Consider the following 276,501-nt stretch of genomic DNA (forward strand, 5'->3'; position numbering starts at 1 on the left):
TCCCTCTGGGACTCAGGACACCAGCCCCGTCCGCTCTAGAGAGACTCCCTGACTGGCTCCAAATGGCACAAGTCTGGTCCCCACACCTTTGGCCCCGCTGTTGCCCCAGCCTGGGCCCTGGAGGTCACAGGTGCTGAGAGCCCCCCACGCCCTCCCTCTGTTCTCTGTCAGCCTTGGAGACCCGGCTGAGTTGGGCCTCCTCCTCCAGGAAGATCCCACATGGGACCCACTGCCTGCGTGGATCCTGAACCCTGGCCAGTGGGAGCTTCATGCAAATCAGAGGCAAACCCAGGCAGAGCCAGCTTCTGGCTCCTTGGGGATCACCCTCATAGCCCCTGCCACACCTCACCCTTGTCTGCATGCTGGAGGTTGGAGTGCAGTGGGGCGACGGTCCCGTCCAGCCTGGACGTCATCCACAGAGGCTGCAGGACTTTCCCCGGCTAGGTTCTCAGAGGCTGCACCCGGTCCTGGGGGGACAGGGCGTGGGGTCCCTGCAGAAGGTGACACGGCCACCCTAGCCCCTGGGGCCCCAGGCCAAGCAGGAGGGATGTGGGACAGCCCTCCCCTAATCCAGCCAGGGCTCCTTCGCCTTGAGGTTCTCAGCATGGTGGGGGTGGAGCTGCCCGGGTGAACTGGGCCCGGTCCCACGTCTCCCGGTCCCGGGGAAACCCCTGACTCTATCGATGAAATCCAGGGCCCGTGCCCAGGACAACAGACGGAGACCCCGCAGTCATGCCCATCAGAGGCCTCCTGCGTGCCGTGGGAAACACCTCACAGGCACCTCACTGGGTCCTCCTTCCGGACCCACACGAGGGTGATCAGAGTCCCCGCAGACGGGGAGGCCCAGGTGAGGAGAGGTTGGGGATGTGCCCATGGTCCTGGCATGGGCTGGTGGCAGAGCAGGGACTTGGCCTGAGGGGTGGGTGGGGACCAGCTGAGGCTACTCAGCTTGGGTCAGAGGGCGGTCCCAAGGGAGGGAGGAGATAGGCCCTAGCTAAGTAGCCGGGGAGCTGATGCCCACCGTCCGGGGCCAGCCTGGTCCCCGTCGCTGGCCTGAGGGTCTCTGTGGGGAGAGGGTTTCTGTGGGCAGATGGTCACCGTTCCCATCACCGCCACCCTCAAGGCTGGGCTTGGGGTGTCCAGTCCAGCTGTGCTCGGGTCAGCTCTACTGGGGACCTGGCCCCTCCCCAGGTTAGGCCTGGACCCTCCCCCGGCTTCTTCGGTCTTTCAGGCCCTGCCCACCAGAAGCAGGGGCAGCCGTTGCCAGGCCTGAGGGGGCTCGCTGGCTGAAGGGTCCACGGTGGCGTGGGTGTGCCATCAAGAGGGGGCGACAGTTCTTGAACGCAGGCCGGCCTTGGCCGAGGGTCAGGCCAGACCGGGGCCCCCTGGGCAGAGAGGCCAGAGTTCACGCAGGCCACTGCCGCCCACTGGCTCCCACACATTTTCACCCCACCCCAGCCCAGGCCCTAGCCCCGGTTGCCTTTGGGAAATGTTACAAAACCCTGGCCCAGTCCTGCTGGCTCCCCTCCCTAGCGGGTGAGAGGCCACAACGGAGGTGAGGCGAGTGGAGGCCGGAGGGGAGGCCCTTCCGCCTCACCCAGACGCCCCTGCTGCGGCTCGTGCAGGCGCTGGAGGAGGGGCGGGGGCGCCGGGCTGTGTCACCGAGTTCTCAGGGCCCAGCTGGGGGCTGGGGCGGGAGCGGGTGCTGGTACAGAGCTGGGTGTTGTCTGGGAGCCAACAAGCCAGGTGTGCGGGCCCGGGAGAGGACAGACCCGGGAAGGCCAGGGGTTCCTGCAGTCAGAGCAGAGGCCAGAGGTGGCTTAGGGTGGTGGCTGTGACCGTGGGCCAAGTCACCGGGGGTAACCCTGCCGGCCAGGGCAGTCCTGGTGGCAGCATGCTGGCAGAAGGCAGGAGCTGGAAAGACGGGTTGCAGAGGAAGTAGAGACTGGGCTGTTGGAGGCTGGAAGCAGGGAGGGGGTCCCGGGGGAGCACGGGTGGGCTGGTGGGGGGCGGCTAGGGAGATGGGACAGAGGCATGGCCTAGGTTGAGGGGTCTCTCGAGGCCAGGGCAGGGCCGAGCAAACCTGTGGGGTGTCAGGGACAGCTGGAAAGGGGCAGATTGAGGAGGACTTAGTTGTTGGTACGGGGACTGGACAAGACCACCAGAGAGCAGGGAAGAGGGCCCGGGGGAGGCCTGAGGGGGCCTGGAGGCTTGGAGGGCAGCCCCCTGTGTGTGCCCTCCCTCCCCGCGCCCCCTTCTCCAGCTCTGTGGGCATGTTCAGAAGCGTGTGAGCGAATGTATGTTTGCACAAGTGTGTCTGTGCGGGGTTTGTGTGTGTGCAGGAGACACAGAGTGTGAGTGACCCAGGCCATCTTCTGTCCACTTCCCTCTCCCTTCGTTGTCCCGGAGACGAGCCTGGCTCCAGTCACCATAGCAACAGTGCAGCCCTCCTGCCAGCAGGATAGGGTGACCCACGGGCCGGCTGTTTCCAGCACCAGGGGCAGGGACCCTCTCGCAGGGTCTGCCCTATGGAAGCCGGCTGTGGCTGCCACTCTCGGCAGGATGGTCCCGGGATGGAGACACCCTTAGCACGCTGGCCTGACCTCCGACGCCTTCAAGGGCCACGGGAGGCCAAGGGACAGGGCCTGGCTCTCCGTGGTCGGTGGGGCAGCAGGCTGAGGACCCGGCACCTCAACCCCAGTCGAGCCCACCATCTGGTGGCCTCTCCTGTCTGTGAGCAGAGTTGTCCCCAGCTCTGCTGCTCATGGAGGTCCTCGCCTGGGCCACCCCTGCCTGTGGGTTCCAGAGCTATTTTTAAGGCCCACCGGGTAGGCCTTCAAGAAACCAGGAGAAAAAAACCGGCAGGGACTGGCATTCTACATTGCTGGTGGTGTGGTGGCAACCAGACCTGCAGGGATGGGATGGCCTGGGGTCATCTCCAAGAGCCACACCCAGGGCAAAGGGCAAAAGCTCCTTGACTCTGATCCGGCTTTGCACCACCCCTACCAAGGAGGACAGAGACTCCACAACTGGGGGAATCCCTCGGAGCCTCCGTCTGCCAAGCTGAGAAAGGGGTGGGTGGTGCCCCACTGCAGGGAGGGGCGGGGAGAGGTCCCCGGCACCCTGCCAGAGTGGACCTGGGGCCCTGGGTGGCTGCACAGGCAGAAATACCGGCCCCCTGCCCACTCCTCAGGCCAGAGGGAGGCTGAAAGAGACCTTGACAGCCATGGACAGGCCCTGGTGGAGGGTCCGGGTCCAGCACGATCCCTCGCAGAGCTCCCAGTCGGGGAAGGCTACGCACACACTGGCCCACACGTGCACACACACACAGGCTCGCACGACAGCACACGGGCAACACACAGGGCGGTGTCTACAACGGATAAGGGCTCTGAGAAAATCCCCACGCCAGAAAAAAGGCTGCCTCCTGCCCCGTCCGCTACCTCCCAGACGAGGCCAGCAACCCCTTCCCCACTCCTGGAGCCTTCCAGAGGCTTCCACAGATGGCCCAGACCACCCTCAGAGCTTGAGGGACTGTAGACAGGACACATATTCATTCCACCGCTTTCTGAAGAAGTATGAGTGAACCCTGCTCTGAGTTTGGGGAGACTCGAGGTTTTTAGACCAAGACCCGGGAGCTGGGGGTGGGGGGGTGCTCCGCCCCTGGGATGCTGGCCTCCCAAGGCTAACTCCCAAGATGAGGGACCCACAGGGCACACGGGTCCAGGGCACGTGAGGAGGACTGGCCTGGAGATTCACACGATGGACTGGGGGCACACCAGAGAGGCCACTGGAGACATCAGCTCCTGTCGGTGGAACCAGGCCCATCTCAGAACCACACCTTGCCGTGGTTATCACCTACACCCAGGACACCCTCCATCATTCCCACCGTCCCCAGCCCAGTGCAGGCGGAGGCCGGGTCCAGGAACCCATTACAGCCTGACCTGAGGTTTACTACTCTCTGGCGGACGGGTCCTGGACCCCTCTGCTGGTCCTCGGGAGGACCCACAAGTGGACGATAGCCCCACAACAGGTGCTGTGTGGATTTGGCTGAAGGGGTGGGCTCCTGCCCTCTACCTTGGATCTGACCCTGTGGGGCCCCCTGCCCTCACAGGCCCATGCTGCAGGAGGACTGTGGACAGAGTTCCTGTAGCAAGAATCTGAGAGCTGGATCACTGAAGGGCCTACTTTCTGCCTTGGGGCAGTAACAGTGGCAGCGAATGGCAGTGAAGGGGGGTGGCTTGGGGGAGGTTGGGTGTGCTGCGGGAGCCAGCGGGCCAGCCCAGACCCCTGAGGCCCTTGAGTGTGCATCCTTGGGGGGGGCACACCTGAAGGGGACCCCAAATGGGCCCAGGGATGTGCCTGCAATGATTAGACCCCAGGCTGGACGGCAGGGTCCACAGAGAGCACCTGCAATGCCAGTGCCTCGGCCCCTTGGCTCCCCCAACCCTCAACCCCCTTGGAGACAGCGGGGTGGGGGGGTGGGAGGGGGTGGGGGTGGGGGGAGACTGCGCTACTGCTACTGTAACTGGCAGACCGCGGCTCACATTCGAGTCCTGAGCAGCTCAGGCTGGTGACCTTGGGCCGAGGTCAGCAACCTTCAAGGTTTGACCACTCCACACAGGTGATTCTGTGTGGTACTGAGGTCAGGGAACAGGCTCGGGTCCAGACTACAGCCATGTGTAGTGGTCAAGGTGGAGTCCCTCGGAAAGGTGGTCAGCAGCTGGACCTGGAGAATAGCCAGGTGGGCGGAGGGCAGAAAAGGGTGCTCTAGGCATGGGGACAGCAGAGCAAAGGTTCCAAGGAGGGGATGCGTGGTCAGGGACCTCAGGCTGCGGGCTCGAGGTCAAGTCCCGGTCAGAACAACGGCCCCGGGGTGAACCGGGGACGGGGGGGGGGGGGGTGAACCGGGGACGCCGGAGACAGGGTCAGCGCTTCGCCCGCGGCACGGGCTGCGATCTCCCGAGCGCAGCCGCTGAGCGGGGGTCCCCGAGAGGGCGGCACTGCCTCCTCGGGCTGGGCGCGGAATGCCGGACACCTATTCGCACGGTCCGGGGCCCACGGGGGTCGCCTCCAGGACTCCCGCCTCTGCTCGGAACCCTGAACCTACAGCAGTCCGCGTGGTCTAGCTGTCCGCTGGGGACGCGGCGGAGGGGGGCGCGCGTTTTGCGGGTGACCTTCCCGGGCAAGGCCTGGGGCGGGGCTGGTGAGTCCCTGCTCCGCCCACACACCACCATTGGCCGGGGCTTCGGGGCCCTTTGAAAACCCCGACTTCTATTGGCTCCCGCGGCCCCGCCCCACACGTCTTGGCCGCCGCCCGCGCAGGAGCTGCGCGTGCGCGGTGTGTGTGCGAGCGAGCGCGCGCGCGCGGGAGGGGGGTGACGTGTACCGCCACGCCACTCTGTGCGCCTCCGCGGCTCCACTATAGCGAGCTAGTTCCGGGCGTCTCTCCGCGCACCCCTGGCCCACCAGACCTCGCCAACCCCAGGTGGAGGCGCCCGGCCCGGCCAGGCCGTCGTCTCGGCCGCCCGCGCGCGCCCCCGGGAGCGCCCCCGGTGCTCAGACCCCGCGGAAGGGGGCGGGGTTCCTATCGCCCCGCCTCCGCGGAGGGATACGGTCGCCGCGGCCCAAAACCCCGGGGCGAGGCGGCCGGGGCGTGTGAGCCGCTCGCTGCTGCGCGCGCACGCGGTCCACGCGCGGCTCGGCCCGGGGCCCCTGCGCCGCGCGGACTGCCTCGCCCGAGCGGGTCCCCGCGCTTCCCGCCTCGCCGCCGCGGCCGCCTCCGTCCGAGGCTCGGGGCTCCGCGCGGCGCCGGGAGGCCGCCCTCTCGCGTCTGCTGCCGTGCGGGGAGCCGGGCCGGGTGAGAGGCGGCGGAGAGCCCGGGGGCCGCGGGCCCGCGCCCCGCTGCCGCCCGCGATGCTGCTCTCCAAGTTCGGTTCCCTGGCGCACCTCTGCGGGCCAGGCGGCGTGGACCACCTCCCGGTGAAGATCCTGCAGCCAGGTGCGCGCGGGGCTGGGGGGCGCCGGGGGCGGAGGAGCCGGGGCGCCCGGGCCGGGGGAGGGGGACCGGCACGCGCCGGGCCCCACCAACCCCACCCGCGCGCGGTCCCCACAGTTAAGGCGGACAAGGAGAGCTTCGAGAAGGTGTACCAGGTGGGCGCCGTGTTGGGCAGCGGAGGCTTCGGAACAGTCTACGCGGGCAGCCGCATCGCCGACGGACTCCCGGTGAGTCGGGCCGCCGGGCGGACCCGGGTTTCTCGCCCACCGCGCGCGTCGTCGCGTGTCTTCGGGCCTGACCACTCGCGTCCTCCCCCCACCCCCCGTCCCCAGGTGGCCGTGAAGCACGTGGTGAAGGAGCGGGTGACCGAGTGGGGCACCATCGTAAGTGCGGGCGCCGTGGGGCGGGCCGGGGCCGGGGTCGGGGCCGCTGCGGCGCGGCGCGCGCTGACCACCGTGTCCCGCAGGGCGGCGCGGCCGTGCCCCTCGAGGTGGTGCTGCTGCGCAAGGTGGGCGCGGCGGGCGGCGCGCGCGGCGTCATCCGCCTGCTGGACTGGTTCGAACGGCCCGACGGCTTCCTGCTGGTGCTCGAGCGGCCCGAGCCGGCCCAGGACCTCTTCGACTTCATCACGGAGCGCGGCGCCCTGGACGAGCCCCTGGCGCGCCGCTTCTTCGCTCAGGTGCTGGCCGCCGTGCGCCACTGCCACGGCTGCGGGGTCGTGCACCGCGACATCAAGGACGAGAACCTGCTGGTGGACCTGCGCTCCGGCGAGCTGAAGCTCATCGACTTCGGCTCGGGCGCGCTGCTCAAGGACACGGTCTACACCGACTTCGACGGTGAGCGCGCCGGCGGCGGGCGGGGGCGTCCGGAGGGGCCGGTGACTGTTGGAGGCCGCGCGCGCCGGGAGCGGGCTCGCGGCGGGCGGGCGGGCGGGCGGGGGCGGGGCGCGCGCGGGTGTGCGCCGGGAGTGCCGGGGCCTCCCCCTGCGCGGGGGCGGGGGCCGCGTGCGTGCCGCGCGGGGGCGGGGGCGGCGCCGCAGAAATCCCCGCATTGCGGAGCGCGGGGAAGCCGGGGCCGCCCGCCCCGCCCGCCTCCCGAGCCTCGGCTCGCAACTGTTTGTTGTGAAACCCGAGCCCTCGCTCATGTGACCCGCTCCTCCCCCGGCCGGGCGGGGTGGCTGGGGAGGCCGCGCGCCGGGTTTTTCCAGGGTGATGATGGGCAGGATTTCGTTCGAGGCCGGCTGCCTCCCTGCCTCCCGCGGCCCGGGCCTCGGAGGTGACTCGGTAGAGCGTCGAGCGCAGGGTCTCGGTGCTCGTTTGGTGGGGCGCCGGCCCCCCTACCCCCCACCCCCGGGCGGACGTCCTAACCCGCGTGCGTCCCCCCAGGCACCCGGGTGTACAGCCCCCCGGAGTGGATCCGCTACCACCGTTACCACGGGCGCTCGGCCACGGTGTGGTCCCTGGGCGTGCTGCTCTACGACATGGTGTGTGGGGACATTCCCTTCGAGCAGGACGAGGAGATCCTGCGGGGCCGCCTCTTCTTCCGGAGGAGGGTCTCCCCAGGTGCGTGCCGGCTGCGGGGAGCGCGGGGAGCACCGGAGCCCGAGGAGCCCCCCCCCCCCCCTCCTGACCGTCCCCCCTCCTCTCCGCAGAGTGCCAACAGCTCATTCAGTGGTGTCTGTCCCTGCGGCCCTCGGAGCGGCCGTCGCTGGACCAGATCTCCGCACACCCCTGGATGCTGGGGGCGGAGGGTGGCCCCGCAGAGAGCTGTGACCTGCGGCTGCGCACACTGGACGTGGACGACGGGGCCAGCACCACCTCCAGCAGCGAGAGCTTGTGAGGAGGGGCCCGGGCCTGGCTTGTGGAGCCAGAGGGACCCACCCCACCCGGGCTGTCTGCTTCCTGCACAGGCAGTGACCTCTGACTCCTGGTGACCTTTGCCTTCGGCACCGGGCTGTTTCCTTCGCTTTGAGTGCCTTTTCGAACGCTGCTCTCGCGGGACTTGGTCTTTTCAAGCTCTGTCTGTCCAAAGACGCTCCGGTCCAGGCGGGGTCCCGTCCGGCCTGACCTGGGCAGGTGCGGGGCCCCGAGACCGTCCCTCTCTTGTGCTGCTCCGGGAGGCAGGCCTGTTGGACTGTGTCGGACCAGGAGCATGTCCTGTGGCCTCAGCTCACGGTGGGGGGTGGGGGGGCACGGGCCTCTGGTGCCCGCTCCCCACCCCCCCCCTTCCCCGCGCCCGCCTGTCCGTCAGTGTTCGTCCGGGCACGTCTGTGCACTAGCAATGCAACGTTGGGGCCTCCGCCGCCTGTGCGCGCGCACGTCTATTTATGGTCTGACCCTGAGGAGGGCTATTTATTGTTTAATTTATTTGCGGGCGTTCCCTCCTCCCGGCGCCCCCACCTTCTGCAGGCCCCGGGGTGGGGGTGGTGGCCGTGTGTGTGTGTGTGTGTGTGGACCCCAGGTCCCGGTCCTACCTGTGTCTGTCGGAAGGTGGACTTGTACAGTGGCTAATTTGGGGGGAGAGGGTGCCTCCCCCACCTCGTGGCTCTGTGCCTGGGCGTGGGGGGGGTGGGGTGGGGTTTAAATTATTGACCTTGTACAGTCCGCTTGTTGGCTCTGGAGGCTGGGGGGGTGGGGGGACAGAGTCTCAAGCCTTTAATTTATTGTAGCAGCTGTCTCTGTAGTCCAGGTGCATGCGCACCGTGGATGGGGTTTCTTTCGGTTCAAAAGTGAGATGTCTGGAGATCCTATTTTTTATACAGGTATTTCAATTAAATCGTTTTTGTATATAACAGTTACTCCGTGTTTATGAGGCAGGGAGGCTGCGGGGAGGTTTGGAGGAAGGGGCCTGGGGTCTCTGGGCAGCCCCCTCCTCGTTCTGTGGGGAGGTAGCACATGGTGGGGACCTAGGCTCTTTCCTTGGCCTCCTTGCCACCCCGTTCTCGCCCCCCACTCCCCAAGGGCAGGAGGCTGTGCTATCAGGGTCTTCTGGGAGGGGGCAGGGAGCCCCGGCCTGGGATGACGTTGCCACCGCTAGTCTGGAGGCTGTGTCTGGGGGTGGCCACAAGGGGACCTCCGGTTTCTGTTCCCGGGGATGCCTAGTCAACCGTGGGAGGAGGAAACGGCCCTTGCTCAGGCCACGTGGGCAGAAGCGTCCAGGGAGAGGCGTCCGTGCTGTTCCATACGTGGTGGGAAGGGCTTCTGAAGGACAAGTAGAAGTTTGTTGGGTGGAGGGTGTAAGAAGACATTCCAAGCCCAGAGAGCAGGGGTGGGTGGGGTCAGGGGGCAAGTGCTGGCTGGTCGGGCCTTGGCCTGACGGTTGAACGGTTAGGGTAGAAGCCGCGGCCAGATTCAGATGCGGAAACACGGGCGAGACCCCACGCAGGGCAAGCTGAGCGGGGGTCTGGGCACGTCCCGCCCCTCTGTGGGCCCTCTGTGGGGCCATCTGCTCAGCAGCCCCTGGTGATGGGACAGCGGGGCACCTGCTGGGTGACCGTCTTGTGTCCCGGGTCCCCGCACACAGCTGGAGGCCTGTCCCTGTGTCCCACAGCCCAGGTGCCAGCCGTGTGCCTGTGCTCAGAGCACGCACTCCGTTGTGTGCCTGCCAGTGCGTCCCTGGGAGCACAGAGTGAGATAAAGGGAGCATCTTGAGACCACAGACAAGAGCAGACAGGAAGTTTTAGAAAGCAGAGCTAGAGAAAGTGAAGCGGGGGGGGGGGGGGGGGGGGGTGGGTGGGGGAAGGCGCTGTGGTGGGGCCCTGCAGGGATTCAGTGGGTGCTTGGGGCCTGCTGGGGCCTGGCCGGCCTTTCCTGAGGAATCATTAAGGCTCAGGGGTCCCCAGGGACCCCCGAGCAGCTGCATGAGGCAGTGGGGCTGCGTGGGGAGACAGTGCACCTGTTCCCTGGCCCTGGCAAGCCCCTGACTCGCTGGGGCTCTCCGTGCTTCCCCCACCCTCTGCGAGGACAGGGCCCCTCAGACAGCCTTGCCCGTGTGGGCTGGAGCTTGCTGGGGGAACACTCGGAGAGTTGAGCGTGGTGTCTCTGCGGCATTTGGGCCTCCGCCCTCTACTCTGGTGACAGTGACTCATGCGTCCCTGTGATCCCAGCCCCCCACTTGCCAGCTGAGGATGCTGGGCCGCTCTGGGGCATCGCCCCTCGTCCACCCATCCTCCTCTGTCCATCCGGCCACCCACCTAAAGCTCCAGTAATCCTTCACTGAGCTCATCCTTGTGGGGGGCCCCGAGTCGAGCGCTTGCAGAGGGCCGGGGCGCTGAGTGCAGCCTGTGGGGAAGGCGTAAGGTCTGGACGGCCCGAGGAAGGCCGGTCCCCGGTACAGCGGGTATCCTGCCCACAGGAGGCACCTTGTGAGGATGCTCAGGGACACGGGGTCAGAGGCACGTGCACGGGCAAAGTCCGGAGGTGAGTGGGGGAGGCTCGCCCTGCTTGGTGAGCGCGGAAGCCCCCGCAGGCCGGGCCCGTGCCAGGGGGACACACTGTTCTACGTCCCCGATCCCACGTGGTGAGGCCGTGCCGCTGGCCCAAGGCCGCCGCCCACTTATCTGTAAGGCCTGAACGTCCCAAGTCTCCAGGACATTCAGGAGGGGCCTGGGGGACAGTGTGTCCCTGAGTTTGCCCCTGGGACAGAGGGCACAGCGCCATGCCGAGTTTGGGCAACGCTGCCCTCCTTGGGGTCCCTGGCGGTCAGGGGCTCTGCCAGCCTCACCCGAGGCTCCTCAGCCCTTCGGCCTGTGTGCCCAGTGACACCTCTGAAGGTGTGGCAGGCTCAGGCTGGCGCTGGGCAGAGGGTGGCCATCGATGGGTTCATGGGTGTGGCCACATGGGACGCGGCCTGTGGCGGGGAGGCCCCTCTGATGGAGGGGAGAGTAGGCAGGGAGAGGGTGCTGGCCTGCGTGCGTCAAGGCCAATAGGGAACGTGGCCTCGGTCTGGGGCCCGAGGGTGGGCAGAAGGTGGGGGGCTGACGCCGCCCATGCGGGGCCACCCCCACTTCCTCGGCCCAGCCCTGCACCCCTCTGCCTCAGTGCTGACTGAACAAGCCCGGGCACCCCTAAAGCACCCTCCCCCCTACCTGGCCCGCCCAGTCCAGGGCTAGATGCTATCTGTACTCCCAGTTCCCAGCTCCAGCAGGCAAGGGCTCAGCCAGGTCATGCCTGGAGAAACTGAGGCCCGAGTGGCGGGGACCTCCTGTAGGTGCTGGAGTAGGACGCTGGCCCCACTGTCGTGTCCCTGCACGTAGTCGCCGCTGAGAGCCAGGCTGGAGGCTGGGGGGGGAGGGGGATGGTGGGCCTGGCTGCATCTGGGCCCCCAGGACCCCGAAGAGGCGGATGGTGCAGCACTGTCTGAGGGGCTTTCCCAGCCCCTTCCCGAAATTTCCGAGAATCCGCCGCGGGCAGAGCTCCGGGTCTGAGGCTCAGGCAGAAGCTCAGAGCTGCGGCTGAGGCAGGCCCTGCCCTGCCCCAACCCTGCCACCTCTCTCTCTGTGTGGGCCCCTCACCCTCCTCCCTGCTCCTAGACACAAGCCTGGAGCTCGTCAGGACCCGAGGGGCCGGCCTGCCCCCTGCCCCTCCACCCCCCGGGCCCTGCACTCCTGGCCTCTCCCTGCAGAGGGAAGCGTGGCCAGTTCCCTGTGAACTGAAATGCCAGTTCCCTCTGCCCAGGGGCTTGACTGTCCTGTACTGGGCTGGTGCCCATCTCGCCGTCTTTTCATATCTTGGGTCCATTTAACGTGGAGGGTTCTTTAGAGCCACTGGGTTGAGTTCCCAGGTTCCATCCTTCGGGGACTCCGCTAGGGGTGGCGCGGAACCCAGAAGTCCTCACGGAAGGAACAGAAACCCTGAGCGGCCGCCCACCAGGTTCTGCCGTCCGCTCCTCCGGGCCTTCCCTCCTGGAGTGCTCCCTGTGCTCTATTTGTGGGCGGCTTTGATTGGTTTGCTCATGGCCAGGCCCTCTGAGGGCGGCTGGGTGGGTGCTGGCCGTGCCCACAGGGTCGGGGGGAGGCGTCGGAGGCCACCCCTCCCGGCCCCTCACCCACTGGCCTGAGACCGGACGAGAGCGGCTGGGACGCAGACCCGGGTCGGAGCCGTGTTAAGTTTCTTTTCTCCGGTGCAGCCCCCCAAAACGAAACCTTGGCGTGGCTTTGGTGCCAAAGCTTCACAGAAAAGGAAGTGATTCCTGGCAGGGGCCCCGGAGCCCCACCTGCCCCTTCTGGGCATGCAGACCCCAGCTGGCATGCTAACGTGGGAGTCCCCATGCTAACGGAAGCCGTGCCAGGAGGAAACGTGAAGGGGGCAGTTGGGCCTGGGGCCGGCGGTGGAGGCCCGGACGGCCAGGGGCCGTGGGGCCCGGTGGCCAGGAGGGACACCCAGATCAGGGGATGCCCGCACCACACGGGGCCCCGGAGGAGGGGGCAGGGCCGCGCGCCCCCTCTGCAGGCGCCCTGGCCGCTCTGGAGAAGGCCTCTGGAGGGGCCCAGCGCTGGGCATGGGCAGGCCTGAGGTCCTGGGCAAGCCGCAGGGAGGGTGTCGGCCAGGCCTGGCTCCTCTCCATGGAGCTAAGGGATGGGCCCCCATTCATTTCCTGACGCCTGGCTGTGGGTGAGGGGGTGCAGGACGCACGGGGAAGTGCTAGCCCTGGGGTTTCTCGGTGGGCCCTTCTCCCCCCCGGAGGCCTCCGATTAGGGGGGCCGGGGGGCTCTGCCTTAGCCTCTGGCACATGACTTCCAGGCCGGCCGGCTTTCCAGGCAACCTTGGCAAAACCCCGGGCTTCGGTTACACAACTGACCCCTGGAGTTCCTGGCAGTCAGGCCTGCCGGGCAGGGTGGGGGCAGGGCCTGCCCCTCCAGCACTGGTCACTGCCCTCCTCCTGGTCTGCTCCCTGCAGGAAAGCTCTTCCCTGGAGGCTGGGCCCCAGATAGTGGCCAGGAGAAGGTGGGCAGGGACGGGAGGTCCAGTCCTGGATCGATGAAGGGGGGGCCTCCTTGTGGGGTGGGTCACCCGTACCCAACACCGAATGAGCCAGGTGGAGGAAACCGGGGCTCAGGGGGGTCAGGAACCCCCCAAAGGCCACAAGCAGCCGAGTGGACCCATTTCGTCCAGGAAGGAGGAAGAGGTCACCCTGGGGCACAACCTCGTCTTCCCAGCACGGGACTCGGAGGCGAGCGCCCTCTGATCTGGCCTCTGGCCCTGTCAGCTGTCCTGCTAGGAAGCCGCCAGCCCTGATCTGAGGCTCAGGCCAATGTCATGGGCCCCGGCCACCTGGCGGGAAGCACCCTCAGGTTTCCCTGCCTTGCCCACCCGTGCTGCCCTGAGCTCCTCACCCAGAAACGCTGTGCTCAGTGACCCCCACCCCACTGGCCACCTCGGCAGGGGGGAGGGGTGGAAAGCAGAGGGGCCGGTGCCCACGGCCAGGCCCAGCCCAGTGGCCTGGCTCTCCTGCTCCTGGGGCCCCTGGGGCCTCTGCCAGGGCCTGGGCTGCTGGCCCAGGGCTGGACCTTGAGGATGAGAAGGTGCCTGTCTTGCAGGTGGCAGGGTCTCTCTGGGTCGCAGATGCCCCTGGTCCTGGGACCCAGAGTCCAGGAAGGGCTGGGAAGCCCCACCTGCTGGGCCAGGCCAGCCAGGAGTCAGGGATCCCGGGTCCCTGGGTGCTGCTCCGGCAGGGGGGGGGGGGTGATCCTCCACTGTCTGGGGGCCAGGAGCCCGGGAGGCACACATCAGCACTTAGGCCACGGCGCGGCCTGCCCAGCAGACACCCCACATCCTAGGGAGCGCGTGTGCTGGGGTCCACACCCTCACCTCGAGGTGCGCTCCAGAGGTGTGGTCTACCCCAGGGCTCCCGGCCTCCCCGTGTCGTCTGGTTTCTGCTCACCACATGAGCTCAAAGGGACATTTTCACTCCAGAGAGAACCAGACAGTCCAGATTCCTGGGGGCTCACCTCTGCCAGAGGGGCAGTGACCCAGGCACGTTGGCATGATAGGTTTAGGATGTGACAGACAGGGCAGTGAGTTTCTCAGGGGTCACCATCAGCTTCTCTGCAGAGATCAGGGAGAGGGGCTCTGGGAGCGGGTACAGCAGGTGCAAAGGCCCAAAGGCAGAGAGAGGAGCCCAGACCCGTTTTGCTCCACGGAGGAGCAGAAGGGCAGGCATGGGAGGGGCTGCAGAGTTTCCTCGGGGCGCACGCGGCTCAGGGCTCCTTCCCACGCCCGCTCAGCAGCCTGCATCCCCCCAACAACCCGCTACAGCGGGGCCAGCTCCGGACCAGAGTCCGGGGCCGGCTGGCCCTCCGGCCGCAGCTCTGCCCCCCTCACTCCTCCCGCGGAGAGGCGGGCGCCGGCACAGAGCAGGGGTGGCAATCCCGCACGTGGGGTGCCGAGGACCCCGGCACCAGGGCCCAGAACGGCAGAGAGGGCATCCCACACCCGGGGCCCAGAGGAGGCCCCTCGGCTAGCCCGCTGACCTGGGCTAACGCGGAAGCAGGTCAGGGGCTGCTGCGGGGTCCCCGAGTCCAGTTCGGGGCAGCCCCCTCAGTCTCCCCTCTAGAAAGGGCCGGGAGAACCATCGGGCCACAAAAAGGGTACGTGTGTGCCCACACGTGCGTGCGACGTGCCTACCGTGTGCACCTGTGAGTGCGCTCGTAGGTGTGTGTGCCTGTGCACGTTCCAAGTGTGTGTGCGCGTGGGTGTGGAGAGGGGGCGCCCGTGTGTCTGTACGTGCACGTGTGTGTGATGTGGCACGGTTTGTGCACACGTGTGTCCACGTGCGTGTGCACCCAGGCGGAGCCTGCTGCCGAGACTTGGGGCGCTCTCCACCCCTAGTGACCCACACGCCCCTCAGAGGCGCGGCAGCACGTGGGGGTGGGGATGCGGCGGGGGAAGGGAGGAGACAGAGCAAGGGGCCAGGCCTTGCCCCCCAGCCCTCCCCCCCCCCCCCCAGCTCTGGGTGGCAGTGCTGTCACCTGTGAACCAGGCTCATCGACCTCCCGGAGCCCTGAAGTGTGTTCAAGAACATCCCTGGGCCCCTGCTGGTTCTCACAGAGTTCACGGCCAGGGAGCCACCGTGAGGGCACTGGGGTCATAGGAAGCAGGGGTTCCCAGAGGGCTGAGATCTGAGGAGGAGGTGGGGTCTAGGGGCCGAGGGGAGCTGCAGGGTGAGGAGGTGGGAAGTGCAGACTTTGGGGGTGGGGCAGACCGGGCCAAGTCCCCTCGGAGGTGGGGGGGGGCGGATCTTCAGCGGCCGGGCCGCGTGTCCTCGGAGACCAAAATGGGGTGGGTTCGGGTGCTTTGGAAGGTACAAGGTCGGTGACACCCAAGGAGGGATGGAGGCCTGAGAGGACCCCGTCCGCGCACCCTGGCAGCCCCCGCCAGCCCACAAAGGCCCGCTCTTGTTCAGGCCAGTGCAAGAGACCCGGCCCGGCCCGAGGGGGCCTCTTGCCCGTGGTGAGCAGGGACTCGAGGCCCAGGGGCAATCGGGGACTCAGAGCTATGCCCCACTGACCTCCCCACCCCCGTGCTAGTTCGTCTCTGGGACATTCTGTCCCCGTTCTCACCTCACACGGCCACCCCGCCCAGCACCTGACCCCCATGCCTGGCTGCGGCCCGCAGCTATCAAGAGCTGATGGGCGGATTAGTCGTGGGCGCCCCGAGCCGGCCGGGGCGCTGGAACCAACAGCGGCAGCCCAGGGAAACCAGGGTCCGGCCACCACCCCGGTGTGGGGGGAGGGGGGAAGCAGGCCAGGTGTCGGAGGAGGACCAGCTGGCACACCGTCTCCGGGACCACGAACCCAGCCCCCGCGAGGGCCTCCCTGGCCCCGCGACCCACAGAAAGCCTGGTTCTGGGTGCACTGGGTTCCCCCGCCTGACTCCCGCCTGGGCAGAAAGGGGTCTGGAGATGGGGAACCCCGGGGCCGGTGGGGCCCGCCAGGTTCCAGGAAGGCAGGGGCCGGCGCACAGTAGGTTCGCGTGGCCACGTGGCCGGGGCGTCTGTCGCCTCGCTCCCCGGCCCACCGCAGCAGTCCCGTCTCTGGAGGCCACGGGGCGGGAGCTGGTGAGCCCCGGCCTGGAGGCAGGTGTCCTGGGAGGGCAGAGCCCAAGGCAGCTGGGGGGGTGGGGGCACTTGTGGCCCAGGCCTCGGGGCCCCGTCCACCGCGGCCTGTGCTGCTCACCCAGCCCCACCGTGGACGATGTGCCTGGCGCCTCCCTGGGGCCACACCCCCTGGGCCCTGCTCCCCACTCCCCGCGGGCCCCCGGTTTCTGCTCCCCTCACGCCCGCCACTCAGCTGTGCCTGTCCGGGTGGGCAGCTGCCGGCAGGACCCGGTCAGACGCCCCCGACCTCCTCTGCCATCAGAGCCCAGGTGACGACACATGGGCCCTGCCCACCGGCTGCTACCTGGGGGCCCCCCAACCTCTCTCGCCCCTCTGGTCCCACACGGGGAGGCAGGCAGGGAGCATCGGTCCAGGTCTCCACGTCTCTGAAGGCGGGCACGTCCTGGGCCTGGGGCCTTCTGCTCCCTCCAGCCAGGCCGGCCCGGGCCCCATCCTCCGCCCCTCCCCCCCCACCCCCCCAGCAGCCTCCAAACTGGCCAAGCTCTGCGAGGTCCCTACAGAAGGAGGCCCAGTGTGCAAGACGGTAGACACACCATGTGGTGTGCATGTGTGTGTGTGTGTGTGTGTACGGTGTCTGGTGTGCGGTGAGTGTGGTGTGTGTGGCGGGGCGGGGCGGGGCGGGGAGTGGGAAGAGGTGGTGTTGGAGCTGTGATCCAGGAGGGCCTCCCGGAGGAGGAGGTGGTGGTCCTGAAGCCGGTGGGGAGGGGCAGGAGGGCCCGCAGTCCTGGGAAAGGCGGGTGGGGAGTGCTCAGCGCTTGGTGGCCCCGCGGTGCACAGGGGGGTGGACGGGGTGCTGGGGTGGCCGCCCTGCCGGGGGGCGGGGGGAACGTGGGAGGGACGGTCGTGGTGCAGACCTCCACCAGGACACGGCCCCAGGGGCAGGGTCCAGGTCAGGCTCTTGCTTTCAGCTAAATTTTTAATGAAAAACTTCTTAAACACATGCTCTGAGCCACTTTAAAGATTGCTCAGAGAATTAAATGGAAATCTAAAAAAGAAAAACCCTGAGAAGTATTTTTAAAACAGCTTTATTGAGGTGTAATTTACATACCATAAAATCCACCCACTTTCAACAGTTTCAGTGATCCACCCACCGTCCAATGATTTTAGTAAATTTACCCAGTTGTGCAACCACCACCACAGTCCAACTTTAGAACGCTGCCCTCACCTCCAAGGTCTCCCGGACCATCCACAGCCACCCCCTCTCTGTCCTCACAGACTTGCCTCTTGCACACGCTCCACGCACACGGACTTGCGCCCCGTGGAGTGTTTGCTGTCCGGCTGCTCTCAGCGAGCATAGTCCCGAAGTTCGCCCGTGTTGGTTCCCGTCATGATGCTTCGTGGTGCGGATACAGCACACGTGGTTTGTTCACCAGTCGACGGGTATTCGGGTTGTCTCCGCAGTGTGACTATCACGAACGTAGCTGCTGTGCACCTTCATGTACGAGCTCTTGGGCGCACACGTTGTCGTTCCTCTTGGGTAAACACCCGGGAGTGGAACCCTGGGTCGTGTGGTAGGTTTAGGTCAACTTTGGAAGAAACTGGCTGCACGTTTTACTTTCCCGCCCGCGACGTAGGAGGGTTCCGGTGTTTCGGTACCTTGGTCAACACTTGTGCCGGGCCTTCCTCGTGGTACAGCCACCCTGGTGTGCGCGAGGTGGTGACGCGTTCGCTTTCAGTTTGGATTTTCCTAGTCACTACTGGTGCCGAGCATCTTTGCAAATCGGATTAGACGTTTCACCAAAGAAGATACCCGGCGTTCCTCCTCCTTCCTTGATGAAATGGCTAACTTTTTTTTTGCCTATTTTTTTTACTTGCTTGGTTGTCTTATGATTACTGTTTTACATTTTATATCTGGTTTTAATTGTTGTAAAATACACCTAATAATCTCAAGCGTACGTTTGTCTTGTATTTGAGCTGCAAGTGTCCTAAAGACAAACCCCTTATTACATCTGACCTGCAAACATTTTATCCCAGTTTCGTTATCTTATCGTCACTCGAAGCACAGAATCTGCACTATTGATCAACTCGGATTCATCTTTCGTGGATTCCCGCTTTCGGCGTGGCACCCAAGAACACTGCCTGTCTCAAGGTCACAGAGATTTTCTCGTATGTGTCCTTTCAAAAATCTTACAGCTTTAGATCTTACACTCGGGTTTATGGTTGATTTCGAGTTAATTTTTGTGCGGCGTAGGGAGGGGTCCAAATTCTGTTTTTTCATGGGTTTCCAATTGTCATAGCGCCACTTGCTGAAAAGAGCATTTTCCCCCCTTGAAAGCCGTGGCACTTTTGTCAAAAATCAATTGACGATAAATCTGTCAATCTATTTCTGGACTCTCAGTGCGGTTCCATTGATCCATATGTCAATCCTTATGTCAGAAGACGCTGTGTTTATTGCTGTTACTTACTGTGTGGTAAGTTTTCAAATTGGAATGCGTAAATTCTCCAACTTTGTTTCCTTTCAGAATTGTTTGGCTGTCCTGTGTCCTCTGCGTGTCCATGCAAGTTTTACGATCAGATTGCTAATTTTGCTCCCCAAACCCCAAAATACTCTCATTTTGAGAAGGATTGCATTCAATCTATTAATCAATTTGGGGAATATTGCCACTTGAACAATATTGAGTTCTCCAGCCCATTAACAGTGGGTGTCTCCGTATTTATCTAGATCTTCTTTAATATCACTTAGAAATGCTGTGGAGACGCCTAGGTGGCTCAGTTAACCGTCCGACTTCGGCTCAGGTGGTGATCTCACGGTCTGTGCGTTCGAGCCCTGCATCAGGCTCTATGCTGATAGCTTGGGGCCTGGAGGCTGCCGCGGATTCTGGGTCTCCCTCCCTCTTGTTGCCCCTCCCTCGATTGTGCTCTTTCTCTCTCTCTCTCTCTCTCTCAAAAATAAGCAACAAAAAAAGAGAGACACTTGAGTGGCTCAGTCAACCGTCCGACTTTGGATCAGGTCACGATCTCCTGGTTCGTGGGTTCGAGCCCCACGTCGGGCTCTGTGCGGACAGCTCGGAGCCTGGAGCCCGCTTCGGATTCTGTGTCCCCCTCTCTCTCTGCCCCTCCTCCACTCAAACTGTCTCTCAAAAATAGATCATTATTACAAAAACAAAATGCTGCATAGTGTTCAAGTCTCACACTCCGTTTGTTGAACTGACTCCTAGTTACTTTCTTTTCAATGCTGTTGTGAATGGAATTTCTTCTCAATTTTATCGCTGGATTGCTCATTGCTAACATCAAGAAGTGTGGCTGGTTTTTGTATATTGATCTTGGATCCTGGAACCGTGCTGAACCTGATAATTAGCAGAAGTTTTTCCTCTAAGTCCTGCCACTTGGCCCCAAATGCGTCACAAATGCAGAAGTGGACAGTTTCTGGTGGAGGAAAAAGGAACCTCAGGTAACTGGAAAGTACCAGGAAAATAATGGAGAGAAAGAAACTTAGGGAAATTAGCCCATGAGATTAAGTTTTGGAAAAACATGAAAATCTCAATTCACGTGGGTAAAGACAACAGACACGGATGATGTGATACCACCGATGTTTGAATGATCTGACAGGGACTTTCAAGCGCTATTAAAATGCTTTAACCAGAAACTGCAAAAAGTCTTGACACAAATTGAAATAGAACGGCTCAGCAAAGGGAAAGACATTAAAAAAAAAAGAGGCAAATGGAAATTTTGGAATTGAAAAGTAGAATAACCGAAAGGGAAGAAGACCCTCACGGAGGGATCGAATACCAGAATTGAGACAAGAGAGTCAATGAACGTTGAAGACACAGCAACAGAAATTCATCTGAGCAAGAGAGATTTAAAAAAATGAACCGTCTCAGGGACCCACGGGACGACAGAGCGAATGTTTGTTTCATTAGAGTCCCAGAACGAGAGGAGAAAGACCGTGAGACCGAAAAAATACTTAAGGAGATTATGGCTGAAAGCTTCACAAGTTTGGTGAAAGACATAAACTTATAATTTAAAAAAACAGAACAGGGGCGCCTGGGTGGCGCAGTCGGTTAGGCGTCCGACTTCAGCCAGGTCGCGATCTCGCGGTCCGTGAGTTCGAGCCCCGCGTCGGGCTCTGGGCTGATGGCTCGGAGCCTGGAGCCTGTTTCCGATTCTGTGTCTCCCTCTCTCTCTGCCCCTCCCCCGTTCATGCTCTGTCTCTCTCTGTCCCAAAAATAAATAAAAAACGTTGAAAAAAAAATTAAAAAAACAAAAAAACAAACAAACAAAAAAAACAGAACAAATCCCACCCAGGAAAAACTGAAAAAAATCCACACCAAGTCACTTAAAAAAATTTTTTTATGTTTATTTACTTTTGAGAGAGGATCAAAGCACAAGCAAGGAAGGGGCAGAGAGAGAGGGAGACACAGAATCCGAAGCAGGCTCCGGACTCCGAGCTGTCAGCGCAGAGCCTGATGCGGGGCTCGAACTCACGAACCGTGAGATCACGACCCGAGCCGAAGTCGGACGCTTACCTGATTGAGCCACCCAGGCGCCCCCACACCAAGACACTTTATAATCAAATTGCTGAAAACTAAAAACAGAGAAAACAAATCTTAAAAGCAGCCAGAGAAAAATGATGTGTAACCTATAGAAGAACGATGACTTGAATGCCAGACTTTCTTATCGGTAATACAGTATCCTTTTGGTGCTGAAAGAAAAGAATCATTGTTCAGAGTTCTATATCCAGCAAACTTCCTTAACCTGACGAAGGGCATCGATAAAAGTCCTGCAGCTAAATCGTACTTCATGCGAAAGCCTGAATGCTTCCACGTGAGATTAGGGTCACGGCCAGGGTGCCCTCCCTCAGCACTCTTATCTCACACGGTGCTAGAAACTCCAGCCAGTGCAACGGGGCAAGAAAAGGAAATAAAAGGCATGTTGCTTGGGAAGTTTGCGGCCAATGCAGCGATCTGTGTAGAAAATCCCAGGGAATCTCTTTTTTAGACAGAACCAAACTCTTAGAACCAGTAAGTGAGTTTAAGCAAGGTTGTAGGATAGAGATTGACACATGAAAATCAACTGTATGCCCAGATAGATACAAGCAATGAATAATCGGAGACCAAAATTTTAAGACTATCGCTTTTTACAAAAGCTTCCCAAAACGTCTAGGTGCAAATCTAGCAAAGCACGAAAAGGTTCTGAGTACTGAAAACGACAAAATGCTGTTGAAAGAAATCAGATACGATCTACATAAATAGAAAGGCTTACCATGTTCACGAACGTGAAGGCTCAGCGTAGCGAAGATGTCAGTTCTCCTCAAAGTGGTCTATAGACTTCACACATCACGAGGCGAAATTCCAGCAAGATTTTTTTTGTAGACAGAGATGGGCAAATTCTAAAATGCACATGTAACAGCAATGGAACTAGAAGAAAAACAAGTGGAAAGAGAACAAAACTGCTGGAAGCCACCTGATTGGAACACTGACCACACAGCTGCGTGAGCAACACAGGGTGGGACCGGTGTTAGAGGGGCCCGGGCGCCGACCAGACGGGTGGTCCAGAAACAGAGCCACGGAGAACTCTGGCAGCCGTGTGAGTGCGGCTCAGCATAGGACAAGCAGCTATTTCAGCAAATGGAACTGGGCCAGTGTCCCCCACGCGCGAGGGGGGAGCCTGTACCTCCAGTCCACACCTCGGCGAAGGTAAGCTCAAAGGGAGTCCCGGGTTTAAGTGCACAACATACACAACTTACGCAGAAGGTCACGGGACGCGATCTTCACGACATGGGCTTGCTCGGAGTTTGGAGAGACGCCATCGGAGAAGAAACTGATAAACTGGACTTCATCCCAACGCAGACTTTTGCTCCCCCAGAGACACTGTCAAGAGAACGACAGGAAACAGGTGCCGCGAACCCCGTGTCGGAGGAGGGACGCAGAGTGTCCACACTGAGACAGCACTACCTGCACGTAGGAAAGGTCTTGATCCAAAGCGGATGCGGGGACGACGAAGAGGCCACGAGAAGACCTCGGTGTCATTAGACGCCGGGGAGCCCCCCCATCCCCCAGCCCCGACGAGGCGCCCCCACGGCCTACGGGAGGCCAGGGAGCAGCTGTGGAGGGAGCAGGCGGGCAGCGGCCCCCGGACGACGGTCCCGGCTCCCGCTTCCCACCCGACACGGGATGTGGCAATCCCAGCCCTGGCCGGTCACCCGGACACGGGATGCACGTTCACACAACAACCGGGCACGAACGTGGTAGGAAGCTTTGTGTGCAATAGGAGGCAACAACCGAACGTTCTTCAGTGCGTGAACGGCCACCCGTCTACACCGCGGGACACCGAGGCACCGAGAGGCCTGCTGCTGTGGCCGCCGCTTGGAGGGCGGGGCCAGGGCCCAGGGCAGACCAAGCCGCCGCCGGGGGGGACCAGAGCAGGGCTTCAGGGCGAAGGGGGTGGGGGGTGAGGGGGGTGAAAGGGGTGAGGGAGAGGTGAAGGAGGGATGAGGGGGGTGAGGGGTGAAGGGGGAGTGAAGAAGGGGTGAAGGGTGGTAAAGAGGGGTGTGAAGGGGGTGAGGGGGTGAAGGGGGTGAGGCGGAGGTGAAGGGGGATGAGGGGTGATGGGGGGGTGAGGGGGGTGGAGGGGGTGGAGAGGGGGAGGGGGGGTGGAGGGGGGGGGAGTGGGGGGGGAGTGGGGGGTCTACCAGCCACAGCAGGAGGCGGTCCTTGGGGTGACGGAACTGCTCCGAACCCGGTCGAGCGACGACTCTCCAAACAGTCCACGAAACCGTCCACGCAAATAAAAGTGGCAATTTTTCAGTATGATAATTAAAAATCCGCCGCACAAAAGATTTTTAAAAGATACATTTCAGGCCTCGTTTGCGTGCGCCGGGCTTTCTCTTTGGAGCGAGTTCTCCCAGAGGGGGACGGGCGGTCACCTCCTCGGGGAGCCCCTCCGCCTGGGGATCCCACCAGGGCGCAGCCGTGCGCCTGCGCCCCGCAGCTGCTCCGGGGCGCGCCCGTACCTTGGGGGGGGGGGGTGCCCCTCGCGGGTCAGGGCCGGCGCTGCGAGGGGCGGGCGCCGAGAGAGCCACTTGCAGGGGCCGAGAAAAGCGAGACGTCCTCAAAGACGTTTCCCCCGGGAAAGGCCAAAGCGGGGCTGGGGGAGCAGGGGGGACCTGGAGCCACCTCCCTGGCCCCCGAGGCCCGCCCCCACAGGACTCGGGAGGGCTCACAGGGCCGCCCCCTCCCCGCGACAGACGTGGCGCAGGACTCTCGCCCTCCGGGGCCGGAAGCCGAGCCCCAGCCCCCTCCCCCGGGACAGCTCCCTCCCCGCCCCGAGCCGCTCGGGGGGCGTCCGAGGTCGCCGGGCCCAACCCCGCAGCTGCTCCCTCGCCCCGCCCCGCCCTGCCCGCGCCGGCTGCCGACCCTCCCCAGCCTGCCCCCGAGACCCGTGCTCAAACCGGACCTCGGAATCGCCTTGGGGGATGGGGGGTTGGGGGAGGGGGATGACCACGAGGTCGCCTGGCTCCGTCCCCTTCCCCGACCCCGGGACCCGAGCCCGCGCCCCACCCCCTTCCCCGGATCTGAGGCTGCCCGCCCCCCCCCCCCCCATCCCCGCCCTCCGGCTCCAAGCACACGCCCCGCCCCCTCCCCCCCCATCCGAGGACACGCCCCGCCCCCGCCCCGCCCCTTCCCACCCCCAAGTCCGCCCCGCCCCCCGGACCCGGATCCGAGGACACGCCCCGCCCCCGCCCCTTCCCACCCCCACCCCCTTCCCCGGGTCCGCCCCGCCCCCGGATCCGAGGACACGCCCCGCCCCGCCCTTTCCCACCCCACCCCCTCCCACCCCTACCCCCCTCCCCCGGGTCCGCCCCGCCCTCGGACCCGGATCCGAGGACACGCCGCGCCCCCGCCCCGCCCCACCCCCACCCCCTTCCCCCGGGTCCGCCCCGCCCCCCGGACCCGGATCCGAGGACACGCCCCGCCCCCGCCCCTTCCCACCCCCACCCCCTTCCCCGGGTCCGCCCCGCCCCCGGACCCGGATCCGAGGACACGCCCCGCCCCGCCCCTTCCCACCCCACCCCCTCCCACCCCTACCCCCTCCCCCGGGTCCGCCCCGCCCTCGGACCCGGATCCGAGGACACGCCGCGCCCCCGCCCCGCCCCACCCCCACCCCCTTCCCCCCGGGTCCGCTCCGCCCCCCGGACCCGGATCCGAGGACACAACCCGCCCCTGCCTCGACCCCGCCCCCAACCCCTTGTGCCTACCCACCTGCAGGGCGACCCCCTGCCTGGCCTCTCGCTCTGGGTGTTGCAGCGGCTCGCGTAGGCTCTGCTCTCCACGCTTCTGCGTGCCCCGCACCCCTGCTCACGGAGTCCGAGGCCCCTCCCACACCCTTCACGGGGGAAGAAAGCCCACTGCTTCTCAGTGGGAAGCCCGCTCTGCCCCTCCTCCTCCCTCCCTTCGGTTCCTGTGACTCTTTCCGTGTCCACCCCCGGGCCTTTGCACTGACTCTTCCCTCTCCCCTAACCTTTTTCCTCTACGTGTTGTAAGCAGAATTACAAATCAAACTTGAATTTTCCTTGCTGTTAACACGGAAAAAGACTTCCCACTCCCTTCTCTTAGAGCATTTCCTATAGAAAACTAGTAAATTCTGTCTGTCCCTTTGAGATGGATGCAACTTTTTGAAAAGCTATAAACAAGCCTCGGGCCAGTTTTGCCTTCCAGGAACGTTTTTCTTGATAGTCTCAGAGCGATCTCTTTGAAATGGAAACAACAGGGCAGGTACCCCTCCCCCTTGGGACTTAGAAGCCTGGCCCCAAGTGGATACTAGCTGTCACAGAAATAGGGTCATTTAAAATTTGCTTGGAATGAAAGGGGACAGCCGCCGCAATGACCGCCCAATCACCGGGTAAACTTACAGTGAACCGTGCCGCACAGGGCGCTGACAAGTCCTTTGAAGAAAGGCTTTATGGCTCTCGGTCAGGAGAGCGCGCAACTCTTGATCTCTGGGTTGGAAGGTGGAGGCCCACGCTGGGTTTAGAGAACACTTAAAAAAACAAGCCTTGGGGGGAAAAAGTCTTATTGGGGTTAAATATACCTAAGGAAAGGTTTTCCATTTGAACAATGGTTAAGTGGTACAATCCAGCAGCACCAGGTACGCCCACGTTGTTGTGCACCCATTACCACCATTTGTGTTTTGAGAGCGTGCCCGAGTGGGGGAGGGGCGGGGGAGGGGGGAGAGAGAATCACAAGCAGAGCGCCCGCTCAGTGCAGAGCCAACGTGATGCTCTATCCCACGACCCCGGGATCATGACCTGAGCTGAAATCAAGAGTCGGACACTTAACCGACTGAGCCACCCAGGCGCCCCTATTTCCAGAACTTTTTAATCATCCCAAACAAAAACTCTGTACCTATGAAACTCCCCACCCCTCGTCCCTCAGGCCACGGTGACCTGTGGTCTTCACGTGCCTATCTGTACAGCTGTTATGAGTGGAATCACAGCCTGTGGCCGTTTGTGTCTGGTTTGTTTCCCTGAGGGTAGTGTTTTCGAGGCTCATCCTGTTGTAGGCAGGTGTCAGGACCTCGTTCCTTCCAATGCTAATATTCCACTGTGGATACGCAACATTTGGTTCATCCGTCGATGGGCACACGGGGAGGGTACAACTTTACGACTTCACTACTTTGCATGTGGAGATCCAGTTTTCCCAGCACCGTTTGTTCAAAAGACACCCTTTCTCCATTGAAATGGTCTTTTCACCTGTTGCAAATCAATTGACCACATATACGAGAGTTTATTTCTGGACACTCGATTCTATCCCAGTGGTCTGTGTGTCTGTCCTTGAGCCAATACCACACTCCTGATTGCTGTAGCTTCGTAGTAAGTTTTGAAATCAGGACGTGTGAGACCAACTTTGTTCTTTTTCAGTATATATTTTGTCTATTCAGTTCCCTTGTGATTCCATATGAATTTTATCTATTATTATTATCTTAAAATATTTATTTATTTTTGAGAGGCAGAGAGAGACAAAGCTCAAGTGAGGGGAGGGCAGAGAGAGAGAGAGCGAGACACAGAACCCGAAGCAGGCTCCTGGCTCTGAGCCGTCAGCACAGAGATCGACATGGGGCTCGAACTCATGAACCGGGAGATCATGACCCGAGCCTTAGTCGGACGCCTAACCAACTGAGCCACCCAGGCGCCTCTTATTATTATTATTATTATTATTTTGAAAAGATTTGTTTTTGGGGCACCTGGGTGGCGCAGTCGGTTAAGCGTCCGACTTCAGCCAGGTCACGATCTCTCGGTCCGTGAGTTCGAGCCCCGCGTCAGGCTCTGGGCTGATGGCTCAGAGCCTGGAGCCTGTTTCCGATTCTGTGTCTCCCTCTCTCTCTGCCCCTCCCCCGTTCATGCTCTGTCTCTCTCTGTCCCAAAAATAAATAAACGTTGAAAAAAAAAATAAAAATAAAAAATAAAATATTTGTTTTATTTAAGTAGTCTCTACACCCAGCATGGGGCTTGAACTCACAACCCTGAGATCGAGAGTCACGTGCATTCCCAACTGAACCAGCCAGGTGCCCCTCCATATGAATTTTAAGATAGATTTTTCTGTTTCTTCAAAAACACCATGGAAGACATTGCTTCGAATCTGTAGATCACTTAGGGTAGTACTGACATCGTAACAGTATTAAACCTTCCAATCCATGAACACAGATGCCTTTCCACAGAGGCTGAAACACACTTGTAGTTTACATCGTAGGAGTCGTCATCCTCCTTGGTTGAAGTTATTTCTAAGTATTCTTTTCTGATGCTATCATAGATGGAGTTGTTTCCTTAATTTCCTTTTGCCAGTGTTCTTTGCGAATGCATATATATCCAACTGAGTTTTTTAAAAAGTGTTTAGTTATTTTTGAGAGGGGGGGAGGGGCAGAGAGAAAGAGGGGGACAGAGGATCTGAAGCAGGCTCAGTGCAGACAGCAGAGAGCCCTTCGTGGGGTTTGAACTCATGAACCATGAGATCATGACCTGAGCTGAAGTCGGATGCTCAAACGACTGAGCCACCCAGGTCCCAAGCTGCAACTGACTTTAGTGTGTTGGTTTTGTGTCCGATTTTGCTGAATTCATTTGTCAGTCCTAGAAGTGTTCTGGGGGGAATCTTTAGGGTTTTCTACATATCAGATCATGTCATCTGCAAATAGAGATAATTTAATTCTCCAATTTCCATGACTTTTATATCTATTTCTTGCTTAATTGCTCTGGCTAGCACTCTTGGTGCCGAGTTGAATGTTGAGAGTGAGTGTCTTCGTCTTGTTCCGGAGTAAAGTTTCCAGCCCTTCACCATTGAGTGTGATGTTAGCTGTGAACTTGTCATAGGTGATCTTTATCATGTCAAGGAAGTTCCTTCTATTCCTAGTTCATTGAGAGTTTTTATCATGAAAGAAGGATGCTTTTTCTGCACCAATTGAGATGATCGTGTGTGTTCTTTTCCCCTTCATTCTGTAAATGTGGTGTATTACATTGATTGATTTCTGGATATTGAATCACCCTTGTGTTCCAGGAGTACATCCCAATTGGTCATGGTGTGTAATCCTTTCAAGATGCTTCTGAATTCAGTTTGCTGGTATTTTGTTGAGGATTTCGACACCTATACTCACAAGGGTATTGAACTGTAGTTTTCTTTTTTTAATTTTTTTAATGTTTTTATTTATTTTTGAGACAGAGAGAGACAGAGCATGAATGGGGGAGGGGCAGAGAGAGAGGGAGACACAGAATCGGAAACAGGCTCCAGGCTCCGAGCCATCAGCCCAGAGCCCGACGCGGGGCTCGAACTCACGGACCGCGAGATCGTGACCTAGGCTGAAGTCAGATGCTTAACCGACTGCGCCACCCAGGCGCCCCTGTAGTTTTCTTTTTTAAGTTTATTTGTCTTGAGAGAGAGAGTGTGAGTGGGGGAGGGGAGAGAGAGAGAGAGAGAGAGAGAGAAAATTCCAACCAGGCTTCACCTGCAATGTGGAACCCAACACAGCGCTTGATCTCATGACCCTGAGATCATCACCTGAGCCAAAATGAGAGTCAGATGCTAAACCGACTGAGCCCCCCCGGTTCCCCTGAACTGTAGTTTTCTTATAGTGTCTTTCTGGCTTTGGAATTGGCAATGAGTTAGGATATTTCCCCTTCTAATTTTTTGGAAGAGTTGGGAAGTTAATTCTTCTTAAAATGTTTAATTGAATTCACCAGTGAAGCCCTCTATCCTGGCCTTCTCTTTGTTGGGAGGTTTTCCATAACTGATTCAATCTCTTGTTTTTTGTCTATTCAAATTTTCTATTTCTTCTTGACTCGGTTTTGGTAGCTTGCGTGCTGGGAGTTTGTCCATTGCATTTAGGTTACCCTGTATTTGTTGCTGTACAATTGCCTTTAGCATGCTTTTGTAATCCTTTTTATTTCTGTAAAATTAATAGTAATATCCTCACTTGACTTGTGATTTTCGTAATTTGAGTCTTCTCTCTTTTTTCTTACTCAATCTGACTAAAAAGAGGTGCGTTGATTCTGTTGATACTTTTAATGAACTAACTTTTGATTTCACCGATTTTCTCTATTTCTGTACTCTCCATGTCACTTATTTCCACGCTAATCTTTATTACTTCCTTTCTCCTACTAGTTCTGAGTGTAGTTTGCTGGGTTTTGCCTTTTGTTCCTAATTGTGGCATCTACTGGAGGATATACATATTCGCATTTAAGGAAATTTCTATTAAGTCACTGAATGATCACAGAAATAATGGAACCAGAAATTCAATGACCACATGTAACAAGAAATAAAGACTTTGCATAGTTTGGAAAAGTCACTAAACAAATGGAAGATTAGCCTTCAATATGCAAAACTCAACAATTCATGAGAAGCGGGAGAGTGTGGTCTTTTTTCTTTTTTTTTAAGATTTTTTATTTTTAAGGGGGCGCCTGGGTGGCGCAGTCGGTTAGGCGTCCGACTTCAGCCAGGTCGCGATCTCGCGGTCCGTGAGTTCGAGCCCCGCGTCGGGCTCTGGGCTGATGGCTCGGAGCCTGGAGCCTGTTTCCGATTCTGTGTCTCCCTCTCTCTCTGCCCCTCCCCCGTTCATGCTCTGTCTCTTTCTGTCCCAAAAATAAATAAACGTTGAAAAAAAAAAAAGATTTTTTATTTTTAAGTAGTCTCTGTACCCAACGTGGGACTTGAACTCACAACCCTGAGATCAAGAATTGTGTGCTCCACTGACCAAGCCCACCAGACGCCCCAGGAGAATGTGATCTGCAGAGTTACATTACACTCAGAATGTTCAGTCTTCAACAAAAAAGTACAAAGTATTGCAAGAAATAGAAAATATGGCCCGTTCTTAGGGGAAAAAGAGATTTATACAGAAACCAGCTCTGAAGAAGTCCACACACTGGAATTAATAGACACAGATGTTAAATCAACGTCTTTAATTTGTGTAACAAGTTAAAGGAAATCAGGGGAACAAGGTACAAAGAGGGAATTCCAGTAAAGAGACAGGAATTGTGAAAAGGGACCAAATAGAAAATCTGGAGCTGGAAAGTACAGTGGGCTGAAATGAAGAATTCACCAGGGAGATTCTACAACACGTTTAAGCACGCTGGAAGATGAAGCCATTGAAATCACCCAGTTTGAGAAGCAAAAATAAAAAGAATGAAGAAAAAGGGAAGGGCGAGGGAGACCTAGGGAACACCATCAGGACTACTCACATGCACATCGTGGGCATCCCAGAAGGAGAAGAGAGAGAATGGGACGTACACATATTTGAAGGAATAATGGCCCCAACCTCCCCAAATGTGATGAACGATATGAATCTGTATATCCAGGAGTCTCAGCAAATCCCAAGCAGGATAAACTCAGAGGTCCCCCTAGGACACATTATAATCAAACTATCAAGGGCCAAGGTCAGAGAGAATCTTTAAAGCAGCGAGAGAGATACCGACTTGTCACATACAAGAGATCCTCAAAAAGGTTTTAGGCAGATTTCTCATTAGAAGACATGGAGACCAGAAGGCAGTTCGGATGACATACTTAAAGTCATGAAAGACAAAAACAAAACCCTGTCGACCAAGAATTCTGTATCCAGAAAAGCTGTCTTCCAAAAACAAAGGGGAAAGTGAGATATTTCCTGATAAGTAAGACCTGAGAGAGTTGATCGCAAGTAGATGTCCTGTATGAGAAACGCTAAAGGGCGTCCTTCTGGCCGAAATGACAGGACCCTAGACAGTAACTCAAAGCTGCATGAAGAAAGACAGAACAGGTGACTACACACAAAGACATACAAGCTGGCATTTCTGCAGTTTTGGTTTGTAAGTCGTCCTTTTTTCCCCCATATGATTTAGAAATGCAGGAAGCAATCTGTCAGTGGGCACACAGTTCATATCTGTGACAACAATGGGGGATAGGAGCTGAATGTCTGTACACTATTGAGACTCAATTGGTATTCTTCAAACTATGGTGTTATAATTCTAAGATTTCAATTGTAACTTTCAAGGCAACCACTGGGGAAATACCGAAAAGAATATACAGAAAAGGAAATGAGAAGGAACTCAAAATGGTACCATACAGAAATCAACTAAATACCAAAAACAGGCAGTAGCGGGGGAAATGAGGAAGAAAAACCATATGAGACACACAGCAAAGAAATGACTAACTGGTGGAAGTAAATCCTTTCTTTTCAGGAATCTCTTTAAACGTAAATGGATTAAACTGTCCAATTAAAAGGCAGGGATTGGCAGAGTGCATAAAACAACATGATCCACCTGCGACACGCTGTACAAGAGACTCACTTTAGATAAAAAGACACAAAGAGGTGGAAAGTCAAAGGATGGAATAAGGTGCTCCACGCAGGGGCGCCTGAGGGGCTCAGTTGGTTAGGCACCTGACTTCGGCTCAGGTCATGATCTCACAGTTGTGAGTTGGAGCCCCGCATCCATTCTCAGTGCAGAGCCCACTCTGGGTCCTTGTCTCCCTCTCTCTGCCCCTCCCCCGCCCATGCTGTCTCTGTCAAAAATAAGTAAACATTAAAAAAAAAAAAAGATATCCCATACAAACTGTAATCAAAGAGAGCTGGGGTGCCTGTATCATTATCACACAAAATAGGCTGTATGTCAGGTGTCCTTTGGACAAGTTATCATTTCTCACGATCGTGTATAGAAAGGGTTGTACCTGCCCAGCTCACGTGAGAGGGTGAGTTTTCTGCCTTGCAATCTCTTAACACTTATCCAATAGCAAAACCGTTCAATTCTTCCCAGCCTTTGTAGAGAGGACTCACCGGGTTGGCAGGAGACTGTTTTTAACCGTTGGTCCCAATGGTGTCCTCTAACTCCCTTATCTCCTTTTTGTCTTTGCATGAGACCCACCTGCCACTATGCCCCCAGGACCAGCTCCTTCCCTTATCCAGCTCTGCCTTTTCTTTCTTTCCTTCTTTCTTTTTTTAACATCTATTTATTTTTGAGAGACAGAGAGAGACAGTGAAAGAGCAGGGGAGGAACAGAGAGAGAGGGAGACACAGAATCGGAAGCAGGCTCCAGGCTCCGAGCTGTCAGCACAGAGCCCGATGCGGGGCTCGAACCCACGAACTGCGGAGATCATGACCTGAGCTGAAGTCGGTTGCTTAACTGACTGAGCCACCAGGCACCCCTCTGCCTTTTCTGAATGCCCTTTTCACATCCCAGATAATGTACTCACTGTTTTATGTTTTTTGTTTTTTTTTTTGCCTTGCTCCTCTGCCTCGGGCAGGGACCTGTGTCTATGTTGTTCACTGAGGGAGTAGGCACACAGCAGTCACTACATAAGTCCTGGTAAATGAATGAATGTCCAATAGGCAGCTCAAACTCACCAGGTCCAAACACTAACTATAGCTGCTGTGTCCCCTGGTCAGCCCATGGAGCTCTGCCTTCCAGTCACTGAGGCCAAAATGCCGGTCATTTTTGCTCATACCCATGGTGTCCATGCTGGACGTCCCATGGCCCCACCTGCCTGCCTGTCAGATCCCATCTCTCACCTGTCAGATCCCGTTAGAACCAGGCAGCTCATGGCCCTTCCCCTCTGCAGTCTCTGCTCACAAGGCGCCCTCTCCCATACTTCCTGTCTGCTTTCCCGCCTCCTTCTCCCCAGCCTCAGCCTGGCGCGGGGCACCCCATATAATGTATGTATTTAGTCGTCTGTCTCCCGCACGCAAAACTCAGCTCCTGGCAGGGTGATGAACGGTCCCCGTTTGCCTGGGCTTCAGGACTGAGAATCCTGACCCAATCAGGCCCTCGGTCCAGGGCAGACCCAGGCTTGGTCCCCAGCTGCAAGGGCGGGGATCTTTGTCAATGTTACTTCCTGATGCTGGGTTAGCGGGGCACCCAGTGGTACTCAGCACCCGCTTGAGAAATGGGTGAATGAATGCGTGAATGAATGAGGCACACAGATGTCCCAAAGACTCCCTGCGGGTCAAGTGAGAGCCACCTACCTTTAGCCCCTCCCATCCTGGGGCCTGAGTTCCTCAGCGTCTTTCTCCTGGGCAGGAGTGGCCTGGGATGGGGGAGGGTGTTCCGGGTCAAAGCGGGCCTGCCAGGCCAGGGGGCGCTGGGTGTGGCCTGAGATCTTGGCTTGGAGGTTGATCTCTGAGCGCCACTGCCACTTGGTGGCAGCACACACGCGGACAGCCGGGAAGCCGTGCGGAGGAGGCCCCTCCTCACCCCAGTCCCTACAGCCCCGAATGTCCTCAACAGGCTCGCAGTCATAGCCTGTTTGGGCCTCGGTTTCCCCCACCCGTGGAAGGCCAGGGCTCCCGCAAGTCCTGAAGGCGCCCGCCTCTGGTCTGCTCCCGCACCCCCTCCCTGCTCCACCTCCCGGCAGGTGAGGATTTTCGGGGGTAGCCCTGGGTCCGAGCCCGGATGGTCCAGGTGAGGGGAGCAGGAACGCAGGGCAGGGGCGGCACAGCCGTAGCCAGCGCCCAGTCCCCCTCCCTGCCCTGCGCCTTGACGGGGAGGGGGCACCGCGGGCAGACGGTGGGGGGGGGGGGGGTAAGAGGACCCCTCGCCTGCAAGTGCCGGGCGATGCGAAAACGTGGTGAGCGCAGACCACAGCCCGCCACCCCCGAAACCCTGACCTGGGATGGGGGTGGGCGGCCTGGGACCCGAGGGTGAGGCCTCTCTGCCCCTCCGCCCACCCCCCTCTCACCCTCCTTTCAGCTCCTGTTTGACCTGGCCTCTCACGGCCCCTTTCCGGGACCAGCCGCTGGAGGGGGTTGCAGGAAAGGGCGCCCCCTTGCTCCGCCCCTTCAATGTGAGGGGCGGATCTCCGGGCTGAGCGCCAGCAGGGGTGAACCAGCGGGACACCCCTCTCCTCCCACTGTCCCTCCCATACGTGGCCCCGGGCAGGTCGCCGAGGTATTGGCATCTCCAGCCTATGGGGTGTCCTCGGGGGACAGCCTGGGGCTCGTACGTGGTGGGGGTCGCGGGGGGAGGGCAGCAGGCTCTGTCTGTGGCCTGTGGTTCCGCCCTCGCCTCCTCGGCAATCCCGCCCCCCCCCCCCCATTTTAACAGGTACAGCTGGGCGCCATAACCCTCCCCCACCCCACCTGCCGCATGGCTTCCGTTGCCCTGCAGACCCCGTGTCTGTCCTCAAGGGAAGAGGCGAGCTCTGCGCACAAGTGTTTACTGGTTTTGCCCACCCCTGGTCTGCTGTAGCCACCCCCCCACCCCCACCCCCACCCCCCCGAAAGGCAGGAAGGGGGCCAGGCCCGGGGTGCCTGCTGGGGGGCCACTGTGGTCAGGTGGACACGACCGGGACTCCAGATGCAGGAGGGACAGCCTGGCGGTGCTTGTGAGCAAGCAGGACAGTTCTGTGGGGGCACATCTGCCGGGCCGGCCGCTGGGCGACCCCTGGCCTGGGTGTGGAAATCACGCTGCAAGGCCAAGGGTCCCTCTGTGGTCCTTGAGCACAGATGGCACACAGTGGCCCTTAATGACACTTCTGAGAAGGGCACATCCCGGCGGGTGGCCCCTGAGGCCAGAGGAAGTGGCCAGCCTTGGCCCGACTGGCTGGGCTGCACAAGGTGACCTGAGCTCTGGGAGGGTGGGTGCAGGGGGCCGGGCGGAGGCCCCGCCTGGGCAGTGGGGGGCCGCCCTGCTAGCATGTGGACAGTCAATATGGGAGCGCTCTGGGCAGGGGATGGGGGTGGTCCTGAGCCAACGGAGCCTGGTCAGCCGTAGCAAGTGTGGGGTCGCGCTCTGCTCTCCAGCGCTCAGGCAGGGGCCAGGGATGGTGGCCGTGACCCCGGGTGGTCCGGAGGGAGCCTGCACCAAGCTGAGACGGGACAGGTCAGAGGCCAGGCCATCCAGGAGAGAGGGCAGCCCACCCAGCCATTCCGTGGCCTTCAGCAGGGGGTTCAGGGAGGGGCTGAGGGCCCTTCATCTGACCCAAAGCTCCCCGCCCCGCTTGAGGGCCCCCAGGGAGCTGTGCGCGGCTGGGGAGACGCAAGGTAGCCGGCCCCACAGCCCGTGTGCAGGCGAGCCACTTCTAAGTTCTGAGGCCTGGCTTTTGCTGCGAGAGGCTCGGAGCCCCAGATGTGAGCCCTCTGCACCCCAGCATTCAGCCAGGGCACCTGCTTGTGCTCCGTGAGGCTCCTGGCCTCAGTCCGCTGTCCCCTGGGTGGCAGCTGGAAAGAGAGGGACGGGAGTGCTGGTTCAGTCTACACAATACCAACCTTGTCTGGGGGCACAGCCTCCTCCAGCTCACCCTCAGCTGTGTGGCCAGGGGAAGGAGAGGGAGCCGTGGGCTCCAAATGCTCCGGGCTCACTGGGCAGGCCCTTCTAGGCCCTTCCAGGCCTTTCCAGGCTGCCCGTCCTTTCTTCGGGGGCAGTCCACTTAGACCCCCAAAGCAGCCCGGTCTCTCTGCTCACAGGCCGGTCCCTGGGACCCTGGGACTCACCCGGTGTGGCATGGAGGTTCTGGCAGTGGCTGGGGTCAGCTCCCAGGTCACCTGGCTGGCAGGCGGTGGAGCCCCGCCCCAGATACGGGCCCTCAGGGGTGACCGTCGCCCCTTTGGCCTGTGATCTGCTGGAGGGGATCTTGGCTGAGGAACGGGGGCCCAGACTCGACTGAAAAGCTCCTCTGGGGGCTGGGAGGGGTTGGAAGACACGGGTGTTAAGAGGCCCTGGCCAGGCCACCGGCTTTGGGAAGGGTGCGAGCCGCCCGGAGGCCTGGGTGCGAGCCCGCCCCTTCCCATCTCCCTCTCCCTCCAGGGCTCCTGCCGTCCACTCTCCGTCAGCAGCCAGAGGGCTTCCACACATGCAGGTGGCGATGCCCGCTCCCACTTAACAGCCCGGTGCCCTTCTTAGGCCCCACAGGCAGAGGCCACCCTCCTGGGTCACACCCAGGACCTACACGGTTCGCTCTGCCTCTCGCTAAGCCCGAGATCCCAGGAGTCTGGGCCTAAGCGGCTTGGGTGGGTGAAGGAGGGCTGATGGACGTCCCGAGGTCCCCGACAGTTGGAACCAGAACCCCGGCCGGGGATGGTGGACACGCAGGGAGGAGGAAGCTGTACCGCGGGTGCCCAAGGACGGACCTCGGGGGTGGGGGTGGGGCCGGGCCCCTACCTCCCATCCGGCCTGGCTTCGCCCTGGCTCAGAAGCCTGGCCTGACTCCAAGGCAGGTGGCCCCTCTGTCCCCCACTGGCGCCCGGTCTCCCGAGCAGTGCACACCAGCCCCGCCCTGAGAGTAAGAGCCAGCGACCGGCTCCGAGCTGAGGATGGGGTCCAGCCCCGGCCTCCTGCGGCCCGTGAGCGTCCACTGCCCCCGCACCCCCGGGGTCGAGGCCCAGGCCCGGCACTCACTGCATTGAAGATCACACAGCTGCTGGGGGGTGGAGAAGTGCACATCGGTCCTCCAGCCCTGCAGGTGGAGGGGGGGCGGCTCGGTCAGCCCGCGGCCCCCTCCCTGCACCCCAACCGTGTCCCCCAGAGCGACAGCCTGGAGAGGAGCTTTGGGGGGCAGGAGTTCCCCTGTGGGCTGATGGCAGGGAAACAGGTCTGGGACTGGAGCAGGTGGGTGGGGGCGGGGTGGGGCAGCACCACCCACCTGGATGCAGGTGCTGGGGACACAAGCCTCGTCCCTGGGGATGTCCACGAAGGCAACCGCGGAGTCAGCCATGAAGCCACCCTGGGTTGGGAGAGGGGCAGGTCGCGGGAAGTGGGGGTGGGGGCAAGACCGGCCGTAGTGTGTCGCCATGGCACAGGGACACAGGTGTCACACACAGCAGAGCAGCCTTGCACCCCTCCACACCAGGCGGTCTCCAGGGAAGCCAAGGGGTCAACCACCTTCCCCAGGAAGGTGCCCACCCTGCCTGGCTCACTGAGGCTGGAGGGAGAGGCGTGGCCTGGATCGCTGGGTGGCAGGCAGGGGGCCATATCTTCTTTTGGTGACACAGGTGCACCTTGAAGCTGGCAGCACTGGGCGAGAAGAAGGTGACCCGGAGGTGGCCCTGAGACGCGGCTGGCTGGACAGTCATCTTCCAGGCTGTGGGGTGGAGGGTTGAGGCCCAGCAGCACCCCCCCCCCCCCCGCCGCCACTTCCACTCCCCTTCTCACTGACCCGGCACCCTGTCATCCTGCCTGCCTGGCCACGAGGCATCTCTCGGAGCGCAGAAAAGGGCGCTATTTGCTGCAACCACACAGCAAAAGGCCCAGGCACCCTCCCTGCCCTGCGGCCCCATGGAGAGCTCACCTGGGAAGCCTAGTCGTTCGAAAGGGCACCTCACCCAGAAGCCCCGGCTGGTGGAGAACTGCAGAGAGGACATGAGGGGTGAGCTGTGGCAGGTGGGGGGTGGCCGGGGCCTCGGGCAGGCTGGGCCTCCTTCCCGCAGAACCATTCAGCTGCACCCGCTGTCAGACCAGGGTGGGGGGCAGAGGGGTCACTGGGAGGCTGGACCCCAGGGCCGGGCAAGGTCTGGAGTGAGTGTGGCTGCACGTCCCCGCCCCCACGCCCCCCCCCCCCCATCCCTCTGCCGACCCCTCTGCCAGCCTCCCTGCTGCCTCTCCCTAAGTGCCAGGCTGGCGCCGGCCCACTCACCTTCAGGCAGAGCTGGGGCTGTGTGTCCACCAGCGGGTACTGCACCTGTGGGGGGGCTCGGGTCAGGCCCTGGCCATCCGTGCCCACCCCCACCCCTCCCGGTGGCCACTCACCCTGCCCTGTGCCGACCGGCCGGAGTGCTCCAGCTCGTGGCAGAGGGCCCCTGGCTCCGGGCGCCAGCACAGGCTCACGTGGCCGCTCACGGGGCAGGCGGGCTCCCAGCTCAGTGCCTGGCTTCCGGGGTGGTAGCGGATGGCGTCCCACAGTGCCTCTGTGTCTGCAGGGACCCTCCCCGGGGGCTCTAGTCAGCTGAGCCCAGCACCTGCTTAAGGGACTGCTGGGCCACGTCGAGACTCAGGTGCAGTTTCCCTGCGGGTCTCTGGGCCCTGGCCAAGTGTGTGTGTGTGTGTGTGTGTGTGTGTGTGTGTGTGTGCCTGTGCGGTGTCAGGGAGCAGAGCCCAGCGCAGGGTAACACTCTTCCACCCCCCAGAGAGCCGCTCTCGACAACACTTGCTTCTTCTTCCGAGTGAGCAGGGCCGGGGCTCGTGCACACGTGTACGCTGGGCGCGCGCACGCGGGCACACCCATGTCTGCAGATTCTGCCACTGAAAGGGCTTGCTTGGGACACCCCTTCGGCTACGTGTTGCCCGAGGCACGCTCAAGGACCTGGGCCGGCCCGGCCCCCACCCTGCCAGGCACCTTGGACGCGCTCACCTCTCCCGCCCCCTACTCCACACCACGGGGCACTTGCCATTTTCGAAGGGACAGGCCTGCATCCGCACTGCGTCAGGGGTCGCAGACCAGCCCTGCGGGAGGGGCCGGGGTCAGCGCAGGTCCTGCCCTTCCCTCGTCTCCTCCCAGCAGTGAAGGCCACACGCTCACTGACCTCAAGGCACAGGCACGGCAGCTCTTGGCTGTAGGGCAGAGAGACGGCGCGGGAGACCCTGTTCACCGCCACCTGCAGCGGAGTGGAGGGCTCAGGGGCTGGGGGCCCAGTGGGTGGGCGTGGCCTGGGCTGGGACGGGGCGGGGCGTGACGGCCCGGGGTGGGTGGGGCCTGGGGCTTGTGGGGGCGCGGCCCCGGGGCGGGTGGAGCCCGGGCTCGGGTGTGGGGCGGAACTCGGTCTGGGCCCGGAGGCGGTGTCCGAGGCCGGGCTCACCCGCACTGGGGCACCCACGTCCTCACAGGTGAACCACTTGAGGCAGAGCCGCACGTAGTAGTCGGAGTCCGCGGGAGCCTCGGGCACCTGTACCAGAATGACCTTGCGGCCGCGGTCTACCCAGTACGAGAACTTCCCGGCTACAAAAAGGGGGGCGGGCGGCAGGTGGAGGGCACGCTGGGACTAGAGGTCACTGGACACAGGTCCCCACCTGTCCTGAGAGCCTCGAGGTGGTGACCCCTGCCAGCCCTAGGCACCTGGGGACCCATCGTGATTTCCCAAGTGGGGCGGGCAGAAGATCCCGGTGGGAGGGCGGTGGGTGCCCGCAGCAACCCGCGGGGCTTCCCAGGGGCTGCGGGGCTGTGGTCCCACCCGGGGAGGGGGCCTCACCAAAGCAGAAGGGCAGGTTCCTCCCCACGTCTTGGTCTCTGCAGTCTGCAAACGCATAGGCAATGGTGGGCCCGGCCACTCTGTCCCCAGGAGCCGCACACCCGGGTGGGCCTCTGCCCATGTGCTCCACAGAAAGAAGTCCCGCCTCTCCAGGGAGGCCGTGACCCCGGAGCTAAGCCAAGGCGCTTGCTGGGAGCTGTGCAGCATGGGGCCCTGCCCCCTGCCTCGCGTGTCCCACCCCGAGTCGGTCCCTAGACGCCAGCGGCAGGCAGCCGTGCGGGGCCCGCCCCAGGGGCTCTCACCTTCCACATGGTATTGTTGGTCCAGCCGGACCCCACAGAAGTGGGGCACTGTCCTCAGGGTGACGTAGAGGCTCTGGGCCACGCTTACTTCGAAGCATTCAAAGTGCACCTGGAGCTGGGCAGGTGCAGGTGTGAGCCAGGCGCACCTGGGGTCTCCACCTACCCACCCCTGGCCAGGCCAGCCCCGCCTGGCACAGCCGGAGCCCCGCAGAAGGGGTGCCCGTTCCTTGGGCATCGGGTCGGTCAGGTGTCGAGGAAGGGGGGGCAGCCCCGGGACAGCTGCACCTGCCTGACAAAGGCTTGGGCTGGGTGGCCCGGCAGGTGTGGGTCAGGCCCTGGCCTCACCTGCTGCCCCACATGAAGTCGGCGGGAGGCCCTTGAGACCCGCACGCTCTGACACTGGGTCTCCTGGGTGTCGAGGCTCATGGAGCAGGCCTCCAGGCCCCGCAGGCTCTCTGGGTGAAGGGAGGGACCGGGCAGGGCTTGTCAGACGGGGCGGTGAATCCTGTCCTCCTCTCCTCTCTCTGCGACGTGCAGCTAGCGGGGCCGCCCTGCCCCACCGGGCCCGTCGGATGGTGGGGGCTAAAGGAGCCCGGAGCCCACCCCCATCACAGTCAGCACACCCCGAGGCCTCTCACCGTGCAGCGTGAGGGAGGCCTGCACACGCAGGAGCAGGGAGCAACCGTCGTGGGGGGCACACCTCATGGCAGTGGAGAGCGTCAGGGCCTCCAGGATGGACCTGGACATGGACGAAGGGGACTGCCGGCAGAAGCTGCTAAGAATATTCCCTGAGGAGGGGAGATGAGGGTGAGTGCCACAGGGCTCTCCCCCCAGCACCCCGGTTAGGCTGTGTGGGTGGCCCGGCCTGGGGGGAGCCCTCGGGCTGCATGTCTGGGGAGGGGTCCTCACCATCTCGCCCCAGAGCCATCAGGGAGCTGGCCCCCAGTGAGTAGTGGACCCGCCCCTGAGCCAACTGTCTATTGGGGATCAGGAGTGGGGCCAGGCCCGGGAGCAGGCCACACCTGAGTGTGGGTAGCTGCTGCCCTGCCTGGGGTGCAGGGGTGAATGGAGCCTGCCTTCCCATAAGCTGGCAAGCCCCATCGCCCGTCTTCAAAGATGAGCAACAGAAAAGGCCTGCTAGGGGCCCCTGGGTCATGACCCCGATGTCATGCAGCCTCGGGCTCTGTTCACAGGCCAGCGGCTGCCCTAGTGCAGGCAGGACTGGCCCGGAGGCCTTGGCGGGGCTGGGGCTGGGGCAGGCCCTGGGGCTGAGCAGCAGTCGTGGCCTTCACTTGGCCGGGCTTGCAGCTGGGGACTTGGGGGACAGTGGAGTTAGTTCCACACGAGCCGTGGAGCCCTGGGGAGGCCTGTGCCCCCCAGAGTCAGCGGCCCGGGTGCCCTCCTGTGTGCAGGGCTGTGGCTCGTCTGCAGGCATGAGAGATGCCGTTCAGGCCTGGTGCCACGTGAGGTGGAGGGAGTAACCCCGAGGTGGGACCATGTGTCCAGGAAGGGGAAGGTGCGTGTGCTCGGTGGGTGCTTCGGGGGCTCAGAACCCCCAGGGTCCCCACGGGGCATATGAGGAGGACGTCACCGGGGACAGAACTCAGGGGAAGTGCAGGCACCACAGCCTGTCAGACCAGGCTGAGGCGCTGACGTGCAAATCAAGGGGGAGGGGAGGAAGATGGCGACCAGACGCCTCTGCGGTGAGACTGAGGCGGGAACGGACGCTCCTCAAAGGCCCTAGCGCTCGAGGCCTGAGGCGCTGACCTGAAGGCACAGAGCAGCCATCTGTCCCCAAGCCTGGGGCCACAGGCTGCTTCTGCTCAGGGACCTTCTCCAGATGGAATGCAAGCAGATGGTCCATGGAGAAGGCAGGTCTTTGCAGGAGGGCAGTGGCCCGACCACGGGGGCACGGGCAAACATGCTGTGGTAGGTAAGGCACCGTGGAGCCTGTCACTCGACAGGGCCCATACTGACTGGCTTCAGAAACAGACTCCATGAGGTCTGAATACGTTCATGGGAAAGAAGTCCAGCTCCGTGGATCCCACTGGGGCCAAGATGGAGTCACGGTGGTGAGGTTTACCCTCCTGCTGACACAGCCTGGAAAACCAGACAAAATGTGTGGAGCGGTGGTTTCACGACATGACACGAGGAAAAGAAGGAGAGCGATGTCCTTGACACAGGGGACACATACGTGAGTTCCGCACATGCGCCAGTGTCTTGAGAGCGTTTTCAGGCTGTGGTGGAGGGAGGGGATCCAGGGGAGCCTGGCACTCTCCCTGAGTCGAGGAAACGGGCAGAGAGCCTGGGCCGCCCAAAGCACCAGCCCTGGCAGGACGGAGCGTGAGACAGGAGAGAAGGCTTCGGAGAGAACCGTGAAGAACGTCCACCCTGCCAGGCACAGGTCAGCACACGCATGTGAGGGAACTACCGGAGGCAGGGGAGGAACCGGCCCAGAGGATCTGAGGGAAGAGTGTCCTGCACTCGTGCGGGGCCGAGAATAGTTCCTGTTCTCAGCCAGGCACTGGGTGGGTGCCACATACGCGAGTCTTGCCTCAATAGGGGATAATTAGCCTCAGACTGATTGCTGCTCTCATCCCGCCCAACGTGTCTTAAAAGCAAGACCCCAAAAAGTTTAAGCTGTATGCAAGCAACTTAACTGTATTCCAGGAAAGCCTCAACAATATTTGTACGAACAAAAATACATATCCAGCACATCACAGGGTAAAATTCACGATGTCTGCCATCCAATAAAAAATTACAAGACATGCAAGGAACCAGGAAAATACAATCTATAATGAGAAGAATCGATTAACTGAAACTGATACAGGTATTAGAATCGTTAGTCAAGAACATTAAAACAATTATTATAACTGTATTCCGTATGTTCAAAAAGTTAATTATAGATATGGAAGATCAGATAGATACGTAGATAGATCTCAAATCCAACTTCTAGAGAAAGACTATAATGTCTGGGATGAAAAAATACATCAAATGGGATTAATAGCAGATGAGATATTTAAAAAAAAAGAAGACCGGGGAACCTAACATGGCAATAGAAAGTATCCAAAAGTAAATGGAAAGAGATAATGATGATGATGGTATAACAGTAGAAGCATTGGCAGGACAACTTCAGTGACTTAATGCACGTGTAATTGGAATCCCCAGAGGAAGGGGGAATGAAACAAAATCTTGAAGAAGTGATAGATATCTCCCAACTTGATGAAAACTGTAAACTCGCAGATCCAGGAAGCTTGGTGAGTGCCAAGTGTAAGAAAGATGAAAAAAATCATGAGGGGGAGAAGGTGTGACTACAACAGCACAAATGCCCAGAGGGCAGAAGTGGAGCTGCCAAGGGTAGGATCGTAGGCTATTTGTGAGGTGCTGCATTATCACTTGAAGGGAGACTCGAAGGAGTTAAAGATGTATATTATAAGTGCCAAAAAAAAAAAAATCCAAAAAGCAAAACAAAAAACCACCAAAGCAATCACTAAAATAACAGTTTGAACTAATAAGTCAACTAAGAAGATAAAATGAAATCACACACACACACACACACACACACACACACACACACACAGAAATAACTAATAAGGCAGAACAAGAAAAGGTTAATGAAGAAGAGATGGAACAAAACACAAATAGGAAGAAGATCAATTAAACCTAACCATCTCGGGGCACCTGGGTGGCCCAATCGGTTGAGCATCCGGCTTCAGCTCAGGTCATGATCTCACGGTGAGTTCGAGCCCCGCATAGGGCTGTGCTCTGACAGCTCGGAGACTGGAGCCCGCTTCGGATTCTGTGTCTCCCTCTCTGTCTGCCCCTCCCCTGCTCGTGCTCTGTCTCTCTCTGTCTCAAAAATAAATAAAAACATTTAAAAAATTTAAAAAAACCTAACCATCTCAATAATCATATTAAGCGTAAATGTTTAATACCACAGGTAGGCAAAGATTTTCAGACTGTACAGAAAAGCAAGACCCAACTGTAAACTGCTTATAAGATATACACTTTAAATAGAAAGACACAGGGGCGCCTGGGTGGCGCAGTCGGTTAAGCGTCCGACTTCAGCCAGGTCACGATCTCGCGGTCCGTGGGTTCGAGCCCCGCGTCAGGCTCTGGGCTGATGGCTCAGAGCCTGGAGCCTGTTTCCGGTTCTGTGTCTCCCTCTCTCTCTGCCCCTCCCCCGTTCATGCTCTGTCTCTCTCTGTCCCAAAAATAAATAAAAGTTGAAAAAAAAAAAAAATTAAATAGAAAGACACAAATGCAAAAAGACACAACATGCTAAGGCTAATCAAAAGAAAGCTGGACTAGCTGTTACCAGACAACATGGATTTCATGGCAAAGAATGGGATATTATCAGAGATAAGGATATTCATTTCACAGTAATAGAGGGAACCATTCATCAGGAGGACACAACATCCGGAATTGATATTATGCACATAATATCATAGTTTCACAGTGCATAAAACAAAACTGATAAAACTACAGGGGGGAAGAGACAAGCCCACAACTATAGTTGGCTGCAATAGTCTTTCCTCTATACTTGACAGAACTAGCAGGCGGAAAACCGGAAAGAATAGAGTGACCTTGTATAGCACAACCTACCGGCTTGACTTGATTGGCATTTACAGAACACCCCACCGACGACAGCAGAGTCTGCATGCTTTTCAAATGGAACATTTATCAAGAGAGACTATATTTTGGCACATAAAAGTCTTAGTACCTTCAAAAGGATTCAGATCAAACCATCTTCTCTGATCAAAATGGAATTAGAAATCAATAAAGTATTTCTGGAAAATTTCCCAATATTTGAAAACTAAACAATACACTTCTACATAACCCTTGGGACAAAGAAGACATGAAAAGGGAAATAAGAAATTACTGTGAACTGAATGAAAATGAGAAAACAACGTATAAAAACATTTGGATGCCTGCCAAAGATTCATCTTTCAAAGATGCTGGTAAGAGAATGAAAAGACGAGTCGCCGACTGAGGGAAAATACTTGCAAACCACATACCTGGTAAGGAACTCGTATTCAGAACCTGCGAAGAGCTCTCCAGATTTAATAACAAGGAAACCAACAACCCAGGAAAGAGCAATATTGAACAGATTCTTCACCACGGAAGATAAAAGTGGGAAAGAAGCCTGTGAGGAAATGCTCAACATCGACAGACCTTAGGGAAATGCAAACTTAAGCCACAATGAGCTAGTGTTACCTTGTAGAATGGCTCAGATGGAAAGGACTGACCACACCAAGCGTAGACAAGGATGCCCAGGGATAAGAATCCTCACACACTGCTGGCAGGAACAGAAACTGTCACAACCACTTTACAAAACGATTTGGCAATTTTTGAGAAGGTAAGTATGCACCTTCTAGTATACGATGCAGACGTTCCATGCCTTGATATTCACCCCGGAGTGATGAGAAAGGCTTGCCCATGAATGTCGATTGTGGTTTCGTTTTTAGAAGCCAAAACCTGGAGACAGCACAAATGTTCATCAGCAGGTGAGTGGGCAACCAGACCGTGGTGTAGCCATCCAGTGCAACGGGCTTTTGACACACGCCACACACGGATGAATCTAGATATGATTACGCAGAGCGAAAGAATCCAGACACAAGAGTACCCGCTGCCTGATTCCATGCGTCTAAAATTTGAGAAAATGTGAGCTAATCGCTATGGAAAGAAAGCAAATATGTGGTTGTCCATTATCCTGACGGAGGTAATGGTTTCACAGGCTTCACGTAAAACCTTAGCAAACTGGATATTTAAAATATATACAGTTTGTTTTAGGTCGGCTGTATGTCAATAACGCCGTAAAGCAATTTCCTCCTTCCTGTTCGTCTACAGTATGCACAAGAGGCAGGTGGTGTCCTTGGCGAGATGTCGTGCTGAGCTGGGCCCCAGAAGAGCGGGTTTCTCCCAACCCAGTTTAAATTTGTACAAGACCATGGGGCGCCTGGGTGGCTCAGTCAGTTAGCTGTCCGACTTCAGCTCAGGTCATGATCTTGCAGTTCGTGGGTTTGAGCCCCGTGTCGGGCTCTGTGCTGACAGCTCGGGGCTCAGAGCCTGGAGCCTGCTTTGCATTCTGTGTGTGTGTCTCTCTCTCTCTCTGCCCCTCCCCCACTCACTCTCTCTCTCAAAAATAAATAAACATTTAAAAAATTTTTAATTTATACAAGACCAAAAGTGGGAAAAATAAAGCAATAATTTTTTTAAAAAGGCTTGGGGCGCCTGGCTCAGTTGGAGGAGCGCGTGACTCTTGATCTGGAGGTTGGGAGTTCGAATCCCACACTGGGTGTAGAGATTACTGAAAAATAAAATCTTAAAAAAAAAAAAGGCAGAGCCATTGAAAAGAAAGGTTCGTGGTCAGCGTGGAAAATAGTGAACTATATGGATGGAAAGCTGCTTATTTAAAAAAAAATTTTTTTACATTTATTCATTTTTGAGAGACAGAGCACAAGTGGGGGAAGGGCAGAGAGAGAAGGAGACACAGAATCCGAAGCAGGCTCCAGGCTCCGAGCCATCAGCACAGAGCCCGATGTGGGTCTCGAACCCACGAACTTTGAGATCATGACCCGAGCAGAAGTCGGACGCTTAACTGACCGAGCCACCCAGGCACCCCCGGACAGCTGCTTATTGAAAATAAAATGTCTAAGAGTAGGCTCTTGTCCCCAGTTAGCTGACAAAATGGGGAGAGAGTATCTAGAGGAAAGGCGAAGAGATACAGGCATGCTAGACTATTTGTGGTGCAAAACCGGGAAACAAGACAGTCATTCTGTGGATATCATCGTGAACCCCAAGTCTATCACGAAGACCCAGGGACAAGTAAACACACGTGGTCTCTAAACGGTTTTCAGAACTGCCGCAGGGCCTTACTAGAAGAAGGCCTAACAGATGTATTTTAAAAAGCAGAAATAGGACCCCAAAGGGAAGAAGAAGGTTACAAAAGGGAACAGGGAACACAGGAGTTGATCAAACATGATGGTGAATTCAAACGCATATTGACAAAGGAAGAGGAGGAGAAAGAAAGCTTCTGTGTGTTTAAAAACGAGCGGGGGTTCGCTTCCCGCGACGCGGTGGACCCGGCCCTTTGGGCCAGCCTGCTGCTGAAGACAGTGAGTGCTGGACGAAAAGCCGTACATATAAAAAGCCTCCCCAAAGCTTGTGAAAGGTGATGAAAGAATCAGGATCCTCAGGCCGCAGCCTGAGAAAGGGCAGAGGGATGCAGTGCACAGGAAGCCACGTCTGCTGAGGGCATCACAGAGCTGCCCCCGTGTCGCCCTGGGGGGGGGGGGAGCCGGGAGGGACACCCCAACCCTTGGTCCCGTGCGGCGGTGGCTGGTCTGAGCAGGCAGGGAGGAAGAGAGAGCTTCCCGCAACCTCTGGTGGGTTAGGGTGCTGGTTCCCAGCCCTGGTTTGCATGTCTAGGAAGGTCCTCGAGACCTCAACCTGTTTTTCAATTCAAAATGGTCCCGATGGCCCTGACCGTCGCTCGGAAACAGACGTGAATCTGGTCTGGAGAAGCCCCTTCATCCTAGGCCTTGGAGAATGCCAAGAAACATTTCTCAAGGGCATTGAGCACACAAATTATTTTCTAAGTTTATTTACCTTGAGAGAGAGATAGAGAGAGAGAGAGAGAGAGAGAGAGAGAGAGCCCTAGAGGCAGTGAGCACACGTGGGGGAGGGGCAGAGAGAGAGAACCCCAAGCAGGCTCCTCCCTGTCAGCGCAGAGCCCCACATGGGGGCTTGAACTCATGAACCATGAGATCATGACCTGAGCCAAAATCAAGTGTTGGATGCTTAACTGACTGAGCCATCCAGGCGGGAGCAGACATATTTAAAGATAAATAGGCCAGAAAACAAAGTGCCAAGAGGGAGAACCAGCAGAAACAGGCTTTGGACAACCCCCCAGAGCCTTCCGGTGACAGGTACCTCGGATGTGAGCTACAGACCAACCATGCTGAGACAAGCTTGAAAAAACGTGCAGTGGGGAAAACTACAAAGAGGGACCAAGCACATTCCAAAGAAACAAACAGAATTTCTAGAAATGAAGCCCACAGAAATAGAAATTAAAAATGCAACAAACGATTTTAAGAGCGGACTGGACCTCAGCAAACAGAGACTTAGAGAGGTGAATGATCACAGCAAATGATCCAGAGGGCGGCAGAGAGAAAAAAGGTGGGGGTGTGGTGTGGGGGGAACACAGCAGACACATGAAGAAATGTGGAGAAAGAAGTAAAATGGCCAAGATGAGTCTGAGGGCGTCCCAGAAGGGGAGGGAAGGGGCAGGACAGAGGCCACAGCTAGCTCTGAAAAGGCTCACACAATAAAGTAAAAGTCTCCCTTATGAACATGGTTGCAAATCCTAAATAAAATTTTAGCAACCTGATTTAATAATTTAGTAGACATGACCAGATAGGATTTGTTTCAGGACTGTAAGTGTGGTCAACATGAGGAAATCTATCAGGACAATTCACCTCATTAAAAGATTAAAGGAGGAAAACTATATGATTATCTTCACAGACGCACAAAGTTTAAAAAGAATGTTTAAAAAACTAGGAAAAGGAAGGCACCTCCTTGTCTAGATCAAGGCCGTCTACTTCAAAGGCCTCATACACCTAATATTTGATGGTAAGCCTTGGGAGTCGTTGCCATAAATATCAGAACTAAGACAAGGGTTCCCCATTTAACATTGTCTTGGTGATTGGAGCCAGGGCCATAAGACCAGAAACAAACAAAAATCACACGTTTATAAACTGTCATCATTTGTAGAATATGCAATTACTTATACATAAAACTTAAGAGACTCAACGGGAAATTTATTAGAAATAACAGAGGTGTTTTGTTTTGTTTTGTTTTTTGAGAGAGAGAGAGAGAGAGAGAGAGAGAGCTGGGGAGGGGCAGAGAGAGGGAAGAGAGGAGAATCCTAAGCAGGCTCCATGCTGCCAGCACTGAGCCCAACGTGGGGGTCGAATTCATGAACTGTGAGATCATGACCTGAGTGAAATCTAGAGTCGGGTGCTTACCCAACTGAGCCACCCAGGCATCCCTGAAATAACAAAGAGTTTTTAACAAATGTGTTGGACACAAGATCAATATACAAAAACAGCATTTCTCTACACAAGCAAAACCAACCTGAAAATACAATAAAATAAGGAAACCGTTTACAGTATCCTTCTGCCTCTAAAGACCATAAATAAATGTTTTGGAAAGGCATACCATGTTCATGGTTGGAAGACTCAAATCTGATGTCATTTCTGTTTCAAATTAAGTAATAAATTCAATGCAATTCCTATCAAAATGTGTAATGTTGTAACTAATAATAAATATATATTGGTCTGTGCCCATTATCTGGTGCAGAGATCCTAAAACCCTTGGAATTTCCCAAGAGATAAGAGCCTGGAAGGTGTCTTTGGTCCTTTATAACAAACCACTTTCAACCACACCTGAGTTTATGTTAATGAGGTAAGCCCCTCTAACCTGGGGGCTCTGAGGCTAAACTGATGGTCCAGGTAACATGGAACTGAGTTAATTGTTTGGTAATATTAAAAAATACACACATTGGAAAATACCTACTGATATTTTCAGTAAATTTGACAACTAATCAAAAATTCATATTGGAGGAGTGAGAGCGTATAAAATATTAGGACCCTTTTTTTTAAAGCTTTTTAATGTAAAAATGAAATTTAGATACCTAAAAGCTCACCCCAAAAAACAGCTTTGTGAATTATTACAGAGCAGATGGCCTGATCATCACCAGACAGCCAGTCCCCAGCCAATCAAACCCCGTCGTTCACTCCAGAACCAGCACGCTGACTTCCGTAGTAACGATTTTGCATTTCTTTATGGTTTGATCACACTCTTCACACACTATACCTGAGGCTTGTCCGTTTGTCAAACTTGGCTTATCCAGTCTGTCTACATGTCTCCTCCCCTTTGCCGAATCAGCCTCCCGGCCAGGCGCCCTCAGGGGTGCAGCCCAGCACCCGTCTTGAGGCCCTTGTATTCCTGGCAAATCAGCAGCAGGACCCAGAGGTCTGGTTGCTCTCAGGGTCTAGATCTTTAGCAGGCTAGAGCTGGTGTTGAATGCCATCACAAGGAGGCATGCTGTGTCTGGACCTCGGCCGCATGTGACGTTGTGACAGCGCTAGCTGTCACCAGCACTTCTGTCACTGGGAGATGCAAAACGGTGATCGAATTCTACGGTTTTGTTTCCACTTATGAGCTGGAATTACCTACTTACTCCAAGGTGGCATTCGCACGAGGCAGAATCAAGGCTTGATTCTTTCCTTTATTTTCCCAGTTTTCAAGATGATGAATTGATTCCCTGTCCTCCAGAGAGGATGAAGAGTTCCTTTTTTTTTTTTTAACAGTATCATTATGAATACATGGGTTTACACATGGGTTGCAATTTATTGCAATTCTTGTTCTTTTTTTAAAGCTCAAATAATATCCACTTGGCTAATAGGGTCTTCAGGATGTCTCCCAAGTACCTTTGACAAGCACCACAGTTTGATAGCTTCCTTGCTCTCTGCTATGACAAGATGTCCCAGCAGAACCAGTATGGTTCTTCCATACTCATTCTGCCCCAGACTGGGAATCAGCCCCTTCCCTCACAAGCCCTGCCTGGTTCCTTCTGGTGGGAAATGGTATTTTAAGACCACAGTCTGGGCACTAGGGAGGCTCATGGCTATGCGTTGGTCACTGGTTCTAGAATTTTTCTGTGGAAAGAGTGGCAATATATTTATATAAATGTAAGTATGACTCACGAGGTCATAGTTATGTCACCAATTCAGAGTAAAGGTTTTACTTCACCTTTTCTATATGACATCTGCCTCTCCTTTCTTCCATGCTGAAATGTGGATGCTCAGGGACACGAGATAATACAAGGCAAACCCGTCCTAACTGTCGTTGGCTGTATGCAAACAACATTACAGGGGCGCCTGGGTGGCGCAGTCGGTTAAGCGTCCGACTTCAGCCAGGTCACGATCTCGCGGTCTGTGAGTTCGAGCCCCGCGTCGGGCTCTGGGCTGATGGCTCAGAGCCTGGAGCCTGTTTCCGATTCTGTGTCTCCCTCTCTCTCTGCCCTTCCCCCGTTCATGCTCTGTCTCTCTCTGTCCCAAAAGTAAATAAACATTGAAAAAAAAAAAATTTAAACAACATTACAGGCGCAAGTCTTAGTCACGGCACCAACAGTCAGGATGATGAGAAATGGTTAAAAACATGTCTTGGCATATACTTTTCTCATCTTTCCCTACTTTTCATGGTTGTTCCCTACCTACATCATCAGAACATAAAGCCGTGACATTCCACACTGTCTTGTAACATACAGTCTCAGTCTCGCAAATAGCCGCGTATGTAATTTATACACCTAATTCCCACGTTCGTCTCATCAGGCGGCTTGGCTGTTCCTCATGGGAACAGATTCCTAGCAGGTGCCTCATAGGGGCCCCTGGGGGAAATATTCCGGGTGTCCCTGCTTGTTGTGCTGTACATGAACGTTGGCTGTTTTATTGAAATATACTTGACGCACAACATTGTGTAAATTTAAGATACACAACCCATTGATCTGACACATTTATACATTACAATATGGCTGATGTGTCCACCGCACCTCTACTGGGTCACATAATTGTCTTTACTTTTTTGAGTTTGGGATCATTAAGATCCAGTCCCTTAGCAAGTCTGATGATTGGAATACAACATTGTGGTAATATTCACTGCACCATGCGTTACAGTTTGACTGTCCTTCTGGTGGAAAACGATGAAAAGTCTGATCTAATATACTTTTCTTTCCACTGTAAGTTGTCTACTCTTTTTGCCTACCTGCCCAGAAGATTTCTCTCTTTCTCTTTATGATCCAGTAATCTTACTAGAATACGTTTTGGTGTTAGATATTCAGAATCCATATTCTTGGGTTCATGGTTTGCCTTTTCAATAGCTAGTTTCAAGAAAAAAACTTTTTGAAATCTTCCGGGAAGCGTAGTGCTTAGTATCTGTTCTGTGGCCTTGGTTTGCTTCTTCAGAAAGAAGAAATGCACATCAGCCGTATTTTGGACATTCTCTGCCAACCTACGACACACACCATCTATTCACACATCATTTTAACCTCTCTTTCAGTTCTTTATTTTTGTAAATTTCCCCTTTTCACCTTGTATCCCTTCTGGGTGTTTAATATCGGGTCTGTTCACGCAGATTCTTCTACTGTAAGTCTTCATTTCTAAAATTATTTTTCCTTTATTTCTCATTCTGTGTGCTGTCACCTCGCTTCCGAGAATTTCTAACTTTGAAATAAAAGTTTACGGTTTGCGTGCCTTTCTGGTGCACCTCCATTGTCCGTTGGGACGTTGTTCTATTCCTTGTACCCTTTTATGTCACCGTGAGGGGTCTGGCCTCTGTCCCTGACACCAGTTTTCCTGAGTTTCCCGCAGGAGGCGCAGCTCCGGCCACAGAGCGCCCTCTCCTGTCGTGTTGGTGCAGCGTTTGGAAGCGGGGTGACGGTTTCCCCCCCGCCCCCCGCCCCGTCCACGTCCTCTGCGGTCCTCGCTCTGTTCTCTGTTCGGCCTCGAGGGCACCTCAAGCTCCCCGGTGTGGGGCCGTCTCACGAGGGGTCCTGGCACCGGGGGGGGGGCGCCGACACCCGGCTCCCGCCGCGGGTCTGGGGGTGGGGGGTGGGGGAAACAGGTGCGCCTTCCCACTCCCACCGCGGGTCTAGGGGCCGGGGTAGGGGGCAGGTGCGCCTTCCCGCGGGGGGTCATCAATGGCTGGGAGGCCCGGTGCCTGGGGGTGCCACAGTCCCCCATTCCTCCTCCGTGTCCACGTGTGCTGGCTCCGCAAAAGCCCAGCCCAAAGCCCTGGGCTTTGTGCCCCCGTCCCCACCCCACCCCCACCCCCCCCCCCCACCCCCCGCCATCGGGGGCGCAGCCGCAGGTAAGCCAGCTCACGCGGGGCCACGCCTCCGTGTCACCCCCACCGTCCAGTTTGCACCTGCGGGTTCAGGGACGCGGGCGCGCACCGCCACCGCATCTCGCGGCACAGGTGAGGAAAGGAAGGAACGAGGGAGACTCGCTCCGTCGTCGGGAACCAGCTGGGATCAGAGGCAGCCACCCCCTCCCCGCCGCTGGAAGCGCAGAAGCGCACAACCTGAGCGGTAAGTGGTCGGGCCGCTGATGGAGCCCCGACGGCAAACAGACCCCAGGGAATTAAAGAGCTAAAGGAAAACGACACCCGAAAACCTTTAGAAACACAGCAAAGCAGGAAACAGGGAGACGGTGTCACCCCCTCAGGACCGGGAAGAATTTTTTGAAAGATCCCCCCAGATCCACAAAACCCATTAAGAGGAGACTGGTAAATGAGACCGCGTTAAACTGGAAAACTCGTGAGCGGCCTTACGGGTCAACGGGCGGGGACGCGCTCTGGTGGGAGGGGCACCCCAGGGACACGCCGGACCACACCCATGCGGCCAAGGCCGTGACTGACAACGAAGCTATATTTAAATGGGGGCCATTCTGCATTGGACAAAACTGGAAAAGCTGACAAGAGGAATTGGAGGTTTCCAGATACTCCTGCTGGGGCGGCAACTTGCGTGGCCCTTTTGGAAAGTGGCCTCGTCCAACGAAGTAGGAAGGGGCGACTTGTGTCTGCAGGCACACCGCTGTTGTGAGCTGGGGGCCTTGCCCATGTGCGCCAGGTGGTGGGCAGGGACATCCGGGAGACGCTCTGTCCTGTGAGGCAGGCAGGGAAGGCCCGTGCAGAGCAGGAAGGCCTCCCTGCTCTGGCCCCTGGGAGGGGACAGGGGGCCCTGGTGACCTGGGTGGATGAGGGCTGGAAAGGCAGCCAGTCCCCCTCTGCCTGAGATGTACTCACGGTTCACTCGGTTCTTGCAGGCGAAGCCCTGAGGACAGAACGAGAGAGGGTGACAGGTCAGCCCGGCCACTTGCTGTCCCGCCCCCTGAACCCAGCCCCGAAGGGCCAGGAGAGTCACCCGGCCCCTCACTCTCTGCAGGGGCCTGGGGGTGCCACAGTCCCCCATTCCTCCTCCGTGTCCTCGTGTGCTGGCTCCGCAAAAGCCCAGCCCAAGGCCTTGCATTCAGTGGTCAGTCAGTAAACTGTGGGACCCGGACCCGACAGACCGCCCCGAGCCAACTACTTCCCAACTTCCGCTGCTGGTGCCGGAAGCTCCCCAGCGCCCTCCCCCCTCCCCAGTTCGTTCTTTTTTTATTCTTAAAAATTTTAATGTTTGTTTATTTTTGAGAGAGACAGAGACCGAATGCGAGTGGGGGAGGGGCAGAGAGGGAGGGAGACACAGAATCCGAAGCAGGCTCCAGGCTCCAGGCTCCAGGCTCCAGGCTCCCAGCTGTCAGCGCAGAGCCCGATGCAGAGCCTGACATGGGGCTCGACATGGGGCTCGAACTCACAAGCTGTGAGATCATGACTTGGGCTGAAGTCAGACGCTCAACCGACGGAGCCACCCAGGCACCCCTACCCCCCAGTTCATTCTTTAGGCGAACCTTGGTTGAGTACCTCCTAGGCACTGATTAGGTGCTGGGGTTCGTGAATGAAAGAAAATGGGGAAGCACCCTGCCTTCGGGGAGCCTGCATTCTGAGGCCGGGGCCACAACCCAGACTGTGAGACATCGGCAAACTACACTTTAGGTTAGACGTTGAGGAAGGGTGTGGGGGGCCCCAGAGGAATCAGGAAACCTGCAGGTGTGCTCAGGGCCTTGTGGGCCACGGGAATACGCGGAACAAGGGCCGCTGAGAGCACGTGAACACTCCCTGTCCAGGCTGGCCTCCCCCCTCCGCGGCTCCTACCCCCACCAGACCGCTGCCTGACGGAGGGGCCCGTGGACAGGGGGCGTCTGAACTGGGCACCGGGGGGAGGCGGCTGGACGTCCAGGCTGCGGACCTCACTGTGACGGGTGGGCCGTGACGCCCCAGGGCGGAGTTGGGGAGAGTGCCGGCAGGGGTGCGGCGGGGTGGCTGGGGCCCCGGGGCACCGCGCTGCGCGGGGCCTGTGCGCCACGGCCCCCACACGTGGCAGCGAGGAGCGGCGGCCCTCTGCTCCCTTCCGGGAGAGCTGGCCTTCCGCGGACCCAGGAAGCACGGACAGCTGGGGGGCTCAGAACGGAGCCCCGGCACTTGCCTCTGGTAGCACAGGTGGGGACATGGAGACTACAAGCCGGGCCCACTCCTGCCCCTTGGATCCGTGGAGACGTGGCTACTGGTGGCCGCATCGCCTGCTCCACCCCCGGTCCAAATACACTTTCTAGTTTGGGACAGTGCTAGATGTGCAGAAGGGCTGTGAAGGGGGCCCCAACAGTTTGCCCCTGATATCAATATCCCACGTCACGATGGTGCATTTGTAAAAGCCAGGGAGTCAGCTCAACTCCTTTTCCACCAACACCTGTTTTCTGTGTGATGCTGTACTCGGCCTTCCGTGCCCTTCTTCACCCCGCTGTCACCACCCCCATTTTCTGGCCACCGTTATCTCCCTGGAGGCTGCTGATGTGTCCCCCCCCCCCCAATCTCCAGTTCCCCCAAAACCTGCCAAGGTCAGAGGAGCAGACCAGACTGGATGCCTTGACCCCGGCGGCCCTGCCCATGGCCCCCTGGTGAGGAGCAGAACCCCGACGGCCGGACCCCAAGGGCACTGACCCAGGAGGTGGCAGGAGGGCTCTGCTCAGATGGAAGGGCTGAGCCAACCGGGGTGCCCTCTCCAGAATGGGACGGAGTGGTCCCCGGGGCACGGCAGCCCAGGGGTGGGAGGGCAGGGGTGGGCAGCCCAGTCCAGCAGGCCCTGGAGGTGGGACAAGGGGGAGCAGGAGCAGGGCCCCATCTGCAGCCCCGGGGGGATGAGGGAGGGGCAGTGGCTTGGGCCCTTGGCCACCCTCACTGCCTGCCTCAGCCTCAGATGCTGGGATCTCTCCTTGGCATGCACTGTCTTACCTGTGGCCTGAGCCTAAAACCGCCCCCCACCCCCACCCCGGAGCTGCAAGGGGGAGAGGGGTCCGGGTGTTTCCCCAGAGGTGGAATACCTGTGTCCTGGCCATTGGGCACCTCCCGCCCTCTGGGGACGGCCTGTTTGCCCGTGTCTTAAGCAACATCCCTCCCACCCCCACCCCCGCTGGGGCTGCCGTCTGCCGGTGGGCCCTTCAGCGCCCAGACCCTCTCCCCTCTGGGACACAGAAAGAGGGATGAGCAGGGACAAAGGTCAGGCCAGAAAAGCACCTGCGGGCAATGCGGCCCAGGGTCGCTGGTGTACCAGGAACTCCAGTGGGGCAGGGAGTGGGGCGTTGGGGGGGGGCTGGCTGAGAGCCCCAGGGCCCTGCCGTGGGTGGGGTGGGGACGGAGAAGTAGCCGTGCCCCCACCTCCCCGGGGTTTTCCGTCGGACTTCTCGGGGCTTCCCGGGCCAGGCTGGGGGCTGTCTGTACGCAGGGACCCTCCCTCCAGGAGCAGGTCTTTGGGGCGGGATCTGCGTCTCTCCCCTCCCCCCAAGCTGCCCCCACCGGCCCCGAGCTCCAGCCGGAGGACAGGACCTTGTCCTGGGTTCCACCAGCCCCGGCGGGTCTGCTCTGCGCAGCCCACGGTGCCGTGACCCCAAGCACCAGGGCGCATTCAGCACCGAGGCCCCTGCCCCGCGCCGCGGGCATTGCTGGCTCTGGGGTCCTCTGCTTCTGTCCCCCCAGCTCTCGAAGTCAGCTCAGCAAGGACAGTTTTCACGGAACGCTTCCCGAGGCCCCGGAACAGTCTTCCCGTGGGAACTTGTGGGCTGGAAGGGTCTGGGCGCAGGCGCGGGGGTCGCCAGAGGCTGCCCCCTCTCCCTGCTCGCCTCCCTTCCCGAGCAAACCCCTCCTCTGAGCCCGCTGCGGGCCCCTCCCCCACCGCTCAGCTGCCCCCTCACCCCCTCTTCCCCCAACCCCTCCCTCAGCCGGGCGGCACCGAGGTGGCCGCGGGGCCTGGCTGAGTGCGCAGTGACCCCGTTTCCCCGCGCTGCGTACCCTGCCCCCGCCGGGCCCCCGCTCTCCCCTTACTCCTCCTCCCTTTTTCTCCAGGATTTTTTCCCCTCCTCACAGCCGCTGGGTCGAAGGGGCTAAGTCCTACCCCGTCCTGTCCCCATGTGGGACCTCGGCTGGGGCCCAGTGCGGCCTCCACTCACACCCAGCTGCCCTCACCCTCAGCTCTCCATGTCTGATGGGCTTCTCAAACCCCACCTTGCAAAACCGAGGTTCCTTCCCCGAAACCTGCCCCCCTCCCCCGGGCCTCCCACTTCAGGAAGCATCTCCAGCAGCCAAGAAACTGAAGTCGGGTTCTAGGGTCCACTTTGATGTCGCCTTGTGCCCGGGATCCTCCCCTCGCCAAGCCAGCTCCCTGTGGGTGGGGCCCAGACCACCATCCCCCCCACCTGGACCCAGCTGTCTCCTCTGCACCCACCGGTCCCACCAGCAGCCAGAGGGAGACTGTCCTGGGCACTCACGGGTCCCTGCACCTCGGATCTGAGCCCGGTGCCCCTGCCTGGCCCCCTGCTCCGCCCCCCCACAAGCCCCTCGCTGAGCTCCCCGGACCCTCTGCTGGATACACTCCCAGGGCTTGTGAGGCTGCTGTTCCTCCCAGAAGAGGGGACTCGTCCTCAAGTGCCTCCAGGGTGGCCTGGGCACCGCCCCTGGAGGCCACCCGAGTCCCCTTCACAGTCACCACCACCGACATCTTTTGTTGTGCGCTGTACCAGTTAGAACACAAATCCCCGAGGTCACAGGGCACGCAGTGGGCCCTCAGACTTCCCTCCGCCCCATGTTCATGTCCTTTCTGTGCGCATGTCCCTGCTGCATCGCCCACTGTTCCCATGACACCTTCCAGGCTGCGTCCCCACCGCGCTGAGACCAGTTGTGGGCGCCGGGGGCACCGCCTGGGTCACGGTGCTGCTGAACGCCTCCCTCAGGTAAGGCTGAGTCAGCTGGCCCGTGCGAAAGTCCCCGGGCCGCCACCGCCGCCACCCTTCCTGAGCTGCATCCTTGCCCCGCGGCTCCCTCCGGTCCAGGGGGGCACACTCCCGCAGCCTTCCCGGAGCGGGCTGTGCATGCAAGCCCCGCACCGTGGATGCCGAAACATGCTTTGCCGAAGCCACGGGAGGCTCCTGGCAGAGGGACGGCTCGCAGGTACGCCAGCCTGCCCCCACCCCGGGGCTCTCAGCAAACGTCTCCTAAGGCAGCGCTGCAGGCTGGGCCCGGCACCCCGCAGGGGCTCCCAGGCCCCCCTCGGCCTCCTCATCACCCAGGGCCTCCCGCGCCCCTTGCCTGCCGCCCGTGTTCGTGTGGGGGTGCCCGGCCAGTGCCCCCTGTGGAGGAACCGACGCCCTCGCACCGGAGAGCCGGGGAGGCCACCTGACCATGCACAGCATAGGGGTGGTGGGGGGGCCGGGGCTCACCTGAGAACAGGAGAGGCCACATTCTGCAATCTGGGGGATGGCCAGGCTCCGGTAAGTGCTCCAGGTCAGGGCCAGGAGCGCCACAGCGTGCCCAGCGGGCATCCGGCCCGAGTGACAGCTGCCAGGGAGCACGGTGTGCGCGCGCATGGGGGCGAGCCTGCGGGAGGTCCTGTGAAGCTGCCGCTTGCCTGCCCAGCCTGCACTCCAGCCCCAGAGACAAACGGGAGAGTCTTGAGTGAGTTTGCTCCCTGGGGCAGACACTCCCCATCCTGGTGGAAAGGAGCCCAAGTGGGCTGGCTGAAACCACAGCCCCATAACTTCCTGCCAGGTCCTGGCTCGGGCTGTGGGGCCTTCGGACTCTGGCCAGAGGCCCACGCAGTTTTAGGGTGCCAAAGGAGGCATCTGGAACCTCGAGTCTTTGGGGTTTCAGGTTACTGGGTGCCCCTCGGGGCTAGTCTCTGGATCAGGGCTGGCTGTGGGCCCATGGGGTTGGGGAGCTGTCCCCCGTGCCCCGTGGCTCCTGGGTGTACCCCCATTTCTCAGGCACTCATCTTGATGGTGGGAGATGGATGGGGGGCCGATGGCCCCGGTTGTTAGGCTTGGCTGGGTCTTCCCAGGTGCCAAGAGCCAACCGTGCAGGAGAACTCTCTCCTGGAGCGGGACCTGGGACCCCACACCACTTCCAGGGTGTCCCCGTCACCCCTCAGACGCGAGAGGCTGCCCCCTCCGCCGAGCCCTCACCCCAGAGGGCGACACCCGGGGCCTGGCTTCTGCTCAGGAATCACCCTGTGCCTTTTTTTCTCATCGGAACCCTTCTGTGTATGGACGTTTCCAGGCAGAAGCTCACGGCACCTAGTCCGCTCCAGCCTCCGTTCAGGGCAGCAGGAAGGAAAGAACTGAGGCAGGGCTCTGGGACCCCCGTGTCTCCTCCCCGCCTGGGCAGGCCCAGACTCCGTGTCCGGGCTCCTTCCTGCATCTGGTGGGCAGGTGTGAGCGTCTCCGGCCCTGGGGAGGGGCACCATGCTCCGAGTGGGGGCATGTGAAGTGATAGACGGCTGGGGATCTGCCTGGAACCCCAACAGGGCACCCCAGGTTTGGAGGGGAGCTGACTCTGAGTGGCACCATCCCCAGGCTGGGCGCCCTGCACGGGTGGGCCCCTGGGACGGTGCAGCTGCACTGGCCCACGTGCTCCATGAAGTGACCCAGGACAAAGGAGCCTCTGCCCCAAGGATAGCACCTGCCAATGAACATCGCCCAAGGCCGTGGTCCCTGCCCTCCGGCGACCCTGGCCCAGTCTCCAGAGCCCGCAACCCAGCCTCCCTCCATGCTGGGCCAGGGCCTCAACTCTGCCCCACCTGGTTTATAGCATGCACGGGTTGGGACTTCCGTGGTCCCTGCTGGGCTCTGGGCACCCCACCGCACGCTGCTGGTGAGGCAGAGCGAACAGAGATGGGGCTCCTATCCTATCGTGTGCTCCCCTGTGGCCGCGATGCCCAGGAGAGGGAGAGCCCGACGCCAGCCACTGTGCTGAGTAGCAGAGTGGCAGCAGGCTGGCATGTCTGGGGGTCACCGAGGAAGGCCAGGCATTGGTCTTCCCACTGTCCCTGGTCTAGCCCGCCTCCAGCACCTTCGGCCTCTGGGTCAGCCAGATGGGCTGAGTCAGAAGAAAATGTGCTTCCCCAAGGGGCTCACGCTGCGTGGACTCAAGTGGGAAGTGGGGTACCACATGACTTCAAGGGCACAGGCTTTCCTCGAGCGAGGCCATATGGCCACTCAGGCCCCAAGTCCCTGCTCTGTGGCTGCCCCAGGATGGGCCCACTTGCTAGGTGACCACGTGGCACCCCGAATGCGCCATCCCAGTGCCAAAGGGATGCAGGTGACCAGAAGTGGGTGGCGGATCCAACCGACCACATGCCATGGTGGTCGGGGGTGGGGATGCCCACCCCCCCACCGCCCCCACTCCCTCCCTCTGCCCCCCCGTCCCCCGCCGGGGCTCCTGTCTTGGGGGCAAGGGCAGGCTATGGACTCTCTCCGTGTCCACAAAGTACTGGTCCTGGTTCTTCCTCACAAGCCCCACTGTTCCATGTAGGCTTGGGGGTGCTGAGACACCCAGCCTGGGCCCAGAGAGGATGCAGGGGCCCACCCTCCTAGGAGCCTCTGTAGCTGGAGGGGCCCCCTGATGACCAGATGGCCCAGAAGTCCAACTGTGGTTGTCTCTGAGGGGTCTGACCCAGGGAGGGCACCCCCTTCACGCCCCTCACTCGGCACCAGGTTGGTGCAAAGAACCTGGACCAGCACAGCGAGATTTTTGTTGAATAAATGAGTGAATAAATAACGCCTTCCCCGAGACCTCCGGCTGGGACACGGGGTGGGGGGAGGGGAGGCGGGGGGGGGGGGTGCCTTCCAGCAAGGAAGGGCTCCAGAGGAGGGGGCTCCTTGGAGGAGCCCGGGACGCCAGGAGGCTGTTTGTGTTCCTCTGCCCAGGGCGGCGCGGGGCGACCTCCTCTGGCGGAGGAGGGGTACGTGGGTGTATGGATGTGGGGCGCAGGCGCCGCGATGGGGTGGGGGTCCGTAAGAAATACCATGCTGAAGTCGCACAATTTCGCTAAAATAGCTCCGTATACAAGGTCTCACATCTATGTGTCGGTTTCCAGAGAAACCAGCCAGCTCTAGACAGACGCGGGGCCAGGGCGCGTCTGTCCCATCCCAGTCCTCGGCGTCCTGGTCCTCGGCGTCACGGGGTCGACGCGCCGCCTCCCCGCCCGCCGCCCAAGGGCACGAAGGAGGCGCCCTGCAGGACCGCGGCGCAGAAGGAGCGGCAGCGCTTGCAGGGCCGGGCGGGCGGCAGCGAGCCGCGGCACACTAGGCAGGGCGCTGGGAGGTCCCTGGGCAGCCCTTGCGGAGAGAGAGAGGCCCTGAGACCGCGCCCACCTGCCCCGGCCACGCCCGCCCGCCGCCGGCCACGCCCGCCCGCCGAGCCCCCGGCCCTACGGCCGGGAAGTCACGCCCACCACCCCGGAGCAGGCCCGCTGGCCCCAGAGACCTGTTGCCCTAAGACAGCGCCCTGGCCACACTCGCTGGTTGCTGACGCTGCTCCCTAGGGCGCGCCTACCTCATGGCCACTCCGGGCAAGGCCAGGGTCTAGTCCGGTCCCAGCCGGCTCCCAAGTCCACCCACTTCCACACAGACCCCAACCTTCTTTCCCCGGCTTTCAGAAAACCCCAGACTTACACTCAAGGCCAAGGGGGCCGTGTCTAGGGGCATCCCTGGAGTGAAGGCTGTGGGGACTGGGGATTGTCCTCTTTGCCCTGCTCATCTGCCCTCACAACCCTCTGCCTGTTCTCCCCTCCCGAGGGGTGGGTGGTCCTAGCCAGGTAGACTAGGCGCCCGCTCAGCGGCCCTGGCCCTCCACCTGTAGGGAGGCAAGCAGAGGGCTTGCTGCAGAGGTCATGAGCACATTTAAAGTCCGTGGAGCCCACAGCCCCATTATCACCCATGACCCTGCTCCCCATAGCCAGCCTTGGTGTCCCCCCTTGGAGCAGGGCCCAGGAGCACCTGCCTAGTGCCCCCGGAATGTCCCGCAGCCCTTGCTTAGGAGGCCAGGGAGGAGCCTGCTTGCGAAGGGTGGAGGTTCCCGGGCCATGTGGGCATGGAGGGGGCCGCGGGAACCCCAGACCTCTGGCCCTCTTCCCCCGAACTCTCCCACTGGTGCCTGAAGAGGGGCCACTGTCTCCAGCTTGTCCTCTAGCCTCCTTAGTCCCCCCAGCCCTCCTCACCACAGGCTGTGCCCAGAACGACCCAGCTCCACTCGCCCTGGCAGGTCTGAGCTCAGACCCTGTCCCCTCTGGACCTGGACCAAGACGGGCTGTGGGCACGCAATTGGGTGTCAAGAGGTGAGGGCCGGTGGCAGCCACCCATGCCCACTGCCAGTGTCCTGGGTCAGGACCCGGAGCCCCGGGCAGCCAGTGGCTGGAGGGGCTCCGATGGGAGGCTGGGATGTTGGGGCCGGGGGTTGCCAGAGCTGACAGATGAGGCCTGGTCTCAGTGCTGCTGTTCTGCCCACTGGCTGCCTGGGGGTGGCGGCACTGGCCCCCCGGGGGAGCCGTCCACCTCACAGGCAGGCTGGTCTCTGTGCTGGCCCCCACCCCCCAGACACCAGTGCGCTGGCCCAGGAGGTGGTGACCTTGTCGGGTGAGGGTGCTGTGGCCAGCAGGGCTGTGGACGGGTGGCCCGGCAGTGTCCGTGACAGATGAGGGTGGGCAGGCTGGCCGTCTGGAGAGGTCATCCCCTTGTGCTGAAGCTGCTGCTTCAGGATAACCACACAGCTACTCTGACACCCCAGGATGGGGGAGGCCAGCAGGCAAGTGACATCGTGTGCCCTTCGTGGGGGGGGCAGTCAAGGTCTCCAAGAAGCTGCAACCTTGGCCAGACTCCCTCTGCCTTTGTCCTCCTGGCCTCCAGTCTTTGATCCGAGGTTGCCCCCTCGGGGTCTGGCCAGCCCTCTTTAGGGCGTGGGGTGGGCCTGGGCCAAGCTCCCTCCGCTCCCCCGCTGTGCTGAGGCCTGAGTCAGCCCTCGGGCTGCCCGTGGCCCAGAAGCCCAGCTGGCAAGCGTGCAGGGGCAGGGCAGGGCTCCCCAGGCTTTCCTGGCCTGGGGGCCAGGGCACTCCCCACCCAGCAGCCGCCCAGCCCAGGAGTGCCACGGGCCGGGACGCCACGCCTATCAGAGCCACCCACCGCCAATGGCCGGTGCTGAGTCACTCCTCCGGGGGTCTGGGCGGGGTGGGTGGGAGCAGGGCCACCCAACCCCTATGCAAAGCAGCCGAGGGCTTCCTGGAGCCTCAAGCAGATACTGAGCCAGAGCCCGGGCACGATGCCACCCTGAGGGGCTGGGACAAGCCTGTCCCACAGGACACGCCAGGGCCTGCGTGGGGCACGAGGGTGTGAGAGGCGGGGGTGCAGGCAGGCACATTGGCCAAGGACAGCAGCCCTGCCCACCAACGCACCCCAGGGCCAAACAGAGCCCGCCCTGGGGCCAGAAGGGACAGAGGCCAGGCCAGCTTCAAGCCAAGGAGGACGGGGCCAGGGACTGGTAGCCAGAGGTGGGTGGAGGGAGTGGGATTTGGAAGGAGAGGCCTTGACCCTGAGTCCTGGGCCCGGCTGGGGGGAGGGCTAAGCAGCAGGACAGCCGCGCCTCAGGCATCTTGCGGGTGTGAAAGGGAAGGTGGGGGGTGGGGGGTGCTGGATGGGGATGCACTCAGGAACGGGTGGTCTGGGGTCCAGACCACCCTTGCGGTGGAAACCACCGGACCCGGGGCATAAAATATGAAAAGCATTTTCTTAAAAGCAACAACACACTGGCAAAAAGCAAGGAATTATCTGAACAAGGCTGCGGGCAGGTGGGCCTTTCTTCTGGGGCTTAGCCAGCCAGGGTCACCAGGAGCCCAAGGTTCCAAGGCCTCATGGGGTGTGGAGGACAGAAGAGGGGTGAGAGACACCCACCCTAGGTGCAAAGGTGAACGAAAATATCCCGCCCTGCCCTGCCCTGCGCCCCGGGGACTTTGAGAGTGCCACGTGGTGCTGAGCAGTGCCGTGGAAATCCCAGAGGAAATGGACCCTGAGCTAGCCTCTGAACAGATTTTCATGACAACTTCTTGTCCCTGGGCTGGGGTGAGGGTGGGGTGAGGGTCCCAGAGCATCAGGCTTTGGACTTAAAACGAGCGGCCTTCCTGGGGGCAGCGGGGGTACCAGTCCCCAATCCCCACAAGTAATTTATTTTAAGAACATGAGGCATTTGTAATAAAATGTGAGCGAGCCTCAGGAAGTGTATGACAGCCCGACCCCACACTTCAAGTGTGAGAATTACGGGCCATCAGCCGACAGACTTTGAGCTACGTGCCTTTGGGTGGGTTCGGGGCTCACCGACAGGGAAAGGAGCCACAAATACGACCAAATAGCTTTATCAGAAAGCAGAACGTCTCAAAAGTGAAGCTGTAAGATAACTAAAATTAGAATTTCTGGGGCGGGATCACAGAGTACCAGGCACTGATGAGACATGTCGGGAGGCCGCTCCAGAGACCAAACAAGCGAGGGACGGGAGGTCTGGAGGTCGGCGAGCCACAGGGCTTCACAAACACCATCGAGCCACCAGGGAAGGAGGCAATGGCTTCGAGTTTCCCGTAACTGATTAGGGCACCGGTATGCAGATCAAGGAAGTCCCAGTTAGGAGGATAAAAAAGGACAGCGCAGCTGGACGCGGCGGGCGGAACAGAGGACTCTCCTGGGGAGGAAGGCGGCCGCCAGGCCCGGGCAGCGAGCGAGGGTGGGGGGACCCCACGGCAGAGGAGGAGCCGTCTCTGGAGCGCCAGCCAGAAAGACCTCCGCGGCCCCAAAAGGAGGGTGCACATGCCGCCCCCAGGCCCCGCCCGAGGGACATTCTAGAGCTGACTTGAGCAGAGTCCATGTTGAAAGTCTGAGACGCGTGGAGGCATGAAGGGCGAGAGGAATGTACGTGGGTAGATACAGAAAGACCCAGACGGTGTAAGCAGTGATAAGAACAACTCCTAGTGGGATTAAAATAAAGACAGGATTAAGCTGCAAGACGACAGCTGCAAGAAACCAGGGGTGTGGCACCTGCCGGGCCGGAGGGTCACCGTTTGGGCTGGGCGGGGGTAGAGGACGATTTTCTTAACTTCAGACTCTGGTAACTAGTAATTCGAGGCAGCCCCTGAAGGAGCAGAAATAGAGCGGATCACCTCCAAACCGGAAGAAGGAACAGCTAAAGAAAAAAACAATCCAAGCAGGTAAGTGAAGTTGTCGGCCTCCAGGTTCCTGCCCGCTGTGCCCTCGGACCAGCAGGACGCCGTCACTTTGCACTCCCTACGGCCTGCTCTCCCGGCTCACCCGTTCTGGAGGAAGCTGGCCGCCGTGTTCGGAGGCCCCGTGGCAAGGCGCTGAGGCCCCCAGCCGCGTGAGTGGACCTTCGTGGAGGTGGGCCCGGCCTCCGTCAAGCCTGCAGATACAGCCCCGCCAGCATCCGACCCCGTGAGAGAGACTGGGGGGCCAGCCCTGCACAGTTAGGCCCCCCTTGGATTCCTGACCCCCAGAAACTCACGGGATAGTGTTTGTTGCTTTAACTTTTTAAAAAACGTTTGTTTATTTTGAGAGAAAGAGAGCAGGTGGGGGAGGGGTAGAGAGAGAGAGAGAGAGGCTCCCAAGCAGGCTCCCCACTGTCAGCGAAGAGCCCGACGAGGCTCGATCCCGCGAACTGTGAGATCACGACCCGAGCCGAAACCAAGAGTCAGACACTCAACCACTTAACCGACTGAGCCCCCCAGGGGCCCTGTCGCTTAACTTCTGGATTGGTCTGTTATGCAATAGTAGATTACTACAGAATATACAGATACACGTGTGTAAATGATCACAGAAAACGTCAATATTAAATGCATCACTTAAAAGAGTGTTGTCAATATCTAGATTAAAAAAATCAAATTTTAGGGGCTCCTGGGTGGCTCAGTAGATTAAGCATCCGACTCCGGCTCAGGTATTGATCTCGCAGTCCGGGAGTTCGAGCCCCGCGTCGGGCTCTGTGCTGACAGCTCAGAGCCTGGAGCCTGTTTCAGATTCTGTGTCTCCCTCTCTCTCTGACCCTTTGCCACTCACGGTCGGTCTCTCTCAAGAGTAAACATTAAACAAAAATTAAAAAGTCAAATTTTATGCAGAGAAATAGGTAAAACATAAGGTTAGAGAATGGTTGAAAGGAAGAGATACCCCAGGCAAATTCTAACCAAAATAAAATCAATCACAGTCCAAAAAATATAAAGCAAAAGTGGACAGAATTATGAGAGACAGATACGTTGCCCAAAATTCTTACTGTACTTTGCTTAGCGGTTGATAGAAAAAGCAGACCAAAAAAAAAAAAACAAAAAAAAAAAAAACCCAAAAAAACAACTCGGTTAATAATACAAAAGATTTGAAGAACACAACGAACAAACTGGATCCCACTTTTCCCGACAATTGCAGGGTTCACATCATTTTTGAGCACTGAGCAGCACTGACAAAAAATGACCACACAAAGCAACTTACCACAAACGCCCGAGTTTTGTAGTGAGACAGACCCTAGTCTCCGGTCAAGATACAGTTACGCTAACAAGGAAACAAAAGCTAACTCTAAAACCAGATGCTAACACATTGATAGGAAACCAATTTCAAAATAATGAAGGATTAAAGAAATAATTATAATGGATATCAGGAAATAGTGAACCAAACAGTACAAAAAATACGATATTCGACAATTTTCGGATGCAGTTACAGTCGAAAATAAAGAGAAACAGATTCTTAAATGCATGTATTGAAAACAAACGTCGCAAATTAATGAGCCACCCGTCCAGCTAAAGAAGTTACTAAAGGAACAAATCCGATAGTAAAGGTAAAAACAAAAGTAAGCAAAACGGGAAATACAAAGTTGAACAAAATACCGGTTCTCTGAAAAAGCCGAGTGAAAGCTGACGAAACCCTGAGGGCAGGGGCGGGTAACCAGTGTCAGGAACAAAGGTGACAGTGGCATCATCCGGCTATAGACAGGAAGAGGCTGGGAAGGGGGAAGGTTTGTTTCGCATTCCTGGATCCATCAGTGCCATTTGCCACATCAGCAGAATACTAAGATCATCTCAACAGAAGCAGGGAGATCACCTGATACATTCTGTGTCATTCATGAGGGAAGGGAGGGAGAAAGGGAGGAGGGAGGAAGGACGGAGGGAGGGAGGGAGGAGGGAGGGAAGGAGGGAGGGAGGAAGGAAGGAAGGGAGGGAGGGAGGGAGAAAGGGAGGAAGGAAGGGAGGAAGGAAGGAAAGGAAGGAAGGGGGGAAGGAAGAAGGAAGGGAAGGAAGGGGGAAGGGAGGGAGGAAGGAGGGAAGGAGGGAGGGAGGAGGGAAGGAGGGAGGGAGGGAGGAAGGAATGAAGGAAGAAAGGGAGGAAGGAAGGGAGGAAGGAAGGGAGGGAGGAAGGGAGGAAGGAAGGGAGGGAGGAAGGAAGGGAGGAAGAAGGGAGGGAGGGAGGGAGGGAAGGAAGGGAGGGAGAAAGGAAGAGGGAAGGAGGAAGGAAGGAAGGAAGGAAGGAAGGGAAGGAAGGGGGAAGGGAGGGAGGAAGGAGGGAAGGAGGGAGGGAGGAGGGAGGGAGGGAGGAAGGGAGAAAAGAGGGAGGGAGGGAAGGAGGAAGGAAGGAAGAAAGGGAGGAAGGAAGGAAGGGAGAAAGGAAGGAGGAAGGAAGGAAAGAAAGGGAGGAAGGAAGGGAGGAAGGAAGGGAGGGAGGAAGGAAGGGAGGAAGAAGGGAGGGACGGAGGGAGGGAGGGAGGGAGGGAAGGAAGGGAGGGAGAAAGGAAGAGGGAAGGAGGAAGGAAGGAAGGAAGGAAGGAAGGAAGGAAGGAAGGAAGGGAAGGAAGGGGGAAGGGAGGGAGGAAGGAGGGAAGGAGGGAGGGAGGAGGGAGAGAGGGAGGAAGGGAGAAAAGAGGGAGGGAGGGAAGGAGGAAGGAAGGAAGAAAGGGAGGAAGGAAGGAAGGGAGAAAGGAAGGAGGAAGGAAGGAAGGCAAGAAAGGGAGGAAGGAAGAAAGGAAGGGAAGGGAGGAGGGGAGGAAGGAAGGAAGGAAGGAAGGAAGGGGAGGAAGGGGGAAGGAAGAAGGAAGGAAGGGAGGAGGGAGGAAGGAAGAAAGGGAGGAAGGAAAGGAGGAAGGAAGGGAGGAAGGAAAGGAAGGAAGGGGGGAAGGGAGGAAGGAGGGAGGGAGGGAGGAGGCCAAGAGGGAGGGTGAGGGCAGGATGGAGGAAGGAGGGGAGGACCACTCAGCAAACAAGGGGGCGGCGGGAGCCGTGTCTGACTGACGTGACGAGGTGAGCATGGAGACTCCGCGCCTGGCACCCGGCTGGGTTCCTGCCCCCTCTCGCTACCGGAGGTTCTCGGCGCAATGAGTCAAGGACGAGAAACAAAGGCCTCAAGACGAGAAAGGAAGACACGGGGTGATGTGGTTCTGTGGAAAACCCAAAGGCATCTACAAACTACGAGAACCAAGAAGTGAATTTACCAGCACTTTGGGCTATAGTGTCGATGTACAAAAAACAACGGAATATTCTATACCTTGGCGCAAGGAATTGGAAAATAAAATTTAAAACACCATTGGTAACACTTGCGAGTGGAATCTCAAAAGAAAAAAGTCAAACTCCCAGAAAGAGCAGAAAAGTGGCTGCCAGGGGCTGGGTGCAGGGGACACAGGGAGAGGCTGGTCAAAGGGTCCACACACAGATGACTATGGTCTGAGGACGTCGTGTAAGACATGGTGACTACAGCTGAGAACGCTGTATGGAATAACTGAAATTTGTCAGACAGTAGGTTTTATATATTCTCACCAAAAAAAAAAAAAAAAAAAAGATAAAAAAGTACCATTTATAAAAGTATCAAAATTTATAGAATACATTTATAAAAGTATCAAGAATATATCAAATACATCTGAGTAAGTTGGACTTAAAAACTCTGCGCTAGGGGTGCCTGGGTGGCTTGGTCAGTTGAGCGTCCGACTTCGGCTCGGGTCACGATCTCGCAGTCCGGGAGTTCGAGCCCCGCGTCGGGCTCTGTGCTGACAGCTCAGAGCCTGGGGCCTGTTTCAAATTCTGTGTCTCCCTCTCTCTCTGCCCCTCCCCTGTTCATGCTCTGTCTCTCTCTGTCTCAAAAATAAATAGACGTTAAAAAAAAAATTAAAAAAAAAAAACAACTCTGCGCTAAGACATCGCAGAGGAAACCCGAGGAGCATGTAGGTGGCCTGGGACGCGTCACACCTCACGCTGGATGTCTCCGTACCGAAATGACCTGCAGATTTGATGGAATCGCAGTCAAAAGCCCACCAGGTCTTTCTTGGAGCGATGCGCAAGCGGGTGGCCAAATTTATATGAAAATTCAAAAGACAGAGAATAGCTTTCTTTTAAATGTTAAAATAAAGATTTTTGTGGAGAAAAAAAAAAAAAAACAAACAAACCAGAAAAACCCAAAGACGCAGAACAGCCAGGGCAGCGTCGAGGAGGAAATCGTGCGGGAGAACTTGCCCTCTCGCTTTCCAGAACAGTTTCCAAACTAGTGGAGACAGTGGTGAAGCACGGTGTTGGTACAAGGGAAGGTAAGCTGAAACAGAGCACAGCACAGAGGAGCCAGAACTCGTTCCGGAGAGTCTGTTTCTGACGAGGCGCCAAGCAGTTCAGGGCGGAGAAGCCAGCCCTTTCGGGAACGGCGCCGGGTCCGCCGGCCGTCGCTACGAAAACCACAGGGACCTTGGCGCCTTCCCACCCTGCGCGAAAATTAACTCAGGATGGATGACAGATCAAACTGTGAAGGTCAAAGCCACAGGGCTTCCAGAAGGAGCCACTGGAGAGCATCTCTACGGCTCGGGCGTGGGCGAAGCCATTTCAGACGAGATGCCAAGGGCCCTGTCACAAAAGGAAAAGTTGACAAATTAGGCTCCGTGAAACACTTCTAGCCTTCAAACGGCGTCACCAAGGAAGCAAAGGGCAGGCCACTGACTCGGAGAAACGATTCTCAATACGCAGACCTGACAGCCTATATGAAAAGCGCCAAATAAATAACAAGGAGACAAACGACCTAATTTAAAAGTGGGCAGACGGCAGCCACGGGCACTTCACAAGGACGCCTGCAGAGCCGGCAAACACAGGGCGACGTGTCCAGCGTGATTTGTCGTCAGGGGAACACAAATTAAAGCACGCCTACCAGAGCGGCCGCAAACCTAAGCGTCACGATACCGAGGTGGGCGAGGATGCGCGGCAGCCAGAACTCACAGACGCGGGAGGGAGCCCGGAAGGTCGGGCGCACGGCGGAAAACGGGCGGTTTCTTCCAAAGCCAAGGGTGAGCCTCGCGGTGGCCGGCAAAGCAGGAGGACCGGCCCCTGGCGACCACACAGACCGGCGCCCTCACGGCCGCGCCGAACGGGACGCAGGCCCCCGGCCGTCGCAGGCGCGGCGGGTGGACCCCCGGACCTCTGCGGGGACAGCGAGCGCACCACCGCGTGGCAGACGCACGACAGGCCGGGTGCGACAGGCGGTGTGAGCGCGCGGTGGGAAGCCATCCGTGCTGACCAGCGGGTAGCGGTTGTCGCCGACGGCCGGAGTACAGAACGGGGCGCAGGGGCTTCCCGCAGCGGGGACCCCTCACCCGGGCGGGGGTGATGCAGGTGTCTGTGCAAGACCTGCTCTCACCGCGTGCATGCCGTGCCTCGAGAACGTGGTGTAAAAAGAGGTCCCGTTTGCTACGGCATTAAAGCCACCGATGCCTGGGGAAAGAACCCCGGCGAAGTACGTGCCAGACCCCTACCGCCAACACACAGAACACAGCCGAGAGGAGAAGCCTCAGTTAAAAGGAGCAGATCGTGATCGCGGTCTGAAAGACGCAATATGAGAAAGGCATCAGTTCCCCCCGGGGTGACCTGCAGATTCAAGGTGATCCCAGACAGAACCCCAGCAACTTCTCTCCCCTTCCCTCCTTCCCTCCTTCCCTCCTTCCTTCCTTCGGAGTCAACAGGCTGATTCTGAGATCTCTGCGGAAATGCAGGGGACCGAGAATAGCTCCTGAACACAACGTGCTTCCCGCCTGCTGGGGACCTGCCGTGGCCCAGGGTCGCGGTGCAGCGAAGGCTCCAGGCACACCGCTCGGTTGGCCGGCTGGCTGGGAACACAGACCTGCCGGGAGGATGAGGGGTCTCGTGGAGCTGGCCGGTGGCCCGGCTGGTGGCCCGGAAGCCCGGGGCTAGCCTGCACAGAGCCCTCCCGGCGCAGCCGATCTGCCGCCCCGTGGCAGGGACACGCTGGCTTCTGTCCCGCGAGCCGGAGCCCTTGGCCGCGTGGGATGCTCACAGCGGACTCCTGGCTCACTCTGCGGTGCCCGGAACGGAGAGAAGCCCCGGACAGGTGGCGCTGGCCTGGGGACAGCCGGCGGGCGGTGGGGACGTGTCCTGCCCCGGAAGGGACACCTGTGCAAGGTGGCGGCAAAGCGTGAGGCTCGGCTGCGGTGACTCAGGAGGCAGAAGATCCCCTTGATCCGCTTGTGGCACCGGCAGGAGTGCTTGGGGGCAGCAAGCTGGGTTTCGGTCGCCATCTGTGGAGGGGGCAGCAGACGCCGTGACAGGGACAGAGGGAAGTCTGTCGCCTCTTCGCTCTTGTATGTATTTATTTTTTTACAACCCTTTACAAAGGTAAAGACCACTCCTGGCCCACAGGCCACATGGAAACAGGCTGCGGTTTGCCGACCCCTGACCCAGCATGCGGTGGTGTGCCTTTTGTCGCCTTGGCAACCAGCAACAGGCGACTGTTGGGGTGTTCGGTGGCACCCCAGGCCGCCTGCCACCCGTGTGGTACTGTGCAGTCGGTGCTGGGCCCGCGCCCTGCTTCCTCGCCCCCTCCGGGGGACGCGGCCATCTCCTCGCTGCTGGGCACGGAGCTTGGCCCAGGCCGCCGGGTCTCTGCACCCTCCGCTGGCAGCTGGGCCCCAGGAGGGCTTAGTTCTGGCTCTGCCACCCGGATTCTCCTGTGGGGGCGGCAGGGTCCTTGAGCACCAAAACAGGGTCCATCCCCAGTAGCCCTGGCCCTTCAGATGAATGTTCCAGAAGGGAGTAAGGGATGGTGGAAGAAAAGGAGAACTGATTTTGTGGCCATGGATGGGGGACAGGAGCATGCACCTGCGGGGAGCTCTTAGAGCCTGGAGGTGCAGGATGGGGCCGTCGGGTGCTGTCCGTCCTGCAGAGCCGGCATGCGGCCCAGAGGCACCGTCTAGCAGCGGCTGTGACTGGGTCTGACCCTCCACTGGGTCTCCCACCTCCATCCGTGGGCTGTGAAACCAGCTGGGTTATGGCAGGCACGGCCACCAGGGTGCAGCGTCTCAGCCACACGGCCCATGTGGCACAGCCGAAGCAAGTTTAACAGCAAAGCCCAACTGGAGAGACCTGTGCTCTCCAGGCCGTGCGTGAAGGGTGGGAGCCGAGCGGACAGAAGCTTCTCCGGGGGCGTGGGGGGCCGCTTTTCAGCCCGTCTATTGCACCCCATGTTGGCAATGACATCAAAGATCAGAGGTCGGTCTCGACTCCGTCGTGTGGGTCTTGGTGAGTAACAGGTCTGCCACGGACTGTGCCCTGACGGTCCGAAATAAGACCCACCAGTGCCCCCTGGGACCCACCGCACGCGAGTCCCGGGTGCGGAGGACACGGCTGAGGTCAGCGCCGAAGGCGGGCCTCTTCCCGCCACCTGGAGCCTGACGAAGGCAGCCTTGAACAAACACGTACCAGACAAGTTGAACGGATTTGGTGTCAGTCTCTGTCGGCCAGACTAATCTGAGCGGCCAGTAGAGTGGACACTCGTGTCAAAACTCGCCAGAGGCCGAGGACCGATGGGGGGATTGTTGGGAGGGACGGTCCTCCACGGGTCTTTTGAGCACCCTACACGCTTTGTTGGGTATGCCAAGAATGCAAGGCCCTGACTGCCCTTTACCCGGGCCATTTCTCAGGGTCATGTTTGCAGTGAGCAGTCCTGAGGGATGAGATGGTCTCTCCCTCCAGACCGAGAGCAGGCTTGCTTACTGCTTGCTACTAAAGCAGCAGGGGCGCCTGGGTGGCTCAGCGGGCTCAGGTCATGATCTCACGCTCGGTGGGATCTAACCCCATGTGGGGCTCTGCGCTGACAGCACAGAGCCTGCTTGGGATTCTCTCTCTCCCTCTCTTTGCCCCTCCCCGACTCACTTGCACACGTGCATTCTGTCTCAAAATAAACAAACATTAAAAAAACCAAAGTGGCGGATTCCCCGAATCAGTGACACAACAAACGCACTGTGTGGAGCACACACCTGGGCCATATCACATCATCTTCGTGGGACTGTCATAGATGTGCTGCTACCCGTGCTGTGCAGCGAATAATAATGTCCTTTGTCTCTGATCTAGGAATCTCATGTCTTCTGCCAGCATCCATGAAACAGCCACGGGCCAAGTGAATCCCAGACCAGATCTGTCTTTGTGGCTCATGGCTATCCGGAGGAAGGAGAGAGGATGTAGAATCCAGAAGATGTAGGATCGTCACGTCTGGGACTTGGAGCCTGACACCGTGATTGGGACACTTTTGGAGCAGGAGGCGGTGAGCGTATCTTTGCTGTAGAAGGTAAGTGAATACTGGTGACCAAGACATTGGATTGTTGTACATTTGGTTATTGTTCAGACCATATTCACTCCTCTCCTCCTCCTCCTTCTTGTCGTAAGTGTCCTTCCTTGCCTACTGACTTGACTCTGGCCGGTGCCATGTATGCAGCTGTGATAGAAGCTTCCAGGTGCCTGCATGGTTTGGCTTGCTCTCTCACGCTGATACCACCTGCCGTGTGAAGAAGACGCCCTGGGGAGCCACGGATCCCAGGAGGAGGAGACACGTGGAGCAAATCTGAACCAACCTGCAGGCTGGAGTCCAGATCAGCGTTCCCCAGCTGAACCCAGCATTGCTGCAGCTGACCCGAAGACACGTGAAAAATAAATGCTTGCTGGATAGATGCCAACGGGGTAGGGGAGAAAGGTGCCTTTGCAATGTAGCGTGATTCCTGCAGGAACCTCATTAAAAAACCAGGGGCGCCTGGGGGGCTCCGTCGGTTAAGCGTCCGACTTCAGCTCAGGTCATGATCTCACGGTTTGTGGGTTCGAGCTCCACATCGGGCTCTGTGCTGACAGCTCGGAGCCTGGAGTTGCTTCGGATTCTGTGTCTCCCTCTCTCTCTGCCCCTCCCCTGCCTGCACTCTGTTTCTGTCTCTCAAAAGTAAATAAACATTAAAAAAAAAAGATTCTCTCTCCCTCTGCCCCTCTTCCCTGCTCGTGCTCTCTTTCTCTCAAAAAATAAAAATAAAATAAAAGTACAAAAGTAATTTCTACACCCAATGTGGGACTCAAAACCCTGAGATGGAGAGTCACATGGGCTACAGACTGAGCCACCCAGGTGCCTTGAAGATCTTTTTAATAGATAAACCCACCAAGGGACTTGAATCTGGACTATCTAGAGAACTCCTGCAAGCCAATAGGAAGAGAATAACCAAAAACATTGTCCAAATGCAAAAATGGCACTTCACCAGAGTATGTTCAAATGGAACATAAGTAGGAAAAGGTGCCGAACTTCAATAGTCATCACGGAAGGCAAACCGAAGCTACGATGTGAAGCCACCGCTCGTCTACAGAATGGCCCAGATGGAAAGACAACAGCTAGTGTTGGTAGGAGCACGGAGCCACTGGAATGCCCTCACGTCGTTGTGGATGTAAACTGGCACATTCGCTCTGGGAAATTCCTTAGGAGCGCCTGCCAAAGCTGAATCCAAGACTCCGCGTTCCATTGCGACGGAACGGAGTAGATGTGTGTTCCCCAGGCTGAAGAGCAGTCATAGCAGTGCTATTTGTAATCGTCTGAATCAGAAATGACGTAAATGCCAAGAAATAGTAGTGTGAATAAATTTTGGTTGAGAATGAATTTTAACTACACGTGAGAAAAAAAATATCCAGCCGTACGTCAAGTCCAACATCAAGCAAAGTTAAAAAACCAACTGATGTTATCGCTACTTTAACGGTACAAAGGAGAAAAAGCTGATGGTAACTTCACAGATGCAAAAAACGGTTTTGAGAAAATTCATCACATACAATACAAATTTGAAAGAAATTAGAATAATTATAAAGAATTAGAGTAATAATTGGTAAGGATTCGAAACTTCTTTAACATGCTAGAGTATCGATACATTTACATTTATAGCCATGACTTACAAAGACCTAGGAAAAACATCATTATCAATGAGGGAATGTTAGAAACGTTCACTTAAAAATCAGGAATTCAAAAGTAATACCCAACACTGTATAGGAAGTTCCAGCCAGGACAATATGACAAGACAAAGAAATTATAGACAAGGGTGGAATGGAAGGTATGAAGCTATTTGCACGTGATATAGAATTACTTATGTAGAAAACTCAGAATATACGTACGCATTTTTAGAAACCGTGAGAGAGTTGAGAAATGTGGCAGTATAGAAAATTAAAATATGAAAGGCAGTTACATCCTACACGCCAGCAGCCAGCAAGGAGAAAATTACACCACACGCAGCAGCAAGACTATCAGGGTAGTAAGAATAACCCTAATGAAAGATGGACACAATCTCTATGGGGTACGTTGTGAAACTTAAAGAAGACGTAAGTAAATGGAGAAACATATCACGCTCATTGGTAGGAAGATATGATTTCATTAATTTGTCAATTTCCCCCCAATTGATCTAGGGATTCAACGCAAATCCAATCAAAATCTCAATACGATTTGTGGTGGAACTTGATAAAAACAATTATGATATTTATATAGAAGGGAATGAATCCAAGAAGGACCAGAACCCTTAGGAAGATGGGCAGAGAGGCAAATTGTCCCTCAGATGTGAAGACAGTACAGCCTTGGGGGGGGGGGGGTGCAGATTCATCTGTGGAATAGAACAGACACTCCAGAGACAGACCCATGCATGTACAGAGTGAGATGTCAGTTCACAGTGGGAAAGAAAGGCATTTTTCAACAAATAAATGAAACAAAGTTGTTATTCCTATGGAGAAAGATAAAATTTTTCAAATAAATTTTTTTAATTAAATTTTTTTTAAATGTTTATTTATTTTTGAGAGAGAGAGAGAGAGAGTGTGTGGGAGGGGTAGAAAGAGAGGGAGACACAGAATCTGAAGCAGGCTCCAGGCCCGATGCAGGGCTCAAACTCATGAGCTGTGAGATCATGACCTGAGCCGAAATCAGACGCTCAACCGACTGAGCCACCCAGGCACCCCAAAGATAAAATTTGATTGTTACCACACCATAGTCAAATATCAACTCCAGATAGGTTAGGACTTATATGTCAAAGACAAAATTTGGACTCTTAATAATAAATGTAGATAAATAATCTTTTAAACCTCACGGTAAGGAAAATTATCTTTTTTCTTTAAAAAATTTTATTTATTTCTTTTGAGAGAGAGAGAGAGAGAGAATGAGAGTAGGGGAGGAGCAAAGAGAGAGGGAGAGAGAATCCCAACCAGCCATCCAGGTTCCCTAAGGAAAAGTTAGTTTCTTTCTTTGATGTTTATTTATTTTTAAGACAGAGAGAGCATGAACAGGGGAGGGTCAGAGAAAGAGGGAGACACAGAATCTGAAACAGGCTCCAGGCTCTGAGCCGTCAGCCCAGAGCCTAATGCGGGGCTCGAACTCACGGACCACGAGATCATGACCTGAGCCGAAGTCGGACGCTTAACCGACTGAGCCACCCAGGCGCCCCTGAGTTTCTCGAGACAAAAGTAGCACTGACTTTTAAAAATATATATTGATAGCTTTGGCCACATTAAAATTCACAGTTTTCATCAAAAGATACCTTTAAAACACTGAAAATGCAGTTACAAACTGGGAGAAACTCCTCACAACAGATACTAAGAGCGTAACAACCCTACAGAAAAACAGGCAAAAGAGATGAACAGATATTTCCCAGAAGAGGAATTTACATAATTAACAAACGCACACTGAGATATTTAACACAACCAGCGAGATGTAAATCAAGATCACAACAAGACTGCTTTCTTAGGTCCATTTGGTTGGTGAAAATGAGCTAGCAATCCCGTTCGGAAGCATCTACTCACAAGAAACACTCACTTGTGCCCAAGAGACACATGCGAGAATGTTCCAAGAGTCATCGACCACAACAGCGAAGCCTGGAAACGATCTAAATACACAACACAGGAACACGGAAGAATAATTGTGAGACAGTCGCACAAAGAAATGAGCTACAGTAAAGATTCAGCAGCACAGATGAATTTTAGCAATTTGATATTTGGCGAACGGGTAAGCGCGATGCCCTTCTTAAAGAAGTGAAAACAGCTTAAAATGAAAAATCTTTGAAGAATACCGATAGATGCAACAAAAGGAGAATGGTCCCCTCAGGGGTGATTCAGGAAGACAGGGGTGCCAGAGGCGGGTGGGTGCAGATACTGTTTGGTTCTAAATATGTTTTTAAGACAATCTGAATAAGAATGGGCCATGTAAGGACAAACCATGAAACTATGCCATGAACCAAGGATTATGACCAACCAGAGCATATGCACCTGAGATGCAATGAATGAAGGAAGTTGTACACAGTGCAATAAAGTAAGAAAAAGATACAAAAGGTGTAATAATGGCAAGGAAAAAGAAAACTCTTCAGATGACATAACTGTGTATGTGAGAAATAATAATAGTCTCCAGATTATTCAGAAGAAATAAAATTATTCAGAGAAATAATCTTCAGATATATTAACAGAATTGATAGAAATGTTAGCCAGATGGCTGGATTAAAAAGAAATCAGTTCATAAAAATCAATTCCATTTCTATCAACCAGCCACAATCTGTAGAAAAAACACAAATTTTAATACTACTTAACCTAGAATCAAAAATAAAAACACATATAAGACTAAATCTAACTTTAAAAAAGTGCAAACAGGGGCGCCTGGGTGGCTCAGTCGGTTGGGCGTCCGACTTCGGCTCAGGTCACGATCTCGCGGTCCGTGAGTTCGAACCCCGCGTGGGGCTCTGTGCTGACGGCTCGGAGCCTGGAGCCCGCTTCGGATTCTGTGCCTCCCTCTCTCTCTGCCCCTCTCCCACTCACATCTGTCTCTCAGAAATAAATCAAATGTAAAAATCCTTTAAACATGCTTGTAAAACTTTTTTTGGTGTGTCTTGAAAAGCTGGCTCTGTAACTGGTATGGAAGGAAAGGGGTCAAGAGTCCAGAAGAGCGGAGTCATCTCTGAGTAAGAAAAACAAGATCGTGGGACTTGCCTGACCAGCCCAGCGACGCCCCAGTGGGCTGCAGCAACAAGGACATTGCGGCACTGGCCCAGGGCAGACGGACAGACGGACGGAGCTCACCAGAAAGTCCAGGGACACCGTCCGGCACAGCAGCAAGCTGCAGGTAGGCGGGGAGGGCCTTTCCACAGTGGGGAGCCCCGTAAAACTGCGATCAAATCCATCTCACACTGCACGCCAAATCAACTCCAGGAGCGTTAAAGACCGAAATGCACGAGCAAGCGGCACTTACAGAAGAAGCCGCCACCGGGGCCTGTCTTCATGAGCTCAGGGTAAGGGTACCAGCCACAAAACTCACCAACCGTAGAGGAAAAGGTTGACCAGCTTGGGTTTATCAAAATCAAGGTGGTTCTGCATGTCATAAGGAAGCAAAAAGACAAATCACAAAGTGGGGACAGTATTTGCAACAGTCAACGGAAAAGGAGAATCCAGAATAGACGTCACTCCTACAAGTCGAGAAGAAAGAGACCCTTCCAGAAGAAGAGTCTACGGACAATTGGACGGAAGGCTCAGGTGGGTACTTCTCAGGAGGGGAAACACACGCCTGAAAATGGGCCATCTGACTGGTAAGCAGCAAAATGCAAATGAGCACCATCGCGCTGTCTCCAGAGGCGAACGCGAAGACGCATGCTGACACCAAGTGTTGGCAGCAGCAGGAGGCACGGCCCCGGTGTGAATGCAGTCAGAGTGCAGCCCCTTTGGCCATGCTCATAAGGCCCAGTGTACCGGGTTCAAGACCCCCTCCCCATGAAGTCACGTCCACTTGGAACCTGTGAATCTGACATTATTTAGAAACCGCCTTTGCAGATGTCATCAGGTTAAGATGGCACCCTGGAGGGAGGGAGTGGGCCCCAATCCAACAGCAGTGTCCTTACAAGAGCGAACTTTGGACACAGAGACACAGAGAAGGAACACCACGTCAGGACGGGGCGCAGCCTGGAGTGGCCCAAGGACAAGCCAAGGAGCACCAAGCATTACGAGCAGCCAGCAGGAGCTGGATGAGACCAGGAGGGATTCTTCCCTACAGCCTTGAGAGCACGGCCCTGCGAACACCTTGACTCCAGACTTCAGGCTCCAGGACGTTCACAGAACACCTTTCTGTCATTAAGCCAGCCGTCGGCAGTGTTGTGTTACCGGAGCTAGGTTGAGGCTGTGTGCACCCCTCAACGCTACGCTTCTAGAAAGATGCCTGCGGAAAGGTGCACGCTGTGTTTTCTCATAACAGCAAACAACCCGGAAAGAGGCGAGATGCTGAGCGGGAGGGCCGAGCGGCCTCAGTGGCAGACTGGACATGAGGTGAGGAGAGTGGGCGGGACTGGGGGTGTCCTCCCGGCAGAGGCCGGCCAGCGCTGAGGACAACCCGTGCCTTCGCCCCACAGACACTTACTGGGCACCGCCCGTGGGGCCCGCACAGCCCCAGCTGCCGGGGTGAGCGGTGAAGACAGCAGAACATCGCTGCCATTAGGGACCTGCACTCCAGGGGAGAGAGCCAGCCAGCAGACGGACGGACGGCAAGGACGCTTTGGTGCCAGGGAGGGAGGGGTGGGGTGAAAGGGGGGGAGAAAGGGAGGGAGGTGTGGGGAGAGAGACAGACAGAGACCCAGGCAGGCAGAGGGAACAGCAGGTGTGTTTCAGGAGGAGCTGAACCAGGCAGGGGTGTGGCAGCCGCCGGGCTCCTGCCTTTTCCTCACGCATACCTTCCGGCCCCTCTGGGGAAGGGCACTGAGGTACAGACCCGGCAGGGCCACCCCCAGAGACTCGGGGCTGCCCCACACCTGTCTTGTGCCCTGAGCCCGGGCCCAGGACAGGCTGGCAGGCCACGCAGGGTCAGCTCCGTCGGGAACCTCGGAAAACTGAATGCAGGAGCCCAGTGGCCCGCTGGCGCCCGTCCCGACCCGATGCGCACCACACCACACACAGAGCGACACAGAGGCCACCCACCCGCTCCTGTGAGGGGCCCCGGGAACTGCTGCTGCGGGGACCCCGCGACCCCAACAGCCCGGCCAGTCCCAGGCCCGGGGCCGGTGCCCCCACGGCACACGCTCCCCGCCCCCGCCTCGCCCTGGAGGCCACGGAGCAGGCCACCCCGAGCAAGAGCAACCCGCGGTGTCAGCGCCCCGCAGCGCTACCTGGTGGCGTGAGCGGCTGAAACAGGGCGCCCTCCGGTGACTTCACGCTCGGGAGCACGGCCGGCCGTGCCCGCGCGCTTACCGTGTCGGCCCCCGAGCGTCTGTCGGACTCGGCTTTGGGAAGGCGGATTTTCGGGGCCTGACCGTCTGCGAGCTGAAAGTCACGAGTGGGGACCGCTGACTTCCTGGCGGACTGCGCCTCGCAGCGTCTCTCGGCCGGCCTCTTGAGGGGCGCGGGCAGGGTGCAAGCGGGCGCCTGTGCGTCGTCCGGCCTCAAGTCCCCGCGCACAGCCGTCGGGGGGCGGCCCGGAGCCAGGCCTGGCACGGCCGAGGGGGACCGCACCTTCAGCGGCTGAGGGTCCAGCAGCGCGGATGGGCAGTCAGCGCCGGAAATGGGCGGCATCTGCTTCCTGGCTCTGCGCACACCAACGCCTTCCACGCACAGGTCGGACCCGTGGAAGGGCGGAGGCTCCACCGCAGGCTGGGAGGAGGAGGGCCGCGTTGGGGGGGCGGCTGGCCCTGCCCAGAGACCCGTGCTCCCCTCTCCCGCACCTGCTGGCCGGCCCGCTGGCTGGAGAAGCACGGGCCGCGCTTCTCTGTGGCTGGGCTGCCCACCAGCCCCCCTGCCCCCGCCCGCCCCCTGCTCCAAGGAGGCTCGGACACGGGGTCCTCCCCAGGCAGCCAGAGGGCCCGGCAAAGTGAACACCCCGCCCCGCGGCCTGGCCGGCAGGAAGACTCCCAGCAGCGAGTGGGCTTCGGAAAGACCCCTGAAGGAGGACTCGGTTTTCATCAGGGGGGAGGAGGGGGGACACTGCAGGCTGGAAAGGAACAGCCTAGTATTCGGAGTCTGGACACCACGGACCTCCCACGAGTCCAGGCAGGTGCCCTCCCTGTGGTGGCCACAGAGCGGGGGGGATGGCTGCGGAGGAGTGGAGCAAAGGTGGCTGGAGCCGGGGGAGTCTCCCCTGGGGGTGGGGGGCGTCCGGAGTCACTCTGCCCAGTTTGCCTGAAGTGGCTGCAGCCACGGAGGGACAGGCAGGAGCAGGTGCGACCCCCCCCCCCCCCCCGTCGCGCCCCCACTCACCTGTCTCCACAGCAACTCAAAGTTGCCCACGTCGCAGTTGCGGTCAACCTTGCGACCCACCACCACCTTGATGGTGTCCTCCTGCACCTGGGCGCACAGCTGTGCCGTGACGGGCGTGGACGCGTGCATGCTGGGGCTGGAGTTGATCTCGATCAGCCAGGGCTGGAAGTCGCGGCCCAGGATGAAGTCGGCCCCGTACAGCTCGAAGCTGTTCTTGCGTGGCTCCACGTGGTCCTGCACCCCCCTCATGGTGTTGGCGACGGCCCGCTTCATGGCCGGGTAGATGACGCTGGCCCACACGGCCCCGCGGCCCCTCTTCTGCAGGTACTCCCGGAACCTGGTGCTGGTCCACATGTTGTGGTAGGGCAGCAGGGGGCTGCGTCCCTCGTCGTTCTTCAGGTGCTTCTGGATGGAGTTGTTGCACAGGTGGATGGCGCTGCGAGCCAAGACCACGGTCAGGCCGTGGCCCCGGGGACTCTGGACCTGCGACCCGGACCCTGCCACCCAGGCCCCCAAAACCCTTATGCCCCACCGACCCTGACGCCCGCGCAGACACCTCCCCCCACGGACCCCCACGCCACCGCCCACCCCCCCTCTGGGACTCAGCTCTCGTGGCCCCGACCCCTGGCTCAGGGCGGCTGCAGGAGGGGCTCAGAGAGCTCCCAGAGCCTCAGTTTCCCCATCTGCACCTGGCAATGGACATGGGGCCCTTGAAAAGCTGGTCAGGTGAGACAAAATGAGAAAGCGTCTCTGTAAAAGTTTCATTAATTAATTGATACTCTTGCCTTGTTGCAAACAGGTTTTGAAACAGATACCCTGGCCTAGATGAACCATCTGGATCTGGATGGTGAAGCCTGTCCTGTGACCCCGGATAGGTCGTACTTCCATGGGACAGACAGAAGAAACAAGATATAGGCACACGGAAGGGTCTAGCAACCCGAAAACAGTGGAGTTTGGGTGGTGGACCGACCCACAGTGCCAACACTGATTTTTGCCGCCATGTCCCAGGCTGGGTGATGCCCTGGCAGAATGACTTCGGGGAATCTCCTTCTGCCTGGGGCGAGGGCTATGGTCCCAGATGGAGAAATGGGGCTCAGAGAGGGCAAGAGTTCTGCCAGGCATTCCCTCAGGGCTTGGTGGGGCCAGGTGGCCTCGGGCGGGAGGGCTGGAAGGGCCTCCGTGGGCCTCTCGCTGCCCAGGAGGCTCTTGTGCACAGTGAGCTCAACTCGCCTGTGCAGGAGCCCCTGGCCCGGCAGAGACGAATTTGCTCCGTGAGCGGCCAGCCGGAACCTCCACTCCCACAGCCCCTAGCCTGGGGCCCCCGTTTAGTAGCTGAACAGCGGTCAGTCCTCCCAATTCTCAACGGCTCCCCTGTAAAGCCCCCGGTCAGGACGCCTAGGCACCCAGCCCCACACGCCTGACGGGGTCACAAAGCAGAACAGGGAACCCTTGGTTTGGACAGAGTCCATGGAAATTCTCCGCCTTGAGGATAGCGTGTTCCTGAGGCTTTGCCAAGAGGCCCTTGCCATCCCTGACACACACACATCCTGCCCACTTGGAGATCCCGGCGAGTGTGGGGTCACCGACCCCTGGCACCCCATTCCTGGATGTCGGAGCCTCTGCCCAGCACCTCCATGAGACACCCTCCCCAGCACCCTGCCCCCCCGGGGGCCTTGACATCTGGGGTGCTGCTCACACTGTTCTGGCCTTTTCTGGCTCAGGTGCTCCCACTCGCCTGGCACGGCCGGGGGCCTCAGAGGACCCCTCAGGCATTGTCACATCCCACAGGCTGCCCCGTCAGGGGCTGCACCCCTACCTCCCCCGCAGCTCCAGCAAGCCCCCCTACCCATCTGCAGGACCCCCCAACCCCCAACCCAGGGCTTCTGGGACTCACAAAGAGGAGGCACGGCAGGGACTACTGAAGGGGCTTGAGGGGTTGGCACAAGCACATGTGCCCTGGGAACCTCCAAAAGTGCCCTGGCCTGCGTGTCGGGCGGATCCAGAGAGAGACGGCCAGCGAGGCGGGCGGGTATGCACACCCAGATGGCCAGCTGGGGGTGTGCGTGGGAACACGGCCGGCCACCCAGCCCTCCTAGCAGAGGGTGCAGCTGCTGCCACGAGGGTGGCTCTGGACCCGCTGTGGAGATGCCATGCCCAGGCTGGCTGGCACCTCGTGGGCACATGGCAATGGTGCTTTTAGGATTTTCTGGAGAAGACACCCACATCACGGGGGTGCAGAGCACTGGCTCTGAAGGACAGTCGGCCTGGGCCTGCCCCTTGGGGATGGAGATCACTTAACCTACCCGAGCCTCGGTTTCCTCAGTGGTGCCTCAGGCGGTGACGGGTGCCGGCAAACGTGGCCTGGCACCCGGCCCACCGCGCACCCCTTGCGCCCAACGCGCCCCCTTGGGCTGACGCTCCGACTGACCTGTCCAGGTTGTCCAGGGAGAAGCGCTGTGTTGAAAACCGCAGGTAGCTTTCCTTGTAGAACCAGATGGTCAGGGGGTTCCAGTCGGTGACCAGGAACCACTGCCTGATGTCAAACTTGGTGTCGTAGATGAGCAACGGCGTCTCGATGTACTTCTGCACCACCCACTTGTTGTCCTTGGCGGACGGGTGGTCTGCGGTCACCAGCTGCAAGATGTCTTCCACTCGGTTCATGCACACTATGTCTGCAAGAGGTCCGCGCTCAGCCCGGGGGCACGGCACACGTGGTCGCGGTTCAGCCCCGAGACCCAAGACGGCTTTGATCCAGGACCAGGAGACAGCACAGCTGGGCAGCCAGGCAGGCTCTGTCCTCACGCGGAGGCCACAACCAGAGCATCCCTCGCGCTCTCCCAGCAGGGGGCCAGCCCAACAGAGGACACAAGTCTCAACGGAGGACACAAGAGTGGGGAGGGGCAGAGATGGGGACAGAGGCACTTTTATTTATTTATTTTTTTATCACAGTGACAAAGATAATCTGTCACCATTTGTTGTCTTTTTATTTGAAAGAGAGAGAAAGCAAGTGAGTGGGGGAAATGGAGAAAGAGACAGAGACAGAGAGAGAGACAGAGAGAGAGAGAGAGAGAGAGAGAGAGAGAGAGGGAGAGGGAGAGAATCCCAAGCAGGCTCCACGCTCTACAGTGGGAGGAAGGTCGGGCCTGATGGACTGGAGGGAGCAGACAGGTGCTAGTGGCAAGAGGATCAGGCTCAGGATAGAGCCCAAGAAGGAGCCCCTGGGCCAGCCTGGAGGGGAGGGGCCAGCCTGGAGGGGAAGGAGCCCCTGAGCCAGCTTGGAGGGGAGGGGCCAGCCTGGAGGGGAGGGGCCAGCCTGGAGGGGAGGAGCCCCTGGGCCAGCCTGGAGGGGAGGGGCCAGCCCGGAGAGGAGGAGCCCTTGGGCTAGCCCGGAGAGGAGGGGCCAGCCTGGAGGGGAGGGGCCAACTCGGAGGGGAGGGGCCAACTCGGAGGGGAGGAGCCCATGGGCCAGCCTGGAGGAGAGGGGCCAGCCCAGAAGGGAGGGGCCAGCACTGAGGGGAGGAGCCTTTGGGCCAGCCCGGAGGGGAGGAGCCAGCCCGGAGGGGAGGGGCCAGCCTGGAGGGGAGGAGCCCCTAGGCCAGCCTGGAGGAGAGGGGCCAGCCCGGAGGGGAGGGGCCAGCCCGGAGGGGAGGAGCCTTTGGGCCAGCCTGGAGGGGAGGAGTCCCTGGGCCAGCCTGGAGGGGAGGGCCCAGCCTGGAGGGGAGGAGGCCCTCCGGGAGAGTGGGCACAGGCCCAGAGGTGCAGGACCAAATGCAGTAGCATCACAACTTAATGAAGCTTTTTAAGTCTCATAAAAATTAACCACTTATGAATTTGAAACAACAAAACGCTTCGAATAACTCAAGGGGAAAATGAAATATCCAAACAAAAAAGGGAAGTCTATTTAGACACTCAGGAGAGTGAGGACACCCTACAACACTAACAAGATGGGGGTTGCAGCGAGCACCATCTTTGGAGGAAATTTCATAGACTTAAGGCTTTTATTGTACAAGAAAGACTGGAAATAAATAGGCGTAGCATTAAAGTCAGAGCCAAGGGGGTAAAAAATCCCTCACAGGAAATTGGAAAACTGCAACCTAAGGTTGGTTCTCTGCAAGCACAATTAAGGTTTAAAAACCTTGAAAATCTGTTTTTAAAAAAGAACACACAGTATTCACCATTAGGAATAAAGAGAACACAGTCATAGCTACAACACAAAATGAGGTGCAAAACCTGAGCCCATCGGACAAAAACCACAGACAAAAGTTACAGGCGTTAAGGACGTGTCTCCAACAGAGACGGGTGCTCACAGGTGAGTTTTAAAAAATAACCAAGTGACAGGAGTTCCACTGTTGTTTGACATGGAAGTCCTCAATCTGTCCTAGCAGCTGGCACACTGGGAGAGGTGATATAAAAAAAGAAACTCCAGCCCAGTTTAACTTAGGAACATCCTAGTTAATGCGCAAAACTTGGAACCCAGGCGTGAAGACCAGTGTCATGGAGCTGTCTGCCCTGCTTCGAGCCTGCAGCGGCACACCTGCGCACCTGCACCTGAGCACCTGTGCACCTGCACACCTGCACCTGAACGCTTGCCCTGCGCACCTGCACCATGCACCTGAGCACCCGCACCTGCGTGCTTGTACCTGAGCACCTGTGCACCTGCACACCTCTACTATGCACCTGTGCACTTGCACCTGAACACTTGCCCTGTGCACCTGCACCTGCGCCCTGAGCACCTGCACCCGTGAACCTGCATCTGAGCACCTGCACACCTGCACCATGCATCTGTGCACCTGCGCACTTGTACCTGAGCACCTGTGCACCTGCACACCTGCACCATGCACCTGCACCCCTGAGCACCTTCACCCGCACACCTGCACCCGCACACCTGCACCTGGCGCACTGTGTTCTGGGGGCGGCAGATGGCCGCTCGCGGCCCCCAGCCTCCACTCACCTCGGCCGCGGGACTTGGCTGCGGGCTTGATGATCCAGATGTTCCGAAGCCCGTCGATCTCCGTCTGAGGGTTCACAGACGTGATTTTGTTCAGCAGGGCCTGGCACTGCGAAAAGTGATTTCTCGAATTGGAGATGAAAGCATCACCGCTACAAGGCAAGATCCAAGAGAGTCCGTGAGATTCGTGAGACCTCTGTCGCGTAAGCATGTAGTCAGCATATTCCTCCACTTTGTGACATGTCTGTCCATTCTCTTTGTAGTGTTTCTTGATAAACAGCATTTTTCATGTCAACAAAATGCAATTTATCAACTTTATTATGATTAGTGCTCTTGGTGAACTATTTAAGAAACCTTTGCTTCCTTGTGGTCATGAAAATATACTCCAATTTTTTTTTAACTTTCGCATATCACATGATACATCTCAAATTAATATTTGTGTATTTATGAGACAGGACTCAAGATACACTTTTTTTGTGTGTAAGGATGCTCATTGCTCCAGTGCCATTTAGTGGAAGGACTGACTCTTCCTTGTGGATCTGCAGGTGGCACCTTGATCTTAAGTGACCATGTGCACGAGGATCTGCTTCCAGACTCTGTTCAGTTACACTGGTCTGTTAGTGCAGGCAGCCCATTGCCACCCTGTCGTGATTACTGTAGATTTATAGTAAGTCTTGAAATATGGGTAGAAGTCCTCTAATTTTGTTTTTCTTGATCAAGGTTTTCTGGCTTTTCTTAAATCATTTATATTTCCAAATAAATTTCGGAATCAGTTTGTCAATTCCTTCTACCTCAGCCCTCAAGGAAAATCCCTGCATAGATTTTGACTGGGATTACACTGAATCTACAGATTGGAAAATCTATAGTTTGGGAAGAAAACAATCTCTATACCACTGAGTTTTCTAATTCGCAAACACGGTTTTATACACACACACACACACACACACACACACACACACACACTTTTTAGGACATTAATTTCTCTGTTTAATTTTATAATGTGTTTAGGGTCTTCAATATATTTTATTATATTTTTTCTGGATATTTGCTGTTATTGTAGGTTGTATTTTAAAATCCCATTTCATGGTTGTTGTTTATGCATAGAAACGCAATGGAATTCTGTATATTGACTTGGCAAAACTCACATAATCATGAACTTTCTGCGTGAGTTTTAAATTTTTCTATGCACATAATCAGGTCGTCAGTATTTGCTTCTTTCTGATCTTAAGCCTCTTATTTCTTTTTTCTGTACTAAACATTATTTAAACTAAACAGACCAGCCAATACCGAGGAGCCGTGATAGTGGACATCTCATTCTGATTTCCAAGGACACTTTCAATTAAGTGTGCTAACAATTTCATTAAGAAAGATATTAACTTCAGGATTTTTGTAGATGAACTTGTCAAATTAAGGAAGTTTCTTTCTTTTTCCAGTTTGTTAAAAAAACAAGATATTTCACAGGTATTGAATTTCATCAATGTTTTGCATCTATTGGAATTATTATATGGTTTTCTTCTTCTGTAAATGTAATAAAATCTACCAATTGACTTTTTTCAAAATTTTTTCATTATGGAAAAATACATATAAAATTTACCATCTTAACCATTTTAAGGGTACAGTTCAATAGTATTATGAATATGTATGTTGTTGTGCAATCATCACCCCCATGCGTCTCCAGGAGTCTTCTGTCTTCCCAAACTGAAACTGTGTCCCCATTAAATACTCACTCCCGGTCTCCCTCCCCGAGACCACAGTAACCACCATCTACCTTCTGTCTCTATGATTCTGGCTTCTCTAAGTACTTCAAACAAGTGAAATCACACAATATTTGTATTTTTTGACTGGCTTATTTCACTTATAATGTCCTCAAGATTCATTCATATTGTAGCAGAAACCAGAACTTCGTTAAACCAATTTTGAGTTCCTGGAACTTAAGTTGGATATAAAGAAATAAAACTGCTTTTATTCACAGATGACATATCCTTCCCATATGTAGGAAATCCTAAGGAACACACACACACACACACACACACACACACACACAGTACCAACTACTAGAAATAATAAATGGGTTCAGCAAAGTCATAGTTACAAGACCAATATAAAAAAATCGATTGTAGTTTTATATTCTTCCAATAAAAAAATTCTAGAACAAAATTAAGAGAACAGTTCCATTCATAAGAGTATCAAAAAGAATAAAATACATAGGCATGCATTTAACAAAAGAAATGCACAATTTGAAAACCACAAAACATTGTTGACATCCATGTTAAAAGACCTAAACAAGAGGAGAAACAAATTTGTGGAAATTAACAGATTCCTTTTTTTTAATGTTTATTTTTGTGAGAGTGAGAGAGAGTGCACAGGCATGCATGAGCAGGGAAGGGGCAGAGAGAGAGGTGCACAGAGGAGCTCTGACAGCAGACAGCCCGACGTGGGGCTTGATCTCACAAATCATGAGACCATGACTTGAGCCAAAGTCGGACACTTAAGCAACTGAGCACCCAGGAGCTCCTTAACACATTCTTAAATAACCAATGGGTAGAAATCACAAGGAAATTAGAAAATACTTAGAGGGGCACCTGGGTGGCTTAGTTGGTTAAGCATCTGACTCTTTGATTTCAATTCAGGTCATGATCTCAAGATTCACGGGATGAAGCCCTGCATCGGGCTCTACACTGATAGTGTGGAGCCTGCTTGGGACTCTCTCTCTCCCTATCTCTCTCTCTGCCCCTCCACAGCTAGTGTTCTCTCTCCCCCTCTCTCTCAAAATTAATAAACATTTTTTTAAAATAGAGAAACTAGACAAAGAAACTAGACCCAAAGCTAGCATAATGAAGTAATCAATAAAGATTAGAGCAGAATTAACAAAAAAAGAGAAAATTAGACTAAAAGTTGACTCTTTGAAAAGATCGACAAAATGGACAAACTTTTAGCTCGATGGACTTAGAAAAGAAAGAACACACAAATTGCTAAAATAAAAAAATGATATTGGGGACATTACTACTGATTTTACAGGAATAAAAAAGATTATAAGGGAGTACTATGAAGAGTTGTACACCAACGAATGGAATAACCTAGATGAAATGGGCAAATCCCCAAGAAATACAAAACCTACCAAGATTCAATCATGAAGAAACAGAAAACATGAATAGAATTATAACTACTAAGGGGACTGAATCAGTAATCAAAAATATCCCAACAAAGAAAAGCCTAGGACCTGATGGCTTTGCTGGTGAATTCTATCAAACATTTAGAGAAGCCCCATACCATCCCTTCTCAAATTTTCCCTAATAACTGAAGAGGAGGGAACACTTTCTAAATCATTCCATGAGGGAGGCCACCAGCACTGCCTTGATACCAAAGCCAGACAAAGACACTATAAGAAAAGTACACACCAATACCCCTTATGAGCACTGATGCAAAAACACTTTAACAAAATGCTAGCAAACCAAACTCGGCAGCATATTAAAAGATTATACACCACGACCAAGTGGGATTTATTCCTGGAACGCAAGGATGGTTCGACATGTGAAAACTGATTGAGTTAATATATCAAATTAACAGGAGAAGGGGAGGGGCACCTGAGTGGCTTAATTGGTTGAGCGCCTGACTCTTGAGTTCGGCTCAGGTCATGATCCCAGGGTTGTGGGACTGAGCCCCACACTGGGCTCTGTGCTGAGTGTAGAGCCTGCTTAAGATTCTCTTGCTCTCTCTCCTCCTCTACCCCACCCTGCTTGTACACTCTCTCTCTAAAAATAAAATAAAATAAAGTAAAATAAAATAAAATAAAATAAAATAATTAAAAAACAGGCGAAGGGAGAAAACCTACATGATCATGTTGATGCAGAAAAAGTATTTGACAAAATTTAACCACCTTTCCTAATAAAAACGCTCAACAAACTAGGAACAGAAGGAAACTACCTCGATGTAATAAAGGCTGTGTATGAAAACATCAGCAATCATTATCCTCAGTGGTGACCGACTGGAAGCTTTCCTTTAAGACTGAGATAGGACAAGAATGCCTACTTTCAACATTCAACAGACTGATGGAAGTGTTAGCAAGAGCAGTCAGGCAAGGAAAAGAAATAAATGGCATTCAAACGGGATAAGGAGAAGTAAAATGACCTGTTTGTAGATGATATGATTGTATATGTAGAAAATCCTAAAAAGTCCACAACAAAAAAACCCTGTTACAGCTAATAAATGAAATGCAAAGTAATAAGATACGTCAACAGCAACAACACAATCAGTTGTGTATCTATACACTAGCAAGGAACAATCTGGAAAGGAAACAAGGAAACTACGCAAACAATTCCACTTATAACCACATCAAGAAGAATAACACACAGTGTGTAGGAACCAACCAAGGAAGTGAAAGGCACAACGAAAACAAAAAATTGCTGGAAGACTTGAAAGAAGACAGAAATAAATGGAAACACATCCATGTTTATGGATTAAAAGATTTAATTTTGTTTAAGGTGTTAACAGTTTCCAAAATGATCTACAAATTCCATACAATATCAAAATACCAATGGTATTTTTCACATAAATAAAAAAAAAAACCATCCTCAAATTCAAACAGAATCTCAAGGGACCCAAATAGCCAAAAATAATCTTGAAACAGAAGAGCAAAGGTGGGTGACACACACTTTTTGATATCGAAACTTACTACAAAGCTACAGGAATCAAGATAGTGCGTTACTGGCATAAAGACAGATAAGACCAATGAAATAGAACAGAGAGCCCAGTGACAGGGGAGCCAAGACTATTCAACGGGGAAGGGACAGACTCTTTAACGATGGTGCTGGGAAAACTGGATATCCATGTGCAAAAGAATGAATTTGGGCCCTTACCTAAAACCATATGAAAAAATTAATTCAAAATGGATCAAAGACCTAAATGTAAGATCAAAAAAACTATGAACGTCTTAGAAAAAAACTCAGGGCAATATCTTCAAAACATTGAATTTCACAGTGATTTCTCTGCCATCATTTGACAGCAATTTCTATGACAGCAAAGCACAGGCGATGACGCGAGAAAAAACAGACAAATTGGACCTCATGAAAGGTTTTAAATGTGTGCCTTAAAGATATGATCAACAGAATAAAAAGGCAACCCATGAAATGAAAGTGTCTGCAAGTCATGTATCTGATAGGGGCTATTAGATGCATCTCTGTATATCCATAACAGAGAACTCAACAACTGAACAAACTGATTCACAAATGGGCCAAGGGCTTGAACAGACACTTCTCCAAAGAAGACCTACAAATGGCCAATAAGAGGGGCACCCGGGTGGCTCAGTCCGTTGAGCGTCCGACTTAGGCTCAGGTCATGATCTCGTGGTTTGTGAGTTCGAGCCCCGCGTCGGGATCTGTGCTGACAGCTCGGAGTCTGGAGCCTGCTTCGGGTTCTGTGTCTCCCTCTCTCTCTGCCCCTCCCCTGCTCATGCTCTGTCTCTCTCTGTCTCTCCAAAACAAATAAACGTTTAAAAAACAACAATCATGGGGCTTTCCATTCCTTTCTGCGATTATGTGATTCTCTCTGAGATGATTTCTTTCAGGGTGACAAAATTCCTTTAATATTTGTTACAGTCATGTTCTGCTGCTAAAGAACCCTCTGGTTTTAGTTTGTCTTCATTTTCAAAGGTCCTTCCGCTGGTGTAGAGTTGTAGTGGCAGCTCCCCACTCCCCCACCCCCACCCCTCCCCCCAGCACTCTGGAGATGATATTCCATCGTCTTTGAGCATTCATGGTTTCTGTTGAAAATTAGCTGTCGCCCTCAGTCTTACCACCGCTGCTCTGAAACACTGATTTTATTCCCTCAAGCTGCCTTTTAAGATGTCCTTTGTTTCTTTTTTCCTTTTTTAGAAGGCTGACTTTATGGTGCCTCAATGTGGTTTTCTTTGTATGTCCTCTGCTTAGAGTTTTCAGAGTTTTTCAATCTGTGTGTTGGAGTCTTTTATCAATTTGGAAAAGTTCTCAGCCATTATCTTCAACTGTTCCTTCTGCTTCATTCTGCTCCTCCCCTTCTTGGACTCCAGTTATATGCATAGCGGCCCGTGTGACTCTGGCTCATCTGTCTCTTTGCTCTGTGCTGTTTTCATCATTCTTTTTTCCGCTCTGAGGTTAAGTTTGGATATTTTCTATGGGCCCATCCTTAGATTTACCAGCCTTGTCTTCTACTATCTCCGGGCTGATCTTACGTCTACCCAGCTCTAACTCCAGCATGAGGACCATCCTTCTTACATCACTTGTCTTTGCCCTTACTCTCCGTCAGATTTTCCTGCCTCTTCTCAGCCTCGTAATGTTTGTATGCTGGCCCTTGTCCCTAAAGGGCGTACAAGGCGGAAGTTTACACTCTTTCCCCAGGGTGGGCTCACACTCTCGTCCGTCGTAGATATGGTGTGGCACTCACGTCCTCAACTGGGCAGCCGGGAGCGAAGCCAGCTTGTAGCTGGACAGGTTCAGTGCGCTCTGGCGTCAGGACTGAAAGATGCTGCTGCAGGTCCTGTCCTTCAGGAGAAACTTCTTCCCCAATCCCTTGGAACTAGAAGGTTTCACTGTCTGTTCAGCCCAGGCAGACCATCTTCTGTGCCCTGGGAAAAACTCGCCGTGTGTTTTGACCTCTAGATTTAGGTCTTTCACGGCAGTTGACATGGCCAAGTGACTTTTCATTCCTTAAGAAATTCAGGCCAAGCCTGGACCTGAACCTTCACCCGGATTTGTCAGATATTCCTAGGGAATAACCTGGCCAACAAACTTGGCTCACCCAGGAGCGGCTTTTCTGTGCCACTTGTAGCTCACCTGTCCCTCCTCATTTCCACAACCCTCCGACATTTTGAAAAACATGAATTTTGCAATTTATCTGGGTTTTTTTTCCTACTTGTTATGACAGGTAGCCACCGCTTACTACTTATGACCTAAATAGGGAAGCATCCTAATTAAATGTTGTTAATCACTTTATCTCCTATGTTTGATTTCTAATTATGCACGTTTGCTTCTGTTTTTCAGGGTTCACCTTAGAGATTACAATATACATTCTTGATTTACTATTGCTTATTTTCAGTCAGACCTTTACCAGTTCCCAAACAGCATCCCAGCAGGGGGACTCCATTCACTCCCTTCTCATTTGCTATGCTCTTGTCATTTATTTCACCTCTACTTATATTTTTTCCATTTTTCATTGTCATAAAAGAAACGTAACAAAATTTGCCATCTGAGCCATTTAAAAATATTCACTTAAGTGTATTAAATATCTCGATAATGTGGTGTGACCATCGCCACCTCTGTCTCTACAGCTCTGTTCATCCTGGAAAACTGAAACCGTATCCCCATTAAACACCAACTCCCCATGTTCCCTCCAGCCCCTGGCCCCTACCATCTAATTGCTGTCCCCGTGAATCTGACTACGCCAGGCACCTCATACAAGTAGAACCATACTGCATTTGTCCTCGAGGTTCATCTATGTTGTAGCAACTGTCAGAGTTTCCTTCCTTTTAAAGGGTAAATAATAATTGAGTTGTGTGTACGTAGTACGTTCTGCTTATCCATTCATCTGTCAAGGGACACTTGGTTGCTTCCACATTTATCCATTGTGAATATGCTGCTATAAGCAGGGGCGTGCTAATATCTCTTCGAGAGTCTGTGTTCACTTACTCTGGGCACATACCCAGAGGTGAGATTTCTAGGTGATACGGTAATGATATTTTTAACTTTTTGAGGAACCGCCGTGCGTTTTCCATAGCAGCAGCACCATTCTACATCCGCACCAATAGTGCACAGGCCTTCCAATTTCTCTACATCATTGCCAACATTTGTTATTTTCTGTGCTTTTTAAAGCATGATGTCCATTCTAATGGGTGTGAGGTAGTATCTCACTGTAGGCTTGATTTTCATTTCCTTAATGATCAGTGGTATTGAGCATCTTATTGGCCATTTGTGTTTTTAATTTTTATTTAAAAATTTTTTTTGATACTTTATTTATTTTTGATAGACAGAGAGAGACAGAGCACAAATGGGGGAGGGGCACAGAGAGAGGGAGGGTTCTCTCTCATCAGCACAGAGCCCGATGCAAGCCCCATGATTGTTTAAAGCAACAGTAACAGTCATGTCTTGTCGGGTTTGCATCTACACAGAAGCAAAATGTATGACAAAGCAGCATAGAGGGAAGAAGGCAGTAAATGGAGCTGAACTATTGTAAGGTTTCAAATCGTCCAAGAAATGCTAAAAAAAAAAAATTTCAGATAGACTGTGATGAGTCAAAATTGCATATTGTAATATCTAGTGTAACCACTAAAAATACAAAAATATATAGCTTGAAATAGAGTATAGGAGATGAAACGGAATAATTGGAACTAGTTCACTCATGAGAAGAAGGTAGGACAGGAAATATAATGAAACAAAGAGGAGGTCAGTAAATAGAAAACAAAGAGAAAGATGATAAGTTTAAAGCCAGCTATATTCATAATGACCCAGTGTAAACGGAAAAAACACTCCAACAGAAAAAGACTGTAAGACTGGGCAAAAAGCAAAACCTGGCCGTTAATATATGCTCTTTATATGAGACCCACTTCAAAAGATAAAGGCACCAACAGATTGAGAGTAAGAAGGTTGAAAAAGCTACACACCTTGCACACACCAACCAAAGGAAAGCTACACTAACGTCACAAAGAGTAGAATTAACGCAAGAAATATCGATAGCATTAAAGAGGAGGACATTCTGTAACGAGGAAAAGGTCCGACCATAGGAAGACAAAACAGTCCTGAATTGGATGTAGTGAATAATCACACAGCTAAAAGCAGAAATGCAAGAACATCAAACGTATTTGGAGATTTTAATTCTGTTCTCTCAGTAACTCAGAGAACAAGCAGGCAACGTTATCAGCGAAGATACAGATTTTAGAAACTTGACTCAACTGACTTTTCAGAACACACTACTAGTCCTCAAGTCTGCATGAGAGGTTTGCTAAAACACATCACATGCTGGGCCAAAAGCAAATTTCAACAAAACTCATGTTTCTCTTTCTTCTAAGTGATGGGCCTGAGGCCACACTTTAATAGAACTAGGGTTTGAATTCAGGCCTACTGCCCCGGAAACCCATGTCCGTTTAATTATGCTAATGGCCTCTCATGTTTATTGTTTATCAGTGGTGGATGTCTGTATATAGAAAACAGAACAGTGATCTTTATCCCTTACCATACACAAAACTTAATTTAAGATTAATCGTAAAAGGCTAAAAGTGAAAGAAAAAACATTAAAGCATCCAGAAGAACTCAGAGGAGAACATTTTCATGACATTGGATAAGTAAAGGTTTCTTAAACAGGACTCTTAAAAGCCCTACCATAATAGAAAAACTCAAAACACTGGGCTTCATAAAAAAAAAAAAAAGAAAATAAAAAAAGAAAGAAAAGAAATCATTGAGAGGTAAAAAGACAAGGCATACACTAAGAGGGGGTATCCTTTTTTTATATAGTATAGTTAATCTTTATTTTATTTATTTATCTTAATGTTTAGTTTTGAGAGAGAGAGAGAGAGAGACAGAACATGACATGAGTCGGGGTGGGGCAGAGACAGAAGGAGACACAGACTCCAAAGCAGGCTCCAGACTGAGCTGTCAGCACAGAGCCTGACGCAGGGCTTGAACCCATGAACCGTGAGATCATGACCTGAGCCGAAGTCAGATGCTCAACCGACTGAGACACCCAGGCACCCTGAGAGAGTATTCTTTATTTTATTTTATCTTTTTTTAAAATATGAAATTTATTGTCAAATTGGTTTCCATACAACACCCAGTGCTCATCCCAAAAGGTGCCCTCCTCAATACCCATCACCCACCCTCCCCTCCTTCCCACCCCCCAACAATCCCTGAAAGGGTATTCTTGATGCACATATCCAACAAAGGACTCAATGAGGAATGCTTAGAGTGCTCTTAGAAATCCATTTAAAGATGTGACGACCACTCTTGAGGCCAGGAAAATGGAAGCAAAAATAAACTACTGGGACCACATCAAATAAAAAGCTCCTGCACAGTGAGGGAAACCACCAAAAAAACTAAAAGGCAACCATTGGAATGGGAGAAGGTATTTGCAAAGGACATATCCAATAAAGGATCTGTATCCAAAATATATAAAGAAATTATACAACTCAACACCCAAAAAAACAAATAATCCAATTTAAAAATGGGCAGAAGACATGAACAGACATTTCCCCGTAGAAGACACCCAGATGGCGAACAGACACATGAAAAGATGCTCCACATCACTCATCATGGCGGAAATACAAATCAAAACCATGATGGGATACCACCTCACACCTGTCAGAATAGCTACAAGAAGTGTCGGTGAGGATGTGGAGAAAGGGGAACCATCTTGCACTGCTGGCGGGAACGTAACCTGGCGAAACCACTCTGGAAAACAGTGTGGAGGTTCCTCCGAAAGTTAAAAATGGTAATTGCACTACTGAGTATTTACCCAAAGAATACAAAAACACGAATTCGAAAGGATACGTGCATCCCTATGTTTACTGCAGCATTTTCTACAATAGCCAAATTATGGAAACAGCCCAAGTGTTCATTGACTGATGAGTGGAGAAAGAAGATGCGGTATGTATACATACACACGGTGGAATACTACTCAGTGATGAAAAAGAATGAAATCTCGCCATTTGCGATAACATGGATGGAGCTAGAGAGTATAATGCTGAGCAAAAGAAGTCAGAAAAAGACAAATACCACGTGATTTCACTCAACAAACAAAACAAATGAGCAAAGGGGAAAAAATGAGGGAAACAAACCAAGAAACAGAGTCAACTACAGAGAACACACCGATGGCCACCGGAGAGGAGGCGGGGGATGGGAGAAACCGGTGATCAGGTTTAAGGGGTGCACCCGTTGGGCTGAGCGCTGGGTGACGGATAGAAGCGTTGAGTCACCAGATTGCCCACCTGAACTAACATCACACTGTATCCCAACTATACTGGACTTTAAAAAGGACAGAGAACATTTTAGAAAGACTGCCAAGCTAACAGGAACAGTGACGGTGATAATACAAACATTAACAATGACAAGAAAATAATCAAGAAAAATTTTTTAATTAATACGATTTAAAAAGACACAACCAACCTGATTTTTAAATACACAAGAGACGCGGACAAGCACCTCCCAAAAGAAGATACTCAAATGACTGACAAGCATCTGAAGCGATATCCAACCGCCCGGTCGTCAGAGGAGTGCAAACGAAGAACAAGAAGAGAGAACTGAAAAGACTCGTGGCGACAAGGCTGCCTGCCACGTGCAGGAAGCGCAGCCCACGCTCAATGCTGTTGGTATCTGGATACGTGGAACCACTCTGGAAAATGTTCAAACACCGGGGGTAACCCAGCTGCTCACCCACGTCAGGAGGGAAAGTTCTGTGCCCTGTGGACAGCAGAAAACCCGGCTACGCGCACAGTGTGGATGAACCCCACAGATTCCGCGTCAAGCGAAAGTCACGTGAGTCCGTGACCGTGAAATCCCACAACGAAACTGGTTACGGCGGGAGCAGTCAGATGCGACCTCTGTGGGGTCTCTGCCTGGGAGGGTGCCTAGGGGGCCTGATGGGGGCTGCAAATGGTTTTCATCCTGAGCTGGGTGGTGGTCTCGCCGGGTGGGTACATGTACAGAAGTACATCCGGCTGGACAGATAGCAGCACACGCAGCTGTACTCGATCCAAAGGAAAAGAAAATACTCGATTGATCCAAAAGAAGTAAAGAAGGAAGGAAAGAACAACAGTGTCCCTGGGGTGGTGGGGGCGGGGGGCTCTGGGCAGACCCTCCTCACAGTCCTGCTCCTGCTGCAGGGGCGCCTGGGTCACCTCTGCCCCAGCTCCTCTGTTGGCCGCTGTTCAGGGGGTGCTGGGTCTCCCCCCACCCCCCGGGAAGGACTCGGCCTTCCCTTCGGGAGACGGGGAGGAGAGCCAAGCTCAGCCTCTGGATTCCCATGTGGCAGGGAGCCCTGAAGGCCGTGGAGAGTCAGCTGGGCTGGGCCGAGCAAGCGTTCTGCTCTGTCCAGAGCCCACTCGTGGGGTTCAAATGAGGTAAAAGACAAGAACCGTGTGGAAGATGCTTTAGGCGACGTTACCCAAAGGAGCCCCCAAGGGAGTGTCATCCTTTTATGAGCCAACAGGGACTTGGTGGGATCTGCGTACCCCAGCACCCTGACAGGAGCCCCAACCCCGGAGAGGCACTCCAGGTGTCCCAGGGCGGGACTTCCCTGGACAGCTCCTGAAGCCCCCCCCCGCCCCCCCCCCCCCCCCCCCCCGTGTAGGTGAGCCTTGCTGCCCAGTGCGTCTTACTGAGCGGGGGACACGGGGCGCGTCTCACTGAGCGGGGGACACGGGGCGCGTCTCACTGAGCGGGGGACACGGGGCGCGTCTCACTGAGCGGGGGACACGGGGCGCGTCTCACTGAGCGGGGGACACGGGGCGCGTCTCACTGAGCGGGGGACACGGGGCGCGTCTTACTCAACGAGGGAGTAGTATTGCTGCGTCAGGTCCTTCCACTCGTCCTCCGTGAGGTCCTGGGCGGCGTCCTTGGAGATGTCGATGTCCTCGTGCTCCAGCTGATCCAGGTAGGCCTGGCACACCTTGCATGCGGTGTCCACGAGCTCCCCCGAGAGGCCCATGGGCTTGGATTCCGCATTCTCGGGAACTGAAACCCAAACACAGGCTCGTGGAGGGGGGACCACCTGGGGCACCGGACACAGGCCGCCCCAGCCCGGCCAACCCGGGCACCACGCCTGCGTCTGGCCTTCCCGCTGCTCCGCCCTCCAGCCACACTCAGCACCCACGAACGCGACACTACTTCCTGACTTGCTACAGAAGCCCGGCTTTCCTGAGCCCACGCTGGTGTCCGGTAAGTACTTGGTGAGCAGTCCTGCCTGACGCCCGCGAGCCACTGTGAGCTTACCCACTCTTACCCAGCACCTCACTGTCCTGGAACCCCAGAGTCAAGCTGGACCCCTGGGTCTCAGGAAGCACGGGGAGCTCCCCCGGCAAGGCGAAAGCGACCCTCGAGAGGCCGAGCTCCCACGCGAGGCAGCCCGGGCCTGGGCCCCCCTGCCCCCAAGCCACTGAGGGAGAGGGAGCTCACAGCCAGCATCTGTCTGCGTGCACTTATGGGGAAGGAGCCTGAAGAAAGGTAAACCCAGGGACCAGGAGGCTTGTTGGGATGAAAACAACTCCACAAACTGGGGCAGGGTGGGCATGGGGGTCAGGCCCTGCATGGGCGGAGGCCTCACAGACCCCGGCAGTGCTGGGCCCGGGAGAAAGCGCTGCATTCACACGGCTGTTGTAGACATTACAATGTGCGTTTTTAACCTGTATTGTGGTGAAATTCACAGAACGTAAAAATAACCATTTTCAAGGGGAAAACTGCACCTCTGTTTTCTGATCAGGCACATAAGGAGCCTGGAAGTTGTCAACCTGGCCTGACGACAAGTAAAAAGAATCAACAACTCTTCTTTGCTGCTTCAGAGCTGAGGTCGCCGGACAAACCATCGTCCCCGAAATTTGCAGAGACAGTCAGGTGGATACAGCGAACCACACCTCACCAGGTCAGAACCCCCCAGATGCCGACACCCGGACAGGAAACCTGAACTGTAATCGATGAGCCACTGAAGGCTCCGTGTGGACAGATCTGAGGGTTAAACATTCCAGTACCGTCCGGCTCAGGGGGCCCCCATGCTTTCGTCAGTCTTACCTCTGGCAACTTGACCTGGTTTTCACAGTGACTATGGGAGAAAAATCCCCTGCCGCTTCTGGCAAGGGAAGGGAAAAGGGACCATCTTGCAAACTGCCAGAGCATTCTGTTCTTCAGGAGGCCCGCCCTCAGGAGAAATAGTTGCCCAGAGCCTGACCTGCTGGGAGAAGGCAAAGACCCAACTCCAGCCCCCGCTAGCCCTCTGTCTGCCAAAGGGGGTAAAAACTGAGAAGCACAGTGACGTTCATAGTCCTAAAGACTGAGACCTGGGGGCGCCTGGGTGGCGCAGTCGGTGAAGCGTCCGACTTCAGCCAGGTCACGATCTCGCGGTCCGGGAGTTCACGATCTCGCGAGATCTCGAGTGATCTCGCGTGAGTTCGAGCCCCCCGTCGGCTCTGGGCTGACGGCTCAGAGCCTGGAGCCTGTTTCCGATTCTGTGTCTCCCTCTCTCTCTGCCCCTCCCCCGTTCATGCTCTGTCTCTCTCTGTCCCAAAAATAAATAAACGTTGAAAAAAAAAAAATTTAAAAAAAAAAAAAAAAAAAAAAAAAAGACTGAGACCTGATCATGAGATTATAGAACACTCTTTCAGACAAAATTTTTAAAAAAAAAATTGAGGAAATTTTTTTTGCCAGTAGGCCTGCCAAGAAATCTCAAGTTTTTCAAAGAGAAGGAAAATAACATAGGTCGGTTCCACATAAAGAAAGGAAGAGTGTTAGAAAAGGAATGAATGAAGGTAAAGTACAAACTTTTACTTTTCTTATTCTTGATATTTTATTTTTCTTATTCTTATTTTTAATAAGAATATTTTTATTATTCTTGGGGTGCCTGGGTGGCTCAGTCACTTAAGTGTCAGACTCGATTTTGGCTCAGGTCATGATCCCATGGGCATGGGATAGATCCCCGCATCAGGCTCTGCACTGAAGGTGAGGAGCCTGCTTCAGATTCTGTGTCTCCCCATCTCTCTGCTCCTCCCCTGCTCGCTCTCTCTCTCCCTCAAAATAAGTACATTTTTTTAAAAAAGAGAAGACATCATTATAGATCTCATGGACACTGAAAAGATAGTAAAGAAATAGCATGAACTCTCTGCACACAAATTTGATAACCTAGATGAAATGGACCAATTTATTGAAAGACACGACCTGTCAAAATTCACACAAAAAGAAATAGATGATCTGAAGAGACCTATATCTATTAAATAAATTGAATCAGCAATTAATAACCTTCTCAAACAGAAAGCACCAGGTCCAAATGGGTTCACTGGTGAATTCTACCATTTAAAGAAGAAATTATAGCAATTTTCCACAATCTCACTCGATAGAAACAGGGAATACTTCCTTCCTCGTTCTATGAAGCCAGCATTACCCTATCACCAAAACCAGAGAAAGACATGAGAAAAGAAAACTAAAGACTAAAATCTCTCATGAATAATAATACAGAAATCCTCACTAAAATATTAGCAAGTCAAATCCACAGTGTATAAAAAGAATTATACACCATAATCAAATAAGATTTATCTTAGGTATGCAAAACCGGCTCAGCATTTGAAAATCGATTAATGTAATCTATTACACATCAAAAGGCTAAAGAAGAAAAATTACATGATCGTATCGATACAGAAAAACATTTGACAAAATTCAACTCACATTCATGATAGAAGCTCTCAGCAAGCTAGGAATAGAGAGGAACTTCCTCAACTTGATAAAGGATATATACAAAACCCCCCTATAGTTAACATTATACTTAATGGTGAGAAATGAGAAATTTACACTCTAAAATCAAGTGCAAGATGGGGCGCCTGGGGGGCTCGGTCGGTTAAGCGTCCGACTTCGGCTCAGGTCATGATCTCACGGTCCGTGAGTTCGAGCCCCGCATCGGGGTCTGTGCTGACAGCTCAGAGCCTGGAGCCCGTTTCGGATTCTGTGTCTCCCTCTCTCTCTGACCCTCCCCTGTTCATTCTCTGTCTCTCTCTGTCTCAAAAATAAATAAACATTAAAAAAAAATTTAAAATCAAGTGCAAGGCAAGGACCTCCTCCCTCTCACCACTGTTTTTCCAACATCATACTGGAAATCCTAGCTAATGCAATGAGACAAGAAAATAAGAGGTACACAAATTGAGTAGGAAATAAAACTGTCTTTATTCATAGATAACATGATTATCTATGTAGAAAATCTGAAAGAATTGACAAAAAACTCCTAGAACTAATAAGTGATTAGTCAATCACTTTCCCACATACCAGAAATGAATTATTGGAATTTGAAATGAAAAACACAACACCATTTACATTAGCACCCAAAAACTTAAATAAATATATAAATAAGTAAATCTAACAAAATACGTTCAAGATCTATATGAGGAAAACTACAAAACTCTGATAAATGAAATCAAAGAAGAATGAAATTAATAGTGAGATATTCCATGCTCACGAATAGGAAAGATTTATTGTCAAGATGTCAGTTCTTGGGGTGCCTGGCTGGCGTGGTTGGTTGAGCATCAGACTTTTGATTTCGGTTCAGGTCATGATCTCACAGTTTGTGGGATCAGACCCCGCGTCGGGCTCCATGCTGACAGCATAAAGCCTGCTTGGCATTCTCTCTCTCTCCCCTCTCTCTGCCCCTCCTCCCCTTGTACTGTCTTTGTCTCTCTCAAAATAAATAAACTTAAAAAAAAAGATGTCAGTTCTTCCCTACTCAATCTATAAATTCAATGCAATCCCCATCAAAATCCCACAAGGCATCTTATGGATATTGACAAGTTGATTCTAAAATTTACATGGAGAGGCACAGAATACAGAATAGCCAACCCAATATTGAAGGAGAAGGATAAATTGGAGAATTGATACCATTCAACTTCTAGTCTTACCACAAGTCTATGTAATCGAGACAGTGTGGTACTGGTGAAATAACTGACAAATAGATCCCTGGACCCGAATAAAGAGCCCAGAAATAGACCCACAAAAATATAGTCAACCGATCCATGACAAAGGCGCAAAGGCTATACAACAGAAAAAAAAGTGGTCTTTTCAACAAATCGTGCTGAAACAGGTGCAAAAAAAAATGCACACAAAAAAGAATTTAGATACAGCTTTTACACCCTTCATAGAAATTAACTCAAAATGGATCATACACCCAAGTGTGAAACACAAAAGTACAGAACTCCTAGAAGACAGCATGGGAAACCACCAAGATGAAGCTGGGTGCAGTGGTAAGTTTTTAGACACATTCCCAAAGGCACAGTATATGAAAGAAATACTTGATAAGCAGGACTCAATACTGTCAGGAGAATGAGAAGATAAGTCGAGGACTTGGAGAAAATATTTGCAAAAGACACATCTGGTAAAGGGCTGTTATCCGAAATACACACACACACACACCACACACACACCACACACACAAAACCCCACTTAAACCTCAACCAGAAACATTTTCAAATGGTAGGGAAGCTGAACAGATTTCTCACCAAAGACTATATTTACAGATGGCAAAGAAGTATATTAAAAGATACACAGGGCACCTGGGTGGCTCAGTCGGTTGAGAGTCTGACTCTTGATTTCAGCTCAGGTCATGATCCCAGGGACATGGGCTAGAGCCCCACAGGCTCCACACGGAGCATGGAGCCTGCTTAAGATTCTCTCTCTCTCCCTCTGCCCATCTTTCCTGCTTTCTCTCTCTAAGAAATAAAAAACTTAAAAAAAAAAAAAGATTCTCTCTCTCTCTCTCTCTCCCTCCCTCTCCCCAATTCACACACTCTCTAAAAACATATAAACAAATAAGTAAACAAATGAATAAGTAAATAAATAAAAATAGTGTGTTTTAAAAAACAAAAAAAAAAGATGCTCAAGGCCACGTGTCATTAGGGAACTTTAGGTGAAAACAGCAAGAGACACTGCACACCTGTCACAACGGCCCAAATCCAGACCACGGACGCCACGAGCGCTGGGAGGACGCGAAGCACTCATTGCTGGTGGGGTGCAAAATGGTGCGACCACTGTGGAGGACAGCTTGGTGGTGTCCTCCCAAACTAAGCACACTCGTTTTTTTTAATTTATTTTTTAAGGTTTATTTATTTTTGAGACAGAGAGAGAGCATGAACGGGGGAGGGGCAGAGAGAGAGGGAGACACAGAATCCGAAGTAGCTCCAGGTTTCGAGCTGTCAGCACAGAGCCCGACGCGGGGCTCGAACCCACGGACCGCGAGATCATGACCTGAGCCGAAGTCGAGCGCTTCACCGACTGAGCCACCCAGGCGCCCCAAAGCACACTCTTACCATCATGTCCAGCGATCAGGCTCTGTGGTATTTAGCCAAACGAGTTGAAAACTTACGGTTGCACAAAAACCTGCACCCAGATCATAACTGCCCAAACTTGGAAGCAGCCAACATGCCCCTTCAGTAGGTGATGGAGAAAGTCAGCCACACGGTGGGCCATCCACACAATGGAGTGTGATGTGGCACTAAAAGGAAATGAGCTACCAAGCCATGACGGAGTTGGAGGGACCTCAGCTGCGCATCACTGAGTGAAAGAGGCCAGAAAAGGCCACGTCTGGGGGCACCCGGGGGGCTCAGTCGTTAAGCGTCCAGCTCTGCATTTCAGCTCAGGTCATGATCTCACGGTCTGAGCGTTCAAGCCCCACGGCGGGCTCTGTGCTGACAGCGTGGAGCCCGCTTGGAATTCTCTCTCCCTCTCTGTCTGCCCTCCCCCACTCTCCCTCTCCTCCTCCTCCTCCTCCCCTGCTCATGTGGGAGCCCCCTCTCTCTCTGTCTCTCTCAAAATAAGTAAATAAACTTAAAAAGGAAAAGCAAAGGAAGGCTACGTATGTATGCTTTCAGCCATATGACATCTGGAAAAGGCAGAATGACGGCGACAGCGAAAGGACCAGTGGTGGCCAGGGGCGGGGCCAGGGGCCCGTCCCCAGGCGGGGACGTCAGGGCACCGGAAGCACTGTGTCTGGTACCGTGACGGCGGGCCCGCGCCCTGACACAGCTGTCCAAACCCACCCCGCGTACAAGACCGCAGCTCGCTACAAACGCCGTGAGAACGACGTGTCCACACGGGCGCATCCGTCACAGCAAAGGCACCAGCCGGCGGGGACGCTGACGGCGGAGGGGGCTCTGGGGGCCTATGGGAAATCCCTGCACCTTCTGCGCAAGTGCACTGCGAACCAAAAGCTGCTTTATCAAAATCAACAACAACAACTTCTTTGGGTTTCGTAGGCCTAACGCCACGGTGGCTCTGCACCACGTGGGAAAGCCACTCCCCGTCTCCCTCTTCTGCAGGGAGGGAGGACCCCGTCCTGGACGCACGGCCCGCTGCCCCTCCTGCACTGTTCTCCCCGCACGGTGCAGCCTCGGGCCCCACACACCTTTCTTGCTGCCGGGGCCACGGTCGCCGGCCTCCCCGCTGCTGCCGCACTTGTGGTGCCTGACCACCCACTTGAGGATGCTGGAGGCCACCGTCCGCCGGAAGTCATCTGAAAGGACACCCAGGCCTCGCCCCCTCTCCGGCCGGTGACCAGGGACCTCGGCCAGCACCAGCTGTCCTCAGCCCAGGCACCCCACAGGCCTCACCTCCCCCTCGCTGCCTTCAAGGGGGCCGTTCCCTCTGCCCCGGCCCCTCGTGGGCCCTGTCAACGGGCCCAGAAGCAGAACCCGCACATCCCCTCCCTGCCTCTCTCCTGCTCACCCCAACCCCCCACCCGGGGCCACAGTGCATGGACACCCTCACCACCTCCCCCTGCTCCTGTGCCCTCAGCCCCGCACAGAGGACAGAAGACCCCCGCAGACACACCAGGACCCTGCCCACCCCAGGAGCCTCTCTGCACCTCCCTGGACCTGCTGGCTCCCACAGCTCCTGGCGTGCATGGACCGAGGGGCTGGGCACAGAGGACAGCTCTGGGTCCCACAGACGCAGGCTGGGGGCTGGCCTGGCTCGGAGCGCTGGCTCGTGCCCGGAGAGGCGGCCGGCACCCCCGTGAGCCAGCCCATACTCACTTCCCACCCACGCCCTCGGGGAGGTCCGCAAGAGACTCCCACACCTTCTCACCAAAACTTGCCCTTCCTCATTGCAGAGGAAGCTGCCCCCCACCCCAGCCCCAACCGCCCGCCCGGCAGCTGCTGCCACGTGGGAAACATCCGGAACCTGAGCTCCCTTCCCCAGCTTCCCCAGGACCTCAGAGCTTCTCTCCTGAGCCTCCTCTGCCCACCGGAACAAAGACCCTGAGCTCGCCTGCTGACCCGTAGCCCCTCTGCCCGTCACACTCAGGCACACTGCCCGCTGCGGCCCAGTCCCCTCCGAGCTCCTGTCCTCTGGGTCTCTCTGAGAGGCCCCTGCTCACCACCCTCTCCTCCCCTGCACCTCTCCCCTCCAGCCCGCACAGACCCCACCTTGTCCTGCCTGTAGCCATCTGCTCCTGGGAGCTCCAGGGTGGGGTCAGATCACACGGCAGGGCAATGTCGTATCTCCATGGCCCCAGGCCCGTGCTCAGGAAACACAAGTTACCCCCAAAAGGGCAGTGCTCACCTGTCCTGACCTTCCCCTTCTCTCTCCTCCCTTGGTGGGTCAATCCAGGAGTCCTCCCTCTGTCCCCAGGCCAGAGCCTGTCACCCACAGGACCAGCCCCACGCCAGCCTCTCCCAGAAGCCCAGTCAGAACCAAGCTGCTGACGCTCGGCTCCACAGCCCCCGTCAGCCTCCTGCTCCCATCCTGCACCTGCGGCCCATGGAAACGTCTGGACCGCCCCTCACCACGTGAGACGGAGCTGAGCCCCCGGGCCTTGGGACGGACCGGTCCAGCCCTGCAGCTGCGGCCCAGCCCCCCCTCCCTTCCAAAGGCTTCCTCAGCCACCTCAGCGAGAAAGTGGGCCACAGAGGGGCCCTGGCCGCCTGACGCCCGGTGGTCTCGCCTCCAGCCACGGACTTACCCAGGAATTCTTGCTTCTCGTTCTCGGTGCAGAGGCCGTAGCAACGTGGGAAGAAGGAGTCAGGGTCGGCCTGGACGTACCACGGTAGGTTCCGCATGTTCACACACAGCCCGATCTCCAGAGACAGCGGCACGTCAGGCCCCCGCAGGCCGTGTGCTGGTCCACTCAGACCAGCCTGAACGCCCACCGGCCGGCAGCACCGGCTCCAAGGGGCTCTCGGGAGGCGGGGGTGCCCCCCCCCCGGCCTCCCAGTCCCTCCTGACCCCCGGTCAGCTGGTTGTGCTGGCCGACGTGCAGGCCAGGAGGAGACAGGGGTGGTAGGTCCTGTGCTCACCTCCCAGGTGCCTAGATGGTGCTGGGCCCAGGCCCCGGGAAGGAGGGAGTGGGCTCGCTCATGGGCACACTCACGGCTGCCCCACAAAAGTAACACTGGCTGTTACACAGGCTTGGCAGTTTTGCACCCCACGGTCCAGCTCATTGCCCCACTTGGAAAAAAGTGCCAAGTGGCCGGGAAATGCAGCGCCCACTGGCTGCTGGGCACACTGGTGGCTACTCTGCCAGGGGGTCTTTGTGGGGTTTCTGGCCTGACTGTGCCACCTGCGGGCACGGCCCACACCCCAGAGGAGGTCACCAGGAGGCCTGGCGAGGGTGTGTAGGGGCCAGACCCCCACGGGGAGCACTGGTGGCAGTGTAAGCCTCACCCCTGAGCCTCCTGGAGCCTGAAGTAGCAGGGAGGGGGCCGTGGGACTGAAAGGGGGTGACAGGAGGGGCCGGAAGCCCCAGGGCAGGGGCGGTGGCCTGGCTCTCCCTCAGACCCAGAGCCCCTCCGGGGTGCAAAGCCCAGGTCGGGCTGTGCCGGTAACCCCCACCGCCCTGCCTGGGGTTTGGCCTGCGTGCCCAGAGGACAGTCACAGGCCAAAGGGCACTTGGGGCCCTGGGAACAGCAGTGGGGCAGGTGCTGAGGGACTCTGGACACTGATACTGCATGGTGTGGCCTCTGACCAGGCAGCGGTCCCAGGGAGGAGCCCGGAGGTGACCAGTCCACATGTCGTCCTCCCAGCCTCAGGGCCCTGGTGCTTGGGGCTCCTGTCCCGCCAGCCTCCCCGCCAGCCCTCCCACTCACCTTGGTGGTGAAGGAAGCCGTCTTCCCATAGTGATTCAGCATCTGGTCACAGTTCAAGCTGTGATAGTCAACGACGTCCCTTTTGATGGTCCAGAGGAAGTACGGCATTTCGTTTTTGACCAACCTGGACTGGCAAGAAAAAAAACCCTCATCAAAACCCAACATCCAAGGTTCATATCTTTGGGTGTTGGGGTGTCAGTAAGAGTGAAGGAAATCAGATTTTAAATGACACTTAAAGTGTGTATTCTGTGATTCTCGTCTGGAAAGCTAGAGACACCCGTTCCCTGAGGGCCTACTCTGTGCTGTGCTGGGAGCAACCAGCACACAGGGGCCCTGCTCTCAAGAAACAAGTGCGGGGCTCCGGCTGGCAGCTGCAGGGGCACCAAAAGTGTGTGGCTGAGCGAGGTCTGAGCTGCCTGCCCGTGGATGCCCACGTGAGGTTTGGGGACATGCCACACGTGGGCATGGGGTGAACTCTCTGCTTCGTGGCCTGGGTGACCATGGGAGACGGCCTCCCCCACCTCCTCCCCACTCCTGCCGAGCAAGAGGCAGGGCCACTGAGCTAGACCCAGGGTGGCCTTGGCGGTGATGCTTTTGTTCACAAGCAGAAGCACCTGTTTGGTCAAAATATCTTACCAACGAGATACAAGGAAAGGAAAACATTGTCCAAAATTCTGACACCCTCAAGACCCTTCAGGGTCATTCCGAGCAGACCAGCATTCGAGGGCACACCTAATGTTCTGCAACGCAGCCTGGCCTACCTGGACCCCGTGTGAGGGCAGGACCGGGCTCCCCCCACCCCAATGCCAACACGAGGGCCCGGAGGGAGCGGGGAGCTGGCCAGCAGCATCAGTTCCTAAAACCCATCCCAGTGCTGGACGCATGGCCTTCCCTCCTACTCCAGAGTGACGGCTAGCTTTTGTTGCCACTTTCTGGCGCAAGTCCCATTTGTTCAAATGTGGGACGGACTGTCTTAGCAGGGCGTGGACCTTCAGCCCCCTGACTCCACAAGGCGCCTCCTCAGGGTTCCCCGAGTCAACTCTGGAGCTTAGTGTCTGCATCCGGGGCTGGGCCCACTTCCCCGTGTGTCTGTTCACTGCTCCTCTGTGAGCCCTGCACACGTTCTGGACCTTAGATCGCCCCAGGTCCGTGGAGTGCCCCGCTCTGGCTGGCCTCCCGGCTGCCCTCAGGGGTCTTCCGGGGACCCAGAAGACCTGTCCTCCTTCCAACCGTCGGAGGTATCAGCTGTCTTCCGTTTGGAGCTGTTGGGCAGGGTTTTACATTTCTCCCCTCCCCCACATCAGGCAACTTGCAACATTCCCCCCTCGCCCCACCCCCACCCCGGCAGGTGCGCGGTCTCCCAGTGCTGTCTCCAGGAGCCGCTGCTTCTTCAGTGCTGACCTTGCTCGTTGACCTGGGTGAGGCCCCACAAGCCTGGCCCTGCTCTGGACCTGACTCTGCCTCCCGCCTGCGCACCCCTGTCCCCACCATCGCGGCCTCACCAAGTAGCCTGTGTGCCCTCCTGCCTGCTCTGGTCCTTTCCCACGGCTTCCACAGAGTTGTAGCCACCGCTTGTCTCCTCGCACGCATGCGCACACATGGACACACTCAAGCACGTGCACAGGGCACACACAAGCACATGAACAAGGGCATGTACAGACGAACACGAGCACACACACAGGCACACACATACACACGGGAGAGCAGGAGCATATGGAGACACAGGAGAACGCGCGCACATGCCCCCCCCCCCCCCACAATGAGCCCGTACACGGATGCACACCAGCAAGCGCACGCATATGTGTCCTGCAGCCTGGCCTGCCTGGCCTTGTCGCCTGTCCCCAGGACACCGGGAAGGTGACAGTGTGAGGAGGCGGGGGGGCCTACCATCACATCGTGGATGTCATCTGTCTTCTCCGGAGCCGCTTCTTGGTGTTCTCTGCCTTCCGCACGTTTCTGTTCTGCAAACACGACACCCGGAGAGTCTTCAGCACGGCAGGGCCCCGCGGCCACAGCGCCCTCGCGACTCCTCAGCAACCTTCCGGGGCTCCGGCCACTTCCGCCCGTCTGAGCTGAGCGTCAGCTGCACGAACCCTCCACCGGGGGCTCAGCGCCAGGGTCGCAGACCCGCGTGGGGTGGGGCGGCCTTCGGGCGTGCGTGGTGCGTGGCGGAGAGGGGCGCGGGGAGCGGGCAGGGGGGCTGGGCTTTGATGTGCGGAGCGGGCCTGTGCAGACCCCAGGGACTGAGGGTGCACCTGCCGTCTGTGGAGCGGAGCGGGAGGCGGGGCCTCGGGCGGGGCGAGCCGGGGAGAGTCCAGAGGAGGGCCGGGCAGGGCGGGGGCGCTGAAGGAGCCTGGCAACTGGGCAGACCCGGGAGAATGACGCCTGGCATGGGCAGTGGGACACTGAGAAGCAAGCAGACCAGGGCGTGAGAGCACACGCGCAGTGCATGGTCACCTGCGGAAGGCAGGCCAGGAGGGTGACCGGGACACTTGGGGCGGAGGCCCAGGTCACAGGCCCTGTGGCCAGAACAGCATCTCCGGGGCAGTGTGACTCATCTGGTCCTCTGACAGACACACGTGTGCCTTACTCCCAGAGACATGACGCCTTCGATACTCTACCTGTCACCCCCACACCGTCATCGTCCACATTCAGGAGGACCTTGGGCAGAAAGTGGAACTTCTTCTCCACCCAGCCCTTTCTTCGGAGGGCGGCCCGTATCACTGGGTAGTGCCCGTAGATGGAGAAAATTTTCTTTTCCTCAAATTGCAAGAGCATATTTTAAATGAAAGAATTGAAAGACAAGGCAGCTAATTCTCTGAGAGGAGGCTTCAGAGCAGGAGGGACAGACAGACTGCACCAGCAGGAAACACCTGCTCCAAGCAAACACCCGGAAACACCCAGAACGCACACACATGGGCATGGGGCTGGGTCCTCCTCTGTGGTGTGTGTCCACTTTGTGGGCCTTGCACACATGGGCCTCACACGCACAAAGGCTCAGAGGTCCAGCACAAGCAGGACCAGGGGTGTAGCCTCAGCTCAGGGCAGGTCTGGGTCTGGAAGGTGGGCCTGGGTTGGCAGAACCTGGAGGGGGTGCGACCTACACTCGCTCTTCTCGACGAAGACAACAGTCCCTCATGCTTGGGGGTGAGAGGATGGGTGCCCGAGGTTTAAGGAGGGATGAGGGGGAGGAGTCGTTCATCCACCCAGGAAGGGCCTGAGGGACAGGAGTGCCAGCACCAGGAAGGCTGGGGACTCCTCCAGTCACTGTGGGAATGAACGCAGATGCCTGGGCACCAGGCAGGCAGCTGGCAGCTGGTGGAGTGTACCTAGGCTTTCGCAGCTGGGGGACGGGAGAGTAATGGTCATGCTGGAGCCCCTGGGTCTCATGCTGCTGAGGGCACAGCCTGGACACATTCACCTGCGTTAGGGTCACAGAGGGTGACAGCTGCAGGGCAGTCAGGAAACAGGTGCATAGTCAGCAGTGAGCTTAGGGCCTTGCGAGTTTGTGGGAGCAGGCAGAGGGGGCAAGTGGCTCAAGCTCACTGGTGTCCCTGATTAGCTGACTGAATTGACCAGAAGACAGACTATCCTGGGTGGGCCTGACCTAACCAGATGCACCTCTTAAAAGGGGGTCCAGGGCTTCCCTGAAGTTGGAGATTCAAAGCAGGAGAGACCTCGCCCCATTGCTAGCTTTGAAGAAGCCAGTTCTACGGCCACAAGGGAATGAATCCTGCCAACAAGCCCAGGGAGCCTGGAGGTAGGTCCTTCTCCAGTTGAGACTCCGGATGAGACCGTGGCCCAGCTGATGCCTCATTTCAGCCTTGAGAGACCCTAAGCGGAGGACCCCACAGAAGCTGTGAGATAACAAATGTTTAAGCGGCTGAGTTCACAGTGATTTGTTACACAGCCCTGATAGCTAACACATCCTAGGATGTGTCCACACCCAGGAACACATACGATAAAGCATGTGCCTGGGACTAGAAGCCGTGAGTTCAAGTTCCAGCACCCACGTGACAGACCCAGCAGGTCAGAGGGCCTCTCCGAGCCTCCTTCCACTCAGAAAATCTGTCCAAAGTCTGTCCTCGCCGCCCACAGGACTGTGCACCAGGACAGAGGGATGTGGACAAACTTGGCCACAGAGGGGCTGCCCTGATGGAGAGGTGGGCAGGGAACATGACCACTGACCACCTGTGAGAATGTCAGCACCCCGTGCCCCAGCAAGACCTCCTGGCCACCCCAACACCTGGCTTGCTTATAGTTAAATTGAACAACTTTAGGAAAGCTAATTAATTTTAATTGACAGAATACAGTTCCTCGGGGAACTACAGAGTACAAGACCTGTAACATGTAAGAGAGGGGAAATGGAATTTTAAAAGTCATCGGTCCACAAGGAGGCACACAATGAGGGGGAAGCCGGGCAGCCAGGAAAAACTGAGTGGGTCAAGGAGACGGGACACATGGGGATGCCTGAGGACAGCAGGACTGCACTCATAGATACACGCAGCAAAGGCTCCAGGCTGGAGTTTTAAAAATCTCAATCAATGCTGCTTACAAGAGAAAATCAAAATCCCGAGCCTACAGACAGGTAGAACATAAAAGGATCTAAATATGAGACAAAATATCCTTTGGGACAAGTAAACCACTAAAGAAAATCATCCCATAATTTACAAAAAGATTCACCTCACCAGGAAGGTACTTCTGTACGCAGCCACTCAGAGGGCTGTAACGGCATAAAGCCAAAACTGACATTCCCACAAAGTGAAGGAATCCACGGTTATCACCGGGCGTTGACCAGCTTCTCTCCCGGACCAAAGATTGCAATAAGACTCCAAGACCTGAGCACATAACCATCTCAGCCCTGACGACTCTGAATGGAGAACCCGCACCGGCCTTCACGTGAACGCACACGATGCCGGGCATACAGCGAGTCGGAACCCACGTCAACGGAATAGCACTACGCAGATGACATTCTCACCCACAGTGCACCCGTGCTAGAAATCAGCAACAAAATACATAGAAAAACCTCACAAGGATGGACATTAACTATGCTTTTAAGTAACCCACAATCAAGGGAAAGGAATCTATGAATCATAGAATACTTTGAACTACATCTCAACAAGAGTACTATGAAAACTTGAGAAATCAGGGGCGCCTGATTGACTGAGCATCTGACTTGGGCTCAGGTCATGATCTTGAGGTTTGTGAGCTCCAGCGCCACATCGGGCTCCCTGCTGTCAGCATGGAGCCTGGAGCCTGCTTCTAAGATCCTCTGTCTCCCTCTCTCTCTCTCACGCTGTCTCAAAAATAAATATTAAAAAAAAAAAAAAAAGCTTGTGAAATCAGCTAACGCAATACTTAAAGGGATATTTGTACCCCAGATGTTCACATGTTTTTAGGTTTCGGTAGAAAACCTGAAAATTAATGAGCTGGCATGGTTCCATTGGCATGAAACCCCAGAGAGCATGCCAGGCGGCCACCAGGACCAGGCCGGTGGCGGCAGGCGCCCCGTCACAGTGCAGTGGCTGTGGTCTGGCTGTGCACACTCGGTGCACCCAGCCGGTCACACGTGGGCTGTGCGTTCACGCTTTGGAACCACATTTTGTGTGTGATGTACTGAGCTCCTCGGAGCTCCTATGCGCCAGCCTTCTGAGCTGGGCAGGGTAAAGCCAGAGAACGCAGGCTTTTCCCCAGCGAGGGCAGCCCTCTGCCCCCACAAAAGGTCACCAGCAGTTGCCTCAATCCCAGCCACCTGGGGGCTGGCACTGGGGAGCCAGGGCAGAACCAAGGCTGGTGGAGGCGAGGGCAGCAGGGGAGCCGAGGGCCTCAAAGGCGACCCAGTCCCTCTCCAAATTCCTAAGTAAATCTCCATGTTTAAGAAGTACCCCCGCCTTGGGGCGCCCGGTCCGAAGAGCATGGGACTCTTGATCTCAGGGTGGTGAGTTCGAGCCCCTCTCCGGGTGTAGAGCTTACTTACATCAGTGAAACTTTAAAAAAAGGTGCTCCCAGCCCCATCCCCCCCAGCCCCAAAGCGCATTTTACCTTGATGGCCTTTTCTGTTAATTGTCTTGCTATTTTGTATCTGTCTGATTTGGGGGAAGATGTCAAGTCTTGGGAAATTCCTCGTTTTAATTCTGCAGAAGAGAAACAGGCATCAAGGCAAAGGTAAAAGCACACAGGTGACACTTGGGAAGGAGCCCTAATCATAGAAGCCCCACCCCCACCCCCGTGGCCCTCCTCCCGGCCCGCCTCCCCCCACCCCCCACCCCCCACCCCCGGCCCCCACACCCTCCTCCTGCAAGTCCTCAGCCCCTCCCCAGGCTGCATTCTGGGCAGCTCTGGCTGGGGCACCCTCTCTCCTTCTGGAGACCATGGCCCCAACTCACCCTAACCCCACCCCCACCCACCACCTGTCCAGGTCAGCCCTTCCTTCCACCAGCCCCTCCCTGCTCCTGTCCCTGACTCTGGCCACCAGACTCCCATCAGCACACACCCAGTTTTAGTGCAAACGCCTTAAAAATTCAAATGAAAACCTTCCTCTCTGCAGGCCACCGTCCTGCACACTCCTGCCTTCAGTCTCCCTCCACACCCTCACCTGCTGGGCTCCACCATGGACACACACACAAGCTGGTCCCACGGTCACTCCCCTGGGCCCCCCTTCCCCTCCTCACTGTGGCCCCTCCTCTCTCTCCACACCCTAACCTTGGAGGTGCCCAGGCCTGGGCCTCAGACTCCATGCTGTACTGTCCCTACCCACTCCCTGGGCCATCTCATCCTGTCTGGTGGCTTTAAATTCCAGTGTCCCCAGGCCCCTGGAATGTGTGCCTTCCATGCAGACCACCCGGCCTCCTGACCCCTCCTGGACGCCTGGTGCCTGGATATCCCAGGAGCATCGGAGGCAGGGCTAGCCAGCAGCAGACATCCACCCACCCCCCACCCCCCATCCTTCGCCCTGTGGAGCCACGAGGCCCATCAGTACAGACAAAAGCAGCAGAGCCATTCGGTGGGGATGCTGTTCTAACAACTACACGTCCACGTGGAGAAAGCAAATCCCAACCCCACCTGACAACACACACAATTAATTTGAAGTCGATCACGGGCCTCAGTGTGAATGCTGGGCACAAAGCGTCTGGCAGAAAGCACCGCCCTGGGTCAGGCAAAAATCCCTGAGAGGTACACAGAAAGCACTAACTGTAAAAGTTGAAATTGGTGAAGTGAAAACGTTCGGCTGTGTTAAGGAAATGGAAAGATAGAAAGCACGGATCGGGGGAAAAATATTCACAATGTGTCTATCAGACGAAGCCCGACCCAAAAGGTGACAATGAGTGGTCTTCCGTCTACGTGAAGTTCCGGAGCAAGATTAACCCATGGAGACAAAAGCCAGAACAGGGGAGGGAGTGGGGGGGAGGGGGAGGGCACGAGGAAACTGCCCGTGGCACCAACAGTCCAACAGCATCGCCTTGGAATGCGCGACGCCAGGCTCAGCAGAACGACAGACAAGAAACGGAAGCCACGGAAGCCACGGAAGCCACGGAAGCCACGGGCACACGTCGTGCAGGCACAGCCGCCAGGAACTGACAGAAACTCAAGCCAGAGGCAGTGAGGACTAAGATCTTCAGGACAGCGCCTCGTGAACACACGCGGGGCCCCCGCTCAACAGCAGCCACGCACGCGACCTCCAGGATGCAGGGAGCGTGGGTTAAAATAGACCGTAGAGAGGCTCTGGTTTGTCCTCTGGCCACAGAGCGATGAACTGAGGAGTCAGCGACAGAACAGAATGTCCCAGAAAACTCCTGCGCGTTTAACACACAGATCCTAATACGCACGTGTCGGGGAGGCAGGGGGGAAAGGGCTGCATGGTTGTTGCCAAATGGTAACTAGAACACCAAGTATCAAACCTCGTGGGCTGAAGTTAGGTCGTATTTACAGACATGTTTAGCTGCAGGTGCATATATTCAAAAGTAATAAAAGCTAAAAGCAATGAGTTAAAAGCATCCATCTGAAGACCTTAGAAGGAATGCTAAGTTTAAGCCCAAAGATATTACAAGAAAATGAATAGAAAGGAGACGTTAATAAATTATTTTTTTAAATCCAATAAAGAGGATGGGGGCGACTGGGTGGCTCAGCTGGTTAAGCATCTGACTTGGGCTCAGGTCATGATCTCGTGGTTCGTAAGTTCGAGCCCCGCGTCGGGCTCTGTGCTGACGGCTCGGAGCCTGGAGCCTGCTTTGGATTCTGTGTCTCCCTCTCTCTCTGCCCCTCCCCTGTCCACTCTCTCTCTCTCTCTCTCTCTCTCTCTTTCTCTCTCTCTCTCTCTCAAAAATAAAATAAGGATTAAAAAAATTTTTTTAATCCAATAAAGAGGCTTAAGCCAAAGGTTTAAAACTAACAAAATTAATAAACAACTGGTGAGATCAACTAATAAAAAAAGAGAAAAGGCATAAAAATGTAATTAAAAACCTTCCCATAAGTAAAACTCCAGGGCTCATGGCTTCATGGGTGAATGCTACCCAACACTTAATCTTGTACAACTCGTTTCGAGAGGAGAAAAAGCGTGGCCATGCCTTACTTGTTTTGCGAGGCCAGCGTGTTCCAGGCCAGTGTGACTCAAACCACGGACGACAGAATCATACACAAACGAGGAGCAAACGGCACCCAGCGATGCAGAGAACAGTCACTACGTCACGGCCATGGCCATGCAGTCTCAAGGCTGCACGAGAAAAGCAAACCCTGATTCACCAAGTGAAGCGGGGAAGGAAAATCGTAAATGCCGTCCCAACAGACACGGAAAGGTCTTCACAGGCCCTGATTTCCCTTCAGGCTGCAAGCTCTTGGTGGACTAAGACAGCCACGACCGGCCTGGCAGTGGCCCTCGTGGCACCGGCCTTTGGTTTCTAAGCACGCCCGGCCCTGAACCCGAGGGCCCGAGCCCCAGGAGAGCTGGGATTCCCGGTCGGGGCCACCGGACGCCCCAGGCGATACAGGGCATCTTGACGCACCTACAGCCTGGATGGAGGGACAGCAAAGAGACGCAGAAGGGGCACACAGAGCCAGGGGGCTGAGTGTGGACCGCCGGAGCGTCACAAAGCGTGATGGTGGCTGGCCAGACATGGTGCATACGTCCGGAAAGATTCTCAGAGGTGAGAAAGACACAACAGAACCCTCACCTGAGGCCGTCGGCGAGGCCTGGCATTCCAGCGGCTTCCCTGGGAGCCCATAACTGCCGGGCACAAACAGGCACCGAAGCAGACCTTCTGGAAGGACGTGGACTTCGCGGAGGCCGAGGAGGCCTGCCCGGGAGGGAAGCACTTCTCACAGACCGCAGCTCATCACCTCCTCGGTGCGGAGAAGCGGCCATTCACGCGAGGGCCACCAAGGGCAGCTGGAGCCAGGGGGAAGGTGAGCGGGTGCCAGAGCTGGGGCCGGGGCCGCCACAGCCTACAGCATCGTCATGGTGCCTCTCCTACCCCCTGCCCAGGCCTCCTTCCCTCAGGACTCTGCAGGCACTGATCCAGGAGACCTCGGCCCAGTCCCACCTCAGAGGGATTCGCTAGGGAACCCCCCCCCCCGCCACTCCACACAGGGGATGTGGACAGTCACCAGGTGCCATAGCACCACCCCTCCTGTGGCCTCGAGGAAGACTGCTGTACGAGGGAGGGGTGCAGACGGCACTGCTCCAGTGACTGGTGGGGGCACTGCTGACGGGGCAGCCAGACACGGTGGGCAAATCAGGGGCACAGCGCCACCCCCAAAGGAGCCTTGACAAAATACTCAACCCAAATCTCATCAAGCCTCCGGAGCTCATCTCCAGATCACAAGGGTCATGCCGGCGACAGAGGAGGAGAGGAGACCACCATGCGGCAACAGCCGGACAAGTCCCAAAGGTAGGACTGTCTACACAACAAGAGGCTATTCTCATCAGTAAGTCTAGCTCTTGAAAGCACAAGGCAAGAGAAGGGTAAGAGATAGTTGAGAGACAGGACTGCCTACTGCAGTGGGTGGCCCTTGACCAGATCCTGATTTGAACAAACCAGCTCTGGGACTTGCTGGGGAAATACAAATATATTCTGGGCATTGGATTTTATTAAGGAATTATTGTCCATCTTATCAGATGGGAAAAAAGAGTTTAGTTATGTAAAAAATGTCATTTCTAGAGACACTTAGTAAGTATTTAGATACATACTGTTTACTTATCAATAATAAGAAAACTTAATAAAATCATTATTAAAAACAAAAGAGAGATGGTCTCTAATATCAAGAGGATCAATTTGTCAGGAAGAAATAAAAGTTCCAAATGGGCATAAACTTCACTGTATATAAAAATATAAGTAGGCAAGGCTAAAAAAAAGACATAGAAAATCCACAATCATATTGATATTGGACCTACTTCTCAGTAAATGAAAGATTAAACAAAGAATCAGTAGACTGTAGCAGGTTTGAACATCATGATTAACCAGCTGCACTTAAATGATGTACATAGAAACCATGTTCCACAACTTGAGACACATATTTTCTTCACTTAACGTGTCTTCCAATATAGCTTGCATCCTAGACCATAGAGTCTCAATAAATTTCAAAGGATTGAAATGATATAGATTAAGTTCTCTGAAAACTCTTAAATCAAACTAGAAATTCATAACAAAACGTAACCAGAATTTTCTCAAATGTTCAAGTTAAGTGGTACACTTTAAAAATTAAACATAGACCAAAGGAGAAATGAAGTGAAAACTCAAAAATGACTTGAGTTGAATGACAATAAAAATATGACATTTCAAAGCACTATAATGCAGCTAAAATAGGGATTAGAGAGAAATTTATAAATTTAAACTCATATATTAGAAAACAAATTGAAAACTATCTAATCTACCATCCCAAGAGGCTAGCAAGAGGACAATTAAACAAAAAGAACGAAGACAGAAATAATGAAGATAAGAGCAGAATTCAATTAAACAAAAAACCAAAGTGCCCTAGAGAAAATTATTAATAAACCAAAAGTTGGATCTTTGAAACAATTTTTAAATTGACAAATATCTAAATAGCTCAAGAAAAAAGAAAACACAAATTATCAATATCAAGAATTAAAAAGGGGACATCATTACTTATTGTACAGATATTAAAATGATAATAAGATATTATAAACATCCCCATGCCAATAATTTGACAGTTCATATGAAATAAACATTTTCCTTGAAAAATAGAGCTTTATCAAAACTGACATAAAATGGGAAATCCAGGTAAGCTTATTTCTGGTAAAGAAATTAATTCCATAATTAAAAAGTTTCCTACAATGAGAACTCCAGGTCTATATGGCATCACAGATCAATCTTTCCAAACATTTGGAGGTGAAATACCTTATATAAGCCATTTCATTGACTAGGGAAATAAGAAACCCTTTCAACTCTTTTTAGGTGGTCATAAATTTAACACCAAAACCTAACAAGGACATTACAAGAAAAGAATAGTACACCCAATCTCATTAATAAAAATAGGCATATAAGTCTTAAGAATTTGTACATCAAATCCAGTGACATATAAAATACACGACCACGTGAAGTTTATTCCAGGAATACAAAGTTGGTTTATATTTGAAAATTCATCAACATAATCTACCACATTAACAGACTAAAAGAAAAAAAACATATCATCATCTAAACAGATGAAGAAATCATGTGATAAAATGTAATAACTATTCATTTTATCACATGTAATAATTCTTCATTTAAAAATTCTCAGTAAGCCAGGAATAAAAGGGAAATTCCTTTAAAGTTTGTAGCAACATCATACTTCGTGGTGAAATACTGAGCACTTTTCCCCTCAGTGTGGGGAAAAAAAAAAGACGTCCAGTATATTACTTCTATTCAACATCATACTGAAAGTACTAGCCAATGCAATAATGCAAGAAAAGGAAATAAAAGGTATAAAGACTGAAAAGATTTGTAGATGATGATTGTATACCTAAGAAATCTAAATGAATCTACTAACTATTAGAATTAGTAAGCAAAGTCACCAAATGCAAAGTCAGTATATCAGAGTTAATTGTGTTTCTATATACTGGGAACAATTAGAAAATGAAACTCAATAATGTGATCTCTAAAAAAACATCAAGTATCTAGGAGTAAATTTAACACAAGAGGTCTTCCATTCCTGTACCCTAACGACTACAAAATACTATTGATAAGAATTAAAGAACTAAATGTTCTTGGGTTGGAAGACTCAATATTGATAAAATGTTAATTTTCACCCAGATTGATCCATAGATTCATTGTAACCAAAATTAAATCCTAGCAGGATTTGTGTGTGTGTGTGTGTGTGTGTGTGTGTGTGTGTGTGTGTGTAGGGGGTGGGGGTTAAATTAACAATTTAATTCTAAAACTTACATGGTGATGCCAAGTCTAAGAAAACCTTAACAAGTCTTGAATGATGAGGTCATACTATAAAATATTATGACTTATTATGAAGCTACTGGAATTAAAACAGGGTAGTATGGACTCAGGATAGGCAGAGAGATCAATGAAACAGAATGGAAAACAAAAAGTAGGACTATGTCTGATTTTCCACAAAGATGACATTGTTTACAGGGCACAAACTGGGTCAATTAGATAGTCATATGGGGGAAGAGTGAACATTTGCCCTCTGACCCTTACCTCACTCCATACAATATAGTGAATCCCTATGAATTGTGGAGACAGAGGTGAAATGTAACATTATAAAGTTTCTAAAGGAAAACATGGGATGCTATTTTCTGGACAATGGAGTGAGTACAGATTTCCTAGTAAGATTCAAAAACCACTAACTATAGAAGAAAAGATCGACAGTTACACTTCCTTACAATTAAGAGGTTCTGATTCTCAAAAGTAATCAAGTGGCTGAAAACACCAGCCACGGGCTACCAGAAAGTATTTATGTCTATCTGAGAAAGAACTGGTATCCTGAATAGACGAGGCATTCCTACAACTCAATAAGACCCACAGCCCAATCTAATAACGGCCAAAAAACTGGAAAAGGCACTCCACAAAAGAGCCCCAGATGGCGAGCAAGCACATGAAAAGAGCCTGACATCTCTTTGGGAGATGTAAAATTGAGCTTGACCCTCTTTGGGAGGGTAAAATTGAAACCACGGTGAGGTGCCATTACACACCCACCCAATGTCCAAAATGAACAGGACAATACCTATTACTGGCCTGGATGTGGAGCCACTTGGCCTCTTCTCCCCGGCGGGTTAACATAAAGCTACACACGGGCCTGGACGCAGGGGTTCCACCCCGAGACATTTACCAACAGGAACGAGCACATGCACAGGGATTCACTCGGGCCCAGGAAAGGGCTCGCCACTACTCAGTCCTCCAGGACAGCGCCTCAACGTGAGCGTTGGACTTTGCACCAGTTTCCCAAGAGGAGCTCTGAGGTCGGCCAGTTTGGAGGGCAGCAAGGTGGAGGGCAGGGGGCTGGAAGATGAGGGGGGGTCTGGAGCAGGGGTGGAGGGGGCAGGGAGGCGGAGGAGGGGTCCGGGGAAGGTGGGTCCCCATCACACTCTCTGCGGCCCGTCTCCCCGACCGCCCTCTCGGAGCTTCATGCCCCTGGACGCCCTTAGTCCACACAGCGCCCTGCGCTTTGCGCCTGAGCCCTTTGCCCCCACCCCGTTCGCGCCTTAAACCGCGGGCGGCCAGAAGGGGGCGAGCACGACACTGACTATTTTCTTCTCTCTGGTCTCCTTCCAGGGAGGCGGATGAGAGCCTCCTGGTTTCGCCGGGCTCCATTCCGGTCTCCGGCAGCTCTCCCCTCCTCGCGTCCGCTCGCGCCCCTGCAAGGAGAGGGGGCTTCAGGGAGGGCATCCCCGCGGGGCGGGGCGAGCCTGAGCCTGGGCTCTGAAGCCAGGTTGAGGGGAGGGAAGGTGTAGCGTCGGGCCGGTCTCGGGGGGGAGAGGGGGACGGGGTAAGTCTAGATTTGTAAGGGCAGGTCGGGGTCCCCGGGGGGGGGGGGGCAAGTCTAGACTTCCGGGGTGGGTCTGGGCTCCCGAGGACTGAAGGGGTGGGCAAGGCTGGAGCTCCAAGGGGAGCGGGAGGGCGGGCCGAGGGGTTGGGTATCAGGTCTGGGCTCCCGAGGGCAGCGTGGACAGGTGGAGGGGTGGTGGGTAGGTCTGGGGTGGGGTGGAAGGTCTGGCGTTCCACGGCAGAGTCGTTCTGGGGTTCCGACGGGGGTGTCTAGAATCCTGGGGGCGGGGGGGGGGGGTGGTCTGGAGTCCCGGGACGGGGGAGGGCGGGTCAGGGATTGCAAGGGCAAGTGGGGCGGGGCACGGGGTCCTGTCTGGCATCCGCGGGGGCACAGGTCGGGATTCCGCGCGGAGGGGGCCGCGTGCTCACCCGGGACCGACCCGGTGGCGCAAGCCGCGCCCCCGCCCCCCGCCGCGCCGCCCGGCGTCCCGCGGTTGCCCGGGGCAACGGGCCGGGGCGGTGCGGCGCATTGTGCAACCCCGGCGCTTAGGGTGGTCGGCCCGCGGGGCCCTGGGGGCGCGGCGCGGCGGCCGGCGCGGGGCGTGGGGCTGCGCGGGCGCGCGGGCGGCAGGGGGCGCCGGGAGCAGCTGCGGCGGGGTTGGCGCGGACGGCGGCGCGCTGATCCCCGCGGGCCGCGGTCAGTGGCGCGCGCGCTGGGACCGAGGCCCGGGCTGCGGTCCGAGGCGCAGGGGCGGGGGCCGGGGCGCCGGGCCATGGTGTCCACGGGGAGGAGTGGCCGCGCCGCCCCCGCTCGGGGTCACGCGGCCCCGCCCGGCGCGGGTTGTCGGGGTCACACAGACCCGCCCTGGCAATCAGAGGCCCCCCAAGTCATAAAGACTCGAAAGAGTCACAACCGGCCCTGGACCCCACCCCAGGTCTCCCTCGGACCCTCACTCCCGTTGGCCCTAGAGGCCCGCGCTTGGGGAGCAGAGGTGGAGATCATAGTCCCCAGGGTGGACACGCAGGGCTGGGGGGCTGCACACTGGCTGTCCCTTCCTGGGCTGTGGGGAATCGGGGTGGTCAGCACGGCTTCTCCATCCCGCAGAAGAGCCTGAGGTGGCCTTGGTGTCCCCAGGTTCACTCGTGGAGGCCTGTGCCGTCACCCCACGTGCTCCAAGTGCGCCCAGTATCCCACGCCACCCAATCCCTCCACAGCCTTCCGTGTCCTCCTTCCTCCCGCCTTTATGGAGGGAGGGGGGGTTAGGAAAGACCCACCCACCCAATCAATGGTCTTTGCTGGCAGGAAATTTCTGAAACATCATCTTTTTTTGGTTTTAAAGCTTCTTTACTTTGCACTTAACTTCCCAGGATAACCCAAAAGTGAGGTTCTGCTCCCATTTTGCATTAGCTCTGGCCAACTCAGTGCCGGCCGGCAGTTCCCCTGGGTGGGGAGGGGTCTCTGCGCCCCTTCCCAGTCTTCACCACTCCAGCCACTAGGCTCTCAGGGGTCTCCACCTCCACCTGGCCTCAGGGATTACATAAATCACGGACAAATTAAAAAGCGGCCCTCACCTCCACCAGCCCTCCTATACTTTCCTCTCAGTTCAAGCCCTGGACAAAGAGATCCCTAAGGGACTCAAAATAACATAGGCCACGTTTACATGTTAGCATTTATTCAGGAGTCATTAAACTATATCAAACAAATGTAAATTGACAGAAAAAGAATCGTACATTTTTAAAACCCCATTTGTCTGGATTTCTCAAGCTCTATCTGAAATAAAGTGCAAGCCAGTACCAAGCCCTAGGTGCCTAATTCCAGCTCTAAGACTCAGACTTCTGGGACATCCAAGGAAATATCAGAGTGGCCTGTGCTGTCTCCGTGGCTCCCGTCCCAGGCTCCTGAGCAGATCCCCCCGCTGGCCTCCTCGCCTGGGAGCTGTAGGAAGGGGAGGTGACCTCGACTGTGGCGGGGGGGGGGGGCCTGCATGTGTGCAGGAAAGAGCCATCTCCCCTGCTCTTGCTTATTTGGGGACATGGCCAAGGACAGCAGACAGGGGCTGGCTGGCTGAGGACAATGCCTCCTTGGCTGGCACTCTCCCCCTTTCCCATGTCTCTCCTGCCTTCTTCCCGACCCAACCTGCCGTGAATGCTGTGAAGACACCCTGGCAGCCAGTCACTCGGGCTGAGCAATGAGAAACCGGGGAGGATCCTGAATCCCACCCCGCCCCAGGTCTATACCCAGTCAGCCCCCACCAATCCTCACTAACAAGCTACAGGAAAGAGCAAACGTCAGCACCTTCCCGCACAACCGCTGAGCTCCTCACGTGAACCAGACAGACACAACCACTTGCACGTGCAGCCTTGTGAATGCAGATACTGGCCCCAAGACAGTTCCTGAAACCATGAACGTTTCCATTTTCAGAAGGTGCTCCCCGCCCACTGGAGACTTACCAGTGCCCATGTCAACTGAGAAAAGCTAATCGTTCTTCCAGAAAATTCCAGGTATACTCAGGGGACAAGGAGACAGCACACAATTCTTGGCGGTGATTTTAACTGAAGCAAATGTTATTCTCACACCCAAACCGTCTTCGCTGTCTGGCAGGAGGGGCAGTGACAGATGGAAGAGACCCGTGGCCTGGGCTGGACCTCAGGTAAGTGAGGTCAGGAAATGGAGGGAGCTGGAGAATGCCCAGTGATGACCCCCATGAGGGTTCTGGGGGGCATCTGTCTCACGTCTTGAGAATGGTAATGGGAGTGCCAGCAGAACCCATGAGAGGAGGTAGGGGGCCCAGCCCCACCTGCACATCACCAAAGCCTACGAGACTCAGAAACGTGGCCCAAGTTTCTACCTTTGGCCCCACCCCAAAGAACACTGAGCTGTCACAGTGGCCAGGGTCACTCTTAGTGTGGGTGTTGACAAAGGGGCTCAGGAGCTGGGTACCACCCAGCACAAGTGCAGACAGCCCCTGCTGACCTGGGCTCTGCATACCACGCATGACATGGACATCACCGGCACCAGTGAGTGGGCAGGGTCCTTCTGGAACGGCTCGGTCTAAGACAGAAGGCAGAAGTTCGGGCACGTGAGCGCCACACAGGCACAGCCGTGGGTGTGGGGGCTGCCTGTGACCACGGTCCTGCGGAGAAGGGGCTCCCCACACAGCTCTGCTCCGTGGTCAGAGACGGTACTTGGCAGACACGTCTCCAGAGAGAAACGCCCGAGTCGGTAAGACCCACGTGGGGCCGTCCACAGCCTGGCTGTCGACTGCTTAAGGTAAGTGCTCGACAAGCATGGGCCCGGGAAGCCAGCGAGGTGAAGGAGGAGCAGACGGGCGGCTGGCCGCACGTGCAAGGCCTGCCTAGGCGTCGGTGCCGGGAGGGTCTGGCTCCAGCACAAGCCCCTTCCTCACCTGAGAGCCCCACACCACGGTGCGTGTGGTGGCGCCTTGGGGGTGAGGAACTGAAAGACTCCTAAGCACAAAATGGTCAACACTTGCCTATTTAACAACTAAACTACTAAAAGAAATGAAGACTCCACCTTGCAGCCTGGCCTGGACGAAGGTGAAGGGCAAATTAGAAAGTGGTAGCTTCAAGACAACTAGCCAGGCAGGGGCCCTGCTCCTGCCTCGGTCTCCCCGCCCCACGGTCACTGGGCCATCTGCACCACGACGGCCCTCCACGCTTTCTCCTTGTCGAACTCCTTCAGGGGGCTTCTGGACACCTGTGGCCAAACAAGCAAAGTGTTATTTCTTCCGGGGGCCACCCGAGTGCAGGAGGCAGGTGGGAAAGCTCTGTTAACTGGAGAGCTTTTCTCACCCTGTGAAAAAAGGACAGGAAACAGCCCTGGAGCCCCGAGGGGACACGGGGGCCCCCGTTCCTCTACCCTCCCACAGACCAGCCCCTCTGTCCCGGTCCCCGCAGAAACACAGCCTGGGCAGGGGTGGGCTGTGGGGGGGGAGGCGGGGGGGGCAGGCTGCCATGGGGTGAGCACCTGCCTGACAGCTGACGGGACGTGGCCTGCGTCCCAGCATCGGGCAGAGCAAGCAACTACATACAGTGGGTGCCCAAAACATAACCACAGATGGTGCCATTGATCTAAGGGACGGGTGCCCCCACACAGAAGGCCCCGGGTCCGGCCCTGCGTGTATGCAGGCACCATCGGGGGTGGGACACCCAGGGAAGGAGGGCACTTGAGGCAAAGGTGACCAAACACCTCCAGAAACAGGGAGGGCAGCTGCAGGCCCCAGAGCCTCTAGAACCTTCTGTTCTGGAACCCGGTGGGAACACGCATTCACCAGACTTGGTGCCCCCACAAAGAACCAGGTGGGTCTCTCAAAGGGCCTGGGGGCCAAGCCATCCCCACAGGAGATCCAGCCTAACTGGTAAAAACAAGGAAATGACCCCATCTGCAGGTTTCAATGAAGGAAAGCGCAGGAGAGGATGAAGGCCAGGGTTGCTGAGGAAGAGCTGACGGCGGGAACACAGGCACACTCGCACAAAGGCCCCGTGGTTGGTAGTACCAGGTGGGAGGAGGGTCTGGTCCACCCACGGCGTCCCTTGTGGACCCTGTGGCAGCTTCCCCAGTACACAGCGTAAACACCTCTGGGCCAGCAGCTCCTGGGGAGGAGACCCTGGCCCCCTCAGCCCTCCAACTGTGGGGGGTGGGCAAGACCCGGTGGCCTGGAGACTGGCAGAGGGGGTCGCATGACCCTCCAGAGCCTGCCGGACCAGAGGTCACTGAGGCCACATCTACAGGGAGCTCAGTGGGCACCCCTTCCCATCAGAGCCGCGCCCCTGAGAGGGGCCAGAGAAGGAACTTCTGTGGCTTCTGGGGATCCTGGCCAGCTTCCTATCCATGTTTGCAGGAGTAAAACTGAAGGCATTCAGTCTATACTGTTTTCAGGACTGGATCTGTGTTTAGGGCCACCCCACAAGGACGGGGAGATCACCGTGTTGAAGGCCACTCACCTCCCCTGCTGGGCGCTCCTGCTGGCCGGTCTGCGCAGCATCCCAGGACGCGCCCAGCTTGAAGCTCACGCACTGGATGACGGTGCCAGTGTTGAGGCCGGCTTGCAGCAGCAGCTGCAGCATCAGAAGCAACCTCAGCACGTCGTAGGATTGCTGGTGGGAGACAAGGCGGTGAGCTCACGGCCCGCCCCGGCCCCTGGCTCTCAGCCACCCGGGCCTGCCACCTGCACCGGAGACGCCACGCCCTCCAGCCCAGGCAGCTCCCCTCCTCCCACACACCCCCCTTCTCCCCAGGACCTTCCTAGAGCACTTGAGTGAGTTGGTGTGAATCGATTTCAGGTTTTCAAGGTACGTACACTTCTGCTGATATCAGGAACCTGAGCAGTAATCATTCTGTCTTGTGAGTGGGAGTCAAAGAAATCAATTCTGTAAGTTGTCATCCTGGGTTTAACAGATGCCATAAAAATGGCCCACAAGCAGCGGAGCCCTGTGGGTAGCCCGGGGGCTCACAGTCAAGTCTCCCACATCCTGTAACCACCACCAATAGAGCCGGTGACACAGAGGGTGTCCGTATGGGGTGAAGTGACCGGTTACGAGGGCTCTGAGCCGGAGACGGGGCCCCTGGGCACTGGTGCACAGACACCATCAGCAGATTCTCTTGGAGCTCGGGCTGGCAGCTGTTGGAGGGAAGGGGGCTGAGGAGTGCCGGGGGTCAGAGGGGGTGATGGGGGCGTGGGGGAGCCTTGGCGAGCAAAGGGTCCAGTGAGCACCCAGCCCTCCCAGTTGCAGGCATCCTTCGGCAGAGACACAAAGCAACCAAATGATAACACAAAACCCCCGGCTCCATACTGTGTCACTGTTGAGAGAGAGGGAGGGAGGGAGGGAACAGAAACACCTCTCCTCAAGCTAATGTAGAAGTTTAGCCACAAGCCCCATTTGAAAAAAAACAACAACAAAACCCACTGTTTTCTGGAGCCAGGGAAGTTGATTCTAAAACTTACATAAAAAACACGCAACAAAAGTGAGGTGACCCTGAAGAGCAGAGTGATCAGGAACTGGGCATCCAGCCCGCCAGCTGGCGAAGCCTGTTCGAAAGCTTCCATAATCGGGACAGGGCGGCACCAGACAGCAGATGTAGGAGAACGACAGGTGCAGACACAGACAGAAGCTTCACGTGCGATACGGGCAGCATCTCAGATGACGAGGAAAACGACGGGTGTTCGAAGCCCCGAAGAGGAAAGGCGAGTTCCTTATGCTCCAGGATAAACTCCCACTGGACACACAAGTAGTCGTCTTTTTCTTTTTTAATGTTTACTTATTTTGAGACAGAGAGTGAGAGCGAGCAGGGGAGGGGCAGAGAGAGGGAGACAGAGAATCCTAAGTGGGCTCTGCACTGAGGCTCAATCCCGCACACCGTGAGATCGTGACCTGAGCCAAAATCAAGTAGTAGCCTTTCTCGTTGCGGCTTAAAATCCCAAAGCAACAAATAAATATGTTGATAAATCTGACCACAAAGAACAAACAAACAAAAACCTTCCTCACGACAAAAATCACGAGTGGAACGAAAACCAGCTGGCCCGTGGGAGCCACTATCCAAATCTTCTGTTACAGAGGAGACACCCAAATACTGGTGAAGCTCAAAGTCCACTAGACAGTGAGCAAAAGACAGGACAGAGCTTACTGGAAAAGAAATGCCAAAACCACCAGGCACAAAGGCCCAGAGTCTCGTGTCCAGAGACACGCACACTGCAGCCCCACCAGGCACGCTGGCTCACCCACGTGACAACACTGGGTGAAAACACTCTGTGCTGGGCTGGTGCTCGTACCGGCGGTGGGACGGAAAATAGGGCCTCCCGTGAGGGGGACTCGTCACCATTTCCCCAGACCAGAGATGTGTCTGCCCTCTGGCCCAGCAACCCCTCTCCGAGCTCACTGTCCTAATGTCGCACCACACAGACTCCAAACCAGGCGTGGGCACTGAGTTATTCGTAACAACAGCAGAAACTGGGAGCAATCCGTCTCCACCCTTTGGGGACAGGCTGGGAAAACTGTGTGGCGTCACAATGTGCGTGTATAATTAAAGGACACAGAAAAGCTCCTGTCCTCGATGTGAAGAATGCGAACAGAAAATACTGAAGTCGACCACGTATCGAATCAATACTACAAACACACGCAGAAAGGGGGCTGTTTCTCTCCTGAGTGGGGTGAAAGCGAGCTGTAAACTCACTCGGCAGGTGTGCTGCTGGTGGTAACATTGGTGGTGCAATTGTGACAATTTTTACATACAAGATAAAATAATAGCTACCCCCTCAATATTATCAGGAAACGAGATTTTGGAGTAAAAAGAATACTAATACAAAACAACAGAAGTTCACAACAACAACAAAAAATCCAGCGTGTGATTCTGAACTGGAAATACAATATCAATTCAGGATCTTGACGGAGGCTGAGAAGCAATGATGCCCCCGTCTGAATGAGCACACGCAGCCCTCAGATCTTGATGTCTATGTACGCCTCCCTCTGAGGGGCCTGCATGGGTCTGGGGCGAGGCAGGATGAGGTGAGCCTGGGTCACCCCCCACGTCTGCAAGGAGAGGCTGATGGGTTACTGCAGGGAGCACCGGGCTGCAAGGTGCTCCCTCCGGCCACAGCTGGGCCAACATGAGCATCAGAGAATAATGACAGCAGCACTGTGCAGATAACAAAAACCCGTGAGTCCTTGGCGGTGCTCGGAAGGGAAGAGGGACAGGAGAGCTGGGCGTCTATCACCTCTCTTCACCCCTAGGTGTGACACAAGCGCTCAGGCCGGGGCCAGCCGCCAGGGCCGGCCCCACACAAGGTGTGGGGACAAGGCACCCGCAGGTGTCCGGCTGACACCATGGCTGTCTCCCTCCTGTGAAAGCCCCCACCCTCCACCACCACCAAGAACACTCTGGCGGCTGCCGCCCAACCAGGCGGGAGGTGACAGCACGTGCTCTTGGCCTCACTCCCACTGGTGTCACAGGAAACAGATCCACACGTGGGACCTTCTCCCAGACCACTGGCCAGGACTCCAAACTATCAGGGCCACAGGGGAAAAGGTGGGGACTGTCCGGACTCAAGGGAGACTCGACGGCAAGTTGTGCCCCTCAGCGGGTCCTGCTCTGCGAGCTTCAGCCTATGAGGCACATTCTTGGGACGGTCTGTGAACACTGAACGTGACACTGCATGATTTTGGGCCTCTCACATGCCGTGGTGGGATTATGCGTAAGAGGCAGTCCTTCTAGAAAAGTTAAAGTATTTAAGGTAAAGGGTCCTGCTGTCCCACACCTGCCACTCACTTTCAGATGCTCCCGAGAAATGGTCCCACCCGTCAGTATGAACACACATGTACACACAACACATAAAGCACTTAGAATCCTGGTGTTTACTGTGGTGTTCTCTAACTTTTCTGTACATTGGAAATGGCCCACGAAAAACACCTGGGAGCAAATACCACGCGTGCTGGTGACAACGTAAGGCATCTAAGAAACCAGCCTAGTGACGTGTGTCTGAGCCTGTGGAGACAATGAAGTGCTGAGAGACCCCAGACAAGTTCTAGTTAGAGGCACGCTGTATGTGCAAAGAGACCCAACTCTCCTCACGTTTATCTATAAACTTGTGATTCCAACAGAAATTCCAACAAGGTCTCTCATACAACTGGATGAAGGATAGCTTCCAAAGTGAGAACGGAAGGAAGAAGGGCTGAGAAAATCCAACAGCATCATGAAGGAGGGGTGTCTAGGTGGGACGCAGGGCCGCCTGAGACCAGGCAGAATCGCCCGAAGTTAGAAGAAGAGGCAGCCTGCACGGAACAAGACTGCATGGGCATCAGAGAAGGGAGTGCAGACACCTGGCTGTCCGCGCAGAGAAGCAAATTAGACGTGGCCTCGTGCCACATGCAGAAGCAGCTGCACGCAGGTCAGACGCTCACGCGGGCCACCTGTCCCTCGAGACTCTCCTCCCACACAGCCTCTGGCAGCAACACCAGGTTCCCACAGGGTTCTGACAGAACAACGCATACCTTGATGGCTGGCGGGTAGTCTTTGAAGATCTCCAGGATTCTCATGATGCTGAACGACAGGTACCCAGAGGCAGTGAACAGCAGCGGGGACGTGAGGCTGCAGATGGCAATCAGCACCTCCACCTGACGGGAAGCAGGTGAGAACGCGGGTCTGGCCGGCCCGAGGGGCCTGGGAGCTGCTGTCTGCACAGGCAGGGGTGGACGTCTGCCACAACGTGAAGGGAGGGTGGACGTGGCCCTCGCCAGGCTCTCTGCACTCGGTCACCATGAGCTCCACGCGTGGCTTGTGTCCCACCAGATCCCCTGCCTCGAGCACAACTAACCACTCTGTTCAAAGAGCAACACAAACGAACGGCCGGCCTTCCCACTGCCCTAAACCCTGTTCCTTTAAAACCCCACCCACATCGGAGGCCGAACAGCCGAGTGCAGGTGCTGATAAAGCACGAACTCAGGTGTCACTGTCAAACAACAGACCTGACAAGACTCAGGATGGGCCGGAAGGACCAGGTGTCATCCTTCCTATGCTGAGTCACAGGACTCTCCTGACTTTCACACCAGATGTGCTCACTTCCAGCCCTCAGAGTGCCACACAGCCCTCGCCAGGCCGCCCCTGGCTCGGCACCCTCTCAGGCTCAGCCCTGCAGCCCTATCACCGTGGGGGAGAGCCCTGTCACATGGCAGCCCGGGAAGGGGTGAGCCAGGCCCTAGCAGCGCACAGCAGGTCCCTGGTACCTGGGGACAGGGCCTCACTTACCAGACACTTGCTTGGACACTCAGCTGTGACGTGACTGGCAATGGCGCTTGGAAAACACTAAGAGAAAACAAAACACAAAGATTTCAGAGGTGACAATCAAGGAAGTTAATTCCAATCACGTGCTCCTGTTTTGATGTGCACATCCTTGTGGCCAGTAGAGCCAAAGGCTGCCTTCCTGGCTAGGGGGCTGGCAGGGCTGGAAAGGGCCGGGGGGAAGTGGGGTGGCCTCTCCGAGGCCTCATGTGCTCTGTTCCATGGCTGCAACGCATGTCTGCAAAGAAGCTGCAAGAGCCACACCAGGAGTGGCCTGGACGTCCCGGAATTGCTGCCTGTGACATTTTGCCACCTCGGCTGAGATCGGGGACACCTGCCCTGAGTATGCGTGCGTGTGCCTGCTCAAACTGAGGCCATTCTCCTGAACCATCTCAACTCAGCATCACACTGAGGAAATGTCATACGGATTATGTGTGTCACCTGTGTTCAGATTCTCCCAACTACCCCAGTGATGTCCTGTCTTAGGTGTTCTTTGTCCCTGGTTTAGGATGCAATCAGTGATCACAATGTGCTTATGAGTCCCCTTGACCAGGGAGACCTAGGTCATTGTCAGATGCAGAGGTCCTGAAGAGCACACCAGCTAGCTGCAGATGGGCATTAGCTGGGGCCAGTCTGGTGCTTCCTCATCATCAGACTCAGGGAGCCCCAGGAGACATGGCTCCCCGCCAGGCCACCCACCACACTATGACCTAGCGGTTAGGTGGGCTCTTCAGTGGCTCTCCTCCACTAAGAGGGCCCTTTCCTCTTTATGCTCAATAAACGTCTTTTTCCACTTATTTTAAGAAGCTTGACTTAGTTTCACGCCATTCCAGCAGAGAGGGAAGCATAGCAGGGCACGTCCTTCCCAAGGTGCCGAGTGCTGAGCCTATTAAACCCACTGAGCCCATGGGCCCAGGTGCATCCAAGGTCTAGTTACCTGGCCACACGCACAGCAAAGGAAATGACCACACGCTGGGTGGCAGCAGACTCCTCCCCTTCGTGGGAGTATCTCAGCACCCTGGACACTGGGGGGACATCTATACTTGTTCAGGAATCTGGCCTGAGGGTGAGTGGGACAGAGGCAGGCTTGAGGCCACGAGATCCCCGGCAGCAGCTAGAGGGCTGAGAGGGGAGCAGGCCAAGGATGGCGGAGAGAGCAGCACTTTGGAGGCCCTGGTGTGGGTGCGACAGATAAGCTCGTTATGGGCAGGGGTGTGGGTATGGCTGCAGGGGTGGGTGGGCCTGGCCCAGGGAGTCTGCTCGCTCTAAGGAATGCGAGAGGTGAAGGTGTCCATGCAGGAACCTCCCCCCAGATTGGCGTTTCCATCAGGGCTCTATGGCTGTAAGCAGAGGAGGGGCTGCGGATGTGGAACAGCCACTGAGGAAGTGACTGGAGTGGCCCCAACAAACGTGGCGGGGTGGGGGCACAAGTTTGCTTACCACCCCCTGGACTGGCAGGAAACTGGCCCATGGGGAGGAGGGCAGTTGATACACACCCGCTCGTATACAGATACGTACCAGGCCTAGGGAGGCTGCTGGGACAGGCTCTCGGCCAGGCCCCAAGCCCTGGACCCCTGCCTGGTCTACGTCCTTGGCCTCTCCACGGTCTCCTCCAACCAGGACTGGGGCAGGTAGAGCTGTCTGACCCTCCCACCCCGGGGCAGAGAGGGAGGAGCATCTGCAGACAAAGGGCCAGGGAGGCCGGGTGTGGGGGAGATGGCCACAGCCTCTGTGGTGGATGTTCAGGCAAGTAGCTCTGCACTATAAGCTTTAGGGCAATATTGGGTCTCCGTCCTCAGTAACTCAAGGACATAATTCCAAGTGCTTCCATGTCACCTCAGAAGTTAAACATGCAGACGTGCCTTTTTCACAGCCTCACTCACTGGGGCAGGCAGAGAGGCAAGCACTCTGTGAGTCCCACCTGCGCACTGGCAGCAGGTGACCAGGTGAGTGACCCCATCCCACGGCCTCCCTGCCTGCTCTCTCCCCCCAGGCTCCAGTCCTCAGGGAGTATCTAGGGCTCAGCAAGGTTGGGCACAGGCACCCCCAGTGTTGCTGAGCCCCAGGACGCAGCAGGAGTCCAGCCCCAGCACCCGACACAGGCTGCTGCGGCCCAGCCACGCCAGTCTCGGCCTTCCCGCAGCTGAATGCACATGTGGTCAGGACAAAGACCACCCTCTCGAGGCAGCATCAGGAAGAAGAGCATGTGGACGAGCTGCATATGCTGTGTCTTAGTCGTTCATCCAGGATGACCCCGGACAGCAGGGTGGGACAAACCAGGCCCTTCCCGCAGGCATCACCATGTGACACAGTGACACTGCAAAACAGTCATGGGATGACGATGTCCGGAAGCACAGGGTGCAGGTGTTTGGGATGTGTCACTTGACTGTAGGATTTCAGGCACGCAGGGGTTGATTTGGACTGTTCCATGCAGATGGGAGGAGCCCGCACCAGCCAAGGCCCCTACCCAAATGGGAGGCACTGGGTCAGATGCTCCACGGGCTGCGTTTCCGTTAAACACTAAACGACATTAACTTGTGTAAACAAACTTAGTCGCTCATAAAATGATGAACGAGCCATATCTAACACAGTGACCACATATATCAGGCACTTATCATGCACGCACGAAGCATTGTGCTGGGAGTTTACCACAGCAGTATTTAATATAAAATAATAGCATAAATATATTACATTTTACAAAACACACATTGGGAAACAATATGTTATGTATTCTAGACCTGATGTAAAATAATGTAAAATAACCATTCTTCGTTCTTCAAGAAAAAGTAACATAAAAACATGAAACGATATTGATTCACATTAAAACAATTAACAGGGGTGCCTGGGTGGCTCAGTTCGTTGAGCATCTAACTTCAGCTCAGGTCATGATCTCATGGTCTGTGAGTTCAAGCCCGCATCGGGCTCTGTGCTGACAGCTCAGAGCCTGGAGCCTGCTTCAGATTCTGTGTCCCTCTCTCACTCTGCCCCTCCCCAGCTCATTCTCATTCTCTCTCTCTCAAGAATAAATAAACATTAAAAAAAAAAAGTTAACCTTCTGACCCATTTTATCTTTGATTCTCAAATTCCTCCAACTGTGGGGCCAGCAAGGACCCTGGCGCGGCAGCCAAGAAGCGTCCTGCTTGGCCTGCCAGCAGCCACCTTCCACCCTCTTCTCTTCCAGCTGCTCCCTTGCCTGAAATCCACCAAAGCTGAGCTCCAAGACTGGCAGTGACTGTCTTGGGGACAGTAGCCAGGGCTCGGCCAGTGGCCGGGTGACCCGCGCACATATGAGGGCCACAAGGGTGTACTCACGGCCACTAAGATCCAAAAGAACGTCACGGAGAGGTGTGGTCCCGAGACAGCATCATCCACGTTCAGAGCGATGACCCCACCCAGGACGGCAGAGACGCCAGCAATCACCTCGATGACCTGGAGGGACAGAGCACATAGGCAGGGCCACCGAGGGAGTGTCTCTCATGCTGCAGGTGGGCAGGGGGACGCGAAGAGGATGTTCTAAAGAGCTCAGGGCAAAGTAGCCACAGGCCCTATGTTGAAATGTTGAGGAAGATCTCTAAAAGAACACCAAAAAATGCGTAGCTCCCAACTCAAAATTACTGGAAAAGGAAAAAGGTGGGAGAAGAAAGGACGAAGCTCCCACCAATTCAAAGGAAGGCAGGAAAAGCAAGAGAAGGCACGGAAACTAGGAAACAGAAAGGTGGCAAAACAAAGTACAGACGTGGCAGTGCAGGACGCAGACTCACAGGTGAGGCCACCGAGAGGGTGACAGATGGGGGAAGGATGAGACGCAGTCCCATGCTGTGACAGCAGCACCCTGAACACAAGGACGAGACAAGCTGATAGTCAGGGCAGGAAGACACAGCCCGCCCGTGCTAACCAAAAGAGAGCTGTGCACTTGACCAGTCAACACAGACTTTATGGCAAAAGCCATCAGCAAGGGCAGATTTGCTAAGTAATCGTGAGAATAGGAAACAACTGTGAACTTGTACATGACAAAGCCCCAAAAACCCATGGCAAACAGCTACGGAACCACACACAGAAATCACGAGCACTGGGGCGCCTGGGTGGCTCAGTTGGTTAAGCTGCCGACTTCGGCTCAGGTCATGATCTTGCGGTCCGTGAGTTCGAGCCCCGCGTCGGGCTCTGTGCTGACAGCTCAGAGCCTGGAGCCTGTTTCAGATTCTGTGTCTCCCTCTCTCTGACCCTCCCCCATTCGTGCTTTGTCTCTCTCTGTCTCAAAAATAAATAAAACGTTAAAAAAAAAAAAAATTAAAAAAAAAAAAAAAAAGAAATCATGAGCACTATGCTCAGAGCAGGGGGCTTAACACATCTTCCACAGTATTAGGAAAAGTGAACCAAAGAAACAAGCTAGAAACACATAAAAGACTTGCAATACAGTTTACAAGAGAGGGCAGCCACATGATCTATCCTTCAAACCAGGACAATTCCGAGTGACAGGGTGAACTTAAGAATTCCTTGTGGATGGCAGATGTCACTCAGGACAGTGTGTCACCATGGACCTTTCCCAAATAAAATAAAATAAAATAAAATAAGAAGGAAAAATTTAAAGTTTATCTTACTGAATAGGATTTCAGGACCCGAGCAGGAAATGCCACTTCATACAAAATGTTGGTGCTATCTGACATGGAACCCTAAAGAGAGACAGACAAAATGTTTGGCCGGGTGACTTTACATGTGCTGTGGCAGAGGGGTGGGGGGGTGGGGGGGGTGGGGAGGGAGAGGTGCACCCTCGCAGCCCACTGCCCAGGCTGTTGGCACTGGCTGGCCACGTCCAGGCTGTCACTTTGGCCGGGTTCTAAATTACTAGCATGTGGGAGCCACTGGTGGCTCTTTAGACTTGAGCTATTCCTTGCATGTGAAAACAGAATTAGCTGCTGTGACCCCAGTTTACAAGGTGACACTTTTAGCAGACCTGGTCTCTCGACGGGAAATGATGGGGCACCGGTACTTGATCAGAATCACACCATGGGGAAGTTGTGTCGCATCTTCTACCTTGCCTTCCTGAGGCCATCGGCCTCATGAGACCCTGGCGGGCTGGGGCTGCATGCCGTGCCCTGGGGCAGCCTACCCTCGTGTGCATGGGTGAGTGTTTGGGGGGGCCTGCTGCATGCCCCGTGCGGCGCAGGGCTGGACCCACCTTCTGCTTACAATACGTCTCGCTCGACCGTGCTGAGATGATCACCGTGGCTGCCATGAAAAGCTCCAACAGAAGGAGAAGAATCAGATTAAAATTTATCTGCCAAAAAAGAACACATAGGTCTGTAAGACTAGTTCTCTTCACTTTTCCTTCTGCAAATGTAGACAAAGGCTTAGACACCTGTTTAAAGCTCTGGGCATCTTTTTCTGTCAAAGGCCAGATGCCAGGCACAGGGGCCATACATCCCCTCTGACTCAAGTGTGTCTGTTTTGTTTTGTTTAAACCATTCTTAGCTCAAGGGCTTGCTGTGACCATTGAGCTGGAGGCTACTCACCCGATCTAAACCTTCCTTAGTGGTTTGCCCCCTGGGTGTTTAAGGACGTTTTGAAAACCTGCACACCTTTACATAGCCCTATGCATAACTGCCCAAAACCGAACAGGGCCTTAGAGGTGATAAAACTGTTCCATGTCTTAATTGTGTTGGCAATTAAAGGAATCCATCCCTGTATTCATAACCAATGAATAAAAAACTAAAAAAAGTAAATTTAACTATAGGATTTGCAAACCAGCCAATATGGAGCCCTGACCCAACACCCCCTCTGTGGGGCTCCCACACTCAGGGCCTCCCTCACCTGCCCCCACCACCCCGGGCAGGTGCCCGACAACTAGGGGATCCCTGGGGCCCAGGGACGTGATTCACACCAGCCAGTTCTAAGCCTGCACCTGCCTCACCCACAGGAAAGGTTCCCTCTCTCGTTCCCATTCTGCCTCCTGACTGCCTGGTGCTTCCCCCTGTAGCCCCCAGCCTGGGCACGTCGTGCCCCCTCCCCTTGGGACCTGTGAGTGATGAGCTGTCTTTCCAATGGCCGTTGTCCCCTGATCTGTTGGCCTCCCCAGACCACACTGATAATAAAACCTATGTTTAAAATCAAATGAAATTCATTATTCGATCTATAGAACTCTACCTGCAAAATTGAAAACAGAGAATCATCATTCTTTTATAGTATTTGGTGGAACACTAACAAAAACTGACCGTCTATTAGGCCACAAAACAAGCCTTGGTAAATTCCAAAGAACCTACACTACAGGTTGGGCATTCTGACTGTAACATAATCAGAAAAACCACCACCAATGGAAGACTGTGAAAGATAGTCCCGTATGTCTGTTTTATCAGGGTCCTGGTGAGAAAGAGAGGAACACCCAAGAGGAGGGGCTAGAGGAGATTTAATGAGAGGATAGCTCTCAAGTCTGGGCCAGGGTGAAGGGAAACCTGGAAGGGTAGTGGTGACTACTGAGGACAAGGGCAGTGAAGGAGTGGCCGAGAGAGAGAACCCAGCCTCCATCCAACTACACCCCCAAAAGGCTCAGAGCCAGGGGAAGGGACAGCCTAAGCACCCTCAAATGTCCCATCTGAATGAGTCTCTCATGGGCTGACCCCAACGGAGGCCAGAAGGCAAAATGCTAGCGGAACCAGCCCACATATGCCACCTCCTGGACAGACAGGGAGACAGTGGGTGGGAAGTAGGTTTGGAGGTACCAAAAGGGAAATCTGCAAACACGTAGGACCAAACAACGATGAAAATCCAGGTCACGTCAAATCTGGGACGCACCTAAGCTGGAGCTGAGAGACAGGGCCAGAGGCACCCCCGCTGGGCTGGGCTTTCAGCTCATGACGGGTGTAGCACACTGACCGACCCACCGACTGACCAAGGAGCAGCCCCAAAAACACAGGGAGCAAGGACATGACAGACACCAGGAAAGAGAAAACGGCAACCAGAAACAAACCAAAGGAGGTTCCCCAAGAGCTAGTTCTTGGAAAAGAATGAGATACAATAAAGACACAAATTAAATTCTGGGGGGGAGGGGTGGGGGGAGAGAAGGAAAGAACTAAAAACGGAGCACATTTAAAATAGGGAGCTATTGGGACGCCTGGGTGGCTCAGTCGGTTGAGCGTCCGACTTCGGCTCAGGTCATGATCTCACGGTTCGTGGGTTTGAGCCCCGCGTCGGGCTCTGTGCCGACAGCTCAGAGCCTGGAGCCTGTTTCGGATTCTGTGACTCCCTCTCTCTGACCCTTCCCCGTTCATGCTCTGTCTCTGTCTCAAAAATAAATAAACGTTAAAAAAATAAAATAAAATAAAATAAAATAAAATAAAATAAAATAAAATAGGGAGCTATATCACTATCTACTACGTGCCAGTAATTTTGAAAAACTGGATGATATTGGAGGAACTTTTAAAAAAAAATTTTTTTTTCAACGTTTATTTATTTTTGGGACAGAGAGAGACAGAGCATGAACGGGCGAGGGGCAGAGAGAGAGGGAGACACAGAATCGGAAACAGGCTCCAGGCTCCGGGCCATCAGCCCAGAGCCCAACGCAGGGCTCGAACTCACGGACCGCGAGATCGTGACCTGGCTGAAGCCGGACGCTTAACCGACTGTGCCACCCAGGCGCCCCAAGAGGAACTTTTAATAAAATAGAAAATCTGACACAAGACAACACAGAACACGTCGATACTAATAATGAAGCCCTCCCTCAGCAGCAGCTCTGGGTGGAGAGGACTTCACAGGCAAGTTCTACCCAACTTTCAAGAAGCAGTTCATTCTATCAAGTCGTTCTGAAACACAAGAAATCAGTGCTGCCTCGCTTACTTTACAAGGCCAGTGTAGCCTTGACTCTAAAACCAGATGAAGGAAATCTAGGCCCATTTCACCCAGGACATGCAGAAAACCTGAACACAACACCAGCTAGTCACCCTGTCAAGACTATCTGAAATAATACTGTTGTGTTTGAGTAAGGTTTATTCCAGGAAAGAAAGGCTCAACACCAAAAAAAATGTCAATCTAATAACGTGAGGAAAGGTCATCTTAACATATGCAAAAACAAACTATTAAAATTCAACACATAATTATATTTTTAAAATGAAAAACTCATGACAAACCAGGACTTGAAGAGAACATTTTCAACTTGGCAAAAGTTACACATCAAGAATTTAACAGAGACTCTTTCGATGCAACTCATTTAAAGTCAGGAATAAGACAGAGACGCCCCACTGGTTCCCACTGCGGTGGGAACCCTGCCACAGCTAGAGAAAGGGAAAGATGGTAGGACTGACGTGGATGTTCGCACGGTCATTGTTTGCGGAGGATGTAATCACCTGCACCGAAGAACCAATACAAAACTATGAAGAATAAGAGAGTTCAGCAAGGTTTCCAAACACAAAATCTACTGACAAAATTCCCTTTTTATTTAAAAACTGGTACAGTCTGAATAGGTTTGTACTTAAGTGAATATATAGCAGCAACGTCAATCTCCTGGTTTTGACATATTCTGATTATGTAAGATACTGTCATCTGGGGAAGCTGGGTGAAGGGCACACAGGAACTCTCTGTATTTGTGCAAATTATTGAGTCTTAAAATATTGCAAAATAAAAAATTAAATCAATACCCTCTCTCTGCATTCTGATAATTCATCTGAAAACATAACTTAAAAAATAAGCACCATTCATACTGGCAACAAAATCTGTAAATGATCTAGGGATTACTTAACCAAGAATAAACAGAACATTAAGACCCTAATACAGGACACAGAAGATGATTTGAGTGAGTACAGACCATCTATGCTCCTGGGTAGAATGATTTAACATAACAAAGATGTCAAGTTTCACAAAATTACTATATCAACTTAAAATCATCATAGCATAATCCCAGGTGCAGCTGTTGAGGAACTCAATAAACCTATTCTAAAATCTATTTAAAGTCAGAGAGGCCAGCTGTGAAGTGGGGGGGGGGGGTGTGTGGCTCTCCCACAGGACATTAAGGCCTACCCAGGGTATCCTCATAAAAAGCATGGTGTTGCCCAGTAACAGACAAACTGGTGAGAAACAGTGGCAAAATCACTTCTGCGTGGGAATTTGACACATTGTGTGGGGGGGGGGAAGCAAGTTCTGTGACTCAAGGAGAGAGAGACAACCTCCATCTACAGATGAGCCGATGTTAAGGGCAGGCAACTAGCAGCAAAGGAAGCTAGGAGATAAACGCAGAGGAAGGGGTGCTCAGAAGCATCAGTGATGAGAAAACATGAAGGGAAGTAACAAGCAGCTCCCGCTGTAGTCATCTGACTGGACACAGTAGAAAATCGGTGACCCCAAACGTAGGGAAGGTCTGGGCCCTGAGAAGCCTGCGCATGCAGTGAGGGTGAGAACAGGGCCCTGTTCTTGAACAAGTGAGTCCAGGGAGACGGCACCTCTTGGTATATGAGAGCCCTGCAGACACGTGTCTGCACCTGCTCCCGGCAGTGGGGCATCACAGGTGACCCTCTGGATCTACCCCTAAAGAATGCTGGGTAGATGGGGGAACCCACAGTGGATGTGGCACAGTGTTAACGGTGAGCAGCCTCATCGTGAGCTGGATGGACCCCCAAGTGCAGGCAGAACGGCAGGAACAGATAAGCTCCCCCGTGTACATCGTGTGGGGGAGGAGGGCTCCCCTGCATACATCGTGTGGGGAAGCTGGGTGGAGGCTGAGGATCCAGGGCCCGGCACGAGCAGGGAGAAGGGGTGTGGGAGCCACAGTCCCAAGGGTCCCATCCTGTGTGTGGTTTTCTATTTCCCCACGTGTACGTGCGCATGCGCCCCCAGACACCGGTGGTTCGGACGTTGGAGCCACGCGTCCTTAGTGCCACAGACAGCACTTTCAGTGCTGTGTGGCTTGACCTTCACGTGACAGGAACTATGTGAGGGCCTGGTTACCCACAGATTCTGGCACAGTGGCCTGGGCACGGTGGGGACTGGAGTTCTAGCTTCAGGAGAGGTGGCGCTGTGGCCATGGCCACACTTGAGGAGAAGGCCGGGTGGCATGCGGCTTCACCCACCTTTCAGCATTTATTTACCTGTTTGCGGTCTTCGGGGGCACTGCCCTAGGCAACGTGGACATTCGAGTATGTGTTCTGGTTTGGGGTTTTTGCCACGATGCCCAGTGCTGCTAGCAGCCACACTTTCTGGTCGAGCATGCAAGTGTTATCTCCAAGGCCTGCACTGTCGGGGGTGTGTACACGGAGTCACAGCGCGTGTGCTTCTTCAGAACGTACCTGCAGATGCCAGACTGTTTCCAAAGGGTGTAAAAGCTGCCCCAGACGGGAGGCAAGCACCTGGGGCTTCTGCCCATCTGATGCTTGAAATTGCAACTCTTTACGGTTTTCATTTACCTCCTCTTGATTATAGTGAGGCTGAGAGTCACTCCAGCTGCCTGGTGGCACGGGGCTTTCCTCCTCGGCGAGTGCCCGAGGCAGCCCGGTGCCCTAGATCTGCAGCGGGAGCTCCCCACACACCCTGGGACAGGTCCTCCTTCCAGCGTGTGCCCCTGCGTCTCCCCTGGCTAGGCTCCAACACGAGGGCGCAGTACCACTACGCGCAAGTCCAGGACTATGGTTGGCGCACGCGGGGTGGCTTCAGGCTAGCCTGCTCCAGGAGGGCTCCCCTGCCTTCCTGGACCGCTGTTTAGTAACCCCTGGCTGTGGGCTGAGTTCCCGGCCTGCTGTCAAGGGGCTGCCTTCCCTGGCCCTTGGTCACTAAACGTGTCGGGTCCTGCTGACAGGTGCTATTGCTCTGGACCCACTGAGAGGCGCCCTCACCGGCCCTCAGCCGGGACTTTAACGAAGTCCTGGCTTAATGAAGGTTTAATGAAGAAGTACCGGTTCTCAGTAAGGCTTCATGATTTTCTACAAAACAGCCTCACAAAACTTTTGCTTCATTTATTCCCAGGAACTTCACAGGCTTGTCTCTATAAAATAATGTCTGTATTTAAATTACATTTCCAAAGTCTTCTGTTGCTAGCACAATTGTTTTACTCTGATTTTCACACCTTGCAACCTTGCTACATGTGCTCAATTCTAAGGTGGAGTCAGTGGGAACCCCTCTTCTGCAGACAATGTCAGTGTGAGTGTCCCTTCCGGGTCCACGTGTGTTCATGTTTCTGCCTTACAGGCCTGGCTGAGACTTCCTCGGGCCCCCCATCCTTTTCTGATCTTGAAAATAGTGAGTTCGACATTTCCCACAAAACAGAGGCTTTTTTTTTTTTTTTTTTTTTTGAGGTATCTCTGATGAGTCTTCGTTTCTTAGGAAACTGGGATTCTCTTCTGGCATCATAGTCTAAATGGTAAGGTTTTTCCGTTTTTCTTAGTGGTTCATAAAGTAACCGTATAACTTCCAATCAACAGCATCACAGATTTGAGGAAATACGTTGCCAAAGAGACATTAGAAATACTATCAATAAATCCATCTGCTGTAGTCAATGCAAGAATCAAATACAGACAATTCTCAAAAGCATAAATGAAATTCTCAGAATTTGTTAGACTCCAGAGCTATGACACACATGTACTGTGTCAACCCAATGACAGCACTGTCTCAGGCCCAGACTCAGTGGGACCAGAACCCCTGGTATCTGCATCAGCAGGAAGACATGTCCAGGAGAAAACAGGAAAACGTTTGGGACCCACAGCACTACCCAGTGACTCACGTCTATTGCTGAGGGGTTCACAACCAGTTTGCATCCAAACCAGATTAAACATGTAGTGGTGATGGCAAACGTGGACACAAACAGGATCTGAAAGTTAGGGATCTGGAAAAAAAACAGGGGTTCACTATTTTTTGCATAACTAACATAAAGGTATCACTGAATCAAATTCTAGGTAATTAAAAACCCCAAGATTACGACACATACACATAAGGATTAGCCAGGGAGGGTCCCTTGCAGCCCCTCAGGGGCAGGAGGCAGGGTATTCCAGGAAGCCCTGCAGTGGGGGGCACAAGGGCTACAGGCAGTGGAGGCACATCCCAGCATGCACACGCGCGCAGGTGCCCCTCAGCCCTGCAGGTAGCCTGGGCCTGCCTCCTGGGTCCACAGACTGCTGGTGCATTCTGCCATCCAAGACTCTTCCATGGCCCAAAGCCACACTGCTGCCCCCACATCTGCAGAGACCGCACAGAAAGCTGGACTCACCGCATTGATGTTTCTCCTTGAAACAGCAAAGCTCACAATTGCCGAGGGAAGGCACTGAAAAGAAATCAGAGCTCCGTGAGCCAGGGGCGAATCACCTAGACATCTGTACTTGCACTGTAAGGCTTAAGCTTCCAGAACGACCCAAGACATGCCAGCCAAACAAGTGCCACCAGTCAACTGGGCACAGGAGTGTTGGCAATGGTGAAAGGTCCCGTGACTTTCAAAATGACTTATTCTGGAAAATGTTTTTCTGAAGAGATGAAAGAGACAGATAGTGAAACCTATTCTCACTAAATACACTTAGACGTCGAACTGTCACCTCTACCAATTGCACAAGAGCAGACTTCATCTTACCTCAAGAATTACCCCAAAGGAAAAAACATCTACATGTGAAGAATGTGGAAACAGGGGTCTCAGAGTCTCTAGGAGGCTTGATCCCCACAGAAGTAAAGAAAGAGGCAAGAGTGAAGGTGTCAGGGCAGTGGAGAGGTGAAGGGAAGGGCATCAGCTCGGGCCTTGTGGGCCATGCCAGGTGTTGCCCCTGTGGGTGACACGACCCCTGCAGACCCCGCAGTGAGCACAGCACAAGCCATGGAAACGGATCCCAGAGACTGCAGGACGCAGAGCATAAGTTGGATGAGGGGGCCCCAGGGGCTACGCCTCCAAGAGCGGAGGGGGAGCTAGTGGGACCATGTGACCTGCTTCCCTAGCCCGTCCCTTCTGAAGGTAAAGGGCACCACCAAGGACTTGGCTGAGATACCCATCCCAGGTCAGTGTTGACCTGGAGCATGGGGGTCAGAAATCACTGTGACCACCCCCCCACCAAGGAGGACTGCTCCAGTAGTGACAAGGGACCACCTAGAAGATTCCAGAGAGAACAGTAGGAAATGGGTCAAATTTCTGCAAGGACTTTTGTCCTAAGAGGGCAGAAGCCAGGTTCCCTGCCAGCCCACAGGACAGCCCGAAGCGACACGCAGCTGTAACTTAGAAATCAAAGTGCCGTTTCTTGCGTGGGACTCTATGGAGTGACATTCAGCCTTGCTACATCAATCATTTTCAAAAGTAACAAATCTCATTTAAAACTAAAGTCAGATAAGAACATTCTTTTTTTTTTTTTTAATTTTTTAAACGTTTTTATTTATTTTTGAGACAGAGAGAGACAGAGCATGAGCAAGGGAGGGGCAGAGAGAGAGGGAGACACAGAATCCCAAGCAGGCTCCAGGCTCTGAGCCGTCAGCACAGAGCCCGACACTGGGCTCGAGCTCATGGAGTGTGAGATCATGACCTGAGCCGAAGTCAGATGCTTAACCGACTGAGCCACCCAGGTGCCCCAGATGAGGACATTCTTAATGAGGAGTAAGGGACAGCCAACTAGTAAATTTTGGAGCAAAGAAACTCAGAACCTCAAATTTCGGTACTAAAAGATGCAACTGAGGAACGATGCTTACCGATCCTGCAGCACAACGTAAGTAATCCATTTCGGAAGGAAACACATTTCCCAGATAAAGCGAAAACCCCGAAGTCACAAGCAGACAGCTCTGCAAAATAGCAGCACAATTCAGGTTATAACACAGGCACATTGGAAAATCAGACAGCGAAACAACTAGTCCTCTGACTGCCTCCTGGGTCAAACTCAACAGTTTGTACAATGCCAACTTTGACGCCTGGATTCCGCCAGACCTGACTCCTCCCTGAAGAATGGCCATGGCCCACTCTTCCCTCCAGCACCAGACTAAGGGCCTCAACATTTATTTGGGGGAGAGAGGGAGAGGTCTCTGTTGAAATTTAAAGCAAAAAACGGCACTTCTCCCCAGAACACACTCTTACCCCAATACGTACAATTTCAGGGGGTTTAGGATAACCCCCCCACACTCAGGGCCAGCCTCGGGGGCTGGCAAACAGCCCCACCCCATGCTTTCTGCAAAGCTAATCCAAGTGGACAGCTGGAAAATGCTCAAGTCAGGGGCTGCAGGCCCAAGAGACACCCAGGCCTCAGGTCACGTCTGAGAGAGAGAAACTCACTACAGAGGCTGAGGCTGTGGGGCAGGGGTCAGTGTTAAACGACTCAGACAAAGGGTCTGGACTGGGGGGAAGTCATGAATGCCCCACTGTGACGGGAGCACTGGGACACAGGGGCCTGGGGAGCCAGGGAGACCATGGTACACACCTAAGTGAGGAGGAGAGGAGCAAGATTAAGTACCCTGGCTACAAGCAGCTGTGGGCAGCGCACAGAGTCCAGAGCCCTGGGACTGCGAGGAGGCTGAGCAGCTGTGTGATGTCAGCCCCAGGAACAGGGACGAAGGAACTTCCTCTGCACCCCAGGCAGATGGGGGTTCCAGTCTCAGTAGGACAGGGTCACAGCTCAGGGAGAGGGTGGGCAGGACCACTGGGGGTGCTGCAGGGTGGCCTGGGGAAGCCCGGTGAGGGGCGAGGTCCCCACCAGGATCCTGGCTCTCAGCCTGAGTCGCACAGGAGACCTGGGGTCCTGCCTAAAGAGAGGTGCATCCAATGGCCCAGCCCCAGGCAAGCCTGCACTCAGGCTGAAATGACCCCTTTAGTGGTCAAGTGCACACCCAAGCATGTCTGAAGGCAAATGTCCTGGCACCAGATCTGCCCCCAGCTCTCCACTGACCCTGTCCCTCCAGCCCCTGGGCTTTCTCCTGCTCCATGGCCCTGACTTCCCATCCTGGGACACTGACCCACTGTTCAGTCTGCCAGAGGTCTGCCCTAAGAGCACAGCCCCTCCTCCCATCTTTGCAGGGCAACTCCAGACCACCCCCCACCAGGAGTGGAGGGCCATGGAGGCTACCCCGACAGCAGATGGTCAGCATGGACTGTCCCAACCCTGGTGGGACACAGAGAAGCCACAGCCAGAGGCCAACAGGGCTATTGTGGTAAATATTCGCGAACCGAGAAAAATAATTCAGAAAAAATAAGCAAAGTAAGCACATCAACACACATGAGACTCTCCAGAAGCAGAAATAGCCTAGGATCTGCCCTCTCCCAGGCCACTTGGGAATGGCACCCAAAGCAGAAGACACCTCGTGGTGGATGGTGAAGAGCTACTCACCCCCATCAACACAGAGAGAACCCATGTCTTGTGACTGAAGCATGGAGGCAGCCTTGTCGACAGCTGAAGGTCGTTGGGCTTGGCGTCTGAGGTGTAGCTCCCGGCCTCCGGCCTTCCCCGCTCCAGGGTGGGCATCCGGTCATAACTGAGCTCCTCCCTGCACTGCTCATCCCGTGCCATGGTGCTCAGGGGACAGAAGCCACACAACAGATGCACTTGGAGCTCTGGAGTCACCTCTGCTGCCGCTTATTTACCAGTAACAAAATTATCATTTATTTTCAACAACTGAATAAACAACTCTAATTAAAGCACGTTTCCAGCAAAAGAAACACCACCCATACCAAGATGCTACAAGTTTGAAGAAAAAGTTAGCACCCAAGTCTATAAGTAAGTAAACTCACTTTCCCAGTAAAACAACCCTGAACGGTCTGGATTCAGGGTGGAATTTTAGGTTTTAAGTGCCTCACTGTTCCGGGCTCTCCAGAACATTTCAAGCTTCACACTCATTAGCAGCTTCACTTACGAGTTCCATGACGTGCTGGTTATCAAAGAACATTAAATTGCTCAAGGTGAGACCACAAAATACACACACACACTTAGCGATGTAACGTGGGCACGCTTACCTCTGGTGGTTTCTGGCGCTGGGAGCGCTGGTCTCTGGGTGAGGGGCCGTTACCAAGTCATCCTGCCTGGGGCTTCCAGCAAGAACTATTCACAAACGGAACAAAAGCCCAGCAAAACTGCACTTAAGCCAGGGGAAGGAGTGCCGCTTCCTGAATTTCAATGAGATGAAGAGAGTGACCCTGGAAAGTTCCGCGGTGGTTGTGTAACTGCTGGCTCAGAGCACTGCTCCGTGCCGTCTCGACTCTGCCAAAAATTAAGGGGTCCCTCAGTTCCACTGATGGCAGCTGGGTCACACACAGGTGCCACGGCAGGCATCTCACAGGAAAGAAGTGTACCTAAGAGTAGCACAACACGAAGCACCCAGTCCGGGCAGGGTGGAGTGCTGGGTGTCCGTTTCTGAAACACCTTACTATCCAAACACCTTGTCATACACCCTTCAAAGCAGCTTTCTTCCATCGATGCTCTGAGATCATAGAGGAAGACCTTCTTCACGAGGTCACATGCACATTTGCACGTTTAACAAGGCTGACGTGGCCCTTGAACTGCTTGGAATTCTGACTCATTAGTTCCCGTGGGCAGCCCTAGCAGTCCTGCTGTGCCTTTTATTTCTGCTAAAGAAAAAGGACGGGAGTATGCTTCGCCCAGAGACACTGGCGCCCTGACAGTTACAGCGACAGTTTCTTTGTTGACATGGGAGCCATAAAGTAGCTCGAATCAAAGCATTCTGAAAAACCAGCTCCTCAAACTGCAAACCCACATAAAGCTTGAGCAAAGGCATTGGTTTTGAATAACGGGATGCTCTGTTGTCTTAGCTTTTCCACCAAGCAAAGATTAGAGTTTTCACAAACTATAACCGGGGAAGTTAAGAAGGGATTTTGAACAGATTGAAAAACCTCCCAAACTTCTTTACGGACTCCCTTTTAAATGATAACTGAATTAGTAGGAATTGGTGCAGTGAGATTGAACCCTTGGTGTTTCTTCTTGTTTGAAGAAAACGTCAAGCAAATTTCACCATTTCTGTGCCTCTCCAAGGTTGTTCTACCCCTAAGAAATGCAAGCTGCCTTGAATCAGAAATTGCGGCGCAAACTCCTCAAGGCCCTGGAGTCCTAGTCACTTGAGAAATGCTTCCTCGTTTCCATTGGCAATACCAACGTTGAGAACAAATCCTGTGTTTCCGCGGTATCTTCACACACGCTACTGTTCCTAACACGTCTTTCCTCCTTTTCCTGCCTCCTCAGATCCTACTCATGTTTCAACGTTTCCCTTGTCCTTCAATGAATGCTTACAGAAGGAACAGAGCAGTCCACAGTCCCTCCCGCCTGGAGTTTACATTCTAATGGCCGGACAGAAGCACACAAGATAAGTAGTGTGCTTTACGGTGGGGGAGGGAAGGAATGGGGGTTGCTGCTTGGGGGAGTCAGGGCAGGCCTCACTGAGGAGGCATCTGAGCACAGACACGCAGAAGGCAAAGATGGGAGTCTCGCAGAGAGCTGGAGCAAGGGTGCCACGGATGCAAAGGTCCTGAGGTGACCAGGCTGGAGGACGATGGACAAAGCAATCACATGAGGTGAGGCATCCAGATAGGAGTCACCTGTGGGCATGGAGACAACCTTGGCTTGGACTCTGAGATGGACGTGCCGGAAGGTTCTGCGTGGAGGAGCAAGCGGCTGCTGGGTGGACAACAGGCCACAAGAGAGCAGGTGCTGGCCGGGACTGAGGTGGGGCACAGAGGCGGTTTCGAGGAGCGGCCAGGTTTCGGGGAGAGCTTGAAAAGCCAACACGATCTGCAGTCAGCAAGACGTGGGGCGAGAGGGTCAGTAGTTCAGGGGGGCGGAAGGCTTCAGTCTGAGCAGGGCAGGTGCCGCTGTCCCACCTGAGGTGCACAAGACTGGGGGAAGCAGGTGCGGAGGGGGGGTCCGCAGCGTCCTTCTCGCCATGAGACCGAAGGCTCTGCTGGGCATCCAGGTGGCCGCACTGAAAAGCTGGGGTGGAGAGTCCCGAATCCAGGCTGGCGGACACACGGGACAGTCCTAGGAAGTGGAAACTCCTGCTGCGCGTCACCCTCGCTCTAGAAGCCCGTCCGTGGCGCCCCCCGGCGGGCAGCATGCGCTGCACACCCCGCGCACCCGCGGGGGGCCCTGGCGCCCTTCCATGCTCATGGGTGCCCCCAGCGCCGAGTGCACGGCCAGGACTCAGCAGGGCTTCCTTCAGGCTCCGGGCGCGGGGTCCTCACCGCCCGGACGAGGAGCCCCGCTCACACCGCGCGCGGGCGGAACCACGAGGGCCGTCCCGAGCCGCCAGTGCCCCGGTTCCCCGACCCCGGCACGAAGGCCGGCAACACCCGGAAGGTAACCACTGCTCCTGCAGACAAGGAAGCCCCAGGACTCGAAGCAACACCCACAAAGGCAGCGAGAAGCCAAACAAAACTACGGGTCACATTCTGGAGGATGCGGCCGAATTCGAGCTGAGACACGCCTACGGCCTGAAATGCCTAGGTTTGAGCAAAAGAAAGTTCCAGAACTCCGTGTCACCTCAAGACGTTAGAAAAACACAAATTAAATGAGAAAAAAGACAAAAGGCAGGAAATAATAACAGTTCGCACCGACACCGAGACGCACGCTTTCTGAAGAGACGGATGAAGTCGGGGAACCTCTGGCCCGGAGGCGCAGGGGGCGGTCGGCGCGGCAGAGTCAGGGACACCGGCTCCTACCAACAGCCCCGGACTGGAGAAGGGCGCGGCCACCAGCATTCGAGAAAAATCCACCGGCGGCGCACGACGGACTCCAGAAGGTCGGAAACAGAACCTCCTCGCGGCTCCTCTTCAGGTGCGCGCTGAAGGGAGGCGGAAGGGCACGTAGGCCGCGCGCACGCAAGAGGCCCCGCCCACCGCGCAGCAGCGCGTGGCCCTCTCGCCCACCTGGCACCTCGCCTAGCTGAGCCGCGTGTCAACGGTCGCCAACGGCCAACCACCGACTGCTAACGGTCGTGGCGCACGCAGCAACCCCATTGGCCGAGACGGCGGGCGTCTGCGCAGGCGCGGGCGGAGAGAGCCCATTGGCCGAAGTCTCAAAGCGGGGGTGGAGGGAGCGAGAGAGCGGGTGCGCAGGCGCAGGCGCGACAAGTCCATTGGTCCTGGGCAGCGGACCACTTGCCCGCGTGAGGACACCTGCAGAGGTGGCAGGGCCATGCTGCGCCTCGCGGCCAAGCTGGTGGCGTTCTTCTGGAGGAGGGCGGACGGCTCGGAGGGGGAAGAGGCCGGGCAGCCGGGGCCCGAGCTCGCGGAAGGTGCCTGGGGGTAGGGCCCGGGGCCTGGGTGCCCCGGGGTGTGTTGCTCGAGCTGCCGGAGCCTGAGGCCAAACAGAATGCAGGGCTATTGGGAAGTGGGAGGAGGGGGACAAGAGCCGGAGGTCGTGAGGTTGTGGTCCCGGGGTCCCTGATGGAGTTTCCAGCCGCGAGCCGCTGTGCATCGTGAGCGCGCTCTGAGAGATGCTGCCGCCTATCGTTCGCCCTTTGAGGTCAAAGCGAAGGTGTGACCGTAGCTGAGCAAGGCCTCGTGTGGACTGTGATTTAGGGCGTTGGTCTTCCTTTGGGTTTGCGCCGCCTCCGGGTCCTTCTTGTTTCCGCTTTGAAGTGTTAAGCGCGGCGGGCTTTCTCGTTTCTGTCGTCACCGGCACTTCCGGTTGCGTGTTTGGAAAGCTCTGAAAAGTGCAGCCCGAGCTGTCCCAGGTTGTCCTTTCGCAGTCCTATGTTGTCCTGCCTTTCCTCTCGAGGCCTTTGAGGCTCTCTTGGTCCGGTCTGGACTGTGTTGGGACTCTGGTACCTGGTGACCTTGAGCTGACTGGACTCAGGGTGCCGATTGTGCAGTCGCTTTCTCTGGCCTCTGAAGACGTGACGTCCTCCTGAGAAGGGCCCGAAGCCGCAGCCGGCGCGTTAGGAGTTGAGGGCAGCGCACTGCGAGCCGTACGTACGTACGCAGACCTGCTGACGCCCGCATCGCCCTCTATAACCTGGAGCCAGTCCCTTCAATCAGCCCGGGGCCTGCCGGTTAAATCCGGGCTGGGAACCTCGGCCGGAGCTCCCGCGCCGGGCTTGCTGGCGGTGGTGGGGAGGCGCGCCGCGTGGACGGGCGCGTGCCCTGTCTCTGGGCCAGACTTCACCCCAAGCCCGGAATCTCCTGGAGCACCTCGTTTGCGGAGGGGACACAGAATCTGCTAACGCCGTTGCCGGCGGGATTGGAGAGGCGGGAGGGTGGTCATCCCAGCACAGGGCGATGGTTCTCCAGACGCCAGCGTGGGACAGTGGTGCTTTATAACCTGGGCCGGCCGCTCAGAAATCTGTGCCCTGGACCGCTCGCCACCGCCACCCAGACAGCTGTCTTGGGTGGAGACTGTAACTGCCTCCACTTTGCAATTGGGAAGAGGCCCAGCACGGCTAATGGGGAAGGACCTGGCCCAGAGATAAAGTGGCAGCAGGAGAGCTGGGATTCAAACCCAGGTGGTGTGGCTCTCGAGTCTGAGCTCCCCCCACTGAGTCTGCTGCCTGTGACACCCCTCAGAGGAACTTGGGCAGTCTACCTCAAACACCCTGCTTTCTGAAGACTACCCCCCCCCCCCCCCCCCCCCCCCCCGCCACTGCAGAGGGTTCCAAACTCCCTGGATGAGCCTGTCCTCCACCTTTCTCTGGTGGGGCTTAATTATAGGGTGGGCTTGCTTTACTCATGGGCCTTGTAACGTCTTTGTTTATGCATCTCAGGTGACGCCAAGCTGAAAACCGTCCAGGGTGTCGTGACAAGGTACTGCGGCGATTATGGCATGATTGATGATTTGATCTACTTCTCCAGTGAGGCTGTGACTAGCAAAGTGCTTCTGAATGTTGGACAGGAAGTTATTGCACTTGTGCAAGAAGATAAAGTGTCGAGTGGACTGAAAGCAATTAGGGTAAGGCCCGAGTTGTTTGTGAAGTCTCTCTTCACCATGGGGCTTTATGTTTCCATCCTTTTTTTTTTTTTTTTCAATTAAAAAAACTTTTCGTGTTTATTTATTTTTGAGACAGAGACAGAGCGCAAGGGGGGAGGGGCAGAGAGAGGGAGATAGATTCCGAAACAGGCTTCAGCTCTGAGCTTCCACACAGAGCCTGACACAGGGCTCCAATCCCCGAACAATCATTACCTGAGCCAAAGTCAGATGCTTAATCAACTGAGCCACCCAGGTGCCCATCCATCCTTCTGTTTAGTTAACCTCTTACAGACAACGTGGGAGAGACAGGGAGTGGAATGTACCTTCTTGGGGCTGCTTTTGTTTTTATAATGATTTCTGCCTTAAAAAACCAACGGTGGTCATCATATGTTATTCAGACTACAGAAATTTGTAATTTAGGAAGTAAAGCTCGTCGGTAACTTTATGCTCTGGAAAAGAACACTTAACATTTCTATTTCTTTTTTTAATGCTTATTTATTTTGAGAGAGCGTGCACGCGCATGCACAAGTGAGGGAGGGGCAGAAAGAAAGAGAGAATGAATCCCAGGTGGGCTCTGCACCATTATTAGTACAGAGCCAGATTCAGGGCTCAATCCCACAAACCGTGAGATCGTGACCTGAGCCAGTTATCAAGAGTCGGACACCCAACTGAGCTACCCAGGGGCCCCAACATGAGTATTTCTTATAGTCTTTTAAAAATTTGTTAAAAATGTTAATCATTAGGGTACCTGGCTGGTTCGGTCAGTGGAGAGTGCAACTCTTTTTGTTGTTGTTGTTACTTTCTATAATTTACATATTTTTTATAATGTACATCCAAGTTAGCATGTGATTTCAGGAGTAGATTCCTTAAGCCCCTTACCTATTTAGCCCACCCCCCCACAACCCCTCCAGCAACCTCTGTTTGTTCTCTGTATTTGAGTCTCTTATGTTTTGTTTTTATATTTTGCTTCCCTTCCCTTATGTTCATCTGTTTTGTATCTTAAAGTCTTCATATGAGTGAAGTCACATGATATTTGTCTTCCTTTGACTAATTTCGCTTAGCATAATATCCTCTGGTTCCATCCTTGTAGTTACAAATGGCAAGATTTCGTTCTTTTTTATTGCCAATATTCCATTGTATATATATACCACATTTTCTCTATCCATTCATCCATCAATGGACATTTGGGCTCTTTCCACACTTTGGCTATTGTTGGTAGCGGTGCAATAAACATTGGGGTGCATCTGCCCCTTCAAAACAGCATACCTGGATCCCTTTGGTAAATACCTAGTAGTGTAATTGCTGGGTCATAGGCTAGTTCTATTTTTAATTTTTTGAGAACCTCCATGCTGTGTTCCAGAGTGGCTGCACCAGTTTGCATTCCCACCAGCAGCGCAAAAGAGATCTCTTTCTCCGCATCCTCCCGGACATCTGTTGTTGCCTGAGTTGTTAATGTTAGCCATTCTGAGGTGTGAGGTGGTATCTCATTGTGGTTTTGATTTGTATTTCCCTGATGATGAGTGACGTTGAGCATTTTTTTCGTGAGTCGGTTGGCCATCTGGATGTCTTTGGAGAAGTGTCTTTTTCCCATTTCATCACTGGATTTGTTTTTTGGGTGTTGGGTTTGATAAGTTCTTTATAGATTTTGGATACTAACTCTTTATCTGATATGTCATTTGCACATATCTTTTCCCATTCCAGTGGTTGCCTTTTAGTTTTGCTGATTGTTTCCTTCTCTGTGCAGAAGCTTTTATTTTGATGAGGTCCCAATAGTTCATTTTTGCTTTGGTTTCCCTTGCCTCTGGAGACGTGTTGAGTAAGAAGTTGCTGCGGTCAACGTCAAAGAGGTTTTTGCCCTCTTTCTCCTTGAGGATTTTGATGGCTTTCTGTCTTACATTGAGGTCTTTCATCCATTTTGAGTTTATTTTTGTGTCTGGTGTAAGAAAGTGGTCCAGGTTCATTTTTCTGCCTATCGCTGTCCTGTTTTCCCAGCACTATTTGCTGAAGAGACTGTCTTTATTTCATTGGATATTCTTTCCTGCTTTGTCAAAGATTAGGTGGTCACACGTTTCTGGGTCCATTTCTGGGTTCTCTATTCTGTTCCATTGATCTGAGTATCTGTTTTTGTGCCAGTACCATACTGTCTTGATGATTACAGCTTTGTAGTATAGCTTGAAGTCTGGGATTGTGATGCCTCCTGCTTTGGTTTTCTTTTTCAAGATTGCTTTGGCTAATTGGGGTCTTTTGTGGTTCCATACAAATTTAGGATTGTTTGTTCTAGTTCTGTGAGGAATGTGTTATTTTGATATGTAGATTGTTTTGGGTAGCATTGACATTTTAACTATATTTGTTCTTCCTATCCAGGAGCTTGGAATATTTTTCCATTTTTTGTGTCTTTTTCAATTTCTTTCGTAAGTTTTCTATAGTTTTCAGTGTGTAGATTTTTCACTTCTTTGGTTGGATTTATTCTTAGGTATTTTATGGGTTTTAGTACAATTATAAATGGGATCAGTTCCTTGATTTGTCTTTCTATTGCTTCATTATTGGTGTATAGGAATGCAACTGATTTTTGTGCATTGATTTTATATTTTGTGACTTTGCTGAATTCGTTGATTACTTCTAGCAGTTTATTGGTGGAATTTTTTGGGTTTTCCATATAGAGTATTATGTCATCTGTGAAGAGTGAAAGTCTGACCCCCTCCTGGCCAATTTGGATGCCTTTTATTTCTTTGTGTTGTCTGATTGCTGAGGCTAAGGCTTCCAATACCATGTTGAATAACGGTGGCGAGAGTGGACATCCCTGTCTTGTTCCTGACCTTAGGGGGAAAGCTCTCAGTTTTTCTCCATTGAGGATATTAGCGGTGGGTCTTTCATATATGGCTTTTATGATCTTGAGGTATGATCCTTCTGTTCTTACTTTCTTGAGGGTTTTTATCAAGAAAGGATGCTGTATTTTGTCGAATGCTTTCTCTGCACCTATTGAGAGTATCACGTGGTTCTTGTCCTTTCTTTTATTGATGTGATGAACCAGCCCTGCATCCCAGGTATAAATCCCACTTGATCCTGGTGAATAATTTTTTTAATGTATTATTTGATCCAGTTGGCTAGTATTTTGTTGAGGATTTTTGCATCCATGTTCATCAGGGAAATTGGTCTATGGTTCTCCTTTTTTAGGTGTCCTTTTAGGGAATCAAGGTAATGTTGGCTTCATAGAAAGAGTTTGAAAGTTTTCCTTCCGTTTCTGTTTTTTGCAACAGCTTCAAGAGAATAGGTGTTAACTCTTCTTTAAATGTTTGGTAGAATTCCCCTGGAAAGGCATCCGGCCCTGGACCCTTGTTTTTTGGGACATTTTTTATTACTAATTCAATTTCTTTACTGGTTGTGGGTCTGTTCAAATTTTCTATTTCTTCCTGTTTCAGTGGTTTATATGTTTGTAGGAATTTGTCCATTTCTTCCAGATTGCCTATTTTGTTGGCATAAAATTCTTCGTAATATTCTCTTACTTTGTTTGTATTTCTGCCGTGTTGATGTGATCTCTCCTCTTTCGTTCTTGATTTTATTTGGGTCCTTTTCCTTTCTGATCAACCTGGCTAGTGGTTTATCAATTTTGTTGATTCTTTCAAAGAACCAGCTTCTGGTTTCATTGATCTGTTCTACTGGTTTTGTTTTGTTTTGTTTTGTTGTTGTTTTGGTTTTTTTTTGGTTTAGATAGCATTGATTTCTGCTCTGACCCTTATTATTTCCTGTCTTCTGCTGGTTTGGGGTTTTATTTGCTGTTCTTTTTCCAGCTCTTTTTTTTTTTTTAATGTGTTTTTTATTTTTTATTTATTTTTGGAGGAGAGAGAGAGAGACAGTGTGAGCAGAGGAGTAGCAGAGAGAGAGGGAGACACAGAGTCCGAAGTAGGCTCCAGGCTCTAAGCTGTCAGCACAGAGCCTGATGTGGGGCTCGAACTCACTAACTGTGAGATCATGACCTGAGCCAAAGTCGGATGCTTAACCGGCTGAGCTACCCGGGCACCCCTTTTTCCAGCTCTTTAAGACTTAAGGTTAGGTTGTGTATCTGACCTTTCTTCCTTCCTTAGGAAGGCCTGGATTGCTATATACTTCCCTCATATGACCACCTTTGCTGCATCCTGGAGGTTTGGGGCTGTGGTGTTATCGTTTTCATTGGTTTCTATGTACTTTTTAATTTTCTCTTTAACTTTTTGGTTAGCCCATTCATTCTTTAGTAGGATGGTCTTCAGTCTCCAAGTATTTATCTTTCTACATTTTTTCTTGTCGTTGATTTTGAGTTTCATAGCATTGTGGTCTGAAAATATGCATGGTATGATTTTGATCTTTTTGTACTCGTTGAGGGCTGATTTGTGTCCCAGTATGTGATCTATTTTGGAGAACGTTCCATGTGCACTGGAGAAGAATGTGTATTCTGCTTTAGGATGAAATGTTCTAAATATATCTGTTAAGTCCATCTGGTCAGTGTATCATTTAAAGCCATTGTTTCATTGTTGATTTTCTGTTTAGATGATCTATACGTTGCGGTAAGTGGGGTGTTGAAGTCCCTGAGAGTGCAACTCTTGATCTCAGAGTTGTGGGTTTGAAAATGTCCTACATTGGGTGTAGAGATTACTTAAAAATAAGTTTTTTTAAAAAAAAGAATCATTGGACCCTTTTTTCTAAATACAAGAGAACAAACCTACACCTGTATTTATTTACTTTCCAGTTATTTTAAATCCTCAAGGGGTACAGCATCCCATGGATTCTGTGCCCAGTGGCTTTAGCAGGAAGGTTGCTTCAGAATTTGGCAAGAACCATGCCGCTGATTCCATGAGCATGAGCATAACTTTTCACCAGATTACTCTATCTGGTCTTGTTTGATTTGCCACCAGGAGTCACTGTATTGTTCTTTGCCTTGTACATGTAAGCATATCTCTTGCCTAAATAGAAATCAGTTTCATCTGGAGCATAAACACCTTCACTTTTAAGAAGAGCTGTGTGCTCTCTCTGGTTCCAGAGACCCCGCTGCAGCCAGCAAAAATGACTTTGGACCACAGCTTTCCAGACGTATTTGTCACTTTCAGAGTCCTGTTCCCAGCAGACCTCCACAGGCTCCAAGATGGTAGAAAGAGTAGAGCCTTTGTTATCCAGTTAGCAAATATAATTAGTGGATTCTTTTGTTCATTTTTTTTTCCATTTAAAAATGGTATTTTTGTGCTATAATGTTTAGAAGTGGAATTGTTAAGTCAAAGGATATACACACCCAACATTTCAGTGGTTATCAGATTATCGTCCAGTAATATACAAATTAATTTATACTCACAGGAGCTGAAAGAGACTGCTTGTTATTCAGAGTTGTCAAGGATGTGTATATTATCAGTCTCTGAAATCTTTGCCTCTCTAATAATAAGTGAAAAGTGACCTCATAAATTTAACTTGAATTTAAGCCTTAAAGCAGATTAATTTTTTACATTTTTCCCATGAGTTATTTTTTATGTTCTTTATCCCTTTTTTGTTGGGTTCAGCTTTTTTATATTAAAGTTTCTATATGGGGAAATTAGAGTTTTCTTTTTGGTAAGAGTTTTGAGAGGTAACTAATATTGTACAGTTCACCCATTTAAAGTGTACAATTCGGGGTTTTAATATATTCAGAGAGTTTTGCAACTGTTACCACAATCTGCCTTAAGCTTTTAAAACAGGAACTTTTTCTCTGGGCAGAATTTTCTGCATAGCTTCTTTTTCAAGCGTGATCTCACCTCATCAGCCTGTCCAGTCTTCATTTCTCCCACTCCCCATCCTTGGCTTGCTGTACCTTTAGCAGAGACACTACTAGGATTCAAGTGTCATTTTCATTTTTATTTAATTTTTTAAACTTTGATTCCCATCACCTATTTCACCTATCCCCCACCCACCCACCTCCCATCTGGTAACCATCAGTTTTTTTGGTATGGTTATGAGTCTTATATTTTGGTTTGTCTCTCCTTTTTTCCCCCTTAGCTCATCTGTTTTGTGTTTTAAATTCTGCATATGAGTGAAATCATATTGTATGTCTTTTCCTAGGTGACTTCTTTTATTTACCGTGATGCCGTATCTTTACCCATGTTGTTGCGAATGACAAGATTTCATTTTTTTTATGGCTGAGTAAATTTTCGCTCTATGTATTTACTACATCTTCTTTACGCGTTCATCGGTCGGTGGACACTTGAGCTCCTTCCATGTTTTGGCTCTTGTAGCTAATGCTGCTATAAAGCTGGGGGATACGTGTATCCCTTTAAATTAGGGTATTTGTGTTTTGGGGGTAAATACCCAGTAGTGTGATTCCTGGATCATAGGGTAATTCTGTTTTTAACTTTTCGAGGAACCTTCACACCATCTTCTACGGTGGCTGCACCAGTTTCCATTCCGACCAACTGCAAGAAGGGTTCCCGTTTCTCCACAGCCTCACCAACACCTTTTGTTTCTTGTGTTGTTGATTTTAGCCGTTCTGATAGGTGTGAGGTGGTGTCTCATGGTTTTGATTTGTATTTCCCTGACGATGAGTGATGTTGAGCATCTTTTCAAGTGTCTGTTGGCCATCCGGATGTCTTCTCTGGGGAAATGTCTTTTCTTGGTTTCTGTTCTTAGCTCATCAGTAGATTCCTGATTCACTGGAACAATATGCTTACACCTTTGCTTGATTTACCAATGTTAGGTAGTATTGACTGATTTCATGAAGGATGTGCAATTTCTTTGCATATTTTTATGTAGGTTTTATTGTGGTAAAATGTACATACATTTACCATTTTAATCATCTGTAGGTGTACAGTCCAGTGACACTAAGAACATTCATGTTGTGCACCCGTTACCACCATTTTCACAACTTTTTCATCATCCCTAAAACAAGAATTTGCTATTCTACTTCCTGTCTCTGAATTTGACACTTCTAGTATCTCAGTGGAAGCATGTGATTGTTGCCCGTTTGTGTTTGCATTATCAAACTTTGCAGAATATTTTCAAGGTTTATCCATGTAACATGTATCAGAATTTCATTACTTTTGATGGTTGGATAATATTCCATTGTGTGTATAGACTACACTTTGTACACTCATCTGTTGTATTTTAATTTTATGATATTTATTTATTTTTTTTTTAAATTTTTTTTTTCAACGTTTATTTATTTTTGGGACAGAGAGAGACAGAGCATGAATGGGGGAGGGGCAGAGAGAGAGGGAGACACAGAATCGGAAACAGGCTCCAGGCTCTGAGCCATCAGCCCAGAGCCTGACGCGGGGCTCGAACTCACGGACCGCGAGATCGTGACCTGGCTGAAGTCGGACGCTTGACCGACTGCGCCACCCAGGCGCCCCAGATATTTATTTATTTTTGAGAGAGACAGAGCATGAGCAGGGGAGGGGCAGAGAGAGGGAGACACAGAATCTGAAGCAGGCTCCAGGCTCCGAGCTGTCAGCACAGAGCCCGACGCGGGGCTTGAACTCATGAACCGTGAGATCACGACCTGAGCCAAAGTCGGACGCTCAACCGACTGAGCCACCCAGGCGCCCCTGTACACCCACCTGTTGATGAACCCTTGGGATGTTTCTACCTTTTGGTTATTCTGAATAGTGCTGCTGTGAACAGGTGTCTTAGAGTCCTTGTTCTCTTTTGGGTATATACCTTGGAGTGGAATTGCAGAGTCATATGGTAATTTTGTGTTTAGCTTTTTGAGGAAACCGTAAACTTTCCGTGGCAGAGACACCATTTTATATTCCCCCCAGTAACGCACAGGGATTACAGTTACTTTACGTTCTTTTGACAGTAGCCACCCTACTGGATACGAAGTGGTATCTTGTTGTGGTTTTGACTTACCTTTCCCTAATAGTCATTGATGTTGAACATCTTTTCATATGCTTATTGGCCATTTATCTGTCATCTTTCGAGAAATGTTTATTTAAGTCCTTTAACCATATTTTAATTGTCTTGTCTATTTTCTTGTTCAGTTAGAGAAGTTCTTTACAGGGGTTCCTGGGTGGCTCAGTCAGTTAAGCGGCCGACTTCGGTTCAGGTCCTGATCTCACAATTCGTGAGTTCAAGCCCCGCATCAGGGTCTGTGCTGACAGCTCAGAGCCTGAAGCCTGTTTCAGATTCTGTGTCTCCCTCTCTCTCTGCCCCTCCTCTGCTCACGCACACGTGCTCTCTCTCTTTCAAATACAAAAAAAAAAAAAAAAAAAAAATTAAAAAAAAAAAGAATTTACATATTCTGGATGTTAATCTCTTAACAGATATGTGATTTACAAAATATTTTTCATATTCTGTGGGTTAGTTTTCCAGTATTTCTTGATAGTGTCCTTCAGTACACAGAGGTTTTAAATTTTGGTGAAATCCAATTTATCCTTTTTTTAATTGCCTTTGCTTTTTTTTTTTAATGTTTATTTATTTTTGAGAGAGACAAGAGACAGAGAGACAGAGTGTGAGGGGGGAAGGGCAGAGAGAGAGGGAGACACAGAATCTGAAGCAGGCTCCAGGCTCTGAGCTGTCAGCATAAGGGCCCGACGTGGGGCTCGAACTCACAAATTGAGATCATGACCTGAACCGAAGTCAGACACTTAACCAGCTGAGCCACTCAGGTGCCCCTGGTCAACTTTATTTCTAAGTGTTTTACTCTTTTTGATGGTATTGCAAATGGAATTGTTTTCTCTTTTTTAAGTTTATTTATTTTGAGAGAGAGAGAGCACACGTGCATGTGGGAGGGGTGAAGAGAGAAGGGGGGGAAAGAGAGAATCCCAAGCAGGCTCTGTGCTGCCAATGCAGAGCCTGACACGGGGCTCGAACTCAAAACCATGATATCATGACCTGAGCCAAAGTTGGACACTTAACTGACTGAGCCACCCAGGTGCCCCATGGAATTGTTTTCTTAATTTCCTTTTTTGGAATGATCATTGCAAATGCATACAGATACAACTGATTTTTTTTTTAATTCTTTTTTTCAACGTTTATTTATTTTTGGGACAGAGAGAGACAGAGCATGAACGGGGGAGGGGCAGAGAGAGAGGGAGACACAGAATCGGAAGCAGGCTCCAGGCTCCGAGCCATCAGCCCAGAGCCCGACGCGGGGCTCGAACTCACGGACCGCGAGATCGTGACCTGGCTGAAGTCGGACGCTTGACCGACTGCGCCACCCAGGCGCCCCCAGATACAACTGATTTTTGTAGCCCTTTATCTGATATGCCATCTGCAAATATCTTTTCTCATTCCGTCAGTTGCCTTTTAGTTTTTTTGACTGTTTCCCTTGCAGTGCAGAAGCTTTTTATCTTGATGAGGTCCCAATAGTTCATTTTTGCTTTTAATTCCCTTGCCTTTGGAGAGGTGTTGAGTAAGAAATTGCTGCACTGAGGTCAAAGAGGTTTTTTCCTGCTTTCTCCTCTGGGGTTTTGATGGTTTCCTGTCTCACATTCAGGTCTTTCATCCATTTGGAGTTTATTTTTGTGTATGATGTAAGAAAGTGGTCTAGTTTCATCCTTTTGCATGCTGCTGTCCAGTTCTCCCACCATTTGCCAAAGAGACTGTCTTTTTTCCATTGGATATTCTTTCCTGCTTTGTCAAAGATTAGTTGGCCATACATTTGTGGGTCCAGTTCTGGGGTCCCTATTCTATTCCATTGGTCTATGTGTCTGTTTTTGTGCCAATACCATGCTGTCTTGATGATTACAGCTTTATAGTAGAGGCTAAAGTCTGGGATTGTGATGCCTCCTGCTTTGGTTTTCTTCTTCAAAATTACTTTGGCTGTTCGGGGTCTTTTGTGGTTCCATACAAATTTTAGGATTGTTTGTTCTAGCTTTGAGAAGAATGCTGGTGCAATTTTGATTGGGATTGCATTGAATGTGTAGATTGCTTTGGGTTGCATTTGTATACACCAATAATGAAGCGACAGAAAGAAATAAAGAAACTGATCCCATTCACAATTGCACCAAGAATCATAAAATACCTAGGAATAAACCTAACCAAAGATGTAAAAGATCTGTATGCTGAAAACTATAGAAAGCTTATGAAGGAAATTGAAGAAGATACAAAGAAATGGAAAAACATTCCGTGCTCATGGATTGGAAGACTAAATATCGTTCAACACTTTTTTTAAACAGAGGTAGCAAAATCCTTGCCTAGTTCCTTATCCTAGGGAAAAAGCTTTTAGTCTTACCATCATTGAGTGTGATGCTAGTTGTGGGTTTTTCATACATGGGCTTTATCATGTTGAGGAAGTCTCCTTACGTTCCTGGTGTGAGTGTTCTCTCATGAGAGGATGTTGTTTTGTCAAATGCCTACCCAGTGTGAGGTGTATTCTATTGACTGGTATGTTGAACTGTCTTTGCATTCTGAATAAACCTGCCTTGAGTGTGGTGTGTAACCCTTTTAAAACACTGCCATATTTGGTTTGCTGGTATTTGATGGAGCATTTTTAATACTTATGTCCCAAGAGATACTGGCCTGCAGTTGCTTTTCTTGTGGTCCTCGTAACGGTTTGAATAGTGGTTCGTTTGTCTTACAGGTGGAAGCTGTCTCTGATAAATGGGAAGATGACAGCAAAAACCGCAGCAGAGGGCTGTCAGACTCCAGCCCCCGAGTGCTGATTGGCTGTGTGACGTCGCTGATGGAAGGTGCTGGCTACATCAGTCAGACCACGTACTTCTCTCTGGAGAGTGTTTGTGAAGGTATGTCAGATGGGTTTCTACTTAAATTTAAGGTTAGGTTTTGTGGGGTTTTTTTTAATTTTATGACTGAGATTTGAGACGGCTATACATATTGAAAGGGTCAAATTTGAGCATGCTTTGTTGCGAGGGTTTTAGACTAGAACGGCTTCACCAGGCACTGGCTCCAAGTGGTGTAGGTGGTATAGACGGCTGTGATTTGTTTTGTGTCATTTGTTGAATGGAGTCACGATCTTCCGGGTAATTGTTCTTTCCACAGAAGTATTGTTCCTGACGTAAGGGGACTGTTGTTCTCACAGTACTTCAAATGGGTTAACACAGGGCTTGGGGATAACTTTGTACCTCTCCACAAGTATGTGTCGGGTTGGTTTTTGTTTTTAGCTGAACTCAAATTTTGTTTTTATATCTAAATGAAGAATTTGTTGATGCCATTTTTGAGTTTGACTCAACAACCATTTGTTGTGTACCTGCTCTCTCCCAAGGAGAGACAGACCTGTACACGTCTTGGAATTGGGCAGGAACTGGAAAAGCTGCCTGGAGGAGGTGCTTCTTGAGCTGAATTCCAGCTGCTCACCCTGCCAGCCCCACATGGAGACATGGAGAAGAGCCGGAATTCTCTCCCACCTTGGCTGCCAGGGAGCCCAGTGCAGGAGGGCAGTTAGGTCAGCCCACCAGGCAGCTTGCTTGTCTGCTTTTCTCGGATGTGAAAGCCAGGACTCTGACCTTTATTGATAACCCTAGGAGTTTCCGGAATGAAATTGTTAGGTGGCTGGGATTTAAAATTTTCTGTTCTGTCAGAGAAACTGTCAATTCTGGAAAAACTGATCCTACAGTTGCTCAGCTCCAAAGGGAATCCCTAGGTCCCCGTAACTATGCCAATAGGAAGTCACTCCCAGACTGGGACATGGTTCATGCTGCAGCGATTGCTGGAAGGTACAGAAGTAGTTCACCACGAGGACTGGCACCTGAGGCATAGGTGGAGGGATTTCCCAGCACAGTCTCCCGTCTTCTTGAGCTGAGAGAGTCCAAATTGTTGATGACCTGCCACAGACAGCAAGAAGAACATTCTTGAAAGAGAAAACATGACACGAAGAAAGGTAACGGGAATCCAAAGCAGAGGTTGCAGACCTTTTCTGGATACGGCCAGATGATAGAGCTTGTGGGCCATGTGCTGTCTGCTAGCTCCTTACCTCTGGGTTGGGGCTAGCATGGACACAGCGGTCAGCAGCGCCTGAGTGGAAAGGTGCAGGTTTATTTACGAGAACAGGAGGCAGGCTGCCATGCGAATGTCTGATCTGAAGGTAAGAAGAGGAAGAATTGGGCTAGGTGTTTTGTTCCCCTAAGGGAGAGTCAGAATATACGGTCTCTTTCTTGGCAGCCATTCAGCAGATGTTGGAAGGCCGTCTCCCGACCCACTGCTCGTAGAATCTGTTCTGGTGGGAGGGGGAGTCGACAGCACAGTGTTCTCTGCTCTGCGAGAACTGCGTGAGTGACGTGATGGGACAGGAGGCGGACCGGCTTGGGGTGCCTCTAGGGCACGGGAAGGCTCAGCCTCCCTGAGTGCAGAGCAGACCAAGGGCTCTGTGGGGAGGGTCCAGGTGAAGTACAGATGATGTCCCAAACCTTCCAAGGTAACCTGGGTGAGTCAGTTCAGTTATGTACAGTACCTTGAGCAGAGGAGGACGACAAGATGTGACTGAGGAAGGGGTGTCACTGGGGAGTGGTGGGAACCTGTGAATATTGAACAGTGAAGGTGGGAGGTAGGGTCTCAGGATCACTGGCTCCCCGAAGTCTCGGACTACAGGGGTAGTGGTGGCCATCAGCCCAGTTTTGTGGATGACATTTCAGATCTAGGCCCAAAAATAACACTCATGGGAATTCTTTTTCTTTCTTTTTTTTTTTTTTTAATGTAAACTCTGCCCTCTGTATGGGGCTCGAACTTACAACCTGAAGATCAAGAGTCACATTCTTTACCCATTGAGCCAGCCAGGTGCCCTATTTTCTACTCACAGGAATTCTTAACATCAGTAGCAGGGCTCAAGCTGTTTTACACATGAATATCCATTGAATCCTTAACCGTTTTGGCCAAGGCAGAAAGGGAGTTAAACACTCAGCCTAAAGCAGGCTCTGTCGTGCTCTGTCCTGTAACATTTGAGGCTGGTCACTTGGTTGTGGTGACCGGCCTGTGACTTGTGCAATGTGTTTAGCAGCATCCCTGACCTCTGCCCACTAGATGCAAGTAACTGCCATCCCAGCCCCCGGCTATGACATTCCAGAACGTCTGCAGACATGGCTGCCACATGGCCCCTGGGGGACACAATGGCCCTGGGTGGGAATCACTGGCCTAGTGGGTCTAAAGTCTGTACGATGGATCTGCTTCTTTCTTCTTTATTTCCAGGGTGAGCACTGGTCAGCCCAATGGCACCTGCATATCCACATAACCAGTGTGGCCTGAGCTCTCAGCCTGGGTCATTAGGTTGTTTCTTTACTTTCACGTTAGACTGATTTACGGACCCACTTGTGAGATAAAGAGTGAATCCCTTGGATCCTTTCTGAGATCTTTCACTAGGCCCAAGAACCCAATGCCACACACGTCATACAGGGTGCTGTGCCCTGCGTCAGGGTGCTCTTTAGTGACCAGTGTGCCTCTACAGGGACTGCTCTTCATCTGCAACGTCCCTGAGGTCCTCAAATGTTCTGTCTGAAAACCTCTACCCAGTCGCTGGCCCCCTCCTTCCTGGGTCGAAACAGATCTCTGACACCCACCCTCTCCCTTGGCCAGAGTTCTTTATCCTTTGGAACCACACCGTCTCTGATGCCTTTCTGCACCCACCCCTTTCTGCCCCCAGGCCTGCCCAGTATGGACTGCCCAGCCTGGCCCTCTGGCTTCTGGTTGGGATTAGCCAGCACCCACCAGTCAGCAGAAGAGAGGGGAGCAAGGTTAGGATCACACCCCCACCTCACGCTGTGACTATGGCTGTATTCCTCTCCAGTGGCCAGAGCTATAGCCAGGGTGACCAGATAAGTTAGGATCAAGATTGGTACACAGGTGAGCTGTAGAAAGGGGTGTTAAAATTAATTAAAATTAAATCATTTTTGAAATAGTTGCATATCAGTTAACGGATTGATCTTACTATAGTGGTGGACCTTTAAAGTAGCATAATTCGGAAATTGCAAAACCTGAAATTCTTTTTAGAAAAAAAATACTTGGGTCCATTAAAACAGCTTAATATTTATTACTCAGTCATTGCATTCTTGGTACATAATATCTTAGTTTCTCAGTGTTTGTAACACCATGTCACTGGTATTCTAAAAAATAATACGCATTTTTCAGTGTCTTAATTTTATTTTTGTATACAGTGGTCTGGAATCTTCTTCAAAGTGGTATTGTATGGTTGATGAATGTGAAACTGAAACCTTTGATTGCCTCTCCCTGTAGGCCGTAACGTTTTTAATTGAGGAAATACTAGTAAGCTCAGAACAAGTTCTGCTAAATGTAAGATACAAGTCCAGGGTTTTTTCTTTTGAAATGTATAACTATCTCAGGCCAGATGTTTTCACAGGTACTGGTTTTTTGTTTTGTCTTGTTTGCCTTTATGAGTACAAAGGTATTCAAATATTATCATAAACTAAAACCTATCAAATAAGTTGTCTCTATGATTTTTTTGAATGCTACACCAAATTTGGATGTTGTAAATTTATAGGTCTCATCAATTTCATTCATTCCATCGCAGAATATCCACTTATCCAATAAAAAGTAAAGGGCTTTGGGGTGCCTGGGTGGCTCAGTCAGTTGAGCATCCAACTCTTGATGTTGGCTCAGGTCATAATCTCATGGTTCATGAGTTCAAGCCCCGTTTCAGGCTTTGTGCTGCAGTGAGGAGCCTGCTTGGGATTTCTTTTCCTCTGTCTCTTCCCCTTCCCCCCACGTGTGCTTGCTCTGTCTCAAAATAAATAAACTTTTTTTTTTTTAAGTAAAGGGCTTTGTTAGAAGACTCTTTTTTAAAATTTTTTTTAATGTTTATTTTTGATAGAGACAGAGCATGAGCTAGGGAGGGGCAGAGAGAGGGGAAGACACAGAATCCGAAGCAAGCTCCAGGCTCCGAGCTGTCAGCACAGAGCCCAACGCAGGGCCCAAACCCACAAACCACGAGATCATGACCTGAGCCGAAGTCGGACGCTCAACCAACTGAGCCACGCAGGTGCCCCTAGAAGACTCTTTTGACACAAGTTGGGATAGTGTTGAATCCAGTCATAAGACTTCAGCTTTAATCTGCGTGTGCCATGCAGGCTCCTGGGGTCTCATTATTTCATTTCCTCCGTTGCTTTGGTGCAGATCAGTGTCACTGTCTTCCTGTTTACAAGCTGTATCTCCTTTCTTTCTTTCTTTCTTTCTTTCTTTCTTTCTTTCTTTCTTTCCTTCTTTCTTTCCTTTTTTCTTTCTTTCTTTTCTTTTCTTTTCTTTTCTTTTTCTTTCTTCCGTTCTTTCTTTCTCTCTTTCTTTCTCTCTCTCTCTCTTCCTTTCTTTCTCCCTTCCTTCCTTCGAGAGAACACGAGTGGGGGGGGGAGGGGGAAGAGAATCTTAAGTAGGCTCCACGCTCAGTGCGGAGCCCAGTACAGGGCTCGATCCCACAACCCCAGGACCATGACCTCAGCCAAAATCAAGAGTCGGACGCTCAACCGGCTAAGACACCCAGGCTGCCTCAAGCTGTATTTTCAATAACTGCAACTTACAAAAGACTTCAAAAGCTGAAAATTTTTGGTTCCACATTTTAGTCAGTACTTTGATTAAATATTCCCAACCGATTTTGAACAAAGCGTAACCAAAATTTAGAGGTCTCACTTAAAACATGAAAAGGAGCACCATCGTAGGTTTGGTTGATTTGCAAAGTGCATCTGCAAAGGTTCAGACGTCTGTGAAATTTGGATGGTGGAGCAGCAGACAAACCAGGGCTGCTAGACCCAGCGGTTTTGGTGGTTTTGTTAAGATGACTTTTGTCATAGAAGTTTTATGGTCTGGCTGCCTCATGTGTCTGTGAACGCATCTAAGTCTTAACTGCTACAGCTCGTGTCCCAGCTCATTGGACACTGCGGCATGTGTGGAAGCAAGCGTGACTTGACACACCATGGTTCCAAGTACATTTCTGCCTGTTAGCTTTTTTAACGTGTCAGGATCTTGTTTGTGTGATGGTGCTTTATTACTGTTTTATCAAAACTTGTTTTCATGTTGTACTATAAAAACAAATAATGTTACCTCCAGTGTTGAATTTCTAAACCGAATTCACAGTGACGTCAGAAATTTTTCCTTCGACAGAGTGATCTTCCACAGTCTTTACTTTGATTCCATAATTCTGATGGGGAAAGAAAATCAAACTGTTACTTGAATTTGCTTCACTGTTTTCGCTTTGAAGTAACTTTTATCCAACTGACACATTGCTCCATTTTTCACGTATGTCTAAGAGATTTGGAATAAAAATTTAGCAGACTTGTATTAAACAGTTATTTGATAAACGAAGCCATGGTTTATCAAACAACATATAAACGTGTCTCTACGGTCTGTTAAATTGTGCTTCTGGGAGTGTCCTCTTAAAATACCACCTCACGTGGAAGCCGGTGCTCCAGCACGTTTGTCTCTTCTGGTTTCTTCCCACCAGTGCTGCCCCCGTGGCCCTCGTGCTGATCAGTAGATGTCAGCAGATGTTTGGGCTCTAGGTGTTGATCACCAGCTTTGTTTCTTGAGAAACAAAGTCAGTTTTAAATTATGCACTTTTGTTTTCTGAACTGATTGCTGTCAAAAGTATTTATCGCGGGGGCACCTGGCTGGCTCAGTCGGTAGAGCGTGTGACTCTTGATCTTGGGGTCATGAGTTTGAACCCCACGCTGGGGGTGGAGCCTACTTAAAAAAATGAAATATTTTTAAAAGAAGTATTTCTTGCAAAATAACAAAAAGGTTCTAATCGGTAGTAGCTTTACACCAAGCATCACATCAAACCTGTTCAGACCACTCGTGTTTTACCTCAGGAAGGTTAAGCCATGTCATGTCACCGAACCTACAGTTTCCCAACATTCCCGCCCACCCTGCCAGTTGTGGCCCAGTGGCACCTTGCATCCTGCGGCCACAGCACAGCTACCTGGCACACCCGGGATCTGGCAAGGGCACAGAGTACTCCTCAACTCTCTGAGCACACTTCCCTTTGTCACCGAGTACTCTGTGTGTACCTGATGGGGAGGGGACTCACACTGTTTCTGGAAAGAGTTGGCACAGAGGCGTGCCCACCTAGGAGAGAAACCACACATGTGCCTGCCCTCCCTAGAAGCTGGAGGTGTAAGAAATTCGCTGCTCAGCTTGTTTTGCTGCAGTCGTTAGTAATACTTGTGGAAACAGTGGGCGCCATTTGAAAGCAGATAGGACCCTGAGACCGTACGGCCCAGGTGTGTGACCGCGCTGGCCACAGCCCTCCCCGATTTCCCTGCCTTTGCCCTCGCAGGCAAGAGAAGGTGAAGCTGCGGAAAGGTTGGTCTTGTAACAGCGTCTGCTCCGTTCAACTGGGTGAACCTAGTTGAGAACTAAGACTGGTAAACTGCTCGTTAGAGAGGACAGAACTGGTTTCAGTGGATCAGAACTTCAGAATGAATTGCACACATTGATAATTACCAGCATTACTGAGTAAGCACCATGGTTTCCCTGCCTGCAGGTTTCCAGCCCTGCAAGGGAGACTGGGTGGAGGCAGAGTACTGGATCCGGCCAGGCACATGGATCAGCGAGGCCATCTCCGTGAAGCCGCTGAGGTACAAGCGCGTGGACAGGGTAGGTGTTGGCCCTCGCTTGCCCTCGTCCTCCTGCGTTTCCACAGCCCGGGCTTCTCCTGGGTGCGTTGGGAAGTCAAGCTAAGTAAGGCTCAGTCTTGGCCAAAAAGCCCCCGTTTCCCTGCCGAGAGCACTGGTTTCCGCGGGGACGTAATTGGAGGTCGCCTGGCTCACTTATCCCGTGAAACTCTAAGCTCTGTAGTTGGCACAGCGTGTGAAAGTGTGACCGCTGGGACTGAGTGGGGTGGGTGCGGGACTGGCGCCTGCCCGTGACAGCGGGTGTGCTCGGCCACTGGACACTGGGGCTGAGGGTGCTGCCTGACACGCTCCCACCGTGCTACCTCGGCCTTGGCTCCGGGGTCCTTCCACGTTCGTGAAATCATCGTGGCTTTGCTTCTCTGAGACCAGCCCCCCCGCCCCCCCCCCCACCCACCAGAGGTTGGACTTGGTCTACAGTGGGGCCCAGGGAAGGTGTTGCCCCTCGGTTCAACAAGTGTTTCTGGTCTTGGAGGGAGGCCCCCGGCACGCACACGTCTGAACAGCTGTCTGCTGCTGTGCTCACAGGTCTGCATTTCTAGCCTCTGTGGGAAAAACGGGGTGATAGACGACAGCATCTTTTTCACCTTGGACTCTCTGAAACTTGCTGAAGGATATGTGCCTCGAAGACATGACATGGTCAGTGCCGTGGTGGTGGAGAGCAGCCAGTCATGCTACGTCTGGAGAGCCCTGTGCATGACCCCAGTGAAAAGACGGTAATGGGGAAATGGCTTTCTTCTCTGGGAAGGGAGAGGCCCAATATAAGTGTACTTTAAGAGTTGCTTGAATAACCTCAGGTCATAGCCTGTCCAAATCCTGAACTGGGTAGTTAAAGGGAGAGTATCTTCTGGAAGGTTTTCAGAGGTCTCTGTGTCTGATTGAAGTTCGAGTTAATGGTTCCTTCTTAACCCTTAGTCTTATTGGCAGTGTTCACATTCTGGTGGGTTCTTATATCTTTTGTTCGTCTTTCACAGGTTGGCGTTTTTTTTTAAAGTGTTGAACATAGTAGGTTCTTAGAATTGTTGAATTTCTTTCATTCTACGGCCCCAGTAACCTCCCACCTTGTCCACGTGTGTGTATGACACACAGTGGGGCCTCCCCTGAGCTCCCAGTGTAAACGGCAGCCTTGCCCTGCCTCCTGCCCTGTCCTCTGCCCGCTTTCTCTCCTTGGCACTTAACCTCCAGTGAGCTTGCTCTACGTGTCCCTTAGTGACTCTGTTTATCCTCTCCTAGAGGATAAACTTAGAATGCAGGTTCTATGCCGGAAGGAATTTGTGTCCTGTGTCCTGCTCTGCGCTGAGCACCTGCCTCTGTCCGTGCACCTCGGGAGTGGGGCACATGTGGGGACTGTGAGGAGCAGCACCGCGGGGAGTGCCACTGGGTCACGGATGGCACGTGACACTCAGGAGGATGGACCGCCTGGCTCAAGGCTGTGGAGATGTGTGGGGTGGGGAGACTCCGCCATGTGGGAACCTTGCCCCACCCTGTCTAGCAATCACTGTCACCCTTGGCCGCTCAGTGCCCCCCGTTCCCCTGCCCCACAGGACCCTGCTTCCCGCTGGAGAATGACTCAGACCCACCTGTGGGGCAGTGAAGCCAGACGCATTGCCCTCACCTCCTCTCACAGCCCAAGAAGGCCTGGGAGGCACAGGAGTTCTAGTGTCAGCTCCCTCTGATGGACCCAGTGGTGCGAGCATGAGACAGGCAGGACTCGCTGCCCGGGGCCGGTGCCACGAGAAGAGAGCGGTGCCCGCCCGCATCTGAGTTGGGCTCTTGGGCCTCCTGCTAGCTCTGTCCTGCTCCCACCAGGCAGCAGCCCAAAGCCCTGGGGCAGGAGTGGGCAACTGGTCACTTGGAGCCACCACCCAATTTAAGGAAACACCCATATCGTGAAAACAGGTGCTTCCCTGGCTCTTCATTTAAGCTCAGAAATGCTTGAAAACAACACTGCATTTAACTAGGCTCCTGATTGCCCTGGGCACAGGAGGGTTGTAGGATGGTGACCGGTCCACGACTGACCGTCGACAGAAAGCAGTTGCCATCTTAGGCCTCGGGGTCAATATATTCATTGGAATGACTTACGGTTTGTCTCCTCTTCTAGATTCTTATTGCCCAATCTGGGTTTTTTTAAACATTTACTTTTTAACATGCCCTGTGGCTTACTGATTTGCTGTTTTGGTGGCTCACAGTGGGTGTGGACTAGCATCGTTGAGTGGGCAGGGGCACCACCAGTGGGCTCCCTGGCTGTGGATGGTTAGTTTCTGGGGAGTCTCCTCAGGTGGCCCCCAGGCTGCAGTGGACTCAGATGTAGGTCTGGGGGTGCTCATTCTCCTTGGGGAGGGTCCCTCTAATCGCAGACAGATCGCATGAGGCTTCTCCCTTGACTGTTGACCTCCTCAAATAGTCATCTTCACGGGCAAGGGAAGTGTCCCCGCTTCGTTGCTGACGCTGGTCAGAGCGGGGGGTCAGCAGGTGAGCAGTGGATGAAGGGAATTTGCTGGATCCCGGGGAACTCACAGCCAGTGAGCAGTCAGTGCCCATTTCCCTAGTTTGTAACAGACGAATGTCCCGCCCTTCACAAGTTCAACAAATGCCCTCTGTGTGCCCAGCTCTGTTCTAGCCCCAGGAGTACTGCCTTGGACAGAGAAGACCCGTGTTTCTGCCCTGGGAGAGTTGGGAGAGTTTAGGTGCTGTCACCCCACTCAGGTTTCCTGTGCCCAGAGAAGAGGCTGCTGGGGGCAGCACAGGGCATCAAGGCTCTGTGTGTGTGGGTTCCCTCCATGAGCTGGACTCCATTCCACAGCGTTGGCCCCACGTGTGCTCCCCACTCACACCCACAGTCTGCCTGCCCAGTCCCAGTTGATGAGCGCAAAGGCCGAGCTTCTGCTCTCCGGATGCAGTTCCTCCTGCTGTCTTCCCCATCCCAGTTCCCTGGGTGCTGGGGAGAAGGGGGAGTGGTGCTTTAGGACGCCTGCCACAGTGATGCTGTTCTATGGGTGCTCTCTCCAGGGACTCCTCTGCCTTTGAAGAGACTGCCGACGAGTTCTGTGGAGCACTTTTACTGAAGAACAAAGGTGACATCGAAGTCACGAGGTTGACAAATTTTGGAACGTTAAAAGAAGGAGAAAGGAAAAATATGGTGATCTGGATAGAGTAAGTTTAGCGCTCAAATAAAGTTACATTTAACAGGTTTTAGATTGTGATTTAAGAATTTCTGTAGAATAGGGGCGCTTGGGTGGCTCATTTGGTTAAGCATCTGACTTCGGCTCAGGTTATGATCTCATGGTTCATGAGTTCAAGCCCCACATCGTGCTCTGTGCTGTCAGCGTGGAGCCCATTTCAGATCCGCTGTCTCCCAATCTCTCTGCCCCTCCCCTGCTCCCCTGCCCCCCGACTCATGTGCTGTCTCTCAAAAATAAATATTTAAAAAAATTTTTTTTAAAGAATTTCTGTAGAACCAACTTTACTTTGTTCATTTTTTCCTTTATGGAAATCTTTTAGTTTTTCAGCCTAAAATATTCTTTTTACTTTCAAAGGTATTTACAGTCATCTCTCACTCATCAGATTGAATTCTGTGTTTTATGGTAGCTGATTACTTTAGCCTCAGGATCTTATCTGTATTCATGGCTCATTTTCTTTTTCCAGGAATAAAGGAGACATTCCTCAAAACTTAGTCAGCTGTAAACTGGCTGGCTGGGATAAAGCTAAACAATTCAGATTTCAAATGCTGGATAAAGGCCAGACATGCCCGGCAGGGTCTCTTGTTCCTATCCCTGAGAAGAATTTTTCAGATAAAAATATTGACTTTCTAGACAGCCACCAAAAAAACAAAACCTCTCAGGCGTCAGAGAGCAGTTTGGTGAACAACGGAGACATCTCTCCAGGTAGACGTTTCACCTGTTACTGTGTTCGGCCGGCTGGGGCTTGGCTGCCTGTGTGCCCTGCTGGGCCCGCGTGACAGTGAAGCTGCTCTTGGGGGGGCCGGGGGCCCGCGTGGCCAGAGCACTCCAGCCGATGCAACGGATTATACTGCGAGCTTTTTGGTTCTGGGCTCTTCTCTGATGTTTTGTGGCTGAGGAGAAGAGCAGAAATAGCTCGACAGATCCCAGAAGTGCTTCAGACGTGCTGGTTCCCGTGAATAGTTCTGAACTCGGGAAAGGCTGCCCGCTGTCCGCTGCTGTCTGGTGCTTTGGCTGTGTGCGTGCCTGTCTGTGGGTGAGCGTTCGTTTCCGCGAGCACCTGCCGTCAGGAGCAGCCTACCCCTTGATCTCATTTTGGTTTAAATTCCATCTCCCAGATGACTGTACCTGTAAAGGAGAAAACGGAGACAAAGAAAAGGCAACACCAAGGAAGCAGGCGACGGAGCTGGACCCCGGAGGGCTCATCCCTCCAGGTGGAAAAACCCTCATCGTGATTATGTGTGACGCAAAGTACGTGGCTGGAGGATCGGGAGGGAGTTTACTTTGGGAACATTTGTACATTCGTCTCTGTAGATTTCCTGTGTGATACTTCTAGGTTGGAGGTTATAGAATATTCCTAACTGTTTTGATGAGAGAAAACCTTGAGAAAAATCAGTGGGGAGAAAATGGCTTTAGTGAGTTTATCGACCCAAGGAGTTGCTCCCCAAGCCTGACCCGCTGCCCCCACCCTGTTCACCCGGCTTCTGACCCTCGGTCCTGTTGTGCACTCTCAGCCTCTGCTCCTCCCTTCCCCTCACACTCCTGCTCCCTCAGCTGAGGCCTTTTTGCCCTCCACCTCCACCTGGGCAGCTGGCCCCGATGCAGGCTCCCGGGGCAGGGGGCTGAGGCCTCCCTCCCTGTGCAGGCTGCGTGCAGCAGGCAGGCGAGCCTGAGGGTCCTTCTCCTCCTCTGCCTCCTTTCCTGAATCCCGAGCTCCCCAACCCTGCCTGCTTGCTCCCCACTGCCCGCTGGTCCCGCCAGCTGGGCATCTGGGCTGCAGGCCTCTTCCTTTCTCAGTAGTCCTCTACGTTGCTAATTCTAAATCTTTTCTAAAATGGAACTCTGGGAGCACCTGGGTGGGTCAGTGAGTTAAGCGTCCAACGCTTGATCTAAGCTCAGGTCGCGATCCCAGGATCGTGAGATCAAGCCCCGCATCGGGCTCTGCGCCAACAGCCTGGAGCCTGCTTGGGGTTCTCTCTCTCCCTGTCTCTCTGCCCTTCTCCCACTTGTGCGTGTGCAGTCTCTCTTAAAATAAATCATCATCGTCGTCATTAAAATGTGACTCTGATTAAACCGCCACCTTGCTTCAAACCCATGGATGACTGACCATTCACACAGATTGCCCTTCAGTCAGCGGTATGTGGTGCCACCACTTTAAAGGATCCCTTTAATGTGACGATAAGACATCTGTGAAAAGGCAGTAGGTGGGCACAATGTGTGGAGCGTCCAGTAGAACCTGAATTACAGCAGCAGGAGGAAATTGGGCAGAAAGCAAAGTGAAAACAAGATTTCTGGTAACATTGTACGTGTTCTGATTAAAACTTGACGACACTGTCTTTCCTGTTGTTCTTAAGTTTGAGAATTACAGCTTATGTGGCTGATTTGATCATAGGAAAATGATATGTTCCTTGCTTCTGAAAGTTCCTTTTTTCCTTTGAGAAGAATTAGTAAAAACTACGGGTGACCGTGGTTTCGTAGCCCGTGTCGCACACGCGCACGAGGGGAAACTCTGTCCGGCCCGCTTGTCTTCTGACCACAACTCTGATGCGTTTTGTCTTCTCAAGGAGCCCAGGCCGCTGCAGGGAGCTCCTCCTGCTCTGCTTCTCCAGCTTCACGATCGGGCGGTTCCTGGAGGTGAACGTGGTCAGCGGGGAGGAGTCTCTAATAGCCGTCCGAGAACCGTTTTCCTGGAAGAAGTCTAAAACTACTCCCACGTTAACATCCACAAAAACTACAGTTGTCGTGACCGCACAGAAAAGGTACCGTGAGCAGAAAAGACCTCAGGATCCACAGTGCGCTCGTGGGGTGTGAGAGATGCGTGTGACTGCTGTGTTGTTGGAGAGCGGCGGTGGGGGGGCACTGTGGCCGGCGCCTCTTTCAGTCGCCTTACTTGGGGGAGGGGTGTGTTTTCACGATGCTCGTCAAGTTTTGTCTGCAGAATGGCTCTACGGTGTGAGGACGGAGTAGTAGGCTGTGCCCCCCCTCCGCCCCCAACTCCACCCCGGCTGCTCCCCACCCCACCCCCCAGCTTCCTATGTTCCCAGCAGCCCAGCCTGGCTACTGAGACATCCCGCATCCCACACGGGCACCCAGAGGCACCCGTCAGCAAGGGGGCCACAAGATGTGGCTGGTGGGCGACCGCCCAGGCAGGGACTGAGGGAGAGGCTTCCAGAAAGTGCTACAGGACAACATGCTCCGTCTGCTGCTGCTGGACCCAGAAATCTCCACAAAGCAGATTGTTTTGAAGTTTGGTGCCAGAAAATCGGACAGGGATGTGAAGACGATTCCCGACTTTGCTCAGGGATGTGAAGACTCCCCCACCCCCACCCCCCCGCTGTAGGAACTGACAGGTTTAACCTCGGTCCTGCCCAGAGTTCCTGGAGTAACGGGTATTTCCCTTCTAATATTAGAAAACCCTGAATGTCAGGTCACATTTTTGCCCAGTAACAATTTAAGGTAAGGTGTGAAGGATGTTGCTAATTTGCAGACTAAAGAAAAAAACTATTAGAGTAGTAGGTGGTTGGCTTTGGGGTTGTATCATTATTTGAATCCAGCACTGCCACCAAGGTGCTGTGTGACCTTGGGCTCGTTTCTTAGCCTTTCTGAACCTCAGTCTCATTCACAAAACGACAGTCTCTCCCTCACTCGGTTACAAAGATTAAATGAGGTGAGATATGTAAAAGACATAGTTTCCAACATGGAGTGATCAGTAGCGATCAGTAAGGAGTAAGAACCATTGGTCGTGGAAAGGACATGTTCTGGGGATGGAACGTGGAACACGAGAGCAGTTACCGTAGCCTATAGGCAGGAAAACATCCTGAATGATAGGGCCTTAATTATAGGAACATTTAAGAACCCCAGATTGTCACATAGTGGTACGCCAGGCAACTTTCTAGTTATCATTTGGCTTTAACTAGAGGAATGAACTAAACCAACAGTCCCCCGATCAGCTGCTTCCCTGTTTGCTCTGTGGGAGTGTCTCTAAACCAGGAGACACTGGTTTCCTGTTGGCAAGCTGGTGACCCAGAGTGTCCTGGTTGGCGTGGGCCTCCTGGAACTCCCAGTACCTGCACCTGCCCACCACCCCACCACGCACGTCCTGCCACCTTTGCTCCCCGCCCAGAATGGCATCGTCTGTGTTTGCTTAGCCAGTCTGTTGAGGGCCTCTTTGTGCCAGGACCTTCTCAGCTGAGTTCCCAACCGTTTTAGGCTGTAAACAGATATGTTTTGTTAACTCAGCGTGCATTTTGAGGCCAAGTCGTGACACTGTTCAGGCCTCTTATCTAAACGTGTGTGTGGTGAGGGTCCTGTCCCCTTTATGCCGTCCATGTGCGTAGTTAATCCTTTGCTGCCACTTACGAACGCCTCCACTTTTGACGTGCACTTCGCACCGTGCTTTGATGGAGCTCCTGCCACGACCCGTGTCTCAGCTGGGAGGTGGCGGCCCTTCCCAGTGCTGCTGCTGGTGGCTCTGGCGCTTCCAGGGGCCTTTCGGCCACGGAGCTTCTCTCTAAGCAGCCTTCCCGTCCAGAGCCTAGCTACAGGGACGTACAACCGAGGTGACCGTTTGTGGAGTAAGGAGGCAGGGGTACGGGTGTCCCACCCTCTGCGCTCAGGCCTGAGCTGGAAGCAGGACTTGGAATGAGGGAGGAGTGCCCAGTGCCTTTCTTCACTTCACGCGGCTGGACAGCCTGGCATCGAAGATTCACCGGACCTCCCGTGTGACCCCTGTCGTCTTTCCAGCTGTCTCTTCTTCCAGCTGCTTCCTTCCTGGTCATTCTCTATCAGACTCACCTATGGCAGCAGTGATGTTCCTCATCCTGGCGGTGGCCGGCTTCGGTGACACCTGCGCACCTCCCTCTCCGGGACGAGCCGAGGCTTGTTTCCCCAGAGAAGCTCCAGGCGGAAACGAGAAAGGCAGGGCCCATCAGAGCAGCCTCTACCGAACGTGTGGTCCTGCAGCATTGCGGGGATGGTTCTGGCGTTGACAGGCTCGAAGTGGCAGAAGAGCTAGCTGAGGGGAAGCTTAAGAGTGGCTGTTTCAGACTCACGGGACCCGAGGGGCCCTTGGGTGCTGCAGCCCCTCTCCTCTTGAGGACAAGAGAGGGCCCAGGGAGGGAAAGGGCCCCAGAGCAGCTGAGTTCGCAAACTACGGATGGACACCAGCAGTCCACGTGTTAGTTTCGGTTACTGACTGACCTTTAGCCTTTCTGAAGTGGACAAGGGCGTCTAGTGAAAAGGGCTGGTGGAAAACGTGTGGGTGATTAAGAATTACTTTTGACTCGGGAATTTTTTTTTTTTAAGGAACTCAAGACGCCAACTTCCAAGTTTCCTTCCACAGTATCCAATACCAGATAGACTTAAGAAATGTGTGGAACAAAAAATCGACATTTTGACTTTTCAGCCGTTACTCGCAGAGGTAGGGAAAGGGTCTGAGAAAATACTCTTCACTGAGAAAAAACTTGAGTTTTCTGACGGAATCAGGGGGAGCCCTACCCGGGTTCATTTTTTGCCACAGTTGGCTGGGAATTTCCAGTTCATGGGAGACCGGTCCCCCTGCCACCGACACTAGTTGTGGGGACGCCGGCAGCCCAGCCTGTCTCTGCTTGGCGTGGCTTTCCCTCCAGGGTCAGATTCTGAGCAGCTGGGAAGGCGTCACGTGTGGGAAGGCCCTGCAGCCATCGGGACCGGGGCGGGGACCAGAGCCGGGACGGCAGGGCCACACAGCTGCCGCCCTTGCCAGGTGCCGTGGTGCTGCCTTGTGCTCGGGCCCATTGGTGGCTCCCGGAGGAAGTCTTGTCCAGCCTGTCCGCTGTTAGAGGTGGTGGCTGAAGCCAGACCCGGAGCGGGGCCCCTGCAGGGGAGGGGTGGCACCGAGGAGCCCAGGGACAGGGAACACATGCCTGTGAGCACATGGAAACCAAGTCCAGGCAAAAGGAAAAGTGTCCATCTGCTTGGTGGGGAGAGCGCTTGCCCGGTGTACAGGAGGGCACTTCCCATGGGGTTCGGGGGTCCACGAGCCTGTGCGGTGTCCAGGTGATGACGGGGAGACCAGACAGCAGCCGGAGGGCGCCCTTGTGTGCGCTGAGCACGTGCGGCAGGGGAGAACAGGTGGACGTGGGGCTGTGCGCAGAGGAAAGAAGGTTTAGGGGGAAGCGGGGACCTGGGGAGTGGTTGTCTGAACCAGAGCAGATGCCCCTAGGGGTAGTGGGGCCCTTCCTTCCCGCGAGGCTCTGGGCCCCCAGCGGCCGGGCAGGGGAGGCTCCCGCGGTGCCGTGGCGTGCGTTCGGGAGGCACAGGTCGGAGGGGCCCCCCCTCCCAGACTTGCTAGCCTTCTGGAAGAGGGAGAGAGAGGCCACATACGGTGAGTAGCGCATGGAGACACCGGGCAGGCGGGACGGCCCTGCGTGGCTGGGCCGCTGGCATGGCCGCTTGGAGGGGCCAGTGTTGCAGAGCGTGGATGGAGCGGGCCGCAAACTGGAAGCGGGGAAGCTTGTTAGGAAGGCGTTGTAGTATCCGTAATGAGTTCCGGGCCTGAACTAGGTTCCGTGGCAGCAGGCTGGCCGTAGAAATAGTTGGGGGGAGGGGGCACACCCTGAGGCCAAGTGACTGGACCATCACGAGAGCCTGTGTGTCCCTGACTCCCCTTCACGTGAGCCTGGGCACCGGGAAGGGACCTTCCTCATGAAGGCAGAAGTTCGCAGATGAAAATTGAAGCGATAACGTTGATGGTACCAGTTGTGAAAAGTGCTGTGAGGCTGAAGGTTCCAGACTTGTGTCGCGGGTATGGTCTGTTTAGTCATGTGACTGCCCGTGAGACGTGCCCTTGGTCAGCGTCCCCGCAGCCCGCGTGAGTGTGGGCACATGCTGTGATGAGCACATGGTGTCACCGCGGTCCAGATGAGGGATGCCTCTGTCCCCCCAGCATTTCTGTGTGCCCCCACCCCATCTCTCTGCTTCACGTGCTCCACTTTCTGTCGCCAGATTTTTGTTTCCTTTTTGGAATTCTACAAACAGAATCCTAGTATTCTTTTTCTTTGGCCCTTTAACTCAGCGTAGTTATTTTGGTTTGAGGTCCGTCTGTGTGGTAGACAGAAGAACGGCTCCCAAAAGATGTCCACGATTCACACCGGCACCTCTGACCTGGGTCACCTCACATGGTCGAGGGGACTCGGCAGGTGGGGGAGATGACCCTGGATTTTCCAGGTGACCCAGCGGAGCCCAGGAGTCCTTGTGGGAGGGCACCAGGAGGGTCGGACCCCGGGAGGTGGACGGGCCGGTTGGCCCGTGATGGCGGGGATGTGGCGCTTCTCGGAGAAGAACGGGCAGGAGGACATGCTTCTCCCCGGGGGGCCTCCAGGAGGAAGCGGCCATACCCACACCTGGGATTCAGCGCCGTGAGGCGAGGTCACATCTGTCACAGTTGGTACTGCCGTGTCCCTGCTTCTTAGGGCTGTGTCGTCGCCATGGGAGCGCGTTCCTCAGCTCACCTACTGATGCTACACAGGAGGAGTCCCACACTGCATGGCTGTGTGTCACAAGACACCTGGCCACGGAGGCTGGCGGGCTGCCTTCCGGCCAGGGGCCGGAAGAAGGGGGCCGGGGGAGGCAGTGCCGACCGGGTCGGGCTGTCATTACAGGTGGCCGCACCACACCGTGAGTGTGCTCGGTGCGCTAACTTGTCCACCTGAAAATGGTCCATCTCGTGAGTTTCAGCTGCTTTTTCTGCCTCTGTTGCGAGGATCGTGTGGTTTTCTTTCTTCAGTCTGTTCACGTGGTGAATTCCTTTGATTTTCCAGATGTTAGATCAGCCTTCTGTTCCTCTGATAGCACTCACGTGTGTGCACACGCGTTCATCTGTGTTCCCGAGGCACGTTGGTCTGTAGTGTGCTTTTCTTGTGACACTTCTGTCCTGTGTTGATTCGAGCGTAGCGTGAGCCTCCTAGGATGGTTTGGGGTGTCCCCTCCTCTTTCTTTTCCTACGAGTGTGTATGTAGGAGTGGTACTACTCATCGCTTAAATCTCTGACGGAATTTACCAGCAAGGCGTTCAGGTCAGTTTTCTTTGTGGGAAGATTTTTAATTAGGAATTCAATTTCTTTAGTAGTGATAGGGCAAATCAGCTTCTTTCTTGAGTGAGCTTTTGTGGGTTGTTTTTTTTTTAAAGGACTTTGTTACTATTTAAGCTAATTTATTTGCATGAAGTTGTTTATAATGTTGGTAATTTGCACCTCTTTTTTCCTGATCATTCTGGTTAGATGTTTATAAATTTTTACTAATCTTTTCAGAGAGTCAGCTTTTAATTTTATTGTTTCTATTTTTTTTTCATTGATGTCTGCTCTGATTCTTACTATCTTTCCTCTGCTTACTTGGTTTCATTTGTTCTCTTTTATGTTTATTGACATTTGTTTCATAGCTTAAAATATCTATTTTGCTAAGTATTTCTTGCACACTTGAAAAGAACATGCTTTGTGCCGTTAGTAGTGGGTTATTCTGTAAAAATCAGGGTGTGTTGGTCAGTAGTGTCGTTGAAATCTTGTGTGTCCTAATTGACATCTGTCTCCTGTCCCACCACTTCTGGGGAGGCAAGTCTCACTCATAGCCGTAGACATGTGTCTGTTTGTCCATGCCAGGCCATCGGTCTTTACTTCCTGTATCGCAGCTCTGTAATTAGGGGCAGAAATGTTCATGGTTATCATGTCATCTTCATTGGTTAGCCCCTTTTTCGGCATGAAACGTCTCACTTTATTCCTGGTGTTCTTGCTTCTGGAATCTACTCTGTGTGATACTCGTGTAGCTTATGCAACTTGTTTCTGATCAGTGTTAACATGGTGTTTCTTTTGTCCTACTTTTAACCTGTTTATGATTTTACCTTTTTTTTTTTTAAGTCTTTTTAAAAAAATTTTTTTAATGTTTATTTTCGAGGAAGAGAGAGAGAGTGAGTGGGGGGTGGGGGGGCAGAGAGAGAGAGACACAGAATCCAAAGCAGGCTCCAGGCTCCGAGCTGTCGGCACAGAGCCCGATAATGGGGCTCGAACTCACGAACTGCGAGATCATGACCTGAGCTGAAGTCGGACACCCAACCAACTGAGCCACCCAGGTACCCCATTTATGACTTTATCTTTATAGTGTGTTCCTCGGAGCACCTGGGCTCAGTCGGTTGACCGTCCGACTTCGGCTCAGGTCATGATCTCGTCGTTCGTGAGTTCGAGCCCCACGTCGGGCTCTGTGCCGACAGCTCGGAGCCTGGAGCCCGCTTCGGATTCTGTGTCTCCCTCTCTCTCTCTGCCCCTCCCCTGTTCACACTCTGTCTCTCTCTCAAGAATAAATAAATACTTAAAAAATTTGTCAGTAAAACATGTTTCTCATAGGAAGCCCTCAGTTGGTTCTTGCTCTTTTACCTATTTGACAGTCTCTGCCTTCATTGTGCTGTTTTTACCTTCGCGTTTGTGTGGTTACTGATACGACTTTGTTTAAATTTATCATTTTGCTATTTGTATTTGTTCATTGTTTCCTTTTTCTTTTTCTGCTTTTATTTTGTAATTCCGTTTATCTCCTCTCTCGGCTGGTAGCTCTTCTTTTGCAGCGTGTGTCCTGTCGCTTCAGGGTTTCTGACAGCGCTATGCACTAGAACTTTCTGCTGCGATAGACATGTTCCGTATCTGTGTTCTCTGACATGGCAGTCGCTGGCCACAGGTGGCTGTGGAGCATCTGAAGTGTGGCTGCTGCACCAGCGGAATGGAGTCTTTAGTTCTCTTTAACTTTACTTCAGTGCAGCGTTGAGTAGCTGCGCGTGGAAGGTGGTGTCGTGTCGGCATAGCACAAGCGTGAAGCATCTAGGGGTCTAGTGTGTGCCACATGGTGAGACCCCCGTGGCAGCACCTTCCCGGTCTCTTTTCTTGGACATTTTGCTAATGTCATAAATACGGCTTCTACGTACGCTCTGAGATTCGTGCTGTGTTTTACCGTGTTTACTTTACATATATATCGTCCGTTATCTTTTAAAAGCATCTTAAAAGAGAAGTCTTTTCTGACGCCTACCATGTAATTCCCATTCTTGGTCCACTGCTTTGCGTGGACCCACACCCCCCCATGGGGTCCTTGTTCTGCTAAACAAAGGGAACGTCTTTGGTGCTCATCTGCGAGTGAGCGGTTCTTTCGGCCCTTGTATATCTGGAAGAGTGTTTCACCTCCATTCTTGAAAGATATTTTTGCTGGGTCTTGAATTCTAGGCTGGAGCTTTGCAGAGGCCGCTCTGCTGTCTTCTGGCTCGTTGCTTCTTACCTTTTGTTCTTTTGCATGTAATGTGCACTTTTTTCTGGCAGCTTTTAAGATTTTCTCCTTATCACTAGTTGTAAAAAAAAAAAAATAACTTACAACATGCCTTGGTACAGTTTTCTTCCAATTTCTGGGCTTGGGGTTCCTTGAACTTCTTGGATATATGGACTTACAGTTTTCCTCAAATTTGGGTATTTTTTGGCCATTCTGTGTTCAGATAGTCTTTCTGCTGAGCCCCTTCTTCAGATTGCCGTTGCTCCTTGGAGCCGCCCCGCAGCTCAGAGATGCTCTGCTCAGATGTCTTCAGGACTTGCCTCTGCATTTTGGAAGGTTCCTATTGCCAGTCCTCGAGTTCACTAGTCCTTTTTTTTTTTTTTTTTTTTTTTTTTTTTTTTGCAATGTGTAGTCTGATCCAGTGTGCTTTAACGTCACACATGATAGTTCTCCTCTCCACCGGTTCAGTTGGCTCTTTTTTAGATCTTCTATGTGTCTACTTCACGTGCTCATTCTTTTCTGGTTCTTCAAAGAACAGCTATTTCAGTGTCCTTGTCTGCAGATTCTGTCATACATGTCATATCTGGTTCTGTTGAGAGGTTTTTCTCCCCGTTGTAAGTTATAGTTTCTGTTTCTTTCTAAGTCTGCTGACCGTTTTTTTAAAATGTTATATTGATTTTTGAGAGAGAGCTGGTTTTTTTTTTTTTTCTCACAAGAGTGGGAAGGGCATAGAGAGAGGGAGACAGAGAATTCAAAGCAGGCTGTGCACTCAGAGCAGTGAGCCCGACGTGGGGCTCAGACTCATGAACCACAACATCATGACCTGAGCTGAAGTCGGACACTCCACCGACTGAGCCACCCAGGCACCCCTAAGCCTCGTAAGTTTTCAATGCCAGACACTCTGGATTTTATCTTGTCAGCTGTTGGATATTTTTCCGTTCCTGAAAATATTTTTAAGTTTGTTCTGGGACGCAGTTAAGTTACTTGGAAACAAATACTTCCAAGCCTGGCTTTAAGGCTTTGTTAGGTGGGTCCAATACCTGTTGGAATGCTAGGTCTGATGTCTCGTCTATTACAAGCCTTTCCATTGGGGCTGATGGGAACCACGCTGTTCTTGATCCTGTGTGAGCTCTAGGAATTATTCCATCTAATCCAGTGGCTCTCAGCCCTGGAGACATTTTTGGCTGTCATGACGGGGGGGGGGGGGGGGGGGGCGCGAGTATCAGCAAGTGGGTAGGGGCCAGGAATGCTGGTAAGTGCCCAACGATGCACAGAACGGCCCCCACCCCAGAGAATGGTGGCAGCCCGGGTGCTGGTCGAGCCCTGCTCTTATCCCATTAGTTGGGTGTCCCAACATGACATGGTTTCCTATACTCGTGCACTGACCAGTGCTCGGCTGACAACCCGGAGGGGACCCTCCGAAGTGCTCCACACCTCTGTGCTGCTCTCTCTTCCTGGCGCTCTGCCGCCTTGGCCTCCTTGGACCCCAGTTCCATGCCCTCAGTGCAGAGACCACACAGCTCCCCTGGCCCTCTGCACCAGGGCCTGGCAGCTCTCAGGTGGCAGCCGGGGCCGTCGCGAGGCTCCCTGGGGTACACGGGCCACTGTCCCATGCTGGTGGTGGTCGGTGTTTGAAAGCTGCCTTCTCCCCGGTCCGCTGAGTTTCAGCAGCTTGGACACTGCGGCTCCAGTGCCCGCAGCTTTCCTGGATACGGGCGTGTCGGACATGTGACTCTGTTCTCACTAACTTGCTGGGTTTTTTTTTTCAGCTTTTGAACATGTCAAACTACAAGGAGAAGTTTTCGACTTTGCTCTGGCTTGAGGAGATTCATGCGGAAATAGAACTGAAAGAGTATAACATGAGTGGGGTCACCTTGAAAAGAAATGGGGATCTGCTGGTTCTGGAGGTCCCAGGACTGGCTGAAAGTAGGCCTTCTCTGTACGCAGGTGGGTTTGTTACGTGTCCTGTTTTCCAGAGGGACCGCAGACGCTGCCCCCTCTGGGGGAGAACGTGTGAACCGCAGTACTGCAGTCCCGTCGTCTCCCTTCCTTTGCTTTGGCTCAGAGTTTTCCGTGCACCCAGCCCTGCGCTTTGGCCGCGGTGGCACGATTCCTAAGCCGCTGACCCCCGCTGACGTTTGTTCACAGCGTTTGATTTTACAGTACAGCAGCAAAGCTCTGTGATTTTATCGTTGTACATGTCATGCTATGTTTTTTAACTAGGTGATAAGCTGGTCTTAAAAAGCCAAGAGTACAGCGGACATGTCATCGAGTACATCGGCTATGTGATTGAGGTGAGAGGCGCGCCTGCTCCGCTGGTGCTGGGCCAGCCCTTCCGGCCAGTCGGGGGTCACCTGCCCACCCTGGCTGGGGCAGAGGCGCTTCTTCAGGCTTTTGACGGTACTTCAGAAGAGGCAGGATAAAGTAAATGCTTAAATAAATTTGATGCAGAAAGAGAACTTAATAGCTTTTTAAAAATTACGTACTTTTTGGGGTGCCTGTGTGGCTCTGTTAGTTAAGTGTCTGAGTTGGATTTGGGCTCAGCTTGTGATCTCACAGTTCTATGAGTTTGAGCCCCACGTTGGGCTCTTGGGCTCTGTGCTGACAGCTCAAAGCCTGCTTGGGTGGGATTCTCTCTCTCTATCTCTCTCTCCCCGCCCCCCCAACCCCTCGCACACGTGCTCTCAAAATAAATTAAAAAATGTTTTAAGTCCTATAATTTTCAATCACGTAAGCCGTATAGCCATATTTACCTTTTAAATATATCACGTGTAAGTTGTGATGTTTGCGTTTAGTCAAATTTGGGCATCCTGAATGTGCTCCAGAAGAGAGAGCCTCGGAAGGAAAAATGCGCTTAAAAGTCTACAGCTCTTACTGCTTCTGTGGAGATTTGTTGGCTTTTCTAGCCCCTCCTGGCCCACCGCAAGGTCGTGTGACTCGGCAGCTGGTCTCCATTGCCACCCTGCTCGTAGCACTGCCGCGAAGGGTCAGGGGAAGCCTGCTCACTGCCTCAGGCAGAAAACTAACTGAGGACGCACCAGAGCCCTGCCTCTGGAGTGGGGGTGGGCTGCGGGGACTAGAAGGGTCTGGTAAGGATTTGCAAGAGGGGCGACATCCGGCCTCCGCAGCCACGCTTGCCGCATTCTGCACCAGCACACCAGCACCAGCCCTGGCCAGTGCAGCTGGTCGTGAAACCAGTGCTGTAGGACGACTGGAGAGGGAGCCGCCCCTTGGCGCCCTGCCAGCTGCTCCCGCTGACTGTCCTCAGGGATGTGGCGGCACAGCGAGCTGCCCTCTCTCCCCCTGCAGAGTGGTGGCCGCTTAGCCTGAACCTCCCCGGCTGTAACCACTCTGGCTGTCGACCGAGAGGCATGAGGAGCCCATTATGGCCAACTGGCACAGTCTTGGCTTCCAAAGAGCAGACCCGATTGTGCCCCTCAGGGAGGAAGCCCTGGGGACTAAAGCCTCAGAAGCAGCAGGGCCAGAGATTGAAGGTACAAGGCCCCCTTGGGTCCTGAACACGGGTTGGGGGGGCGCCAGCACCATAAGCTGACAAACCCACACTGAAGCCTTGGGGGTGTCGAGCACCCTTACTCATCCTTCGGTGGGATATTCCACAAAGTCATCTGCCTCTGAGTGATGGAATTCATGGTCGAGTTAGTAAACTCTACAGGCCTCAGCCCATCGCTGTACTTGATTCTCTAGAATTTCATTTTTGGCCAGTGCGGTGGCATAGGAAACCATGATGGTTGAGGAGCCCCTCAGGAGAGCCCCACAGGTGGTGTGGTGGGCAGAGGACACGCATCCAGGATGAGCACTTACTTACTCCATTGATGTCAGATTGGTTCTTCCTTGACAGGCGGCCCAGTGTTCTCACCCTGGCAGCAGCTGGTGGCGACATTCCAGAGTGAGGCCACTGGGCATCTGGCAGGTTGTGTACTCATGCTAGTCCAGGGGGCCCCAGCACTGACCCCTGCCACCATAGTCACCTCCACAGAGGGGCCTCCTTGTTGCCAGGAGCATGTGCCTGGAAACAGACACGGTCATGTCCTCCTTTCCTGCTTAGTTTATCTCATTGAGCATGATTTTCATCTCCAAGCACTCTGCTTGATTTATTAAAGGTGCCCTGGGTTTTTTTTTTTTTTGGAGGGAGAGAGGTGTGAGTTTTTTTGTTTTATTATTTTAGAGACAGCATGAGCGGGGGTGGGGGGCGTGCAGGGGCAAAGTGGGAGAGAGAGAGAGAGAGAGAGAGAATGAGAATCGTGAGCAGGCTCCATGCTCAGTGCAGAGCCATCTTGGGGCTCTATCCCAATGGCCCTGGGATCATGACCTGAGCTGAAATCAAGAGTGGATGCTCGACCGCGAGCCACCCGGGTATCCTGCCCTCTTAGTTTTTATATTAGGTTTGTTTATCTTTTTCTTTATGGATTTTTAAAAAAATTTCATATGTAGTATTTCAGGTTTCTAGAAATAACTGTCAGTGTGTGAAGTCCTTTGGGCCCAGATCTGTGATGGCTGTTTTTGCTGACCCTCACTCTTGGTGATTTGCTTCCTTGTGTGCTTGGTGATCTTTAATTACAGATTCATTTTCATCTGTCTCCATCCCTGGGAAACCTGGGGACCCGTGCCGGGCTCCCCCTCCGTCCACAGGGATTGTGGCTTCTGCTCTGCTGCAGGGAGGGGCCCTGCTGACGGGGCAGCTCCACCACCCGTGTGCCTGCCGGCCTCCTGTCACAAACCAGAGCCGGCTCCGGTCACCTGGCCTCCGTGAAGCCCGCGCCGCCTGGCAGCCCTCATTCAGTTTGCACCCCTTTTCAACTCAGGGCTTTCCTTCCTGTTTTTTTTGTTTGTTTCCTCCCGTGCTCCCTTAGAAATTCCCTTTCTGCCCTGCCTGTCCAGGAACAGCTTTGTGCAGGCGTTAGTTTTGGCTGGAGGGTCCCAGGATGCATAGTTCCCTATTCTGGAAGGGGAAGTCTTGGAATGACCTCTTTACGGAGGTGTTTTTGCGGCAGGTACCCCTCGCTGCATTGGTCATTGTTTGCTTTCTCGTCTTCTTCAGAGACATGGCCTGTGTGGCACACTGTTTCCCCAGAGCCCAGATCTCTAGGGTGCAGCCAGTGAGAAGCTCAGTAAGTGTGCTGGTGTGGGTGTGTCCACCGACCAGGTCCTCCCGTGTGGACAGTGTAACGACACCAAACAACACTGTGATTTAATCCTCTTGATTATTTTTGCAGGGATTTAAAATGCCCAAGTGTAGCTCAAATCTGTAAAGGGTTTCATGATGTGTTGCTAGATACAGAGAGAAGATTGTCCCAACGAATCCAATGTAAAGTATGGAAATTAAATTGTTTGTTTCCTTTTTAGATTCACGAAGAAGAAGTAACTCTTAAACTTAACCCAGAATTTGAACAAGCATATAACTTTGAACCCATGGATGTGGAATTTACATATAACCGGTGAGGCTTTCGGTGTCTCTTCCTGCAAGTGCGTTTTCACTGTTGATGGCGGCAGCCTCTTCCGTCCGTCTCTCCACCCGGAGGTGCCGGGGTGGGGGAGGCAGCGTGGGGTGTTCGTGTTTCTAGGTCACGACTCCAAAGTTGCAAACATTTTCTCTTCATTCATTTCTGGACTCTAAGTACGCGGAGACCTTGTCATTTACCACGTTGCGAGCGTGGAGCAGTGGCCCTGCCAACCTGCCGTCCCCTCCCTTTCATCCACTGCACCCCCCCCCCCCCCCACTAACTGGGATTTTGTATTTGTTTCTCCCTTGCTTTAAAAAAGAAAAAACAGTTTGTGCATCTTTATACACACACACTCATACACCCACACACGGGAAAAATGTATTTAAAAAAAAATTTTTTTAACGTGTATTCATTTTTTGAGAGAGAGAAAGTGTGCGCAAGCAGGGGAGGGCCAGAGAGCAAGGGAGACACAGAATCCGAAGCAGGCTCCAGGCTCTGAGCTGTCAGCACAGAGCCCCACGCGGGGCTCGAACCCACAAACCATGAGATCATGACCTGAGCTGAAGTCGGACACTCAACCGACTGAGCCACCCAGGTGCCCCAAGTATTTTGGGGGTTTGTTTTGAGCTTGTGGTCCCTAGTGTCTAGGAGGATTTCACTGGCATGTTACCAGGATTCTCCATGTTGTGTGTCACTGTTCAGTGTCACCTACTGCTTCCTCCCCCCCCCCCCCCCCCCCGGGTGAGTCCACTACTCTACTTGTTGTGTGGACGGACATCGGCCCTGTCTCTGCTCTGAAGGTTTTCTGTGGGCACTTTCTCCCTCCTTGTGCACAGACACTCATGTTTTCTGGGCTGTACACTTAGAAGTGAGACTGTGGTTTGGGGGATGTACATTTCAGCTTTTACCTGTGGTGACATCAGAGATCCCCAGAACCGGCATCTGTAAGAACCTCTTGATCCATGCCAGCCCAAACCTGGTTTCGTTAGCCTTCTAAATTTGTGCCAGCTTGCTAGGTATATAATGTCTCCTTATGGTCTGGAGGTGCATTTCTCTGACTGCATATAAAGTTCAGAATTTCCATGTTTCTTGGCCACAAGATTTCTTCCTCTCTGAAATACTGGCTCATATCTTTTCCTTCTGAGTAATTTGGTTTTTGATATTTGTAGGAGTCCTTTCCGTGTCCTTTGTGCTGTGCTGTTCCTGGGTAGGCATGCTACAGAGAACTTCTCTAGATCTGTTGCTTGTTGTTTCATTGCATCTTTTAAGTATGAGAAGGTGCTAATTTTAAGATAGATCAGAGATTTTTTTTTATATTAGTTTTATTTAAGGAACATTTGAGTGTTGGGACTGCCACCAGCTCGAAGTGTGTTGGGCGTGAATGGGTTGAGGGTCAGCAGGGAGAGGCCGTTACTGGCTGTGGAAGCAGAGCAGGTGGAGTGGGAGCTAGGTGAGGTCCAGGAAGGGGGCGGTTCTTGAAATGAGAGAAACCAGCTCAGTAGAGCCCCTGCAATGGCAGGGGTTCCAGGGGTGAGGAAGCATGTGTGGGAAGAGGTGGACCTGGCCAGGTGGGACAGGGGTCCTTGGCAGGACGAAAGAGCCAATTTGTCCGTGGACGTTTCTGACCGAGTGTCCCCCTGGACCGTGCAGTGGGCCCACTGAAAGGGAGGAGGAGGCGGGGAGGGAGAAGAGCGCTAGCACGGGCAGGAGGCGGTGCACGAGTTGGCCTGTGGAAGGACGCGGGACAGAGGGCAGGTGTGACAGGCCGTGGGGCTGAGCCTGAGAGAAGGTGTCCAAGAACAGCCAGAGGGTCTGCGGGCCTGGTACTGGCAGCAAGGGGCTGCTGAAAGGCAGCCATCTCGAACGGACGGACAGACGCACGGACAGACACGGGCCCAGGTCTTGAGCAGGCTGGTGGGCGGCCAGGCGGAGGGTGGAAGAAACAAGAGACCGGGTGGGAGCGGCGGGCACCTCAGCACGAGCCCGGCTGCCACCTCTGACAGCCTGGAGCTGTCTGCCTCTGGAGCCTCTGCCTGTCCCGGTTAGGGTTTAGGTTGCTTGCTTGTGTTAAGTTACGGAAAACCAGGATTCTCACTTCCAAAAAAATGTATGTTCCCCACTTGTTAAGAAAGACGGGAAGATGGGCAGCACCACTGCTCCGCGGGTTGAACAGAGCTGAGGGCGGGGCCTCTGAACAGGGCAGGTGGGCCGCACGTCTCTGTGAGTGCTTACTTCCCATAGGAAGTTTCCTGTTTGAAAAGAAGTGGGCCTACGGAGATACAACGTACGTGTGGTCACCTGTGCCTGATGAAACGTACGGTTTGAGGATTTGGACGTGTGTACATCCCGTGAAAGAGCACATCCACCACCGCAGACACTTCCTGTGCCCCTTCCTCCTTCCTTCTCCGCCCACCGTTCCCGGGCCACGGGCAGCACTTTCTGTCGCTAGTTTGTTTGCACTTTGTACAGTTTTACATAAATGGAAACGTTCAGGACCTACTGTTTTTTGCCTGGCATCTTTCTTTCCCTTACCAGAATTATTTGGAGATTTGACCGTACTGTTACATGACTTTGTTGCCTTTTTGAAAATGGTAGTTGTCAGGTGTATAACAGTGATTCTGATTTGGCTCCTTTTGAGGCCTGAGTAGTGTGTGTCGTTAGAGGAATCTGCCACAGCTCACCTGTCCAGTCACCTGTGGGTGGACATTGGGTTTTTCCATACGTCGGTCATTCCAAAGAGAGCTGCTGTGAACGTCTGTGTACAGGTGTTCGGATGGACACAGGTCCCTTTCTCTTGGGTGGGGCGGTGTCATGGCTGGGTCCTGTGGTGCGGGGGCACTCAGCTTCTTAAAGAAGTGCCAAACAGTTTTCTAAAGCAGCTACACCATTTGCATTTCCAGCAGCTCGTGTGAGGGTCCCGTCGCCCCACCTGCTCACAAGCCTTGGGCCGGTCAGTCTGTTCATTTCGGTCCTTCTGTTAGTTGGGAGGTGGTGTCTCTCTGTGGCCCGGGTGCACGTTTCCCTCCTGAGTAAAGCTGAGCACCTCTCCATGTGCTTACTTCCATTCATACGTGCTCTCGTGCTGCCGAGTCTTGAGCCCAGGCAGTAGACGCCCTCCTCTTGGTCCTCCTCCTCTTGTCTGCCAGGCTGTGGGGGCTCTTTGGGGTCTTTGGTGCTCCCGTGTGCCTTTTAGATTCAGCTTGCCGGTGTCTGCACAACACCTGTTGAGATTCTGATTGGGATCACGTTGAATTTTTAGGTCCGTTCACAGGAGAATTGACACCTTCGTATCGAGACTTCCAGCCCTTGAAAAGGGTCCCTCTCTCCACCTAGTCAGGCTGTGTTTCATTTCTCTGACCAGTGTCTGCACTGCTCACTGGGAGTGTTTTGCTTATCTTCTGTCAGATTTTTCCAGCCCTCAAAAAAATGTAATGCTGTGGTAAACAGTAAGTAATTTTAACCTCAAATTGCTTCTAGCTACTATTCACGAATGCAGTTTATTTTTGTATGTTAATTTAGTATCCCGAGAGCTTGTTAAATGGTTCTAGTAGCTTTTACAGATTATGTGGGATTTTCTACATAGACCATCTTTTTGTTCAAGTAAAGAGCTTTACTGCTTCCTCTCCTATCTGAATGCATTGTTTTTCCTTGCCTGACTGCACTGGCTAGAATAGCATTTCACGGAGGTGGCCTTGTTCCCGACCTGAGGGTGTAGCATTCATTCAGTCTTGAACGTCAGGCACCACGTGAGCTGGATGTAAGCCCTTTGTATTCAGCCCTCCATCAGGTTGAGGAGATGGCCTCAAGTTTTCTGCGAGCATTCAGTCATGACTGGGTATGGGGTTTTGTCAGATGCTCTCTCTCTATCCAGGTGGTCATGTGGTTTTCCTTTTTTTTTTTTTTTTTTGTCTATTAAGATCATTATACTGTAGTGGTTTTCTAATGTAAAATCAACTTTGCATTTTTGGAATAAGCCTCACTTGGCCCTAATGTAATTTCCTTTAATACGTTTGATATGATGTGCCAGAATTTTATTAATTTTTGCATCTGTGCTTATGTGGTGTGTTGGTCTGTGGTTTCTTGAAATTATCTTTTTTCTGATTTTGGTATTAGGATAATGTTGGCCTCACAATAAGTTAAAAATCATCACTTTCTCCTCCGTTCTGGGGCTAGTTTGTGTAGAGTATGTAGAATTGGTATTCTTCCTTAAACGTTCAGTGCAATTTGCCAGTAAAGCCTTCTCGGTTTGGAGCTTTCTTTGCAGGAAACTTCCTGACTACAAATTTGATTTCTTTGATAAATCAGTAACTATTTAGGTTACCAATTGTGTGTTGAGTGAGCTTTGGCAGTATGTGTCTTATAAAAAAAGAATTTGTGCATTTCATCCAAGTAATGCATTTGCGTGAAATATCCTAGTATTTCCTTAGTAGTAGTACTTTCCGAATCTGTACTGATGATGTCCCCCTCTCTCGTGCCTGACAGTGGGAATACCTACCTTCTTAGGTCTGGCTACAGGCCTCTCAGTTCAGCCTTATGAGGGAAGAGGGAATCAACTTTTGATTTCATTCATATTTTGCAGGCTCTTTCTCCTTGTTATTTCATTGACTTCTGCTTTGGTCTTTATTTATTTATTTGGGGTTCCATCTGCTCCCCTTTTTCTAGTTTCTGGTGGTGGAAGTTGAGGTCATTGACTTGAGACCTTTCTTCCTTTGTGATTTTGGAGTTTGGTGCTGGGTGAGTGCTGAGTGCTGTCCTGTGGAAGGTCGGAGCACAAGTCACCCAGCCAGGGTCCAGTTCCGTTCCCAGGTGTTTGCTGTTAGGAATAGTGAGGCAGGAAATCGTCTTCCACGTCTGCACAGTGATGTGGATGTAGGGAGAATTGGCATCTTGGCAGCGTGGAGTCTCTTTTTCAACCATAGGTTGCACTTCGCGAAGCTTTCTGTGTTTTTTCCTTTTGTTCTTTGTCCTCCTTTGGAATTCTTGTCTAGCGTTTTCCTCATGGTTTTCCACCTCTAACTTGTTTCATGTTTTAGTGCAAATAAATACCTCTGGGATTTTACCGCTTAGTATCTTGCTGTTTTTCAGATCAGTCAGGTTGGGAGATGATTCATCGGTCTCCACTTTAAGCTATTACGCTCATCGCCTTTTTGGCATTTCTCGAGATCATTATTGCTTACCTTCGGCGTGCTCCTGAGATGAAGTATTTCCACTGGATAACTTCGGATCAGACCTTTCTTGTATGTGTAGGATGAAAAACCTGTTACTTTTATCTTGGTGAATTCCTCCTGTAGTGTGCTTCTGGGATCTGTTGAGAAACCGTTTATTCCCGTTTGGCGTGCTCTTTAGAAGGAAGGCCGTGATCCTGCAGGGTGACCAGCTTGTCTAGTTTGCCTGGCGCTACCTTTGTGACATGTCCCGGTCTTCTGTGCCCTTTGAAAGGTGTCGGAAGCTCCTCTCCTGCTTCTCGGGCAGAGGCGGAATGGCCCCAGCTCGCCAGGCACGGAGCTTGCAAAGCCTCCCCCGGGAAGGCCTGGCCGTTCCTCCGTTTCTTCCCCTTGAATTGATCCACTTGAGTGTCTTGGAGCCCAGGTAACTGTGTGTGAAGAGTCCTTGCGGGGACAGAGCGGGGCTGCCAGGAGCCTCGTGCCCGGGCTGTGCTTGTGCATTCGGTTTTGCCAGCCTCACACCCCCACCCGCTCACCCACCCCCTACCCACGACTCACTGGAGGGCGACCGTGAAGTGTCTGCTCTACACCTCATGATTCAGGTGAGAAACAATCACCTGGTCCTTGGGCTCACAAGTCTGAATTTTCCAGAAACCTGTATGCGGCCCGATTTCTGAGCTGGTGTGGAACAGCTCTTGTGCCTTTGCTTCTTTGAAGGCCAGATGTTCTTTCTGGAACAGACGTCCATCTTCAACTGTGCCTTGGAGCTTTGGTCATCCCATTTCATTGAAGATGAGGTTTTATTTTACGTTTTTAATTCTGTTTGTTGTGTTAAGAAACAAGACAGGCCCACAACGGAGTGGCTTATGCTGAGTGCCACGTCACCAAACAGGGAGGCGATTACAGGTTTGGCTCCCCCCGAAACGGAATCTTAGGCTGGTTGGTCGGGAACTGCCTGGTCAGGACTGGTCAGGACTGGTGAGGCTCCGCCTGCCGGACCCCTGCCCGCCCCCCGCGGAAAGTGAGCTGGGGAGAGGCGGCCCCCTGTTTTTCCCCCGGATAACTGCCTTCTGGCTGCGGGAGTCCTTCGCGTCGGACAGCTCCTCGGAGCCCCTCTGTCCGCTGCCTGGGATGCTGCCTGGTTCGGATCAGTTTTTACTCAGAGTCTTAAAATTGTTAATAAGCCTCAGTTTATGTTTTAACTTTGAGTTGTGAATTTCAGAGGTTTAAATCTTTACAATAAAAATTACTTTGTTGTTGAGGTAGTGGTATTAATATTTTAGGCTGTTTTTCTGTTTTTTCCCCCTACTTGTTCTCTTTATATATTTAAAAGAGAAATACTCCCAGAAAGGAAGGAGTCCCTGCTGTCCCCATACATGGGATGTCTCTGTTTAAAGTTCTTCTGTAAACCTGCTAATGTTGTCATGTTGTGTATAGACAGACACCCACTGAAAAGTGAGCCCCTGCGCTCCAGACTCCCTGGCGGGGCCTCTGAGAACCTCGGGGGCTCTGACTCTAAGACGGCCCCTCTATAAGTATTCGTACAGGTTAGATTTCCACGACCAGTACTAGACTAGTGTTTCTAAACTGGAGGTGAATTATCTGATATTCTCTCTCTGGCAGGACCACGAGCAGACGGTGTCACTTTGCGCTTGAACACGTCATCCACTTAGGTGTTAAAGGTATTATTTTTGTGGAATGATAGTTCACTTCTTCCCAGAGTATTTTTACAAGTTCCGTGTAAAATTTTGTGTAAAACACAGTCTCTTCGGTCGTATAAGTAAAATTATGTGATATCCAACGTTTTTCTTTGCCACTGGCAAGTTTCAGTGTCTCTTTACTATTTAATCTGTGTGGAAATTACTGAAACTGAAGCCATTGCCCTGTGCTTGTCCCTTCGTAACATAATTAACTTTTGTGCCTCCAAATGGGCACATGGCTCCGTTGTGAGCAGTACCCAGAACTGCTGTTCTGCTGTAGCCGAGAAACCAAGTACGGGACCCAGACGGGAAAAGCCTAGGTTGCTGCCGTTCATTCATCGTTTTCAAGCTTTCGGTAACACCTACCTTCTTATCTCGTTTTAAAAGTGTTGTTTCCAGAAGAAATCATTTTACAGTCTCCCCAAGTGACGGTAAACTGGAACGACCTACAAGACACCAAACGTGATGGCCAGCCCACCAGCAAGGTATTGCTTCGGTGACTTTGAAATATTTCGTAGATGGTACGTTAGTTCTCAATGGCCTGGAATTTTAGAGGGGTGTCGTTCAAATATAGCCCAAGATCACAGCTCAAATAAAACTAGGATATTCGGGGGCGGCTGGGGTGGCTCAGTTGGTCTGACTCTTGATTTTGACTCAGGTCATGAACTTGTGGTTTGTGGGATCGAGCCCCGTGTTGGGCTCTGTGATGACAGCACGGAGCCTACTTGGGATTCTCTGTCTCCCTCTCTCTCCCACTCCCCCACTCACATGCATGTGCGCGCATTTGTTCTGTCTCACGATAAATAAGTAAAACCTAAGATATTCATACAACAGATTTAGCGTTAAGTTTATATACAGTTACACGGTGCAGTAAGTGGAGAAAACCAAGGTGTAGATCTGTTTATATGAGCTTATCATTTAATTTTAAAAGTATATGCTTTTCTTGTACACTCAGGCACAGGCACATTTATATGATTATATATGCATAGAAAATGTCTGGAAGAACATGTGTCCACCAAATGATTAACATTTGTAATCTTTGTTTTTTTGTGGGTTTTCAAGTTTATTTATTATGAGAGCAAGAGGGAGCATATGCACATGCGTGCAGGGGAGGGGTGGGGGGGGGCAGAGATAGAGAGGGAGAATCCCAACGTGGGGCTCAAACTCACAAAGCCTGAGCTCATGACCTGAGCCAAGATCAGGAGTCAGACATTTAATGGACTGGGACACCCAGGCACCCCAACATTTGTAATCTTTATGAAGATTATAAAGATAGTTTATTTTTCACTTACGGAAGCCGGTTCCATAAATAGTTACATAGTGCCTGTTTTGTGCCAGCTATCGTCTAGGCTGTCCAAATGTTTATATGAGTAAAACAGAAATGGTTTTATTTATCATTGTGTTTCCAGTAACGAGAAAAACTCTCCATGTCTGTGGTGGAGGTTGTAACCTAGAGTACTGTGCTGTTCGAATTTGCTTTTTTGAACATGCTTTAAATCTGTAAAAAATACAAAATTTTAATTCTAATATTTAGAAACTCTTTCACCATTTTGTAGCCCCTCTCCAAAAATGCAAAACTGATAGTTTTAGAATACTTACCTACATATTCACAGAAAATCCTATGAAGGAAACATTAAAAAGTTTCCATTAAAATCACCTTTCTTTCTTACCTGATCTAAAAGTAGCAAAGGATCTTCAGTGGAACAGACACAGCGTCACCTGCAGCACCCCGCTCGCCGGTCCACCCTGTGGCCTGATTCCCAGGGAGGGTCTGTCACCCTGATGGGGACTCGGTGCCAGGTGGGGGAGGTGGTGCTGTTTGTGTGGGTCACATTCCTCATCAGCTGAACCTCAGTATGTTTAAATGCAGAACATGATCTTCTTATGGATAAGCTAGGTCGCAAATGAACTTGAGGTCATTCCACGCATCAACCAAGATGCAGTTACAGAGACTGAATCTGCCTTCCTACCTTAACTAATCAAAACTCAGACAAAGCACACAACACAACAGTTTCAGATACTTGGGTATCGCATGTCCTAGGACAGTGATTTCTGACAGAGGAAGCAAATGAGGTGACCCTGTGATTGCCCCAACTTACGATCTTCAGAGCTCCCGGGCCAGGGAGCAGAAAGGGAGGCCAGTGGTCTACAGAATTGAGGAGACACACCTGGTGGCAGCATAAGGACAAGGTGGATGGCATTCACGGGGCAGAGGACTGGGGGAGAGCACAGGACAAGAAGGGTCTGCAGAGACCCCCCACCACCACCCCGGAGTTGTGTCACGAATGCATGCCTGGGAAAGAAGCCCTGGAAAGCAGAGAGGAAGCCCGAACCCACCCCCACCCTTCCCCCAGTGCCGGAACGACTGGTTCCCAAAGCCAGAGAATTCACAGGGCGACAAGTAGAGTCCTCAGAGGGTGTTGCCTGCGGGTGGGGAGAGTCTAGCCCTACACTGCCTGCCAGCCCCACCCATCCACGGGCCCAGCGGAGAGTGGCTCTCCAAGCAGTGCAGCCACATCCCACAGCCAAGGTCAAGGATAGTTGCAGGAGTACATACACACGAGGTGTAAAATTCACAACAGCTGGTATCTAATCCAGAAATAAACTGAAAAACACTGTCCATAATAAGGAATTTCAGGGGCGCCTGGGTGCCTCATTTGGTTGAGCGTCCAACTTCAGCTCAGGTCATGATCTCACGGTTTGTAGGTTCGAAGCTCCACGTTGGGTTGCCCTGATAACACGCAGAGCCTGCTTCAGATTCTCTGTCCCCACCCCTCTCTCTGCCCTTTCCCAGCTTGTGCTCTTTAAAAAAAAAAAAAAAAAAAAAAAAAAAAAAAAAAAAAATTTTTAAGGACTTAACATTGCTACTTTATTTTAATATGAAATTTATTGTCAAATTGGTTTCCATACCAAAAAAAAAATTTTTTTTTTAAATTCCATCAGTTGAAATCAACTAAAGAAAATAATAGTGGTATGCCAGGCCTAATAATGCAGGAGCGTGAAGGATGCCACAAATTCCACCTGGGGGCGTCTTTGAGCTTGCCGAGTAGACACCATTAACAAAGCTCACCCTCCTAAATTGAAAAATCTATGGACGAGAGATTATCACTGAGATTAAATGGTGGCAGACATGTCCAGGGAACATTGCGGGGGTTCAGTCCCTTCATGAATCTTGGGAAAGATGGACGTGTGGAGATGGCAACTAGTGGGGGGCAGAACGACATTGGAATGGTGGTAATTCCAGGAAATTGTGTCATCCTGTTAGAAGCCTTGGAATGAGCACTGTCAACCACGGGTGTGTTATGGAAGAAACCAGTGGCTTCCACGTGTCCCCTCTCCGTAGCTCCTACTATATAAACATTTTCCTACTATATAAAAATCAGGTTGTGCATTTTCATATTGAACTTTCTGGTTCAATAAACTTCTGTAATAGTCAAAAAAGTAATAACAGTGGTAGGAATTAGCAGACATGGACGTTAAAACAGTTATTATAATTATACTCCATATGCTCCACATTCAGTGGAGATATAAACAATAAAAGATAGGGGCACCTAGGTGGCGCAGTCGGTTAAGCGTCGGACTTCAGCCAGGTCACGATCTCGCGGTCCAGGAGTTCGAGCCCCGCATCGGGCTCTGGGCTGATGGCTCGGAGCCTGGAGCCTGTTTCTGATTCTGTGTCTCCCTCTCTCTCTGCCCCTCCCCCGTTCATGCTCTGTCTCTCTCTGTCCCAAAAATAAATAAACGTTGAAAAAAAAAATTTTTTTTAATTTAAATAAATAAATAAATAAATAAATAATAAAAGATAAATTTCTAGAGACAAAAACTCAAGGTCTTAAGATGAAAAGTATATCAGACAACTAACAGACTAGAAACTACAGTCAGAAATATTAGTGAATTTGAACACGGATAGAAACTCAGCAAAGCGAAACAATAAAGAAGAATCTTAAAAAAAAAAAAAAATCCAAAAAAGCATCAGTGAGCTGTGGGACAAGTACCCACGGCCTTGCATCCACACAATTAGAGTCCCAGAGAGGGGAGTGTAAGAAATACTAGAAAAAACAGTGGAAACTTTCCTGATTCGATGAAGACTATAAACCTACATACATATCCAGGAAATTTAACAGACCTGAAGTACAAGAAATCTGGAGAAAACTGCACCAAGACACATGACAATCAAATGCCTGAAAGTTGCTTAGAAAGAACTTATAAACCTTAGAAACGAAGTCTCATTATAAGCAGGGGAGCAGAACAAGGAACGGCAGCAGATTTCCTATTGATAGCAGTGGGGCGGCTCTGGAAGGTGCTGGCAGGAAACAGTGTCCGCCTGGAACTCTGTGCCCAACCTACACTTCAGAAATGAAGAGGATGTACACAATTTTCCAGACGTGCCTGAGCTGAAAGGTGGGGCAGGAGTTACCGCTGACCTGTACCACCAGCCGCGAAGGCCCTTACAGCACATGGAAACCGCCCTAGAGGGACACGATGGCCTCCCTGGAGGAGCAAAAGGGACCAGAAATGATAAGTGGGTGTGGACATGTAAAGAATGTTTTGTTGCAGAAAAAAATCCTCTTTAAAAGATAACTGAGTTTTTAACTCACTTTTTAATTCATTTAAAAGCGAGCGCACACACGGCAAAGAGGGGCAGAGGGAAAGTGAGAGAGTCTCAAGCAGCCTCCGTACTTGGCACAGAGCCTGATGTGGGGCTCAGTCACAACTGTGAGATCGTGACCTGAGCTGGAACCAAGAGTCAGATGCTCAACCAGCTGAGCCACCCAGGCACTCAGTAACTGACTTTTTAAACAGAAGGATGGGGCGCCTGGGTGGCGCAGTCGGTTAAGCGTCCGACTTCAGCCGGGTCACGATCTCGCGGTCCGGGAGTTCGAGCCCCGCGTCGGGCTCTGGGCTGATGGCTCAGAGCCTGGAGCCTGTTTCCGATTCTGTGTCTCCCTCTCTCTCTGCCCCTCCCCCGTTCATGCTCTGTCTCTCTCTGACCCAAAAATAAATAAACGTTGAAAAAAAAAAATTTAAACAGAAGGAAATCCTATAAAATGTGATGACATGGGTGGACCTGGAGGACATTATACTCAGAGAGATAAGCCACGTCCTACAGGATCCATCTCATATGAGATCTCTTTTTTTTAATTTTTTTTTAATGTTTTTTTATTTATTTTTGAGACAGAGTCAGAGCATGAGCAGGGGAGGGGCAGAGAGAGAGGGAGACACAGAATCCGAAGTAGGCTCCAGGCTTTGCACTGTCAGCACAGAGCCCGACACAGGGCTCGAACTCACGGACTGTGAGATCATGACCTGAGCCGAAGCCGGATGCGTAACCGACTGAGCCACCCAGGTGCCCCAACATAGGAGATCTCTAAAATGATAAGACCCACGGGGAGCCTGGTGGCTCGGTTGGTTGACCGTCCGACTTCGGCTCAGGTCATGATCTCGTGGTTTGTGAGTTCGAGCCCCATGTCAGTCTCTGTGCTGACAGCTCAGAGCCTGGAGCCTGCTCCAGGGGCTGGGGGAAAGGAATGGAGAGCTGCTGACAAGTGGGCACGAAGTCTCAGTCCTACAGGGGGGCAAGCTCTGGGGGTCTGCTCTACAGCTCTGACCTGCATTACATGCTATACTGTACATAGGAACATTTTTAAGAGGGAAGATCTGAAGTGAAATGTTCTTACTGTGGTAACATTTTTAAGTGATACTTAAATAATTTTTAAAAAGATAATTGATTTTTTAAGTTCTTGAAATAGTAGCAACGTATTATGTAGTTTGTAACATACGTAGATCTAAACAAGGGATGGGAGAAGAGAGTATCACTTCTCTTATACCATATTGGTGTAATTTACTTGAAGTAAATTGTGATCAGTTAAAGATATGTACTCTAAATCCTAGAGCAACTACTGAAATAACAAATATAAAGAGCTAGACCCACAAAGGAGATAAAATGGAATTATAAAAACAATTCAAAAGTAGCCAGAAAAAGACGGACACATGGACAGTTGTACCATGACCTGACTTAATTCCCACCCACCTGTGCAGTGATTTACTTAGAGTGGGCGTTGACATCTCTGGCTACAATTGTGTGTCTAGAACAGTTGAGACACAGAGAAAACAAATGGCAAAGTGAGAGAGTTACATGTAACGGCATCAGTAATCACATCATGTGTTCGCGGTCCAAACACGGCAGTTAAGAAGCAGAGATTGCCGGCTTGGATAAAAAGGAAAGACCCAACTATATGCTGCCTATAAGAAACACATTTTAATGTTTTTTTAATTCATTTTTGAGACAGACAGACAGTGTGAGCAGGGGAGGGGCAGAGAGAGAGGAAGACCCAGAATCCGAAGCAGGCTCCAGGCTCTGAGCTTTCAGCACAGAGCCCGATGTGGGGCCCGAACTCAAGAACCGTGAGATGGTGACCTGAGCTGAAGTAGGATGCTCAACCGACTGAGCCACCCAGGCGCCCCACTAAGAAACACATTTTAAATATAAAGACACAAATAAGTCAAAAGTGAAAGATGGGAAGAGGTATCAACAAGAAAGACAGTAACAGTCACAGGATGGGGTGGCGGGGTGGCTGTGTGAATGTCAGGGTAGGTTTCGGAGCATAGGGAGGATCAAGGTGGTGTCACAGTATTTCAGGAGTGCCTAACAATCCTAGGCACTTCTGCACCCAATAACAGACTCAGGGCACACGAAACAGAAACTGATAAAACTGCAGGGAGAACCAGACAAGTTCCGTGTGCTGGTCAGTGATGTCAGCACCCCTCCCTCTGTTAATAACAGAACAGACTGACTGAAAGTGATCCGTGCAAGGGAGCAGAACAATAGTCAGCCTCTGTGACCTGAGGGATGTTTGGGTTTGTTTTTTTTTTAATTTTTTTAATGTTTATTTTTGAGAGAGAGAGAGAGAGAGAGAGAGAGACTGAGCACAAGTGGGGGAGGGGCAGAGTGAGAGGGAGACACAGAATCCGAAGCAGGCTCCAAGCTCTGAGCTGTCAGCACAGAGCCCGATGTGAGGCTGGAACCCACAATCCGTGAGATCATGACCTGAGCCGAAGTTGGACATCCAACCAACAGAGCCACCCAGGTGCCCCTAAAATTTTTTTAATGTTTATTTTTGAAGGAGAGACAGAACACAAGTGGGGAGGGGCAGAGAGAGAGGGAGACACAGAATCCCAAGCAAGCTCCAGGCTCTGAGCCGTCAGCACAGAGCCCCCAGTGTGGGGCTCAAAACGACAAACCGTGAGATCATGACCTGAGCCAAAGTCAGACGCCCAACCGACTGAGCCACCCAGGCGCCCCAGGGGGATGTTTATAGAGCACCCCACCTGGAAAGAACTGAATGCATACACTTTGTGTAGAGGTGGACACAGAACACTCACTACTGTTGACCTTATCTGGGGCCATGGAACAAGGCCACCAAATGGCAAAAGGATGAAAGTGATACAAGATACGTTGTCTAACCGCGTGGACTCAAGTTAGAAATCAATAGCAGAGGGATCTCCAGAAAATCCCCAAATCTCAAGAAACCAAAAACATACTCATATGCAACCCACTGATCCCAGAAGAAATCAGTAGATAAGCGAGTGTTTTTCCCAGTGTGAAAGTGATGGTACGGCACCTCCAACACTAAGGGGCCGCCAGAGCCCTCGTCAGGCAGATTTACAGTGCTGAGTGACCAGGCTTCAAGTCAGTGACCTCCGCTTCCTCCTCAGAAAACTAGAAAAATAAGAACAAATAAAATGCAAACTAAGCAAAAGAGAGAAAATGATAAACATTGGTACAGGAATCAGTGGAATAGAAAACAGAAGAACGGTAGAGGAATCAGTGAACCCAAAAGCTGGTTCTCAGAGAAGATCAATAAAATTGATAAACTTCAAAGACTGATGGGGGAAAAGCGTGAAGACACAGGTCACCAGAATCCGGGAGGAGATAGGGGACGCCACTGCGGGCTGCAGATTTTGAAGAAGATTGAGGAAGAGTCCTGGGGGACTCTTGACGTTTGACGTGTCAGCTGGCCTGGGGCCCAGGGTGTTTGATACCTAGTTCAGTCGTGTTTCTGGGTAGGATTGATGGTGGGTGGGGGCCGGGGGGGTAATCCCTCCTGGGAGGCCTGAATGGAGCAGGCAGGCCTGGCGGGACACCCCCTGCTCTACTGCCTCTAGTAGGAACATCGTCCTGTCCTGCCTTTGGACTCGGGCCATCAGTTCTGTGTCTCCAGCGTGCCAGAGGCACACCCCGGACTTCTCAGCCTCTGTCAACACATGAGCCAGTTTCTTCTAAGAAATCTCTTTTTAGCTTACACATGTATGTCCTGTTGATTGTTTCTCTAGAGAACTCAGAGAACTCATATGCATATGTATGGGTGTGTATATGAAAGAGACCAGGAGAATGGTTCATCCCAGGAATGAGAAGCGGGTTTAACATTCCAAAGTCAGTCTGTGATATTCATCATGTTAACAACCCAAAAAGGAAAAACCATCATTTCCATAGATACAGAAAAGGCATCTGACAAAACCCAACATCCATTCCTGATCAAAAGGCTTAGCAAACTAGAAATGGAAGGGAACTTCCTTTAGCTACAAAAAACCCACACAGTGAGAGACCAAATGCACTTTTCCCATGAGGATCAAGACACGTCCACTCCTGCCACTAACATTCGACACTACAGGAGGTCGTAGACCAGCACTGCAGCAAGAATAAAAGGCATCCGTATTGTGTGTAAAATCTGATGGACTCTGAAAAGAAGCTGGTGGAATTAGTGAGTGAGTAGCAAACTTGCAAGATACAAGGCCACTATACAAAAATAAATTATATGTGTGTGTGTACACACACACACACACACACACACACACTAGCATTAAACACCCAGAATCAAATTTTTAGTACTATATAAGGTAGCATCCAAATGTTCTTAAACATTGAAGGTAAATGTGACAGAAGATGTGCAAGACTGGACCCCTGGAGTCCCCACAACACTGATGAGAGAAACTGTTCATGTATCAGAAAACCCAAACCGACCTCCAGACTCTGTGCCAGTCAGGTCCAAATCTCACCAGACATTTTTGTGGAAACTGACAAGCCAACTCCAAAGTCTGTATGGAAACGCACAAGGCCTAGAATTTTCAGAACAACTTTGGAAAAGAACACAAACTCAGAGAACTCACCCTGCCTGATCTGGAGATTTGTTGCAAAGTTACAACAATCAATGCAGTGTGCCACTGGCATCAAGACAGACAAATGTATCCGTGGAACAGAATGGGATGCCTGGAAATAGACCGGGAATTTGGACAATTGACTGAATAGACGTGCAGAGGTGGTCAAAGTAGGGAAAGTATAACCTTTAACAAAAGGTGCTATGACAGTCGTGTCTGTGTACAGAGGTATGATACCTCACAGCCTGCACAAAGATTAACTCAAAACAGATCGTAGCCCTAAATATAAAGCCTGAAACCACAAAATTTCTAGAAAAGCACGTGATAGAAAATCTTAATATATTTAGGTGAGATAAAGAGTTTTTAGATAAGATGCTAAGAATGTGATCCATAAAGAAAAAATACTGATAAATTTGGACTCCAATGAAGTAAATTTTGCTGTTCGAAAGACCTGGTTAAAGACAATGAAGAGACAGATGACAAGACGGAAAATCTTGGCAAATCACATATCTGAGGAAAGACGTATTGAGAACAAAGAAGTGTGTACACTCAGTAATTGAAGAAATGCTCAATTTAAAACAACTACCAAGTGCCCAGCCAGCTTGTCGCCAGAGCATGAGGCTCTTAAAACTGAACCAAAGACGTGAACACATACTTCACCAAAGAATATACAGATCTTACTCCGCTTACAGTGGGGTCACGTCTTGTTAAACTCAGCATAGTTGAAAATACCATAAGTTGATGGTGCAAACACCTAACCTACCAAACATCACAGCCTAGCCTGGCTTTCCTCAGACGCGCTCGTAACAGTGGGGCGGAATCCGCTAATGCAAAGCCTGTTGATGATAAAGCGAACACCTCGTGTAACGTACTGAGTGCTACACTCTCGGTGACAAACAGAATGGCTGTCTGGGTACAGGATGGTTGTTGACCTCGTGATCGTGGGCTGACCGGGGGCTGAGGCCGCCGCCCAGCGACACGGGAGGATCGCACCACACATACCGCTAGCCCAGGAAAAGATCCAAATTCAAAACTCCAAGTACAGTTTTTACAGAACGTGTACCACTTTCACACCATCACAAGACAAACCACTGTCAGGGACTGTCTGTATGCAAATGATAAGTCATGAAAAGATAACGTTAGTCCCTAGGGAGCACAGGTTAAAACACAGTGAACTCTGCTACTACCCCCGTATTAAAATGGCGAAAATGGAATTAACGGGACCGACCACACTAAGGGTCGTGCGTGTGTGCAACAGCTGGAGCCCGGCACGGGCCGGTGGGGATGCAGAGTGGCACGGCCGCTTTCGAAGAGAATTCCTGAAGAAAGCTAGGCCTGCACTTGCCATACGGTCCAAGCGCTTCACTCGTGGCGCTGGCCCCGGCGACGCACGTGTGAGGGGTGACGCACGAGAGTTGACAATGGCGCTGTCAGTCATGGCCAACGCGGGACCAGCCCAGCGTCCGTTCCCGTGCAAGTGGGTAGAGGAGTTGCGTGACGTTCTCCTGGCGCAGTGGTTCTCAACAGTGAGAGGGGTGGCACAGGTGGGCCTCAGGACGGTTCGTCACACTGGAGAGATGTCAAAAAGTGCACAATCGAGGCTTCCGTGTACGAAGCATTCTAGGAACTGGAAGCGCTCTGTTGACAGCGGGGGACGTCGTATGAGCCCAGGAGTGTTTGTCGAATCGTGATAGTGTCGTGTGTACGTGTGACACAACTTGTCCATACTTGTCGTGCCCCTTTAGAGGCATAGACCGCATGGGAAGGTAAATTGCTGTGTCCTTCTGGACAAAAATTTGGCAACGTGTGTACAATTGCTAAGTGAAACTTTTACTTTTTAAATTTTTTTAGTGTTTGCATTTTGAGAGAGCGTGAGCGAGCGAACATGAGTGGGGGAGTGGCAGAGAGAGAGATGGAGACAGAATCCGAAGCAGGCTCCAGGCTGTGAGCTGTCAGCACAGAGCCCGGTGTGGGGCTTGAACCCACGTGCTGCGAGATCACGACCTGAGCTGAAGTCAGGCACTTAACTGACTCAGCCACCCAGGCGCCCCTCAGGGAAATTTTTAGTAACAATTTTCCTTGCAGGATTTGTCCTAGGAAAGTGATCCTGTGATGCAATCCTGTGATCAATGTGCCGAGCTGTGTGTTACAGCATTGTATGTAACGGGGGAAATTTGAAAACCAGTTCCCTCGGTCCAGGACAAACTCAGTTTATGTTTCAATTCACCCAGAACCGGTTCTTCTATAGGATTTGGAACACCACTGGTAGAGAAGCACCGCCAGCCCTTGGCGGTGCCTGAGAGGCGCGTGATGCTCAGAGTGAGTGCTAACCTGAGCTGTCCTTCGGAGGGCTTGTTTACATTGTAGAGAAAAGGGTTTTGCCTGAGGGGTTCCACGGGAGCAAGGGACCCCAGGACTTGCCTTCAGCCACTGCGGGATCTCCCTGGTAGGTGAGCAGGTGCAGCGGGGAGGATGCAGAAAAAAAATACACCTTAGTCAGCTACATGTAACCCTTTGTTCTGGAGTCGCCATCACAGGATTTAGTCTGTTATATTTATTTTTGTAAGGGGATTTAAAAAAACATACACCTTTTTGGCAGGTTTTTTATCAGATGCCGTGTATTTTTATCATGTTTTGAAACTACGTGACCTGTGATCCATGCAAAGATGTGTTAAGTAAATAAAACAAGTAGAATGGGGGATCCAGGCGAAAAGAAAAAAAAACTGGAACGTCAGCAGTGCTTATGTTCACTCTTCAAAGCTGTGTAAACAAACGCAAGGGTTTTTTTAAGGCCGTTTTTCTGCATGATTATTTCTAGAATCAGAAATCCACAAAGGACCAAAGTAAACACGCAGCAGAGGAGAGGCCAGCTGGTGCCCAGGACGCACTGAGGCTGGCAGCCTTTGCCAGAAAGCCAGGTAACCTGGGTGCGTATTGCGAGGGGCTGCCTACGGGCCGACCCCCGGCGCGGCCCGCTCCTGCAGAAGCGAGACGGGTCGGGAGGTGTGTGTGGTCTGACCACAAGCCAGAGCAACGAACACTTGTCTCCACTGAAGACTGGGGACGTGAGGTTTCAGGTTAGGTCCTCGACCTGAGATGTGACGACGGGCTATTTTCGTTGACCTTTTCCAGAGTGGGTCTCCAACATGCTAGGTGATGCTGCACGTGTAAAGCAGAAAAATGAATTAAGTGGCCGGTGGTTTTGCCCTCGGCTAAGCTGATTTTCCCCACTCTGCCTGCCCGAGTTGAGGCTGTTAGAAAGAGCGCCTCAGCAGTGGGCTCTGAGGAGCCCCCCCGCCTGACTGGCAGTGTCCCGGCTGTCCTGGTGGCCCGTACTGACCCGTGCTCCGGCTGTGCCTAACACCATTTCTCCACTCTGAATCCAGTAAATGAAGCCCAGATCCCCAAGGCGAGAGAAAAGGAATTTTTCAATCCCGTGCTCAATGAAAACCAGAAGTTAGCGGTTCGAAGAATTCTCAGTGGCGACTGCCGCCCGCTCCCGTACATTCTGTTCGGGCCTCCTGGAACCGGGAAGACAGTGACAATCATAGAGGCTGTTTTACAGGTAACCACAGGTGGTGACACGGCCACCAGAAAACTCGGCTCTACGCTGGGCCTTCACATCTTTGGGAAGTGCTAGCTCCTGCAGAGTCAGAAAGCGGGGACGGGCTCAAAAACCCATTATTTCACGTTTAGCTGAGTCTGTTCTGTATTGTTTATGGGAGCATGTAGGGTTTTCAAAGCTTATTTCATCGGTTTAGAAGGGACTCTGTTGCCCGCATATGTAAAATTTAAGGTACAAAAACAGATGAACAGAAGGGAAGGGAAGCGAATATAATATAAAAACAGGGAGAGACTCTTAAATACAGAGAAAAAACGGGGTTGCTGGAGGGGTTGTGGGAGGGGGGATGGGCCAAATGGGCTAGGGGCATTAAGAAGAAAACTGGTTGGGATGAGCACTGGGTGTTATACGTAGGGGATGAGCCTCTGGAGTCTGCTCCTGAAATCATTATTGCACTATATGCTAACTAACTTGGATGTAAACAAATAGGTAAGTAAGCAAATAAATAAAACAAAATTTAAAAAATAAAGTGTAGCCTATCATGCCAGGCACTTAAAGATGGAAATTGTTCAGGTGGAAATAATGAATAAATAAACATATACGTATATGGAATGTAGAAAGGACTCTATTCTTAGAACGGTCAGTCGCTCTGGGGTGCCCAGCTGGCTCGGTCAGGGGAGCCTACGACTCTTGGTGTTGGAGGTTGTGGGATGTCTGAGCCCCATGGTGGGGGTAGATTACTTTAAAAAAAAAGAATCATCATTGACTCATCACATCATGAAATTTTCCTGCAGAAAATAAGTTCCCGTTACAGTAGCTCAGCCACCGTTCTGCAGAAGTTTCTGGTATTTCCATTATTTAAAAGTTGAATTGGTGGAGATCGCGTGTAGTATTTTTGTGTCATTCGGGATTCAGATTAGCAGGTGTGTGCTGAGTGTCCAGCTGGTACCGTACCGCGAGCCGTGCACACGAGAATAATCTGACGCTGTGTCTGCCTTGGGAGGGTAGCCTGGGGTCTGGGAGGACAGAGAACTCCCTCGCCTGCCCTCGTGTCTTGCTGGCATGTGCACCCGATGGGAAGAATCATCCCTGCGTGAGTCTGAGCCCACGCGTGAGCCCACACGGCCAAACCCGCGTAGTGAGCTCGCGCACGTTGGCGTCAGCCTCCCGACCCGTGCCCGTACTTGGCAGGTTGACATTTACCACCTCTGTTTCTCCTGTGTCCTGGTTGAAGGTGCACCGCGCTCTGCCGGACAGTCGCATATTGGTGTGTGCGCCCTCCAACAGTGCAGCCGACCTCGTGTGTCTGCGACTGCATGAGAGCCAGGTGCTGCGGCCGGGCGCCATGGTGCGGGTGAATGCCACCTGCAGGTTCGAGGAGGTGAGCCGTCCCCGCCTGCTGCCATGGAGGCCCTCCCACCCGCACCCAACTCGAAGTCCTTTCTCCTGCTGCTTCTGCGAGATGAGCATTTGCAGCTTATTAAATAGCAGCACTTCTGCTGTCCCTTTGGGAAAATTAGAAATTCCTGGTTTGCTTAACAAAAGAAACTGAATCTAGAAAACGTATGCACTTGTTTTGGGGAAGGATCTCCAGGATGTTGTGTTATATTCATGGCTCCAGAGTCTGTAGAACATGGACTAAATTGGTATGAAGATATGAAATATTTTGATTTAAGAAAACAATCTTCAGTCATTTACTTAGTTTTAATTAAGAAGTGGGACCAGGACAACATCATCTTTTAGAATTGTTTTCAGCTCTGTGACTATGTCCAATTGAAAGAAACACTTAACTCTCTGGAAAGTAAACTGACCCCCCCCTCCTCCCTCCAGATGATCGTTGATGCTATCAAAGCGTATTGCAAAGATGGAGAAGACATCTGGAAGGCCTCGCGCTTCAGGATAATAATCACAACGTGCAGCAGTGCGGGGCTCTTTTACCAAATAGGAGTGAGGTAGGCACTAGGCACGGCCGGGGTCTCTGGCCTCCCAGAGCTTCTGTCTGAGGGGAGGCTGGCCACACGGGGGGTGCCTGCTGGGCGGGGGCGCAGGGAAGCCACACTCGTGCCGAGACCCCAGCGGCGAGAGGGGCCCAAGGCTGTCCCGAGGGGGGAAAGGACAAGGAAGGAGCCTGTGGCAGCTGGGGCTGCAGGAGGCTTGCAGGTAAAAAGGAACAGTACCGACTGATGAAAGTAACTTTCAGTAGGGGCGCCTGTGTGGCTCAGTCGGTTAAGCGTCCGACTCTTGATTTCGGCTCCCGTCATGATCTCACGGTCCGTGAGTTCGAGCCCCACTTCGGGCTCTGGGACTCTGTACTGACAGCTCGGAGCCCGGAGCCTGCTTAGGATTCTAGGTCTCCCTCTCTCTGCTCTTCCCCTGCTCACACTCTGTCTCTCTCTCAAAAATAAAGATTAAAAAAAATTTTTTTTTAAGTAACTTTAAATAACTGAGGAACGCAATTGAAAACTTAAGTGCTGCTTATATTCTAAGAAAGGTACATAATGTTGCGTTTCTTCAGCAGGAATTGGGACATGGGGTAGAAAACCCAAAGCCTGCGATTTCCCCCTTTGGTCGGGAGGGACCTGTGGGTGTTGCTGTGGGGCCACAGCCTGACTCCCAGCAGAAGGAGAAAGTCAGGGTCCAGCTCTACTTCACCGCACACCACTGGGCTCTGATGGCGGCTCTTTGGTCTCGGCCCAAAGTTTGTCCTGTCGCCAGTGGCTCTGTGGCTCCCGGCACCGTGTCCCTGCTGCAGATCTTTCTGCAGGCTGCCTGGGGCCCAGGGCACACGTGCTCTGCGCTATCCCCTGGCCTCTCCCCTCCCCCCCCCCCCCCCCCCCCGCCCCCGTCGGCTTGGAAGGTTGGGGTATTGTCCTGGCCGAGAGCACGCTCATGAGGGTGAGTCGGGGAGGGCGGCAGTCACGTGGGGGAAACTGAGGCACCGGGTCACACGGTCCGTGAGTAGAGGAGCAGCGTTCCAACCAGGCTTTCCCGCTCCCCGCGTGCTGTCAGTCCGAGCCTCAAGGGACCGAGGAGGGCCTGCTGTGCTGTGAGCCCCGTCGTGGAGCTGCCCGCCCCAGCCTCTCCTCAGTTGTTCCTTCCCACCCTCATCCTCTGTCCCCCTGCATCTGTTTACACACGCACCTACGTCCTGTAGAGTCCCAGGTGCTGACAGGACTTCATTCAGGTCTCCTGACAGGCCCGTGGCCTGTAGTTAATCTGCCCAGGTGACACCCACCTTCCTGGCCCCACTGCCAGGCCCTGGGGCAGACGTGGCCCTGCCGTGTGAGTTGGGTGTCGCTGGCTAAGACACTTAGACAGAAATGACCATTCAGTACACCTTTGGTTCTAGAGTCGGACATTTCACACACGTGTTTGTGGACGAAGCAGGACAGGCCAGTGAGCCGGAATGCCTTATTCCTCTGGGGCTGGTCTCAGACGCCAACGGCCAGGTGAGGCCTGCTTGCTGTGGGGTTCTCATCCCGTTCCCCTGCTCTGGCGTGCGCTCTGCACACCCCAGCACAGGGTGAGACAGGTGTCACAGGGGTGACGGGCTCAGGTGAGGCACCACGGACCCCGAGGCTCCGTGACGCTAGGGCCTTGCGTGGACGAGGAAGAAAGGGCTGCTCTGCCTAGATTGATTCGCTTGGGAAACAGACTCCAAGAGTCTTTGTGCAGCCAGACAGGGACATCCAGGCGTTTCCCGGCTCACCGCCCAGGGTTCTGACCCCTCTGCTCCCCCCCTGCCCCTTGCTGCTAACCCCTTTTATCCCAGGCTGATGCTTTGGCTCTTTCCTACTCAACACCTGTTGCTTCCTCCAGCACTCCCCCTGATGGTGACCCGGGGTCCTCTCAGGCTTCCCTTGGCCCTCTCCTCTGCACACGTCCGTCACTCAGGAGGGCCCTTCCTAGCTTCTCCTGGTCCCCTAGACACCTGCCTCCTCCCATCCTGATTGCCTGGTGTGGGGGCAGCACAGAGAGCAGGGAGAAGACCTGGTTCAGCTGCAGCGTGGGCCGTGGGCGGTGGGCGGTGGGCGTGGGCCAGGGCCCGCAGGCAGAAGGGGAAGGGGCACAGCGTGCACTTCCAGGGGACAGAGACAGAGGCCACCCAGCCACTTTGTTCTTCACATCCTGCCGCCCTCATCTGAGCTTCTGCCACCTTGCTCGGGCAGCCGTGCTGCGTCCCCCGTCTTCTGGAGCCCAAGTGATGGTGGGGGCCGGCCGCCTCCCAGCCTGCCCTCAGGGAGCCTCAGCCAGCCCGGCCACCCGAAGGCGGAGGCCAGCCTGGTGCACACGTGGCTGACCCACTTCCCAAACCCCTCCCAGCTGTGGTTGTGAGTCTGTGTCCCTGCACTAGTGTGGGTGCCCGCCTGTGTGCCACAGATTGTCCTTGCCGGAGACCCCATGCAGCTCGGCCCGGTTATTAAGTCCAGACTCGCCATGGCCTACGGGCTGAATGTGTCTATGCTGGAAAGACTGATGTCTCGGCCGGTGTATATGAGGGACGAAGACGCTTTCGGTGCCTGTGGCGCCTACAACCCCTTGTTGGTAAGCACAGACTCCCCGCGGCACGTGGTTCCTCATGGCCTTCCACCCCAGTCCCCGTGCGCACTGAGCTCACACTCCCCTCCCCCATCCCAGAAGGGACTTTGCCAGCACCTCTGTCCCAGTAGCTCAGCCGTTCCAGGCAGTCCCGTCTAAGGCTGATGGCTGAGGTTCTGTGGGGCCAAACACGAGAAGAGTTAAATCTGAGTTAACGTGGGAAAACGGGAAAGAGCCTTCTAGTTCATAGTCTGAAAGAAGAGGCCGTGTCTCCTTCCTGTGGTGCTAGTTTGCTGGGAATCCCTGCAGATTCCCTTCTCAGCCAGACTGTGACCGCTTCAGAGGGATGGGCCTTGGAATCTGCATTTTAGCCCCCTCCCCCACAGGAACACTGGAGTTTGGGAGCCTTGGGTCTCTGGGGTCCCTCGTTAAAGTGAGCCAAGTAGCACATTCTGTAAGTTCCTGCAGCACAAAAGGAGAGTTCCTTCTAAACTTTAACAGTAAACAGAAAGGAGGCGTGGTGATCATGGGCAGGTTTTCCTGGAAACGCTTGGGACCTGTGCCAGGCAATGGGCCCTCAGGCCCTTTACCCACCTGGAGAACAGAGGGGGCAAGACAGCATGGGAAGTGGCATGGGCTGGGGAGAGCTGGACCCTCCGGAGGTGCTGAGGGCCGTGGAAGACTGCCCCAAGGCAAGCCCAGGGCAGCAGTGGGCTCGCGCCAGCCCAGACTGGGCATCGAAGAGCACCCTGCCTGTGGGAGACGCATGTGCGCCCCCTGGTGTCCACATCCCCCATCCCGCCCCCCCCCCCCCCCCCCCTCCGGCTGAACGGGCAGCAAAGCCTCCTCTGCCTGACAGCGCGGCACCTTCCTTCTCCCCAGGGCGCCTGAAGCTGCAGCGAGTTTCTGGGGGCAGAGGGCCTCTCTCGCCAGGTGCTCTACAGGCCGACACAGGGCCTGGCTTGGGGTGCAAGGAGCTGAGATGCCAAATTGAGCTTGAGTTTGGGGCTTTGATTAGCATTTTGGAGGCTGAACACGTCGTAGTTGCGGAGCTGAAATTTGTCACCGTGGATCAACAGAAAAGTCCTGGGGCCTACCGGGTTCTCACCCCGGAACAAGGGAAGACCCCCTCCACCAATGAGGCCCCAGGCCAGTTGGAGGCAGGACACAGGTCACTCTCGCTCTGTGTGCTGGTGACATCACCAGCGGCTCGCAACAAGGTCCCAACCAGGCTTCAAGCTGGCTGTGGCTTAGGGGGATGTGCCCTTAGCCACGAGGGCCCCACGGCCCAGGAGCCAGTGGCTGCCTGCAACTGACATGAGACCAGGCTTCATGGGTTCGTAGAAAGACCGGGGCTGCGGGACAGTGGCTATGGAGGGGAGTGTGCGGCCGGATGCACAACCAGCCCCTCCACCCCTGAGGGAGACCCCTCAGCTGTCTGGACTCGGGGGACCATCGAGCAGCTTTCTCCTCTTCTCTTTTCCTGACGTTCACCTCTTCTGTGAGAGCAGGCCCTTGAGCCTACCCGTGGGTTCAGAGGGGCTCGCTCACGAGCACTGCACTTCTCAGCAAACCCGTGTCATCAGGTCCATAGGTCCTGGGGCTTTGCAGTCCAGAACGCGTTTTCCAGGTGAAGAGCTCTCCTGGCAGCGACAGTGCATTCCTGTCGAGTGGTGGACACTAAAATCCTTGGGACAGAGGACGCATTTTTCATGCTTAGTGCCAGTGAGGAGTCCAGTGGGGGCAAGGGCGCCTCGGTGGCCAGAGGGGAGCCCAGCCTGGGCACTCAGCACAGCCACAGGCAGGCGTCACAGGCAGCACTGAGCATGTTCCTGCCTCGCTATCAGGTTCCAGTCACGGCCACAGCCACCACAGCTGTGGGAGCCTCCAACCGTGCTGCGGAGCCACACAGATGCCAGCAGGCCACCAGGTGTGGTTGGCCTCCCCTCCCAGCAGCTGCCCTACCACCTGATTTGCCAGGGAGCCTCCCTCCCTCTTGCCGGGCCCTGGCAAGCAGGGCAGGATGGCGGTGCGCCCCCCGCCTGCGGCGTGGTGGTGGGATCAAAGCATGGGGGGGCCGGGTGGGAGGCTGAGATGGCGAGCAGGCGATGCCTTGCGGGAAAGCGGCGACACCCGGGAACCTGTTGGGCCCAGAGACGGGGGAGCCACAAAGAAGAGGAGGTGGGTGGAGAAGCCTTGAGCCAAACCAGTCCAGGGGGCTGGGGCAGGGAGGGGGCGAGAAGAGCGGGTTAAGCGTCTGACTTCAGCTCAGGTCACGATCCCACAGTTTGTGAGTTCGAGCCCTGCTTCGGGCTCTGTGCTGATGGCTCGGAGCCTGGAGCCCGCTTCAGATTCTGTCTCCCTCCCTCTCTGCCCCTCCCCCACTCGCATTTTGTCTCTCCGCCCCCCCCCCCCCCCCCCCCGGAAAACATACACTTAAAAAAAGAATGCACTCTTCCTAACGAGCCCTGAGAAACGTAGCAAACTGTCAAATCGTTATATTGTACACCTGAGACTAATATAACACCGTACGTTGATTATATTTCAATTAAAAGAAACCAAACCCTCTGTTCAAAAAGTCGTTAGAGGTGCGGGAGCACTTCCTGAGGAGCTGGCAGGTGACAGGCCAGGAGAGGGAGGACAGGCAGAAGCAGGCGCCCCCAGGGCTACGATCTGAGATGGGTCTCGGCATTTCTCCTTTTGACAGAAGTGTGACACGCGTGTGCCAGTTTGGCTCTGGACCCGTTTCCAGCTCTCTCTTTGCAGGTTACAAAGCTCGTGAACAACTACAGATCCCACCCAGCTCTGCTGGCACTGCCATCCAGGCTGTTCTACCACAGAGAGCTCGAAGTGTGCGCAGACCCCAAGGTGGTGACCTCCCTGCTGGGCTGGGAGAAGTTACCGAAGAAAGGCTTCCCGCTCATATTCCACGGCGTGAGGGTGAGTCGTGCGCCGAGAGTGGTCTAGTGGCCACGTGAGCCCTCAGTGCTGTTCGTGGGTCTGTGCGTGTTCATCACATGTGGTTTGTTCAAGTCCGTTGTTAGTGGGGCATTCACCAGTTGCCAGTGGGCAGATGGCCACACTGATGCCGAAGAGTAGAACCAGTAAGGAGGGCTTCTCCCCCTGCAAGGCCGGCCCGTCGGCCACTCAGGTGACTGTACACAGAACAGACTCGGAAGTGCTGGCCCAAGTGGGCACTGGAGGGTGGGGGGTGCCTGAAGGCGTCGTGTGACTGAGGGGGAGGCTGGGGTGATGCGGAGCTGGGGGAGCTGGGTACCAGGAGGCCCCGTGCCCACCAAGAAGGACCGCACCCCTTGTGAGCCTGTGTCAGGCGAGGGGACTGCTGTGGGGTGGGGACACCTGCCTGTCACCATGGCCTCACCAGGTGGGGGGCTCCACAGTAGGAAAGAGCTAGATGCTCAGTAGCCCAAAAAGTGACAACTGTGCCCTAACATCAGAGACTCCGTATTGAAATTTGGTTGTTAGAACAAGAAGTCATCTTTTTCATTAACTGCCCCCGGGGTTCTCATCCAGAATTGGGGCTGCGCCCCAACCCCGGGACAGGAGGCACCGGTGGGGCTGGGGGTGCGTGAATCCAAGTGACGGTGCCACCGCCGTGTGCTCTCTCAGAAGTGGATGGAAGGGGGTGGGGTTGCGTGTTCAGCTGTGGCTGTGGAAGGGCTACCCTTTGGACAAAAGAGAATTCAAGGAAAGAGACCGGTCCCTCTCAGCTTGAGACACTCGCCACAGAGCCCTGTTGACCGGTGCTTTCTCCCAACCTCGTATGCCGGTCCCCCTTCCCGGGAACATCCTGCCCCTGTTCTGTCCATCCTCAGAAGCTTCCCTGTATATCAGAAAAACAAGTTAGAAAACGTAGCAGAAAGTGTAGAAAATGTCGGAGATCTCCCTGACATTCGCTAGACTTCAGCCTAAGAAGCCTAAGAAGTAAGCAGGATTGCTGCAGGGAGAGAACTGGACCCGAGCGTGTGACGTGAGACAGGTGATGTTCATGAACAGACAGGCCAGTGTTGTTCTGCCTAAATTAATTCCTATATTTAATGCATAGAAGACTACATGGAAGTCACAACGGGTTTTTTTCATGAGAAATGAATGGATTATAAACGTGCAGATGTGTTTTAAATGTGCAAAAAGTGTTTGTAGCAGAATGAGATACGGAGCCAGTTAGATATACCACAAGCAATAGCCAACGGAAGCATACTTGTAGACTCAAAAAAAAAAAAAAAACCAAAAACCAAAAAACATAGGCAGTGAAACAAAGTCCAAAAACATTTATTTAGTAAGAATTTTTCAAGGGCCTACTTGTGTCCCAGGCTCCACTCTGGGCCCTGAGCATAAAATGGGTGATGAGGCCTCGGGCTGGGTTGCGGAGAACAGTCCACTGCCATCATTTGAGCAAAAAGGGTTTGGCCTCAGGGCTGCTGTCAAGGCCTGCCCCTTGCACTCCCTCTGCACCCTCAGCCGTGGCTCCCGCAGGCCGCTCCAGTCCCCGAGATGCGACGGCAGGCCCCCTCCCTGGCAGGTGCCCCCCTCGTTGAAGTGTTACCTTGACTGACAGCTTCCCCTGCGGAGGCTCTGGAAGGACCTCTGTCTGACTCCTGCTCCGTTCCCGTGCCCAGCACATCTCAGCCGAAGGAGCACAGCAGAACGTGCCGCGTGAACATCGTGGGGCAGGGCTGAGCCCCGGGGCGGCCCAGGAGGAGCCACCAAGGTGGCTGTGGTCTTGTCCTCCTAGAGAAACGGTCGGAAGCCTGCACCGCGGTGGACAGGTGGCTGATGCCATGGCAGAGTGGAGTAGGACAGCCTAGCCCTGTCAGAGCCTGGGATACCTTCTGGTCCCTGACAGGAGAGATGTGGCAAGCCCTGGTCTAATTGAAAAGCCAACTTCGGACTGACTTGCATTTTCTCCGCTTTGTTTCGTTGCTTCGTTAATCTTGCTTTGTCTTTAATCATCCCCCTGCTAACGTGCGTATCTATTTTGTTTGTCGTAACTCCTCATCCTCTGAATTAGGAAGACGCCGGAGATGCCGACCTGTACCTTCCTTTCCACGTGTGTCTGCTGAGGGATCTTCTTTCACAACTTTCTGGACATTTATAACTTTCTCTTTCTTCTCTTTTTTTTGATCCAAGGGTTACAGAGAAGTATTTTTTTCTTAATTTTCAAGTGGCTGAGAATTCTTTGGCCACCTCTTTTTTGTTGTTTTTAATTTTATTAGGTGGTCAAGAACAACGGCCTGTAAACTCTCTGCTTTTAAAAATTTGCGGCCAACTAGGTATCAGGTTGGGTACATATTCTGAGGACATACCCCCGAAAGGTATAGTCTCTATTTGAGGGATGCAAGTTCCGTGTATATTTTTAAACAAACGTTTGGAGTCTGTGGTTCAGCTCCCCTGTGTCCTGATGTCGGCACGCCCGCGGAGGGAGAGGCGCGGTGAGGTCTCTCGTTATAGTTGTGCTTTTTTATCCAATCCTCTGTGAATTCCAGTCGCTTCTGCCTTAGGGACTTAACTGCCGAGGTGTTTCCTGCATACGAGTTAGGATTGTCTTCCTCCTCACGTTACGTTCTCCCTACTGTTTCTTGTTTCTCGCCTTAAATTCCATCTGGTAAGTCATACTAATGTCGCCGTTGCTCGTTTCTTTTTATCTGGTATCGTAGCCCTTCTTTTTCTCTCTTCACCATCTTACCGTACGTATCTTTCTTAGAACAGCTCATTTTCATGTTTAACCCAGTTTGAGAGTCTCTGATTTTAATGAGATGAGTCAGTCTAACCTATGCTTTCTTACCTTTATTCCTTCATTTCCACCTTTATTACCAATTTTCATGGTTTCTTCCTTTTCCTTATTTTTTGTAGGTGATTGGTCGCTATTCGGCGTTTTTTCTCTTTCAGTAAGTTCTTGCCTAAGCACCATCACGCTGAAATTGTTTGTAGTTCTCTATTGTCAATCTCAAAGATAAATTACAGGGCAGCTGGCTGGCTCTGTCAGAAGAGCATGCAACTCTTGATCTCAGGGTTGTGAGTTCAAGCCCCATGTTGAGTGTAGAGATTACAAAATAAACTTAAAAAAAAATTAAAAAGGCACCTGGTGGCTCAGTCGGTTGAGCGTCCGACTTCAGCTCAGGTCACGATCTCACGGTTCGTGAGTTCAAGCCCCACACCGGGCTTTGCGCTGACGGTGCAGAGCCTGGAGCCTGCTTCGGATTCTGTGTCTCCCTCTCCTTCTGCCCCAGATAAATTACGTACGGCTTAACAACAGCAAAAAACATCCTCAAGGTTAATACATTCCAATTGCTGTGTCTGGTATTCTCTTTTTTTTTTTAATTGTGCCAAAATAACATGTGACATAAAATTTACTTTAGCCATTTTCAAATGTACAGTTCAGTAGTGTTAAACGTATTCACATTGTTTTGCATCCAGTTATTAGAACTTTTCCATCTTTCCAGACCGAAACTCTGTCCCCATTAAACACTCACTTCCCCTCCTGCTCCCAGGCCCCTGGCGCCCACCACCTACTTTCTGGCTCCGTGAATCTGACTCCTGTAGGTGCCTCATATGAGTGGAGTCTTCCAGTATTGTCTTCTGTGATGGCTTATTTCACTCAGCACAAAGTCCTCAGGACACGGGTGTGAGAAGTTCCTTTCTTCTTAAGGCCGAATAACATTCCATTGTCTGGATGGACCGTCTTTGGTTTATCTGTCCATCCACTCGCGGACACTTGGGTCGCCTGCACGTTGTAGCTGTTGTTCGGAATGCTGCAAGGTACAGGCATACGGTATGTCTCTGAGGCCCTCGAGTGGGATTGCTGGATCACATCGGATTTCCGGTGTCGTTCTTTGAGAAGCCGCCACACCGTTTTCCACAGTGACCGTGCCGATTTACGTTCCCGTGGGCCGTGCACAGGGGTCCGGTTTCTCCACATCCTCCCCAACGCTTGTTTTGTTTCTTCGTAGAAACCATGTGTGAGGGGGACCTTGTGGCTCTCACCTGTGTCTCCCTGATTATCGGTGACGCTGAGCACCTGTGCGTGCGTGTGGGTCAGAGGCATGCTCCTTTGATGGCTGGCTGAGAGGGCCCAGGCCTACACGTGGGGAGGGAGGGGGGCCCCGAGTGCGTGCTCACCTGCCTGACTGCAGCCGGCCGCCGCCCTGCAGGTCCCGTGGTCTGCTCTGGCCCCGGCTCCCAAGGTTTGGGCCGCACCGGTTGCTTGTTCCTGTTTGTGGCACGCCCTGAGGTTCCCCGGCAGGGCCCGCGTCCCCACCCTGGCCAAGCACCCTGCTCTTTGCCTGGCAATTCCTGCACGTGCATCACCGCCCATCCACTCCTGTCAGCAAATCGCAGGCCGCCCCCAAGCAGCCCTTCTCCGCCGGGGCCCTTGCTGCGGCCGTGGCGGACGTGACCGTGACTGAAGTTAGTCTGCCCACCGGAGTGTGAGGTCTGCAGGAGCACGGGCGTACTTTATCTGCCTCACGCGTGCCGTATCCCGACACCTGCTCTGCTCCTTCCTTGTTCACAGCCCCCTTCACAGCACCTGTTGAGGAAATGAAGTCTGGGGGCTGGGTGTGCCATTCTCTTATCTCCAAATTGTTAACTCAGGGCGGCGAAGCTCGTGAAGGCAGGAGCCCGTCCTGGTTCAACGCGGCCGAAGCCGTCCAGGTCATGCGCTACTGCTGCCTCCTGGCCAGGGGCATCTCCAGCCAGGTGTCTGCAAGCGATATTGGTGTGATCACACCCTACCGGAAGCAGGTATGGACCTGCCCACCGCTCCTTTGAGCTGTCGCGTTCACAGGGTCCGGAAGGCGGGTGGAGACCAGCTCCCTCAGGGGGCACCAAGTCCCTCCACAGCCGCTGCACCCCCGGCCTCCCCGCACCCCCGCTAGCCTGCCGCACACCCGTGTCCTGGTGCTCGGACCCTCAGACCCTGCTCCCAGGGGCTGGGGCGCTCCATCTGGGCTTACCTGGCAGTGGGAGCGGGCAGTGGGCCACCATCCGCGTCCTCCTGGGGGACAGTCAAGCTTGCCCCTAGCACTGAGCTTTCGTCTTCTGCGCACTTTTCTCCAAGGTTGCAAACGGGTTTTTACTTCACCAGCACCCATGGGAGACCTTGGTCTCTAGACACACAATCCAGAACCCGGCATCCTGCTTCTGTGACAGCCGTTCCCGTTCCCCCAGGAGCTGGCTCTTTCACAAAGACGTCTGCCCCTGCCTTCCGGCTGCTGTTGTGCAGAGCCTGCTTCCGGGCCTCTGTCCAGCCCCTCAGGCCCCTGGGGTGTGGCGCTCTGGAGCCTGCCCGGCTGTGGGTCCCAGCACCGTCCCCACTGAGATGGCCAGGCCCGCCCAGCAGCAGGCATGTGCACCTGCGGGGAGAGGGAGACGTCACAGACACTCTGTCCCCTCTCCCTTTCCCCAGTGCACTGTGTCTGAAATCAGAATTTGTGTCCTAATCAACTTAGATGAAATACGATTTGGAAGTGATAAGCAACAGTGCATGTTGGTTAATATCTGGCTTGTGCTTAAATATGTAAAGAAACGGTCAGATTTGTAAAGTTCTGTCCTTTTTTTGTCTGCTTCAAAGGTGGAAAAAATCAAAATTCTTTTGCGAAATGTTGATCTGACGGACATAAAGGTTGGATCAGTAGAGGAGTTTCAAGGGCAAGAATATTTGGTCATCATCATCTCCACCGTAGGTATTCCTGTTTTGAGTGGGGGTGACGGTGTGTGTGACACCACCTGAGGTTCATGTCCTTCCGGTCGAAAGCGGCGGAGGCTGGTCGGTAGCACAGGCGACCACTGGCAGGATGGAGATGTTCCGGAGCCCTCTCAAGCCGTAACTGCAGGGAGCTCTTTAGAAGACGCGACACCTGCAGACAAAAAAAAATAACCGAAATCCAGCGAGAAGCAGTAAACGTGCTGGTAAAGGTCCCACACGCGGGCCACGGTGGCTCGATGCTGCCGCCCCAGGAGAACCCGCTGTGACTCTCAAAACTCCATGTTTGTACAGAACGTGTGAGCAGCAGATAAGTTAGGAAATTCAGACATGACGATGGAAGTCAGAATCGCCTACAACTCTACACCCAGAGATAGAGGGTCTCCTGTGTAGACGATGGCGACGAGGCTCCCTCCACACCACTGGTGTTTTTTTCCTTCTTTAACTAAAAATGGGGTTCTGCTGATGTTTAATAGTTTTAAATGCTTTTAAATACCGAGTTTCTTTCCATGCCAAAAAAATGGATATGATACCATTTTTATTCATTTTCGTGTTTTTTAGGTGCGGTCAAATGAAGACAGATTTGAAGACGATAGATATTTTTTGGGTTTCTTGTCCAACTCAAAAAGATTTAATGTTGCAATCACCAGACCCAAAGCCTTGCTGATTGTGCTGGGAAACCCTCACGTGCTGGTCAAAGTGAGTCTGCCGAGGAGGGAAGGGCCTGGGTAGAAGGCGCCGCTTGGGACGGCTTGGGGTTTTGAGGCGGGCTCTTCGGTGTTTCAACAGGACCCCTGTTTTGGTGCATTGCTGGAATACAGCATTACGAACGGTGTCTACACGGGGTGCGATCTACCTCCCGAACTGCAGTCACTGCCAGAGTGAGCTCTGTGTCTGTCCTGCAGCTTTTGCCCTGCCCCTCCCTGCCAGCCCACCTCATTCACCTGCTTTCTGTCCAGTGTTGGGATAATGCAGATCGCTTGGGGTCCCTGCAGGAGGCCACAGCCCCCAGCCCTCCAGCCTGAGCTGCAGTGGGGATCCCAGCTCACTGGCCCCCTCCCCTTTCCCCACGTGCAGCTGTGGCTAGACATGCGCCCCCAGGACCGGATCCACAGCCACAGTTGGTAAGGCAGGGCTGCTGGGCCTGGCGCCACACCACAGGGAGCTGCTGTCCCCGTCTCTGTGCTGGGGCCCCTGCAGCCTGCCTTGTACCCTAGCCTTGGCCGCGAGCGTAGGGGCCACGGGGTCCGATGGAACCTGCTATTCCCACACCGGCCCATTCCTGCCACTGGACGGTTACTGCAACCCATCACCAAAATAAATGTGCACATGGGACACCTGGTGTGGCTTTCCGGCTCGAAATGCACCGGGTGCTGGGAAGCAATTGTGCTTCCGTGTGGCCTCTGATCCCTGCAGGCTCACAGACATTCTCCGGGTCCTTGAGCCAGTGTTCCCTTCACCTGCCAGCCGTGTAGAGCCCGGGGCCTCTATGGGGGCTCTGTCTGGGGATGGGTGGCCATGCAGAAGTGGGGTCAGCATCCCCCTCACCCAGAACCCTGGTACAGCTCGGTGGGACCCGTCCCCTCTGGCCAAGAAGGTGGCCCATCTGTGCAAATCCTCGGGGACCCATTTCTAGGAAGGGCAGGCAGCATTTACATACACATTGGGGTCTGCGCCTGTGTGAACAGCACCAGGCTTGGGGACCAGGAGCCCCAGGAGCCCAGTGAAGGCATGAAGTCTCTGGCCGTGCCTCCCAGTGAAGTTGGGGGGTGGGGGGGAGGGGTGCACAGCAGCCTGCACAGGAGACAGGATGAGCCCTGGGTTCCGAGATGCCCAGACAGACACCCTCACCGTCCATGAGAAGCAGACCCTGAGACACTGAGGCCCATGACCCCCAGCCCTCGTGCCCAAGAGGACTCCCCACATGAAGACACAGGCCACTGCGTAGACACGGGGGCCTGCGGTGGCTGTACCACTCCTTACTGAGGCTCCGAGTCCCCGCTTGTGTTTAGAATACATGACTGCTTCCTCCAGGAAGGCAGCTAGGATGATGCCCTGCACGGGGAGTGTGTGGAGGCCCAGGCAGGGCCCACCCCACGCACACCAGACATGAGGCCAGCTGTTCCCAGGAAGAGTCAGACATGACAGGGCAGCAAGCAGCCCGGGGCAGGTGGGGTGGGGGTGGGGTTGCTGCTCCGCTGTCCTGCCCAGGCCAGAGGCCAGCAGTGCAGGTCCCAGGGCCAGGCCTTGTCGCCAGAACATGGGGTTCTTGGGTGCTCACCACCCCTCCCGGGGACACCTACTTCCAAACTCCCCCTTCCCACGGTTCAGGGGCCTGCCCCGTTGCAGCGTCTGCTCCTGGAGGCAGATGGGGATACTCCTCTGGCTGCGTGAGGGCTCCTGCTCCCTCCCAGACCTTCACACCCGTCTCCTGAGGGTCTGGGCCTTGGGCGGGTCCTCTGCTCACTCCCAGGGTCTTTTGCCCAGGCAGAGCACTCCGGAAGGGTCTGTGTGTCTTTTCTCAACTTTGGCTTCAGGATCTGGGGAAGGTGCCCTGGGAGCTGGTCGCTGGGGGTGATTCTGGAACCCTGGATGCTCCTGAATAAACCAAGAGCAAACAGCTGTTTGGGAGTGGAGGCAGCCTGACCAGAAACTGCCTTGCACACTCACTTCTTGGGCAGGGCGGGGATCTCATGCATAAAACACACTGAGAGCTGGTCTGAGCGAGGGACCGAGTTCGCTGGTCGTGGAGCACATCTTCCTTCACAGGACGGGAGCAGAGGCCAGGCCTCGGGGACGTCTGGGACTTGTCCCTGACGCTCTCGGTGCGGAGGCCCCGCCCTGGGGAGGGGAGCCTGGGGTCCAGACCTCTGTGCGTGCCTGCCTGTGACGGCCCCACACGCTGACGCCCTGCGGCCTGTGGAAGGGGCTTCCTTGTGGCCCATGCGGCCCCACGATGCCACCCAGAGTTGTCCTAGAAATGGGAAATGGGTGCACAGGCCCCTGTCCCGCACTGCTCACGCTACCCCAGGGGCAAAAGGGGCAGCGGTGAACGCGTGGGACCCAGGGCCCTTCTCCGGGCCTCAGGGACCACTGTTCCACAGGAGCGGCCAGAGCCTCACCAAGCAAGCGGTTGGAAACCTTCGTGGGTCAGTGAGAATTCTCTGCTCTCAGGCAACACGGGGCAGCGGCCTCATGTACAAAGTGCCGTCAGGGGTAAAACGATCAAGGACTTCTGGTGGCAACAACAGCATCGGGCCCAGCTGGGGCCTGGGCGGCGGCTCGAGTCCCCCCACCCCCCATGTCCTCTCGCCCCCTCCCCCCCCACCAGCCAGAGCCCAAGGCTGTGCAGGAAGAGGGAGCCCTGCAGCGGGAAGGAAAGGGAACCGGCCATGGGGAGCCCGAGCTGCGTCTGCCGCACACCCAAACCAGCCTTGCCAGAGACACGCCCTTCCTCTGGAATCATTGAACTCAGACCCACGTGAGACACCGGCCCCTCAGAGGCTGCAGGTGGGCAAATGAGAATTGTTGGTCCTGCAACGGACAGGGACAGGGCGGGAGGGGAGGAAGATAAGACCTTCCCCACGTTGGGGGTCCCAAGGTCACCTCAGGACCTCAGGGCACTAATCAAGGCTCTGTCCCTCAGCCCACTGCTGCCGCCCTGGAGATCCCGTCCTCCCGCTTTACAGGTGGGGACAGGGGCCCCAGTGGTGCAGCCCAGAGCCCATGCTGGCGCCCTGCCCGAGGATGGGGCTCTCCTGACCCCAGACCCCTCACACTTGCGTGCTGTGGGTCAGCTGGTGGCAAAGGGGCTGCACCTAGGAACAAAGCTGTCGCGACAGGAGAACATGCTGGTGTTGCTGCTTCAAGAAATATCCACTTGTGGGGGTGCCTGGGTGGCTCAGTGGGTTGAACGGCCGACTTTGGCTCAGGTCATGATCTCGCGGTCCGTGGGTTCGAGCCCCATGTCGGGCTCTGTGATGACAGCTCAGAGCCTGGAGCCTGCTTTGGATTCTGTGTCTCCCTCTGCCCCTACCTGCCCCCTGTCAAATGTAAATAAACGGGAAAAAAAAAAAAAAAAAAACTTTTGGCCTCCTGCACTGGCTGCCCCAGAGCCAGGCACTCTGAGTGGCCTCGTGGGACAGCTGCTGGAGTCCCAGTGCCAGTGCCCCTTGCCCCCACCAAAATCACACCCACTGGGCCTCACCCTTGCCCCTCCTCGCCAAGGGGCCGAGTTTTCCTCTGTTGCATCCCCACCCCCGAGACTGTGGGCCCAGAACTGACCCTTCGCTCCCACCCACACTGCGTCCCAGGGCTGCAACCCCCTGCCGACCCTCCCCCCCTCCCCACCAAAGGTCTGCACCTGCTCAGCCCTGCCCCGCTCTGCAGTGACTGGATGTCCACGCTTGCAAGAGGCCACAGGTGCGGGGCTCGTACTGTGGAGAGGCAGGCGCCAGAGCAATCAGGGTCCTACAGGCAGCCAGGAGCTGGGCTGGCATCGCGCAGGGCGGGTGTCCCAGGCCAGGATGCTCTTCAGCAACGGTCCAGAGGGGTTATCGGGGGTGGTGGAAGACCAGGTGGGGTCATTCTGCAGAGGACTCGGTGCACCTGGGCAGGAGGGCACTGAGTGCAGCTTCGCTGGGCCTGGAGCAGGCAGGAGACGGGGTGGGAGGCCAGGTCCGGTGACCAAGCCGGAGGCTCTGCTGAGCACAGGATAAAGCGCACGGGGTCTGCCCTTGACAGAGTCCCCGCCTACAGGAGGCCAGGCCACCTACAGCAGCGAGGACTCCTGGGGAAACTGAGCGAAGAGGTTCCTGCAAGCAGGTACACTGGGCTTAAGTTCTGTGCTTGGGGATCCTGGAAAGGAAATTTGGAAGCCGTGTACTGTCACTTACTTTAAGTGGCCTACCGTTTTTCTTCTTGTTTACAACTACTGGTTCCCAGCACGTTGTAAGTGCCCCGGTCCACTTAAAAAGGACCCAGCAAGTTGACCCTTTGTGGCTGGATGCTCTGCCTTATTCCCCCTTCCCGTAGAACTTTGCCCGCCCAAGTATATCCATGGCAAAATGTACTGGGTTGAACGTTGAGGGCATCACAGACCGTCTTCTCCGGGGCACGCAGTGTGTGTGCCAGCCGCCCACACCCCACAGATGCCCCAGGCATGAGCTTTGGCTCCTGAAGAATGAGCAGAAATGACAGAGGTGTGAAGCTGTACCCCTGGGACGGTGGCTGCTAGTCCCCAGAATGAGGGGACAGAAGGGAACAGAGCTCCCAGCCAGCCCATGGTCAGTGTGGGGTAGAATGACCCTGTGCTGTTTTGTTGGTTCCTACTTGGCCTCTTGCTCACTCTCTGCTTCTTCTCCAGACCAAATATGTGTATTGAGGCAGCCATTTGTGGGGTTTTTTTTAATGCTTATTAACTTTTGAGAGAGAGACGGGGGAGGGAGCAGAGAGAAGGAGACAGAGGGTCCGAAGCAGGCTCTGCGCCTGACAGCCCAGCCCGGGCCTTGAACTCATGTGCGGTCAGATCATGACCTGAGCCAAAGTCAGATGCTCAACCGACAGAGCCACCCAGGCGCCCCCCCAGCCATTTGTTTTCAAGTTAATTTTTCTTAGTAATCTTTACACCCAATGTGGGCTCCGACTCTGAGCCCCGAGATCAAGAGCTGTGCACTCTTCTGACTGAGCCACCCAGGTGCCCTGAGGGAAACACTAGTTTTGATCCGTGAAACCGTAAGACTGAACCTGGTAACAAGAAGTTCACCAGGATTCTTGTTCTTTAGTTACCGTAAGTACTTAATCAAAATGACACACGTGTGTTGTAGGTGTTCGTGAGTAAACGCAGAAGTAAACTTGCGCTGGGAAGGCATCGGTTAACACGCTGTCCGTGTTTGTGGCAGAGCACGGCTTACAGCTGCAGTAAGGGTCCATCATTACTTCGGTTTCTGGTTTCTGGTTTTGCCTTTACAGAGATGAGTGGATTAAACGTTGGCCACAGTACTGTCACTCGATCTCTCAGAACCCCTCCGTGTGTGAAAAGCCACATGCTAATGTCTCACCACAAGACGGGCAAGCTGTTCCCCAGTGTGGTCCTCCCTGGAGACAGGATTGTGGAGCACGATCCCTCCAGTTCAGCCTGGCCGAGCCAGCCCGGGGCGAGGACAGCAGTAGCCCCTGTTCCCCAGTGCTTCCTGCATATTCTCCTGGGGGGAGAACAAAGGAGGGCTGGGCTCCAAGTCTCTGCAGGGTTTGAGCCCGGCCCGGGGTGTCATCCCCGGACACTCTGCTCTGGCCCCCACCCCAGCCCCATCCAGGCTGGGGACCGAGGACAACAGTAAGACAGCTGCTGCCATGGGGCGGTGGGGGGCGGCCTCAGCTTGCCTGGGTGCCCCTCCCATGATGTCCAGACACTCCCCCGCTGGGTGGGAGGACAGCAGCCTAGCCTTTCTCACAGCATGCAGGGTCACCGCCACGACTGCACTCCACAACCTGCTGATGCCCACAGGCCAACTCGGCGATCACACCGAGGTCAGCAGCGTTCCTCTGCACCAGATTAACCAGCCAAAACACATCGCAGAAAATGGGATGCCGTGTACAGAGGAACAAAAATGACGTCTAGGACATGACCTAACAAACCCATGCAACAGTATTTACAGAGAAATGATTATACTTTGATGACAATATATAAAGAAGATCTAAATACATGAAGAAACATACTATGTTCATAGATAGGAAAACTTAACAATTGTCCACATTTCAGTCGTCCCCAAGTTAGTATACGTTCAAGGCAATCTCAGTATTCCAGCTAGATTTCCTTTCTGGAAACTTGACAAAGTCTTTCTGAGACGTATATGTGGAAAAGGCAAGGTCATGAGTACCTAAATCGTCATTGAGAAGGGGTAAAGGGGTACCTGCCGATCCATATATTTGGTATGTGACAAAGCCATCACAAGGACAAACCCATTCCAGATGTGGTGATGACACCTGGTGGTCTGAGAAAGGATATATTGCTTAGTCAACAGTGTGGGGAAAACCAGCTCATTTTATGGAGAAAAACTAAGCTGCATTTCTACCTCCACACGTGGTCTTCCAGCTAAAAATGTAACTGCTAAAGGAGTAATGCTACCTATGGAATTTGCTTGGGTTGCAATCTTCTGGTACAGTCATCTGAAATCCCCAGAGCAGAGATTACTTCACCAATTCACGGCAACACCGAAATGAAGCACATTTCAACATATCTGCTTGAAGGCCATGGAAGAATGAGTGTGGAGGGTAAGCTGTCCTGCTCCTAGAGGGACACTGGGATGCCTCTGAGATCTCACAAAGAAAAAAACTACAAACCATAAAACAAACGAATAAAACAGTGGTCTTGACTACATCTAAATCGAGGATTCCTATCCAGATCCCATGGATAGACCCAACAGACAGACCTGAAGAAGGCCTTACAATGGATTAACCAAAAGGCTGATGTAAGTCCAAGACCTCTTCCAAATGAACCACAGACAGGGACGCTCGATGTGCAGAAGGCTTGACCAGGCGATAACCCCACTGGTAACCAGAAAAAGGCAAACTGAAAACACTGAAACCACATTCCAGCCCTTAGAATGGCACATACCAGAAAGCAGATAATGACAAGAGCTGGGAATGTTAGGGGACAGAACCTCTTTTTTCTGGGGAAGAGTGTGGTCCAGCCTTTCTGGAAAGCAACCTAGTAAGTGCCCAGCAGGACCGCTGGCAGGGGGAGGGGGGAGGAGGGGGGGAAGGGGGAAGAGGAGGGGGGAGGAGGGGGGGAGGGGGGGTGTCCCAGAGGGCTGTAGGGATGTCCATACCATTACCCAGGGCCACCTGGGTTAGATGGGGAGTGTTTGGGATATCTAGGGACCATCTAGGTTATTTTTGAGGGGGTCTGGCTTATCTGGGGGGGGGGGGTCTGGATTATCTGGGGGATGTGAGGGTTATGGGGGGGGCATCAGGGGTCTGGGGGGTGTGGCTGGGTTATCCAGGGGCAGCTGGGCTTTAAGGGAGTTGGGTTGTATGTGGGTGTCTGGGTTGCAGGGGGTGGGTGCCCGTGTTACCGGAGGGATGGGAAATTGAAGGCAGCCCCCTCAGTAAGTAGTAGACAAGTAAAACGGGCTGGAAGCCAAGGGTGGGCATCCATCATTCAGAAACATAATCTTGAAAAGTGCGGAGAGGGGCGCCTGGGTGGCGCAGTCGGTTAAGCGACCGACTTCAGCCAGGTCACGATCTTGCGGTCTGTGAGTTCGAGCCCCGCGTCGGGCTCTGGGCTGATGGCTCCGAGCCTGGAGCCAGTTTCCGATTCTGTGTCTCCCTCTCTCTCTGCCCCTCCCCCGTTCATGCTCTGTCTCTCTCTGTCCCAAAAATAAATAAAAACGTTGAAAAATAATTTTTTTTAAAAAGAAAAGTGCGGAGACCCTCAAGAAAGGTGGAGACATGCAGAGTGCGGACAGAGTGCAGGCTTGATGCCGGGCGCCCCCTCTGTCAGCCCCCACGCGGGGCTGTGGGCTAACTGGCTCACCGCAGTGGTCCGGGACCTGTGAACATTGGTGCCCAGGACACAGGAACTACAGAAGCAAGTTAAAGCTGCGACCAGAAGTATCTCACAAAGGCAGCACATGTGTGTCCCAAAATAGTGGGAAGGGGACCGGCCATGAAAGAATCCAAGGAAACACTGACGAACCGCCGCGGGTCTTGCAGGCAGCGGGGCAGACCCCGAAGTGTGCGCGCAGTTGTTCGGGAGGACGCCCGGCGAGTGGGTGGGTGGGGGTCGGTGGCGGGGACGAAGGTCAGGAAGGGGTGCCAGCACCCCAGAGCCTCCCCCGGGAGCTGGCACAGGCCGGCCCCCAGCGTCTCTGTCGAATGAGGCAAAGGGACAAGTGGCTGGGGCGGGTGACGGGGAGGAGGTGCAGGGCAGGGTAGGAAGCGGGGCCGCGGGAGGTGATGCGGGGCGGGCGGGAAAGACGCCCCGCAGTGTCCGCGGGCCGCGGCCCCAGACCGGGGAGGGGTGCCCAGGCCCCCGCGCGCGCGTCCAGGCTCCGGGCAGGGAGTTGGCGGAGGCGGCCGGAGGCGGGACGACGACACCCCCTCCTCGCCGGGGCGGCTCCCGCGGCCACGAGCCGGGCGAGGCCCCCACCCTCCCCCCACCCCGAGCAAGAGGAGGAGGGGCGAGCCGGCGTTAATTCATTTTATTTAATTTAAATCTTTTTTGCAAAGTCATCGCCCGCGCCGCAGCTGCGTGGCGGGGGGAAGGGGGGGCGGGGGGCGGGGGGGGCGGAGCCACGCCGCGAGTCGCCGCAGGTAAACAGCCCCCTCCCCGCGGTGGGAGCGGGGCCCCGGCCCCAGCCAGGGACAGCGGCCGCCGCCCCCGCCGGAGGGACGCGCCAGGCCCGGCCGGGGCTGCAGCCGAGGCGGGGGCGGCGGGGGCGCGGGCGGCCGGACCCCTGCCCGCGGGGGCGGCCGAGCGCCCCCCACCGCCGCGCCGGCCCGGCGCCCGCCCCCGCCGCGCCCCCCGCCCCGCCGCCCCGCGCCCCCCGCCCCGCCGCCCCGCCCGCGCCCCCGGGCCGCGCCCCCGCCCCCCATGCACCACCTCCTGCAGCAGTCGGCGGACATGGCGACCGCGCTGCTGGCCGGGGAGAAGCTGCGCGAGCTGATCCTGCCGGGCGCGCAGGACGACAAGGCGGGCGCGCTCGCCGCGCTGCTGCTGCAGCTCAAGCTGGAGCTGCCCTTCGACCGCGTGGTCACCATCGGCACCGTGCTGGTCCCCATCCTGCTCGTCACCCTGGTCTTCACCAAGAACTTCGCAGGTGAGGCTGGGGGCGCGCCCCGAGTCCCCGCCCCGGCGGCCCGCCGCCGGCCACCCGCTCGGGCCCGGGCTGGGGCTGGGGCTGGGGGTGGGGGTGGGGGGGCCTCCCAGCGCGCCCCCGAAGGCCGCCCCCCTCCTCCCCGCATCGTCGCCCCTGTGTCGCCAGGCGCCCGGGGCTGCCTGCGAGACCCCCACCCCCCGCCTCGGATGCATTGTTCCCACTCTCCGTGCGCGCCCCGCCAGCAGCGGGTGGACCCGCCCGGGACCCGGTGGTCTCAGGCGTAAATGAGGCTCGGGGTCTGGCAGGCGAGCCCGGGAGGGGGAGTGGGCAGGCTCTGAGCGGAGGAGGAGTGGAGAGAAGGACAGCTGATGCCAAAGGCCGGCAGAGCGCCCGCGCGGCAGGCGGAGTGCGGGGGGTCGGGCTCGCCGCGAGGGTCCCTGAGAAGCGGGCGGGTTCCGGCCGGCGGCGGGCAGAGGCCTTGGTCCGGGCGCCGCGAACCCGCGAAGGGACGCCGCGGAGGTCCGGGAGGCTGGGCCGAGCACCCTGCTGGCGGGCAGTGGACCCTCCTGGCCAAGCCGGAGGCGGGGAGCCGGTGAGGCCCGTGCAGGTGGAAGACGGGGCTCGACAGGGGCAGAGACGGGAACCAGCACAGGGGGAGTCCGAGATGTCGAGGCCGCAAGTGGCTGTCAGGGGGGCACCAGGAGGACCCTAGTTGAGGTGGGTTGAGGAGTGGGAGGACGCACGGAGCCGGGGGGCGGTGAGGAGGAGGAGAGTGGTGGGCAGTGCCCCGGCCCTCCCTAAGGAGCCGGTCGGCCAGGCGGAGGCTGCTGGCTGGCTGGCTGGAGGCAGGGAGTGGCGCCCCCCCACCCAGATCTGGCTGGTGATGGGTCCAGGGGGGCCCCTCAGCATTCCACTGGCCACGCTCGAGGGCCAGAGGTGCCGGCCCAAGGCAGAGGGGGTGGGGGCTCCTGTGCACCCCTCCAGGAGGGACATGTGACCCTGTCCCCTGAGTGACATTGGCAGACCTTCTTGCACTCTGCCTTGGTTCTGCCCCAAAGGGCTCGCTTTCTAGGGGTCCTCATGACCTGGGAACTTCAGACCTGAGTGGAGTACGTGCCCAGACACTCAGACACGCCCAGGACAGGACATTCCCTCGGGGACGGGAAGCTCCACGCGCTCAGACACAGGTGTGACCCACAAGTGTCACTCAGGGCACATGTGGATATGTTCCGTTTCTAACGCTACTGGATCAAATATGCACAAACTTGGTGATTCAAAACAACAGAACAGCTGTCACAGTCTGGGGACCACAGGTGCAAAATCCAGGTGTGGGCGGGGCCTGGCTCCCAGAGGCTCCGGGGAGGGTCCCTCCTGTCTCTCCAGTTTCTGCGGCTTCCTCACCCAGTCTCTGCTTCCATTTTCACAAGGGCACCTCCTCCCTGGGCGTCTGGGTCCAAATTCCTCTTTTTTACGAGGACTCCAGTCATTGGGTTGGGGCCACCCTACTCCAGTGTGATCTGATCTCGATCACATCTGCAAAGACCCCATTTCCAAACAAGGTCAGATTCACAGGTACCAGAGGTCGGGACTTGGAACATCTTTTCGGGGGACACGATTCTGTCCCCTACAGATGTGCACAGTGGGGCAGGCTCAGGACTGTCATCCTCAGGTGACTCTCCTGTCTCCTCCATTCTGAGGTTCTGTGAGTCCAGCTCACCCCGTGTGGAGCCTCAGCGCCCCTCTGCATCCAGCCAGGCTTGGGCTGTTGGCGTTTCCCAAGTTCATCCTTCCTTCATCCCTGGTCCGGGGGGCGCCCTGAGCCTTCCTGTGCCGGCCTGCCCCTCCACATTGACCTACATTTGCACACTGACATGCATGCGTCCACCTGGGCCCCTGAGCATGGACAAGGCAGGCCTTGTGAGCCTGGCCCCCTGTGACCTGGCATGCCCCGTGGAACACGCCTGGCCTTGGGGGTCCAGGGCTGCCCCAGGATAGTGTGTCCCAGATCACGGAACGAAGCAGGGCTGGTACCAGCTGATCAAGTGTTCTCTCTTGCGTCGCTGAGATGCGTTGCTCCAGCGGTCGCTCCCCTCGCCTGGACTAAGGTTCGAGCCAGGACAGTGGCTTTGTCATAGTCTGAAGTGACCCATCTCCTGGTGCTTCACACAGAGCTTAGAAGCACCCACATCCCCTCCCCCTCCCCAGGCCCAAGGACAGTGGGGCGCAGGAAACAGCGCCCTGCAGGCAGGAACCACATGTCCACAGGGTGAACTTCCAGGAGAGACCCTGCGACGACATGGGGACGGGCTGGGGCAGGACTGCAAGAGGGACATGAGGTCAGAGGCTCTGGAGGCCCCTCTGCCCAGCCGCCGCCCCGGACAGGAGCACACTTGGGGACCCCGTCCCCCCAGCACCATATCAGCATCCATCTGTGAAGGTGTCAGCCCAGGGGCAAGGGTCCAGCATGCGCCCTGTGGCAGCCAGAAGGATCCATGACCCGCCTGCTGGGAGCTGGCTGGGGGCACGGGCCTCCAACACTCCCCCGCCGACCCTGCCCAGGGTGGATGCCCGGTGCCTGGGTCCTCGCTGCGTGAGGGTCCCCCTGGAGCAGGGTTTGCCCATCGGGGACACGACAGTAAACATTGTGGCACCACCCAGCATGGTGAGGCGCTGATGCGGTGGCACCGGCCTCCTGGCCTAGAACCTGGCACATCCCCAGGGTGGGGGGCAGCGGGCAGCAGGAAGACCCCATGGCTCCCGGCCGGGGTTGCTGCGAGCAGCACCCCCCACACACACACACACCGGCACCGACCCCTCAGCAGTGGACAGAGGGGCCCGATGGGCAGACAGCCTCAAGGGAAGCCGGGTTCCTCAGACGTTATACGGGGTCCGCGCAGGGGAACCGACAACTGCATTTTCTTGAAGTGGCCCCACGTGACCTGGGTGTGCCACTCTAGCCTGGAGGCGTGCAGGTGTCCCCAGAGTGTGTGCCCTTTTCCAAAAGAAAAGAAGGCAAGCGCTTTGCCCCTCCCAGGACTGGTGAGCCTGAGGTCCTGGGGGGTGGGGGTGGGGGCGCTGAATGGTCTCGGGGGAGGGGTGCCACACATGTCAGGGGCCAAGTCTCCCTGGGAGGACGTGGGGGCCACGAGCCAGGTCTGGGGGTAGGATCTTGGCAGCACTGGAGGAAGGCCGCTGACCCGCTCTGCATGGTGAGAGGGGTCCAGCTGGCCCGACAGCAGAGTGGCCGGGTCCTTCAGCGGCCGTGAGCCTGGGGAGCCAGTGCTGCAGACGGCACCGAGCCTGCCAGGTGGGGGCCCCCTGCAGCACCAGACGCATTCTTTTGCTGTGGTTTTTGTGCCCGTCATCACCGGGGAGGGAAAACAAAGCCCAGGGACGGCCACTTTTCCCGCAGTTCGGGCGGCATCCACTGTTCCTGGTGGCAGACACTGCGGTCCTGCTGGTGAGGCTTCGTGTCAGGTTCCAGGTCCCTGCCCTTGCCCGCCTAGCGTCTGGGATTCCCAGGTCTGCCGTTCTCCGGAACAATGGGTCTTGGACGGGCACCCCTCACCCCTGCAGGGCAGGCAGGGCCCACATCTGTAAGTGCCCCTGGCCAGGTGGGACCTGCCCCGGCCATCTGCCCTCTTAAAGATGAAGCCGCGGGCAGTGCAGGGCCAGGGGTCTAACTCTGCCGCCGGAAAAGGGCCCTGGGCCGAGGGGCCTGTCCTGCTGCCCTCTGGGATTGGGTTTCCCCCGGTGCACACAGAGACTCTTTGGATATGGAGAGGGACCTGAGGTTTGAAGTGCAGGTCAGTCGCGGGTGGGGGTTGGGGCTGGCAGGGCTGTACCCCCCCCCCCCACCCTGTGCCACAGCCAATTGCTGGGGGGGGGGGGGGGGGGGTGGAAACCTGGGTGAGACCTCCGTGCCCCGGGCTGGTTGTAAGGGATGGAGCATCTCCTGGGCCCCGGAGCCTTTCTGTGTGGGGAACAGCAGGCCCCAGCCCGAGTCTCCTGTCTGCCCCCAGAGGAGCCCATTTACTGCTACACGCCGCACAACTTCACTCGCGACCAGGCGCTGTATGCTCGCGGCTACTGCTGGACGGAGCTGCGGGACGCGCTGCCCGGCGTGGACGCCAGCCTGTGGCCGTCGCTGTTTGAGCACAAGCTGCTGCCCTACTCGCTGCTGGCCTTCGCGGCCATCATGTACGTCCCCGCGCTGGGCTGGGAGTTCCTGGCCTCCACCCGCCTCACCTCGGAGCTCAACTTCCTGCTGCAGGAGATCGACAACTGCTACCACCGCGCCGCCGAGGGCCGCGCCCCCAAGATCGAGAAGCAGATCCAGTCCAAGGGGCCCGGCATCACGGAGCGCGAGAGGCGCGAGATCATCGAGAACGCCGAGAAGGAGAAGAGCCCGGAGCAGAACCTGTTCGAGAAGTACCTGGAGCGCCGCGGCCGCAGCAACTTCCTGGCCAAGCTGTACCTGGCGCGGCACCTGCTGATCCTGCTGCTCAGCGTGGCGCCCATCTCCTACCTGTGCACCTACTACGCCACGCAGAAGCAGAACGAGTTCACGTGCGCGCTGGGCGCGTCCCCGGACGGGCCGGCAGGGGGCGCGGCGGCGGGGGCGGCCGCCGTGCGCGTCAGCTGCAAGCTGCCGTCCGTGCAGCTGCAGCGCATCGTGGCGGGCGTGGACATCGTGCTGCTGTGTGCCATGAACCTCATCATCCTCGTCAACCTCATCCACCTCTTCATCTTCCGCAAGAGCAACTTCATCTTCGACAAGCTGCACAAGGTGGGCATCAAGACGCGCCGGCAGTGGCGCCGCTCGCAGTTCTGCGACATCAACATCCTGGCCATGTTCTGCAACGAGAACCGCGACCACATCAAGTCGCTCAACCGGCTGGACTTCATCACCAACGAGAGCGACCTCATGTACGACAACGTGGTGCGGCAGCTGCTGGCCGCGCTGGCCCAGTCCAACCACGACGCCACGCCCACCGTGCGCGACGCGGGCGTGCAGACCGTCGACCCCAGCGCCAACCCCGCCGAGCCCGAGGGCTCGGCCGAGCCGCCCGTGGTCAAGCGGCCGCGCAAGAAGATGAAGTGGATCCCCACCAGCAACCCGCTGCCCCAGCCCTTCAAGGAGCCGCTGGCCATCATGCGCGTGGAGAACAGCAAGGCCGAGAAGCCCAAGCCCGTGCGCCGCAAGACGGCCACCGACACGCTCATCGCGCCGCTGCTGGACGCGGGGGCGCGCGCCGCGCACCACTACAAGGGCGGCGGGGGCGACGCGGGGCCCGCCCCCGACAAGAAGCATGCGCGCCACTTTTCCCTGGACGTGCACCCCTACATCCTGGGCACCAAGAAGGCCAAGCCCGAGGCCGTGCCCGCCGCCGCCCTGCCCGCCTCCCGGAGCCAGGAAGGGGGTTTCCTGTCCCAGGCGGAGGAGTGCGCGCTCGGCTTGGCCGCAGCCCCCACCAAAGGTAGGCAGCCGGGCACCCCGGGCCCCGGGGAAGGCGGTCCCCCCTGCGCGCCGTCCTCCCGGAACTGTGTGAAAGGCGCTGAGGAGCCGGCTGGGGGGGAGGGGGAGGGGGGGGCAGCCTCCAACCTTGAGGGGACATTGCAGGCGGGCCCTGCCGGCCCCCGTGAAGCAGATAGGAGAGCCCCAGGGGGATAGGACAGTAGGATCACTCCCGCTCCAGAGAAGGGTCTGGAAATGGGCACTGCCGCTCCCGAGGCCGCGGGAGATTGAGCCCAAACAGGCTGAGTGGGAGGTGGTGGCGCAGAGGGGGTCGGCCTGGCCCCGCCTGGCTAAGGAGGCTGAAAGAGAGAGAATCAAGCCCTCGCGGGACACGGGGGGGGGGGGGGGGGGGGGGGCCTTAAGCCACAGCCCGCCCTCCCACGTCCAGCCTGCCTGCCGCGGTGGGTCTGCCCCGGTGGAGAGAGGGGTGGCCCGAGGGTGTGACGTGCCTGTGTTCCTGGCTGTTGGCAGACGCTCCGCTCCCCGAGAAGGAAATCCTGTACCCCGCAGAGCCAGCCCGCGCCACGCTTCCTCCCGGGGGCCCGTTTCACGTCTGCTCGCCCCCCGCAGCCCCCGCCACAGCTCCTCTGTCGCCAGCCAGCCTGGGCAAGCCCGACCCCCTGGCTATCCTGAGCCGCAACGCCACGCACCCGCTGCTGCACATCAGCACGCTGTACGAAGCCCGGGAAGAGGAGGACGGGGGCCCCCGGGCACCCCCGGACGTGGGCAGCCTCATCGCCATCCCCCCGCCCCAGCAGATGCTCATCGCCACCTTTGACGAGCCCAGGACAGTAGTGAGCACTGTGGAGTTCTGAGGGGCAAGGCTGCCCGGCCGCCACAGAGCAGCGCATGGCCCGGCAGTGCCGCTGACCGCAGACCCGAGTGGGTGTGGCCCCTCTGCTTTGCCCCCCAACCGCCCGCACCTCCTGGCCTCCTGTCCGCATGCCACGGGGCCCGGCACCTCGCCCACCCGGCCCCCGAGGCAGCACCGCCGGGGTGCCGGCCGGGCCAGGGGCTGGCCTCGACCCCAGCGGAGCCCCCAGCCGGCAAGGCCTGGAGCCGCCTTCCCCCTCCCCCCGCAGCAGGCGCTCAGCTGTGAGATTGAAGAGTGTATTTTTTTAGTCCATTTTGTCTTGGGTCCGGGATGCCGGCCCTGAGGGGCCAGGCTGTGGCAGGACGCCTCTGGTCCTGAGCCTGGAAGGAGGCTGGGGGTGAGCACACCACCAGGCCTAGCCGTGCCCGAGGGGCCATGCTCAGGTTTCCCCGCTGCAGGGACCAGGAGCCCCGGGGCGGGAGGTGCCGGGGCCCACCCTCCATCAGATCAACATATGCACTTTCTCCTCGTACCCCGACATACCCGTACTTTATTTTACTATGATTACTGTAACTACCGAGTGTACGTATTATCAGGACACAGGACGGCGTGTGCGTGGGCGCGTGAGCGAGAGGGCGAGGGCGCCAGCGTGCAAGTGGATGTGTGCGTGAGTGGGCACGAGCGGGCGGGCGCCAGCGCGAACGCACGGGTGTGTGACTGGGCACGGGGCTGAGACGGTGTGGACGCCAGCGTGCAAGGGAAGGAGTCCAACGCAATAACCACGTCCCCCCACCCAGGCCACCAGCCCCCCACCCGAGGGCCCACGCTGCTTCCCGTGGGCACCCAGGGCTGGCGCTCGGAGGGTCTGTCCCTATTACCTCAGCCACGGTGACAACGTGACAGTATTAACAAGGTAGCACCGAGCATATCAATAAATATTATTCTGATACCGCCCGAGTCCCGTGTGGTCCGTCTGCAGGAGGCCTGTGCTCTGAGCTTCCTGCGTCAGGGCGCCTCCGCTCACCACGGTCACGGGAGGCCGTGGGAGGTGCCCCGCTGCCCTCCAGGTCACCTTGGGGGCTCTACCGCACCCACAGTCAAGCGTTTATCACTTGTGGTTGACAGGTCGTGGCCTCTAACATGCCCGCCCTCTGCGCCATGGGGTGACTCAGGTGAGCCCTGCCCCATCGGGGCTCGCAGACGCAGCAAAGACAAAGGCATGAGCCCCCAGGAAGCTGTCCCCTCCATCGGATGCTTGGGGGGCAGGGGCCTGTTGGGTACACTCAGGGGAGCAGGGAGAGCCGAGAACACTTCCCGGAAGAGGCACCCTTGATGTGGTCTGGGGGTGCTCATGATATTACAGGGACCCAGGACAGGGCACCTTCAACACTGGGCCCAGGACTCAGCTGGGGCTGAGGGCAGTCCCATGGGTCCACCTTGCAGCCACACGCCCTCCAGTCCATGGCTGATGACCCCGAGAATCTGAACAGGGGCTCCTTGGAGGCAGCGAGCTGGGGCAGCCAGACCAGCAAACTGTGGGCGCTAGGGCAGGCGGGTGCTGGCCTCACACGGTCAGGCTTGGCAGAGATCAAGCGGGCCCACTTGCTGTGCCACAAAGACCTGACTGGCCCGGCCCCCTGGGATCCCCTCTGCAGGCCTGTCCGTGGGGGGAGCCTGACCTTCCCCAGAGCTGGGTGATCACTCAGAGACACAAGCAAAGGACTGCATCCCTCCATTGACTTTGAACGCAAGTTTCACCATCACTCTGGTCTGGGGAGGCCAGCAGATCAGGGGACAACTGCCATCGGAAAGACAGCTCATCACTCACAGGTCCCAAGGGGAGGGGGCACGACGTGCCCAGGCTGGGGGCCACAGGGGGAAGCACCAGGCGGTCGGGAGGCAGAGCGGGAACGAGAGAGGGAGACTTTCCTGTGGGTGAGGCAGGTGCAGGCTTAGAACTGGCTCGTGTGAGTCACGTCCGCGGGCCCCGGGGTTCCCCTAGTTGTCGGGCACCCACCCTGGGTGGTGGGGGCAGGTGACAGAGAGTGTGGGAGTCCCACAGAGGGGGTGCTGGGCCGACTCTGGATTGGCCGGTTTGCACACGGGAGTTTGTTGTCTCTAGGAATTAGCCAGCCCGGGGAGGAGTCGGCACAGCCCGGTGTCAGAACACGAGGCAACGAAAAGGCATCATTAATACACCCTGTCCCCAGAGAGCACCCCTCCTCACCTGAGCCACGACACTCCTCCCGGCCTGGCATCCCAGGCCGTGAAGCCCACCGCCCCTCGGGTTGGCACTCACTGTTTCCATGTGTCCAGGGAAGAGACCCTGTGTCCCCGTAGGACCTGAGCAGCCCAGCCGGTCCTACAAGGTGGGACCGGCCCCTGGCCCCTCGGCAGCGCCCCCCTTGGCCCCCCGCCATCAACTGGCCCCGTGACCCTGGGCGGGGTGGCTGTGTCCACCTGGGGCACTCAAGTCGTGCTGGCCTCAGGCAGCTGCTTTGGCCACAGCCTCCCTGCCGTTTCGTGAGTGGAGCTGGAGTCCCCAACCCTCCAAGGCCACGCTCACCTCCCCACCGCCGCCCGTCCACATGCAGAGCTCAGCCGGGCCCCGCTTGGCTCATCCTGCCCCGTGGCTCTGCTCAGAGTGGGCTCAGAGTGGACGCGGCCCCAGGGCCCCGCAGAGGCGCGGCGAGTCTGCCTCACGCACCCTTCCTCCCGCCAGCGAACACAGGTACCGCTGGGTGAGGGACATCCGCACACACGCAGGTCCAGGCAGGGCTAGGGGCACCCCTGCTGGAGAGTCCCCCCGGTCCCACGGAGCCACCTCCATGTCTTGGGTGAGATGGCTCTGCCAGGCTGCCAGCCACCCGTCCCCTGGGCCAAGGCCGAGCAGGACACTTCAGACCCAGTCTCATCCAGAGGTCTGTCCTTGGAGTGTGACTGAGCCCCTGCCCTGGTTTGTTGGGGAAGAGGAGAGCCCCCGTAATCATCCCACAGAAGCACACCTCTTAGCGCAGGTGCTGAGGGATGCCACCCGACCCGGTGAGGGCAGGGGGGCGCCCCACGGGCTCCAGTGTTCATCTGAAGCCCCATCTCCTCTCTCCTTCCCTCTGGCCAGGACACTGTGGCAGGTGTGGGCAACCGTCCCCGGCTCAGAGGAGACGGCTCAGGAAAGACCTCGCGCTCCATCCCACACGCCCCAGACGGGCCACGCCAGCACCACGGGGGCATCTCAACCAGACTCACTCCAGACCCCGGGGAAGTGCCCCCACCCCTCAGCATACTGCCTGGCAAAACCCTGCTGCTCTCCTATGTGAAGATGGCCGAGGTGGTCGGGAGGACAGACACGACCGGCCCCCAGGGGAGAACGGTAGCTGGACACGAGCGCGCACCAGAGGCGCACGGGCCAGAGTGTCCTCCTTTAGGACAGAGGCCACCCGGAGGCCAGCTAGGCCCTTTGGGGACCAAGAAGCTGCAGGAGAGAAGTGTCAGCCCGGAGGCCCCACATGCAGTCTCTCGTATACAGAGCTCAGCCGGCAAACAGCCCAGCCTGCCGGCCAGCGCCCCAGCCGCACAGCAGGAGTGGCCGGGGGATTGCCTCCCACATCAGCTGGACCCCAGGAGAAACCCCCGCCAAAGAACGGGGGAGCCTGTGACCCCTACAAGCCACCAGTGCCAGAGCCGCTCAGAAGCCTGGGACTGCGGCCACCGCCTCTCTTCCTGGAACCTGAGGGGAATCCCGGTGCCGGTCTGGACTGGACTATCCCCTCACTCCCAAGCGGGTCCAGGCTGGGGGCGGGGCAGCCTGCTCCAGGCAGGCACTACTGAGGCCCCCACTCCAGCCAGTGGCCCCAGAGAACGGCCTGTCCCAGGGCCCCGAAGTGCAGACATGTCTCCCTCTTCCTTTTCTAAAGGGCTTCCCTCCCTGCTAGTCACCAGCTTTCTGTGGAGACTGGAGTCCTGGCCCCAGGGCAGGGCCAGAATGTGAGGGCCCCTGAGTCAGGTCTAGGATGTCTAGGATGTGGGCACAAGCTCAGTGGAGCTGGCTTGGGGGGGGGGGGGGGGGCGGGAGGAGGGGAGGGGGCAGGATGGGGGGCAGCAGCCCCCGGGGCCCCCACAGCCCCCCGCTCGCCGCCGCTCCAGCGCCCAGCAATGGGGGTCAGGGGTCGGGAGCGCTCCGCATGCGGAGAAGAGGGAGGGCCGGCTCAGGACGCCCCACTGCGGGTGGTCGTGGGCATTGAGAGTCCCCCTCCCACGCCCCACAGCCCACTTGGCCACATGGGGACGACGAGGGGCCGGAGACTTGGCGGTTGGAGCCCCTCCGCTGGCAGTGGGACGGGAGCTCCAGACGCACCAGGGTCCGCCTGTCCTGAGACCCTCCCCCTCCCCGTACAGACCTCCGGGGTTTGGGGTCCAGGTCTCAGCCTGGTCGGTCCCACCCTCCCAGGGGACCCAACCCACTAAGTCGAGGGATGGCCCGGTCGCCCGCGGGCGGGAGTCTCGGCACCCCCCCAACCCAGGATGAGTCACGCGGGCGTGCTCCACAACCAGAGTTTTCTGCTCCTCGCATCTCACCAGGGGCTGCAAGCCTCTCCGTGGACATTACCCGTGGAAACATCATCCCTTTTCCAGACTGGGAGCTGCAGTCAGAGAATTTAAGAGTGCTCGGACACAAGCCCGGGGACTCGAACTCATGTCTCCACCGTTACCTCCTTCCTCCTGGAACCGGAGGCGCCGGGGGCGGGGCAGGGTGGGGCGGGGCTTCTCGCGCGCGGCCCCCTGGGAAGTGTAGTCCGCCGGCGCTCGCGCGCAGCCCCCTGGGAAGTGTAGTCCGCGGGTGGCTGCGCGCGGACCCCTGGGAAGTGTAGTCCACCGGCGCGAACCGGGCGCGCCGACGGAGCGGACGGGCGGCGCGTGGAACTGCGCTTCCCGGCATGCCGAGCGCCGCCCGCCCCCGTCCCCGGGCCGTCCGGCCGCCCCGCCCCCGGTCCCGGCCCCGGTCCGCCCCGTCCGGTGGGGCGACGAGCCGCATGGAGGCCGGCTGAGGAGCGCCGCCCCGCCTCGGTACGCTGCGCGGCGAGGGTCCCGGCTGACGGGCCGGGGGCGGGGGCCCCCCCCTCGCTCTGGGCCCGGCCCAGTCAGCCCCCAGCGTGGGGCCTGGGGTCGGAAGGGTCAGCCCTGGCCCGTGAGGAGTGCGCGCGGGGCCGGGCAGGCGGCCGGGGCTCGCGGGGACAGGGGGCGGGCGGAGCAGGCTTGCGGGCTCGGGTGGGGCCCCCGGCGCGGGGGCCGCGGGCGAGAAGCGGGGGCCGCACCTCTGCGGGTGGAGACCCTGGGCTCTTCCCGAGTGCCGGTGGCCTCTGCCCGTCAGGCTGAGCGAGCGGGGCTGCCATATGGCGGGGTGGACGGCGCGGCCGAACTCCGCAGGCCTGCAGCAGTCTGCGCTCTGTTTCCGTGAAGCGGCTTTACTGAGCTGTAACTTATGTGCCACGAAGTACCGCGTAGGAGAGTCTCCGTAAAACTGTCCCAGCACAGGCAAGGCTGCCTTGGCTTCGGCATCTCAAAAACAGCCAGGAAGTCTGCTCGGAAGTCCTTGCCACCTTTGGAGATCAGGACAGCCTCGTTAGGAGAATGGGTGGTTTCCAGGTGGAAGCCTACTTACTGGCTTTGGGGTTCCCTGGAGAGGAAGATGGGCAGGCCGCCAGGCTCACTGCTTTCTTGGGCAGGCTCCCCTCTCCCTAGGTCTCTTGTCCCCGTTGCTCTCCTGCTCGCCCCCTTGCAGTGTGACTGGAAGGGAGCCTTGACCCTAGGACCACTGGGCAGTCTTGCAGGCTGGTGGTGTTCCCTACACAGCGCCCTGCAGTGGTGATCAGGGCGGGGGCCCAAGGTTGGGCGGGGTGCAGGCTCCAGCAGGGCCAGCCAGGGGTGGTGGACAAGGAGCCATTCAGGCCTCCAGCCCAAATGCAAGTTGGCCTGTGGCCTCTACCCCAATCCCAGACTTTGCCACACTTCCATAAAGCAGGTGCTGCCAGACCCGGGGGTGTCCATTGCCAGGGGGGCCCAGGCTTAAGAAGTGGGGGTGTTGGGAAGTTCAGGGCTTTGGCCACGTCCCGCTGTCTCCCACTTGGTCATTTGTGTCTGCAGCCTGCTGGTCTGTCCGGTCTGGGACTTTTGGCTTCCTGAGCAAGCCCAGTGGGTTGGTTCGGAGAGGCGGGCTTTTCTGGGAACTCCGTTTGGTGCCAGTCAGCCCTGGCCACACTGAGAAGCGGGCTGGGATCCGGGGGGCAGTTTGTGGCTTCTCAGTTTTTAGAGCATGGAGGGGGTGGTGATGGTGTCTCAGTCTGCTCTGCAGCCATAACAGAACCGCAGAGACGAGGCTTAAATAGCAGACTGTTTTCTCACAGCTCTGGAGGCTGGGAGTCTAAGATCAAGGTGCCGGCCAACCTGGTTGCTGCTGAGGGCTTTGTCGTCCTGGCTTGCAGACGGCTTTCCTCTCCCTGTGTGCTCACATGGCCAGCGGCCTGGTGTCTCTTCTCATAAGAGCCCTAGTACCATCATGGGGCCCTACCCTCATGACTTCGTGTAACCTTAGTCACCTCCCAGAAGTCCCACCTGCAAACACTGTCATCATGGGGATTAGGGCTTCAGTACTGAACTCCGGGGGACACAATTCAGTGCATAGAGGTGGGACCCAGGAGAAGGTCGGCTGCCTGGGCCGGGCAGGCAGGAACCTGTGTCACTCACACTGACCTGTCCGACGTTCTCAGCTTCCATCCTGAAATGCACACCCGGCAGGACAATTTCCGACACTTCGTCCAATGCAGAACCGCTTAACCCGCTACTCTGATTTGTGTCTCAGGGCTCACAGCGCGGGTGGGACCCTGACGGAGGCGGGGCTTTCCTGTCCTTTCAGCAGGCCCTTCGATGGAGTCCTGGACAAGATGGGTCCCAAAGCTGTTGGGGATTCCCGCTGCTTTGGAATCTGACTTCCTGGAAGTGTGCGGGTGATTGTGCTGCTGTCCTGTGTGTGCAGGACTATAATTTCTAGAGCCAAATAGTGGTGTGGCCCTTTCCAGAGAAGGAGACAGTTGGGGAAAACTCACGTTTCAGTGTCTTCTGAACCAGATTGCTGGCCCTTTTCCTGCCCCGACAGGAGTAAGTGCACAGAGGTCTGGAGGTCACGGGCTGAAGTGAAGACTGAGTGTGGTACCTGTCTCGCAGCCAGGAGAGGGCCTAGTGTGTGCAGACAGATGGGACGGCTGGGTGACTGCTCTGAGCACCTCGATCCTAGAGGCGGGAGCTGAGTCCTCGCGGGCTGAAGGGTCCTGCCCGGGGCCTCGCCGCACCACGTCACTGGCCTTGGCCGGTCTGAGGTCTGGCCCAGCGTGCCATCCCCTGCAGCCTGGTCGCTGGCATCTGGCCACAGGTCGTCTCCATGGACAGTCCTGCTTGGCAGCGACAGCCGGTTGGAGGGGGATGAGGAGGCTCTTCCTGCTTCGTGCCAGGGTCACAGGCTCCCAGCATCGGTGGCTGTGGCCCGGCCAGGTAGCAGGGCCACGTGCTGGAGCGTGGATTCAGGAGGGGGCACGGGTATCTCCCCTGGAGGGTGTCAGCCAGGGGTCTCCTGGTCCCCGCAGCATGCGGTGGTGGAGGGAGCTGTTGGGACCTGTAGATCCGGATAGCGTGTGGCGGGAAACCAGGAGGCACGTGGACGCCCCACAGCAGCTACCTGCGGGTGCAGGGAGTGGAGGCTGAGCCCAGAGGTCTGCGGGAGGCGGGAGGCACTTTGCTGCCCTCCTGGCAGCTGGGAGAGGCTCAGGCCTCAGCTGTAAATATTTGAAACCGCATATGGGGGTGGGGGGCGGTTAAGCCATTGAGATGACATCCTACGAGGGTATTGCCAGGGGACCCCGCCCCCGCAGCGGAGGGAAACCAGGGTATGGGAAGGTGTGTGGAGGCAACAGCCTCAGACAAGGAGGCTTCTCAGAATCTCAGACTCTTGGTGTTGAAGGAGCCTCGGTGGTCTTCCGGCCTGACTAGGCCAGGCGCCCACCTCTGGGGAGCAGCTGCAGGAGGCGACCCGGGTGCTGCGCCACAGTGGGGGGCCGAGCCATTGCCGACTCAAGGCTTGTCTGCCACCCCCGGCCTGTAGGATGCAGGACCTGGAAGGGCCTCCCCAGAAAGGTGCCCCTGGCCCGCACAGAGTGGGGCCTGCCTGTCCCCTGTGGGCACAGAGGGTCGTCTGGCCGGAGGGAGGGGGAGGGAGGGAGGATGCGCCCTGGACCTGCACCCTAGACCTGTAGCCACCACACCGTGGGGGGGAGGGCTGAGGCACCACAGTGACCTCCGTGGTGACCTCCCGCTTGCGTGTTCTTACAGGAGCCTTCCTGCCAGGGCACAGGATGTTTTCTTAAAAAGTTTTTCTAGTACCTTGGCAGCGGTGTGCTGCTTGGGAGAACTGTTTGCTTTTTTGCATGGAGCCTGACAAAGGGCCATCGTCCCGGCTGCCCTGCTGGGCCGGCTCTGGGGCCTGGGGGTTGGGGGGGCGGGGTGGCAGGAGCTCCAGTGACCGCTCAGCCCCACCCCTCCAGCTCCAGGCTCCGCTTCCTGTTTGCATTTCAGTTGGCACCTTGCATGGTGGAGTGCTTTCCTTCTGTGAAGCAGGAAGAAGGGGCTTTGGGGATCCTGGACAGGAGGTACTGGGGGAGGGGTGCTTAGGAGGCCAGGCCCTCCTCCCCTCCGCAGCCACCCCTTTCTGCTGGCCCGGAGAGGCCGGGGCCCAACTGTGTCCTCTAGCCCTAAGCCAGTTCCTCTTTTAGAAACTGGGCCATCCTCTAGAGGGGCCGCCCCCTCCCACCCTCGGTCAGCCCCGGGGCATGTGAGAGTGTTGGTTAAACTGGGAGGGAGCCCTGCCCTGCCCTGCCCTGCCCCGGGCTGCCTGCACGGGGGTGCGCGGTGAGCCACGGGTGGTCATGGCCTGGGTGAACCCTGTCTGCTCCCTGCTGCTGTGTGACCACAGGCCTGAGGGACAGGAACCTGGCCCGGCGTCGCACTGGCCTTATCATTTGCCCTTCCTTCTTGTGAAAGTTTGAGAGAAGTGTGCAGCCCCAGGAAAACGGGTGAGGCGAGGGTCCGTGGCGCCCTGGGGCAGCCGCACCCCGTTCCCCCAGCACTGCCCAGAGGCACATGTAACACTCATGGGCTGGGTGGGCTTGAGAACCCAGCCATGGTACCACGGCCCAACTTCAGACAGGTCGGGGTGTTTCCCTAATCCCACAGTCTGCACGAGGTCCCTGGTCAGACTCCTCGGGGGGCCTGGTCGTTTTGAGCTGCGCTCAGAGGTGGCCCTGGAGGCAGCAGCAGACCCTGGCTTGAGTTTCCGCGGCGTCTCGGGGAAGCCCGGGTGAAGCCCGCGTTGGCGATGCTGCTGTCTCGCGCCTGGCAACCAGAACCACACGTCCCGGTACAGGCCTCGGGCCCCTCACTCCCCTTGGCCCCAGAGGTCCGGATGGTACGCTGTCCTTTGTCCTGGTGACAAAGCCCTTTCCAGGAAGTGCGCCTGCTGTGCCCACATGACTGTCCCCCCCCCCCCCTAAGCTCCTGGCTCCTTCTGAGGGGGGCGGCTGGAGAGCCTTGCTCCTTCCTGCTTCCGAGATGCTGACGCTCACACTGTGGCTCCCGACGGGGCAGCGGCCGTCGCGCTGAGTCTGAGTTCCAGAGACGCCTGGATGACTCCCCTGAAGGCATTCAGCACCTACTTGATACTCAGACTCTTGTCTTCTGCTGGGTTTTCTCACCTGTGGGAGTTTGGCGCAGTGTGTTTTGTTCCAGAGCCGTAAAGGGAACGTCCCGGTCTGCCTGACTGCCCCTCAGGGCTGGTCCCTGAGCTCCAATGCCTTGCTCTCTGTGGGGTAAACGGGAGATGGGGGTGACAGGTCTGCTCGGCAGAGGACCCCCAGTTCACTGGCGGGGGCAAAGCCAGGCCTCTCCAGCTCTGTTCTTAGCCCCGTGGTGCAGGGTTTGTATGCCGCTCACAGCCAGACTCTCACACCTGCTGTGCCGGCCACAGGGACCCTGGACCCCGGCCGTCCGTAGCTGGTGACTGACAGGTGTCAATCTGGAAGGGCAGAGGCGGTAATGCCACCCACGGATCTTTCAGATCAGACTGAGCCCCGTGGTGCCCTGAGCCCCGTGCGCAGGTGAAAACGTGCTTCCTGTATTTCCTCAGGTATCCCTCATCAGTGCCAGGAGCTGCCTCCCAGCCATGGAGGGGGAGGAGGAGCGGTCACCTCAGGAGGTCAGAGCCTGGGCTGGATGCTGGGCGGGGGGTAGGGGGGCGGCTGCTTCCTGAACGACCTCGGGCTCGGGGTCTGGCCAGCTGCTCAGCAGAGTGTGGGTTCCCCCTCAGCGTGGTCGCCTGGGGTCACCGTGGCTGCTTCTATGCATAGAAGAGCATTATGTGGCTTTTGGAGGGCGGGGGCTGGGTTCTGGGTCAGCCAGGGGGACCTGGGGGCAGGGAGCCCTGGGGGTGGGCCGTATCCAAGGAAATGATCACAGAGATTTCATCCCGGGGAGCACACGGAGTTCATGGAGCAGCAGCCCCTGAGTTCTTGATGGGCCCGCTGGGGACAGGTGGGTGCCAAGTGTCCCGCAGCCCCCAGGGAGGGTGGTGCCCTGACTCAGACACTTCTGTTCCCTCTGCAGGCTGACACGGAGCCCGTTGTCCCAGTGGGGTCTTCCGAGGTGGTGCCCAGGGTGCTTTCCGGAGAACCCCAGAACCTGTGTGCGTGCTCCCTGACACCATTCAGTGCTGGGGAGCCGGTGGGGGGGGGCAGCTCCTGGCCAGGCGGGGCTTGGGCTGAGTTTGTGGTGAATGGGGTTCCCAGCCAGCCCCAGGTTGTTGGGTGGGAGCCTAAGTGCTTCAGAGCTGCCCTGGGGACCTCGGCCCTGCATGGTCACGGCCATCCCCGTCCTGGCTCCCTCGATGCCTGGGTGATTCTCATCGTGGAGACTGCAGACCTCGCCAAGGCCCAGGCCCCTTTTCACGGGGAAGGTCTGCTCCGACGGCACCGTGCCGGTCGCGTGCGCTGTAGTGAGCAGTGCTGAGTGTGGGTGGCGGCCCATCGAGGCCGGGGGAGCCCCGTGGAGAGAGCTGCTCAGGAAGGTGGGCCCCGGTGCGCACGGCACCCCAGCTGGCCTGCTGTCCTTGCAGCCGACGCCGACGCTCTGTCCCTGCTCCTGGAGATGAAGCTGAGGAGGCGGCGGGAACGGCCCAGCCTGCCGCGCACCGTGACCGAGCTGGTGGCCGAGGACGGGAGCAGGGTGTACGTGGTGGGCACAGCCCACTTCAGCGATGACAGCAAGAGGGACGTCGTGAAGGTGAGGCCCGCCACACTGGGCTGGCCTTGGGCCGAGCGGCCCCTTCCCGTGAGCCCCCACTTCCTCCTCCGCGACGCCAGCGCCCCTCAGAGGGGAGGTTTCTGATGCCGGGGAAGCCTCGCAGCCTGGGCACTTTTCTGTTTAGCGATCGGCGAACTTTTTGTAGCTTCTCGGTTGCTTCCAGGAACGAGTTGTGGCCACAGCAGCCGAGGTAGCCCCTGGGGCCGGGCCTCCCTGCGGGGCCGGGGCCGGGCCGGGAGCAGGGCCCCGGGGCTCAGCCGGCATGTCTGTTGCAGACCATCCGGGAGGTGCAGCCTGACGTGGTGGTGGTGGAGCTGTGCCAGTACCGCGTGTCCATGCTCAAGATGGACGAGAGCACGCTGCTCCAGGAGGCCAAGGAGATCAGCCTGGAGAAGCTGCAGCAGGCCGTGAGGCAGGTGCGGCGCCGGGCGGCCTTCCGGTCAGCAGCGCGGTGCCCCGCCCACCCTGGCCGGAGGCAGGAGAGGGGCTCCCCTTTACGGGGTTTCGCACGAGGGAGGACAGGCGGGTGGTGCTTCGGCCCCGAGGCGAGGGCCGGACGGGGACCCCGGGGTTCGCCGAGCGGGTCCTGGGGCACGGGGGAGGGGGGGGGGGGGAGGGGGTGGCCGCAGAGCGCGCTCCAGCCTGCCTGCCGGCTCCAAGTGCCGCTCCGTGTGCCCCTCGGGGACACGGGCGGGGGCGGCTGGAGGGAAGTGGGGCCTCAGCATCCGCCGTGGCTGCGGCCGCCTGCCCAAGGCCCTTGCTCGGCCCCACGACGTAGGCTAGGCCTGTGCTCTGTGCCCACGCGGCCGTTGACCCTCGGTCCCCTCCCCTGCAGAACGGGGTCATGTCTGGACTCATGCAGATGCTGCTGCTGAAGGTGTCGGCCCACATCACCGAGCAGCTGGGCATGGCCCCCGGCGGCGAGTTCAGGGCGGCCTTCAAGGAGGTGGGCCAGGGTCCGGCCGGGACGGGGGCTCAGGGCATGGGAGCCGCCCCGGGGCTCAGGCTTCCCCAACCGACACCCAGCCCCTGCCCCAGGCCAGCAAGGTGCCTTTCTGCAAGTTCCACCTGGGCGACCGGCCCATCCCCGTCACCTTCAAGAGGGCCATCGCCGCACTGTCCTTCTGGCAGAAAGTCAAGCTGGCCTGGGGCCTGTGCTTCCTGTCAGACCCCATCAGGTAGGGCCCCTCGGCCTCCGGCAGGCAGCCCCACCCAGGAAGCGGGGCCCAGCCCCCGCCGCGTGGCACGTTCCCCCTTGTTCTCGGGCTGAGCCTCCTCAAACAGGGCCCTCCCGCTCCTTCCTTCCGCCGTGATCCCGAACAAAGAGGGCACCGAGGTCCCTGCCCTGGGTCAACAGCACCAGCCTCCCGCCGGCCGCCCCGTGCCCACGAGGCTGGCAGCGTGCCCTCTGCCCCCAGCAAGGACGACGTGGAACGCTGCAAGCAAAAGGACCTGCTGGAGCAGATGATGGCCGAGATGGTCGGCGCGTTCCCCGACCTGCACCGCACCATCGTCTCGGAGCGCGACGTTTACCTGACCTACATGCTGCGGCAGGCCGCCCGGCGCCTGGAGCTGCCCCGCTCCTCTGACGGTGACGGCGACGGCGACGGCGACGGCCGGCCCCGGGCGGGGGCTCCCCAGGCGCCGTGCCCGCCGGGCGGGGGCTGATGCTTCCCTTTCCCCACAGCCGAGCCCAGGAAGTGTGTCCCCTCGGTGGTGGTGGGCGTCGTGGGCATGGGCCACGTGCCGGGCATCGAGAAGAACTGGACCACCGACCTCAACATCCAGGAGATCATGACGTGAGTGCCGCCCACGTGCGCCCTGCAGTCCCTGAGCACGGAGCCCGGCAGGGTCGCGGCCAGGCTGGGCTGGGGGCTGGGGGGCAGCGTGTGCCCCCCAGCCAGGCCCAGCCCGCCCTCCCTTCCCCAGCGTCCCCCCGCCGTCCATCTCCGGCAGAGTGTCCCGGCTGGCCGTGAAGGCCGCCTTCTTGGGCCTGCTGGGCTACGGCCTTTACTGGATGGGGCGCCGCGCCACCAGCCTGGTCCTGTCACTGCCTGTCGCTCAGTACTGTCTGCAGAGGGCGTCCGCAGTCCGGCCGCGCAAATAGGAAGGACCAACGCGTGGCGGCTCCCGTGTCACCGCTGAGGGGCGCTGGGGCTGGCCCCCCCCCAACGAGGAGCGGCTGGGTGCCACCCCCTGTGGGGGTCCAGGCCCGGCCACGCCTCTCCTCCCCCAACCCGCCCAAATAAAGAAATATTTAACTGCTCTGAGCTCAGGCTTCCCAGCAGCCCCCTCCCCACCCTCATCCCCGGCCCTGCAGGGACCGCTCTTGGGGTTCGTGGGCATCAGGACGCGCTGGTGGGGGAGGGGCCAAAGGTGCACACCGCCCCACCCCCATCCCCGGCCCCCAGGTGAAGGGGCGTGGTGGGCATGGCCAGCCATCCCCTACCTCACTGTGCCTTCTCACGCGCTGGCAGCAGGAGCCCTGGCCCGGGAGCGAGTCCCAGTGGGTTCTGGGCCACCGGGTTCCTGGCCGGCATGTTTGGGAAGGGCCAGGTCACCCCACGCAGCTCTGTCGTGGCTCCTGGGAGCGTCCCTCCCGCCTGGGCAGCTTGGCCACGCTCGGTCGCGGCGGGCGCACACCAGCTCTGCCTGCAGACGGTGTGTGGTTTTGGTTTTTAAAAATGTCTGAAGTTTTTTTACTCAGGTAATTTTAACTTAAGAGAAAAACTGAAGCAAACGTCAGAAAATACTAGCCTTAAACCTGGTTGGGACAAAGAGAACGTGTGCGTGGGGGGACCTCGATCCCGAGAGGGTGAGCCCGTGGGAGAAAGGTCAGCCTCCGCAGGGGGGTGCCGGGCCCGCCTCTGGCTGGGGGCTTCTGGGGCTGCAGCCCTCGGGCGGGAGCCTTCCTCGGCCCCAACCTCAGTGGACAGCGGGCGCGTGTCCGCTGTGGGGCGGGACAGACTGAGACCCGAGGTTGGGCCGAGCCCACGCGGGGCTCCCACCCCGGGCACCTCCCTGCGGCCACGCTCCGCGGGTCACGTGTCTGTGACACGGCCTCTGTGCAGCCCACCCGGGCCCCGGGGCCACGCTTGATTGTGTCTGTGTTGACTCGATGTCTGACAAAACCAGGTGAAACCCACGGCCGTGAACGGGGCCGCACCGTGTTTTCTGTCATACGTGTACTCATTCCTGAGAAATGGAAATAAAGTCTAATTTTGGAAAAGCTCCTGTTTCGTGAAGTGTGTAGAAGTGAGCACAAGCGGCAGGAGGAGGTGACGGGTGGCAGCAGGGGTGACCGGCCTGGGCCTAGCGGTCTGGAGAACTTCCTGCCGCCAACACCTGCCTCTCAGCACTGGGTCTAGGCCCTGGGGCCCCCGCACCTGCCTGTCCCAAGTGCAGACCCCGGCCCAGCGAGGACACCAGCCAAGGGGAAGTGTGCTCAGGGACAGGCAGTAGTCCCTGCCCCTCACCTCCCTGGTCCACACCCTCAGGCTTCCCGCCCGCAAACCTCCCCCAACCCTGGCACGGGGGCGGGGGTGGGGGGGTGGGGGGAGGCGGGGCGAGCCCAGCACCCGAACAAAAGGTGCCGGGACCAGTGGCTCAGATCTGCCCGGAAGGACCACAGTGAGCACCCAGGGTGGTGTGGGCCGTCCGTGGGCGTGAAGGGAGGCTGGTAGGGCTACGGGCTGGGCTCTCCCCCACCAGGGCTGCACCCTCCGGAAGCATGGCTGCCCGCCCCGTACTGGGTCTTGCTGCTATCCTCTGCCTCTCTGTGCCCCAGGCCGGCTCCATGGTGCGGCATCGACAGCCGGTAAGAGTGGTCATCGGGCCGGTGGGTCTCGCCGGGCTACCAAGACCGCCCCCGACCAATGTCCTCTCTCTCCACAGGTCCAGGCGGTGCTGCTGGAACCCCAAGGTCGGGATGGGGTGGGGGGGGGGCGTCAGGTCTGGGCAGCCTCTGGCCTGTCACCCACGGGCCCTGCCCTGGCAGGCCTCACTCCCCATGAGGACCGGGCTGGGTCCCTGCCCCAGACGGCCTGGGAGGAGGGCAGACAAGGACCAGGCCCCACTGTGTTCCTGTGTTAGGAGGGGCCCGCTGGGCTCAGGGCAGCCCTCCCGCCACTGCCAGGCCAGGGGGAGGAAGGTGGGGGAACCGTGAGGGACCTTCCCAGGGCAGCAGGTGAAGGGGAGAGGTTCTGTCTGGGGGCCACGGGAAGAATTGAGGGTCTGGCTGAGGGTTGCGGCCGGGCCAATTTGCAGAGCCCAAGGAACAGCCGCTCCCAGAGAAGAGGCCTGAGGCAGGCGTGGCCCAAACTCGGGAGACTGGCTGCCCATCTGCCAGATTGTCCCAGGGCCTCTGCAGGAGGAGGACTCCGGTTCTGGTCACTGGGGGACCACGGCCCCCTCCCAGGCCTGAGCCTTCCTGGCCGCATCTCCCACAGGGAGGGACTGCTCTCAGATCTGGGTGGAGAAGCCCAGAGCCCCCAGCGGTGTGTACACCATCCAGCCAGAGGGAGCCAGCGCCCCCTTCCAGGTGAGCAGCCCTCAGCGGGGTGAGGGTCCAGGAGATACTCCGTATGACTTGCTTGGGCAAAAACAAGAGAAGTTACTTGTTCAAGTAACAGGGAAGGACCGGCCGGACTGGGTGGAGTCTGTCCTCAGACACAGCTGGGCACGGAGATGTTCACGGACTTTGCCGGGGGGGTTTATTTTATTTTATTTTTTAGTGCTTATCTTGAGAGAGAGAAAGAGAGATTGAGAGTATATGCGCATGAGTGGGGAGGAGCAGGGGAGGGAGAGAATCCGGAGCAGGGTCTGCATTGTCAGCACAGAGCCCGATCCGGGGCTTGAACTCTCGAACTGTGAGATCATGACCTGAGCCAAGATCAAGAGTCAGACACTTAACTGAGCCACCCCGGCGCCCCACAGACATTGTTTTATAGTCAGGAAAGGTTGGGAGAAACCCAAGCTTGCACCCGTAAAGGTACGAACAAGGAGAGATTCCAGGATCCAACGTTAGGTGGAAAAACAAAGCCACAAAGCAGGTGCAAACGGACGTGAAAGCCGGCGGCCCTCCCGAGGCCTGGGGCGCTACCGTGGATCCTCGCCCTGCTTCTGAGAATGTGGATTCGTTACGAGGAGAGTTTACATGACACGGACAAGCAGGAAAAGTTTCGGTTTTCAAACAGAAAGCGTTGGGGGGGGGGGGGGCACAGATAGGACAGGGGCAGCCTACGTGGGTCCAGCCAGGCACTGCCTGCCACGTGCAGTCCTTCCCCAGGCTCTGTGCGACATGCGGGAGGACGGTGGCTGGACGGTGATTCAGAGCCGGGACCGGGGCAGGCGGAGGCGTCTGGACTTTGAGAGATGCTGGCAGGAGTACAAACAGGGCTTCGGAGACTTGACGGGTAGGAGGGCCGTGTGCCTGTGGGCACAGGGGCGTGCACCCCGAGGCTGGTGTTTGGGGGTCACCGGGCCCACAGGGCAGAGACGATAGGAGGAGGCCAGGGGTGGCCGTCACGCGGCAGCCTCAGCCTGGGTGCCCACCCCTGCAGGTGACCACTGGCTGGGGCTGCAGCACATCTCCGACCTGACTTCCCAGCCGGGCCTGCGCTCAGAGCTCACGGTGGACCTTCTGGATGCGGACAACCACACGCTTCAGGCCCACTATGACAACTTCCACGTGGACGGGGAGGACCTGTTTTACCGATTGACCCTTGGCCTGTACTCTGGGAACGCAGGTGAGTGCTTGGGAGGTAAGGGGGCCTCATGCCTGCCCCCCGCCCACACGCACAAGTGTCCTGCTTTGTCCACTGGACTCTCCAGGCTGGGGGGAGGGTAGTCTTGCCACGGGGCCAGGGTGGGTAGGGAAGGTTGGGTCCCTGGAGACCCTGGCTTTCCGGCCCACATCTGTCAGCCTCAACGCTCCGGGCGAGGCTGTCGCTCCCCAAGCGTCTGCCCTGCGGTCTCAGACGCCGAGGCAGCCAGAGCAGCTTCCACGACGGGAGCGCGGGCCGGAGGGGCAGCCGGCCCGCCACCCACGCCACCACGCTGTGCAGGGGACGCGTTCCGGGGCTTGGGCCGCACGGATGACCAAGAGGGCTGTGGCTTCAGCACGCTGGACCGCGACCGCGACCACTGCTCGCCCTGCACGGACGGCACACAGCCCTTCACCAGCTGCAGCCGCGACCGCTCGGGCGCCGGCTGGTGGTACAGCGACTGCGGCCAAGCTGACCTCAACGGGCCGTGGCCGGAGCGCGGAGGGGCCGCCTCGGGCATGCGCTGGGCCACCGGCAACCACCGGCCCACCCTGCGCGCCAGCGTGCTGCGCGTGCGCACCACTGCTTCCCACAAGGCCTAGGCCCCTCGGTGGCCGAGCCTCATTAAACGTTCAAGCCCTGCCGTCTGCTGTGTCTTCCTCGGGATGGGGATAGGGGAGGCGCCGAGCTCAGCTCCTGCCCAGCCTGGCTGCCCAGACCCAGCGCTGCCCACCCAGGACACCTGTCCGTGCACCTGGGGAAATCCACGAAGCCCAACCTTGAGGCCAGAAGCAAGGTCACCAGGTCTGGGAGGGCACTGCCCGTCCCTGCTGACCTGCTGGAACCCTTGCCACCCACCCGATGCCCCCACTGGCTGTGACCTCTGTGAGGGCGGCCAGCGGGACACAGCCTGGTGCTCTTGAGCCTTCAAGAACCCGATCCCACCAGATCCCAAAGCGTGGGCAAGACAGTGGGGTCAGGGGGCAAAGAGATGAGTCAGAAGGGCCTGGGACCTGGGGAAGACGAGATGGGCTCGGGCCAGTTTCCCTAGGCAGTTAGGAAGGAGGCTGGGGACGGGGCACTGTGCCAGCAGGCCCAGATGGGGAGGAAAGTGTCAGACTGCAGGAGACTCTGGGCACTGAGCATCTATGAGGGCCTAAACTCACTGTCCCCCACACGGATGAGGACTCAGCTGGAGAGGGGTTGAGGGGGTCTCCCAATGCCACTCAGCTGGCAGGGGCAGAGACGGTTCACACGAGGTCTGGGAAACCCACGTTGTGGCCCCAGGAGAAAGTTCCAGAGGTAGCTCCTTGAACTTAAGTGTAGAATCCAGCCAGGAGGGAGCTTGTATGTTTGTCCAGCTTCTGGTGTCCGGTTCCAGTATGGGGCCGGGAGTGGGGCGGGGGACACTGGCAAACCCTTCCAAGGGCCACCCACTCCATGCAGGCATCAAGGGGTCTTTTCAAGGCTCCTCTGAACTGAACACCTGAGTTATTCAGCAACAGTGACCCTGAGGGGGTCTTTGGGGGTGGGGGGCAGGACCCTTCAAAGACTCTGCCCTCCAGCGGCACGGGTGAGGAGAGAGACAGAAGAAACAGGAAAATAAGGGATTCAGGTCGTTTCAGGGAAGTGCTATGCAAGGAAAAACACAGGGTGCCAGGCGGCACTTAAGGAGCAGCGTGGCGCCGGGTGGGCATGGAATCCAGAACTCCTGTGAGGAATCCTGCTCCGAGCAGAGGAAGAGCGGGAGCAAAGGCGCTCCTGCACCGGAGAGGCTCCAGGCCAGAGTCTCGCCCAATCTCAGCTTTGGCTTTGCCCTGGGGCTCTTCCCGGGCGGTCCCCACCGACCTTCCTGGACAAACATCCTCTTTCCCTCCTGTCCCGGTGCCCGGCGCAGCTAGAGGACGATCCGGAGACAGACCCTCGGCACAGAGCGGGGCCGGGGCTGACCTTGGCTTCACCCTGGCGGTCTACTAGGGACGTCGCTCAGCACGGTCACCCCACTCGGAGCACTCAGTCCCTACTGTCCGGTGTTTCCCGGGTCGGACCTCCAGGGACCTGCCGGCTCCTCACGCAGAGCAGCCATTCTAGACGGCCCCGTTCCCCCGCTCCCCGGTCCGCTCTAGCGGACCAGCCCCCGGCGCGCTAGTCCTTTTCCCGGCCCATCCCCACGCCCGCCACTCCGCGGCCGCGGGGCGGAACCGCAGGAGCGGACAGGCGTACTCTGCAACCAATCAGAGACCGGCCTTCGCGGGCGCGGCCCGCGCAGGCGCAGTAGTAAACGCTGCTCCCCCAGTGATTGGGTGGCGGGGCACGCGGGGCCGGGACTTCCTGTCGGGGCAGAGGGACTTCCGCCGCAGCGGCCCCGCGGATGGCCGCTCTCAGGGCAGCGCTCGGGGCGTTGCTCGCGGCAGCCCGTGTCCGGTCGCCGCCCCTGGGCCAGCGCCCGCCGCGCGCGCCCTGCTCCGCCTCGGCCGCCGCACGCGGCGCTGCCATGGAGCCGGCGCCCCGCTGGCTGGCGGGTCTGCGCTTCGACAACCGCGCCCTGCGCGCGCTGCCCGTGGAGACGCCGCCGCCCGGCCCCGAGGGCGCCCCGTCCGCGCCGCGGCCCGTGCCGGGGGCCTGCTTCAGCCGCGTGCGGCCCGCGCCGCTGCGCCAGCCGCGCCTCGTGGCGCTGTCGGAGCCCGCGCTGGCGCTGCTGGGCCTGGGCGCGCCGCCCGCCGACGCCGCCGCCCGCGAGGCGCGCGAGGCCGAGGTCGCGCTCTTCTTCAGCGGCAACGCGCTGCTGCCGGGCGCCGAGCCCGCCGCGCACTGCTACTGCGGCCACCAGTTTGGCCAGTTCGCGGGGCAGCTGGGCGACGGCGCCGCCATGTACCTGGGCGAGGTGTGCACGGCGGCCGGCGAGCGCTGGGAGCTGCAGCTCAAGGGCGCCGGCCCCACGCCCTTCTCCAGGTGGGCCCTTCTCCAGGTGGGCCGGGGCGGGTGGCTGGGGCCCGGAGGGGGCTGACCCCCGAAGGCGGCCCGCACGCCCTTCTCCAGGTGGGATGGGGCGGGGCCGGTGTGTGCAGCCCCACCGTTTTCCTCCCTAGTTGGGGGTGAGATGTAACTGGAAGTTTCACCTAGGGGCATAGGACATGAGAGGGGTCCGGCATCCTGGAGACGGGAACAGCTTGTGCAAAGGCCCTGAGATCAGAAGGAGAGGACAGGAGGAGGGGCAGTGGCCGCTGGGCCTCCTCCCCTGCTGAAGTGCTGCTGCCAAGTGCCCTTGTCCCCTCCGACCCGTATAGTGAGGGATCCTGCCGCCTCTGATCGCAGAGCAACTGGCAGTTGCTCTTGTCCCGTTCTCATAAACGACACAAGGACTTTGGAATCAGTTCTGTGTGAGACACTCGCGTCCTCCCCACCTCCCCCCGCCCACCCCCGGCCTGGCCCCGGTGCTCAGGGGAGGCGGGGTGATTTGTCAGCGCTCTGAAAGCTACTTGGGCAGTCTGCTTCCCTCCAACACTGGATCCCAGATGCGGCCAGTGCCCTGGAAGGGACAAGAAAGACCTCCTCAGATCCCATCCCCCTAGTGGACATCCTCCCAAGCACAGGCTTCCAGGCACTTGTGGGCCAGAGCCTGGCTCCAGATCCCAGCAGCCTGACCCAGCAGGGTGCTGTTGTAGCCGTCCTGCCTCTTCTGTACAGACAGTCTGTTCTGCTCTTTTCCGTCAAACAGTTCGTGCATTTAGTCCGTGTTTGTTAAATGGCTGAAAAAGTTATACCCAAGTCGTCGTTTTAGGTGCAGGGAAATCCTAAGGGCCTGTCTCCCCTCTGGCCACTTCCCTTTGCCCTCCCTCCAGGGACTGAATGCGCCCCTCCCCGTCTCCCCGCAGCAGCTCCATCTCTGACCCACAGAATAACTGGTTTTTCCTCCTCCCCCAGGCTCCAGACCTTTCTGTCTGTGAAGTCTGAGTTCAGCCTAGCGCCACCGCCACCCCCTGCAAACAACCCGCACCTGCTCAGAGTTGTCTGCACCAGTGGCTAACGGAAGTTTCTGCTCATTGAATTGAATGGGTGCTTCTCACCCTAAGGCCTGTTCATTCTTTTGAGCACCTTTAAACTTTATGTATTCCTTTGTGGTCATTTATTTTTGCCAGTTATAAAGACAAACCTTTTTGTGAGTAATCTGCTGTTGGAAGTTGCCTTTTATATTTGAAGACTTGAGTTTTAAGTCCCATGTTTTCAGACCTGAGGTCTGCTAACATATTTTTTTTAACATTTGTTTATTTTTAGAGAGAGCGAGCGAGTGGGGGAGGGGCAGAGAGAGACAGGGAGACAGAATCCCAAGCAGACTCCACACTCAGCACAGAGCCTGACACGATCTGTGGGACAGATCCCACAAACTGTGAGATCGTGACCTGAGCTGAAATCAAGTCAGACACTTAACCAACTGAGTCACTCAGGTGCCCCTAGAATATTTTTTCTTTAAAAGAAAGCAGTAATTTACCCTTTACTCAGGTTGGCACCCACCTACCCCACCCCACCCCTCCCTGTGTCCTGTGGTCCCCAGCTTCAGCAAGACTTGAGGCTAACGTCCAAAGTGGCTACGAGTGGCTTAAAGCCAGCTGCTGCTGGATACCCAGGTGTGGCTTTTGGGGGGTGGACAGGTGACTTCTCGCCTCTGCCTCCTGCGTGCCATGGGGTTGGGATTTCAGGATATGCCTCTCCTGGCAGGTATGGAAGAGCTTTCCCTCAGTTGGGTCCATCCCAGCAGCTGCACTGGGAACTGACATGGGTGTACAGGAAAAGGGACTGTTGTCATGTGTCCTCTGGCTCTGTGGGTGCAGGACTGCTTTCCGAGGCCCTTTACCCTTGCTGTATAATCGTTCAGTTCTGGCTTTTGCTTTGAGAACCCTGCCTTGAGCAAGAATACGGCTGCGTATTTTCAGGACCATTTCTATCAGATTCAAGATTAAATTGCGCTGTGCTAGCTTCCTACTGGATGTGAAATCTAACCGGATTAGAAGTAATTCCCAGGGCCAGGGAAGGGTGGAATGACATTTGAGGACAGGTTTCCTTGTCACAGGTCCTCACATAGACTAGAAGGAGGTGAGTGGAGTGCAGCTGTGAACCGAGGGTCACGCTGGCCAGAGGCCGACACAGTGAGCTCTGGGGTGACTGCCAGGTCTGGTTTCTAGAGGTGTCACTTACACGAGGATGAGCCATAGGCAAGGTGAGGCAGGAGGCGTAGATGTGTCTAGTGGAGCCTTGAGGACCACGATCGTAACAATACGTGCAGAATAAGCATTTGACGAAAGCCAGCACCCATTCGTGACAAAAATTCGACAAACTAGGAAGAGAGGAACTTCCTCAAATTGATAAAGAATTTCTACAGAAAACCACAGCTACCATCTACTTGGTGAGGGCCTGGAAACACTCCCACTAAGATCAGAAACAAGGGAAAGTTGTTTCCCCCACCATTGCCTTTCAGCATCATACTGGAAGTCCTAGCTAACGCAGTAAGACAAGAAAAGGAAATTAAAGGCATACAGATGGAGATGGAAGAAATGAAACTGTCTCAGTTTGGGGATAAACATCCACAGAAAATCTCAAAGATGTGACCAAAATGAATAAGCAGTTACAGCAAGGTTGCAGGATCCGAAATTATACAAAAGCCAATCCCCTTACCGTATAAGCGATGAGCAATTTGAATTTGAAATTAAAAACAATACTATTTACCCTAGCACCCCTCAAAATGAAATAGGTATTAATCTAACAAAACATATACAAGATCTTTATAAGGAACATTATAAAATCGATAAAAGATGCCAAAAATAAAGAAATGGAAAGACATTCCACGTCCACGGACAGGAGGACTCACTATTGTCAAGGTGTCACTTGGTCCCAATTTGACTTCAGTACAATCCCAACAGAATCTCAGGTCATTCTGTAGATACTGGTGACAGGATTCTAAAGTTTGCACAGAGAGGCAAGAGACCTAGAATGACCGACATGACACGAAGAATGGCAAAACCAGAGAACCAGCACTACTGACGCCGAGCCTTACTGCAAAACCATAGGCATTAGGTAAATGCGGTGTCGGTGAAGGGATTGCTCCGTGGAGTAAGGACAGACCTCCCCCTCGGTACAGCCAGCTGATCCTTGACAAAGGGGCAAAGATCGTCATGCCAACAGATGGCACTGGGACAACTGAACACACACACAAAAGGTATCTAGGGTTGCCTGGGTGGCGCAGTCGGTTAAGCGTCCGACTTCAGCCAGGTCATGATCTCGCGGTCCGTGAGTTCGAGCCCCGCGTCGGGCTCTGGGCTGATGGCTCAGAGCCTGGAGCCTGTTTCCGATACTGTGTCTCCCTCTCTCTCTGCCCCTCCCCCGTTCATGCTCTGTCTCTCTCTGTCCCAAAAATAAATAAACGTTGAAAAAAAAAATTAAAAAAAAAAAAAAGGTATCTAGACACGAACTTGCCACCTTTCGCAAAAGTAAACTCAGAGCAATCATAAACCTAAGTGCAAAAGTATAAAACTCCTAGAAGATAAAAAGCCCGGAGGACCTTGGGTTTGGACGTGACTTTTTAGATCTAACACCAAATGCAAGATCCATGAAAGAAGTCATTGATGAGCCGGACTCCATTAAAGTTAAAACTTTTTTGCTCTGCAAAAACAAAACAAAACAACACCCCTTGTGCTCTGCGGTAGACAAAATCGAGAGTGAAAAGAAAAGCCACAGACGGGGGAAAATATTTGCAAAAGATGCATCAGATAAAGGAGTGTTGTCCGAAGTAGACCAAGAACTTCTTAAATTCAATCATAAGAAAACAAAACAACCTGGGCCCTTAAAATGGGCCAAAGACCTGAACAGACCCGACACCAAAGAGGAGACACAGACGGAAAGCAAGCTCCTTGAAGAGCCGCTTCACCTCGTGAATTACCAGGGAAATGCAAATTCTCACGGCGACGAGATGCCCCCGCACACCTGCGGGGGGTGGGGGTGGGGGGCAGACCCGGGCACCGACAGCACCAGGCGCCGGGGGGCCGTGTGGCAGCGGGAGCACGTGCTCCACCCACTTGCTGGTGGGTGCAAGGCGGTGCCGTTACCTCGTGGGCCAGCAGTCGTGCTCCTGCTGTTTACCCGAAAGACCGAGAGCCTGTGTCCACACAAAACCCTGCGCGTGGATGTTTGTAGCAGTTTTATTCAGACCTGCCAAAACCTGGAAGCAAGCAGCATGTCCTTCAGGAGGCAAATGGACCGTGGCGCCTCCAGACGAGGGAATAGGACTCTGCACAGACGGGAAGCGAGCGCTCAGGCCGTGAGAAGACATGGAGGAGGACGGCGAGAAAGGAGCCAGTCTGCGCTACGACTCTGGCTGCGAGCTTCCGAGGAAGGCGGGAGTACGGAGAGGAAGAAAGGATCATGGGTTACAGGGGAGGGGTGAGCGGGTGGAGCACGAGGATGTTAGGGCGGCAGCGGTCTGTGTACGGTACCATAATGATGGGTCCACGTCGTCACCCATCTGTCCAAACCCCCACGGTACACAGCGCTGGGCGTGACCCCGTTTAAACGTGGACCTTGAGTGATGATGGCGCATCCAGGTAGACTTGCTAATGGTGACAAATGTCCCACCTGGTGGGGACGTTGAGGGTAGAGGCCACGAGGGCAGCAGGGGGCCTGTCGTCGTTGCCGTGAGCCTGGAACTGCTCTGATAAAGTCTTAATCATAATAGAGGCTTGGGGTAAAAAAGCAGTTCGAGCCCTCCAAGGCCGTCCGTCCGTCCATCCGTCCGAGGGACTCTGAGATCCCCCTTTCGTATGCGAACGATGCTGTCGTGCGTTACCGCAGGAGTGCTTTCGTAAAACGAATTCTTTGTAAGAACCAAGTTGCAGATGCACGGGGTGAGTGTGTGGCGCTTGGCTGCTTCCCGCTGGGGAGGCCCGAGGTGGCCCTCACCGTCCTCGGCCTGGCCTCCGGCTACAGGCCGGCACTCGGTGCCTTGGCCGCCGGGTCTGGGGCGACGTTCGGGCCTCATCAGTGCCAGGTAGCATGTGTGATAGGGTTCTTGCGCAGTCACGTTAGAGCTGCCCGTGGGTGATTTTTAGGAAGCCCTTGGAATGCTTTCAGTCCCTCCCATCTGCCGCCTGAACCTTGGTGTCGAGTGGACGCCTGCCTGATGGCACGATGACCTGTGTTTGATTTCAGACAGGCTGACGGCCGCAAAGTCCTGCGGTCGAGCATCCGAGAGTTCCTGTGCAGCGAGGCCATGTTCCACCTGGGCATCCCCACCACGCGGGCCGGGGCCTGCGTCACATCCCAGTCCACAGTTGTCCGCGACGTGTTCTATGATGGTAATCCAAAATATGAAAAGTGCACGGTTGTGTTGCGTATAGCTTCCACTTTTCTAAGGTAATGCCGGGGTCCCCTCGGGCTGTCTGAACGCTTGCTGTTGTCAGGCTGTAGGTCTGTGCTTAGACAGCGGGGAAGTCTGGTAGATGAAACGCCCCACGGTGACACGCCGTTTGGACCCCCCATCCCACGGCGGGTCCCTAGAACAGCGCCAGCGCACCGTCCAGGAGGTGGATGCTCTGCACCTGCGGGGACGGAGTCGCAGGTGCAAAAGGCCCTGGGCGTGTCTGGGCCGGGAACCCTGTCCCGCGTGCGGGTCACTGTGCCCCGCCCGCCCACACTCCCCGACCGGGCCCGTTCCCACCAGGCAACAGCCCGTGTAGCTGGAGGGAGGCTGCTGTGGGCGGGCCCCCTGAGGCAGCAGTTGGGGGGGGGGGGGCGGTATAGAGCAGTTTACTTGGGAGTTCGTGAGAAGGAACTGCATCAAAGTCGCCAAGAAAATGGCCTCGTTTGTGTCACCGTGAACGCAGGCTGCTCCACACCTGACGAGCTCCGGTTGGCTGCGGCCATTCTCCACTCAGTTCATTAACCGGAACCCTCTCTGGTTCCCGTTCCTGACGCAAGCCTGTTTCTCCGTGACGTCACCGCGCAGTCTGGCGTCACACGCTCCACTCTGCTTACCTGAACCCACGCTTGTCAGGAAGTGGCTGTGGCATCTTAGGGCCCCCTCCTGGAGCCAGGCAGACCCCGTGTGTACCAGGGGCAACGGGGCCATTCCCCTGGTGCCTGCTGGCCCTACCCACGCCTACAGCTCAGAGTCCCTGGCTTTTCCTTTCACCCCCTGGGGACAGAGGAGCCAGGGCAGTGATCGGCCTCACCCCAGGACTGCTCTTTGCCGCGCGGCCGCCCTGTACCTGGCCGGAGGTCGGGCGGCACCCCTGGCCTCCACCCACCACCTCCCGGGGCTGATGCCAGACCTAAAAACCAAAAATGTCTCTAAACGGTGCCTCACACCCTCCGGGTGACACCCAGTGGAGAGCCACTGCTGACCCTGCTTGTCACCCCACCACAGGATGCCCGTCACTGACGTGCTCCTCGACGCAGGGGGAGGGACACGGAGCCCTCCTCGTGCCCGGAGTCAGCCCTGTGTTCCTGGGCCTCCCGCATGCACACCCGGGGCTGTGTGGGACTTGACCAGAGTCAGGCTGGTTCTGTGTCACTGAAAGATTAGTTCTGTTCTTGTTGGCTTTGTTTTAATCAGCGTGTTCTTCCCACGCTCCTAGGCGGGTATCTAGCAGCCAGACTTTTCTTCCCACGACGGGGCAGAGTCACGTTTAACCTGTTAAAAACTTGGGTCTTCCCTCCAGGTTCGGATCCTTTGAGATTTTTAAGTCTGCAGATGAGCACACAGGGCGCGAGGGCCCCAGTGTGGGGAGGAATGACATTCGAGTACAGATGCTGGACTATGTGATCGGCACGTTTTATCCCGAGATCCAGGCCGCTCACGCCGACAACAGCGTGCAAAGGAATGCGGCCTTCTTCCGGGAGGTAGGTGTGGCGGTGCCCTGGCCCCGGCCCTACCTGCTGCTGAGGACCCGGTCTACTTGGCTGGTGGACAGAGGTTCTCACTTGGTATCCCTGCCCCTGTCGGTCACTCCCCTGTCCCAAACCTAGTCACCACTTGTTGGCTTTGAGCAGGACCGACTTCTTGGAAACCCTCCGTCAAGGTCAGGGGTCCTGGGACAAACCAAGGATCATTTTGTTTCAGTGGCACTGGCGTGTGTCCATGTGCCCCCGCCGAGCCCCGCAGGACAAGTGTGAAGGGAATGACCCCAATGCGCTGGGTACCCAGCCATGCACACCTTGTCTGACCCAGTCCCTCGGTTTGATGGAGGTGCTGACTTGCGTCTGCACCTCCCCTGCCCCCAAGGGCCATCAGGCGTGGCTTCCGTGCAGAGGTCACCCATGACACTGAGAATGTGGCCGCGGCACTCCACCAGCTGACCCAGCTCAGGGCCTGCAGTGTCAGCGAGGGGGTGAAGAAGGCAGGGGCACGGTTGAGCACGGCTTCCATGAGAAGGAGTGCCAAGCAGGTGTCTGTGGGGCCTCGTCCTGCCCGACCCTGGCCACTCTCTTGACCTGTTTTAGCCACGCTCTGGTTCTTGCCTTCTTCTGTGGGCAAGCGCCTGGGCTGTGGGCTGCCGGGAGGTGTCTCGGGGTTCCGCTCGCAGCCGTGATGGGTGACGGGGCAGGTGTGTCTGGGGCCAGTGCCTGCGGGTGCTGGCCGGGCACCCTCGAGGCCGCACGGGGGTGGGGGGCACAGGGGGGCTGCATGGGCAGTGGACGGGGCCGCGTGAATGGCCCGCTGGCAGCCCACTGGGCCGCGGCAGGTAGGTCATTGGCCTCCTTGTCCGGCAGCTCGAAGGACGAGATGGGGCCCTGGGCACAGCAGCCTGGACCAAGGGCAGGATTTGTCTGCTCGTGTGCGGACTTCCTCATGTCCGTGCCATTGTCCTCCTGGGCCCGAGTCGCGGGGATATCGAGGTTCCCTGACATTTTTGGTTTCTTGGGTAAAAGCCACGATCAGGGAGTATGCGAAAGAGGGAGGTGGCGAACGTGGGGTTGGAGCCTCCACACACCTGCTCGTCCGAGATGCCTTTTCCTCCGCACGCATTCCGTCCTGTCCTCCCCACACGTGTCAGCGGGGAGGCCAGAGGACAGGCCCTGCGGGAATCGGGGCGGGAAAGAAGGGGTGGGGGCAGGGGGCAACCCGCGCCTGTTGTGCTGCAGGTGACCCGTCGCACGGCCCGGATGGTGGCCGAGTGGCAGTGTGTGGGCTTCTGCCACGGCGTGCTCAACACGGACAACATGAGCATCGTGGGGCTCACCATCGACTACGGGCCCTTTGGGTTCCTGGACAGGTGAGTGGCCCGGGGCAGCGAGTGGGCGCCGACAGTGCAGGGACCGCTGGGGAGAGGCCTGCGGGTATATGCATCTGCTCTGGACGTTTTGTCCAGCATTTAGTTGTTGGACGTGCCTGGCTGGCCATTCCCAGAGGAAGACGTCCCCTGGAAGGTTCTGAGCAGAGAAGCGTTTTAAAAGGGCGCCTCCACTCCCAGATCGGGAGTGGGCTGAAGGGGCCAGGGCGGGAGCAGGTGGTGAGCAGGGGGGATGCACCCGGCCAGAGGGGTCCGGCCGGGGCAGGGGCAGGGGAGCGGTGGCCACACAGGCACGGCCTTTGGGCACCCCCGGGGGTTCCGCATCGTCCCCTTGATGGCTCTCACCCTGTGTGGCAGGTACGACCCTGACCACGTGTGCAATGCCTCGGACAACGCCGGGCGCTACGCATACAGCAAGCAGCCCGAAGTGTGCAAATGGAACCTGCAGAAGCTGGTTGAGGCCCTGGAGCCCGAGCTGCCCCGCGAGCTGGGTGAGGCCATCCTGGCGGAGGAGTTTGACGCCGAGTTCCGCCGGCACTATCTGCAGAAGATGCGCAGGAAGCTGGGCCTCGTGCGCGCCGAACTGGAGGACGATGGAGTGCTGGTGGCCAAGCTCCTGGAGACCATGCACCTGACCGGTGAGTGTGGCCAGGCGAGTGCGCCACGGGGGGGCCTGGCCTTTTCATTTGGGTGAAATAATACAGCGCGTGAGACGTACCGCATCAACCATTAAGCGAGCAGGTCGGGGCACCGAGCACGTTCACTGTGGCGCAGCCAGTGTCTCCAGGCTCGTCAGTGTGCGAAGCGGACACCCTGTCCCCGTTGCACTCTCACCCCCGTCTGCCTCCCCAGCCCCTGGCGCCCCCGTTCTGCCTTCTGTCTGTGGATCTGACTCCTCCAGGGACCTCACGTGAAAGGGGTCCACACGGGATTCGTCCTCGTGTGCCGGCTTCCTCCACCGAGCAGCGTCCCCAAGGCTCATCTGTGGTGGGGCAGCGGGTATCAGGATTCTGGTCCCTTGCAAGCTGAGAGGTGCCTCGTGGTGTGCAGGGACCACCACGCTTTGTTCCCCGGTTATGGGCTGATGCACACTTGTTTTCACCCTTGGGCTGCTGAGGAAAACGCTGTTGTGGAAACACACATACCAGTAGGCGTGTGAGTCCCTGTCCTCAGTTCTGGGGCTGCACCTCCAGGCGGAGTTGCTGGATCCCGGGTGGACCTAACCAGACTGCTCTGGCTGGAGCTTCTGGTACCATGTTGACCGGAAGTGGTCCAGTGGGTGTTCCCTTGTTCCTGCCCTCAGGGGAGTGCTCTCTGTCTTTCACTGTTAAGTATGAGGCTGTCTGGCTTTTTTAGGTACGGCTTTTGTGAAGTTGAGGGTTTCCTTCTATTCCTAGTTTGGAGTATTTTTACCATTTTGCATCAGTTGAGATGAACACGTGGGGGAAGCTCCTCCCTTCGCACCCCGTCTTAGTCAAGTTAAACCGCCGTAATAAACCACACAGACTGGGCAGCTTACCCAGCAGACCTCAATCTGTCACAGTTCTGGAGGCTGGAGGTCGGAGATCGGGGTGCAGCGTGGCCAGGTTGCTGGGGTGGGGCTCCTTCCAGGGCAGAGAACAGAGAGGCAGCGAGGGCTGGTGGCTCTTCTCCTGAGGGCGCAGACCCCATCAGGAGGGCCCCAGTCGACATTTGTACAGGAGGTTGGTCCGCGGTAGCTTTGGCTTCAATATCTAGGCATGCTGCTCTCATAAAATGAGTTAGGAAATGTTCTGTCCTGTCCTGTTTTTCAGGAGAGTTGAAGGAGGACTGGTGATGATTCTCTGATATTTGGTAGAACTTACCAGTGAGGTCCTAACGTTTTCTTTGTTGTGAGAGTTTTGATTCCTGATTCCGTTTCCTTACTTGTTACAAGACTACTCAGATTTTCCATTTCTTCGGAATCTGTTGTGGCAGATTGTGTTTCTGAGAATTTGCTGATTACCTCTGCGTCATCTAATTTATCAGCATGCAGTTGTTCACTCTTCTCAGAGTCTTTCATTTCTGTATAATCAACACTCCTGGCCCCATTTTCATTTCTGGTTTTAGCTGAACGTGTCTCTTTTTGTCAGTAGCTAAGTTTGTCAGTCTTGCTGATCCTTTCAAAGAACCAGCTCTTGGTTTCATTGGTTTTTGTTCTCTATTTCATTTACCTCTGCTCTAACCTTTATCTCTTTCTGCCAACTTTGGTCTTATTTTGTTCTTCTAATCCCTCAGGTATAACATGAAGTTATTGAGATTTTTTTTTTGAGATGACATGTTAACACTATTAGTTGCAGGTGTACATGAGTCACTCTTTGTACACACTGCAAAATGATCACTACCGTAAGTGTAGTTAACATCCATCACCACACAATTGCAAATTTACTTTTTTCTTGCGATTGCGATTTGTTCTTTTAACAGGTATTTAGCATCATAAATTTCCCTCTGACCACTGCTTTTGTGGCCTCCTGTAAATTTCAGTATGCTGTGTTTTTATTTTCCTGCCTCTAAGTATTTCCTAATTTTCCTTGTGATTTGTTTTTATTTTTTGGACCCACTGGTTAATTTTGACATTGTGAATCTGCCAGCTTTCCTTCTGTTAGTGATTTCTGTCTTCATCCCACTGTGGTTGGAAGAGATACGTCTTTTTAAACATATTAAGACTTACGTTGTATGGCTGAACATGTGATCTGCCCTGGAGATTGTCCCGCGTGTACCTGAGAAGACTGGACGGAGTTCTGTTGAGGTCTGGTGCAGTAGCGTGACAGGCATTCAAGTTCCCCGTGTCCTTGGTCTGCGGTCCAGACATCCCATCCATTATCCAAAGTGGGCTGCTAAAGCCTCCAGCTCTTAGAGAACCATTCTGTTTCTTGTTACGTTTTACATAGGTTTGCTCTGTAAGTTTTGGTGCTCGTTTGGCACATACACTTATAAAAATCTTTCTGATGAACTGTTTTACCAGTATATAAGGAAAACCGTGGTCATTTACCGATTTCTTACTGAAAGTCTACTTGTCTGACTCAACCAGTTGAAAGTATCTTATGGACAGTGTGTAGTTTTGTTTGTTTTAATTTGAGAGTCTGCATGAGAGACAGCAGGGGAGGAGCAGAGAGAGGGAGACAGAATCCCAAGCCGGCTCAGTGCTGTCAGCACAGAGCCCGACACGGGGCTCGCACCCACAAACTGTGAGATCATGACCTGAGTCCGAATCAAGAGACACTTCACTGAGCCCCCCAGCCGCTCCTGTAGTTGTCTTTTTAAAAATCCATCCTGCCAGTCTTTTTTTTTTTTAAGCTAGAGCAGCAGTTCATGGAGGACACCAGTGTGGAGGGGTGGGCGGGACAGCACAGGAGAGGCCGTCTGCTGATCCATTTACTTTTAAAGTCATTACCCATGAGGACTTCTGCCGCTTTATTGTTTTCTGTCCCTCATTTCCTCCATTTCTGCTTCTGTGTTTCGTTTATTGTCCTGGTTCCCTTCTCATTTCCTTCTGTGTGTATTTTTAGGATGTTTTTCTAGTGTTTCGACAACTCGGGCTGAGGACTCTGAGTATCTGTTGTGTGTTGAGCCCTGTTTGTTCTGAAGTGTTTCAGGGGCTTCTCCTTGACGCCCCGTGGCTCCTTTAGTAGGCTGGGGGGCTTGTGAGCACGGCAACAGTGGCCAGGGATGACCTTGGTGCCTTTGCCGTACTGACCTCAGAGTGGTGGCCAAGCTGGGTGGCAGGTGTGTGGGGACGAGGAGGAGTCTGGAGAGCAGGGGTCGGGAGCCCTCGGACCCGACCCTGACGAGGCTGCCCGGCGTCGTGGGCGCTGGTGCAGGAGGCGAGGGCCAGGCCTCCACCTGCACCCTGAGCGCTGGCGTGTTGCAGGTGCCGACTTCACAAACACCTTCCACTTGCTGAGCTCCTTCCCAGTTGGGCCAGAGCCCCAGGGCATGCCTGAGTTCCTGGATGCGCTGACCGCACAGTGTGCCTCCCTGGAAGAGCTGAAGCTCGCCTTCCGACCCCAGATGGATCCCCGGTGGGTACCCAGGTCTCCCTTCCTTGGAATGGGCTTCCAGAAGGAGAGGACCATTCAGAACAGAGCATGTTGGGATGTTGGGGAGAGCTAGCTCGGGCACCTGGGGAAGTGGGCGGGCCCCCACATCTGCGGCGCTGAGGCCCACTGGTCAGAGGGAAGGGCGGCAATGCTGCCACCGCACAGGGAGGCCAGTGGCACAGGCTGGGGGGGGCAGCTTCCCGGAATGGCTCTCGTCTGCCCAGGAAGGACTCCGTGGGCCCTCGGGTATCGCCAGCCAGGCCACGCTTTCCTGCACTGTCTCCCCTGGAGGGGCACACTTTGTCCTGGGGGTGCAGCCCATGCTCCGAGTAAGACGTGGGAAGCATGGTTTCCGGGTTTTGATAAACAAGCCAACAGACTGTGGTTCGAGAGAATTTAGTGCAGCGCTGTGGGGAGTGGCTGCTGGCTGCCAGGACGCACAGGGAGGACCGGCTAGCAGGGCCTACGGAACACAAAGCCAGCGTGACTGGGGAAGGGGGTGTCAGTGCTGTCCCTGCTCGCCGGGCCCTCGAGGACCCAGCTTTGCGGTCACTGTGGAGAAGCAGCCAGCAGTGACCTTCCCCTGGGGGAAGTCACTGTGGGGTCGGGACACAGGCAGGGGCCAAGCAGCAGGGAGAAGTCAGCCTGCGGCACCCGCCCCTCGGGGTGCACTTGTTCCACGGCACGGAAGGGCTGTCGCAGAGCAGGGGTGGATGGCTGCCTCGCCCGTCGGCCCGGGTCACCCCCGCCCACACACACACACACACCGGGGCTGTCGGCGGTGGCACAGCAGAGCCGCTGAAGCCATTGCCACCTCCTCCGTGCCCAGACAGCCATCTTCCGGGCGCCCAGTGGTCGGGACGCGCCTCACGCTGCCCCTCTGCACAGGCAGCTCTCCATGATGCTGATGCTGGCGCAGTCGAACCCTCAGCTCTTCGCGCTCATCGGCACCCGAGCCAACGTCACCAAGGAGCTGGAGCGCGTGGAGCAGCAGTCGCGGCTGGAGCAGCTGAGCTCGGCTGAGCTTCTGAGCAGGAACAGGAGCCACTGGGCCGACTGGCTCCAGGAGTACAGGTGAGGCCGGCCCTGCCATCCGGGGTCGGTGAGGCTCCAGGTCGGGGCGCTGACCGCCCGCGTCACCATCTCCCCGTGACGTGGCTGCAGACGACTCCCCATGCAGGGAACCAAGCCCGGGAGACGTGGGAGGGGGTATCTGCTGGAAAGATGAACTTGGACGTGATTCCAGAGCCCGGCTGGAGAAGGACAGGGAGGGCGCCGGCGACAGTGACACCTGGCAGGCCGAGCGCCTGCGCGTCATGCGTGCTAACAACCCCAAGTACGTCCTGCGGAACTACATCGCACAGAATGCCATCGAGGCTGCCGAGAACGGAGACTTCTCAGAGGCGAGCAGACACCTGCCCCTCCTCCGTCCCTGGGTCCGGCAGCAGGGGCTGGGTGAGGAGGGACGGGCAGGCCCTAAAACCCCTCTTCTTGCTCTTCTCCAGGTGCGGCGGGTGCTGAAGCTCCTGGAGGCCCCCTACCACAGGGAAGGCGAGGCCGCCGAGGTCCTGGAGGCCGAGGGGGCCGGCGGGGCACACGGCGGGGGACACTCCTACGGCAGCAAGCCCCCGCTGTGGGCGGCAGAACTGTGCGTGACGTGATCCTCGTAACTGCCTCGGAGGCCTCCACACGTGGAGCCCCCGAGGCCTCGAGCCCCACTGAGTCCTTGAGGCGGTGGGCACCCAGCGGGCAACCCCACGCCCCGTCTCTCCATGACGGCCGAGACGTCCAGTCAGGACCTGACCCGTCTCTGTCTGACACAGACTCAGCAGCCCCACCCCACGCTCAGTGCGCTCCCCATAAAAGCCGCTTGGTGCGAGGACAGGAGGTGCGAGGACAGGAGCTCAGCAGTGGGGAGCAGGCCCAGGTGGGCAGAGCGGCCCCGGCCCCCTACCTACCGGGCAGACACGGTTCCCAAATAAACCAGCAGCTTCCCTGGCCCGTCTCTGTGTGGTCGCTGCACCCTGACCAGCCCTCCCGGGAAGGCCAGGTGCTGGGGGGGGGGGGGGCCGGCACCTGTGTCGTGGCCTCAGGCATCCTGGTAGTAGCTATTGAAGTTGATGCGCAGCAGGAAGTCCTCCAGGTGGGGCTGGTAGCCGCGGTTCACCAGCTTGGTCACCACTGGTGGTGGAGGGAGCAGGGGAAACGGCTCAGCCAGGCCCCCCCGTAGCTCCTGCCCTGCGGCCCCCAAGCCCACCCGGCCCTAGGGGACAGTCACCTTTGAAGAGGAAGTGGGAGTAGTACTTGAAGGTGCTGTAGGACTGCTGCATGAGGGCAAAGTTGGGGTGCTCGGCACCCCGTGGGCCGCCAGCCGGGACCCAGGGCTGGGAGATGAGCTGGCTGCGGAACTTGAGGACCAGGCTGAAGATGCTATGGATGACATTCATGACAGGTGCAGCCTTCTCGGTCAGCAGGCCCCTGGGGAGACAGGCGGCTTTTGGGGGGGGGTGGCAGCCAGTGGGAGGCAGTCCCCTGGGGAGACAGGTGGCTGCTGGGGGGGGGGGTGACAGCCAGTGGGAGACAGGTGGCTGCTGGGGGGCGGGGAACCCTACCACCACCACGGCCCGAGGCACCAGGAGCAGCTCACCTGAAGACGGCCTTGTGCAGGTACTCTGCGTGCGCACGCTGGATCTCCTCAAGGTCGCCCACCCCGGCCAGCCGGGCCCGGAACTCACACCAGGTGACGTGCAGTATCTGGTTGGCGATGTAGCCCTGCGTGACCTTCACGAAGTGCTGCATCTCGTGCTTGAAGAGCTGCAGCTGGCGGAACTGCACGGAGCCGGCAGCGCGGCTCACCAGGGCTGTGGGAGGGCGGAGGGGTCAGCCGGGGCCCCGGGCCAGGGGCAGGCGAGGGCTCCGGCCGGGCCTCACCTGCGCGCTTGAGGTGGAAGCAGATGTCCTTGAGCGTCCACATCATCAGCTTCAGCTGCAGCAAGAAGGAGAAGATGCCGCTGTACCTGCTCAGGCAGCTCTCGGTGACCACGATGTTGAGGGGCCAGTCCACCTGCGGGTGAGGGGGGTGGGGGTGGCTCAGCGTGCCCCTGCAGCCCAGCCCCCTCCCCGCCCACTGGGCGACGCCTTGCTGACCTTGTACCTGAGCTCCAGGCAGTTCAGCACGTCCGGGGCGTTGGGGGCAAACGCCTCGGGCAGGAACTTGAGGGCAAAGGAGAGGTTGGCGGCATACGGGGTGTCCCCGTGCAGGCTGTACTGCAGGGCCTTGCTCAGCACCGAGTTGAGCACCAGCGGGTTGAGGAGCTCCCCGGGCGTCTGCCCCGCCCCCAGCTGAGGCAGGAGAGGGCACACGTGTCCGGAGGGAGTCCCGGCACCACTGCCCTCCCCCCCCCCCCCACCCCCACCCCCACCCGCCCCTGGCCCGGGGGTCACCTTCTCAAACAGCAGGTCGCTGAGGGACTGGGCAAACTCTCCATCCTCCATGAGCAGGAAGTGCCGCAGGGCCTCAAAGTGCGCCTCCAGGCCGAGCTCCACGAAGTAGTAGTCCACCGCAGCCTTGTTCACCAAGGAGACGCTGGCGGGCGGGAGGGCGGGGCCTAGAGTCGGGGGCGGGGCGGGGCCATCTGGGGACAGGGTGCCTAGGGGCAGGGGCGGGGTGGGGGCAGGGCCAGCTGGGGGCGGGGCCACGGCTCAGGCGCAGGACGGCTCAGGCGCAGGACGAGGCTTTCCGTAGGGAGGGCACTCACTGCGCGGCCAGCGGGGCCGTGATGGAGTGCTTCATGAGCACGGGCAGCGGCAGCAGCTCACTGAGCTCCACCGCTGTCTCATCTGCATCCGACCGGACCCGGGGTTCCTCGGGGAGGGAGAAGGCCCGCGGAAGCCCGTGGTGTAGCAGGTGGGCGACAGGAGGCTCTGCTGCAGGACGGCACGCTGCTGTCAAGCCGCCAGGCCAGTCCGGCCGGGCTTCCGCCTACCCACCTGCCCACGTGGCTGGCCACTCACACATGGCCTCGTAGCTGTCCGGGTATTGCTCCAGGCGGTACTGCTCCGCCAGGCCCGTCAGGTAGGCCTGCTCCTGGCCCCAGCGGTGGGCCGCAGCCTCCTCCTCACCAAGGCCAGGGCTGCTCCCGGTAGCCACGCCTTCCTAGAACGACCAGGCCTCAAGGAACCCGCCCCTTTCTTGTACGGAAGAGGAAAGAAAGGGGGAGGGGGTTTCCCCAACATGCTGCCCCATGCCGGAAGGCCAAAGCCCTCACTGCCCATGCCAGGCTGGGGGGGAGTGGGGGCGGGTAGAGGCAGCACGGCTTACTCCCCTGACCCCTGACCCCCAACCATGTCTGCCCTGACCTGTGAGCTTGAAGGGTGGCTTGGAGAGAGGTCCTCAGTGTCCCCACTTCTCCCTGGTCCTGAGCAACACAAGTTGGGCAGGAGGGAGTATCAGGGTCAAGTGCCTCCTACAAGGTGGCTCCCCCCGAGTCCCCAGGGCCGCAGACTTCTTGCCCTTCCTCCTTGCCCCAAACCCCTCTTGGGCCCACAGGTGCCACCCATGATAGGACAGCTGTGGGGGCCCCACTGACCTGGCTCCTCAGGGATACTGTCTCCCAGAGCCCCAGATGCAGCCACTGCAGACAGCGAAGCCTGGTCACTCGCCTCCCCACTGCCGGAGCTGACCACGTGACTACACGAACCATCTGAGGCCCTGTCTGCAGGCCGCCGTGGCTCATGCCCCCCGACAGGGCTCTGTGCTCCCAGGCTGAGGCCTGACTGGGACTCGTGGTCAGTGGGGCTCTGGTAGGGCGCGGGTATATTGGGCTGGTCTTCCCCAGAGAGTGCACCCAGCACCACACGGGACTGAGACACATGTCCGTGGACGTTCCATCGTGGTCGGGAGGGGGCCACGTCGCACACATTCTCTCCCACCTTGATGCTGGCGTCAGACACGTGTCCGTGGACGTTCCATCGAGGTCGGGAGGGGGCCACGTCGCACACATTCTCTCCCACCTTGATGCTGGCGTCAGACACGTGTCCGTGGACGTTCCATCGAGGTCGGGAGGGGGCCACGTCGCACACATTCTCTCCCACCTTGATGCTGGCGTCAGACACGTGTCCGTGGACGTTCCATCGAGGTCGGGAGGGGGCCACGTCGCACACATTCTCTCCCACCTTGATGCTGGCGTCAGACACGTGTCCGTGGACGTTCCATCGAGGTCGGGAGGGGGCCACGTCGCACACATTCTCTCCCACCTTGATGCTGGCGTCAGACACGTGTCCGTGGACGTTCCATCGTGGTCGGGAGGGGGCCACGTCGCACACATTCTCTCCCACCTTGATGCTGGCGTCAGACACGTGTCCGTGGACGTTCCACTGTGGTCGCGAGGGAGCCATCCCAGAAGCATAACCCCCTGCGGGAATGCTGCCCCCTGGCACATGCCCAAGGAGCTGCCCCATGGCCTGGCTACTCCCTTCCTGGGAGGATCTGAGTCTAGGGGGGTGTGAGTGAGGCACAGCCACTGGCCCATCTGGGACACATGTGTTCTCCAGCTGCATGAGACTGTCCCCCCACAACTGCTGCCCCTCATTACTCAAGCCACCTCCTACAGTCTGGAGAGACGCTGGGGAAGCCAAGGTGACCACAGCCGGCCTCAGGATAGTTCTGAAATCATACTCCTGTGGCCCAGAGGGCTCTGTGCCCGCCACTTCAGACACAGCAGAGGGAGGCAGGTCTGAGCCGATGGTCTGCAGCGCCTCCTCCAGGATGGGGGCCACACCAGCGTGCTCAGCCTCTCCAGCCTCCCGGGCCGTGGGCAGGAAGTCTTGGATACCGAGGCCCTCGGAAAATGGCCCCGGCCTGTCCACCCGCTCTGGCTGCGGGCCACAGACCGCCGCCACCAGAGGCCGGGGGAGCCGCGGTGTCTGGGCGCTCGGGCAATCATAAGCAGCCACGTGCCGCCCTGCATCCCCAGAGTCACAGGTGCTGCCTCCGGCTAAGTGCTCGGGGCCTGGAGACGAAGCCTGAAACAGAAGTGGGTGTTGGTCCCTCCAGTCATCCGGCTCCGTCCCCCGAGCTCAGTTCTGCAAGCAGCACCAGAGCTCACCAGGTGGGGAAGTGTCGGGACGAGCCAGGCCCGGCACCCACTGTGCCCCCAGGGCAGCGCACACCGGGGCATCCAGCTCACGGAGCCCCCTGCTGCACCCCCGACGCCTGCCCCCAGCCCCTCACCTGGGAGTGTGCACCAGGGAGGACGGCTGGGGCCTCCAAGGACTTCTCGCACGCGTCCTTCAGCATCTCCTGAAATTCAACCACCAGGGTGGGCATCCAGCCCACTCAAGCCAACCCCGAGCCTCAGCGCCCTCACCCACCGCCCACCACCCCCGTGGCGCGGAGACGAGAAGAGGCTCGTGCCGCACTCTCTCGCGGCCTGGGCCTACAGGGAGCCACGGCCCCGTCTGTGTCGTCTGAGGGCAGGACGCTCACGGTCCAGTCTGGGCACCTCTGAGCAACGGATGCGAGTTACCGCCCCTCCCCCAGAACACAGGCCTGTGTGCCACCTCAGGGGCTCCGAGTCCCCCAAAGCCCAGGGGAGGGGCTCCGTCGGAAACCACAGGGATACCCGAGTGCGCTTCTCATCTTCGACGAGGAAACGCAGCCGCGCGCCTGCCAGTCTGTGCCTCTGGATCTTCCACAGCGCCTTCTGCTCTCGACGAGCCGCTTCTGCAGACAACTTGCTGTAATGGTCCACCAGCGCCTGCCTGAAGCCACGCCCAGAGATGTTGCCACAGTCAC

General features: G+C 55.2%; 10 protein-coding genes and 2 long non-coding RNA genes across 44 annotated transcripts in view; 9 read left to right on the top strand and 3 right to left on the bottom strand.

Annotated features, from left to right (window-relative positions):
- Positions 1-5,469: 5,469 nt before the first annotated feature.
- On the top strand, positions 5,470-8,547 carry PIM3 (Pim-3 proto-oncogene, serine/threonine kinase). The gene is made up of 6 exons (XM_047866368.1): positions 5,470-5,998; positions 6,113-6,222; positions 6,328-6,378; positions 6,462-6,831; positions 7,381-7,557; positions 7,647-8,547. Exons 1-6 carry the CDS (start codon positions 5,914-5,916, stop codon positions 7,832-7,834), a joined length of 981 nt encoding a protein of 326 aa, XP_047722324.1. The 5' UTR covers positions 5,470-5,913; the 3' UTR covers positions 7,835-8,547.
- A 10,556-nt stretch (positions 8,548-19,103) lies between these two features.
- Positions 19,104-33,574, bottom strand: LOC125170129 (uncharacterized). Of its 10 annotated transcripts, none has more exons than XM_047866363.1 (6): positions 32,522-33,574; positions 24,963-25,105; positions 24,313-24,436; positions 21,798-21,921; positions 21,314-21,468; positions 19,104-19,477 (listed from the first exon to the last, which is right to left on the bottom strand). In XM_047866363.1, the coding sequence occupies exon 1, from the start codon at positions 33,451-33,453 to the stop codon at positions 32,524-32,526; it is 930 nt and encodes a 309-aa protein (XP_047722319.1). In that variant the 5' UTR covers positions 33,454-33,574; the 3' UTR covers positions 19,104-19,477; positions 21,314-21,468; positions 21,798-21,921; positions 24,313-24,436; positions 24,963-25,105; positions 32,522-32,523. The 10 variants fall into 10 exon arrangements, 6 of the variants coding, with proteins under 6 accessions (XP_047722319.1, XP_047722322.1, XP_047722318.1 ...); XM_047866366.1 differs by lacking the exon at positions 19,104-19,477 and adding an exon at positions 20,562-20,753; XM_047866367.1 differs by lacking the exon at positions 19,104-19,477 and adding an exon at positions 20,579-20,636.
- Positions 33,575-34,553: 979 nt separating this feature from the next.
- On the bottom strand, positions 34,554-130,909 carry LOC125170125 (putative interleukin-17 receptor E-like). Of its 13 annotated transcripts, XM_047866339.1 has the most exons (30): positions 130,170-130,909; positions 126,129-126,281; positions 124,699-124,881; positions 120,923-121,033; positions 113,275-113,366; positions 109,854-109,992; positions 109,120-109,193; positions 107,233-107,361; positions 106,110-106,224; positions 104,553-104,660; positions 97,957-98,143; positions 85,458-85,606; positions 82,935-83,178; positions 80,507-80,942; positions 52,846-52,873; positions 39,615-39,764; positions 39,322-39,431; positions 38,977-39,091; positions 38,675-38,719; positions 38,285-38,424; positions 38,012-38,083; positions 37,877-37,931; positions 37,239-37,402; positions 37,126-37,170; positions 36,781-36,838; positions 36,410-36,573; positions 36,136-36,216; positions 35,892-35,949; positions 34,988-35,176; positions 34,554-34,714 (listed from the first exon to the last, which is right to left on the bottom strand). In XM_047866339.1, exons 1-30 carry the CDS (start codon positions 130,435-130,437, stop codon positions 34,689-34,691), a joined length of 3,888 nt encoding a protein of 1,295 aa, XP_047722295.1. In that variant the 5' UTR covers positions 130,438-130,909; the 3' UTR covers positions 34,554-34,688. The 13 variants fall into 13 exon arrangements, with proteins under 13 accessions (XP_047722295.1, XP_047722293.1, XP_047722294.1 ...); XM_047866337.1 differs by having other exon boundaries at positions 38,012-38,424; XM_047866338.1 differs by lacking the exon at positions 104,553-104,660 and having other exon boundaries at positions 38,012-38,424.
- Positions 77,333-78,809, top strand: LOC125170138 (uncharacterized). Its single transcript, XR_007153915.1, has 3 exons — positions 77,333-77,399; positions 78,519-78,589; positions 78,673-78,809. It is a non-coding gene; the product is annotated as an uncharacterized LOC125170138 (long non-coding RNA).
- Positions 80,598-83,422, top strand: LOC125170137 (uncharacterized). Its single transcript, XR_007153914.1, has 3 exons — positions 80,598-80,830; positions 81,306-82,978; positions 83,064-83,422. It is a non-coding gene; the product is annotated as an uncharacterized LOC125170137 (long non-coding RNA).
- A 19,022-nt stretch (positions 130,910-149,931) lies between the features above and the next one.
- On the top strand, positions 149,932-222,381 carry MOV10L1 (Mov10 like RISC complex RNA helicase 1). Of its 3 annotated transcripts, none has more exons than XM_047868320.1 (27): positions 149,932-150,111; positions 151,579-151,763; positions 162,295-162,457; positions 169,150-169,262; positions 169,826-170,013; positions 172,307-172,450; positions 172,943-173,181; positions 173,595-173,727; positions 175,041-175,235; positions 177,781-177,895; positions 184,517-184,694; positions 184,971-185,041; positions 188,112-188,203; positions 194,998-195,056; positions 195,462-195,559; positions 207,049-207,148; positions 207,617-207,795; positions 209,027-209,173; positions 209,623-209,744; positions 211,142-211,241; positions 212,173-212,337; positions 215,098-215,271; positions 219,943-220,092; positions 220,922-221,029; positions 221,615-221,752; positions 221,843-221,934; positions 222,131-222,381. In XM_047868320.1, the coding sequence occupies exons 1-27, from the start codon at positions 150,012-150,014 to the stop codon at positions 222,138-222,140; spliced, it is 3,558 nt and encodes a 1,185-aa protein (XP_047724276.1). In that variant the 5' UTR covers positions 149,932-150,011; the 3' UTR covers positions 222,141-222,381. The 3 variants fall into 3 exon arrangements, with proteins under 3 accessions (XP_047724276.1, XP_047724278.1, XP_047724277.1); XM_047868321.1 differs by lacking the exon at positions 149,932-150,111 and adding an exon at positions 150,304-150,786; XM_047868322.1 differs by lacking the exons at positions 219,943-220,092; positions 220,922-221,029; positions 221,615-221,752; positions 221,843-221,934; positions 222,131-222,381 and having other exon boundaries at positions 215,084-215,196.
- On the top strand, positions 198,136-198,437 carry LOC125171153 (small nuclear ribonucleoprotein G-like). The gene has a single exon (XM_047868323.1). The coding sequence runs from the start codon at positions 198,165-198,167 to the stop codon at positions 198,351-198,353; it is 189 nt and encodes a 62-aa protein (XP_047724279.1). The 5' UTR covers positions 198,136-198,164; the 3' UTR covers positions 198,354-198,437.
- An 8,267-nt stretch (positions 222,382-230,648) lies between the features above and the next one.
- PANX2 (pannexin 2) lies at positions 230,649-238,110 on the top strand. The gene is made up of 3 exons (XM_047868596.1): positions 230,649-230,874; positions 234,897-236,354; positions 236,864-238,110. The coding sequence occupies exons 1-3, from the start codon at positions 230,649-230,651 to the stop codon at positions 237,205-237,207; spliced, it is 2,028 nt and encodes a 675-aa protein (XP_047724552.1). The 3' UTR covers positions 237,208-238,110.
- A 4,071-nt stretch (positions 238,111-242,181) lies between these two features.
- On the top strand, positions 242,182-250,849 carry TRABD (TraB domain containing). 6 transcript variants are annotated; one of them, XM_047867366.1, is made up of 11 exons: positions 242,229-242,270; positions 245,826-245,899; positions 247,432-247,500; positions 247,908-247,986; positions 248,416-248,582; positions 248,879-249,019; positions 249,439-249,549; positions 249,630-249,781; positions 249,929-250,194; positions 250,291-250,402; positions 250,533-250,849. In XM_047867366.1, exons 3-11 carry the CDS (start codon positions 247,468-247,470, stop codon positions 250,708-250,710), a joined length of 1,239 nt encoding a protein of 412 aa, XP_047723322.1. In that variant the 5' UTR covers positions 242,229-242,270; positions 245,826-245,899; positions 247,432-247,467; the 3' UTR covers positions 250,711-250,849. The 6 variants fall into 6 exon arrangements, with proteins under 6 accessions (XP_047723321.1, XP_047723322.1, XP_047723317.1 ...); XM_047867365.1 differs by lacking the exon at positions 245,826-245,899 and having other exon boundaries at positions 242,182-242,270; XM_047867361.1 differs by lacking the exon at positions 242,229-242,270 and having other exon boundaries at positions 242,305-245,899.
- An 888-nt stretch (positions 250,850-251,737) lies between these two features.
- Positions 251,738-254,999, top strand: LOC125170693 (angiopoietin-related protein 5-like). The gene is made up of 7 exons (XM_047867368.1): positions 251,738-251,858; positions 252,315-252,420; positions 252,498-252,525; positions 253,052-253,143; positions 253,891-254,017; positions 254,165-254,350; positions 254,669-254,999. Exons 2-7 carry the CDS (start codon positions 252,334-252,336, stop codon positions 254,968-254,970), a joined length of 822 nt encoding a protein of 273 aa, XP_047723324.1. The 5' UTR covers positions 251,738-251,858; positions 252,315-252,333; the 3' UTR covers positions 254,971-254,999.
- Positions 255,000-256,718: 1,719 nt separating this feature from the next.
- SELENOO (selenoprotein O) lies at positions 256,719-271,703 on the top strand. The gene is made up of 9 exons (XM_047865712.1): positions 256,719-257,320; positions 262,565-262,768; positions 264,076-264,256; positions 265,499-265,629; positions 266,005-266,285; positions 269,537-269,687; positions 270,594-270,779; positions 270,952-271,108; positions 271,211-271,703. Exons 1-9 carry the CDS (start codon positions 256,740-256,742, stop codon positions 271,373-271,375), a joined length of 2,037 nt encoding a protein of 678 aa, XP_047721668.1. The 5' UTR covers positions 256,719-256,739; the 3' UTR covers positions 271,376-271,703.
- Positions 270,086-276,501, bottom strand: part of TUBGCP6 (tubulin gamma complex associated protein 6) — a 22,305-nt gene continuing 15,889 nt past the window's right edge. For 3 of the 5 annotated variants that reach the window (XM_047865711.1, XM_047865710.1, XM_047865709.1), the window contains 12 exons: positions 276,329-276,467; positions 275,938-276,006; positions 274,295-275,729; positions 274,065-274,123; positions 273,720-273,861; positions 273,464-273,632; positions 273,150-273,291; positions 272,853-273,047; positions 272,637-272,769; positions 272,353-272,566; positions 271,984-272,183; positions 270,086-271,886 (listed from right to left, as the gene is read on the bottom strand). In XM_047865711.1, the coding sequence (XP_047721667.1) occupies positions 271,795-271,886; positions 271,984-272,183; positions 272,353-272,566; positions 272,637-272,769; positions 272,853-273,047; positions 273,150-273,291; positions 273,464-273,632; positions 273,720-273,861; positions 274,065-274,123; positions 274,295-275,729; positions 275,938-276,006; positions 276,329-276,467 (2,989 nt within the window). In that variant the 3' untranslated portion in view covers positions 270,086-271,794. Of the gene's footprint in view, positions 271,887-271,983; positions 272,184-272,352; positions 272,567-272,636; positions 272,770-272,852; positions 273,048-273,149; positions 273,292-273,463; positions 273,633-273,719; positions 273,862-274,064; positions 274,124-274,294; positions 275,730-275,937; positions 276,007-276,328; positions 276,468-276,501 lie in introns of those variants that run through there. The other 2 variants (XR_007153817.1, XR_007153818.1) reach the window with 2 other exon arrangements.

Source organism: Prionailurus viverrinus, chromosome B4, assembly GCF_022837055.1.
Source record: "Prionailurus viverrinus isolate Anna chromosome B4, UM_Priviv_1.0, whole genome shotgun sequence".
NCBI lineage: Eukaryota > Metazoa > Chordata > Mammalia > Carnivora > Felidae > Prionailurus > Prionailurus viverrinus.

Coding starts and splice junctions, on each gene's coding strand:
- PIM3 (XM_047866368.1), top strand. CDS start 5,914: ATGCTGCTCTCCAAGTTCGGTTCCCTGGCGCACCTCTGCGGGCCAGGC. Junction 5,999..6,112: donor GGTGAAGATCCTGCAGCCAG/GTGCGCGCGGGG, acceptor CGGTCCCCACAG/TTAAGGCGGACAAGGAGAGC. Junction 6,223..6,327: donor GCATCGCCGACGGACTCCCG/GTGAGTCGGGCC, acceptor CCCCGTCCCCAG/GTGGCCGTGAAGCACGTGGT.
- LOC125170129 (XM_047866363.1), bottom strand. CDS start 33,453: ATGCCAATACCTCGGCGACCTGCCCGGGGCCACGTATGGGAGGGACAG.
- LOC125170125 (XM_047866337.1), bottom strand. CDS start 130,437: ATGGTGACCGAGTGCAGAGAGCCTGGCGAGGGCCACGTCCACCCTCCC. Junction 39,432..39,614: donor GGCCTCCCTCACGCTGCACG/GTGAGAGGCCTC, acceptor CCCTTCACCCAG/AGAGCCTGCGGGGCCTGGAG. Junction 37,171..37,238: donor GCCGGTCGGCACAGGGCAGG/GTGAGTGGCCAC, acceptor GCCCCCCCACAG/GTGCAGTACCCGCTGGTGGA.
- MOV10L1 (XM_047868320.1), top strand. CDS start 150,012: ATGCTGCGCCTCGCGGCCAAGCTGGTGGCGTTCTTCTGGAGGAGGGCG. Junction 185,042..188,111: donor ACATCGGCTATGTGATTGAG/GTGAGAGGCGCG, acceptor TTTCCTTTTTAG/ATTCACGAAGAAGAAGTAAC. Junction 221,030..221,614: donor TGGTCATCATCATCTCCACC/GTAGGTATTCCT, acceptor CGTGTTTTTTAG/GTGCGGTCAAATGAAGACAG.
- LOC125171153 (XM_047868323.1), top strand. CDS start 198,165: ATGGACGAGAGATTATCACTGAGATTAAATGGTGGCAGACATGTCCAG.
- PANX2 (XM_047868596.1), top strand. CDS start 230,649: ATGCACCACCTCCTGCAGCAGTCGGCGGACATGGCGACCGCGCTGCTG. Junction 230,875..234,896: donor CTTCACCAAGAACTTCGCAG/GTGAGGCTGGGG, acceptor GTCTGCCCCCAG/AGGAGCCCATTTACTGCTAC. Junction 236,355..236,863: donor GGCCGCAGCCCCCACCAAAG/GTAGGCAGCCGG, acceptor GGCTGTTGGCAG/ACGCTCCGCTCCCCGAGAAG.
- TRABD (XM_047867361.1), top strand. CDS start 245,678: ATGGAGCCTGACAAAGGGCCATCGTCCCGGCTGCCCTGCTGGGCCGGC. Junction 245,900..247,431: donor TTGGGGATCCTGGACAGGAG/GTACTGGGGGAG, acceptor GTATTTCCTCAG/GTATCCCTCATCAGTGCCAG. Junction 247,501..247,907: donor AGGAGCGGTCACCTCAGGAG/GTCAGAGCCTGG, acceptor TTCCCTCTGCAG/GCTGACACGGAGCCCGTTGT.
- LOC125170693 (XM_047867368.1), top strand. CDS start 252,334: ATGGCTGCCCGCCCCGTACTGGGTCTTGCTGCTATCCTCTGCCTCTCT. Junction 253,144..253,890: donor GAGCCAGCGCCCCCTTCCAG/GTGAGCAGCCCT, acceptor GTCCTTCCCCAG/GCTCTGTGCGACATGCGGGA. Junction 254,018..254,164: donor GGGCTTCGGAGACTTGACGG/GTAGGAGGGCCG, acceptor CCACCCCTGCAG/GTGACCACTGGCTGGGGCTG.